At 40.6% G+C, this 288,358-nt stretch overlaps 1 protein-coding gene and 2 pseudogenes across 2 annotated transcripts; all 3 read right to left on the bottom strand.

Annotated features, from left to right (window-relative positions):
* Nucleotides 1-24,214: 24,214 nt before the first annotated feature.
* On the bottom strand, nucleotides 24,215-143,631 carry LOC132366001 (recombining binding protein suppressor of hairless). Of its 2 annotated transcripts, XM_059923231.1 has the most exons (11): nucleotides 143,560-143,631; nucleotides 69,248-69,286; nucleotides 52,081-52,176; nucleotides 44,996-45,161; nucleotides 40,555-40,729; nucleotides 36,796-36,933; nucleotides 36,528-36,640; nucleotides 30,298-30,438; nucleotides 29,076-29,231; nucleotides 28,602-28,705; nucleotides 24,215-28,441 (listed from the first exon to the last, which is right to left on the bottom strand). In XM_059923231.1, the coding sequence occupies exons 1-11, from the start codon at nucleotides 143,577-143,579 to the stop codon at nucleotides 28,126-28,128; spliced, it is 1,464 nt and encodes a 487-aa protein (XP_059779214.1). In that variant the 5' UTR covers nucleotides 143,580-143,631; the 3' UTR covers nucleotides 24,215-28,125. The 2 variants fall into 2 exon arrangements, with proteins under 2 accessions (XP_059779214.1, XP_059779215.1); XM_059923232.1 differs by lacking the exon at nucleotides 36,796-36,933.
* Nucleotides 60,254-61,225, bottom strand: LOC132366730 (large ribosomal subunit protein uL6-like; annotated as a pseudogene).
* Nucleotides 127,115-127,674, bottom strand: LOC132366731 (H/ACA ribonucleoprotein complex subunit 1-like; annotated as a pseudogene).
* Nucleotides 143,632-288,358: the final 144,727 nt, after the last annotated feature.

The following is a 288,358-nucleotide window of genomic DNA, read 5'->3' on the forward strand; positions in this document are numbered from 1 at the left end:
ATATTCTTTCTCTTGACACTGCCACCTCCTCTGCAGGAGGCATATCCCTGCCCCACGGATATTGGGATTGGCCATGTGACTTGCTTTGGCCAAAAGAATTTGCGGACAGGGTAGTGACAGTGAGCAAGTTTCGAGCCTGTGACTGAAGAAGCGTTGAGGCTTTCCATTTATTCCTCAGTTTGCAGCTGGTCCAAGAAGGATGAGAGACACATGGAGCAGATCTGGACTCTACCCACAGCTTGGAACCAAGCCCAGCCTAGCACAGATCAGCTGAACCCAAGTTGACCAATGGACACTTGAGCAAGAAATAAACCCTTATTATATATCACTGAGGTTTTGGATGATTTGTTATGCAGCATTACTGTAGCAATACCTGACTGATGCATTGCCCTTTCCCTGTTTCCTACCACCTCACTCTGTGTGTCTCCTATCCTTTCTCCTATGTCTTCTCCCAATCAGAATATTTCTTTTTTTAACATTTTTTTGGAGTATAGTTGATTTACAATGTTGTGTCAGTTTCAGGTGTACAGCAAAGTAAATTGGTTATACATATACATATATCTATCAAAATATTCCAACCTAAAAGGCCTGAGGTCAACTTCTTATCACTTAAACTAAATTTTAATTACAGACTTTCCCCTCCCAAATATATATATGCTTTCCAAGTCATTGTCTGTTTGCAAAAAGAAAGACTTTGCTATTAGGATTTCAGGAATCAGCAAGCAGGTGAAAAAGGCATTTACAGACTGGGCACGCTTTTTTATGTCTCCTGATTTCACACTCCTAGTAGCCAGGGTGAGGCACACCCCATGAAATAGCTGATTTTTCAAGAAGGCTCAAAATACTGAAAGAAGGGCTCAACAGAAGCCACACATCTGCTTCATTCTATCATTTGCTCACAAGAAGTGACAACATGGGTTGGCGATTCTAGCTGCCCACCCCTCCATTAAAGTTTGGCCAGCTCCCCAGGGCACATGGCAGCATGTGTTCAGGAAGGTGATTAACGTTAGCAGGAGGCTCTGGAGACTCTCTCAGGGAACTTTTATTTATTAAACATAAAAATCCATGTTTAAATATAATGTCAAAGTACGACACAGACCAGCATTAGCTAAGACAGACTGCTGCCTCTAATCTTCAACAAAGAGATGTTCTTCATGTTCTGGCTGTGGGCTTAAAACCTCGAAAGATTTTCCAGGAAGCCTCAAACAACTCACCAGAGAAGTCAGTGGAGGCCAACAAAGCCCATCTATTTCTTTCCATCACCTGTTCTTAATGGCAGAGGCTATGGCTTTCATGTTGCGGTATAGTACGTAGTTGACTCTAAGTTACTTTCCGTGGAAGGCAGCTGTTCCTGACTGCTTGGCCTGGGCTAGAGAACACAGCTCTGTTCTCCATGGAACCCAGACTTCATGTTCACTCGTCCACTCCTTTAATAAAGAGTTATAGGGCTTCCCTGGTGGCGCAGTGGTTAAGAATCCACCTGCCAATGCAGGGGACACGGGTTCGAGCCCTGGTCCGGGAAGATCCCACATGCCACAGAGCAACTAAGCCCGTGCGCCACAACTACTGAAGCCCGAGTGCCTAGAGCCCGTGCTCTGCAACAAGAGAAGCCACTGCAATGAGAAGCCCGCGCACCGCAACGAAGAGTAGCCCCCGCTCTCTGCAACTAGAGAAAGCCCACGCACAGCAACAAAAACCCAACGCAGCCAAAAATAAATAAATAAAGTAAATAAATTTAAAATATATATATATACCTTTAAAAAAAATAAAGAGTTATGGAGAACCTGCTGGGTGCCAGGCCTGGCCGCAGGACCTGGAGGCACATGGAGTGTAGACAATGCCCAGGTCCCCTGTTTAGACTCTGGAGGTGGAGACACAGAGCACGCACGAGTAAACACAGAGAGCTTTGGTCACAAGGACTAGGAAGAAAGAACAGGGTGATAGGATATGTGCGAATAAAAGGGGGTACATCACGATTAGGTAGGGTGCTCAGGGACTACCAGAAGTGGAAGTTTCCATGCTGCTTACCCTTTGACAGATGCTATTTTAAGTACTTTGTGTATATTAACTCATTTAATGTTCACAGCAACTGTATGGCGTAGGTACTGTTACTGCCCTTTAACAGATGAAGAAACTGATGCAGAGAGAAGTGAGGTAACCTGCTGTGTATCACACAGCCAGTACGTGGAGGAGCCGGATGCAGGCCCAGGCGCTGTGCCGCAGTCCGCACTCTCACCTGCTATGCGACATACTGCCTCACGGAGCAGGTGACGGTGGAGCCGAAGTCTGGGTGATAGGAAGGGACCAGCCATGTCAAGATCTGGGGAAAAGTGTCCTCCTCAGTTGGACAAGGAGACCAGCGCAGTCCTCTAGAACCAGAGTGGCAGCTCTGGACACAGTGAAAAGCTTTGGGATCTGTTTCCACTCTGTGGTGTTATTTCTCATTCAAAAGCCACCTTTCCTGCTAAAGCTCCGTGAGGGCTTGTGCATCATCTGTTTTTCTAACCTTGTGTCCTAATACCTCATACAGTACTTAATTCATAGATATATTTAATAATTCTTTTTTGGATCAATGAACATGTTGACTAATTAATTAATGAGCACTGGACCAATCTGGCGTTGGTTTGAATTCTAAATCCTTCACCTGTTAACTGTTCAACCTTGGGCAAGTTACTTAACTTCTCTGATTCTCATTTTCCTTTTCTGTACAATGAGGATAATGAGACAATCACCAGGTTGGGTATTGAGAGGGTTAAATGAAATAGCTTTTGTAAAGAGTCAAGAGCAAGGTCGCCATCGGATAGGTCCTACAGAAATGCTGGTGTCCAAATTTCTTTCCCCACTACATACAAAATCAGAGTTGTTCTAGTGACGTGAACCCACTGTAGAATCTAGAGTTGAAAGGGTCTCTAAGCCCTTGTTACCTGAAGTGTGGTCCAAGGACTAGCCCATCAGAATTCCACGGGAACTTGCTAAAAATAAATAAGCTCAGGCCCTACCCCAGACCTACTGAATTAGACTTTCTAGAAGAGAGGACTGCTTATTTGTGTATTTAATAAGCACCCCTCTCCATCCCAGATGATTCTTATCATCAAAGAGAAAGTCGAGATAGATGAAGCCTGCTCAAGTCCAAGGGTCTATATACTTCATACTGCTCCAAACACATGGACCCCAGCCCACTACTCTGGTGCTTGCTGCCTGGGCTTCCAAACATTGCTGCTAGTCCGTTTCCTGGCTGCCATGACTCAGATACCTGCCAACCCTAGCTGGGCCCCCAGTAGATTGACAGCCACCCCACTGGATGTCCACACTGGACCAATCAGCTGGGCTCAGGAGGGTCCAGTAGCATTGCGCAAAAGAAGAGCCAGAGCCTGGCTCGCTGACCAGTGTCACAGCGCCCTGTGAGAGGTGCCTTCTCTCCTTTGCAATCCTCCTGGCTCACCTGCTGTACCTTAGGAAACAGAACGGAACGGGATTCTGTGTAACTGTGGGAAGCGGCCTTATCTGTGAATCATCAACCATATCAACAAACCCTAAAGAGAGAGGTAAAGAGAGGACCAATTCTCACTTGCCTGTCAAACATTTTCCAGGCCTGTCTATGCTAATTGCTCATTAATCAACTCTGATCTTAGCGTGTCACAAAAATTGGTTTCTTCATTTTTAGGATATGATCAGACCTTCCAGAAACTAAATTTTCTTCTTAGTTGCTGCAGAACTCACTTTAGTGAGGTGTGGAACCTGTTGTTCAGTCTTGGTGACTGTACTCATTTGGGGTTTTCAGGGAGTTGAAATAAGAATGCCTTCCACACCACCTTGTAACTCCTTGTTTTGCACCTCAGCACACCTGCTTTAAACGTTGTTTAGAGACCATCTCTGTTGGGACGGTAACCCAAATGATGGTGCTAAAACATAACTTCAGAATGGCGGTGATCCTGTCTGCCATGATGGCTCCGCCTGGCACAAAGTGGGGTTTCGATGTATATTTCTTAATAAATGCCAAAAAGCATAGAGATGTAAATGGACTTTACAAAGTTGCTCATCAAGGTGAGGACTGGAGGGCACATTGGGCTCGCATTTTTATCCAGAGCTGTTAGCTTTCAAATCTTTACTGTGCTCAGGCTGACTTTCATATCCTGTTCCAGCAAACTCGAGAAAATCTTTCCCAGGCCAAGTTCAAACTTGCTGCCATCTACTGGCCAACCCTTGACATTATATTTACCTGCGTACATTTAAATTTTAACTAAGCCCATGTGTAACTTAAAACATTTTCAGAAAGTTATGGGAACATGATCTATTATAAGGATCTGGCAGTAATATTCCATTTCAGAAGAATAAACATAAACTGTTTTGGATTAAGTGTTTTAAAATCTGAGATTATAAATTAGAGCACAGTGAAATTTCGAATCAATAAATTATGTTATACCCTCAATGGATGGATATATTGTTTTTCTGGGTTTTATGGCTCCTCCTTCATAGTCTGTGAGTTTGGGAAAAAGCATATTGAGTCTGAAAGTCAGAGAATGTCTCCTGAAGTTACTCAGGCCCAGAATGTACACATTCAGAAAAGTCCGGCAGGTACAGCTGCCCACTCAGTAGAAGATACTACTAGGAAGTCCATCTTCCTGGCTCCCCTCCAATAAAGTGTGTGTGTGTGTGTGTGTGTGTGTGTGTGTGTGTGTGTGTGTGTTTGATATGCTTTTAAAATATCTGAACTGCAAGCACTGGAGAACAATAGATCTCACACTGTTCCCTGCTGCATATGAAAGGTAAGTCGGGTCCATAAGTAAAACTCTCCCAGAAAGAAAACACACAGACACACACACACACACACACACCTCTAATTTCAAAGATTTTTCTGAGACTCAATGTGGCTCAAGACTGGCCATTGAGAAGCTGATGGTTCTGGAATGGGATCCAAATTCAGGCTGGTGATTTTCTTTTTTTTTTTTTTTTTAATAAATTTATTTATTTATGTCTGTGTTGGGTCTTTGTTGCTGAGCGCGGGCTTTCTCTAGTTGCGCCGAGTGGGGACTACTCTTCGTTGTGGTGCACAGGCTTCTCATTGTGGTGGCGTCTCTTGTTGCGGAGCACGGGCTCTAGGCTCACAGGCTTCAGTAGTTGTGGCACGCGGGCTTCAGTAGTTGTGGCTCGCGGGCTTCAGTAGTTGTGGCATGCAGGCTTCAGTAGTTGTGGCACGCAGGCTCTAGAGCACAGGCTCAGTAGTTGTGGCACACGGGCTTAGTTGCTCTGCGGCATGTGGGATCTTCCTGGACCAAGGCTTGAACCCGTGTCCCCTGCATTGGCACTGCGACATCAGGGAAGCCCCTGGCTGGTGATTCTTTAGACTGCTCCGAGCCACCAGTGCCCCACAGGACCACAGAGAGATGCCTCTGGCCAGGGGCAGGCAGGGAGACTACACTGTAGTCCAGGAAACATTTCCCTTCCTTGAAAACAGATTTAGTGTCTCTGAGAATTGTTTGTCCTTGAGAACAGAAGAGTGGTGTGTGTGTGTGTGTGTGTGTGTGTGTGTGTGAGCTAAGAGTTGCCTCTTGCACAGCTTCTCACTGGCAGGGCTCACCAACGTCCCCCTTGCCCAGTGACCTGCCAGGCAACCACCACAGAGTGTGGTTCTCATCCAATAAATATTTATGGAGCTGGGAAGATGGACTCAAACTCATCCAATAAATATTTACGGAGCCTTTACAGACACTGTTCTAGGCTCTGGGGGCACAGCATTGAACAAGGCAAACAGTGCTTCCCTTCTCTTGGCTCTTGCCTTCTAGCAGGAGAGAAAGGCAATACACAAGTGCAGAAACTCAGGAGCAGTAAACGCTACACAGAAAATAAAACAGGGAATGAGATGAAGAGTGAATGAGCTGGGGAGCTGGAGGAGAGAGACTTATTAGGATGGCCATCTTTTTCTCAAAAAGCAGACACCTGAATGAAGTGAGGGAGACAGCCATGGGGAGCTCCGGGAAGAGTGATCTAGGCAGAAGGAACAGTAGGTTCAAAAGCCCAGAGGTGGGAATCTCTTGGTATGTTCAAGGAACCAAAAAAAAAAAAATGCACGTCACATACATAACCTCAAATAATCTTTCCGAAGACCCTAAGAAATAAGTGCTATTATTATCCCCATTTTACAGATGACGAAACTGAGGCTCAGAGAGGTTAAGTACCTTGTCCAAGGTCATCCAGCCGGCAAATGGCAGAGCTAGGCAAGGAACCCAGGTATCTGGCTGTAGAACCCAAGCTCTTAAAGAATTTGAATTGATATGAGAAGAAACAAGTGCCAGGTATTACCTGGAAGAGCTGAGGGGTGTGGGTGGTGAGTAGGGGTGGAAGATAGAACCCAGGACCAAACCAGTCTTCGGGAATAAAGGGTGCTTTCCTTTCCTCCTGGGGAGACTTGTAGAAGAGAACCTTTTAGAAGAGGGTGTATCAGTGGACAGGAAAGGAAAAGGAACACCTAGGGTGTGCCTATGGGGTTCCCAGTGAAGTGTGTTTGTGTGTGTGTGTGTATGTGTGTTTTCTCTTGTACGACTACAGGGACAGTTACACTAAGCGTGTCATTTTAAATTTCTCTCCACTTAGACCCACACGTCCTAACGACCCGGTCCCTCTGTGAAGTCCGAGGGTTTGTGCAGCTGCACGGGACGTTGTCATGGGAGAGTGGAGTACCCACACCCCTGCCTCCCCTGGGCAGGTGAGATGGTCAAGGCAGGTGGTTCTGAGGGTCCAGAGGGAGAACAGAGAGAGCCCTGTGGTCTGCAGCTAAGCTGGCTGCGAATGTAAGACAAAGGCTTTCTTTCCTAAATGCCCTGAGAGATCGTAGCCCTTGGGGGGAGGGTGGTGCCTGGGTCTTACTGTCTCATCCTAGAACCCAAGGTTCCTGAGAAGAGCAGTGTTGGCTATGTCACACACCAACCCCCAGCCCCTCAGCACCTAGCACAGGTCCTGGCAGGTAGAAGGCACTCAATAAATAGGTGTAATATGGACGTGTGATATGTCTATTGGGACCTTCTGCTGCAAGGGGCAGAAATTTTCTGGTTTCCAAAAGAAAGAAAATTTCTTAACCTGGTAATGAAAAAAATGGGAACTAGATTGGGCTTTTCACCCAATGGACACGGGGCTCCTATGGTGAACCCAGAACTCTGGGTTTGCCAGGTCTGAGCTCAGCCTTTCACCGTATTTGTTTCATTCTCAGGTAAGATGGTTGCAGCAGCTTCAGTTCCCACCCAACCTCCCAAGAGAAAGACAGGGTCCTGGGAATCACTCTGATTGGACCAGCTTACATCATATTACCAGCCCTGAGCCAATCGTCATGGGCAGCGAAATGCAGTGTCTTGATTGGCCTCAATCTGGGTCATGTGCTTCACCCCAGATTCCTGAATGACAGCCCCACACTGACCTCAAGGATGAGCAGAGAGGGAGAGGAAGATCCCCTATGAGGACCTTATATTGGGTAGAAATACAAATGATCTGTACCATCAGAGACGGAGAGATGGAAATAATAGCAATTATAATGACAAACATTTATAGAGGGCTAACTTCTACTGGGTCCCATTCTAAGCACTTTACAAGTGTTAATGCAGTTCTGGTAACAATGTGATGGGTAGGTGGTATCAATAGTCCTTACTTCACAGAGCAAGCAGCTTAGAGAGGTTAATTAACTTGCCCGAGTTCACACAGCTATAAAATGGCAGAACCAGGAATCAGACCGAGGCATCCAGCTACAAAGCCCATGCCCTCAACCACAGCCTATGTAAAAAACCGCTGAGAAAGCCCAGAAAGGGGACAAAGTAGTGGGCAGCATTTCAGCTGATACCCAGTGCCAAGCAGAGCCCTGACCCATAATAAACGCTATTTGTCAAATGAATAAATGGTGCCCTGGTCTCACCCACATGCATTTGACATCCTCAGACTGCAAGTGACTTGATTTCTGGGAAAATACTTTATACTACTTCTATATCCTCCTAAGCTGGAGGTCCATAGTGGGTGCTAACAATTTTGATTTTTAGGAGAAAATAAAGAAGCAGTCATGATTGGAAGAAATATCCTCTCCACCCCACCTTAGGGAGGATTCTTATTCTTTCATCCACCTTACATTTTTACCCTGGGCAGCACTTCCAGAAATGATTTTTCTGGGTGGTCTTGATACCAATTCTCATCTCTGCTCTTCTGGGAAAGCTTCCTTCAGAGACCATCTCTAAGCTATTTGCCAGGGGACAGGGGCTGCGGGGTTCCACGTGCTGCAGACTCGTAGATCTAAGCAGGCATCTTCCCGACAGAGCCCAGGTAATGGCCCTGGATCCTGGGGATGGTGGGGACAGAGAAAGCCCGTGGTCTGGAGCCAGCCCCTCCCCTGGCCAGGGTGTCTGCGGGGTCCAGCTTAGAATTCACAGCTCTGCAGGTTGGTGCTTCTTCTCTAAATAGGCCCTGTGCTAGGGTCTGAAGTGGACCACCAAGGGATGGGAGTAATACATACAGCATTCACTCACTCACTCACTCCCCTTATCCATCCTATTACCGATACTTATTTGAACACTAACCAAGTTCTAATCACTCTTTCAGTTGCTGGGGCATTAAAAAGAGGAAGACCAAGATTCCTTCCTGACACCCTCCTCCCAAAAGACACCTGCTCGTTCTCCTATGAAGCTGAGACTCTCGGGGGATCAAGCATTAACCAAATAATCACACACATCACTGAAAGGACCAGGAGCTAAGAGAGCATGTGACGAGGCAGCTGGCAGAGGTAGGGCTGGCAGTGGAGGAGGGAGTGACAGCAAACAGCTCCCAGAAGAAGTGATATTTGAGCTGAGCTCAGCAGAGCAAGGGGGAGTTCAAGGTGAAGTGGGTTGAGGCGAAAGGCAGTCAGGCAGAAGGAAGAGTCAGGGCCAAGGTGGTGAAGAAGGACTGACAGAGGCAGTGCGGGTGTTGCAGAGATCAGGGGAGGAAGGAGAGATGGGGCCGGAGAGACAGGAGGGGCCTGACCCTGCAGGACTTTGTAGGATTTGTTGGGAATTTTGTCTTTCACTAGAGGACACTGGAAATCTAGTCCTGGGTATGGGTTTATGAGAAAGAGCTGTGATTCAGTTTCTATGTTAGAAAGTCCCACTGGCTATTGTGGGGAAAACCAGAATGGATAAGGGGAGAACCATTAAGAGGCTATTGGAGGAATCCACAGAGGAGATGATGGACGTTTGGACGAGACTGATGACTGTGGAAAGAGGTAGCATGGACAGAGTCAAGCAATGTTTAGGACACAAGTCAACAAGACAGCTCTGGGACCAAAGCGGATTCAGAAATGTGTTTTCTACTCACCCCTCTCATCCAGGACAATCCTAAGACTCCATGGGTCCTAGACACTTGTCCTTGGAGGCCATGCCCCACATTCATATAAACATGGTTTTGTAGGGTTTTTTTAATTTGAAAATATTTTAATCATTTTGCCTTTCAAATTATCTAGCTACATGTATAATTAATACATTGAATTTGCAAATGGTCACAGTTTCTTGGCAATCATCAGGCATACCCCCAAATCCTAGCCAAGGGAGAAAATCAAAACTACAAACTGTTTCCAAATATAATCAAAATGTTTGAATGTTACTCTGGATGATAAATTAGGTCAACATCTTCACACAGTCCACAAATTTAGAACTTTGAACGTGACCTCCGCCTAGGGCAGATGCTGTCATTGTTTTTATTCTGGGTGTGTCAATAGTGTTGATTGATTCAATATGCCACAATTTTGAGAACCCTCTTTTGGCATTTCTTCACCTGAAAAAAATTAGATTTACTGGGGTACCATTTACCTCCAGTAAAATTCAGTCTTTTTATGTGCATAATTCTATGGGTTTGACGAATATCTATAGTTGTGTAAGTGTGACCACAGTCAAAATATGGAATATTTTCCTCACCCCCAAAATTTCCTTGGATCCCCTTTTGTATTCAATCCTCTCCCTTACCCCCATTCCCTGGCAACCACTGGTGTGATGTCAGTCCCCAGGGTCTTGCCTTTTTGAGGTCTTCTGATGGAATCACAGAGCATGGAGCCTTTTGTGCCTGGCTTCTTTCACTCAGCACGTGCACGTGAGATCAATCTAATTTTGCACGTATCAATGGTTTGTTGCTTTTTGCTGCTAGGTAGCAGTTCACTGTATGATGTAGTACCATGAACTTGTTTATTTTTTGTAAATTTATTTACAGAAATTTATTCTCTCGCAATTCTGGAGGCCAGGCTTGCGACCCCTCCAGAGGCGCTCTGGGAGGTTCATGTCCTTATCTTCTCCAGCTTCTGGAGGCGCCAGGGGTCCCGTGGCTGGTAGCTGCATCACTGCAGTCTCTGCCTCCGTCCTCACATGGCCTTCTCCTCTTTCCCTCTTGTCCTTGGATTTAGGGACCACTTGATAATCCAGGGTGATCTCATCTCAAGATCCTTAATTACATCTGCAAAGACCCTTTTTCCAAAAAAGGTCACCTTCACCGGTTCAAGGATCAGCACACAAATATGACCTCTGGGGGCTGCCATGCACCCTATTACATATGGATAGATCACAGTTTGTCTCTTCTCTCACTAGCCGATGAGCGTCTGGGTTGTTTCCAGTTTGGGGACAGTATAAATACCCCTGCTCTGAACACCTGCAGGTCTTTGCACTGACCCACTCTCTCCTTTCTCCTGCGTGCGGAATGAGGGCGTCATTCCCCTACTTGGTGACACAGGAGGCACTTCAAAACAAAACAGTGGCCTGTCCCGCTCTGTCCACCTCTAAGCGGCTGTGCCCTGGGGCCTGCATGTCCCCCGCCCCCTGGTCCCAGGCCCCTGCACTTGGAGAGTCAAGAGCATTTATATAAATGCGCTCTTGGAGAGGAAGAGCCCCAGCAGGGTCAGGGACTGCATCTCATTTGCCCGGGCAGCTTCCTCGAGCGCCAGGCTCCAGCTTCAGACGTGGCAGTTTCTCTTCCCATCAGTGTCCCTGGCACGTGAGTCCCGGGCAGGCTCGGAAGCCAGACACCCGGTGCCGCGGCTGTGAGTCCCTCTGCCACCCCACACCCCCCGGGACCAGGGCGCACCGACCCAGACGGGCTGATGGGACCCCCCTGGGATGCAATTTTATCGTCAACCTGTAACTGCGTTATCTCCAAAAAGAAATGAACAGTCGATCTTGTTAATCCCCTCGGGCTCCCCGGCCGAGCCTGGCTTGTGTTTGGCTACACATGTCCTCCTGTGGGTTCAAAGGAGTCTTCTGTTTAACATCTACATTTGCTTTTGAACCCTTTTCATTTATTTATTTTTTCATTGTTTGCCTCTGCTTGTCCTTGCCCAGTGTGGGAACACCCGGATGCTGGGCCCTTCTATTCTAAGGCGCTCCGCCCCTGTGAGATCCTGCACACCTGTGTGACCCTCACCCACCTGCTTATCTCGCGCTGACTAGGACACCTTCAAACTTCCTGAGATGAAAGCGCCAATGGAGTTGTTTAGAAAAAACTCTTGCTGGTGACCTCACCTGCTCCCCAGGGAAGGCTGCCTCCTAGCCTGCAGGGGGAGAAGGCTCTTGCTGGGGGGCTGCGGAGCCCGGGTTCAGTCTCCACCTCCCGGTTGAATTCTGTGTCCTTGACCTTCGGCTGTACTGCAACACTAACTGTCACTGCTGCACAGAGTATAGTTCCCTCCAGGATTCATTCCCTCCATTAAAAACAAAAAAACAAAAAAACCCTTTCTAGCCTTCTATGGGTTGAAATGCCTGGGTTTTTTTTTTTTTTTACCAGAATTCAAAATCCTAACAGAGAGTCCGCTGCTACAGCAGAGATGGAGAAATCTGCCTAATTTCCTCCCAGTTCAACTTTTCTATTCTCTGCTACTCCAGGGGCCTCCTGAATTTTGTGCAGTCCTATTCACAGTGACTAACATGGTTCCTGGGAGGCTGAGAACAGGGAGCATTCACCCTTCTTACTAGAGAATTCAGATGACTGCTCAGACACAGGTGAAACCGCCCTCAGGTTTCCCACAGATGAGATCTCAGTGAGGTGAAAATGCAGGTGGCTTCAAACATATGACAGGTCTGCCTCTTCTCTTCCAAGCCACTGGCTCCCGCCTAAATGTGTAGCTGGGTTTCCATGGGACCCAAATCAAACTCAGCATTACATGAATGCCTACTTTATGCCAACCACTTTACATATTTAATTGCATTTTTATGTTTATCAATAACCTCAGTGAAGCAGATATCCTTCCCTTCCTTTTACAGATGAGGAAACTGAGCTTTAGAGAAATAAAGTGAGGTGTCCAAGACCTCAAAGCTAGCTAGTAGTGAAAGAGGAAACCTGAACTTAAGCCCACGTCTCTGTGTCTCTAATGCTCATGGTCTTTCCCTGTCCATGCTGCCTTCTCCAACTCTGACATAATTCACAATGTGCCTTTGAACAAGTTACTCAGCCTCTCTGAGCCTCAGTGTCCTTGTCTATGAAATGGGAATAGTAAGTCCTGCTCCCCAGTGTTCTTGAGAGCTTTAAAAATGGGATCAAGCAGGTAAACTATGTAGAATATTCCTGGCACATAAATGTTCAGCAAGTAGCACCAACTTCTATTTTCTAGTAACAGCATTCAAGCTTTTGATGGTAGAGTCAGATCATAGAATCTTCCAGCTAGAAGCACCTTTAAGACCATGTTTTACAGTCCCCTCACTTTACAGATGAGGAGATAGAGGCCAGAGAGTTTAGATGAACTTCCTGTGGTCAGACAATGTGTTAGTGAAAAACTCAGTCCATGTTCATGCTCTTTCAAGTACAGGTTCAAGTTCTTCAAAACTGACTTTTGGAAGAAAGGAATGTTTATATCTTGCCCTTTGAACTTCTTAGCTGCATTCCAGGTTGTCTGGTGTGGGGATGGGGGATGGGGAGTAGTTTCTGTTTTTGTTTTGTACCAAATCACAGTTGAGGAAAAGTTGTAAAGGAAAAGCAGATGTGGGTCAACACTCCTTGACCCATGTGAGATCCCTGGGTCAGCATCATCTAGAAACTTGTTAGAAATGCAATTTCTTGGGCTCCAACCCAGATCTCTTGAGTCAGAAACTCTCTTAGGGACTTCCCTGGTGGTCCAGTGGCTAAGACTCCATGCTCCCAATGCAGGGGGCCCAGGTTCGATCCCTGATCAGGGAACTAGAGCCCACATGCCGCAACAAAGAGTTTGCATGCTGCAACTAGAAAGATCCCGCGTGCCACAACTAAAGATCCTGCATGCCACAAAGAAGATCCCGTGTGCTGCAACTAAGACCCGGTGCAGCCAAATAATTAAATATTAAAAAAAAAAAAAAAGAAACTCTCTTAAAATGGATCTTACAATAAATACTTCATTTGAAAATATTGTATCCATAACATACACCAAGAACAGAATGTTATGAAAAAAAGAACAAGAAAGAGTTTTTGAAAACATAAAAAAAAAAGAGAGCCAAAATGAAAAAATACAAAGAAGGGCTGAAAGGAAAACTAGAGGAAATCTCTCTGAAAAATGAAATAAAAAGACAAAGAAATGGAAAACAGGATAAAGATAAGAAAATTAAAGAAGCAATCAGGGTGGTGGTTTGGGAGGGTCATCTGACTGGTAGGAATTCCAGAAAGAGAGAACAGAGATAATGGAGGAGAACAAACTTTCAAAGACATAACACAAGAAAACTCCAGCAAAGTTCATAAATATCTCTTATTTATTTATTTATTTTTGGCTGGGTTGGGTCTTCGTTGCTGCGCGCAGGCTTTCTCTAGTTGCAGCGAGCGGGGGCTACTCTTCCTTGCGGTGCGCGGGCTTCTCATTGCGGTGGCTTCTGTTGTTGTGGAGCACGAGCTCTAGGCGTGGGGGCTTCAGTAGTTGTGGCACGCGGGCTCAGCAGTTGTGGCTCGCGGGCTCTAGAGCGCAGGCTCAGTAGCTGTGGCACGCGGGCTCAGCAGTTGTGGCTCGCGGGCTCTAGAGCGCAGGCTCAGTAGTTGTGGTGCACGGGCTTCGTTGCTCCGCGGCATCATAAATATCTATTTTGAAAGCAACCACTGAATGTCTAACACGTGTCTGAAAAAGAAAGTGTACAGCAACACATGTATGTCAGTGTACAATTTTACAAACCAAGGATTGAAAAAAATCCTAAAATCTTCCAGAGAGGGGGAAAACAAAGAAATAAATAGAACCACACAAATCAACTGTAAGGAAAGACAGTTTAAAAAGGAAAAGGCCCATAGGACAAACAGCAGTTAGAGGTCTCTGGAAGGATGACTTTCTAAGAAAAAATAATGGTTTTAATGATTATCTGACATGTTTGCATATTTGGAAAATAACAATGATGTTTATTTAAACAAATATAAGCTCCACGAAGGCAGGGATTTAATTAGTTTGCTCACTGCTGATCTTCAGTGCCAAGAACAGTGCCTGGCACATAGTGAAAATTTAGACTTAATGAATCTTATGGAACATTTGGAAATAAGAGAGAGTAGGTGTATAGAAAACTGAGTAGGGGTAGTGGGGGAGAAAAATGTCGCTTGTATTAACTTCAGAAAAAACAAAAAGTTATACTAAAGAGGAAACATAATTATAGTGTCCTATCTATATTACTATATACTCTCAAGAGTGAATAATTAAACAACCATAGTAATGTAAGCACTGACCAATGATTTAAATAAAAACTGTATTATATTTGGAGGAAGGAAAGTAAGAGAGGAATGGGAATCAGGGTGGAGGCAAGCAAAATTCTCAGCTGCCACCGCAGAGAAGTTGACAGATAATGTTTAAATTTACAAGTCAAGAAACAGAGAATGAGGACCGAGAGGCAGCAAGGCAGAAGGTGAGGGGCACCAGGAGGACTGTGGATTTTACTCTGAGCAAGATGGGAAGCCAGTGGAGGTCTTTAGGCAGCAGAGGGACACATTTTCAAAGACCCACTCTGGCCGCTGTGGAGAGTAGACTGCAAGAGGGCCAGGTAGGAAGGTGGAGGTGCCGTCAGAAAGCGGCTGTAATACGCCCCGTGAGAGCCGATGGCGGCGTGGTTCTCGGTGGTGGAAGTGGTGAGAAGTGGTCAGAGTTTGAACATATTTTGAAGGAGCCACTGGCTGGCTTTCCTGATGGCCTGGAGGTGGGGCACGAGAGCGAGAAGCAGTCAGCCTTGCCTTCGAGCTTCTTTCCCTGAGCAACTGGAACCGCGGAGGAGGCTCCGTGTAGGGAAAGGGGCAGAACGGCTGGGTGAGGAGGAGCGGCTGGAGGCGGGGGAGGGGAGGAAACAGGAGCTGGTTTCAGATCGAAGCCTGAGATGCCTATGAGCCTTCAGGTGCCAAGCAAGCAGCTATATCTACAATTCTGGAGTTCAGGTGAGAAGTCAGGAAATATGCCCTGAGGAGTCACCCCCATAAAGATCTGAGACGGGAGAGACCACGGCGGGGAGTATACAGTAGGGGAGGCGGAGGGGATCGGTCTTCGCTCTGGGACCATCCGAGGTTTGCAGGCTGGGGAGTTGAGAAGCAACCAGCAAGGCAGGCTGAGAACGAACAGCCAGAAAGCTTGGTGTCCTGGAGGCCAAGAGAAAAGAGAGTCTCAGAGCTGAGGGGGGTCATCAGCTGTGTCAAGTGAGTAAAAGGGATGGACAACGCTCCAAAGCCACGCTGTAAGAAACCACTCACATTTAGCTAATAAAATGCGGGCTTGCAAACATGTTTCTCTAACAGCTCAGAAAGCAAAGTATTTCATATGCTTTAACATGCTGCTTTCCACCTTTTAGAATACCTCCACATTTGTGACAAAGGTTAAAAAGGAAAAAATACAAAAGCAAAACTTCAGGTTGCCCTGGGCTCCAACACCAGCACACAAAGCCAAGTCTTTCTCTACTTGTCCTCGGTGAACCAAACTCCAGTAAACGTGCCCAAAGCTTTGCTCTTTACACACACTTGGCTAGTGTTGAAATCACATGACAGACAGAAAACGTTAAACATCACATTCCAAAAAAAGACTCCTAGGTTTGGTTGAAATATTATCAGAGCAGGAGTGTGTGTGTGTGTGTGTGTTTGTGTGTGCGCACGTGCACCTTTGGGCCCGTAACATTTCTGAGGATCTCTCACTCTATTTTGCTTCTCTGCTCACCTGGCGTCTATATCCCATCCCTGGAAAGAACCTGTGTATTATTTGCTCCATTTGGATCTAAAATCACAGGGAGGGGAAGAAAACATGGCCTTCTTAGAGCCAGGCCACAGAAAGTTTCTCTGCGGAGAAGCTTAAGTGAAGGGTCTGCCTCTCTCAGCTCTGAGGGTTGTCTGTCTGAAATCTCATTAGCACCCAGATGCCACTCATTTGGGTTTTAGGTTTTTATGATAATTTAGTCTCTCCGAATTTGTAGAATTGCACTCAGGAGTAAGGGAACCCAATTAAAAATGAGGGGTTTTTTTCCCCCCCAAACCAAAGAGTTTTAAAACTCAGGCGCCCTTCAGCATCCCTCTAACTTTCGTCTTGGATGCGCTAAGGCTCTGGAGTTTATGACACATGGTTACGTAACGCAGGCCTCTGTGCCTCGTGACTATGATTGCACATGAGCACTTCGATCTTTAGACAGGCCGCATTATCAGCCCTGTAAGGAGAATGTGATGAGCCCATTTGCGATGTGGTAACAGAAGGTCTTCTCAAGGGTAGAGAGAAATCTTGATTCTGTGCTTCAAAAACAATAAGGCTAATTCTAAAACCATGATTAGTGAGTTAATGCTGACTTGGAAAACAATGATGTTAGCTAGAAACGATCACTTTTACGAATCAAAGAGGCATGTTACTCTTTTAGTCAATCATTCCCATTTCTGTCTGGGCGTAAGTGAGGGCCTCGCTACCCCAGGTGGGGTCTCTAGACCTGCATTACCAATGCAGCATCATTAGAAATGCAGGATCTCAAGACCCATGCCCACTGACCTACAGAGTCAGACTCAAATTTCAACACTCTCCCCTGGGGGAGTCTAGCACAAAAAAGTTTGAGAAACACTGTTCAAACAGCGACTATTGGGGTGGGGTGGGTCTTGGACCTCTTTTCTACCTATTCTCCTCCCCCGAGATCTCATCAGGCTGATGGCTTTAAACTCCGTCTACATGTGATTGACTCCAAACGTGTATCTCCAGCACAGAGCGCCCTGAGATCCCGATCTGGAGATCTACCTGCTTACTTGCCTTTCTAACTTGAAGTCTAATAGGTGTCTCAGAATGAGCCTACGTGACTCTAACTCTTGCCTTCCTCCCTCTGCAACCTCCCTCCAGCTGCATCCCCGGGTAGGGAGAGGCCACCCTTTAATCGAACCAGCAGAGATGGCAGAAAACTGTGGTGTGGGCACCAGGGCCCCTGCAGGGCTCCCGCCACCCCTCAGCCTTGCTCCTCTATCCCGGCCTCCACCAGGGTTGGCTCTTCTCTGAGGAGGGGCTCTCTCTGGAAGCTTCCCAGAGCCCACGTAAGTCGAGTCCTCCTGGCACGTGAGCATCCCATTCACAGCCTGCTTCCAGATGGGCTTTCCCAGGCAGAAACTGTCCTGTAGTCATCTCTCGACCGCCCACAGCTCACAGCCCCTCACCCTGCCCTGTGTACATGTGCCCAGGGTTTACTGCAAGGTGACTGACTGAAAGGGACCCCAAGAAAGACAACAAGGACAAGCCTAAGTCCCTCAGCGGGCTGCGCACGACTGTGACGTGTGTACAGCACCTCCACTGAAATGGTCGGCGAAGTACTCGTTAGAGGCAACAGGTTTTTATATTGAATGTTACCTACTCAGTACCTCTAGGACACAGTAATTCTCACCCACAGATGCCCCTGGATGCTGCAGAGGGCTCTTGATGGTCAGATTCCATTATCTCTGGGCTTGAGATGGTGACATTTTCAGTAGGAGCCCTTTAATACGTAAACATGCATAGACATATACCTGTATTTACTTTTGCCTGTCTCTCCCCACTAGAAGGAGAGCCCCATGAAGCAGGATTTTATTACATATCTTCAGTTCCTGGCTGGAGAAGAACTAAATTAACTCATTCAGCAAAGTTATTAATACTGAGTAAAGGGCAGAGGCCAGGAATCTTACCAAATGGTAGGTCCCTCCCACAGGGAAAGACATGTGGTGCAGAGAACCATTCCCCCTAATAGACATGGCAGGAGATTCTACCTATCGGACCCTGGTAACCTGTTAAATTTATACACAATCATGAAACAATCAATTCCTACTGCTCGCATGGTTCCATTACGCTAGGGAACCTGCCTGGACTACACTCCTTGCCTTCCGTCAGCCCATCCACTCCTCCCTGTTGAAATCCTGGACTGCCTCACTCTTTGAGACACTGTTCAGATGCTCCCATCTCGATGCTCCCCTAGATGTTGGTACTGCCTCCAAACCCTTACCTTCCCTAACTCACTCAGGTCCAGAGGGCCTGGGCTTGAATCACAGCTTTGCCACTTGAGGCTGCCGAACCCTAAAAACGACCCTTGCCTTTTTCTTAATTTCTTCATCGATGAAATTACGGTAATAAAGGCAAGACTTTCCTATTAGGACACCAGTTGCAAGTAATATGAACCTATTCAAGTTAATTGAAGCACCGAAGGGAAATGATAAAAATAATGGGTTATCTCTTGGAACTCAAGGGCAGGAACACAGCTGAGCCTCAGAAAGGGGCGGGAACCGGGAATGCTCCCACCTTTCTCTGGATGTCTGCTTCATTCTTCTCCCTGCAAACCAGTTCTTTGCTTCTCGGTTGACATGTCAATGTTGACATGTCAAAACAAGGTCCCTGAGATCTCCTGTTTGCTTCTTGCCCAATCACCTGCAGAAAGCATGAGGAAGTCTCTCCAGTGGTTCTATCAGCTGCCGTGGGGGTGAGAAAAGCAGGTCAGAGTTCCCGAGAGCCCATCCTGCGGAAGGGGCGTTTCTCGGGAAGGCTGGAAGGTAGAGGAGGCGGGAGGGGTTTTGATGATATGGCTCATCACCTGAGCGTCCTTTTCAAAACTGCCTATTAAATTGACTCAGAAGTTTGAGGAATAAGAAATAGTTCACGTAAAGCCCTGAACACAGAGAATACACTTAATACATTTGACTACAGAATTTATTGTCTGTAGCCCTCTAGAGGAGCTCCCTGGCACCTATTCCCCAAACCCAGCAACCTCAAATTCCTTTTTTGGGGAATTATCTCTTCCCCTGTTGGTTCTAAATCTAGGCCTGTGATCACACAAACCAAAGAGCCCCTAGAGGTTCCTTTTAACTGACCCTTCCTCTAAGTGCACAGGAACAGGCAAGTGACCTAGGTTCACATGGCCGGTGGCTCTCATCGGCGAAACTGAATCTGAAGCAGCTGACTTAAGGATAAAAGAAAAGGGGGAACGCTCACAGCAGCGGCGCCCTGAGCAGACCACTCCTGCGATCCAGGGTTCCTTAACTCACAGGAGCTGCCTTCCTTGTATTTCTAAACGTGATCCAGGCTGCCCTTCAATCCTTGAGCTTCTGCTATTCTTACAAAATCCCCTTTCCCCAAGTTAACCAGGTTTGGTTTCTGACTTAACTCTTGTAACTCTAATAATGGCTATCATACTGAAGGTGTATATTTTCAAATCTTTGAAGTATTAAATGCAAAACCACCATATCACTGTTTTCTTGAATGAGCAGCACAAAGCCTGAGGGCTAAGCTCACAAAGGTCCTGGAAGACCCAGGCCAAGCGGCCTCCTGAGCTGGATGGAGAGCAACTACAGCAGATACCTGGGCTCTGAGGTAAATACAGGACAGTGGCTGAGGGCTCTTCATGTGTGCTTCCTCCCAAGCGCTGTGTGCCATTTACCCCCCAACTATGAATGAGACGAATGAACAGTGGCAAGCTCATCTGCCACCCCGAGGACATTTATGATTTGAACACCAATCACTCAGGTCATTGTTCCACACTCTGGTCTCTGAGTTCTGGTCTTACTCATATGAGGTCCAGAAACTCACTGAAGTTTGAATTAACTGTTAGATTTATTCAGAGATGAAGATCCATTATCTTCACCTGGAAGATGGAAAGGTTTTGAAGTTGTTTTTATCATTATTTTTATCATTTCCCTTCAGTGCTTCAGTGAACTTGAATAGGTTCATAGATTTCGAATTCTCTCTAGGGTTGTATAATTTAGCACATATTTATGTGTAAGGCTTGGCCAGGGGGACTAAGAACATTAACCAAGAGGTCATGATACTAAAATAATAATAAAAACAAACGAACACCCGGCAACTGGATAGCACTTTCAAGTGAATAAAGCATTTTCAATCCATAATCACGTTTGGGTTTTCAACTTCTCTAGGGCTCTGTTTTTCTCAACTGTGAAATGTGAGGACTGAAATAGAATGGTTGTTCCCTATAAAGTTCCTTAAGAAGACAGAACTTGTCACAGAACCAGCTCCTAGAAACCCTAGTCCCTGTGCCTTTGTGACTGAGACGTCTCGCGTGGCACTTGAGCGTGACTGAGTCACCTGGGCCCGCCTCTGAATCCCAGCTCTGCTAAACTTAACGTATGACTTTGGGCAAGTCCTGAGACTGTGTCTTCACCTCTAAAACAAGCATATTAGCTCATAGGGCTGGGGTGAGGATTAAATAATGGCCATAAAACAATTCACAAGTGGCCAAAGTGACTTCTCCCTCAATCTTGCCTCTCCCCTTGTCCCTCAGCCCAAGTCTGTTCACTGTCTGGGCTGTTGAGAATCCCCAACCAGAACTTAAAAATGCAGGAAACCTAAATACCATCCTATAGATTGGTATCCAGTATACTGAAACTGTAACCCAGAAAGTTTTTAGGAAGGGCCCTGCTATGGACTGAACTCTTCTCCCCCAAATTTCATGCTGAAGCCCTAACTCCCAATGTGACTGTATCTGGAGATGGGCCTTTAGGAGGTAATTTAAGTTAAATGAGGTCATAAAGATGGGGTCCTAAGGGCTGTGGGCTTAAGAAGAGACAGAGATGTCTCTCTCTGTGCCATGTGAGCACAGAGCAAGAAGGTAGCCATCTGCAAACCAGTTAAGTGTCCTCACCAGAACCTGACCATGTTGGCACCTGGATCTCAGACTTCCAGCCCTCACAACCATAAGAAAAAGCAATTCCTGTTGTTTAAAGCCACCCAGTATTTTATTACGGCAGCCCGAGCAGACTAAGACAAGCCCTTAGTGAAAATTTTTAAGAAATGGCCACACCCTGAATGAGCTCAGAGCCTAGAACATTACTGGCCATTTAAAAATTCCTGGTTGTGTCTTAACTAATTCCAACCTCTGGCACTACCCAGAAGTAATAGGGATAGATATTTATGCTTCTAAGCAAAGAGATGCATATTCCATTATCCTTCACCTGAGGGTCTTCTCAAAGATCACACCATTTGCACCTTTGGAATCTTACCAGCTACACGAAAATTCTCAGCGGACAACCGTTAGAGCTACTCCCTGGGACAATCGGTGATTAAAGTCATGATGACTATCTTCGAATCACAATCATTTTCCAAAACTTTTCATTTTATCATCAAAGTATGTGAATTAACAACTTAGTTGTGAAGGTTTAAGGAGCAGGAGAAAACCACAATCACTGACTTTGTGTTGTGTTGTGAGCAAGGACAAAGAGCAGCCTTGTGGGGAGAAAACTTCGTTTCAGGATAAAAGAACAGCTGCCAAAGACGGCTCAAGAGGCTGCTGGAAATGACCTCGTCACACTCTTTACTCCTTTATATGAAGAAGATGGGGCGGGGGCGGCGTTCTGGATTGAGAGTTTGGGATTTCAGCACCAGTGGAAATGATCGACCAGGCAGAGGTGCCAGAAATGATGGACCCGCATGTTGACCGTACTCAATGATCAGGGTAGTAGAATACAAGGAGGTGAAAAGCCGGGACTACAATCAATCCTGCCAGAAAGAACCTGATACACACCTAAACCTCATACTTACCTTTTAAAAAACTTGTCATAGAATTCCACATTTTAAAGTGCTACTTCCGAGATTTCTCTAGGTCCTGTTGGGGTAAGTTCCTGGACTTGGCCCTATTCAGAATTGGCTGGGAGCAGTAGGACATGGAGATCAAGCCGTGGTGGCTGGTGCCTGAAAACTTTACCTTCCCTTTGGAATTTTACATAGAAGAGGACCAGGAGGAGCTCCTCTTTGGCCCCCTGGACCTGGACCTGGCCCGCGTCGAGGCACACAACCAGACCCTCATCCAGCTGGAGACGCGCCTCACGGCCACGAGCCTGACACGCGTCCTCGTGTGGAGCTGGCTGAGTTGAGGCAGTGGCTGTTCCACGTGATCTGGAGCCTTGGGACTGGGACCCCCAAAGCCGGGCTGGAGGACGCGAGATGCTGCGGCTGGTGCGGAGCCAGCCCCTGACCACGAACCACCTGGCCGACCCCCCAACCCCGTCCATCGTGCTGGACCCGCCCGGCCTGTTTCCATCCCGCAGGAAAGGGAGCACCCTCCCTCTTCGGCCTTCGCAGGCTTGCCCTTCCCGCATGCTTGGTTCTAGGTGCCTTCAGATTTCACTGTGTCAATAAAAGGATTTGGCTCTCCCCTGGGCAGTCGAGACTTGAGGGGAGTTTTGGCTCGGGCACATGGGTAAAAAGACCTGAAGGGCACTGACACGAGGCTGCATTTGCGGCCCAGTCTTGTCCCTCAAAGGCCTAAGTCCCCCGGGTGTAAGAAAGTGGTCCACCAGCAAACATCCAGTAAAACAAGTGGCCCAATGTGAAAAAACAATAAGAATAAAAATTTAAAAAATAAAGTGTTACTCCCGCAAAGCAAAACATTCTATAAATTCCGTTATAAAACAACCTAGCTGTGTTCATCATGAATGTTTCTTGTTATAGAGTTAAAACCTTGTTCCTTTTCTGTATTAGATAATACTTACCTGCCTTTTCTTTAAACCAAGATGAGTCATGATTTCTTACATACGTGTGCATGACACCTTACACTATTTATTGAACACCTGCGTGCCAGGCACACAAAAAAATCTTATCCTTAACACAAAGAACTGTGTATAACTGTCCAGTCTTGCAGGTCCTACGGGAGCTGTGGCACCAGGTCTATCCCCCAGCCGTAAGCTTTAGGGTCTAACCTGTAGGTCAAGGTGAAGCACCCCATTTGTACTTTACATACATCAACTTAATTTGTTGTCCTCATTGCTCTGTCTAGCACTAAACTAGGGTTTTTCAGGGTTTTTTGTACTGTATCTTTCCAGATTTTTGTTTGTTTGAGGAGAGGACTTGCTTCTGTGATCCCTCACTACTAGCACCTGATGTAGCTTGCCCTCTGCATGTTTTTAACTGGCAACCATCTACGGGTTCAAGGACAAAATATATACACATATATACACTTAATGGACCTTTCATTAGGTTGCTTAGAAAGTGATCATATACTATTTATAACAAGGGGTAGAAACATATTATTCCCATCTAAATTCTAAACCAAGAAGCTATTACCCAATCTATACATAGACTGGGAGTTTGGAACTGACATGCACACACAGCTATATTTAAGATAGATAACCAACAAAGACCTACTGTAAAATAAATAGTTTTTTAAAAAAAGAAGCTATTACCAATCCTAGCCATTAAAGCCTCACAACTCAAATTCCAACTATATTGTTTCTAAATTATTTAACAATCACTATTTTTAGATGTATTTAGCAAAAATCCTGATAACTTTGCTTATATTTTTTTCTTTTGGGGGAGGTCAGATAAATGAACTTGTTATGATTGAAAAAATACGTAACAACTTCCCCCCTTTACTTTCTGTTTCCCTATTAAACAAAGTACGCTTTCTCTCCAATGAGGAGCTCACACCAAAAAGGAAAAAACATTCTATGTTCTTTCATACACCAAACCAAATGACAACCTTACACTGGAAAAGCAAGCTACTGTTAAATAATGCTCTCCAATCTTGTTGAGATTAGCTTGAAAAGTTCCTGAATTAGGAGACAACCCTTGAGGGGCGAAGCCCATTTCCCCGTGAAGAAGGAAGAACCACGCCCCCCCCCACCCCCCCGGCAAAAAAAAATTTCTCTTTTTAAAGCACTGTGTAGTTTAAAACATTAAAAAAAAAAAAAAATCAGCACAGCCATCACTTTGATGTGATGTAGATTAGATAGCAAGGTAAGACTGTAAATATACCAACTGTAGTATGGAATTTAATTTTATCTCTATGAAGTATTCTGAAATCAAAGACGATAATACATGCATCAGGCACATCCAACAGAAGACTTTTACAATGGTTTACATTTCCTTTTTATTTATTTCTTGAAACTGCCCATATTGCAGGTTTCTCACGGATGAAATATGGAACTGAGCAGATTCTTTTTTCTACAAAATTATGGTATAAACTTGCTCAATTTTCTATCTTATTGCTAATAAACCTTACAGGTGCACAGTTTGTAAAATAAACCCCTTAAGGACTGAATGCGTAGAGCATGCTGCAAGGTACAAGAAATAAGCTAAAAATGAGCATATAAACCTACATCTGGACCAACACAGTACTGAATGCTGGCAAACATTTATCACAACACATGGAAAAATTAATAAAAGGAAATACAATTCAGTCCTGAAAGGGTTAAATAGAAACCCTAATATATTATTGTTTCTAACCATCATCCCACATTACAGTGCTTGAAAACAAAGTCGAAAGTCTGGCACAGAAAATTACACACATTTGTTCAGTACTCATCAGAAACACAGCTGCTTTTGAAATCAAAAATAAGTAACTTGGTTAATAATTGAATAACATTTTGTTTCAAAAAGGAACCCCCCCCACCCCCTGCATGGATTATCTGATTAAACATGACTAGTTAGTTTAGTTCTTAAAAACTGTGTTGGAAATTGAGGGCACAGATGGTACTAGTTTCATTAAAAAAAAAAAAAAAAAAAAACCCAAAAAACAAAAACCTAACCAGTTACAACTGCAAATAAGTCTGTGCAGTACGAGTGACAAATATTTCACTAATTAATACATATATGAGGATGCCTTTAGTTGCCACAGTTTAAGAAAAGTCAGCAGCAGGGTAAATTTTATACTAGTGTTCAACTCTGAAATCATTCAAAATAAAAAGGGCATTTTATATTTAAAGCCTTTAGCTTGCCATCCCAATCTATGTGATCAAATTCAACAGAATAAAAACATATTGGATAACAGACTCAGCTTCTATGCCTATTTTCAGAAACTGCACAGAATCATAAGAGCATAGGCTACACTTCTAATACAGAACTTAAAAAAAAAAAAAAGCTTGAATGTGCTATACTTTAACTGAAGTGGTTACCATTCTGAGAGTCTTTATAAGGGAAAATGACCAGCATCTCTAATAATGCCACCATTGGAGGAGGGGCCATGTTCTACCATAACCAGACGACAAGGCTCCTGTAAATTAAACACTGAAAATAATTCACAAAAAAATTTTTAATCAGCTGACAAAAGAACTACTAGTAAACAATAAGCCACAACAGACAAATCATTTCAGTCTTTAGTTTGTGGTATGTAGAATGTCATAAAATAATGGGGGGAGAATGCCTGTATATTCTTGGACTTTTCAAAAAAAAAAAGAGGAAAAGGGTTTACAGTCTAATATTTCAATTATCTTATTAAAATAAACAAAGAGCCAAAATTAGATATAGTTAAACAGTAAAAAAGCAAAAGTTCATTTTAATAAAGCCATAAACTTGAAAAAATTATTTTGAGTTGCAATGCTGGGTAGGAATAGTTTGTTCTTCAAAAGCATCTCATCTGTTATCAGTTAATTTAATATAATTTGGTAACTAAATACCAAACCTGGGAAGTGGAGGAAACTTGTGGCCCATTCAAAGTAAGGCAGCACTGAAAACATTTCGGCGCTCTGAACAAAAAGCACTGTGTAAAGACTACTTCCAGACTCAACAGAGAGAAGAATAAATACTACTCAGAAATAAGCAAGTTTGCAAGAAAAAGCCAGTAAACAGTTAAAACAAAGAAAGATAAGGCCACAATGAATTCTGCCCTTGGTCACTGAAACAGATTTAAAGTGTGAGGCAGGATTAGCTTACAAGAGAAGCTAGTGACGGGAGCAGACTTAAAGAGAGAAAGGCTATATATAGTATAATGCAGCCTGTGAGTAATTAAAAAGGCTTGCAGTAAAGAGAAGACCACAATAACTTTTATTTAACCACTAACATGTTTTACAAATGACTTCCCCCTTGAAAACTGAGGAAAAAGTGATGTAAAGACGTTAGGAATTGTATTTACAATGGCAGAGTCTGAGCAAAAGAATGAGTAATGAAGATATCAAAGCTGGGGGTGGAGGGGAGTGGGGGGAAGCTACTAACAATGATGTTTTAAAAAGTCTACTGACGGAAACTTTTCAAAATAGCCCAGGACACCAGAAAGACAATTTCTGTATGGAAACTGCAGGAAGTTACAGTTTTGCATTCTTAAGGTACTTGTGGCTCCTGTTTTGTGGGACAGTAAAAGCTTACCACAATCTAGAGGTAGTTTTTACTCAAAGAAAGATGATTGTATTACTAGACCATGTCCTGTAACATTACACACATAGTTCCTGTAGAAAACGTAGCCCAATGAGTCTGCTGCAATTTCTAAGAAACCGAACACAGGCATGCCCAAAGTGCAGGAACAAAACCAACGTAAAACTGGTGAGCCCAGCACACACAGCCAGCACACAACCCCGAATGCAACCAAATCTTAACTGAATGGAGAAGAAATGCTTTCCAAGTAGGAGACATTTGTGAAGATGCTCAGTACTGGGGAAGAGAAAACAAAAAAAGGCAGGGAGAGAAATGGAAAGATAAAGTACATTTGCATTTTTATAATCTTACAGCTATCTGTTCCTAAAGTACTGTCTTCCAGCTATTTTAGTTGGTCATCTAGTAAAAGCATCTTGTTTCAAGGTTACAATGATGTTTTGGCCTAGGCTACCCCCCACACAAAAAAGTAAATAAAAACATGCTTTTGCTGAGATTTTCCTCATTATACAATAAGGGCACCATCTACCAACCGGTAGCAAATACTTCTGATGATATTTTTTTGCCATATGCCAACAAGGCAGAAAAACACCCTGCTGAATGAAATCACTGGGAATATTCTAACTTCAAAATAAAATGTTTAACTTACACATAATACAAGTTATGTACAAGATTAGGAGGAGGGAAAACCTGAACAAATCCTGGACCGCGTAGATACATTTCTGCACAGGAAAAGGGAAGGGAACACTGTAAAAACCAACATGTTCCACGCCATTAACTCATTAATGACTAAATGGCCACATTTAATTCCAGGTAAATGTTAGAACTTCTTGGATTACAACTATAAATACATTTTTTTAAAAAAAGGAACACACGGAAATAACTATCAACGGTGTCTGAGAACAGAGACTAAGTCAACGTACGTTGCATGTATTGCAGGCAAGGCAGAGGCATTTTTTTTAAAGCTTTTGCACAGACTTCAAATAATCTTAAAAGAAATATGCAGGCCTTTACAAGATTTGACTTGCTGAAATCAAAACACCTTCCACTCATGAAAAGTCATAAGACTGCAGCTTTTAAAGAAAATAATAAAATAAAAAGAACAGTTCCAGCCTTAGACCAAAAAGACCTGGAGGAGTATGGCAATTAGATTAAACAAGCATGGTCAGGCTTGGAACCTGAATGTACTTAAGAGCAAAAGCTCAAAGGGGGTGGGGAGGAGAACAACCTATTTGGTAACAAAGGTGTACTATATATACTGTGATATAAAAAAGGTATGGTGAAAATGTACCTTTTACTAAAGCTTATACAAGTTCCTTGGTCCATAAAAACTATGTTAGATTTTCGTCTTCTAGTTTGATTACCTTTTACTCCAGCCACATCTCTATTTCTTGCCCATTTAAACAAAACCAAACAAAAGCCAACCAAACAAAAATAACAGCTGAAAAAAATCAATTTCCAAAAGTTTGCACATTTTGATGTTTGTTTGTTTGTTTTACTGTGGCTTCTGCACTTCAAATCAGCACTTGCAGGTAATGGGGTTTTTGAATAGTATCACCGGGTATGAAAAGTTTTCCCAAGAAACCACAAAAGATTGTTCATTTTTTTCTTTCTTTTTTTGTCAACATTTTGCCGCACTCAAGTCAGTGTAAGTCCTAGCAAAAAGACGGTAGTTAGGACACAACTGTTGCTGTAGATGACGTGACATTGGTTGAATTTGTGCTGACATTTGTGTAACTCCCCTCGCTGTTTGTGTTTGACTCATTAGGGGGCACTTGGCTGGAGTTGGCTCGAAGGATTGCTCCCGCCGCACTGCAATGTGGCCGTGGCCCCGGTTCTGGGGTGTAGGTAAAGGTAAGGCTGGTGGAATAAATGATTCCATCATTACGGACCAAAGTTACTGGAACCTGCACTGGCTGCCGGACCCATCTCCAACCTTCTCGGAATGCAGAAATGTCTGGGACAACACAGAGCATACTCTCTCCACATCTGAGGAGGAAATAGAAATCACTTAAAAGCACAAAAAATTTTAGAACTCAAACTTAAAACAAGGTTGCTTAAATACAGGACAATCAATATCAGGAAAGAGTCTCATGTACCCACACCCCCATCAAAAACTCTGGATGATGTAAAAAATTATAGTAAGTACCTGTACATAGTTTCAGCTTCTACATCCCCAAACCACACTCGTAAATTTGGAGTGAAATTCTGTCCTGTAAGTTCAAGCATTGCTACGTCCCCACCGCCATTCAACTGCAATGCACAGAAAATCAGAACAATGTTGAGAAAACTTTTCATTTTTCATTAAAGTACAGTTTCTCATTCGACTACCATGTGCAAAAAAAACGGGTAAATAAAAAGCTTCCTTTAAATGACATGATTATAAAGACAAAGTGAACTAAAAATATCTCAATACACAAACTGATTTACATTTAAATTTTCTTGCATAAAATTATGCTCCTCTCATTTTCTTCTTTTTTTTTTTTAAATCAACAAATGATGTGTAACAAAACCTCCAAATCACAAGATTTGGAGAAAAATCAAATTTGTGAAATAAAATTATGCCATGTCATAGCTGAGAGCAGCTGCAAAGAGCTAAAAGTCAACTTGTAAGTGGTCTCACCTGAAGACTTTCTACAACAGGCACCGGTGTGACTGGGGCAAGGACAGGGCCCATCCCCTCGTAAAATGTATACTCTGCCTTATCCGTACTAATGATTGTCCAGGAAGCGCCATCATTTATCATCTCTTTATTTGGTTCTTTTGGGCATGGAGTGGCCTTATGAAAAAAAATGGTTAGAAATTGAGTTTTATATACACTGCAGTATAAGACACTTTAACAAAGTAACACTCATAGACTGGCATTAACATGAAGAGAATTTAGTACAAATTTATAAACTTCCCAAGCACAATGCTTTGCCAATCCCTAAACAAACAGAATATTAACATGGAAACCTCACATATGGCAGGTTTTATTTTAATACAAAATATTTCAGTGACATACTAAAAACTAATAATACCTTCAGAATAACCATTTAAGTAAGAGTATACCAGTACCTGTATAATTTCTTTAATAAAAGATCAGTATCTGTGATGTAAATAGCTGTTTAAAACTCTTTAGGGATCCCTGAGAGAGAGAGAATGGGAGCCCCCTCCTGCTCAGAGAACAGCTAGAAACTTACGTACTTTCAGCTGGAAGCAACCAAAATGTTGACTGACAATCCCCTACTCCTACCTCGAAACACCTAGGCCAGACCATCAGTGCTGGGTTGAGGAGACTGGCTGTGTGTGGCCATCTCTCTGGAAAGTCTCCAGATGTTCAGAAATGAGTTTCATTCGAAAGTATAACTATTCTATTAAATCATCTGTTCATGTCATAAATGTCCTCATGAAAGCCTTCTGAGTAAATAGTTAAAAATTAGCTTTTGAAATGTGTCATCATTACTCTCTTAGAAGACCCCAATATAAATCTGATGAGAATTATGAACGCTCCTCCAAAATAGGCATGCATCATATACAATGTTGTCTGCACATAATTTCAGGTGATTTACTGAATACTCAACATCTACTTTTGGATAATCTGAGGGGCTCTTTGTTCCTCAGAACTAGATGTTAACTGCTTCTTTTAGAACATTTTCGTAGTTTTGAGTTCTTCCTTGACGTAGGATGACTACTATATCTGAGGAACATGTGGGTTAAGGACCCTTGAACTTGAGATAAATATCTGAACACACAGCTTCGTGTATTTGGATACAATTAACATTAAGCGAGAGTTTCATGTTTCTAAATGCTGCTAACCTAATAGTTTGCACATTTTAGATTTTACCAGTAATTTAAAAACATACCTGAAACTGAATTATTCTTTCTTGAGAAAGGCACAAGTACATTCTTTCTGTATCCTTAAGGTAAAATGCACATTTATGGAGCTGTGACACAGGATCATCTGCATCCAGTAATGCGGTCTGCTTATCAACTTTCCTAATTATCTGTATTTCAACAATTAAAAAAGAAAAGATCATCACATCTGGAGAGTTTTCATTTCGTACACTGTCAAGAGTACACAGAAAGAATCTGCCATATAACAATACATCACAGGTATTTGTCACATACCTACATACACAAAAGCATTTACAAACAATAAAGCTAGGTATAGGAATACTTTTAGATTGCAAGCATGTTAAGAATGTAGAGATGTTACCTTTTTCCTTAACTCCTAAAAAAATAGGGCAGACTGTTTTCTAGATCAGTGGTTTCCAAACTTTAATGTCCATACAAATCATCTGGGGTTCCTGTTAAACACACATCTGTTCTGATCCCACAGATCACATACGGGGCCTGATATTCTGCATTCTAGCAAATTTCCAGCTGATGTTAATCCTGACCTTTCCAATACTATACAATGACAAATATTCCAACATCAAAGGGGAAATTATCTCTAAAGACCACTATGGGTGTGCTAGTTGGCACCTAAGTCCAGTATCATATTTATATGTTGTTTTTATTTTAACCTAAAAGAGGTTATCATTTTGCAGATTAGGAAACAGGCTCAGAGGCCAGGTTGAGTTCCTCAAAATCACTTGGTCAGTAGCTGAAGGACCAGAATATGATTCCAAGGCAGGCTGCCTGTCCAGCCTGAACTCTTTCCATTACACACTATGACCTTATAATCCAAATATTCCACAAAACACATATGGACATCTGAAAGATAATCCTATCAAACCTTAGATGTTACTTATCACATGGAAGGTAATCACTAAGTGTTTGAGGACTATGAAAATCACTCCCAACAGCATACAAACATGTTAGAACTACTTCTCATCTAAAATCAGAAGAAACCCCTTCCTTGACTACACATCCCCGTCCTTCCCTCTCACCACCCTGTTTCTCTGCTCTCCTTCACAGCAAAACTCCTCTTCCTCACCACCCCAACTCCTGAAATCTCTCCAGCCTTTTGTCTCAAAATTGCTCTTGGTGAGGCCACTAAGGACTTCAAGACAGTTGAGTCCCATGAGCACTTCTCTGTCCTCATCTTATTAGCTTTCTCAGAGGCATCCAACACACACATTCTTCCTTCGGGGATACACTTGCTCTAACCGACCTTTAGTCTCCAGAGCCGAGTCCCCAGATCTCTTCTCTTCTCTCCATACTCTATACTTTCTATACTATTTAGAAGTTGGCAACTCCTAAATTTGTATCTCCAGCCATAGCCTTGCTCAGGCACTCAACATGTATATTTAACTACCTATTCAACAGTTACACTGAAAATGTCTATTAATAGGCATCTCAATCTTAATCAAAAACAGAATATTTTATTTCTTCCTAAATGTGATCCTCCCTCAGCTCATAGCTCAATAAATGACACCACGTTCACTCAATCCTAAAACCGTGGAGTCATCCTTGACTCCTTGCTTTCTCTTACACCCAAGCTGTCAACAAATTCTGTTAGGTCTACCTTCAAACAAATCGGTCACCTCTCATCACCTTACCAGTACCATCGTAGTCTAAGGTACCATCATCAACTTCTTGCCCTAATTTTGACAAAAGCCCAACCGCCTTTCTCTTTGTTTCCACAGCTATGTCCCTATGCTCTCTTATCCACAAAGCAGCCAGAATTATTCTTCCAAACATAAACCAGCCATAATTCCCTGTTTAAAATTCTCCAGTGGGGACTTGCCTGGTGGCGCAATGGTTAAGAATCCGCCTGCCAATGCAGAGGACACGGGTTTGATCCCTGGCCCAGGAAGATGCCACATGCTGCGGATCAACTAAGCCCGTGCACCACAACTACTGAGCCTGTGCTCTAGAGCCCACGTGCCACAACTACTGAAGCCCACACACCACAACTACTGAGCCCACGCACTCTAGGGCCTGTGTGCCTCAACTACTGAGCCCGCGTGCTGCAACTACTGAAGCCCGTGCACCTAGAGCCTGTGCTCCGCAACAAGAGAAGTCACTGTAATGAGAAGCCCGCGCACCGCAACAAAGAGTAGCCCCTGCTCGCCACAACTAGAGAAAGCCCGTGCACAGCAACGAAGACCCAATACAGCCAAAAAAACAAAAAAAAAACAAAACACACAAAAAAACCCTCCAGTGGCCTCCTATCTTACATAGATAACAGAAAGTCCGTACTGTAGATAGAGAGAGGGACTTGACAAGATGTTGCCCATGGCTAACCTTGCAGAATCACTTCCTGGCACTTCCCCCCCCCCGCCCCCCCCACCGACTTGGCTCTAGCTACAATGGCTTCCTTGCTAGTCCTCACACATTCCTGTCTTAAGTTCTTTCTGTCCTCATTCTGTCAGCCTGAAATGCTCCTCACCCAGTTTCTGCTTTCCCAACTTCATTCTGGTCTCTGTTCAAATAGCCCCACTTCAAAAAGACTTCTCTGACCACTCTAAGCACTCCCATTTCCCTATCCCTTTATCCTGTTTTAATGTCTTATCACTTACATTAACCTTTTAATACATTCTATGGGTATTGCTTTAGCTGGTTTTTGTCGACCTCCCTTCCAAAATGTAAGCTCTGGGCTTCCCTGGTGGCACAGTAGTTAAGAATCTGCCTGCCAATGCAGGGGACACACGTTCGAGCCCTGGTCCGGGAAGATCCCGCATGCCACGGAGCAACTAAGCCTGTGTGCCACAACTACTGAGCCTGTGCTCTAGAGCCCGCGAGCCACACCTACTGAGCCCGCATGCCACAACTACTTAAGTCCACGTGCCTAGAGCCTGTGCTCTGCAACAAGAGAAGCCACCGCAATGAGAAGCCTGCACACCGCAACGAAGAGTAGCCCCCGCTCGCCGGAACTAGAGAAAGCCGACACGTAGCAACAAAGACCCAATGCGGCCAAAAATAAATAATAAAATAAAATAAATTAATTAAAAAAAACCAAAATGTAAGCTCCAAAAGGAAAGAAAGTCTACCTTGTTCACCAATGTATCTCCAGCATCTAGACAGTGCCTGGCCCATGGGTTCAGGGCTATTTGTAGAATGCACGTATGCATGTAGGACTGTAATACTTTGCTCCACAATGAACATCCTTAACAGTACTCACAGAATATTGTGAGGACTAAATGAAACAATATATGTAGAAGTATTCAGAACAGTGCTATTAATATTATGCAATATTATTGGGTTTTTATTACTTGATTCACACCTGACATATTCCAAGATGATTTTCCTTTACTTAAGCCACAACTATTAAAAATCCCAATCTTTTAAAGTCAACATTCTTCATATTTACACATTTTTAGCTCTGCAGTTTATTAGTCAGAATATTTGTCATTCTACTCACATCACCACTAATTTTTGAGTTTAAAGGGAGACACTACACTTTTAGCAATTACAGCTTCTAAGATATTCTGTGAGACTAATTAAACTCAAGCAAAATGCTTCCATTCAATGCTAGTCTTAAAGGTGTATTTAAATTTAATGATGTTTGGATTTTAGGGAAATAAGTGAATTTTGAATGATGTAAGTTTAAAGCTTACTGTAAGTCTACCGCACTCACCTATGACTTCACCACGTAAGAGTCAACATTTGCCTAGGACACTGTCATTTCTGTAATCCACTGTTTCTCCACTACCTAGTAATAATAAGCATATTGAGAACATGGGCCATGTTTGGTTCAATTTTATTTCCCATAATAGTTCTCTGGACATAGACGCTGCTGAATGACCTAGTCTCACCAATAAAGAAACCAGAGATGTCCCCTACTATTTGGTATCAAACTTGCTGTGATCATTTCTAATTCTTAAGGATAGGAAAGAAATCTGAGAAACCAGATAATACAAATGTTCTAACAAGCTATGTGTGATGAATTCTACATTCATAAGACACCAGCGGTTACTCCAACTAGCTCTCTCTCTTCTACACTGGCTTTGTAGGTTATTGGTACAGTATTTTCCATATTTCTGAGGTAAACAGGATATAGCTCTTAAGGACAGAAAACATATCTTATTCATATTCCTAGCACTATACCTGGTAAATGCCCAGGCTGAATTCATGTCGCTGATTAGTTTATCTAACAGATTTTAGATGTCCCAAACCTCTGGGGCATCTGACAGCCTTGAGGACGTGGGATAAATACTAACCAGTGTTTCTTGTTAGTTGGCTAGACCTACATAGACTGTGCCTGTTTTTAAAGTACCCTAAAAAACAGGATTTCTCACTAGGACATTCATCCCATTGAAACTTGGTCTTGGAGGGAGAGTGTTTTCCAAGCAAAGATCTCCAATAAGGCTAATATTCTAGGAAGCATAGCATGCAATGTTCAGATATTAAGACAGTGTCATCCTTCTTGAAAGCACATGAAAGCTGTAGAATGCCTCCTCTGAAAAAGGTGCCTTTGTTGAAAACTGCACGTTAAGTGGAGGTAAAGGAGGGCAGGAAGTAGTGCAGACCATATAAAGCCTAGCTATGACTCTGAGGAATCTAACTCCTCAGTCACACAATCTCTAGAAAGAGGTATTTATCGGTACATTGTTAACGATGGTACTGCAACTTTTCCTAAGGCATTCTCTGGATCAGGTTTTTTATTGCAACATTTTTATAATCAGAGCCACATACTTTTGAATGTTGAAAATATTCCATTAAAAATGACGTTCAAGGGGCTTCCCTGGTGGCGCAGTGGTTGGGAATCCGCCTGCCAATGCAGGGGACACGGGTTCGATCCCTGCTCCAGAAAGATCCCACATGCTGTAAAGCAACTAAACCCGTGCGCCACAACTACTGAGCCCGTGCTCTAGAGCCCGTGAGCCACAACTACTGAGCCCATGTGCCACAACTACTGAGCCCATGTGCCGCAACTACTGAAGCCCGCGCGCCTAGAGCCCGTGCTCCACAATGAGAGAAGCCACCACAATGAGGAGCCTGCTCACTGCAACAAAGAGCAGCCCCTGCTCACCGCAACTAGAGAAAGTCCGCGCGCAGCAGCGAAGACCCAACACAGCCAAAAATAAATAAATAAAATAAATAAATTTATTAAAAAAAAAAAAAAAAGATGACCTTCAAGCAAGGCAGACTGGTACTTTACAGGAAATTAAGTGAAAACACTACTTTAAGATTTGAGTCTGTCTTCTAAGTGGCCCATATATAAGCTGTTGCTGATCAGAGGCATAGGCCTCTGAATAGTGATTCTGTAGCACAAGCATTTAATACCAAAGCAAATAAACATTATCCTTGGAATACAGTGACACATAATGAATGAAAAGAGAAGAACTTGAGTAAATGTTGATTCAGCTTGTTTTTTGGTGTGTCTTTCTTTCTAATTTATGCACCCTTCTTTCCCTACCTTTCCCCTTTTTATAATTTGCCTCAGGTTCAAGGTTTTGTAAATTTATATTACTATGTTTCACATATTTTGGCTTATGAAGTTGAAATGGGAAATGAAATCACCTTGCACAACCATGACACAGAAAAATATAACAAAACAAAAACAATAAAATGATGCATTTACTTAGTCATAGATCAACCCAGCTCCTGCTGAAATAGTCCCAGAAAATATCAGCCAATGAAATATTTCATCAAAGAGATACAAAGCATATTCAGGAAAGTAATACTAAAAGTTCTTCCATTCACTTAACCCCCTCCCCCAACCTGACCTTGAATCAAACTTACTCATAAACCCCCTCCATCTTTAATATAACTAAATTGTGTTCTGTTTCAGAAAAGGAGGGGGAAGATGACAAAGCGTATATGAGGGGCTTTTGCTTCATTCTGCTCAGAAAAGCAGTTCTTTGCAGTTTCAAAAAGCCCCAAACACTATGCCTCTCTACCAGAGTAAGAAATACCAATTTTATTTAATTTTTAAATCCATCTTCCTTTGGGAGAATAAAATAATAAAAATTATGCTTATATTTTTAAAGAAATTTAAAATTCTATGCTTTTGAAAACTTGGTCCTGTGTTGGGATACAGCAGGTACCACAAAGAATGAATAATGTATCTACATTAGTTAAGAAAATGAATCTTAATGTAACTTTATAGTGCCCTCTATTGAACATATCCAGATATACAACCGAAAAGGGAAAAGGCCACCAACGTTTATTAGAAACAGTCATGAAGTCATTAAGGCCATACCAATCTTGGGAGTGCCATGCCAGTAACTGAACACACAAGTTTGACTGTTTGTCCATAATGGATGTATCCATCGCGGACTGTGAATTCTTCTCCTTCTGATTCATCGTCATCCACTGCAGTGCAATGGAAACAGATCAAATTATCATCTTTTAGAACTTATGAATCTGCTTATAAAAATGACAAAACTTAATATATCTGTATGTCTTATTAGTGAAAAGAATTTAACAATTTCACACGAAAAAAATCAAGTGCATATTTTTATACTCACAGAGATGAATATAAAATGCTCCCCACTGCTGAGAACTGGCATGGAAATTACCTCCTTCTACATGCAAGTATCTGGTACTAACTGTCTGGGATCGAAGTCGATTAAACAGAGCCACCTTTGTTCCTGAGGCAATGCATACTGCAAAGAAAACACAGCTCCTATTTATGTGAGTGGGGTTTGGGGGCGGGGCAACAGTGGAGAGCAAGAAGGGACCAGTACCCGGTGAGTCAGGACTATGCTTTACTATCATTTAATAATTAATGGATTCTGCTAACAATTTTTTTAACCCTCTAAGAAAATACAGATGATAACCCCCCAAAAATCAAGGTAACTCTATCAATAATGTCAAGCTAAAGATATATAATACGTCCATAAAAATCTTTTTTACATGAGAGTTACACAGTATGTTTAATGCGGTGCTGTTTTTTAAGAGGAAGTTACTTTTAAAATAATAAGTGTCCAACAGTAGGAAATTGATTAAATAAATTATAATATCATTCACCTATTTGAATACTGTGTATTTAAACACATTGGTAAGAAAATATCTCCCTGATATATCACTGAATGGAAAGCACACTCTTTATACTGTGGTTTCATTAGGTAAACATATACATTTTTATGTGACAGCATGTGTCTCCATGTGCTCACATCTAATTCTATGGAATACATTCATAGAGAGGGGTGTGGAAGGATGTTTACCAAAGCTGATGGCAACTGCCTCTGGACACTGTGATTTTAGAGATTTTGTTTCCTTCTAAATACCTTAAAGTACAGCATTGCATGAAATTTCTTGAAAACACAACCACACCTATGTAAGCAAGAAAATACTCTGAAAATGAAATATGTTCTCTGCCATCAAGTAACTTAGAGTCAGTAGAAATACAAAATTAAAGAGGTTAAATAAAATCCCGTAATTTGAATTGGAAACAGCCTAAATACATGACATTATACCTCCTGATGCAAGAACACTACATTGCTGTGAAGTAGGCTTGCCCTCCAGTAACAAACAACAAAAAAGAACCAAAGAACAACAACCTTAAATCTGATCAAGTTTCTAAATTTCCTGACAAAGACTCTCTCCTTGACCAAACTTTAGACAGGCTCCTCTGAGCCCTTTTTCCACCGGACTCTTCCTTGGGCTCTGGCATTGGCCTGCCTAGCCCAGTTATTGCCAAGAATCCTGCTAAACCATCCTCCCATCCATGATATCTGATCAAGTTCCTCCCCTCCACCTTTATATCTGATCATCTAGGCCTGTCTTTATAAAAATTCTGGTAAGCTAGTTTGTCAAGAATCCCTCTACCCTTGATGTCTCTCTCCTCTTAGTAACTTTTCATCCACTGACCCCCTCAACTCTGTTCCTTGGCTATAAATCCCCACTTCTCCTTGTAGTATTTGGAGTTGAGCTCAGTTCTTTACTGAAATCTCTTTTCCCTATTGCAACAGTAGTGAATAAAATCTGTTTCTAACCAACTTTAGTGTCCAGCTCTGTTCCTCTTTGACACTACAATTTACAGAAAATACATTAAACTACACCAAGGAAATACAATTAGCAAATTCCAGTATGTGGAAATCTCTCATGGTCAACGGACTCAGTCTCTTGAATAAATAAACTACAAGAAGAGAGAGAGAAAGAGAGAGATGAAGAGAAAATCCACAGATTAAAAAAAACTCAAGGACATGTCAACACAATATATAGAATAATATCTGGTGGATCTTATTTGAATTTTGATTCAACCAAAGGGCTAAAAAAAACCCCACATTTTAGATAATTTTAAATTTGAGCACTAGCTAGGTATTTAATGATACTAAGAAATTATTTCTTTTTATAGTTGTTTTATGTTTGTTTTTATGTGATCATGATATTGTAATTATATTAGAAAACAAGAGACCCTATCTTTCAGAGATACAGAGAAATATTTACAGATGATATAATGTCTTGGATTTGCATCAAACTAAAATGAGGGCAGAGGAAAGTGTGGGTGGGGTAGGGTTACAGGTGAAGATAAATCAAGACTGGCTTGAAGTTAAGATCACTGCTGCAAGTTAGAGGATGAACACAAGAGGTTTCATGTCATTATGCAACTGTCTACTTTAGTATGTTTGAAAATTTCCATAATATAAAGTAAATGATGATGATAATAATGACTGAGCAGACTAAAAACCATCCACTATATAAAATCCCATTAAGTTCATAATAAAACAAAACAAAACAAAAAAAACAAGCAAATAAACCAAAATCCTAAAACCTCACTGGTCACCTTCAAAGAATACTATTGTTATTCTGCAAATTAGTAAGTAAGAACTTATCCTGGCTTTTCTACATAGACTATACTTAAAGCAAACAGCTAACAAATGCAAAAGTTAAGAATAAAAGAATTAGAAAAATCATCATTTTGCAGCCCTTAATGAAATACTAGATTTAAGCAGCCATCATGAAGGGCTACTAAAATCATTAGGTTAAAGGTTGTTGAGGAACTTTATAACTGGTGGATTAGACTAACAACAGCTCAAATTACTATAACCAATCTTAATATAACAAGAAGTGGGATAACCAGATATTACATGACTTCTGATCTGATAGAAATGAACATACATAGGATCAGCTAATTCTAAAATAAAAGTTTAACCAACAGTTTGTAGAAAATATGAGAGACAGAGGAACATGTAATCAGCCAGATCCAGAATATGGAAATTCCACAGGAAAAATGACCCAGTTTCAACAAATAACACAGAAGGAAAAACAGGCTGGTGGAAAGAGAAGAAACTATTACAGATTAAAATGTATGAACCTTGTTTGGATCCAAGTTTGAACAAGCCAACTGTTAAAAACAACAACAACGCTACAACTGTAAAAAGATATTTCTGAGACAATGTGATAAATCTGCACACGGATTGGCCATTAGATGGCATTAACGAACTACCATCAACTGTTGTTGGGTATAATGATGTTTAAAAGAAAATTAGCTGTTAGAGAGTCACTACTGCAGAAATGGTTGAAAGGATAGGATGTCTGAGATTTACATTAAAAAATTCCAGCAGTTGGAGGAGGAAGGGGTGGTGGTGATAGAAATGATAAAACAGAATTGGTAAAACCTGTTGAGGCCAGGTGGTCACCTTATACTACTTTCTCCCTTTTATGTAAGTTTGAAAGTTTTCATAATAAAAAGTTAAAATAAAGAAAACTGGGTACAGAGGTTGAAGTGTATAATTCAAACAGCATTTATCTGCTATAGCCTAAAAATGTGCTGATGAGGCAGCAGTCTCTGCCAGTGCAACTACGTTAAAATTTTTGTTCAGGTTCTCAGGACAGCCTTCCAAAGCCCATTTGATATAACAGTGTTTCTCAAAGGGGTGCTTTTGATATTCTAAGTGAATCAGTTCTTCGTGGAATGGGAACCTTCTTGGGCACTGCAGGACATTCAGACACCCTAATGCGAACATTACTCCCCCCAGTCACTGGGACAGCAAAAGGAAACTCCCATTTCTCCAAATGCCTCTGGGTGGCAGTGATGAACCAATTCTGTTTAAAAACCACTTCCCTACACCAGGTATTGCCCATTTTTAATTAAAGAAAAAGACAATAAAGCAGCAGTAATAACTGAATATGACTTTTTCAGATAAAGTGAAGACCACAAAAATATTTGCAAAAAATGAATTGGCTACTGAAAAGCAATTTTTAATTTAAAAAATAGTTGAATTTGTCTTATTTAGTTCGTGCTGGGAGTTGAGGACAAAAAAGAAAACAAGTATACATACAGTCAGCATTTTTCAATGACTGCTTCTTTTTGGAAGGTTTGGAGATGACTTTTATCCGCTTGCTGAGGAACACACCAATGTCATCACTATTGCCATAGAACATCTTCACAGAGAGCATGAAGTGCTTTCTCTTGTCTGAATCAGATATATACAATGTTTTGGCCGTGCAGTAGTTCTGTGAAAGAAAAGGCAAGTTTTAATAGCACCAAAACCCTGTCAGCTGTACCTACAACTCAGTATGGCCAAGTCTAAGTTTGATCAGACTTAAAGGCAGTAATTCCAAAGAAGAGCTGATAAAACCAACTGTGAAAAGTACTGATCTCTGGAAACAAAGTACAAAGCCTTCCTTATCAAGTCTACGAAATACTAACACTGTGTTCTGTTTTCCCCTCTCAAAAAGGCTTTTAAAATATAGTCTTTTCTTGTTTTATACAGCTCTACATCTATTTCACAGAATTACCAATGTCATATCAGTAATTTTTTAAAATAAAATTTTACAGTTAAAAAATTCCATGACTGTCTTTCTGCAAATAAGATATAAAGAAGGCTATCAGAACTCAATTATGTAAAAGATTTTAGCACTGATTCTTCTCAAAATAGTACATACAATGTTTTTTCTTATATAGCCGAACACTAGAGCAACCACCCATGAGTCTGAGGAAAACAATATTTTTTGAAATAGCTAACTTTGCCCAATGGGATAATTCCTATTGCATCACCAAAAGAACTGAAATTAAAGGTACTAGAGAAAACAAACGCAGCAAAGTACTATGTCAGTTTACCAGAAATTAAATTCTGGTAACTGAAAGGATAGTATTAAGGAGTTATAGCACTTGTAAAACAACAAAGATACTCTGAAATGCTACTATTTCAATTATATATGACAATTCTAAAATCCTTCCTATTCCCCTGATCCCTGTGAATGAGGGAAGAGGCTAAATTATTGATCTCCTTTTCCAGACTGGGTAAATAATGCTCAAGCACGGCTTAAGTATTTAAAAATCTGAAATATATATATATATATTTTAAAAATCATTGCTCTACTTTAAAATTAGGCTAAACAAGTTTCTTGACTACCTCTGCTGTGCGTTCCTTTTAAAAAGTAGTGCAAATGCCACTCATTTAGAAAATAACTAATGGGCTCTAGGTTTTTAATCTTTAAAATATTACTCACAGCCAATTTTAGTACCAGAACAAAAATCATGCCATAGCAGAACAAAAATCATGCCATACTCTATTTCATTTCTCAACAGCAAAGTTATATAAGAAAATTTAGGCACCATCTTGAATATTTTACTCAATTAAGTTTTTATAAATTCAAAAGGGTGATAAAAGCTTTGAGAGGCTTTGTTCTGCACAAGGCAAAGTTAAGATAAAGCTCATAATAGTAATAAGAAAAATTAAAACAACAGCCTTTGCACTCACTCAGCTCCTTTCACTCAAGGATCTCTAAGTGCTCAGGGATGCTGAACCATGGCCCTGCCCTACTTTAAAAAGCTCTGAAAGTCAAATAAAGCCTGAACTATGGAATTATTCTACAACGTTAAGACAAAGTCTAGGAAAATGGGTATTGATACACTAAAGCAGAGTACTCCCATGGAACAAAAATAAAATGTGTATCTAAATGAAAGCAATTAAATTCTAATGGCAAAACTTAAAAATGATGAGATCACTTAATTTGAGTGTTAACATTAGGGGATATGATCTATATCAGAAAAGAGAAAATACTGAAATCTAGCATAAATGATAAGGAGACTGGCAAACAGGAAAGGAAAAAAGAGCAGAGAAAATTGGATCATAACACAGACACTCAAAGGGCTTTATTTTGTTTGGAAAAAGCAAACATATATATGTATCTCTCCTTGGAAGGAAAGGAAATATACCCCTAATTACAAAAGTGAGTAGTCTGAATCCACAAAAAAATTCTAATAAAGCTATCTCAGATACAATTTATTATTTTTTAAAAGCTATAAAGCTACTGACCACAAACTACTCAAATTTCACAAGAAAAAAAAAAAAAAAAAGGACAAGTCACTGATTCAGAAAAAGTATTACGGCTTTAAGACACTAAGTAAATAAAAAGTGAAGTTACATTTGCTTCATCATACCAAAAGGCTAAATTAGCTAATAAAATTCAAAAATAGAAAATGGCATATAAAAATCTGTCTATAAACAATGAACAGTTTAACTTAAAAAACAACTTTCTGAATACAAGATCTTCAGGCAAGAAAAAAAATCTGCCCTGAAATAAAAAAGAAATACCAAATATAATGCTACAAAAGTTTATAGAAATATTTGAATTGTAGAATTTGAATTATATAAACAAAACAATACTAGCAACATAGGTGTAGGGGATGTAATTCTTTAAAATAAAAATACAAGTGTGCTAAGTGCTAATTAGGGAAGTAATTCATGTTGCATAGCTTACCTAGCTCCAACTATGTAAAGACAAAAACTGAGGAAATGAATAGTTAACAAATTAAAAACATCAGATCCAAAATATTACCAACATATAGTCAAATGTCATGACCATAAAAATAAGGGCTGCATATGTTAGAACTTTGTTGTAATGAAGATTAAAATAAGGACAAACACCCAATAATGCAAAATAAAATCCCTCCTTTTTCAATAATGACTAATTGTACCATTCAATGAACAGACTGTTGAAAGAAAATAATATTACCTTAAATGAATGGAGGTTAAGTGAGATAGGACCAAAGTGCCTCTTTCTGAAGCTCAGCATCTATCCCACTGCTTGGTCCATCTTTGCCTACCTGGACCCAAACTTACCTTGTTCCTGTACCTTGACGGTCCCAGCATATGATTATGTTGTTCTTTCTGCCTGGAATGACTTCTGCTGACTCTCAACCAGTCTTATTCTCTATAGACTTCTCTAATAGCATTTTTCATTATAACTAAATATTAACACATAATTTTGGCATACAGACACTGTACTACCCTGTAAGTAGGTGTTTTAAGCACTATTTAATGCTCAAGCTCTCAGGTATTCTCTTCTGCAAATTTCTAGGATTTGGGGAAAGGATATAATGGCAGAAGTTGAAGAAAGATGTACTAAGCCATTATGCTGAGAAAAGCAAGTGGGGATGCTGTTTGTTATTACCTCCCTTAAAATTGCTGGAAGCTGGAAGTGTTAAAGCAAGCAATGAAGTTCAATTAACACAATTATATACAATGGTAGCTAGAATCCTTGGCTTCTTGCTACCTATCTAATCTAATTATCATTCACAGTTCCAAATGTCTAGATGTACAGCTTGGAGACACATCACTAAGACTTTCTATATAACAGAAAAATAGATGAGACATGACTAAGGCCTATTTGTTCAACCCACTACTTAAATATATGTTTTACCTTGGCTCAAGGGTCATAATTCAGAAATATTTTACACTGCTCTATTTTAAGATGAAACAACCTTTATTGTAGTAAGTTTTATCCCAAACCTAATTTAAAATGCATAGTTGACAAGCCTTAATGCTAAAAATATAAAGATACAAATGACATAAACATACGCAAATTTGAAGGAGGTTGATATTAAGGCTCCTTATTCTCAGTGCTCATTATCTGTAAAATGACTAAAATGGAATGAGAGTACAAACCTGCTAGCTCACCACCCTCAACCTTGCCCTCCAAACTCCCATCCTTAATGTCAGCTACAATACAGCAAACACTAAGACATTCAACAAAGACTTACTGAATGAGAAAACAGCTATTTATGCAGTACTTTAAAAGACATTCATGTGGTCACTGAAATCAGAAATAACCATTTTTCAAATTTTAATATCAAGAGAAAACAAAGTAATAGTTAATGCTAAGTCAGTGAAGAACTACTTGTGAAAACTAAAGGTACAGACCGAAATAACTGCTTTCTAAATCCATAAAATACAATTAGTAAAACTAACTCATAAATTTTATTCCCTAGTAAAGTAATCAAAGAAAATCCCTAAAAGTCTGAGTAAAGGTAATCATGGCTGTTCTTGTCTACACAGCATAGTTCCGTTCCACACTGAAGCTAAGTAAAACATTTATGATGTTTATAACCCATAATACTTTGTTCCTAGTATAAGACTAAGATTAAATGAGTAGAATAAAACATTATTGAACTATGTATTTTCATTGTTGTTTGACTATCATGCCCCTGTCAGACGGATGAGCAATTAGCCTCCTATACTGGCCCAACAGAAATCTGATTCACAGCCTGCTAAAATTGCTAGCAAGCTAAGGAAGCTTATTGTGTGCCACCTTTAGATGTCAACAGCTCAAGCTCCATGAATCATGACTAAACCACAGCTACTTGAGAAGTTTATTTCTGGTTCTGATTTATATATTCAAAAAAGTGCTACCAATTGCCATAAAAGGAAAAAAAAAATCACCACTACAAAAACAAGTAAGAAAACTGCGTTCTGGTACCATGGTTCTCTTTACCTTTCCTTCCAAGTTCAGCTGCTGCATTTCTTGGTCACTATTTCCTATTCCAATAAATGCACATGGTTGAGACTCTTGTTCAGAACAACCATCACGTTCCATTTGTTCTTTTTTTTTCTTCCATCCACTGCCCATAAGATATACACAAGGAGGAGGGCAAAAAAACCTGAAACAATGAGGGGGAAAAAACACAATGCAATTACATTCAAGAAAGCATTTCCTTTTCTTAAACACAGGAATACAAAATCATGTTGAACTGCACAAAGTTAGCCCCTAACGAAACATTTTGGTGAAGTCTTTTGTAATGCAAATAATCATATCCACAGCACAGAAATCAAGACTTCCACTTCCATTTGTTCAGATAAGGTTCATCTATATTGATGTTACGCATTCACTTAGCCCAGATACTTTTTAGAGCAGGGAACATCTCTTTTCACATAGCTCAGAGTTTTGAACTACTGCAGTTCAACAAATCCAAAGTACTCTAACATATACAAAACATGGTATACCACCACAGAATCTGAAGTTACTGATTAATGTCTACTCAAAATGATGTATCATTAATTAATGACATTCTTGGTATGGATATTACTCTTAACTTCATTTGGTAATTAACCTGGAAAACAGAATTAGAGCAATGCCCAAAGTAGAAAATTTCTAAATACTAATACAACTAACTAAAAGAATTAAAAGCAAAATGGATCATTGGATTACTATATATCTTACATCCTGAACACCTGCTGTATGTGGATGACTGAAAGAACAATATACTGTATCCTTTCAACTCAGAGACAACCAAGAGATTTGTTTTGCTAGTTGCCAAAAACCCGCCCTCACAAATTCTTCCCACCTAGAATAATTTCCTTATAATCTTCTCTTAGTAATCACAAAATATCTATTTCAAAGCCTAGCTCAGGCCCCACATTTTACATAGTTCAGACCATCAATCCAGTCCTTATGTAGGGTGTAATTCCTTTGCTCAATTACACACACTGACCTACACATACTTTAAAACATTTATGACAGGACTTCCCTAGTGGCGCAGTGGTTAAGAATCCACCTGCCAATGCAGGGGACACGGGTTTGATCCCTGGTCCAGGAAGATCCCACATGCCGTGGAACAATTAAGCCCGTGCGAAGCCCGTGCACCTAGAGCCCGTGCTCCACAACAAAGAGAAGCCATCTGCAATGAGAAGCCCTCGCACCGCAACGAAGAGTAGCCCCCGCTCGCCGCAACTAGGGAAAGCCCGTGCGCAGCAACAAAGAACCAACGCAGCTAAAAATTTAAAAAATAAATAAATAAAGTTTAAAAAACATTTATGTCATGTCTCATCAAGGGGCCTGAAAACTCAAATACCTACTCAAATAGTAGCCAAGTAAATTCAAATAGCAGCCAGGTAAGTAATATAAATGGGTGGACCAGCTGTACAATAAGTAAGTAGAAATATCCCTTAATTACCCAAAGAAGTAGGTTCCCTCCCTTCTTTCTTGAAGCATACAGCCCTCATGGTAATTCCCACTTTCTGTATAGTTATAAGCATAGAAATTTCTTTCTTAATCTTTTAAGCCCACTGTAAGAAAAAAAAAAAAAAAAAGGGCTTAACTGCAAAGAGCATCAGCCAATGCTGTGTGACTCTGATGACAAGGAAACAATTGGGAAAAGCAAGCATGTGAGTATACACTCACCCACCCACTCACAGGGCTGAACTATGGGCGTGGAGGCCTAGTGCTGGCCACATCCTCCAACTTCCCAATAGCTGCCTGAAATCAAGTTTTACATGAAATTTCTAATTTTAAAATTTGGCAAATAATTTATGCTTTTTAGGCCAACAGTGTACAGACTTTAAAAAATAAAAAACTAAAGAACTGTACACAGGCATGTGTGTGTACGTACACACACACAGATACCATCATGCTGGATTTAGCTTTCAGGCCACCCTAAAGGTAGTAGATTGGGAGATTGGGGTTGACATATATACACTACTATGTATACTAACGAGAACCTACTGTGTAGCACAGGGAACTCTACTTAGTGACCTGTGGTTACCTAAATGGGAAGGAAATCTAAGAAAGAGTGGATATATGTATACGTATAACTGATTCACTTCACTGTACAGTAGAAACTAACAACACTGTAAAGCAACTATACTCCAAAGAAAATTAATAAAAAAATAAATTAAATAAAGGTAGTAGAGTAGTGTCTACTTGTTTGTTTCCCCCTCAGCACCTACTACAATATTGACTGAATTGAATCAAAATATATGGCACCTACTTTTTGCTCAACTCTACCAAAGACTACTTTAGAGGCAATCTACATACAATTTACAGGAAGTGAGCTAGGTTTATTTAATTTTCAATAATTCACAAAAATTTATTACACCCCTAGTCTGTACTAGACACTGGGAATATATGAGTAGTTAAAACAAACAAAAATTTTTGTCCTAATGGAACTCATAGTCTAATAAGAAAGACAATTTTAAAAGGCTAGATGACTAAAATAACATATATACTCTGTTAGCTGATGGTAAGTACTGAGGGAAAAAATAAAGCAGGGAAGGGGTACTTAAAAATCTGTAAGACCTGGGTGGCCAGAGAAAGCCTATTTAAGAAGATGACCTTAAGTCATGACCTAAAGCCATGGGTATCTAGGGTAAGAGCATTTCAGAAGAGGGAATAGCAAGTGCAAAGGCTCCAAAGTAGAAAGGACTATAATGGACAGTGGACAAACAACAGACCAGCGTGGCTGGAGCAGAGACGAGAACAACAGGAGATGAAGCCGGGGTAATGGGGAAGTAGACCTAGTAGGTCGAAGGGATCAGGCTGAGTTAGGAGGAAAATCTTCTGGGGTCTTCTCGTATGTATCTAAACCAATAGAAAGGAATCAGAGCAGCTTTTGTTCCTGTATACTCTCTGTCACCATGGACAGAGAGGTCACAGCCGAGGCAGTGGGCTCAGTTCCAGGTCACTCCAAGTTTGGAGGGATGCCTGGATTAGCTGGGCTAGTTCAGGAGTTGGCTCAGTTCAAGTCTGCACCACGGATCTTTCTGGCCTCTAATGCTGGGAACCACCCAATACTTACCATGGCACAGATTCAAATATCTAGCTGGCACACTATCAGGAAGTTGAGAAGGCATCAATTTTGGAAGCTCGTCTACTATTAGTATTTTATTGACAGATGTTAAGCCTCCTTAGTAAGTTGGTATATCAGCTATAAAATTCGAAAAGCTATGTTTTACTATAGTGTACCAAATGTAGTGCTGGTTTTCTCAAGAGTACTGTGATAAAATGGCATGAAACCAACAGGGCATAAAAATCAGACAGGTTGACAAGAAACTCTTTACCACAAAACACTGACCTAGGTTCTATATTGAAAGTGCTTTCCAATCGTAATAAATTAAGAAAAATGAAGATTCTTCAACTGCCTCTGAACTAGCCTTATCTTTATATCAACTCTACAACTATTCAAGAAAGCTGTGATGCAAGAAAATAGCAAGTCCAATATAAACATTAAGATTATTTCTACCATGTGATGATGAAATCATATTTTAAACATCCCAATATTGTCACCCCCTAAAAATCAGCTAATAAATCAAACCAAATTTCATTTCCAGAAACTTCAGTAGTAATATAATAATCAAATAGAAGATAAGCATCAATACAAAAAAATTTACAGACAAATGAAAGGAAATTAAAGGGAGGAGGGTAAGGAAAAAATGCCACCTAATTAACAAAAGAAAAATTAACATACACCTTTATAATGGCATGTGAATCGATGATTCTTTGAATTTGGACGGCTGGTCAATATGTACCAAACATTCAGTGAAAAGTCTGACCGAGTGGCTAGCTTTTGGAGTTTAACAGCTGCTATAAAAGGACACTTTATGAAACAATGTGCCTTTATTTTCTGATCTAAGCAACTATGACAAACAATGCTTTTATTTGCCACTTGGTGGCGATATGCACACATTTATGATTTCATTCATTTCCTAGTTCAACAGTCAGTCTTTATTTTCAGAGAATGATTCAACAACTTTTTCCTCAAATCCTGAGATGAGATCTGGAAAATACCTTACAGATTCAAAGAAGCCTTTTTATTCAGCCCAATATATAAGATTAGACAAAATCCAAACACATCATTTACATTTTTTATTTTGGCAGATTCATTACCCTTTGATGATTATTCATACTTCCCCTAACACAAAGTTGAAGAAATGTTAACATGTCTAATGGCATTTCCATATCTTTAACAGAAATTTGCCTCTAGACAAAATAATTTTTTCTTTATTTTTCAATTTGAAAAGACCTTCGATGAAAAAGTAAAACTAGCCACTAACATACTAAGTGGGATACCAAATATGTTACGCAAATAAAGACTCATCATTAGGCACAAAAGTGAATCCTGAGAACGATTTAAAATTTTAGGATAAAACTTCCTACCCAAATATTTCTAGCATCATTCACTGGAGTTATTCTGTAAGCCAAGAGGACTGTGGTCATGTCCCCAGGTTACCTCATGCCTAATGCAAGAAAGAAAGCAGATCTTCCTCTTTCCGCTGCACTCCACTAAGGAGTAAGGGACAAGACCTCTTCCAGTAAGAAGCCCTGCCAGTCACCCAGGAGGCTGACCTGTGTTAGCAGCCCCTGACGACTAATACCTTTTTAAAATCAAGTAATTTTAATAGGTTTTTACCTTTACTGTAAAACTAGTGCATGTCTCTTCTGGAAATTTTAATAATACAATAAACATAAGAAAGTAGTTACTCTGGCTTTTTCATCTTTTTTTTTTTTTTTCATTCTTTGGAGTCAGAAGCTTAGATTCTTTGAGCTTTCCTTTGATTGGGGTTTTAGACCCACCAGGCTATACCCCAAATAATAGAAAGAAATTGAAAATAAGGGCAACCATAATAACAGTTAACCATTAAATCACCTATTTTAACTTGATAAACCACTATAGCTTTGTATTTTTAACAGTGACTAACAAACAGGAACCTTATCTGGACTCTAATTTTCTGAGTAGCTCTTCCCCTTCTGTTATCTGCACTGGGCCTCAGTTATCCACCGAAGTATTAAATGACATAGTGACTTTTAAAATTCCCATCCAAGATGCTTTTGCACAGTACCTGGAACCTAACAGGTTGTGAGAAATAAAGAATAAATGAGTTAATAAATGAATCCAATTGTACTAAACTGAGCAACACTGCCCAGGTTGGCAGATTATACAATGAACATGTTTTCCTATCTTCATTAGATTCAGCCCAATCTCACTCTGCTAATGGTAAAAAGAGAATCCCAGACAAAGTGAAGTTTACAAAGTTTGTGTTTTTTAGACATCTTTAGGTTCTTGAGGTGCCTTTTCCATCTTCAGGCCTTGCTGTAGATAATTAACACTCAAACACAAAATGCAAGGCTATGAAAATTAGGGAAATGAAAAAAATATGAAATTTGGAATTACAGACCCAGGAGTTCCAATCCTGGCTCTTATCAACTCCTAACTAAAGTGAATCTGGGCATATTTAAAGTCTCTGATCTTTAGTCTCCTCACTCACAGAATGGGGATTAAAGCATGCCTACTATACAAGATTATTCTGAGGATTAAAATTTAAAGACATTTGTAAGGCATTTCCAGAACAATGCCTAGCTCATGACTGGATAAAGGGAAGCTGTTCCTTCTTCAGATTCACTATGAAATACAAGGCTGACCCTTTAGACCCACCTCAAGTAATGAGGGTACTGACTTAAGCTGTTTTGCTTGGTGCAGGGGAAGGAGACAATCTCCTATATACACGTGATTTCATTACTGGCGGGGGTAGGGGGGGAAGAGCGGGCAGAACACCTGAATTTCCAGTACCAACTTCATGCCAAAAGGGGTCACTATCTCGATTTGGTTTCTATGTCCCAAACTGTAGGTACCAACTTCTTCACATATTTAACTCTAAATCAGATGATTTAAGTTTCATTAGTAAAGTAATCAGAAATTTAGTAAACTTGAATAACTAAAAAAGAACACTTGGCAGTACTGAGTCCTAAATGCTGTTTTCAGCTGTTCATCCTCTTTGAGGATAACATTATCAACTAAATAGTTTCACCTTTTTTTCAGCTCAGATTTAGAGGACTTTGAGAAAGAGACTATTTAAAATTCTTCCAGCCTGTAAATTAATATACTACCTTTCCCTTCTCTTATGCATATGCTAAGATTTCCTTTATCTCACAAACTCTAAGATTCCACTCATTCCTTTCAATCCAACACCCAAACCTGAGTTTTCATTCCTTTTCCCAATTCAGTTTTGGTGCCTTTCTAGCCAATCCAAAAAAATCTTTCATCTTCCCCCATAAGCAGCCTTTGTCCACAAAATGCTTAACACAAAAATGCTGTCTGAAAGACAAAGACTTGAGAAACTATTAACAAGAAAATTCCAGGAACCAAGTGAAAAAACAAATAACAAAAATCCACAATTATATACCAAAAATGCTGAAATTTAAAAAATACTAAGACAAACACTAAATATTAAAATCCCTATTATAATTTAATTTTGGCTAATCTGATTTATAAGTCATTTCTGTAGTGCCTCATTCATGTGGTATGAGTACCAGCTCAGCTTTGCTGTTTTTTTTTTAACCTGAATAGGCACAGGGTCAGGGTGGAGAGGGCTGGGAGTACTTTTCTTCACAATCACTCCATAATTCAATTTGGGGGTTTGTTTAAGCCTTTTTCTTTTTAAAATGGTACTTTAGGGGTCACATTTCTTTATAAAACTACATTTTCCACCGAAAGGAAAGCTACTTTTTGAATGAGCTAATGTATCACGGAAATACTCAGGGAACACCATGCAGCCCCAAATAAAAACTATGGATTATTTCATTTTGTGAAATCACAGATTTAACCAGAGGATCTTTACTAAATAAGCCACAATTTACTTTGTTTCTCCCTCTTAAATAGAGACAAATCCTGTACTTTTCATTTTGTACTTGCAAATTAACCCAATAGAAACCATCCTCTTACTTGTATATTAATACACCACTTGCAAATTCATGATAGCTATTATTAGCCATTAATTATCTATCTACCAGAAAAACAATAATCTTACCTTTTTTCATTTCCATATGACTTCTGTGCAACTTTTGCATGAAGAATAAGTACTGTTTGATCCCCTCGCTCTTTTAAATAATTTCGCATAGCTTCCCTAAAATAAAATATAAATATCACCATTACAGGGGTAAGATTTAGAGTATTACTATGCTCTGTAATGAGAATACTTAAGAATATGTTTCAAACAAGCAACTCCAAAAATGAAAACAATAAAGCAAAACAAACCCATGAACTAAATTTAAAGGATATTATACAATGGGGAAATATATACTGCTCATCTTCAACTCTATTCTTCGTTCTTTGAAAGAAGCTGTCCCTCACTCTTGGAATTTATGATACAACTCAATTAAACCACAATTACAACTTAGAGAATAACTAGAATCACTATGTATACTGCTAATTAGGCTTTAAACCCTTTATAAAATTAATGACATGCAATACTTTTGTATTTAATAATCTGATTCACTACCACCACTAGCCCCTCTCCTCCAGCTATTAGAATGAGTGTTTTTTACTGAATACAAAGCCATAAGAAATCCTTAGGTCATACAAATTTATTATTACATGTTCTTAAAGTAACAACCCTACAAAAGGACTAAGAAAGGGCTACCATTTATATACAGATACATAATTACTCTCAAGGATGTTACTAAACACATAAAGTTAATAAAAGCTAATGCAAATTAGTGAAAAACAATTAAATTTTGGAAAAAATACAATGTTAATTATTTCAAGCACAAAATACTCCAACTATCTATTTATTATGCAAATGTTGTATAAAAAATTCAATGTCTTAAAAATATTTATTCACCCAATTATTTTGCTAAGCAATATAATAGAGTATAAAGAATACAAGGTCTACACAGATCAAACTTTACATTTCTGAATCAGTAGAATCCCAGTTCTTGAGATGTTTAACACATTACAAAATAAAGCAAAAGTGCTTCAAAGGCAATCATCAGGAAACACTTTTAACAAATTGAATGCTATTTTTATTTATAAGTAAAAGACAAATGTATAAGGGGATAGCTATAGAATAGTCGTAAGTTATTAAACGTGGGGAATTCTAGACTTCTGGTACTTTGAAACTAAGTGGCCTGGAGCAAATCTCTTAACCTCATCTAGCTTCGGGTTTCTGTATCTGATAATAACAATAATGCTGACATAACATAGAGTGGTTGTGGGGATTAAATGAGATGACAGCGTTTATGTTTACTGACTGAAAACATTTTGGCTCAAGGCAGGAATGGTAACACTGGAATCCAACAGATTGCGAATTATTCTTTACCACTGAAACAAAGCTCAAAGTCCAGTAAAGACAGCAAAAAATGTCTGGAAAACAAATTGTAATGAGATTCATGTTCCAAATAGAGGTATGACTGAAGAGCTCCAATAGGGAGTGCCTATGTAAAGGAGGGGAGAGGTGATAAAGGACCATTCCGAGGAAAATTTTCTTAGTAGAGCTAACTTCTGAAGGAAAAGGAATAGTCACAGTAAGTGGGAGGAAGAAAGAGTAAGGCATTTCAGGGCCAGGGAGAGAAGTATGGACGAGCAGGAATGACCCTGCAAATTTGGGTACAGTAACAGATTCAGGCTGAGGAGTAAACCAGCCACAGAAAACAACAGTAGCTAAGATTTCTTCAGTGTTTACTATGTGCCAGGCCCTGAATAAATGCATTATTTCATTTAATCCTCATAATCCAAAAGGTAAGTATTGTTAAGACCATGCTGAATGTCTTGCAATTAATAAATGGTAGCCAGGAAACTGAAACAAATTCTCTAAAATTCTAAAGTGAGCCATGGCAGTGAATAAAATTGAGAAGTTGGGTAGAGTCAAATTGTGAAAAGCCTATCAAATCCCTTGAAAATCTGACACTTGTAAACTTAAATACTAAGTATAAAAGTTTAAGCTAATTCAAATATCACCCTATGATAAGATGATGATAAAAGTGGTAGCAGGTAATAAAAATTTTAAGACACCTAGAAAAAACTTAAAATCTTTAAAAAAAAAACCATCTCTTTGAGAATTAGGAAAAGATCATTTAATTTTATCTCCACTCCATTACAGAAAAACACCATGCTGTGGAAAGTGGATTTTCAATCTACACAAAAGGCAATGCAAGATCTTGAGGTTTCTTTTAAACATACAGTTAATTTTCCTTTTTATTTAATTCTAGTGGTGAAATAGAGAAGGGGTTTTAGAAAGCATAGAGAAAAGACAAACTTGAAAAAAGGCTGACACACCAAGAAAGAGGTAATAGAAGACAGTACAGGAGAAGACAGGCTTTAGGTCTTTTGTTTTAGGAGAAGCAAGTGTTTAATAGGTTCTATTGGACAAATGTCAACTCTGAAGTGCCCCAGAACGCCAAACTGGAAGTATTTAATAGGTTGTTGGAAACAACCATCTGTAGTTCCAGAGAGGGATCTGGGATGGAAAAGTAGGGTTCATTGGTACACAGTTCACAAATAAAGCCATGGTAGTCAATGAAGTCTCCCAGAAAGAAAACACAGTGATAGGAGAGCAAGAAGAAAATGTATAAAAGGAAATGAAGAACCAGTAGGGGTAGAACTGAAACTGTCTATTAGATGCTATGGAAGGAGACAACCTCAAAAGAGGGGAACAATCAAAAGGTAAGATGCTAGAGAGGTGAAGGTCACTTTAATTTTAGCAAGAAGTCTAACAGCCACCAGCTAAAGCCTTACAAGTTATTTGTAAAATGAGAGGCCATTGTGATGCCTAACAAGTAAAAGAGCCATAGGTACTATTTGGAAATACCCTCTAGGGAATGGAGAAAGAAGCTGACAAGTACAAGTAAATGATTGAAAATCGGTATTGAAGGACTGGCTAATGTTGAAATCCATAAATGATAGTGTGAAGTCCCACTAACATTCCAAGGGAATAGAGACAGCACATTCTCAAACCTGCTGGGTGCTGGACAAGAGGTGCAGCGTGGAGAGGATAACAATTAATAAGGGATTTGAGGTGTTACGAAGTCACATGACTGACCATAGCGTTCAAGGTAGATAAGAAAACAAAAGCTAAGCCAGGAGAAGGTCAATATCTTGACAAAACTGGCACAGAAGCCCAGTCACTGGCATAAAAAGTGAAAAGTTGCTATATATTTGAAAAAAAAAATTTTTTTAAGAAACCATTTTAAATATATTTCCCCACGCTGAATTCTATTTGCATTTACAGTCTCTATTTTATCATTTAGCAATCACTTGATATGTTTGTCAGATTTCATGCCTTTTTTCCTTGTCTTCCCAAATAGTATGCAAAGCCTTTAAGACACACTATTAGGTACATTTTAGAAATGGAGGAGGGGTTAAGTAACTTTCCCAAGATGATACTTAAGTCCCAGGATTCAAATTTAGGCAGTCTGGCTTGGGAGGACAAAATTAATACTATCAGATCTTTTTGCACTGGTATTATGAGCACAGCTTTGGTATGAAACAAACAGGGAGGGGTCTGAATCTTGACGCCTGTCAATTACTAAGCCTGAGTTTTCTCACCTGTTTAAAAAAAAAAAAAGACAGTAATAGCTCATATTGTGAAAAATATTTTAAATTAAGTACCCCCACAAACTGACAAATATCAAGTGTCAGTAAACTCTACCTATTATTATTATTTTCTGAGAACAATGGTAGGAGGGAGGGGGAGATGGAGGTGGAGGTCAGAAGACTTACACTGAAGTTTGAGGGCAAACTTGAAAAGGATCTGGATGTAAATGATCAGGTGTCTCACCTGACTTGCAAGGCACAAGTTTTTGCAAGCATAATAGGTAAGCTGCACTTTTATCCATCTTCCCATTAAAGATTTATTGAGAACCTATTACATCCCAGGCACTGGTTATCGTGCTAGCTGAACTGTTCACAATAATCATTACAACAAAAGATTACAGATCTCAAGGTATTTATGATGAATGCAAGATGACAGCTCTAGTTTTCCTTGTCTTTTCCCTTCATATTTATAATACAAATTCTTGAAAAAAGCAACTAGAACCTTAAGTAACCATTAATAATAGTTGTCCTGTAGTAGTAATTTGCCAAAGAGCTTCTTTCAACAAGAAAAAATTTTTCTTTGTTAATAGAATATCAAACATTAAAATTATGTTATCTGGCAGTTAAAGGTTGACAGTTTTGTTGTGCACCATAAGGAGCCGTTAAAAAAGATATAGGCAATATACCCAAAAGAAACACAATTAAAAAGTAAAGACCATGGAATGACAGCCCATGTGCTCTTCATTTAGTCTAGGGTTTGGTTAATTGAATAGGGTTTCAATTTCAGCACTGTTGACATCCTGGGCTAAACAATTCTTTGTTGTGAGGGAGCTGTGCTGTGCATTGGAAGGTGTTTAGCAACATCTCTAACTTCTACCCATTAGAAGCCAATAGCACCTTTCCTACAGTTGTGACAACCAAAAATGTCTCCAGATATTGCCAAACGTCAGGGTGGTAAGGGGGGAGGTCACCTGGGTTGAAAACCAGTGGATTAAAGGAAACCAAAAATGTTCCAACAGTAAGATGAGAAAATCACTCAATGTCTTTTTAAGAAAGAATATGGGAAATTTTGTCATTTGAAAACAATAGAGGTGCTGTAAGAATGTTACCAGTAGAATTACTACTTTGTATTACTGAATTGTTAAAAAACAGTAACAACAAAGCTAAAACTCATAATTTGTTATAACAGTTACTATCTAACAAATTTTGAAGCTTATGTATTCTTTGTTATTTCATTTAATAATTCCTTATAAAATATTCATTCTGAATGAAAGCCAATTAACAATTATTTGAAGAACACCATGGAGCAACTATTTTTGAAAGAGTTTACTTACTTAAAACACATTAGCTTAAACGTTTAGAAAATCAAATTTTTACCAGTATTTTTACTAACATGAAAGCATGGCAAATGCCATTCTAGTTTGACATGTTTAAACTATCACCATCTTCGTCAAACTTTTGGCTCTTTTTTCCTTTATAAACGTCTACTTTTTTTTTTTTTTTTAATATCGCAAACAAAATTCACAAAAAAGAACGTCCTTAACAGTGTTAACCCCTATTCTTCTGAAAATAGAACCCTTACTTCCTCACCACATTCATATACGGCGCCATGATTAGGCCAAGGGGCACATAAGTGATTTAAACCAGATGTACATGTGCGTGCCCACGTTGGGGGCTGGGGGGAAAGCATTTGAGCTGGGAGCTAACCATAGCCAGTCCCAACTACTCAAGGAATGAAGTGGCCCACAAAGTTGGAAAGTCCAGACAGCCATCCTTACCGATAGGATCAGTCCCTGTACTACTCAAAGTGGATTTCTGTCACTTGTGAAATCCAAATAATAAAGGTTCCAATGGGAACTGTCTTCTGGTAAAGAAACGTAGTTTTGTTGTACCAAGTGTGCCCAAAGTAATTCCATACACACACTCTGTACCTGCAAACATTTTAGAGAGCTGCAGAGTATACTTTGAGAAATACTACTACAGGCCACAGGTCAGCAAACCACACCAGCAGCCTGTTTTTGTACTCTCTAGGAGCTAAGAATGCCTTTTACATTTTTAAAGGGTTGTAGAAAAGAACAGAAGTCTATGCAACAGAGATAGTATGCAGACCTCAAAGTCTAAAATATGTACTACTTGGCTCTTTACAGAAAACATTTGCTGACCCCTGCATAAGCAATAAAAAATAAAATGATTTTAAAAGAAAAGTTGCAAAACTGGAATTTCCCCGGTGGTGCAGTGGTTAAGAATCCGCCTGCCAATGCAGGGGACACAGGTTTGATCCCTGGTCCAGGAAGATCCCACATGCTGCAGGGCAATTAAGCCCGTGTGCCACAGCTACTGAGCCTGCGAGCCACAACTCCTGAAGCCCACGCACCTAGAGCCCATGCTCCACAACAAAGAGAAGCCACCGCAATGAGAAGTCCACACACCGCAACAAAGAGTAACCCCCGCTCGCCGCAACTAGAGAAAGCCCGCGCACAGCAACGAAGACCCAAAACAGCCGCAATTAAATAAATAAATAAATTAAAAAAAATTTTTTTAACTCTGTGTCAGCAAAACTGTGCTTTTAGAACACTACCTAAAAGATCGTCCTCTAAATAACAACACACTTTTTCACTGTTGTTTAAGTTGGAAGATGGGGGTTAGGACAGAATAGGGTAGGTTTAAGAGATTTTTTTTTTTTTTTCCTAAGTTTACTTATTTATTTATTTACTTATTTATTTATGGCTGTGTTGGGTCTTCGTTTCTGTGCGAGGGCTTTCTCTAGTTGCGGCAAGTGGGGGCCACTCTTCATCGCGGTGCGCGGGCCTCTCACTATCGTGGCCTCTCTTGTTGCGGAGCACAAGCTCCAGACGCGCAGGCTCAGCAATTGTGGCTCACGGGCCTAGTTGCTCCGCGGCATGTGGGATCTTCCCAGACCAGGGCTCGAACCCGTGTGCCCTGCATTGGCAGGCAGATTCTCAACCACTGCGCCACCAGGGAAGCCCTAAGAGATTTTTTACAAGGGAAAGAAACCCTCTCTGAATTGAAGTGTCCAACCTCCATACACCCCAATGAAAAGCGATATAAAATTCCTTATTTATTTATTTATTCATTCATTCATTCATTTATTTATGGCTGTGTTGGGTCTTTGCTGCTGTGCGCGGGCTTTCTCTAGTTGCGGACAGTGGGGGCCACTCTCCACTGTGGTGTGCGGGCCTCTCATCGTGGTGGTCTCTCCCGTCACAGAGCATGGGCTCTAGGCGCCGAGGCTTCAGGAGTTGTGGCTCGTGGGCTCTGGAGCGCAGGCTCAGCAGTTCTGGCGCACGGGCTTAGTTGCTCCGCGGCATGTGGGATCTTCTCGGACTAGGGCTCGAACCCATGTCCCCTGCACTGGCAGGTGGATTCTTAACCACTGCGCCACCAGGGAAGCCCTAAATTATTTTTGATCAAATACAAGACACTAAAATTTTCCTAAAACGGAAAACTCTTTAAAGGAGAAATGAGAAAATATGGTGAAAAAGAGCCAGATGGGACCTAAACTTCCTATACTGTCAGAAGGGAAAATGTCCTGATTTTTGAGATTAAGGTTAAATTTTTATCACAGAATTGGGAATTGATTTTACATTCCAATTTTCTGTTTTATACAAACTGTTTTACTAAATTGCTTTATACTAGCTTTGATAATAAAGAGTAAAAAATCTGTAAGTTTGCCCTCTTTAAGACATTTAAACAGGAATAAAGCTTACCTAAATTCTCCCCTAGAAGACACACTAATTTCTTTTAAGGTATTTTTAAAGGGTAAAATGCTACTAAAATTTTTTACAGCTTTACTGAGGTTTAATTGAAATACAGAAAAATGCATTTATTTTCAAGTGTATAGTTTGCTAGGTTTTGGCATATGTATACACCATCAGCACAATCCAGAAAGACAGACAGTCATCATTCCCAAGTTTCTGTCTCTCCCCAACCCCAAGAAACCACTGATCTGCTGTTATTATAGATTAGTTTGTATTTTCTACAATTTTATATAAAATTGTACTTTTTCCTGACTTCTTTGGAAAATTGGACATAATTATCCTAAGATTCATCTATGTTGTTGCACGTATCAATAGTTCATTCCTTTTCATTGCTAAATAGAAAGCCATTGGAGAATATACCACAATTTGTTGGTCCATTCACCTGTTGGTGGGTATTTGAGTTATGCCTATATGGCTATTATAACTAACACTTCCACAAACATCTGTATTCAGGTCTTTGTATTAATACGTTTCCATTTTTCGTAACTGAATATGTAAGAATGAAATGGCTAGGCCATACGGCAGGGGAGTTTTAACTTCTTAAGTACCATTTTATTGTGCTTCACTTTATTGCACTTCATAGATATTGTCTTTTTTTTTAACAAATTGGAGGTCTGTGGCAACCCTGCATCAAGCAAGTGTGTCAGCACCATTTTCCCAACAGCATTATTTTTTAATTAAGGTAAGTACTTTTTTTCCCCAGACATAATGCTATTGCATTAGACATAATGCTATTACATTATAGCGCAAACATAACTTTTACATGCAAAAATATTTGTGACTTTTTTCCCCCAAAATCAAAAGAGCTTTTATTGCATCTTTAAAATATCACAAATGAGTCCGAAGAATCATCTGGCATCTTGCTGTTTCTGTAGCCAGACCACTCAAATCTTATTCATCAGCCTGCTAAACTGTTTCTTTTTTCAGAAACATAGATACCATCCAAAAATTTTCTGATATCCTTGTTTTTAACTGTTGTGGCTTGCTGAATCAAAGCAGCTAAATTTGACACAAGTTCAATGTCGTTTCCTTCAAGAATCAACTCATCTTTCTGGGCCTGAGATACTGAACAAGCAATGCCTGGCCTCATCCAAACCCTGCGGATGTGTTTTACAGCCCCAAAATTTTGGATTTCAATAAGAGAACCATTCTCTTGAATATCAACATTGATGGGGAACTGAGCATATACAGACCTCATCTTATAACAGAAGCCCAGTGTAACACCCTTGATCATGTTCTGTATATGACTACAGACAGTGCAAACAGTCACCAGTTCCTTTCTATTTCCCCACCATTTGTGAAGCCGGAATCTCTTCTTTTTCTTTCCAAGGAGACTGAGTTCTACATTGATGTGACTGAAGTCCCTCCACAGGGTGCCTCTAGAAAATTTGTGTGTCTTGCTTGTTTTCGTCTAAAAGCTGCATAATTTGAAATTTTACATTTAGGTCTATTTTGATCTAATTTTTGTATATGGTTCCAGGTATGAATCATAGTTATTCTGTGTATGTTATGTAAGTGGTGGGTGCATATGGTTATCCAACTGTTCCAGAATCCTTTGTTAAAAATCCTTTAGCTGACTAAACTGCCTTTGTACCTTGACTGAAAAACTTATCTCAAGAACAATTTCTGGCCACTATTCTGTCGCAATGATCTACTTGCTATCTTTAAACCAATACCATCCTTGATTACTGTAGCTATCTAACAAGTTTTGAAATCAGGTAGTGTTAAGTTCTTACTGCCCTTTTTCAAGGTTCTTCTGGCTAGTCTAACACATTTGCATTTGCATTAAAAATTTTAGAAACAGCTTGTCAACTGCTATAAAAAAGTCCATTGGGATTTTGATTGGGATTACGTTGAATCCATAGATGAATTTGGGAAGAACTGACACTACTGAGTCTTCTGCCCAAAGAACATTTATTTAGGACTTCTCAGCAATGTTTTGTAGTTTTCAGCATATAGTTTTCGCACACCATGTGTCAGATTTTTTCCCCTAAGAATCACATATTTTTTGATGCTATTGTTTTTTTAAATTTCAATTTCCCACTGTTCATTACTAGTATAAAAAACACAATTCATTTTTGTATGCTTTATATGTTGACTGTGTAGCCTACCACCTTGTTAAACTCACCTATTAGTTCTAATAACTTTTTTTTTTTGAAGATTCCATAGAGATAATAGTGATGTCTACAAATAAAGTCAGTTTTACTTCTTTCCAATTTAGATTCCTTTCTTTTTCTGGCCTTACCTGTACTAATTAGAACCTCAAGTACAATGTTAAATGGTAGCGGTTAAAAGTGGACACCCCGTGGGCTTCCCTGGTGGCGCAGTGGTTGAGAGTCTGCCTGCCAATGCAGGGGACACGGGTTCGAGCCCTGGTCTGGGAAGATCCCACATGCCGCGGAGCAACTAAGCCCGTGAGCCACAATTACTGAGCCTGCGCGTCTGAAGCCTGTGCTCCGCAACAAGAGAGGCCGCGATAGTGAGAGGCCCGCGCACCGCGATGAAGAGTGGCCCCCGCTTGCCGCAACTACAGAAAGCCCTAGCACAGAAACGAAGACCCAACACAGCCATAAAAAAAAAAAAAAAAAAAAAAAAGCTGGAGCGCAGCAACGAAGACCCAATGTAGCCATAAATAAATAAATAAATCCAGTAATTAAAAAAAAAAAAAAAAGTGGACACCCCTGCATTGTTCCTGATCTTGAGGAAAAACATTCAGTCTTTCACAAGTATGGTGTTAAATGTAGTTTGTTTATAGGTAACCTTTATCAGAATGAGGAAATTCCTTTCTATTCCTAGTTTGATGAAAATTATGATGAAGAATGAAATGTCAAAAGCTTTTTCTAAATCCCTGAGATGACCAAATCATTTTTTGTTGTTGTTGTTAATGTATTAAAATGACACTGATTGATTTCCATTTCTGAGATAAATCTCATTAGATCATGATATATTATCCTTTTAATATATTGTTGGGGGACTTCCCTGGTGGTGCAGTGGTTAAGAATCTGCCTGCCAATGCAGGGGACACGGGTTCGAGCCCTGGTCCAGGAAGATCCCACATGCCACGGAGCAACTAAGCCCATGCGCCACAACTACTGAACCTGCGCTCTAGAGACTGTGAGCCACAACTACTGAAGCCCGCGCGCCTAGAGTTCCTGCTCCACAAGAGAAGCCACTGCAATGAGAAGCCCACGCACCGCAACGAAGAGTAGCCCCCGCTCGCCAAAATTAGGGAAAGCCTGCGCACAGCAACAAAGACTCAATGCAGCCAAAAATAAAAATAAAATTAAAAAAAAAAAATAAACAGATCTAAAAAAAATAAAAATACTGTTGGATTCATTTTGAAAAACTGTTAAAAGACTTTTTATATCTGTGTTCATAAGGGATATCAGTCCACAATTTTATTTTATTTTAATGTCTTTGCCTGTTTGTTTGTTTGTTTATTTATTTATTTATTTATTTATTTATTTATTTATTTATTTATTTATTTATTTATTTATTTATTTATTTATTTATTTATTGCTGTGTTGGGTCTTCGTTTCTGTGCGAGGGCTTTCTCCAGTTGCGGCGAGCGCGGGCCTCTCACTGTCACGGCCTCTCTTGTTGCGGAGCACAAGCTCTAGATGCGCAGGCTCAGTAGTTGTGGCTCACGGGCCTAGTTGCTCCGCGGCATGTGGGATCTTCCCAGACCAGGGCTCGAACCCGTTTCCCCTGCGCTGGAAGGCAGATTCTCAACCACCGCGCCACCAGGGAAGCCCCTTTGCCTGCTTTTAGTAACGGCATCACCATCCTAACAGAATGAACTGGGAAATATGTCCTGCTTTCCAGTTTTCTGGAAGAGTATGTATAGAACTGGCATGATGTATTTCTTAAATGTCTGGTAGAATTCAATAGCAAAATTATCTAAGCCTGGAACTTTCTATGTGGAAGGTTTAGAATTACAAGTTCAATTTCTTTAGATATAGGGTTATTCAGGTTATCTGTTTCTTTTTGAGTAAGCTTTGGTAGCTTGCCAGTTTCAAGGAAGTTGTGTATCTCTTCAAAAGTTGTTGAATTTATTGGCAGAAAGTTATTTCTAATATTTGCTTGTTATCCTTTAAATATCTGTAGAATCTATAGTGATATTACCTTTCTCATTCTTGATGCTAGTAATTTATACAGAAACAGATTTCTATTTGATATGATTATCCTTCAGCATGAAGGATTTCTTTGACATTTTTTGTAGCTCAGGCCTGTTTATGATTAATTCCTTTTCCGTTTCTTACGTCTAAAAATGTCTTTATTTTGCCTTTGCTAGGTACAGAATTCTAGGTTGCCATATTTTTCTCCCTTGAGTACTTTAAAGCTCTTGTTCCACTGTCTTCTCCCTAGCAAGGTTTCAGATGAGAAACCCCTGTCATCCTTATCTATATCTTTTTTCCTCTGTATATAATTTATCTTTTTTTCTCTGTTGCATTTAACATTTTCTCTTTATCACTGACGTCAAGCAATTTGATGATGATGTGGTTTAAAAAAAATGATAGTTTTTGCACTTGGGGTTCACTGAGTTTCTTGGAACTGTGGTTTTATAGTTTTCACCAAATTTAGAAAATTTTCAGCCATTATGTCTTCATATATTCTTTTAGTCATACCTTCCCCTTCAATGACTCCAATTACATGTACATTGGTGTATTTGAAAATAAACCACAGCTCATTAATGATCATTTTTTTTTCCAGATATTTTCTCTGTGTGCTTCATTTTGGATAGTTTCTATTGGTATGCCTTCAAGTTTGCTAATCTCTTCTTCAACAGTGTATATCTGTGATTAATCCCACCAAGTGTATTTTTTCATTTAAATAATTTAGTTTTCATCTCTAGAATTTGCTTTGGATCTTCTGTTTTTTATCTTCCATGTCCTCTATTTAAGTTGTTCAACCTCTCCTCTAGCTCAGGGATCTGCCATTACAGCCTGCAGGTCAAATTCAATCCACCGCCTATTTTAGAAATAAAGTTAATACTCCAGTATACCAGAAATGTCCATTGGTTTACACATTGTCTGAGGCTGCTTTTGTGCTACAACAGAGTTGAGTAGCTACAACAGAGGCTGTTTGGGCCACAAAAACAAAAATACCTACCATTTTACCCTTCAACAAAAATTTTATACACTCCTGATCTTAGCCTTTTTTTAAAAACATCTTTATTGGAGTATAATTGTTTTACAATGGTGTGTTAGTTTCTGCTGTATAACAAAGTGAATCAGCTATATATATATATATATCCCCATATCTCCTCCCTCTTGCGTCTCCCTCCCACCTTCCCTACCCCACCCCTCTAGGTGGTCACAAAGCACCAAGCTGATCTCCCTGTGCTCTGCATCTGCTTCCCACTAGCTATCTATTTTACATTTGGTAGTGTATATATGTCAATGCCACGCTCTCACTTCGTCCCAGCTTACCCTTCCCCCTTCTCATGTCCTCAAGTCCATTCTCTACGTCTGCGTCTTTATTCCTGTCCTGCCCCTAGGTTCTTCAGAACCACTTTTTTTTTTAGATTCCATATATATGTGTTAGCATACGGTATTTGTTTTCCTCTCTCTTACTTCACTCTGTATGACAGTCTCTAGGTGATCTTAGCTTCTTAAACATAAAGAAGACAAATGTAATAACTGTTTTAATGTCTTTGTCTAATTCTATCATCCGTGTGATTTCTGGGTTGGTTTTAATTGACTGATTTTTCTTACTATGAATTATATTTTCCCTACTTCTTTTTACGACTGGTTATTTTGATTAGATGTTAAGACACAATGAATTTCACCACCTTTTTGAGTGTTGCGTATTTTTCTATTCCTTTAAATATTCTTGACTTTTGTTTTAGGACACAGTTACTTAGAAAAAGTTTTATCCTTTCAATCTTGCTTTTAAGTTTTGTTAGGTGAAATCAGAGCAGCATTTAGTCTAGGCCTAATTTTGTACCACTACTGAAACAAAACCCTTCTGAGTACTCTTGTTGATGCACTGTGAATTATGAGATTTTTTTCCACTTTGGCTATTGGGAACAGGAACAATTCATAGTACTGAGGGAGCTCTAGGAATTCTTTCCTCTAATTGTTTAGGTTGTTTTTCCTCCCAACCTTGGGTAGTCTCCTCACACAGGTGGTAATTAATACTCAGCTTAAGACTAGAGAGGACCCTTCTGTAGATCTCTGGAACTCTGCATACCTCTTTCCTCTCCAGTTCTCTGCCCTAAGAGTTCTGGCCACCTTAGCCTCCTTATAGTCCCAGCTCTACCTCCACAACTCAAGGTGCTTACTAGGCTCCACCTGGATTCCCCTTCCCTACATCATGTACTGGAAACTTTCTCCAGGCACTAAGCTGAGGCAATTGTAGGGCTCACCTCATTTGTCTCCAGTCTCTCAAGGATCACTGTCCTTTCTTGCCTGCCATCCAATATCTTGAAAACCACTGTTTCATATATTTTGTCCAGGTTTTTAGTTGTTTTAGGATGAAGAGTAATTCCAGTCCCTGTTACTCCATCTTGGCTAGAAGCAGAAGTCTTAAAAGCTACTAAAATTTTCCAAACAGGGAAAATTGCTTAAAGGGTAAATGGAAAATCATGATAAAGTAGATGGGACCTAACTATATTATTGTATATATTTAAGGAAAGGAAAGGAAATTTTCCTTACATATGCAAGTAACTATTCATCAAAATATATTTTATCGGAGACTTCCCTGGTGATCCAGTGGTAAAGAATCCACCTTCCAAAGAGTCTGTCATACAGAGTGAAGTAAATCAGAAACAGAAAAACAAATACCATATGCTAACACATATATATGGAATCTAAGAAAAAAAAAAAAACAAAGTTCATGAAGAACCTAGGCACAAGACGGGAATAAAGAGACAGACCTACTAGAGAATGGACTTGAGGATGTGGGGAGGGGGAAGGGTAAGCTGTGACAAAGTGAGACAGTGGCATGGACATATATACACTACCAAATGTAAAATAGATAGCTAGTGGGAAGTAGCCGCATAGCACAGGGAGATCAGCTCGGTGCTTTGTGACCACCTAGAGGGGTGGGATAGGGAGGGTGGGAGGGAGGGAGATGCAAGAGGAAAACGATATGGGAACATATGTATATGTATAACTGATTCACTTTGTTATAAAGCAGAAACTAACACATCATTGTAAAGCAAAAAAAAAAAGAAAAAAAAGAATCCACCTTCCATGCAGGGGACATGGGTTCAATCCCTGGTCAGGGAACTAGGATCCCACATGCCGCGGGGCAACTAAGCCCACGTGCCACAACTACTGAGCTCACGCGCCTCAACCAGAGAGCCAGTGTGCCACAAACTACAGAGCCCACGTGCTCTAGAACACGTGCGCCACAACTACAGAGCACATGCGCCCTGGAGCCTGTGCGCCACAACTAGAAAAGACCTGCACGCCAGAACTAGAGAGAAGCCCGTGCGCCACAACAAAAGATCCCGCATGCCTCAACGAAGATCCCACGTGCCACAACTAAGACCCAACACAGCCTAAATGAATGAATGAATGAATAAATATTTTATCATTAGGAGTCACTTGAACCTATTGCTGCTGGTAATGAAATTAAAATATTTATCTATTAAATTTTAAATTTCAAAATGCCTATATATGTGAATTAAGCAATTCCAGTTAGAATTCCAAGATATATAAAAATAAGTAATTGAAAAAACATTTACATGGACCTGTGAGATAAGTTATATTTTCCCAGCCCACTTGATCTGAAATACACCTTAAAATTTCTTTTTTTATTTTGAATTTCAGGCATACAGAAAAGTTACGAAAGCACAAACAATTCCTAGTCCCCATTTCCCCCAGACTCTCGAGTGTTAATATTTTACCATATTTGTATATTATGTTTTTAAAACCGTTTAAGAGCACATTATAGACATAAAGTCCCTTTACCCAAAATACTTGTGTTTATTCCCTAAAAAGACAGTCTCTTATACAATCACAATGCAATTATCACTGATACAATACTTTTAGCTCTAGATTTTATTCATATGTTTCCAACTGTCCCTCTAATGTCTTTTATTGGGGGTGGGAGTATGGAGCAGTATAGAGAAATAGCTGTCCTCAGGCCAAATCAGAATAGCCTCCAGTTTGTTTGTTTTTTTAATTAATCTGAGCTGGAACACAGACACACCATTCATTTACATATTGTCTACAGCTGATTTGGGGATGCAAGAACAGAGCTGAAAAGTCAAAACAAACTCAGTGTGCCCCAAAAAGCCTAACACTTTTATTATCTGGCCTATTACAGAAAACGTTTGCCAACTCCAGCTTTAGGGCACAAGAAAAATTTGTTCCTGGTCCAGGTTCAGTTGAATTCGTCATGTTTAACTTAGCTGTCATGTCTTTACTGGTGTCCTTTACTCTGGTACTCCTCAGTCTTCGTCTTTTGTGATTTTGAAAATTTTGAAGAGTAGGTGCTGTTTATTTTATAGAAATGCCCTTCCATCTGTGTCTGTCTGATGTTTCCTTATGCTTAGATTTAGCTTATGCATTTTTGGCAAGAACGACTGCAAAAGTGATAGTATGTCCTCAGGATGCATATGATACTTATTTGTCCATTATTGCTGATGTTAATTTAGAACGCTTAATTAAGGTGGCGTCTGCCAGGTTTCTTCACTGTCATGTTACTATTTTTCACTTTATAATTAACCATACTTTGTGAAGATATGCTTAGACACTATAAAAACACTTTGTTTCTCATCAGACTTTAAACCAGTAGTTTAAGCATTCACTGATGATGTTGGCCTGAAACGATTATCACTGTAATGGTTGCCAAAATGTGCTTTCCTGGTTCCATGATTCCTTCTACACTTATTAGGTGGAATTCTTCTGTAAAGAAAAGCTATCTCCTCTCCTCCATTTATCGAATTATTTATTTAACTCAGTGTAGACTTCTAAACTGCCATTTTATTTTATGGGTTTTAATCTATTACTATCATCATTTATTTTGATGACCAAAGTGTCCATGATTTGGCTAAAAGAAGCCTCTTCAAACTGGCTCCATTTGTGTGTACTTCTGGCATGCCCCTGCCATTCTTTGAGTGAAACAGCTTTTTTAATAACAGTAATAATGCGGAAATAACCCAAATGGCCATCAGTGTGAATTAAATAAGGAGCAGTGGGAAGACAAGGAAAAGCTATGGAGACACTAAGGAGAACAAGGCTGAAGATCTACAGTTAACAGAACAATGGTAGAGTATGATGCCAGACTTTAAAAAGAAAAAAGACAGGTATATGTTTATACACGCATACGATTTTCTTGAAAGATACTAACGACACAGGGTAGCATTAACTCTAGGACTGTAACTGTGGAACTGAATGTCTTATTTTTATGTTACAATCACTGATTGTTAGAAATTTTTAAAATCATTTTCAAGACTAACACTTTTAAATTTAACATGTGTAATTAAAATGCATACTGTAAAAAATTACATAATTAGAATATAATATTTATAGTCTCATTAAAAATGGATAATATATTTTGTTTTAAAATTCTTTTCTAAAAGCATTTAAGTATCTTTCAAGTTCCAGTTGTGATCAACAAATTGTGACTGGCTAATGAAGCTAGGTATAGGAAACTATCTTTACATTGTAGCCCTTGTTATATTAACTATATAATACTCAATATTAATTCTTGAAAGGTTTCATTTTTCCCTTTGAACTGTATCCTCTTACCCTGTTTTTTGAAGGGAGAAAAAGGGGAGATGTGGGGAAGGGAGGATGGAAATACGCTTATGATCTAGATAGCATTATGTGAATAACTTCTTGTAAAGAACACCTAATATCGTTTCCAAAATGACAGGATCTAACACTTTTATGAAATGTTTGGGTGAAAGACTAATATAATGCTTACCTAGTAAGTCGTTTAGGTGGAGGCCGCTCACCAAATTTTCTAGAGAAAAAATAAGAAAAAAAAATTAAATAGGCTGTATGACACGCTCCACAGTAAGCTTTTTAGGCACCATGAAATCTCCTTTATGACTTATACTTCAACCCTACTAAAGTCTGGTGTAAAAAGAAATGCTCTAGTAAACACCTATATCCAGTTATAACAAAATACATTCTTTAAAACCATTCCTAAACAAAACAACACACCCTAACTAGGCCTGACACATCCACTCTGAGCATGTACCATGCTGATTAGATGAGGATGACAGGTACCTTCCAGAGACACCTTGCTAAAAACATCTAACCAAAGACCCCCCTGCCCCAGTCTCACATAATCTGGAGCACTCAGAAAAATCCTCACAGCCCAAGAGGTGGTGTAGAGCTCACAAGTGTTTACCATGTGCCAGGCACTATGTTATACATTTTTTTACCCTTTTTAATCATTATAAAATAATTCTGGAAGGTACATATTGGCCCATTTTAAAGATGTAGAAAGCAAGTTGCCCAATGTCACATAGTAAATTAAGTGACAAACAGAGTTAAGATTTAAACCTAGATGTTGACTACTTAATTAGTTTATAGCATATGGCCCTTCAAAAATAAATATGCTAAATGTACTAGCATAGAAGCATTTCAGTTGTTTGGGAGAGGGCAAAGAGAAAAGCATGAGCAAGGATAAGCACAATTTGGGTTGGAATTAGAAATACATACACCATGCAGGTTAAGAGAAAGACTCAGAGTGAGATTAGCTGAATTCAAATCTATGATTTGGTATTGGGTTGGCCAAAAAGTACCTTTGTTTTTCAAGTAGAAATAAAAGACACATTTTTCATTTTCACCAAGAACTTTATTGAACATATTCACCGTTTTGTTCTACTACCTTCTGCCATTTTTCAGGCAACTTCGTAATTCCGTCTTCCCAAAACTTTTTATCTTTTCGAGCAAAGAACTGTTCCAGGTCCTTTTACAGGCTTCCAGGGAATTGAATTTTTTTCGGTTAAGAGAATTTTGTAAAGACCAAAATAAATGGAAAACCAAAGGTGCAATGTCTGGTGAATACACGAATGAATCAGAACTTCCCAGCCAATCTGTAACAGTTTTTGCCTGGTCATCAGAGAAACGTGCAGCCTTGCGTTATCCTGGTGGAAGATTATGCATTTTCCATTGACTAATTCTGGACGCTTTTTGTCCAGTGTTGCTATCAGTTGGTCTAATTGGGAGCAGTACTTGTTGGAATTAATCGTTTGGTTTTCCGGAAGGAGCTCATAACAGAGGATTCTCTTCCAATCCCACCATTACACGACATCACCTTCTTTGGATGAAGACTGGCCTTTGGTGTGGTTGGTGGTGGTTCATTTCGCTTGCCCCATGGTCCCTTCTGTTCCACATTATTGTACAGTATCCACTTTTCATCGCCTGTCATAATTTGTTTTAAAAGCGGAACGTTTTCACTACATTTCAGTAGAGAATCGCATGCGGAAATACAGTCAAGAAGGTTTTTATCGCGTTATGTGGAACCCAAACATGAAAGCGATTAACATAACCAAGCTGGTACAAACGATTTTCAGGGCTTGATTCAGATATTTTGAGTACGCCGGCTATCTCCCGCGTGGTATAACGTTGATTGTTCTCAGTTAATGTCTCGATTTGATCGCTGTCAACTTCAACTGGTCTACCCAACCGTGGAGCATCGTCCAGCGAGGAATCTCCAGCACAAAACTACACAAACCACTTTTGATGTGTTCGATCAGTCACAGCACCTTCTCCATACACTGCCCAAATCTTTTTTTGCATTTCAGTTGCACTTTTGCCTTTCTTGAAATAATAAAGCATGATATGCTGAAACTGTTGTTTTTCTTCCATCTTCAGTATTAAAATGGCTCAACAAAAATTCACCCATTTTGATAAGTCTTTTTTTAAATGCATGCTGATATGACAGCTGTCACATACAATCTAACAAAATTGTCTCAAATGAAGTTTCAGACAACTAAGTGCTACTAGAGCCATCTTACGGAAAAAACTGAACGAACCTTTTGGCCAACCCAATATTTACTTCCTGTGCAGCCCTGAAATTATTTGACTCTCTACACCTCAGTTTCCTTCATCTGTAAAAAGGACACAGTGGTTGTACTGACCTCAAGGAGTTGCTAAAGGGATTAAATGTGCTAATTAACATATAGAAGACATATAGAACAATGTCTGGAATGCAGTAAATGACCAATAAATGTTAGTAATTATTACTGTTTTTTAGTTATAAATGGTTAAGCCAAAATAACTAAAGATATTAAGTGTGATATTAATAAAGATAAGTATAAGAGGAAGAAACTAATCCTTATGTGATGACCTCCTATATTTCCTCTGAAATAAGAAATGAGGTCTTCTGAAAGACATGGTGGAGGCACACAGCACTTGAAGAAAAATGATCAGTAGAATTTTGTTTTCTTTTTAAAGAAAGACTGCAGTTATAAATAGTTTAAGTAACTTGTTCATAATCACAGTTATAGGTTTGTGAAGCCTAATTTGACTTAAGATTTCTCTACTATATTTGTGGTATTTTACATAATTATTAACTTTGATGACAAAAGTCTTAGAATCTCATGTACTTCCTTTTGTTGAGTAATTTAATGCTATATGACACTGTTTATGAACTCCATTTATAAACAATGGGCATCTGTGACTTTGAATATTTTGGTATTTTAGTTAACTCTAAAGTATTGAAAAGTGACTTTAATTGAAATAGCACTAAAAATGAGCAAATAATCCAAGTTTTTGTCAGAAAAATTAATAACAAGTAATTCTCATTGATTTTATCCTATAGGATATTCAATTTTAAACACAATGATTTAGTAGTAATATCAGCAAGGCTGCTGAAGACCATAGGTTTTAAAACACTGAACTATTGGCTAATCTATGATGTGAACCCCAATTATGGAGTTAAAGGCAAAACTCTACTCCTGAATCTTTTTCCACAGGAAAGACTTTTTTTGAACCTTTGAGATTGATTAAATGTACCACTGCAGCATATGATTAAAATAAAACTGCCTCACTAGAATATTTTACAAAAACCAGGAAGTTTAAGACAATCTTTAAATTACTTCTTCACATATGTATTTAAGAGCAGTTATACTTTATAAAGAGAAGCAAAGTGAGGTGTGGCCAGAATCTAGCTAAGGGCTTAAAATGGTGAAAATTTTAGAGAGAGACACAGTTAACAAATGAAATAAAACTTTTCAGTGAGAATCACGATGCCACTAACCCTTCGAACTAGCTAATAACTCCAACCATCAAGCATCCTTTGGGATCTAACACAGAATTTAACATAAGTTTATTACATGGCTAGTAAGAGATCCACTGCACTCAAAATTCAAATGCAAATTTTGTTTCTTGGTGCTCTGAAATGCTTACAAAATTAGATTAACAACTGAATGTTGATTAAAATATGTGTCTACATTCTTTTTTGGAGCTACCCATTAGATGAAGTCAACAATCATATAGCATGCTTGTGCAATATCACTCCTGCCCCAATAGAAAACATGAGCAAGAGAACTCAGCAATTTGCCTGCTGAGCCTGAACAGCATTTCAAAATGATGCAGTGTTCTATCTAGGTGCTATCCTAAGGCTAGAAAGCTTATAAATGTTAATAAGATTCAACTGGTTCTTCAGTATATAATAAAGCATCTCCAATTGTGTGCAATCTCAATCCTCTCTTTAATGCATATGGCATCACATTCCTATCTATCCCATTAAAAACTAATGGTTACTGCAAATATCATATGATATCGCTTATATGTGGAATCTAAAATAAAAGGGTACAAATGAACTTATTTACAAAACAGAAGTAGAGTCACAGATGTAGAAAACAAACTTATGGTTACCAGGGGGTAAAGGGGGAGGGATAAATTGGGAGATTGGGATTGACATATACACACTACTATATATATATATAAAATAGATAACTAATAAGAATCTGCTGTATAGCACAAGGAACTCTACTCAATACTCTGTAATGGCCTACATGGGAAAAGAATCTTAAAAACAAAACAAAACAAAAAAAGAGCAGATATATGTATATGTATAACCGATTCACTCTGCTGTACACCTGAAACTAACACAACACTGTAAATCAACTATACGCCAATAAAAAATAAAAAAAAGAAAACCTAATGGTTACTGTATCTATTAGAATGGGGGAAGGATAAGAAAATAAGGTTTCTGAGAAAATTCATAGAAGTGTTTAGTAGGTTCACAATGCATAATTCTGAAGCTCATAATTGAACTAAATTCTAATTATTCAATAAAATTCATAGGTCTACGTATTTAAAACTGTTGTTATACCAAGATACTATATGCATCCCATACTTATCAAAATCCATTTTCCTCTACTAATCTGATGTATCGATAGAATATACAAAATCTCAGGAATTATCTACTACAGAAAGAAGGCCCATCTTTAAACATGAGTGACTCAAGAAAATTCATGATGTAGTATTTACATTATGCAATCAAAATAACCAGTTTTCAGCAGAAATGACAAGTCAGCTAACAATTACTCAGAGACTGATTATGATTTAAAGATTAAGTTCTATCCCTCCCTTTTGCAGTAGGGAATGGTGAGACAGGCTGGTACAAATTTTTTATCTTTACTTGTAATCTATTTTTTTGAAAATTTATTTATTTATCTTTGGCTGTGTTGGGTCTTCATTGCTGCACTCGGGCTTTCTCTAGTTGCGGCGAGCAGGGGCTACTCTTCGTTGTGGTGCGCGGGCTTCTCATTGCGGTGGCTTCTCTTGTTGCGAAGCACAGGCTCTAGGTGCACGGGCTTCAGTAGTTGTGACTCGCGGGCTCTAGAGCACAGGCTCAGTAGTTGTGGTGCACCGGCTTAGTTGCTCCGCGGTACATGGGATCTTCCCAGGCCAGGGCTTGAACCCGTGTCCGCTGCATTGGCAGGCGGATTCTTAACCACTGAGCCACCAGGGAAGTCCCTTGTAATCTATATTTAAAACAAGATATCTATTGACGTGTTGACAACTGAAAACCAGAAATAAATTGGATCAACCAAGTTCAGACCACTCTTCCGTGAGACACTTTTCATAACAGGTGCATGGTATATTTAACAATGCAAAAACAAAAAAATCTAAATCCTTAAGTACCCTAGGGACACCTTTGATTTTATGAAGTACTGACTTAATTCCTCATTGTAACAAAGAATCATTGTTATCCAATTTATCTTTTTGATATTATAGGTTGTCAATATCTCATTTGCATGAGTAGGTTTCTCAAATTTTTTGCACACTATATAAAGCATACTTTTGATTAAATGTGATAATCAACCCTGTTATATATTTAAAAGAAAAAAGTTGTAATTCTGGATTTTTTTTAAGTATCAAGCAAAGGTTAGCTTATATAAAGGTGATTACACCCTTTTCTTCTTGTACTATGTATGCTTTTCCCTCAGATTGGGATTGGTGAACAAAACACACAAACCTGTGTGCTAGACTTCCCTGATGGCGCAGTGGTTAAGAATCCGCCTGCCAATGCAGGGGACATGGGTTCCAGCCCTGGTCCGGGAAGATCCCACATGCCGCAGAGCAACTAAGCCCTTGTGCCACAACTACTGAGCCTATGCTCTAGAGCCTGCGAGCCCCAACTACTGAGCCCACGTGCCACAACTACTGAAGCCCGTGTGCCTAGAGCCCGTGCTCCGCAACAAGAGAAGCCACTGCAATGAGAAGCCCGCATACCACAACAAAGAGTAGCCCCCGCATACCACAACAAAGAGTAGCCCCCGCTCACCACAACTAGAGAAAGCCCGTGCGCAGCAACAAAGACCCAACGCAGCCAAACATAAATTTGAAAAAAAAAGAAAAAAACAGAAAATCTATGAGCCATCATTACTTAGTCATGCTCATATAACACTATGGCTCAAGAAAACTTACATTGTCCAAAGTATCTATGTTGTAAATATAATTTTAGGCTAGCAAACTCATTTTACTTTAACTTCACTAGCTTTCCCTTTCTAAGATAACAATGATCTTTTATTCAAAATAGAGCGAGCTAGGGAAAATATTATTATAGCTAAATCTATTTTCATATACCTGGCAGTGTGAGGATTTTTTAAATTTTGCCATCAATCACTAAACATAGCACTTCCTACCTATAAATAGTATTGAGGTTCCCAGATATCCTCCAATCCATTAGAATTTTCAAATAAGTAAAAAACCTGCATACACTTTACACACTTCTTTCACTTCTTTTTTGCTCATGGTGAAGATGTAATATTGTTTTCCCCACAACAGATACATTTCCTTCTATATTAACCAATCTGTTAAGGAAGTATATGACCCCAAATGTATTGAGGACAAACATGATAATATCAAAACTTCACCGTCTTAACACCTTTTCTAGCTAACAGATGATTCACACGAGAAAAACCAAGTCAAAAAGCAAAAGGCGGGTGTGGAAGGATAAGAAAAAACTTTTTTGAATATAGAACAACTTAGTAATTACACTGCTAGACTACTGTCTAGTAACGATATTAGAACTTCCGAGTTTAAAAACATAGAACTAGATGGAAAAGCAAGCTCAAGTCGTGTGGGAAACTATTCTGCCCTTGGGTGTAGAACTAAAAGTAATTTCCTCTATTTTTTTGTATTTCACAAATTTTTTGCTTCATGCAGAAACGAGATTACAATAAATTAAGAAACACTGGTGCGGTATTTGCAGGAAAAACGCAGAAAAGAAAGCATGAACAATTCAAACTCATAATTAAGCCAAACTTTGCACCAAATCTGCTGTAAACAGTATACAGTTCAAAAAAGTACTAGAATTCTTGAAACATGATTCAAGATACTGAAATTAAACAACATCTGATGGGAAAATTAGGAAACCTGATTCATACACTCAAGAATCCATACCTGATCATTCCACCAGGAGAAAGAAACAAATAGGTGATATACACTATCACCATAGTCTATGCTAAAGTATAATATGAAAACAAAGCAAGTGGTACTAGGAAGATGTTTAGTAATTTACTCACAAAAATAGAAGAGGCTAATTAGAAAGGACCACACATAACATACCGTCTTTGTCTCTAGATTCATTCACTCACCTAGTATGTACCAAATATAGGTACTTGGTATACATCAGTGAACAAAAGAGACACAAAATCCATGTCCTTATGGAACTTACATGCTACTAAGACAAATGGACAATGGCATATGTTCAAAAATATTATCTATATAGTTTATAAAAACAAAAATGTGGGCTTCCCTGGTGGCGCAGTGGTTGAGAATCTGCCTGCCAATGCAGGAACACGGGTTCGGGCCCTGGTCTGGGAAGATCCCACATGCCGCGGAGCGGCTGGGCCCGTGAGCCACAATTGCTGAGCCTGCGCGTCTGGAGTCTGTGCTCCACAACGGGAGAGGCCGCGATAGTGAGAGGCCCGCGCACCGCGATGAAGAGTGGCCCCCGCTTGCCACAACTGAAGAAAGCCCTCGCACAGAAACGAAGACCCAACACAGCCATAAAATAAAAAATAAATTAATTAATTAATTTAAAAAAAAAAAAAAACAAAAATGTAAGAAACAACTTAAATATTATACTCATTGAATATGATTTAAAAGATTAATATTTGACTAATCTAAAAATATATATTTAAAGTAAATATGTAACATTTTTACTTCTAAAAGCTTAATCATTCTATACCTATGGCAGAAAACAGCCTACGTATTAAGTCACATAACTTTGAGCAAGACATGTCACCCTTTGTCGCATTTCAATTTCTAGCTTTGAAACTACTCTTACTTTAAGAACCATATTTAGTGGCAATAATGCTCAAAACCTGTCAGGGTGTAACTAGTGGTCTTGGATACTGTAACAAAGACAATCTCATGATTGTCTCCGGAACCATCACATTTATTAAGCATGTTTCTATTAGAGCAAATATCCTATGGGGTAGACTTCAAAGACATGCCACGCTTGCAGTTGACCCCATCAGGTGGAGAAACACGCTCCCCTTCTTACTAGTATACTGGGTAGAACATTTGAAAAGCACTGATTGCTTAATTTTTAAAGTCCCTTTATTCTACCTTTTCTTTTTCAATTAAAACAACAACAGCAACAAACTTAACTCTGTAACAGTTTGTCAGCAGTTTGTGTAAAGAAGCAGGAAGAGTGGAAAGATACAAAGAATGAGTGACTGGGACCATCATTTCCAGCTATTCTCAGCATCTGGCTTTTTAGGTATCTCCAATATTATTATTACCAGGTTAGGGTAAAGATGTCTTTCCTAAAATCCATACCTGAGGAGGGATTTCCTCCAACTAAATCTGCAACAGCCATAAGCCTCACCACCCAGTTAGCACAACTGAGTTATGAGAACACTGGCATCCATTAACATCACATATAAAGATCTTATATGAAAAGTATATGTCTCAAAACCTATGGCTCAACAAGAGGGAGCAATGAGACACTGAGCAAACTACTCCAATTTCATGTCAAGAGACTGAATAGGACAAATTGACATCAAATGCCTCCTAACATGATGCATAAGAGCACAATATCACTTCTGTGATATCACTGACAAAAAAACACAGAACTTGAATCTAAACATGAGGAAACATAACATACGTAAATTGTGGAACCATCAACAAAATAAGTGGACTATACTTTTAAGAGCATCAAGGCTGTGAAAAACAAGCAAAAAACTGAGAAACTGGCCCAGATTGGAAGGGACTAAAGATACATGATCACTGAATACAACAAGACTATCCAGAATTTACTCTGCTATAAAAGGACATTATTTAGACAACTAACAAAATCTGCATAAAATGGTAGATTAGAAAATAGGATATCAATTTTAATTTCTGGTTTTGACAGCTGTACAGGGGTTCAATAAGAGAATGTCCTTATTTTTTAGAAACACTCAACTGTAGTGTTTAGGGAGAAAAGGGCATGATGCCTAATTACCTTCAAAGGGTTCAGGGAAAATAAGTATGTGTGTGTATATATATATATATATATGTATATATATATACGTGTGTGTGTGTGTGTGTGTGTGTGCGCACGCGCGTGCGCACGTTTGTGTATAGATACACAGAAGGATAATGCAAATGTGGTAAAATCTTAATGACTGAAGTATCTGGCTGAACTTCTTTGTAATATTCTTGCAATTCTTCTGTAAATTGAAATTATATCAAAACAAAAAAGGCCACAATCAGAGAAGCACTAATCTCCTGATCAAGTTGCTGGTCTGACCCTAACTGCCACAGAACCTGGTGGTGACAAACCTATCAAAAAACATTCAACGGAGGTGACACATAAGACACTCTACGGCCAGCTTCCTGGCATAGCTCTTATGTTCTTACAACAATCATTTAAGAACTGTTGGGACTTCCCTGGTGGCGCAGTGGTTAAGAGTCCGCCTGCCCATGCAGGGGACACGGGTTCGATCTCTGGTCTGGGAAGATCCCACATGCCGTGAAGCAACTAAGGCCATGTGCCACAACTACTGAGCCCACGCGCCTAGAGCCTATGCTCCGCAACAAGAGAAGCCACCACAATGAGAAGCCCGCGCACTGCAACGAAGAGTAGCCCCCGCTCACCGCAACTAGAGAAAGCCCACGCGCAGCAACGAAGACCCAACACAGCCAAAAAGAAATAAATAAGTAAATTTATATTGAAAAAAAGAATCATTGCTGTAGATTTAAAGTTTGATAATACCCATTGTTGACGTACAAGTAGAGAAACAGGAATTCTCACGCACTGTTGGGAGTTTAAATTTGTGCAATCTTTTTGGAAGGCATTTGGCAGTGTCCATTATAATTCAAGATGTGCATTTCTTTGAATTCCTAGCCATTTCTATACTGGAAATTTATTATATAGGTACACAACTGTGACTATGCAAAAATTTGTATACGAAGATATACAATAAAACATCATTTGTGGCTGCCCTGGTGGTGCAGTGGTTAAGAATCCGCCTGCCAGTGCAGGGGACATGGGTTCGAGCCCTGGTCTGGGAAGATCCCACATGCTGCGGAGCAAATAAGCCCATGCGCCACAACTACTGAGCCTGCACTCTAGAGCCCGCATGCCACAACTACTGAAGCCCGCGCTCCTAGAGCCTGTGCTCCTCAACAAGAGAAGCCACCGCAAGGAGAAGCCCCTGCACCACAACGAAGAGTAGCCCCCGCTCACCGCAACTAGAGAAAGCCTGTGCGCAGCAATGAAGACCCAAAGCAGCCAAAAATAAATAAAATACATTTATTTTTAAAAAAGCATCATTTCTATTAACAAAAAAAATTTTAAATCCATGTGTACAATTAGGAATAGATTGCTGGTTACACATAGCACCTCCCAGTCGTGCCCACACACACACACACACACACACACACACACACACACACACACAAGGAGAGAAAGAAAAGGGGGGAAAAAGCTATCCAATTAGTAGCATTAATCTTTTTCTCCCCCCACCCCCCGCCATGCCGTGCGGCATGCGGGATCTTAGTTCCCCGACCAAGGATCGAACCTGTGCCCCCTGCAGTGGAAGCAAGGAGTCCTTACTACTGGATCACCAGGGAATTCCCAGTAACATTAATTTTGAATGAGGAAATGAGATCTACATTTTCATCCCCTTTCCCCAAGTGCATATATAAAACAACACACAAATACATACACCGCCCCCATGCCCAGTATTAGTGATAATGGTGGGCAGCAGCAAAAATTCCCTTTTGCTCTAGAATGTATTATACAATTTGACAGATGTTTTACTCATTACTAATTAAGTGTGGCTTAGGTAAACAGCAAAATAAAATTTCAGTCTCTAGACATCAGTTAAAGCCACTCATACACCAAGTCTAGAATACAAGTGGCTTAAAATAAAAAGAGAAAAACATGTAGGTTAAAAATTTACCCCCATGGGGACGTATGTACATGTATAACTGATTAACTTTGTTATAAAGCAGAAACTAATACACCATTGTAAAGCTATTATACTCCAATAAAGATGTTAAAAAAAAAAAAATTTTACCCCCAAAATGGTCTCAGTAAGCAAATTTCACTAGGGGAAACATTTTAGAAAAAAAGTATGCCAGACGCAAATAAAGAACACACCTTTATGGAAAACATTCTTCCAAAAAAGGAAAACATAATGCAACTTAAAGAATTTTAAAGAGGTTCCAATCTTAACCGTCTGTTTAATTTTTGCTAAGAACTTCTTCAGACACCTCACTTGATCTTATGCATTGCCTTTTAAGACAATGTTTAAGAGGTGAAAAGTGTCATCTGATGAGAGCACACACACAGTTTGTCACCAATGCAAGTCATGGGAGAGGTAGCCACATACTGTGGTAAGGTCACAGACTCAGGAGGTAGATTGTTTAAGCTCATATTCCACCTTTAAAGCAAACTAGTGGAAGTTACTTAAACTCTCTGTGTCTCTTTTTTCTCAACTGAAAACACAGATGAAATATGTCCATATAGGATTCTTGCAAGAATTTAAAAAGTTCCTAAGTGTACAGCACCAAAAAGAGTTCTAGGCACTGAGTAAGCACTAGACAAAACACCACTACTGCTTCAAGAGTGGATTACTGAATATCTGCCCTAACAAATATGGACAAAACACCACTACTGCTTCAAGAGTGGATTACTGAATATTTACCCTAACAAATATGGTAAAACTGAAATAGGCCCTTCAAAACAAATACATATTTATATTGCTTTAAAATATATATAATTAATCATACATCTCACAAAGAGATTAATATCCAGAATACATAAAGAACTATAACTCAACAATAAAACACCTGATTACAAACAGGCAAAGGACTTGAAGAGATAAGAAGATATGTATCTCCAAGAAGATATACAAATAGCCAATAAGCACATAAAAGAAGCTCAACATTACTAATCATTAGGAAAATGCAAATCAAAACCGTAATGATACCACTTCACACCCATCAGGATGCCTATTATCAAAAAAACAAAAAATAACAAGTGTTGGTGAGGATGTGGGAAAATTTGAACCCTTGTATGTTGCTGGTGGAAATATAAAATGGTGCAGCCACTGTGGAAAACAGTATGGCAATATCTCCAAAATTAAATGTCCAATTACTACATGATCTACCAATTCCACTTCTGGGTATATACCCAAAAGAATTAAAAGCAGAACTTCAAATAGATACTTGTACACCAATGTTCAGAGCAGCATTATTCAAAATAGGCAAAAGGTGGAAATAACCCAAATGCCCACCGATGGATGGATAGATGTGGTATACACATACAATTAAATATTATTCCACCTTAAAAAAAATTCTGACATATGCTACGTACAACATGGATGAACCTTGAATATATTATGCTAAATAAAATACGACAGACACAAAAGGAGAAATATCCTATGATTCCACTTATATGAGGGACCTAGAGTATTCAAATTCAGTAGAATGGTGGTTTCCAGGGACTGATGCCAGGGGTGAGGGTAAGGGAGCATGGAGAGTTATTGTCTAATGGGTACAGTTTGGGAAGATGAAAAAGTTTTGGAGATGGATGGTGATGGTGGTTGTGCAATAATATGAATGTACTTAATGCAACTGAACTGTACACTTAAAAACGTTTAAAATGGTAAATTTTATGTTTTATATATGTTCTACCCCTCAAGTAGTACATTTAGTTTTGCTTAAACCATGGCTTAGTGAGGGATAATAGCTCAGCTTTGAGGGGTATCCTATGTTACCACCAGGCTAGGTGGCGGCAGCTGCCCAGTAACTTAGAAAAAACAAACAAGTGGGTGCCACAACAAACAAAAGAAAAACATGAGAAGTATATGTATATATATAAATATGGTTCCTACTACCGTCAAGGCAAAGATACAAAAGGAAAGAGAGAAATCTGTCCTAGAATCTACACTTCCCAAGGTAGGGCAGCCCAGAAAGCGTGCAAACAATCCATCAAAGACTGTTTGGGGCCGAACATCTCCCATGGAAAATGCCAAGTGATCATGGAAAGCAGCTTGTACATGAGATGAAATCACACAGTTTTTGCCATTGCACCCCCCCATTACTTCTCACCCCCCACCTCAAATTATAAGCAGTGAAGATCTTTTTTCTCCACAAAACTTCTGCCAAAGATGTTAAGGTTGTCAGTTCTCTGAGGTCATTTGAAAATTCTTTGCAGGAAGAAAGAAATCTGATATTAATCAGAAGTTATTAATTTTCTCTCATCTTTTGAAATGCTCTTTCCAATCCTAGTGAGACTTTAAAAAAAAAGAAGAAAGAAAAAAAAAGCCAATAAAAGTAAATGGGACTTTTCCCCCCCTTATCCCCTTATCTAAAATGAAATTTAAAAAGCCATAGATTATAACTATCCATAATAGGATGTCTTCACCTGTTCTCCTTGGGTCCTATTCTTGAAAAGGTATGCAACATTTAGTGTGTAGTTCATTTATCTAGGAAGGGGTCCAGTTACCTATATGCTAACCACTGTTCAGGACAGGTGTTTGGCACTGAGAGATCAGATCCCCAAGAAGTGACCATCAATGGTTTCTGGTAGGGAAGCTTGACTATAGCAGAGAGGGCCAAAGAGATTTTTAGTGGGGAAGGATATGAGGAAGATGAATAAGTTACATTTCAGGAGGCCTCTCAAACTAAGTTCTTGCCCCCATGGAATTAACAACCTATGGAAAAATAGGTGATTTTCAGTTAAAAAAGAAAGCTACTAAGCCAATAGACTTTGCCATTTTAAAGCTGGGCTCTATATTGATTCCTAACACCCTAGAAATAAAAATTTCCAAGTAACTGTTGAGGAATCAAAGGATTAAACTTGGTAGAGAGAGACCAGAATTGTACTACTTAGTTCCCATCACAAGGAAAATATGAGTAGAAAAAAATATTTCCCTGTAAAAGTTAGGTCCAGTGGACCTCTCTCTAAATTAATTGATTCAGCCTGTGGAATGGAATAGCCTCAGAAGCAACATCATGCAATTAGGTGGTACGGGAAGGCCCAAGACTTTTCCTTAATGAAAGTACACCTGAGAATATAGTGATACTGATAAACCATTGACAACAGTTTAAAATACATGCTTGTTGACTTGAGATTATTACTGCACATGTTCAAAAGTAGTCAGAATGCTATACCCCCACAAATGTGTATACATGGGTACCAAAAGACATCTACAACAATGTCCACAGCATCATCAGACATAATAACCCCAATCAGAAACTCAAATGACCACTGTCAAAGGATCAGATAAATTATAGAATAATCATACAATAGAGTGCTATTCAGTAATGAAAGTGAACAAATTATCATTACATATGCAATAATGTTGATTACTAGAAAAAGAAGTCAGGCTCAAAAAGGTACAAAAATTGTATGATTCTATTTATATGAAATTCAAAAAAAAAAAAAAAAAAAAGCAAAACTAAATCTACTGTGCTCACAAGAATACAGGTTACCTTTGAGAGGAAGGTACAGACACTAGGAGGAGCTATAAGAAGGGTCCCTGAAGAGCTAGTAATATTCTGTAACTCCATCTGTGTGATGATCACCCATGTATATTCACTTTGTGAAAATTTACTTTATTGTACATTTATGATTTGTGTGCTTTGCTTTTCTGTAGGTATATTACTTTAATTGATAAATACATTTCTAGATATATAAATATCTAAGTTTCTTGAATGAATGGATGGTTTTGAAAAAAAGTTCTTTCCTAGACTTTATTCCTATTGTCTTCGGATTTTATTTTAACATCAAAATTTAGAAGCCGGTGATTTCTAGTCCTTGGCTATACCATTCCAGAAGGTATGTATTTCATATCAAGAAAGGTTAGTATAAGGGTTTAAGTCCTGACAAAATTGGTCTTCTTCTCTCCATCCAAACTGCAGATCAGAATTTACAATCTCCTCTCCTAATTAGTAGGCAAAAAATCAGGATCAACTATGGTCCTCTGTTGCGGCAAATCTATTCCAGAGTATGCATTTTTTTAAAAAAATCACTAATTATTCAGTGTCACAGAAAAAGGCTGAATGTGTACTAGGATTAGAATCTTCCTACTGTTAATTTTTAAACTGGCTTCCTATGCCTCCCTCAACTAAAATCAAGATGAAGGAGAAGGACAGAGAAAGTGGCATAATTAATTGTTTTCCTACAGTCTCACTCCTTTGTTCTTTCATTAACATTTAACACATATTAAAGTGCCTACTGTATGTTAGGCACTGTAGTAGACACTTGGAACGTACAACAGCAAATAAGAAACATGGTCCCTATGCATACAGAATACACTACAACAGCAGCATCAGGCTATGCACTGTGCATGCATATCTCACTTTACACACACACGTCAACCTTATTAAGGTAGGTGCTATTATCCTCATTACATGGATCAGCTTAGAAACTACCTTGCCCAAATTGACACAATGTTAAATTTGGTTTAAAACGTAACTAGAGAGATAGCCTCATCCACCACAGGGCAGACAGCAGAAGCAAGAAGAACTACAATCCTGCAGCCTGTGGAACAAAAACCACATTCACAGAAAGATAGACAAGATGAAAAGGCAGAGGGCTATGTACCAGATGAAGGAACAAGATAAAACCCCAGAAAAACAACTAAATGAAGTGGAGATAGGCAACCTTCCAGAAAGAGAATTCAGAATAATGATAGTGAAGATGATCCAGGACCTCAGAAAAAGAATGGAGGCAAAGATCCAGAAGATGCAAGAAATGTTTAACAAAGACCGAGAGGAATTAAAGAACAAACAAACAGAGATGAACAACACAATAACTGAAATGAAAAATACACTACAAGGAATCAATAGCAGAATAACTGAGGCAAAAGAACGGATAAGTGACCTGGAAGGCAGAATGATGGAATTCACTGCTGCAGAACAGAATAAAGAAAAAAGAACGAAAAGAAATGAAGACAGCCTAAGAGACCTCTGGGACAACATTAAACACAACAACATTCACATTACAGGGGTACCAGAGGAGAAGAGAGAGAGAAAGGACCCGAGAAAATATTTGAAGAGATGACAGTTGAAAACTTCCCTAACATGGGAAAGGAAATAGCCACCCAAGTCCAGGAAGTGCAGAGAGTCCCATACAGGATAAACCCAAGGAGAAACACGCCGAGACACATAGTAATCAAATTGGCAAAAATTAAAGACAAAGAAAAATTATTGAAAGCAGCAAGGGAAAAATGACAAATAAAATACAAGGGAACTCCCGTAAGGTTAACAGCTGATTTCTCAGCAGAAAATCTACAAGCCAGAAGGGAGTGGCATGATATACTTAAAGTGATGAAAGGGAAGAACCTACAACCAAGATTACTCTACGCAGCAAAGATTTCATTCAGATTCGATGGAGAAATCAAAAGCTTTAAAGACAAGCAAAAGCTAAGAGAATTCAGCATCATCAAACCAGCTCTACAACAAATGCTAAAGGAACTTCTCTAAGTGGGAAACACAAGAGAAGAAAAGGACCTACAAAAAAACCCCCCAAAACAATTAAGAGAATGGTAACAGGAACATACACATCGATAATTACCTTAAACGTGAATGGACTAAATGCTCCAACCAAAAGACACAGGCTTGCTGAACGGATACAAAAACAAGACACATATATATGCTGTCTACAAGAGACACACTTCAGACCTAGGGACACATTCAGACTGAAAGTGAGGGGATGGAAAAATATACTCCATGCAAAAAGAAAACAAAAGAAAGCGGGAGTAGCAATACTCATATCAGATAAAATAGACTTTAAAATAAAGAGTGTTACAAGAGACAAGGAAGGACACCACACAATGATCAAGGGATCAATCCAAGAAGAAGATATAACAATTATAAATATATATGCACCCAACACAGGAGCACCTCAACACATAAGGCAACTGCTAACAGCTCTAAAACAGGGAATCGACAGTAACACAATAGTGGGGGACTTTAACACCTCACTTACACCAATGGACACATCATCCAAACAGAAAATTAATAAGGAAACACAAGCTTTAAATGCAACAATAGACCACATAGATTTAATTGATATTTATAGGACATTCCATCCAAAAACCACAGATTACACTTTCTTCTCAAGTGTGCACGGAACATTCTCCAGGATAGATCACGTCTTGGGTCACAAATCAAGCCTCAGTCAATTTAAGAAAACTGAAATCATATCAAGCATCTTTTCTGACCACAACGCCATGAGATTAGAAATCAATTACAGGGAAAAAATTGTAAAAAGCACAAACACAAGGAGGCTAAACAATACGTTACTAAATAACCAAGAGATCACTGAAGAAATCCAAGAGGAAATCAAAAAATACCTAGAGACAAATGACAATGAAAACACGACGATCCAAAACCTATGGGATGCAGCAAAAGCAGTTCTAAGAAGGAAGCTTATAGCTATAAGCCTACCTCAAGAAACAAGAAAAATCTCAAATAAACAATCTAACATTACACTTAAAGGAACTAGAAAAAGAAGAACAAACAAAACCCAAAGTTAGCAGAAGAAAAGAAATCATAAAGATCAGGGCAGAAATAAATGAAATAGAAACAAAGAAAACAACAGCAAAGATCAATAAAACTAAAAACTGGTTCTTTGAGAAGATAAACAAAATTGATAAACCATTAGCCAGACTCATCAAGAAAAAGAGGGAGAGGACTCAAATCAATAAAATTAGAAATGAAAAGGGAGAAGTTACAACGGACACTGCAGAAATACAAAGCATCATAAGAGACTACTACAAACAACTCTATGCCAATAAAATGGACAACCTGGAAGAAATGGACGAATTCTTAGAAAGGTATAACCTTCCAAGACTGAACCAGGAAGAAACAGAAAATATGAACAGACCAATCACAAGTAATGAAATTGAAACTGTGATTAAAAATCTTCCAACAAACAAAAGTCCAGGACCAGATGGCTTCACAGGTGAATTCTATCAAACATTTAGAGAAGAGCTAACACCCATCCTTCTCAAACTCTTCCAAACAATTGCAGAGGAAGGAAAACTCCCAAACTCATTCTATGAGGCCACCATCACCCTGATACCAAAACCAGACAAAGATACTACAAAAAAAAGAAAATCACAGACCAATATCACTGATGAATATAGATGTAAAAATCCTCAACAAAATACTAGCAAACAGAATCCAATAACACATTAAAAGGATCATACACCACGATCAAGTGGGATTTATCCCAGGGATGCAAGGATTCTTCAATATACGGAAATCAATCAATGTGATACACCATATTAACAAATTGAAGAAGAAAAACCATATGATCATCTCAACAGATGCAGAAAAAGCTTTTGACAAAATTCAACACCCATTTCTGATAAAAACTGTCCAGAAAGTGGGCATAGAGGGAATCTACCTCAACATAATAAAGGTCATATACGACAAACCCACAGCAAACATCATTCTCAATGGTGAAAAACTGAAAGCATTTCCTCTAAGATCAGGAACAAGACAAGGACGTCCACTCTCACCACTATTATTCAACATAGTTTTGGAAGTCCTAGCCATGGCAATCAGAGAAGAAAAAGAAATAGAAGGAATACAATTGGAAAAGGAGAAGTAAAACTGTCACTGTTTGCAGATGACATGATACTACACATACAGAATCCTAAAATTGCCACCAGAAAACTACTAGAACTAATCAATGAATTTGGTAAAGTTGCAGGATACAAAATTAATGCACAGAAATCTCTTGCATTCCTATACACTACTGATGAAAAATCTGAAAGAGAAATTAAGGAAACACTCCCATTTACCATTGCAACAAAAAGAATAAAATACCTAGGAATAAACCTACCTAGGGAGGCAAAAGACCTATAGGCAGAAAATTATAAGATACTGTTGAAAGAAATTAAAGATGATACCAACAGTTGGAGAGATTATACCATGTTCTTGGATTGGAAGAATCAATATTGTGAAAATGACTATACTACCAAAAGCAATCTACAGATTCAATGCAATCCCTATCAAATTACCAATGGCATTTTTTTACAGGACTAGAACAAAAAATCTTAAAATTTGTATGGAGACACAAAAGACCCCGAATAGCCAGAGCAGTACTGAGGGAAAAAAACGGAGCTGGAGGAATCAGACTCCCTGACATCAGACTATACTACAAAGCTACAGTAATCAAGACAGTATGGTACTGCCACAAAAACAGAAATATAGATCAATGGAACAAGATAGAAAAAGCCCAGAGATAAACCCACGCACCTATGGTCAACTAATCTATGACAAAGGAGGCAAGGATATACAATGGAGAAAAGACAGTCTCTTCAATAAGTGGTGCTGGGAAAACTGGACAGCTACATGTAAAAGAATGAAATTAGAACACTCCCTAACACCGTACACGAAAATAAACTCAAAATGGATTAGAGACCTAAATGTAAGACCAGACACTATAAAACTCTTAGAGGAAAACATAGGAAGAACACTCTTTGACATAAGTAACAGCAAGATCTTCTTTGATCCACCTCCTAGAGTAATGGAAATACAAACAAAAATAAACAAATGGGACCTAATGAAACTTAAAAGCTTTTGCACAGCAAAGGAAACTACAAACAAGATGAAAAGACAACCCTCAGAATGGGAGAAAATATTTGCAAACGAATCAATGGACAAAGGGTTAATCTCCAAAATATATAAACAGCTCATGCAGCTCAATATTAAAAAACAAACAAACAACCCAATCAAAACATGGGCAGAAAACCTAAACAGACATTTCTCCAAAGAGGACATACAGATGGCCAAGAAGCACATGAAAAGCTGCTCAACATCACTAATTATTAGAGAAATACAAATCAAAACTACAATGAGGTATCACCTCACACCAGTTAGAATGGGCATCATCAGAAAATCTACAAACAACAAATGCTGGAGAGGGTGTGGAGAAAAGGGAACCCTCTTGCACTGTTGGTGGAAATGTAAATTGATATAGCCACTATGGAGAACAGTATGGAAGTTCCTTAAAACACGAAAAATAGAATTACCATATGACCCAGCAATCCCACTACTGGGCATATACCCAGAGAAAACCATAATTCAAAAAGACACATGCAAAAAAAACAAAAAAACAAAAAAACAAAAACAAAAGACACATGCACCCCAATGTTCACTGCAGCGCTATTTACAATAGCCAGGTCATGGAAGCAACCTAAATGCCCATCGACAGACGAATGGATAAAGAAGATGTGGTACATATATACAATGGAATATTACTCAGCCATAAAAAGGAACGAAATTGGGTCATTTGTAGAGACCTGGATGAATCTAGAGACTGTCATACAGAGTGAAGTAAGTCGGGAAAAGAAAAACAAATATCGTATATTAACGCATATATGTGGAAGCTAGAAAAATGGTACAGATGAACCAGTTTGCAGGGCAGAAATAGAAACACAGATGTAAAGAACAAACGTATGGACACCAAGGGGGGAAAGCAGTGGGGGGTGGGGGGGATGGTGTGATGAACTGGGAGATTGGGATTGACATGTATACACTGATGTGTATAAAATTGATGACTAATAAGAACCTACTGTATAAAAAAAATAAAATAAAATTCAAACACAAATGTAACCAGAGTATAATGTCCATGATTTTCCATATACTCTGCAGTAAGATAGAATTTAATTACAGTTCAATTCTGGATACTAACATATGAAGAGGTATGAATATAAAAATTATGAAAAGACTGTAAAATGTACTAACTGACCCTAAAAGTTTCTATGCTATAGTATAGACCTGTTTTGCTTCAGTGAGGGGTCAACAAAAAACCTGAAAGGAAACCTTCTTTCATTACGCTCCCAATACTTCCGCTACTGACTACATTTTATAAGTGTAAAGGATAATTTTTTCTTTGATTACTAGAAAGTGAAAAAATCTTTTCTAAAGCTATAAATGCATAAAATTCAGGAAATCTAAAGACATCTGCTGTGGGAGCCATACCTTAGCTATTGCATAAACAGACACGCATGTTCACACATATCTGTATGTCAAATTTTTGATGATTACTCTTTCATATTCCCTGCACAGACAGTATGTTATATTGTTCATGTGATAGTATCTACACTATTAATCATAATTTCGCAAAGTACATCTTTTTCTGAGTTGAAAAGGACCAAGAATACATAGACATCTTCAATTTTCTAAAAATTATAAAGACGGTACCAGCCCAACCTCTATCAAACCATTTTTTGGCCAATTTCTTAAACAGCCAAACCTCTAGGATACAGTTTGGTATTCTAAAGTATTTGAATTCTGCAGTGCATCTGCCTTTTATTTCCCTTTTAAATAACACAGACCAGAACATTTATGATGTGTAGCCAAAATAAGGTCTAATTCATAAAGGAAAGGCCACGATTCAGGTTTACAAGGAGTTAAACCTTTTCAAAGAAGCCTGTCCCTAAGGGAAAAAAATAAAAGATGGCAATTATCATTTTAAAACATGCAAAATAGGACAGTGAAGGGAGACTATTCAATAAACAAAAATAATAAAATGGTCAAAATTCGTATATTCAGAATAGGGAAGAAAAGATTTCCAGAACGTTTTTTATAACACCACTGCATGAATAAGGAAATGCCTTTCTGCTTGAGTGTTTATACCCAAAACAATACATTTCTTTTGAACCGTAACTTAACTTTCTGTTATCACATCATGTTATAACGATCAAACCTACATTTGTGGTAAAGCCAAAAACCACTCTGAAGAAGTGGTCTTAACCACAATTCAAAGCTTAAAGAATGGCTTTTCTGCCAAACCTTATCTGAGCCATTAACCTGTCGTGCTTTCATACACTGCTAGGACCAAAAAGACAGGCCCAGCGGCTAGCATCTGCTCACGCAAGCCTCACAAGGAGGCCATGGGGCTCTGCAAGGGGAATACACAACACGGGCACGGAGGTTGATGGTACAAAATCTGACAGCATACTGCTTTGCCTTGGGTGGTACAACAGGCAGCCTAATACTTCAACAACCATCTGAGGAGCCTTGGCTCGGCACAGGCAAAAGAAAGATTCTGAATTGAGAATCACCATAAAGTGATTGCAAGTATAGACCATGAGTAAATTATAGTAGTAAAACACTAGAACAGGAGGCAAAAGCCTTGGGATTTGATAGCAGCAATGAGGAAAACAAGTCTATACTCTTAGCAGGTGTAGACTTAACTGTCACCGTTTGGGACATTCATGCTATATATTTACTTGGTTATTTTGCTGTGCTATAAATTCAAATTATGCAAACTGCAAATTTACTAGTTAACTGGCTAGTCAACTGCCCTAACATGCGTTGTCTAACTAGAAAATAGGAGGGCACAGTTTTTCTTTAAAGATGAGCTGCTCCATTGCAGCAGCTAATTCTTAACATTCCTTTCTTACCAACTTCTACACATGCATGTTCCCTAAAGACATGGTGGTCTCTCTTCTCTACAGTACTAGTATTACTGACCTCTTCCCCTCATTCTTGCCTTCCATCACAAGCAATTCATTGACAAATGCTATCAGCTGCATTCCCAAATTATCTTCTACATCTCCACTCCCTGATTCCATAAGGTTAGATGAAGCTCTTATTACAACTTTTATATCCATAGGATCCTAAACGGGCCTCATGCAGTAAAACAGACAAGCACATAAAAACAAACAGAATATATCTGCTTATATATGCTCTCATTTAACTCTCATTAACAATTCTGATAGGCATTATTTCAAACTTGGAAGGGAAAACTGAAGCTCAAAAAGTCACAAGATAGGACTTTCCCCTGTTTCTGATTACACACTGATCATACTAAGGTTGAAGATTACATATAAATATATAAGGAAGCCATAGTCTAGTCTTTAAACCACTTTTCTTTGCCTTCGCAAAACAATTGTTTTTTCCCCAATTCACTTATAAATTAATTTCTATTTGCTTTTTTCCATTAAACAAACCACCTATCATACGAAAATTTATTTAAATGTTTCAGAAAAATCACTTCTTAACCTGTAAACTATTTCTCAGCAAACCAAAACTGCTGATTCTCAAGGATGAAACGCTGTAGTAATCCAACTAGAGAATACAGAACGATGCCACATTTAAATAAACCAGGAAAATCTGACTGTGTTAACAGCTCTAGGAATTAGTCAAATCTAGAGCCTTTAAAGAATTGTAAGTATCCCAGTAATGAAGAAAATGCCAACCTGTTTCCATAATAAACTGAAGATGCACAGGGGATTTTTTAGGCCGTAACTTTTATGCTGGACAAATTTTTTTTTTTAATGGCAGAAGTGTACATTAGAGAAATATGCCCAATGCTATAAGCATGTACTGTTCGTAATTAAAGCTGACTCAACTGCATAAAATATTAAGTTTTCAAATGCAATTCTGTACACAGTGTGTGCTCACTAAATGAATGAACCATGACAATAGCAAGTCATCTGTTAAAAAAAGGATAACAAAACAAAGAACTGTCATGAAATCGTAGCTCTTAAACTATAATATTATTTAGACCAACTATTTTGAATTAACAAATGATTATGAACAAACTGATCTGAATTGTCTAAAAAGTTATTTTCTACAGTGGAGGAGAAAATTATAAATGGTCCACCAAACGAGTCCATACTAACTTCACAAATTTTATAATGAGGAGAAAAAGGAATTAACTATTTTACCAAGTCCAAAGAGCTAAAATGATGATTAATTTCCTCACCCTAATGAAACTGTCTACTTTTCCCATAGAGAATGCCCTGCAAAGATACCATGCTATAGGTAATTACTGTTACTCACTCTACAACAGCAGTGTAGTTTAATGTGGCATGCTGACACTTCAAAAAAGTGATAATCCATGTTGTTGACAGATTCTATTAGGAAGTAGTATCAAGATTTAAATGGGGCTACAAACAATACAGCTGAAAAGAGGTCCTTAGAAGTTTATGTTTTTTCATGTAATTTTGTTGAGTCTAAAACTAATTGCTAGGAAAACTTGCATACACCAGGTGTAAGTCTTCAGCAATTTCACGCAGGCAATTTTTTACTACAATAACAATAAGCAAGTACTAATATAAGATCCATTATGTGTAAGACAATAATAATGATGCCATTAACAAATTAACTTCCTGGGCTTTTAAAATGGTAGTAGCTCTTAGGTATGAAGGATAGTTTAAGACTGAAGTTAAATCCTTAATTCTAAGAATAAATTTGAACTCTGGAATGAAAATCAAAGTCAAAGGGGGGTCATTCTAATTGCTGACTGTTTTCCTGGATATCCATCAATGCCTTGGTTTGTTTCCAGTATTCCTCTCAAGAAATTAATCCTACTTGTCTGGCCCTTATACTCAACGACTGTTTATTCTGAAAGAGGAATATTATTTTGTCCTGAGTCGGCCCTCTTCACTTTTGGACAACTTCCTAGGACCTACATTCTATGCTGTTTTCATAGCATCCTCATTTCTCACTTGGCTTGCCAGGTTCTCGGACTCAAAAGCACATTCACTGGACTTGAGGACACAGGGAGGGGGAAGGGTAAGCTAAGATGAAGTGAGAGAGTAGCATGGACATATATACATTACCAAATGTAAAATAAACAGCTAGTGGGAAGCAGCCGCATAGCACAGGGAGATCAGCTCAGTGCTCTGTGTCCACCTAGAGGGGTGGGATAAGGAGTGTGGGAGGGAGACGCAAAAGGGAGGAGATATGGGGATATATGTATATGTACAGCTGATTCATTTTGTTATACAGCAGAAACTAACACATCATTGTAAAGCAATTGTACTCCAATAAAGATGTTAAAAAAAAAAGCACATTCACATATTACTCTAAACAGTAAGAATGTAGAGCTAATGTTCTTATTCATTTAGGTTGCATGTAAATGAGGGAGAGAGAGGGCTGAGAGGTAGGAAAGAAGAAGAGAGAACACTGCAGCGTAAGAGAGCAGTAAAAAAGATGGAAGAGGAAAAAAAGATTGCTTGAGGAAGTGTCAGAGGCCACCAAGTTGAAAAGACAAAGAGAGCAATGGAGTGTCTAGTGGCCATAAAAGGGCAACGGTCCACCTCCTAACAAACCAAATCTGGTCAATACCTAATATGGAAATGTTTTTGTTCAAATACAAAGCTTTTCTTCTGTGGGATATGAGCACAGATCACAAACGTCTTTCTCTATAAAAAAATCTCACACTTGGATATCTACCACTGTGAGAAAAATATGTTGAATTATTGTGTAAACTATTTCCAAGTTTTACTCCCCCAAAGTTCAGGACTTTCTAACAAAGAAAACACTCCAGCCCTTTCATAGTTATTCTAGAGTTTCTTCAGTCTCCACGTCTGTAAAATAGGAAAGTTAACTGTAACAACTTGGAGAGCTGTGTGAAGATCGAGTTAATACCTGTAAAACACTTGAAAAGGGGCATTTTGTAAGTGCAATACCCACTAAATGTTAGCTATTATTTATGCACTCAGATTTTCTCAGCCTTTAGACTTACAAACCCCAACTCACAAAAGAGCTAACTGACGACAAAACTGTACAATTAAGGTAAGACTAGGGACTTCCCTGGTGGCACAGTGGTTAAGAGTCCACCTGCCAATGCAGGGGGCATGGGTTCGATCCCTGGTCCAGAAAGATCCCACATGCCGCGGAGCAACTAAGCCCGTGCACCACAACTATGGAGCCTGTGCTCTAGAGCCCACGAGCCACAACTACTGAAGCCCACGCGCCTAGAGCCCATGCTCCGCAACAAAAGAAGCCCCCGTCACCACAGCTAGAGAAAGCCTGCGCAGCAAAGAAGACCCAACGCAGCCAAAAATACATAAATAAAATTTTTTTAAATAAAATAATAAATAAATAAAAATTTTTAAAAAGTAAGACTACCTCCTTACATATCCACTCATTCTATTTGTAAATTAAGAGGTTAGTTAATAAAAGAATGGCATGTTCTGCCATGACAGGACAGATGCATGTCTTAAAAATCTAGGGACTTCCCTGGTGGCACAGTGGTTAAGAATCCGCCTGCCAATGCAAGGGACACGGGTTCGAACCCTGGTCCGGGAAGATCCCACATGCTGTGGAGCAACTAAGCCCGTGCACCACAACTACTGAGCCTGCGCTCTAGAGCCTGTGAGCCACAACTGCTGGGCCCGCGTGCCACAACTACTGAGCCCGCGCACCTAGAGCCTATGCTCTGCAACAAGAGAAGCCACCGCAATGAGAAGCCCACGCACCACAACGAAGAGTAGCCCCCACTCGCCGCAACTGGAGAAACATTTACTGAGTACCTGCTATGACTAGTCACTGTCCTGGGGCTGGGGATACAGGAGTCAACAAAATAAAAATCTGTATAATGTAGAGGGGTGGGGGTTGGGGAGGGGTAGGATTGGAAACTGGCTCCCTGCAGAGGAAGCTACAGCTTTTATTTCAAAAGTGAATGCTTTCAGTGGATTCTACCTGTTCCAAGTCACACCTGTTTTACATATTTATGTTACCTGCCTCTGCCCTATCCCTGCCCCTAGGCTAGAATTTCTCACAGAGTACTTTTTCCACAGGAATTTCAACAATAAAGGAATTCTAATAAAGTTAAATTTCATGCACACAATTAATCTAGCTGCTATCACCAGCACTTGTATGTACATTATTAATCACCTTCACCCACCCATTGCTGTGATAAAACACAAAAGCACTCAATCAAAGTAAATGCTTTGAAAGTGTTTTCTGTCCTATCTCCCCACCCCAGGAAGCCCCAGGATTCCTTATAACAAATAATTAAAGGGCAGGGGGAAGGAGGCAGTTGCCCTTCCTGACCACTGTCTGCTAAACTAGCACATTTTCAGTCATTATCTTTCAAGATTGTATGTTGATCTGATAATTGTTAAAGCAACACCCAAAAACTTGTGGAGGTCTGTTAAAGATGCATGATTTTAACTGCCGTTCCCTCTTCATCAGCTCTCAGAGCCTCACAGAGCTCACTCATTCTGAGGTGTAGGAACCTGGCTACAGAAGATATGGTCTCCATAATGAAAGCTGTACTTCTCACTGAAGTGACAAGTTTGGCATTTCAAAGAAAGAATGCATGCACATTTTCCTGCTCAACTACCTACACTCCTCATAAGTCCCTAACAATTCAATAGTACAAGATCAACTGACTTCACTGTATTTTTCAAAAGAAAGAGATTCCCTGATTTTCATGACAATTACTGACACAGCATATACCACTTTTCAATTAGGTTCATACTGGAGATGGGTTCTAAAGTATTCTTTTAATAGATATCCCAGATCCCATAAAAATGCAAAACAGTATTATTTTTCAAAGTAATGAAATACAAATTAGTTTGAGAAAGTGCCTAATTCTAACAATACTACCATATACGTAAAAGATTTTTTAAACTTTGTTATCTTCAGAATCTAAAACATCTTTTAAAATACTCTCAAATAATCTAATCTTCATTCTTAGAGGGTGTTTTTGACTTGTTTTCAGTAACCAAAAGTATACTGGAGCCATATCTAATAGCTGACCCAATAATTTATAACATGCTCTTTCTTCTAATTGTAGATGTGCGGTTGGGGTGCTGCCTCCGGTCAGTACTCTCAGTTCTTGGTCAACTAAACTAGAAGGTAGTTTAGTTTCTTCCTAAACTACACTTCAGGAACTTCCCTGGTGGTCCAGTGGCTAAGACTCCGTGCTCCCAGTGCAGGGGGCCCAGGTTCAATCCCTGGTCAGGGAACTAGATCCCATGTGCCGCAACTAAAGATCCCGCATGCTGCAACTAACAAAAGATCCCACTAGCAACAACTAAGATCCCGCCTGCCACAACTAAGACCCGGCACAGCCAAATAAATCAATAAATATTTTTTAAAATAAAAAAATAAACTACGCTTTAGGAGGAAAAATCTTTGAAAGAAAAAGATGACAAGCTGCTCTTGTGTGTTATGATAACCAAAGTAAAAGGAACACAGTTGTGCACAAACAAATGCCACAAGATGACAACACAAAACCTTGCACTCAACAGGATAAGCAGCATGAGGCAGAAAGTGATGACGCTGGAAGTAAATATAACTGAAATAATGATGAAAAGCTAAGCAGTGCTACTGATAAGAGGAGAAAAGGTTGGACAGTCTGGGAGAAGACCAGGTTGGGGTGGGGGTGGGAGGGGCACTTGGGGAAACAGTAATAGAAAAAAGGGATTCAACTCTACTATTCTCTGAATCCACAGGCCCTTGCTCCCTGCCCGCATCACTAGCAACAGTATGTCTTTACGCACTGACGCAAAGACAAGCCACCATCATGAAGGCAGTTAACCCACGGGGCGGGAGGGAGGTGGGATTTCTTTACCTATCTTCTGTAATTCCAAAAGATAATTTCTAGGTTTAATACATCATACCCAATTCAGAGCAGGAACTATATATGTTTTTGACTCGATTTCCAAGAACTTGCAGAGAAACATGAATTGTACTTATTATCTTTTGGCCTCTTATTTTGGCAAAGATTTTATCCATTGTTCAACTCCCAAGTGTAGAAAACTAATGTACAAATTCCATTGTTGTGAAACAATTTACCAGAAATCTTCATTCTCGTATTGTTTTCTAGGAAGGAGGAAACTGTATTTCAAACACAATCTTAAAACATGAATATGCTGATACTGTCCTACTCTGAAGCTTTATTTTTTAAAAAATATTCACCAGAAACTCTGTGATCATCTTCAATATATCTGTAAAGCAAATCTCTGCTGTTATAAGGACACTGGAATAGGCAGAGGCACTAATCCAAGAAAAATAAAATTTTAAATATTATCAAAATCCTCACAAAAACAGAAGTTCTAACATTCGGCTACCTTAAATATTTGTGACATATCTAATTTAAGGTTAATTTTTTTTTTGCAACATTAAACTTTTATATTTACCTTCTGAAGTAAAGAAGCACCTGGTATATGAAAAAGTCCTAAGATATAAGGAATGGGAAAATGAAGTGGGTGGATTTTAGTATGTATCATCAGTTTTTTTGTACTTTTTTAATTGCATGGGTCATTTTCATCAATGCAAAGAAAGTAAATTCCTTCACAACTAGGAAATATTATAAATTTCTTACCTATGAGCCTTTAAATATTTACGAGGGCAAGCAAGAAAACACACACACACACACACACACCCCAAATAACACAACAAAAAACAAAAACAAGGTTTCATAGCTAACTGTTTCCTACTGTCAGAGAGAAAACTACTGAGCTAACAATCCTGTTTTAGGTATCTGAAGTCTTCTCTGGCTGAGGTCAGTTTGGCAATACAGATTTATAAGGCTGAGTGCCATACAGTTTCCCAGTTGATCATTACCAGAACTTAGGTCTGCAATGCAGTATATATACATACCCTCAAAACAAGAGTTTTACAGAACTATATCATATGATCCATTCATGACATTTCCTATTCTGTTCTTTTCTGCTTCATATAATTTGCAGGGTGGGGGGGGAGTAGGGGAGGGCAGAAACTTATTAAACTGACTCCAGAATGGGCTACCACTGGCAGTTTGAAAACCACTGGTCTATGAGTTGAATAACACATTAACAGAATGCATGCCAAGGGGCAGTTTACTAGATTACTCTACTTGATAAAATATCCTTAGTTAATATCACTCAACAGCTGCTGCTATTATGTTCCCCTTTTCTCCCTGCTCCTTAGATATTCCCCTGAAATAAACTTCACTTCAAATGCAAAGCATGGTAGGGAGATCCTTGAAGATGATATAGAGAGTATGTCATACCATTAGAAGCCACAGACTGGAACCTATCCTGGTCACTTTTTCTCAGCAAGGAAAAACAATATAAACCTAATACCACATCTCAGGGACATCTGTGACTATGGGAGGCATACACTTAGTGGAACCAAAACGATCCAAGCAACATACACATAAATGTGCATGTATCTTGTTTATTTCAGCTTTTTTAAAAAAATGAAACAAGTTTTTTTAAAAAATGCTCTTTCCTACATTCACTGCACTGATTTTATTCTCTATTACAATACATGTCTTAATGCTGATCGTAACCCCCACTATATCGAGTTCTTAACCAACTAAATCGTGTTCTTGACCCACTAATGAATGGGTTGAAACCTGCAATTTGAAAAACACAGCTTTAGAGGGCACACAAATCGACCTAGCAGGATAAGAGGACCAGAGATAAATTACCAGTCTCTAGGGGCCACCTTCTTTCACTGATGAGAAAAAGCTCAAAGAATTGAAAACATTAGAGTGATTGTTTATTTAACTCTAGGAAGATCATAGAAGAAAGTATAAGATTCAGGAAAAGAAATAATGTAATAGCATCTCACCCCACAAAAAAGAGGTTCCTGATCTGGCATTTAATAATCATCATTGGGCTTCCCTGGTGGCGCGGTGGTTGGGAATCCACCTGCCAATGCAAGGGACATGGGTTCGAGCCCTGGTCCGGGAAGATCCCACATGCTGCGGAGCAACTAAGCCTGTGCGCCACAACTACTGAGCCTGTGCTCTAGAGCCCGCGAGCCACAACTACTGAAGCCCACGCGCTTAGAGCCCGTGCTCTGCAACGAGAAGCCACCTCAATGAGAAGCCCGCACACCACAATGAAGTGTCACTCGCCGCAACTAGAGAAAGCCCGCGGGCAGCAACAAAGACCTAACGCAGCCAAAAATAAATAAAATAAAATAAATTTAAAATAAAAATTAAAAAATAAATCATCATCATCACTGTTAATCTAACACTGGCTTCTTGCATGCTCAATCCTACACTGAATGTGTATGGAATTTATTTACATATATGTGTGTGTGTATATATACATACATATACACACACATATATAATGCAATATATAATTACGGTATTATATTTTTAATACACAAGTTTATTTTTTTTCCAGATCATTCTTTCAACCTGTCAAAACAAAAAAAGTAGTGCCAGATTTGAAACACAGATCAGTTGGCCACAGAATCTAAGCTCTTAACCACTAAGTTATAAACTCTTCCAAAGAGAAAGGAGTTCCCAAATCTGGCTGTGCATCAAGAATCCTCTGTGGCATTAAAACAAAACAAACAGATGCCCAAGTACTACCCTAAAAAGAGATTTTTTTTTTTTAAGTTGAAGTGGCAAATATTATGGAGAAATATATTTTGTAAACAATGTATCAAATACCAATGCATCTCCAAGCAAAGAAAAGATCTTTTTGGAGAGCAGACACTGTTATATTGGACATAAAATACCTGGTTGACCTTGGTTAATAGGCAGCTGACTTCACCTCGAAACTTGATTCACTGTCATTATAGACCAGAATTTAATAAAAAGCAGTTTTGTCTTAGGTTTAATAACTAAATTCCATTAATAATTTAACTGCTGACACATCAAAAGGATCTTAACATAAGGTAGACTAAATGATAAAAATTACAGGCCGCAGCAACGTATTTCTATTACATTTATATATCCATGATTTAAACATCTATCTTCCCAACATATTTTCCTTCATTACCTAAAAGATAAAGAATTTTGAACCCGATGTAACATTATGAACTCAACATTCTAGTGGTTGATTCACTTCCACTACCCCAAGAAAACATTCAGTAGCAAGCAAACAGTACAAAATTAGGAGGTTTCCAAGGTTTCCAATCATTAAGAAATGGTTTTGACTACATCACTCAAATAAAATGTTATGAACATAAAAACCTTAAAGATTTTTGATGGTTAAGTGGGTAATATGAAGCCTAGAATTACCACTACTAGCAACCACAAGTAACAGTGGGACTACATACCACAAACACATGAAAGATTAACTGTATACATATGGTGGTGAAGAGACAACAATCACAGTATTAGTAAAGAATCACTCATTTTCCTCTCAGTAAAAATTCTTTGTAAAAGACAAAAACAAGCACAAACTATAAATGGTCCAAGTAAAAATTATTTCGTTTGGTCAAATTAATACTCCAACTGAAGAACTGTATCCAATTATTTCCTGTTCAGGCTACCATGAAATGACAGCACTACAGAGAAACTAGTCTATGATGTAAACCAGAAAGATAATTACAGACTAACATATGAATAATCCCTAAACTATTTCGTGAAAGAAACTATAGCCCATTACTATTAAAATCTAGCAAAAATATCTACCCTAGTGCCTCCTATAACCATATCTCAAAAAGGGGGGGGGGAAAATCACTCAACAAGCTTGTGATACATGTTTTTTTTACAACACAAAATACTTTTGCCATAAATCCATAACCACATCTGCAATCTAAATATTAAAATATCTTAAAATATGCAATAATTAAATATAGAACCATGAGTGTTCACTCTACGCATGACCTTGGGGCCACTGGAAGATTTCTAAAGCATACCTTTTAATCCACGCCATGGTACTTCAAGAACATGTTAAGGTAAGCCACAGGCTGGAACACTTCGATGCACCTCAAAACACCTCAGCCAGTGTATCTGTATCATTCTCCTTTCCTTTTGAGATCATAATGGTTCCGAAGAACTATAATGCTTCCATTTGAATGATAGTTTCATAATTTCAATGACTTAAAAACAAAAACAAAAAATAAGGACTTAAGTGTTGGTATGTTAAGCCACTAGTGAGTGCGCTGTGTTAACTGCTGCCACAGCTAAGAAAAACAAAGCAGCTACTGCTACTACCACGTAACACTGTCATTTTTAATATGACCCTCATGTGAATGAGGAGGAGTACATGCTTAGTGGTCAGAGTGACAGCCCTTGCTTTATAGAGATCTATCCAAAGCCCACAAATCTCTTTACCCCCAACTGATTCTTCAGTTTTCTTCTCAAGGAATGAAAACAACCTAAAAGACAGGTCTGAATACTTGGTAGGTGCCAGGTTCACCTCTGACCAACTATTCTATTCTTTGTTGAATGAGAGCTGGAAACCACCCACACACCTGCATAAAAGGGAACTCATTAATAGACACAACAGGGATTCCTTCAAACAATGCCCCTTCTGGTGTTAATATTACTGAATCATTTTAATTCCATGGAAGTCATTAAACTGTAAAAAGTTAGTTTCTAAAGCTTACTTCTATGAAGAGCATGCAGATAAATGAACAGATCCAAGGCTAACTATCAGGTTTTCGTGCTTCTCTCTGATTGCCTTGACAGCTTACCTGATTCCTCCTTCCTCCTCACCCCACTCCACCTTTCTTACATAAAAACATTAAAAACACTTCATTATTTAAATGATACAGTAAGAAGTCTATGTATCACATTTTAAGTCTAAGAATTCACTCTACTTCTGCTTCAAGTTTGGCACTCTATAGTCACAAGAACAAACGAATACTCAACCTACACAAAGGAAGTAAAACTGATAAATTATCAGTAATACACATACATTTATATCATAAAGCAGTTAACATTACTTTAGGATGACTTGATAGGAAACTTTTAATAAAAGCAAGCAATAAAAGGGGCTTCCAAGGAAAGAAAGTAGCTGGGAGAGGTTTGTTATACTTTGGGTTTGTGGGACAGCTCGTGCAAAGGTTAATAGACAAGGAATGGAAGACGACAAAGTTTCCCAGCTAGAGCTAAAAAGTACGTGCTAAAGAGAAAGAGAAATTATTCCCTGTTTGAAAGGGTAGATTCAACTGATGAAAACTTTTTAGGTCCACTATCAGAAAAATTACATATTCCTGAGATTTAGATTTATTGCAGGTTGTAGGGAATACAGATTACAAAATGTAGGTCACTCTTCAGAAAGCTGGTAATGGTGGCATAATTGAATACAAGAAAGAATTCTACCAGGGTAGGTGGGAAAATACTAAGGAAGAACAGAAACAAGGGCCCTGGTCCAATGAAATCACTGTAGCCACAACCATCTTTAAAACTGATCATTTTACTGCTTTAGTGCAACCCCCGACCCTTCCCCCTCCAGCTTAAAACCTTTCAAAGGCTCTATATATGCTACAACCTCCTGGAAGGAAACCCACATTGTTTCCTACACTCTGTTCCTCCAAATAAACTCTGGACTATCAGGTTAATGTTCCTGAAGTACAGTTCCTCCCTTGCACATAAAGAATGATGTTAATCACTGGGAAACAAGGCAAGATATAAATACATTAGATAATAAAGGAAAGAATAAAAGCCTAGGTCTGTAACACTTACTCATTATCTCATTTAATTTTTCATAACGCCATTTTACAGAGGAGAAAACTGACACTCTGTGGTCAAGTGACTGACCAAAGAAAACACGCAATATGAGAAAAGAACTAGGACTTCAATCTAGACCCTCTAGCTGGAATTTCAACACTTGTTCTATGGAACATTTTTGTAAAATATTGCTGGAGGAAGGGGGTGGTACTGGGGCTAACATTTGTTAACAATATGCCAAGAATCATGCTAGGGACTTAATGGTATTTTATTTTATCCTGATTTACCACTCATAAGACTGACTAGTTGCCTCCTTTTACAGGTGAGGAGATTGAGGCTCATGGACATTTAAGCATTAATCTGTTCAACATAATGCATCTGAGACTGAAAGAGGTTGGTCAGATATTCCCTTTCATACGTCCAACTCTAAAATTCACATTCATGTTGCTATGCCAATCTATCTCCCAGAAGCAATCAGAAGAAATCAAGTCCAAACTTAAGTTTTATTTTTCAACCTGGCTGATCTAGCAATAATCTAATTTTATAAATACTGTTTACTCAAAATGTAGTCAGTATATATAAACAGATTTTTTAGCTATGGTTTAACAAGAGACTATATGCACATTCAATAAAGCCACTAAGAAGGTTTAATATCATATTTAATAACTCAAATCAGAAAGTTCATTTGATTCCTACAAATGAGATCCAGTTTTTTCATGACGTTATGCACTTGAAGATCTTTTAAAGTTGACTTGTAAATCATGGTAGTTACCAATATAAATTTTTGTTGCCAAAACAAAAATAAGCATAAAAGTTACTTTCCTTAAGAGGGTGCAATACCATGTTTCCCCATGGACTGCTACCAGTCTTAGCCTCATAGGAAGCAAACCATTTATTAGGTGAGGGAGGTGAGGCCATTCAGTCAGATTATCAGTAATTAAAAAAAAGAGAGAGAGAGAGAGTAGATGGTCAGCTCTCTACAATGCTTCAAACCATGATTAAACTAAGAGTAACAAAAAGCACTGGAAAAATTCCCCAAATTAAGGACAGGAAACTCCTAAGTAACTTCAAATTTGAATAGAAACCAGCACTCACGTTGCATTCCAAAACTGCCTGCAGAAGTGATCAACAGAACTACTACACCAGTGTTTTCGGTAACAAGTTAGATGACCCAAAGAAACCATTTTTTAAATTGCTGAAACAAAATTTTGCAGAATTACCATATTTAAGGGTTCAAAACTGTTACAGGAAGAAATTAAATAGTTATTTAACAAATCTTCATCAGGGACTTCCCTGGTGGCGCAGTGGTTAAGAATCCGCTTGACAATGCAGGGGACATGGGGTTTGATCCCTGGTCTGGGAAGATCCCACATGCTGCGGAGCAACTAAGCCCGTGCACCACACTACTGAGCCTGAGTGCCAGAGCCCGCGAGCCACAACTACTGAGCCCACGCGCCACAACTACTGAAGCCCCGTGCCTACAGCCCGTGCTCCGCCACAAGAGAAGCCACCGCAAAGAGAAGCCAAAGTGCCGAAACGAAGAGTAGCCCCTGCTCGCTGCAACTAGAGAAAGCCCATGCGCAGCAACAAAGACCCAATGCAGCCAAAAATAAAACCCAGAAATTCTGATGCCCAACTATATACCTTTTTTTTAATAAATTTATTTATTTTTTATTTACTTATTTTTGGCTGCGTTGGGTCTTCATTGCTGCACACGGGCTTTCTCTAGTTGCGGCGAGCAGGGGCTACTCTTCGTTGCGGTTTGCAGGCTTCTCATTGAGGTGGCTTCTCTTATTGTGCAGCATGGGCTCTAGGCGCACGGGCTTCAGAAGTAGTTGTGGTCCTGGGCTCTGTAGTTGTGGCTCGCGGGCTTTTGAGCGCAGGCTCAGCAGTTGTGGTGCAAGGGCTTAGTTGCTCCGCAGCATGCTGGATCTTCCCGGACCAGGTCTGGAACCCGTGTCCCCTGCATTGGCAGGCGGAGTCTTAACCACTGTGCCACCAGGGCAGTCCCCCAACTACATACCTTTAATTGCAAAATTAATGTGTATTAAAACCCTATGCAATTGTCTACAAAACATTTCACTTCTTTTGGAAGAGACAGAAATACATTTTCATGACAGTTGTTACGGCCTCCTTTACTATGCTGTGTCCAAAGGGGGTAGCTTTTGTCTTTCATCTCTGTAAAACTATTATCTAACCACCAAAGCCTGGAACACAATTGGCACTAATGATTTAAGCATGTGAAAATGTTATAAACCCCATTTGGGACACACAATCGACAGCTAAATACAGAACGTTCATGATGGAGTGCTTGTCTCATGTGCTCTAAAATATATTAGGCACACAAATATTCCAGTGATTTGAAGAAATTATTTAGAAATGGCTTATACATGCTGCAACAATATCAAGGACAACAGAGACTTTGAAAGAAGATGATTTAGCATGGACACCATTTTTTGACTACTGAATTTTGTTTGCTTTGTTTTTGACTACTGAATTTATAATACACAATGATTATGAAGGTATAAGATCAGCACTACCGCTAAAACATAAGCTTCAGGAATGTAATTAGAAACAAATGTCAGTAACTTCAAACTTCTATGCTTTTATAAACAGCCTCACATAGTAAGCTGAAATGACAATAATGAATGCATTCCGAGGCTCACTGCAATACTACCAAGCAAGGACTGGGAATTTCCAACAACACAGGAATAATTAAATCATGGCACATCCATATGATGGCAATAAGTCAGTAATGTTGAAATTTATAACATGGTAATATTCTAATTATAAACATGGTTAGTTAACTATATATAGTGTTGGGACTTCCCTGGTGGTCCAGTGGTTAAGACTCCGCGCTCCCAATGCAAGGGGCCCAGGTCCGACCCCAGATCAGGGAACTAGATCCCGCATGCCGCAACTAAAAGATCTCACATGTGGCAATGAAGATCCCACGTGCGGAGACTAAAACCTGGCACAGCCAGATAGATTAGATAGATAGATAGATAGATAGATAGATAGATAAACAGGTAGATAAATGGTGTTTTCTCACATTACACGTTGTGTGTGTGTGTGTATATATAAAGTATAGAAAATTATAAATATATTTATAAATATAAATATGTTAAGTTCCATGAGATCAAGAACCATTTCAAATGTATTGCCAGCATTTATCACGACTTCACAGAGCCAGCAGTAAAGCTTGGTGGTTAGAACAATGGACTCTGAATGGGCTTGGGTTTGAATCCCAGATCCATAACTTACCAATATATAACTCTGAGCAAGTTAATTAATCACTAGGTAACTTAGTTTCTCCTTTTGAAAAATTGGGATAAAAATTTCATGTAATAGGAGAAAAAGTGATCTAATATATGTAAATCGCTTAGAACAGTATCTGGCACACAGTGATGACTCAATGAATGGGGGTGGGAGGGGGGTAGGGAGGAGAAACAGTGGATTCTCAAACATCCAAGTAAATGAATAGACATTATTTTTAAAACATACACAGAAATGTTAGTAGGTATATGCAAACATTAAACAGCGTTTTTCAAACTTTGCTAACCGCAACTAAAAGTAGGTTTTAACATAACAGCCACACACACATTCAGGTAGATAAAATCTATTCTATTTTATATCATGAATTTACTTAAAATGCTGGTTGTAACCCAATAAATGGATTTCACAATTAGTGAATCACTTTCTAAATGATGGACTCACAAATAATTTCTCCTTTATTTTTATCCTGCAACTTTACTTTTCTCAACAAGGAGCAAGAAAAATTCACTATTATATCAAGAATCTAAGGTCAGAAAATACTCCAGGTTGGGGAAAGGTGCGGGGGAGGGATAAATTAGGAGTTCAGGATTAACATATACACACTACTATATATACAATAGATAACCAACAAAGACCTACTGTATAGAACAAGGAACTCTGCTCAATGTTACGTGGCAGCCTGGATGGGAGGGGAGTCTGGGAGGGAATGGATACGTGTATATATATGGCTGAGTCATTTTGCTGTGCACCTGAAACTATCACAACATTACTAATTGGCTATATTCCAATATAAAATAAAAGTAAAATAAATAAATAAGTAAAAATAAAATGAAAAAAAAAAAAAAGAATCTAAGGTCAGAAAATACTCCAGACTGGAGAAAGGTGGAGGGGAGGGATACATCAGAAGTTTGGGATTAACATATACACACTACTATGTATACAGTAGATAACCAACAAGGACCTGCTGTATAGCACAGGGAACTCTACTCAATACTCTGTAATAATCTAAATGGGAAAAGAATCTGAAAAAGAATAGATACATGTATATGTATAACTGACCCACTTTGCTGTACACCTGAAACTAACACAACATTGTAAATCAACTATATTCCCGTATAAAATAAAAATTTTAAAAAAACTCCAGAAAAATCTTTAATCTGTTATATATTTTTAATTTTGTTTTATAGTCTTCCAAATTTTATTATTTACTTTTTTTTTAAATTTATTTATTTTATTTATTTATTTTTGGCTGCGTTGGGTCCTCGCTGCTGCATGCGGGCTTTCTCTAGTTATGGTGAGCAGGAGCTACTCTTCATTGCGGTGCACGGGCTTCTCATTGCGGTGGCTTCTCTTGTTGCCAAGCACGGGCTCTAGGCACGCGGGCTCAGTAGTTGTGGCTCATGGGCTCTAGAGCACAGGCTCAGTAGTTGGGGCGCACAGGCTTAGTTGCTCCGCGGCATGTGGGATCTTCCCGGACCAGGGCTCGAACCCGTGTCCCCTGCACTGGCAGGCGGATTCCTAACCACTGCGCCACCAGGGAAGCCCTTGTTTACTCTTAAACCGCCAGAAATCTCAATAGAAAACTTTAAAAGATCATCAAAAGGTGATACAGATATTTGCCCGCTTTTAAAATACACCTAGGTAGACTTACTCTTGAAGTTCTGATAAAGGGAGAACGCAATATTAAGAGGTATGAAAGAAAAAAGGTTGCTGGGTTTGGTTTAATTGGACAACTGCAACAGGATCCTTCCTGATCCAGCTTCTGGTCTCCCCCTAGCCATACAAATAAAACATATGTTCTGGCCACACTGGAAGTTTGTACATTTCTCAGAGGACACCATGGTGTTTCAGATCTCTGGACCTTCGCCCCACCCTCCCACATCCACAAACTGCAGGAGCAGCGGGTAAAACAGAATTTAACGTCACATGATATTGTTTAAAAGGAGAATATAAGAATAAAGGAGGGAAAAAATGAAATAGGTGAGACTAGGAATGAAAAACAAAATTTTTTAATGTTTTTGGTGCCTGCAATAGATGACATTCTACATGCTGAGCTAAGTTAGTGTTTTTCCATAAATTCTCACAGGCTTATTATATGTAAGATATTTTTAAGAAGAAAAATACTAAATACTGAATTGATGAAGCAACGTATTTTTAATTAGATACCATAATTTAGGGAATGTGTTCTACAGACACTTTAATTTTAAATGAATTTTGTCAATGAAGTACTTGGAAACAGTCTTGTTAAATAATGGCAGAAAATTAACCATTGCTATTACCTAAAGTATGAAAATCACATATTCTAGGTATTTCAATTCTAAACTTGTTTTTGCCAGTGCTAATAAAGGTTTCAAATCTGGTTTAAGGGCTTCCCTGGTGGCGCAGTGGTTAAGAATCCACCTGTCAATGCAGGGGACACGGGTTCGAGCCCTGGCCCAGGAAGATCCCACATGCCGCGGAGCAACTAAGCCCGTGCACCACAACTACCGAGCCTGCGCTCTAGAGCCCATGAACCACAACTACTGAAGCCCGCGCGCCTAGAGCCTGTGTTCTGCAACAAGAGAACCCACCGCAATGAGAAGCCCGCGCACCGCAACAAAGAGTAGCCCCCGCTCTCAGCAACTAGAGAAAATCCGCGTGCAAGCAAAGACCCAATGCAGCCAAAAATTAAATAAATGAATTAATTAATTAATTAAAAAAAAATCTGGTATGAGTAACTTTCAAAGAATCTTTCTGAGACTCATAAACTATTCTGATTGCACCGTAATAGTAAAGCTGTAACTCCTTTTCCAACTAAACACTGGGGGCAAGGGGAAGTCAAGCACCTAAGAGACTAAACTGAAGATCAATGAGACCCACTAACTAAAAGACGCTTGACATCTAACAATTCTGGAAGATGGAATATTCAGCTAATTTTATTTTTGAGGAACTCCCAACTGGGGAAGCTCTTTTCTCAAAATGTATATCCTAAAATTTTCAGTAACAGCGTTAAAGAAACTATCAAAGTGCCTGGTGCTGCTGCTGCTCTTAAAGTGGCAAACATCCAGGGTGTCAACTGGCATATGCCTGAATTTTTTGCTAGAATTCTAGATGACACAGTATGGACAGGTATAATTTAAATATAAATACACACATGCATACACACACACATATACACACAAACACACACCAACTATCCTTTTTCAAATAGATTAGTGTTAGCAACTTGACCAAAGCTAGGAGGGTGGGGAACGTGGAAAGGGCGATGGAAGAACTACACGGTTCAAAAGTGCCAAGTAAAGGATGTTAAGAAGGGAAAAGTAGTAATACAGTAAATCAGCTCATAAAAACTATTATACATTTATTCAAAACAAGCAAATCAACAGAAGCTTCTTTCCTTTCTAGGATTTGAGAGGAAACTAAGGAAGAAATGCTAAAGAGTCTGAATCAAATTTACCTCTACTTTCTTTTTTATGTATATATTTATAGAAATGGTTATGAGTGAATTCAGTTTCTCCATATCATTTTCTTTCTCCTTTGGTTTCAATGCTTAGGTTTCTTTTTGTTTAAAATAAAACGTAACTTTTGGTGGCTTGAAAAATTGTGTGGTCATGAGTATAAAGAATGTGCTGATCAAGTTCTGGGCTTGGGAGTCAGGCGTCATAGGTTAGAAATGCACTGGATATGTAACTTCTGACCAGTCACAACTTCTCTGTAGATAATAAGAGAATAATAAACTACAATATTAATGCTTAAATACTGCTTAAATGTGAAAGTACCTAGAACACTGCCCACCAGGCATAAATATTTACTGACTTTGAAGACACAATCTGATAATCAGTTACTGCTAATGTCACAATTCTAAAGCCAAAATAAAACATTTTCCTAAAAATTTTTTAATTTAATGTTCAAGAAATACTTATGTTTAAGTTTTAAATTTTTCACACTTATGTTTATTTCAATTATGTGGATGATGATCCAATCTGTAGCTCTTAATTCATGCCTTCAAGCATTCTCCTTTCTCTTGACAAATTCATTAGTTCAACAAATATTTGAACATCTACAATGTGTCAGCCCTTTTTTAAGTACTAAGGATACCTCACTGTACAGATAAGACCAAAACCCTTGGCAGCACAGTTTACAGTGTAACTATAATGTCAGATAGTGGTAAATGCTACGGAGAGAAACAGAGAAGGAAAGGATAAGGAAGACAGGAGGTGAGGTGCGATTTTAAATAAGCCCTCAGTGAGGTAATATTCGAGCAAAGATCTGAAGGAGGTGATGAAAGGAGGAAGATGTCATGCAAAGGGAACAAACAACAGGTCCAAGAGCCCTAATGCAGGGGTGTTTCAGCGAGGAACAGAGACTACAGGAGAGGCGTATCAGGAGACGAGAGGTTATGTGAGTTTGTGTGAGTACGGGTGGCGGTGTGCATGTTCAAGGGACACCACAGATCACAAAGGTCTTGAGCTTTTTACTCCAAATTTTGAGTCAAGGAAGATCAAGATCTAAGAAGAGGAAGATCAGCATGAATTTGGCTGCTGAGCAGAGAAAGAGAAAAGGCATTAAGGGAAAAAGCAGTAGAGACCAGTTAAGAGGCTATGGTGACTATGTAAGTTAAAGATGACAAAGACTCACACAGGGTGGAAGCAGTGGGAAGTGTCACAGGTGATGAAACTATGGGCATATTTTAAAGACAAAACTAACAACATCTGATGACACTCTGGATCGTGGAGTTGAAGAAAAAAGAGGAAGAGAGCAATGGTGACTCCAAGGTTTCTAGCCTAAGCAACCCAAAGGATAAAGTTACTTAATGAGATGGGGAAAATTTAAGGAGAAGATCTGGGGCGGGGAAGGTTCATTTCTTTAATTTTGTATCTATATGAGATCATGGTTGTTCACCAAACTTATTGTGATGTATGTAAGCTATCATTATGCTATACACCATAAACATACAATGCTGTATGTCAATTATATCTCAATAAAACTGGAAGAAAAAATACATTAGGAAAAAAAGAGGGGGTTTCAGTAGCTCAGTTTGGATATAATAAATTGGATATGCTCAGATATTCTAACAGAATTTATTACAGTTTATCAGAACTTTCTGCAAAGAGTAGGGAGATATGACAAATCAAGTTAGTCTATTTAGTTCTTGCTTGTAGTTGGAATTTTTAAAAAATGAGGTAAATGTACTATTTACTAAACAAATGTTCTAATACTCTTAGCATTTTAATTGTGCATCCTCTGCCATCTATATCTGTCAGTGTTAAATAAACGATAATGTGGTAAAAATATTTAAGAAAATCTCTAATTACAGAGACTAATTTAAGGGAAACAGTCCATATTCAAACACTGTACAGGTAAAATAATAAAGGCAATCTCAGATAAGAACAGGAACCTATTACCTGATGCTCTCTAGTCACCAAAATGCTTCTCAGTCTCAATCCCATAGATTAGAAACAATAAATTTAACAGACAACACATATGAAGTGCTTTCCACATGCTAAGCATCTCATTTAAATTACCAACTACCTTCTATTAGCTTACCTATTACAAAGAGGCTGAAAGAAATTAATAAAGCTAAAGAACCGTCCTATAACTTTAGCCCTACTAGAAAGAACTAGTTTAAAAGTCTCTAAGGACTTCTTTTGATCTGTTGCTTTAATTTTCCATCACCATTCTTCATCTAGATTTTGTGTTCTCTTCAGGCTTTTCAATTTTCCAATGCCAAATGATAGGAAAGGAACATGAAGGAAAATGATATATTAAAGAGTTCCAAAACATAACACATGTTCCTGAGATGGAACTGTGTTGAAATGTATTAACAGAAGTCACAGTTTCAGGCTGTGGGCCTAGAATTACAACTCTGCTTAATAGAAATGAACTGCAGAGAACTTGGAAAGTGAATATGTGTTTTCTAGGGAGTAATGAATAAAAAGAGAAAGGAACCTCTCTGATATACTTATTCTCACCTCACTGCTCTTAACTTCAATTAGAAAATTACTGCCACAAAGTATCAAGATTTTAGAGACACTTTCAAAATTAACAGGTAACACTTACTTGACAACTCATCCCTATTTTAGGATAACCTCATCACTTAACTTTTTTCATCAGACGCAGGGGCTGTTTTATTTCACCTATCTAATAGTTCAAGTTCTTCAAGCAGTTCTTCAGTCAACCAGACTAGAACATGTATTACAACACCATCTCTGTTTTGGGCACTTCAAAGTGTACATAATTTTGTACATTTTACTGAATCCGCACAATAATCCAATGATTATATTAAAAACCTCAAGTCTTCTAAGTCCAGTTAACTTTATACTATACCTCCATTGTGGTGTCTACCACTAGTAGGTTAAGCATTTTAGGTCATTTTTCCAAAAGCCATAATATATTTGAGTTGTACAAAGTATTTATATGATCTTCTGTAATCATCCTTGTGGCAGCAAACACTATTTTCGAACAGTGGGTCTCTGCAAGACTGTAGTGGTTTGCACAGTTTTATCAAACTCAATTTTATTATATGCAATCTCCAATAACAAACAAAAAACCCAAGATTCCCACCAAAAAAACAAAAACACAAAAACAAACAAAAAACTCAAACAAATGCAACCCAAATGTCCACCAGGAGATGGACAGATTTTTAAAATGTGGTACATGCATACAATGGAATACTATTCTACCTTAAAAAGGTAGGAAATTCTGACATGCTACAACATGGATGAACCTTGAAGACATTATGCTAAGTGAAATTAGCCAGTCACAAAAGGACAATACTGTATGACTCCACTCATGAGGTACCTAGAACAGTCAAATTCATAGAGATAGAAAGTAGAATGGCGGTTACCAAGGGCTCAGGGTAAGGGGGAATAGAGTTATTGTTTAATGAGTTCAGAGTTTCAGGTTAGGAAGGTGGAAAAAGTTCTGGAGATGGATGGTGGTGATAGTTGTACAACAACATGAATGCACCTAATACCACTGAACAGTGCAGTTAAAAACGGTTAAAATAATAAATCTTACGTTACATATATTTTGCTACAATAAAAAAACTGAACACACATCATGGAAATACATCAACAGCAGATAGTGAATTATCTTCTTCCTTATATTTTAATAAAGTTTCCCTTATTTTACCCCAAACCTATTTCTCATTCTAGTTTTGTTTTTGTAAATGGTGCCGCCTACCCACTCAGATAGCCACCACATTCAGTTTCTCTGTTCTCATCCTAAGCCACCAATCTTACAAACTGGTTTTAACTCTATACCACTGCTTGAATCTGATTCTTTAATTTTTAATGTCACGAACTTCATTACAGCATTTTATTACTATAACAGTCTCATAGCCAATTTCCCATCTCAAAAACCTAGCCTTCACAGTTACTGCTTTTGAAATAAAGCTCATGTGTAAAACCTTTCCAAAGGCTCCCATTGTCCATTCAAGTTTAAAGTTCTGAGCAACACAGTACAAATACTTCGCTATTTGATCCAACCTACCTTTCTAGACTTGTCCACAAGCCCCTCTTGCTTCCTATACTCTACACATCAGATTCTTTACTCCCTTTTGTCTCACCATATTTACTAGGCTGTCCTGCCTCCATGCTTTTTCTGACACTTCTCCATCTGTACAGAAATCCCTTCTTCTCAATTCCTATTGAAATCCAGTCATCAACTCTCACACACTGCTATACATACGGGTGTGAGTTAATATAAGGTTCTGGAGCTGGCAGTATCTATCAAAACTACAAATGTACATATCCCTGCAACCAGCAATTCCACTTCTAAGTGTATGTCCTACAAAAATACTCACGGATATGTGGCTACTACACAGAGTTGTTCCTAAAAGAGAAACACAGGTAGTTGTATGCCAAATGCAAACTGGCTAATAAATTCTGTTGCATCTGTATTATGGATATGGAATACTACACAGATTTTTTTAAAGAAAATTATTTTTTTTTGTGGGGGCAGGGGGGGTGACCGCGCCACGCAACTTGCAGCATCTTAGTTCCCCGACCAGGGGTGGAACCCAGGCCCGTGGCAGGGAAAGCATCAAGTCCTAACCACTGGACCACCAGGGAATTCCCAAGAAAAATAATTCTAAATGTATGCTAAGAACTCAAGAATGATTCACTTTTTAAAGTAAACATAATATATAATATACAAATACAATAATATGAGCCCATCTGCCCTCTAGAAAACCCAAAGTATGTGGAAAATTGTCTGGAAGAATATATCTCAAAATTTTAAAACTGGTTACCTCTGGGGAAAGAAGTAGAACTGGAGGCTTCTAAACTATCATAATAATGATACAAGAATATATTCCTGTATCAATTGCATAACATTTCAAACAGGCAGGAAGAGCTTATACAGACAATCTCTCTCACTCCTGATCTATTTGGCCTGATCTAGCTCCTACTCTATTTATCCAATGATACAGAACTTAACTGAATGGCACTGGCTACACAGAGCAGAAGCACAAGCAGCCTGTCTTGGCACAGATTTATCTTGGCTCAGGCTCCCTAATGACATTCACAGCTGCCAGTGACACACGCCTCAGGTCCAGGGAGAAAACAGCCACATTCTCACTCGGCCACTACTCAGGCTTACCCTTCGACTGACTTTGTTTTCCTCCACTTGAAGGAATGTTTACAAACTGAGCACTCATGGTTTTTTAATTAATTCATCTGTCTACTACAAGAACATCCTGACTGGGAGGGACAGAGGACGGAGAGTACCCAGGTATTCCTCTTTTTTTTTTTTTAACATCTTTATTGAAGTATAACTGCTTTACAATAGCGTGTTAGTTTCTGCTGTATAACAAAGTGAATCAGCTATACATATACATACATCCCCATATCTCCTCACTCTTGAGTCTCCCTCCCACCCTCCCTATCCCACCCCTCTAGGTGGTCACAAAGCACTGAGACGATCTCCCTGTGCTATGCAGCTGCTTCCCACTAGCTATCTATTTTACATTTGGTAGTATATATATATGTCAATGCTACTCTATCACTTCATCCCAGCTTACCCTTCCCCCTCCCTGTGTCCTCAAGTCCATTCTCTATGTCTGTGTCTTTATTCCTGTCCTGCCCCTAGGTTCTTCAGAACCACTTTTTTTTTTTTTTTTTGCAAGATTCCACATACCCAGGTATTCCTGAACAAAATCTCATCTCCAGATTTCCAGAACTCACCTTCCTCTAGCACAATTTAAAAGTTTAAGGGGAATTCCCTGGTGGTCCAGTGGTTAGGACTCGGTGCTTTCACTGCTGAGGGCCCGGGTTCAATCCCTGGTCGGGGAACTAAGATCCCACAAGCCACACAGCGCAGCCAAAGCAAAATTTTTTTTTAAGTTTAAAAATAAGAAGAGGAATAAGAAATCCTTCATGAAGGCTTTGCTGAAATCCCCAGTCCAAATTAATCACTCCTTCTTCTTCTGTACTTGTGAAATGTCTCTATTATAGGAGTCATTATGTTCATCTTTGTATTACAGTAAAAGTTATGAGCATAGCTGGATTCCCCACTAAGGTACAAACAGCCAAAGACCAAACTGTCTTAACTCATCTTTTATAAAACTTAAGGTGTTCAAAGATCTTGCCTGTAACAGGTTTTCAAGAAATGACTCCTCAATAGAATTTGTTGAAAATAGTTTAGTGCACAGTACTAAGAATAAAAATGTCAATAGGAAATATCAAATCAAATAAGAAGGATCAATGAGAAGTTTTAAATGGAGTTCCAGTTCAACTTTTTTGGTTAAATGAAAGCTTTGAGTTGGAAGAGAGAATGTAAACCTTAAAAACCACTACACGTCATAGGCAAAAGCAGTATAGAACTTTTAACAGCGTTTAAACAGAAAAAAGTTCATCTCCTTTGCAACCTAAAGGAAGAAACCTGTTTGTATCCCCTTACATCACACGAGCCAAAATACAATTACAGCTTCTTCATTTTCTGATTATTTTATCAGTTTCCTATATAAAACTTTGCCAAAAAAATGAAAATACAAATCTCATTTATCACATTTTGCGTCTGTTTTCCTTGTGACCTATATTTGACAGTAAAAACAAAATCCTGCCTTCTCATATTTTATATTAAATAAAATTGATAAGCATCTAAAAATTATTTGAAAAATGTTCAACTTGCTGAAAATATTCCTTGACAGTGGTATATGTTATGCCACGCTCTGAAGAGTACTATGAATTATAAATGACAACTGCAAATTAAGAGCTAACACTTACTATTAGTAAATTCAGTGTGTAAAAAAAATTGTCAGGTATTATCTCCTTTATTTACTACCAAACTCTATGGACAGGTATAATTAATTCCATTTTACAGATACACAAATTGAGGCTTAAAGAAGTCAAGTAACTTGCAGAAAGTGACATTTAAGGGATAGAGCCAGAATTCAAAGCCTGATTCCAAAATTAATACAGTTGATCCTTGAACAACATGGATTTGAACTATGCAGGTCCACTTACACACGACGGATTTAAACTATGCAGGTCCACTTACACACGGATTTTTTTTTTTCCAATAAATACATACTATAATACCATGCAATCCATGGTTGGGTGAATCCAAGGATGCAGAACTGTGGGTACAGAGGGCCGACTGTAATGCTATATGAGGATTTTCCACTTCACAGGGGTCTGATGTCCCTAACTGCCAAGTTGTTCAAGCGTCAGCTGAACTCACCTGCCACTCACCCTATGCATTTAACAAATCAAATCAAAACAAGTGTAAAGTCTGTTCTGCTATAATGTGTGTTCTTTGCTGTGAATTACTTCTTAGACAACTAGAAATAGGGGAATGATGCTAGTGTAAAAGGAAGTTATGTTGCTTCATACACTATTCTTCCTAGCATGTTAATGTTTTGAGGCAAATGGGGAAAGCTTTTCCACAAATAAAGATGAAAGCTTAGTAAGAGATAAATATTTTAAGGAAAAAGCCCTGAAAATCTACAAAAGTACTTTTCTTTCTTATGAGTAGTAGCTGGTTTAGCGGCTTCAGGAATTGCTACTCTTTCAGCTAGCTGGGTTAACCTATTTGACAAAGCTGCCTGTCCAGATGAAGAAGCTGCAAAAAATTCCCCCTGTATTAAAACAATGGATTGGGACTTCCCTGGTGGTGCAGTGGTTAAGACTCCATGAACCCAATGCAGGGGACCCGGGTTCAATCCCTGGTCAGGGAACTAGAGCCCACATGCAGGCCGCAACTAAGAATTCGCACGCCACAATTAAAGAGCCCGCGTACTGCAACTAAGAAGCCGGCGAGCCGCAACTAAGACCCAGAACAACCAAATAAATAAATATTAAAAAAAAAAAAAAGGATTAATGAAGAAAAGCTACACATAGGATTAGATTTTTAATTTTAATGAAAATAGTCTCTTAGAAGCAATGCCCTTCCAGGACCTACAACTAGAAGAGGCTAAATCCAAGGTTCAAGATTCCAAAGATTGATGGTAATACAAGATACAAATGCTAGTCCTTTGTTTTTTTAGGATTGCTATTGTTTTTAGTTAGTATCCAAGATCACAGTTTCATGGAATTTCACTAGTCTGTCCCAAGCCTTTTTTCCCCATGAGTCTTGTTACTTTCACTGCACAATTTTGCAAATCTCAAGTTTTGTCAAGGTACATATTCATCCCTCAGTATTTGCAGGTGATTGGTTCCAGGACCCCCTTGGATACCAAAATCTGCAGATGCCCAAGTCCCTTATATAAAATCACACAGTATTTGCATATAACCTATGCACATCCTCCCGTATATATAGTTTTATTATTGTTATTCTTTTCTTTTTCTTTTTCGGCTGCATTGGGTCTTAGTTGTGGCATCCAGGATCTTTCATTGCGGCGCACAGGCTTCTCTCTAGTTGTGGTGTGCAGGTTTTCTCTCTTTAGTTGTGGCACGCATGACCTCTGTAGTTCGTGGCACACAGTCTCTCTAGTTGAGGCACATGGGCTCAGTAGTTGTGGCACGTGGGCTTAGTTGCCCTGCGGTATGTGGGATCTTAGTTCCCTGACCAGGGGTTGAACCCGCATCCCCTGCATTGGAAGGCGGATTCTTTACCACTGGACCACCAAGGAAGTCCCCCCCCTCCCATATACTTTAAATCATCTCTAGATTACTTATAATACTTAATACAATGTAAATGTTCCATAAATGCTATGTAAATAGTTGCCAGCAAGTGGCAAATTCAAATTTTGCTTTTTGGAACTTTCTGGATTTTTTTTCTCCCCAAATATTTTCAAACCACAGTTGGTTGACATCTCAGATGCAGAATCTATGGATACAAAGGAGCAACTGTATATGGCATTATGGCAGAAACTCCCATGTGCATTAGACAAAACAATCCCTATGAATCTTTAGTACATGGATTTATCAAAATGCCATGGAGAGTTTTTTGTTTGGTTTTGGTTCTGGCTTTTAAAAGTGTGACGTAAACGTCAATGCTACAGAGAAAATAATAAAAGTGTGTTAAAACTGCTACCATTAGGATAAAAATGCAGTAGTAGCGATTAATGATATTTTGATGATTTGTTGTTGATCTTTTTTTTAAATATTTATTTACTTATTTATTTGGTTGTGCTGGGTCTTAGTTGCAGCAGGTGGGCTCCTTAGTTGCAGCTCAAGGGTTCCTTAGTTGTGGCACTCAAACTCTTAGTTGCGGCACGCAGGTGGGATCTAGTTCCCTGACCAGGGATCGAACCCGGGCCCCCTAAATTGGAAGCACGGAGTCTTAACCACTACACACCACCAGGGAATTCCCTGTTGTTGATCTTTAAACAAAGATCAATGTCAACTAATCGTGATCCCAAAGTAGACATGAGGGGCACGCACGCACACACACACACACACCCCCCAGAGCAGTCCTTAATGTACTTCATTTCTTAACGCAACAACTAGAGAAGATGATCCTATGGGGAGTGATTCTATTGAATAATCTATTATATAAACTAAGGCAATGGAGTCTACCCAGCATGCATGTATTTCCAAATTTATAAATACAGCATCAAAACAGAAAGCTCGGGCTTCCCTGGTGGCGCAGTGGTTGAGAATCCGCCTGCCAGCGCAGGGGACACGGGTTCGAGCCCTGGTCTGGGAGAATCCCACATGCCGCGGAACAACTGGGCCCGTGAGCCACAACTACTGAGCCTGCGCGTCTGGAGCCTGTGCTCCGCAACAAGAGAGGCCGCGATAGTGAGAGGCCCGCGCACCGCGATGAAGAGTGGCCCCCGCTCGCCACAACTAGAGAAAGCCCTCGCACAGAAACGAAGACCCACACAGCCAAAAATAAATAAATAAATTTAAAACAGAAAGCTCATGTAGAAAGATAAACATAGTTTGTATAGAAAACAGGCCATATAATGCAGATATTTTGATACACAGTTGCCCAGAATTAATTGTTTATAACATAAAGCATTCTCAGAAAAAAATCATTCAAGTGATGCCTAGAGACTGAAGTATGTGGTTAAATGTAGGTTCAGGTTCTGGTACTAATTCCAACATGGAAAGGGGACTTCTCATACCAACAAGCAGTTCCCTGGACAGCAGAAAGCTATCCTACAATTCAACTCAATTCTGACACTAACTATCTACCCGGAGATAGATCTCCGAGGTTCCAATGACCTCCAACTTGGGATTCAGAAGCCAGTCTCAAGCCCAACTTATTACATGTGTTTCTGACCAGCCAGCTATATAGATCAGAGGTTCCCATGACCCCTTCCTTGGGTTCGATTAATTTGCTAGAGTGGCTCACACTTACTACATTACCGGTTTCTTATAAAAGGATATAACTCAGGAATAGCCAACTGGAAGAGATGCAAAGGGCTAGGTATGGGGAAAGGGCCACAGGTTACCTCATTAACATAACAAAAGACACCTTTATCACTCAGGAAATTCCATGGGTTTTAGGAGCTGTGAGCCAGGAACTGTGGACAAAGCCAAATACGTATGAGAAATATATTCTGGTCATCTGATGACCAGATTTATAAATCACAACATCACAGTGGTAAAAAAATTTGTTTCTTCTTCCCATTAGTCTTAATATTATACCTCCCTATTTCCCTGTTTCTATCTAAACAGTCTCAGTATTATGATCCTCGTATGTCAGAGATTACATACTTATCTATACAATATTACCACATTTATTGTTTAAATCAACAGGGTTGGGGGCTTCCCTGGTGGCGCAGTGGTTAAGAACCCGCGTGCCAATGCAGGAGACGGGTTCGAGCCCTGGTCCGGGAAGATCCCACATGCCACAGAGCAACTAAGCCCATGTGCCACAACTACTGCGCCTGCACTCTACAGCCCATGAGCCACAACTACTAAGCCCACGTGCCACAACTACTGAAGCCCACGCGCCTGGAGCCCATGCTCCGCAACAAGAGAGGCCACAGCAATAAGCCCACACACCACAATGAAGAGTAGCCCCCACTCGCCACAACTAGAGAAAAGCCCACATGCAGCAACGAAGACCCAATGCAGCCAAAAATAAATTAAATCAATAATTATTTTTTTTAAAAGAACAGGATTGGGAGAGACGTTTCGCATTTTAATAGAATAAAGCAAGAAAATTTCAAGTAATCGTTTAAGAAATCCAAAATTATTGTGTAAAACACTCATTTACTCCAGGAAAGTTCCCTTCCTTTATTAATTGCCTTTGGCTTGAGCAAATAAATTAGTTTATCTTCCCTAAGTGTCATCAATTTATAGTGAAAGTTATTCAAAATCACATTTCTTGCCTGAGTGACATTTTTTGATCCATCACCACGCAAAATCCAGAAGCCATGCCAGCAAATTATTCCTGTACATACATCCTCATCTCCCAATCTCACACCCAAAACCTGTTTCCCATATCAAATGATGGCGACCCTGTAATTACCATTGCTCAGACCACAACATGAGGTTCGCTTTGATTCTTGTCTTTACTTCACATACCATATCTAATCTAGGCACGCTTTGCCTCAGGGTCTTTACATTTGATGTTCCTTCTTGCTGGAATGTTCTGTCCCCACATACAACATGCCTCACATTCTCACCTTATCCTTAAGGTCCTTTGCTCAAGTGTCACCATCTCAGAGACCCACTTTATCTTGTTGCAACCTCGTTCTGATACTCCTTATCCTATTTCCAACACTCTTTCTCTTCTGAAGCCTTTATCTCAGTAAATATTTAACTTATTTGGTTTTCGTCTCTCTCACTAAAATGCAACCTCTATACACTGGCATATTATACATATTTTTATATATATATTTTGGTCTGTTTTGTCCACTGGTATATCCTAGTGTCTGGGACATAGTTGGCACTCAAAATCCTCTGAATACATCACTAGGGCTCAGTCTATGTCAGATGATCCCAACCTGAGAGAATAAAAGGTGTTCCACAATGTGAAGGGTTGATAATGGTGCCCTCACTGACTGATCTGTTTCAGCACATCACAAATTACCTAGTTTAATGACCTGAGCCCTCAAAAAACAGGTGAGGGACTTAAGATAATTTCTGCAACAAAAGAGGTACTGGAGATAGTACTAATAATTTAAGCACACTAAATAAATAAATGGCAGAAGGGTACCTCTTCCTCCTAGTATTCCCTCTTTACCAAGTAAAAATAATGATTAATCAGATATAACAAGACAGTCAAAAAGAAGATAGAAATAACCAAGATAACTTTTTAAAATATAGATTTACATCTATTATCAACAGTAACTTCACCATATATATAAATTTTGCCCCAAAATACTAGCAAATGACAGTGCAATCACAATTAGTAAAATACTTAAAATTTTAAGTACTTAAAACATAACAGGTCTCTATAGGTTGTGAGTTTTTTCTCTCTGGCAAGGCTTAAAGTCATGATTTTCAATTCAGTACTTTAGAAAATGTCATTGAGTTTACATGCCTCTTTTGTGACTTCTTATAAAAGCAGTGTAAGATAAAAAGCCACAGGGACTTCCCTGTTGGTCCAGTGATTAAGACTTCGCGCTTCCACTTCAAAGGGCACAGGTTCGATCCCCAGTTGGGGAACTAAAATCCCGCGTGTCGCGGTCAAAAAAAAAAAAAGAAGCCACATATCATGGGAATGACTTATTCTTCCTGTCATGGTAGAAAAGGCTGAAGTATGACTTGGGGAACAACATGAACATAAACCAAAATGTATTTTTCTGTCAGTAAATTACTATATAAATATGCACAGAAAACACTGTTGAAGATTATGGGGGGGGTGGGGATTGGTATTAGAAAAAACTACATAGTGTGGGAAATTTGTCATACAGTAGGTAGTTATGTTTTTTCTGATACGTCTCAGTTTATTTAGTATTTGCTGGCTTCTTAATGAAATGCAAAGTTTTCTAAGAAAATATCTATAGGAAAACATATTCTCAACTGCAAATTCATTCTACAGTTAAATATTTACAGAGTGCCTTTTACATGACAGGAACTCTTAAGGTACAAGGGATAGAAAACTGAACAAAAAGACAGGATGTCTTCAGGACGGAGCTTCTTTGACCTCTTTTAATTAAAGCTTTTTATGGAAAATCAGTTAAGAGTATTATCTGCTATGAGAGTGGCTGCTTTAAGCAAAATAAAACAAGATTTCTATAAAAAGCTTACTGAGATCCCATCACACAAGAAACTCATTCATTTCATCTTTCAATTAGGAAGCAAAGAAAATGACAACAGAATGACACAAAGTACTACCAGATGTCATGGATATGGCTAGTTACACTGTATCTTCATGAAACAGGGAGTAACCATGAAAACCTTTTGTACCACATAGAAGTTTGCTCTTCATCTTGTGGCAAAGCACTTAAAAGGTTTTGAAACTTGACGAGTTACTCATTTTTCTTACACAAAAAGGTCCCCAAATTGATTACTTTTCCTGTGAAGACATGCAGCTTCCTGTAGTATGTGATCTAGCAGTTACTTCTGTAAAATTAAAAACACTTAAGGTAAGCATGGCATTTTAAACAATGGCTTTTCAACTATGAAAATCACCTGATTTGTATAGAAATAACTTAAAACTAGCCCTTTGAATGACTCTCACAAAGTATTAACCAAGATTTAAAAAAAATAATGATGCATATTATATATACCACAATTAAAAAAATAACAAAGTAAACTTAAATACACTGCTCTCAAAAAATACTTGTGAAAAAAAAAAAAAATACTTGTGAAGATAAAAAGGGGTTCTACCATTCTATTCAAAGTATCTTCAAAATTTTGTTTACCTCATTTTTATCACAAAATTTTTTAACATTTGAAATTTCTATAGATACTTCAATGTGTATATTAGTGAAGTACAACACTTCATTATAATTTATTAATACACAATCACATATACTGGGGTACATGTTAACGTTCTACTGATATAGGTAAACAACCAAAAGTCTAGAGACTATAGTATAGTACAAAGCAAAACAACGTGCTGCACAGGCCACATAGCTCTTGTAGTATATGGATCAAGACCCCAAAGACAGGCAATCTTCTTTGGCTGCATATGAATTAATTAAATCCACCACCTCAGTCACTAGGGACACCAAGCAAAAAAATATGGAAGAATCAACGAATAAACATCAACCCTTGAGGAGAAAAACAATACGGAATATTTTCCCTCATTAAAATGAGATAGTCAGGACTTCCCTGGTGGTCCAGTGGCTAAGACTCCACGCTTCCACTGCAGGGGGGCACGGGTTCAATCCCTGGTCAGGGAAGTTCTACATGCCACATAGTGTGACCAAAAAAAAAAAAAAAAGAAAGAAAAAAAATTTTTTAAATTAGATAGTCAATGTGGAAAGACTCTGAAAACTTAAGAGAATCAAGTTCATGAATGTCTTCATTGTCACGTTACTGAATATGTGCCCCTCTCCCCAACAAAACCCCCTTTAATGTTGACTTTCCATTAATACATGAGAAGCTGCACAATGTTACAGAAAAGGCGCCAACAGGAGTTTCAATTTAAATTTCATCCCCTTCCCTCTTTGTGTTCCTTCCAATAAGCATCTAAACAAGTCAAGCCTATTCCTCCATCACAACACCTAGGTTCCATTCCCACCAAGTTCTGAACCACTGCTCTTGAAAGAGCTGTCTCCACTTCCTCAACCTGTGTCAAACCACATTTTAGCTCCCACCAGTTCTTACCAACTTCAAGCCCTGAAGTGCTAAACTAGTGAGCATTTGTGTTTATCCCATTTGCCCTCTTTGCAGCATGTGACACAACTGACAAGTTTCCCTCCTCCTAGAAGTACTCTCTTCATTTTTGTGATATTACACTGTCTAGGTTTTTGTCCCACCTCTTCTATTATTAGTTTTCCTTTACTAGTTTTTATACCTCTACTCACTCCTGAAGTATTGATGCTCACCAGTGGTTTGTCTCTGCTTAACTCCACCTCTCCCTGAGGAGATTTTGCCCACTCCCAAGGTTTTAATTAACATCTAACAGTCTTCAAGTATGTGTGTACAACCTTGACCTCTCTCTCCTGAGCTCCAGGAACCATACACATAATTTATATATGTAACTGGCCACTGGATATCTTCATCTAACTCTCACAATGGCCTCAAACAAAACATGTTCAAAACCAAAAACTCCCCACCAACACTAACTCTACTCTTCTACTATGCCATTTATCACAGTCCCATCTAATCTTAACAAATAGTACCACCATCCCCCACCCCAACAAAATGTGTAAAGCACCAGAGTTTTTTTCCTCCTTGACAATTTTTTTAAATATTTATTTATTTATTTAGTATTTATTTATTTTGGCTGCGCCAGGTCTTAGTGGCAGCATGCGGACTTCTTAGTTGTGGCATGCATGCGGGATCTAGTTCTCCGACCAGGGATCGAACCCGGGCGCCCTGCATTGGGAACTCAGAGTCTTACCCACTGGACCACCAGGGAAGTCCCTTGACAAATTTTTAATAGATCCAAAATCGAGATATACCCACCAAGACTCTATTCACTCTTACAACTTACCCCAACCAGTTATACTAAAGAAATAAAGCCCTACCCTGTCTTTTCAAAAGGTAACCTGTCTTCACAAATTTTGTCACTAGATTCCTTTCATATATTTAAAAATGACTTCAAAAATACAGATAATTCTTGCTGCAGAATAAATATAGCTTACAAATGCAAAGTTTTTAGAATCCTAATAGTTGACTCGTGTTTTTAAAATTTTAGGAGCATAAGTATACATGTGGATCCCCAATATGTGTTTGTTTTAAAATGTCCAACAGGGGAATTCCCTGGTGGTCCAGTGGTTAGGACCCTGAACTTTCACTGTCGAGGGCACGGGTTCAATCCCTGGTCAGGGAACTAAGATCCCGCAAGCCACACAGCGCCGCAGGGCCAAAAACAAAACAAAACAAAACAAAATGTCCAACAGAAAAAGGAAAACAGACACATTAAAAGGGAGAAGATAATCCTATTAATAGCAAATAAAAGCTCACATTAGAACAGAAAAAAATATGTGATTTTGTCATTTCAAGTAACTGTATCACTGTATTCTCTGAAAATCTTCCTTGTACACCACAGAAACCTATCCTTAATCCTAACAAAAACCTACCAATGCCTCAAAGCACTGGATGGGCTAGTCATCTGACCAAGCAGAAATGAAAACAGCACAAATGTCAGAGCTAATGAAAGTCAAAAAGTGTAAGAGGTAGCTAAGGAATCCCTGAGAGGACAGCTGAGGCATCAGTATCCATTACTAGGTGATTCCTCTCACAGGAACAGACTATCTTCCCCCAGGAACGTGGGAATTATATATACTCTCAACTTTGGTAAAATCTCAAGTTCACTAAGTCATTTTAATATCTACATCATATTCTATTGTCAGGTGTCATCTTTCAAAAGTACACCAAGTTGGTGTGATTAGGAAATCATCCAACATAAACAGGAACCTCAGTAGCACTGTTAGGGACCAGTGCTGGAAAAGCCATCTGTTTATGGAAATAATACTTCCATTTCCCTAGTGATTATAGCTACCAGTGACAACTGTAAGATCCCAAGAGAAAAAAAGAAAATTTAACTGCCTCAAAACTTTAATTATTCATATAAACTAGCCAAGAAACTAAAGTTAAATGTTACACAAAGGGCTCTCTAACCCCCTAATATTTTTTGGCTAATTATTCCTTCAGTAGCCCACATCTGCTCTGCTAAAATCTGATTATGAATCAGAAGCAACTCACTGGGAATGCTTTTTTTTTAACTTAAAGGAATAAAACACTTTATTTTAAAAATTTGAATATGCTTCAAATGAAAGCTGCCCCTTTATTAAACACCCACAAGTTCCAAGCTTTGTACAAAACATTAGAACACTTGTTCATACTCTTTTAGAGCAAAATTGCCTGTTCTGCCGCACTTGTTTTTTCTTGACATTGACATTTTAGCTCCAGTCATAAAATGACCAGTTCTTTAAGATTTGATCAAGAAACAAGTTTCTGATCCATAGAAGTAGATCATGAGGTTAATGCAGAAGTCAACTGGCAAAGTTTCTGTCAACTGTTACACTTCATGTCCTCTTCCACCTCTGAAACCACCACCTCTAGCACCTCTGCCACCTCCTCTTCCTCCTCCTCCTCGACCTCCCCAGCCACCGCCTCTTGGAGATCCCTTCTCACCTGAGGTTGAGGTAGAAACCTCTGCAACGGCAGCGGCTTACATGGATCTATATAAAACTTCTGTAGTTTTTTAAAGGAAGATGCCTTCATGTTCTCTGACAATTTAACTGAAAATAAAAATCTCTAAGCTGTACAAGTATTTCATCCACTTTTCCAATTTGTTCTTTGTTTTCTAAATAAACTGGAGCACTGAAATAAGGCACCTTATTCTCATCTGTGGAACATTTACAAACTATGTCATCTTCACGGGGTGCAGGAACTCTCCTAATAAAACTACTTGCTCTGGAGGTCCTTGGTCCTGGCCTTTGTTAAAACCTCCGCGGCCGCCCCTCGTCCAAATACTCCTCTGCCGCCGCCGCCTCTGAAATTACCGCCGCCTCCACCTCGGAAGTGGTGGCTGCCGCCGCCGCCGCTGCCTCCGCGACCTCCGCCTCGAAAAGACATGCTCTGCTCCCACCGGAGCCACGTGCATCTCAGGCCCTGGGAATGCTTTTATATCTAAAAGTAACTGTGGATAATAACCACAATTCACAAAAACTGTTATTTTTAATGTGCATAAAATGCTGTCCCACACAATAAAAGAACAGAAGTTACTGTCAAGGTTTAAACTCTCCTAACTACGAGGAAAAATGAGGCAATTTAACAACAAAAAAGTTCACTTTAACAGCATATTCAACCTCTACTTTTAGAATATCTTCAATACTAAGCAATTTGGGCTTCCCTGGTGGCACAGTGGTTAAGAATCCGCCTGCCAATGCAGGGGATATGGGTTCAAACCCTGGTCCGGGAGGATCCCACATGCCACGGAGCAACTAAACCCGTGCGCCACAGCTACTGAGCCTGCGCTCTAGGGCCCGCGAGCCACAACTACTGAGCCCGCATGCCTAGAGCCGGCGCCCGTGCTCCGCAACAAGAGAAGCCACTGCAATGAGAAGCCCGCGCACCGCAACGAAGAGGAGCCCCTGCTCGCTGCAACTAGAGAAAGCCTGCAAGCGGCAAGGAAGACACAATGCATCCAAAAATAAATAAATTTATAAAAATAAATAAATACATAAATAGTTTAGAGATTTGCAAATATATACTCTAATAACTTCCTAAATACTGACTATAATCTCACATATACAGTTATGGGGGTTTTTTGTTTTTGTTTTTTTTGGTCAGGGAGCCTCATTTGTTTCAACTATCGCTCTACCACCCTTCCCTTTTTTTTTTTTTTGAAATAAATATTTTCTAGAATTCTTTTCATTGGAGAAATTTATCTTCTAGATATTTTGACAGAAAATACCAAGGCTCAGCTTATTTCTTGTAACTCAGCTCCAGGTGTGAGCTTCAGTATCTCAGAGTAAAACTACTTTTAATAATTTATAGTTAACTATTTGGATCTGCTCAATAACGTATTAAAACCATATACTTTTGAAATGAAAACAGGTATACACATTGTGCCTAAAACTATATGTATGAGCTAATCATACCAAATGGAAAATATTTAGTTCCAAACAATCCAACATTTAAACAGCAGACACAGGTAAAGCATCATCCATAAGTGCTATTATACACAGTAATTGCTGAGGGCAAAAATATTTAATGACATAAACCATGTCCATAAAACAACTAAAATTACAATTTACCTTTACACATATCCAAGTAATACACTTAAAGATCATCAAAAAGTCAAGCAAAACATTCCAAATTCCTTCAAAGTCATAAGAAATAAAGAGCAGTAGCAGAAATGACTGCTCCAAAGATTCCCAGGATAGAAACACTCTCTCAATTTGTACTATTCTAACTCACTCCCCTCAAAATACATTCACCCTTAGGGAACAAACACAGAATTCATTGCAACTGTGGCTACAATTTGTAAGCAGCCTTTCATTGCTCCATAAAGGCTCATCATTGTAGAAGTTCATCAGTTTTTAAGCCACATCCACAGCTGCTGTCTTAGTTAGAAAAACAACAAAATTTGACAGCAGAAACTTTAAAATAAAACAGACTTACATAAAACAAAATTAAAAGTACTCCAGTATAATAAAAAGAATGAATGTATCTAGAGTACCAAAAACATGAGACTCTTGAGTCATTTTTAATAGTGATACCTTTCATTTACATGGTGTGAGAATTACTCTCTAGGCTCTCTGGCACATATAGTATCATTTCTAACTTAAAGCCTAGATCAAAGATATCATTTACGCAGAAAATAAGCAAAGCAGGGATATTACCAAATTAGTGGTGAAGAGAATCTATTTCATGACCACCAGCCTGTGTTCCTTCCACAACCTTCCTTCCAAAATCATATTCTAAAATTCAGAGGCAAAAATCCCACATAAAACTGTTCTAAAAAATATCTATTAAAAAAAGTCTATTAAAAAAAAATCCTGCATAAACCAATTCCCTATTCAACTTTACCCTCCTGCCTCAGATCTATTCTCTGCCTGGACTGAGGGAAGGGGCTCCTCTGGTTGGTGAGCACAGGCAATCATGTGTTGATGGATGACTAAGTGTTAACTACATATGGGGAAGCATTATCACATATGAGACTGCACAATCACTAGAAGACGTTCATAGCAATGGAATTGGAATCCAGAGACATGAGTTCGAATTTCAACTCTCCCACCAACCAACAGGTGAGCTTGCTTATTAAGTTTCTGTAAAACAGAGGAACACTATCTTCCTCACTAGAGGATGGCAAGGGCTAAATGCAACAACAGACCTCAAGGCTACTGAACACCATATTCAGGTAATAGATTATATTTAAAACACATTAGATGAATCTGTATTTATACCAGGGGGCTTATAAAATTTTATAAGTATAACACATAGTAGTAAAAGTAGGACTTCAAATCAAGGAGAAAACAACAGACCATTCAAAAAGTGATGCTGTTAGAACACTTCGCTCATTCATTCAACAAATACATACTGAGTACCCACTACATGCCAAACACTATATTCTAGTGGGGAAGAGAAATAAATAAAAGGCAAATAACATATATTGTTAGAAGCTGACACATGCCAGTGAGAAAAATAAAACAGGGAAGAAGCACATAATGTGGGATAAACAGTAGGATAAATGTAGTAAAATCAGAAAGCACTAGAAAGAAGACCAAGAAAAAGGTGCCAGTGAGGTGGGAAACTAGAAGTGTGGTATCCTAGAAGGCAAAAAAATGTTTGAACAAGACACCAAATGCCACTGATCAAGTCAAATAACACTTGAAAAAAAAAAAAAACTACTACATTCACCTGTGTGGAGGGAATTGGTAACCGTGAGAAAAGCAGTTTTGCTGAAGTGGTCCAGACAAAAAGCCTGTTTGGAAAAGGTTTAGGGGGAATGGAGTAAGAGTAACTGGAGACAGAACGAACTCTTCATACGAAGTTTGTTGCAAAGAGGAATAGAGAAATAGGAACTAGAGGGGAGTGCAGAATCCAGAGAAGAAATAACAGCATGTTTGTATATTGTCAAGAGTGCTTCACTAGGTCTTCCCTGTTGGCAGCAGTGGTTAAGAATCCGCCTGCCAATGCAGGGGACACGGGTTCGAGCCCTGGTCCAGGAAGATCCCACATGCCTCCGAGCAACTAAGCCCGTGCGCCACAACTACTGAGCCTGCGCTCTAGAGCCCACGAGCCACAACTACTGAAGCCCGTGCACCTAGAGCCCATGCTCTACAACAAGAGAAGCCACCGCAACGAGAAGCCCGCGCACCACAACAAAGAGTAGCCCCCACTCACCGCAACTAGAGAAAGTCTGCGCGCAGCAGTGAAGACCCAACGCAGCCAAAAATAAAAATCATAAATCAATAAATTTATATATATAAAAAAAAGAATGCTTCATTAGAAAGGTAAAAATTGAGACCAGAGGAAAGGCTAGTGGGCTAACCAATGCCCTAGAGTAGCTGAGAAGGGAAGGGATCTAGGGCACAAGTAGAGAGTTTGCCCTAAAGTTTGGAAGTATACTCGCCCCACTGTAAGCAGTGCATTATCTCTGGGGGTTGAGATTTAGGTGTGAAGAGGAACTATCTTATTCACTTTATACTGATTTCAGTTTACAAGTAACATGTATTTGTCTAACTTACTTTTTAAAAAACTCAAGACAGGATTTTAGGATGGTGGTGGCAGCAGCATAGTTTTTCAATCTCTCCACATAAAAGAGCACCTAGACAACAAAATCAAAATCTATGGACACCATTTACAACAAAATTAGGTTGCCAAGTAACCCCAAACCTCTAAATACTAACAACTGTACACTAGCAAACCACCAACAGCCATAGACTAAAGAAGGAACTGACAAGGCTATGACAGTGGTCCAACCAAGAGATGAAGCTGACCTGGAGAATAAAGCAATGGCAGTGAGCAAGGAGAGGAGAGCCCAGAATATGAGACAAGTAATCTGGAAGCAGAAAGGGAATGATTTGGTCATCAACAAAATAAGAAAATACAAGAGTAGGAGGAAATGAGGAAAATACGGAAGTTCATTTTTACCTGCTGGATGAACAATGGCATTAATAACAGATATCAAGCCTATTTTATAAGATGGTATAACAGGTCTAGTTGGTGGAAAAAACATGTTGTTTTGGAAAAAACAAGTTTGGTGGGCCTACAGAACAACCAGTAGTAGTTTTAGAAATATGGATCTAAACATCTGAGGTGATGATACACATATCAAGTCAAAGAATAGATAAGACAAAGAGAGAAAGACAAAGATTGCAGACCACAATATTTAAGACTAGAGAAGGAATAGGTAGAAAAGATGGAATGTCCAAGAGATAAAGATAGTGTCTTATTAGTCATGAATAAAGACACCATGGTCAACTCATGAATAAAGACACCATGGTCAACAAAAACAAAGGAGGCTGGAAAATTAAACAAGATTTTGGGATCCAGTTGAAGGGTTATTTATTGATGGCCTGGGATGAAAAACCAGATTTTAACATTTAACAAAAAAGGTAAGTGGTAAAGAAGAGATCTGGCCCTGGCTTGAATGAGAAATAAGAAAGGAAATCAACAGTAAGCAATTCTTACAGAACAGCCTAGTCTGGCAGCCCCTTGCATACATACATTTGATCCTCACAAGAATTCTGAGATATGCTCCCCACTCTACAAATGGAGAAACTTAAGTTACAACACAATTAGGTAACTTGTCCAAAGCCAAACAATGTGTATACAAAATAATTAAACCACCTGAAAATTGGTCTTTAGGCAGAAAAGGAATAAGACGATAGATAACATAGATAAAAACTAAAAACACAAATAGAAGAGGATTAACTGATTTAACATCATCCCAGGAGTACCTGACAAGATTATTTTTTAAATGATACAAAATTTTACTTAAAGATAAACGATGCTACTTCAGAGAACCTTCTGAGTTCAAACACTAGTCAAGAATATATATTTATTTTTAAAGTAATGTAATAGAGAAGAATATAATAATCTCCTTTTCCTTAAAGCCTTGTGTTAGGCTTACCTATGTCTGGGACTGTCTTGCCACCTAGTAGAGAGCTTGGAAGCTTTCAACTGATTAACATTTAGGTGGAGAGATAAACAAAAGCTCTCTGAGTACATGGTAGTGCAATGACAAAGGCAGAAGGGAAGCTGTGTGAACTTGGGATAAATCACTAAATCCCTGACCCCCGGACATCTATAAAATGGAGATACTATCTCCCTTCACAATGTAGTTGAGGACTCAGTAGTCAAGAAAATGTCAGTTCCCTAATCCCCTTAAATATTCTGTTTGCTAAACTACTGACATCTTTAATATATCAATAAAATAGAATGTTAGCATTTCCATTTAAAACAAAAAGAGTTGAAGAATATGCTCCCAAATTGATAACAGTAGTTAATTTCCTGGTGGAAGACTACAGTGGCTCACTTTACATGACATATTTAAATAACTTTTGAGTTTCTTTTAACAAACATTATTTTTCCAACAAGAAAAATAATCAAGATGAGTGTTTACAGATGACATTAACTAGCCCTTAAGGAAAACTTCCACTCAAGATAGTCACTTCCCTGAAATGATTTTATAAACAAGATAAAATACAATGAAAAAATAAATCAACTGCACACCTAAGCTACCATGTGAATTTAAATTGTAATGTAATTTAAACGATATTTAATGTACCAACTGACAACTTGCAGGACTTACAGCTAAGAAACTAGGATTAAATGAATAACATGCCACTAAATTCTGTATTAAAACGTACCCATCACACTATAGCACAGGAGAAGGCCAGGATGAAAAATACTTGTTTACCAATAATTATGAAATCATCTTTGAAAGCTATGGCTCTCCAGGGTTGTTTTTTTAACATTACAACAGTGAAGCAACAACCCCCACTAGTTCAGTACAATCCATTTAATCAAATAATGACACTCATTACTGTAAGCTGTAAATAAAGTACCAAACCAAGACTATCACTACTATCTTTGGAATGCTGAAATGGATTTAATTCACTTCCTTGACATTTGGATAAGCACAGATGACAGACACAAAAGATTTAATGAATTCCATAATCAAGAGTGTCATACTGTTTTGACATAAATACACTAAAAAATAGCACTGTATGAAAATCACTAGGTTCATAAACAAGCCCATCTTTCAGTATATGATTTCAAGTTGTGGCCTCCTTCCCTGTATGACAGTCTTCTTTTTTCTCAATCTCCCCTCCTGTCCATTTTCTCTTCCAGAAGCTTTGGAAATAGCCAGCTGCAATTTAGCGCAGGTGGCAAAACTAAGAAGCTAAGGAGACAAGAAGCAGAGACTGGAGTGAACCAGGGGTAAGTGAACCCAGGCAGTTCTTGCATAGGGGCAACTAAAGCAGGCTGGGTGAGGAGGTGTGCAGTGAGAACAAGTGTGTGGCCACCCTGGTCAGTCACAAGTACAGTACAAGATAAAGAACGCAAGCAGCATCAAGAACAGGAAAACAGCAAAGGAAGAAAGAACAGGCAGGCTCAGAGCTGACCGCTTATTAAGCAACACTGGCAGCAGCACTCCCGGGCCTGGGGCTGAGAAATTTGTATTCTTGGTCTAAGCCCACAAAAATAGGGGGAAGAAAGTATTTTAAAAAACAAAGTGCATGTAACATTAAAAGGCAGCTGAGTGGTATAAATACAAAAGAGTGAAAGACCAGCATAAATCTCTCCCCTTAAAAAACAAACCAGAACAAGTCTCAGCTCAGGCACTGAACGTGTCTCAGCCACTAGCTAATTGTAAATTATTTACTCTGTCTCTGCCTATGTTTAAATGAGTGGTTACTTTAGAACATATGATTAACAAGGTCTTTTCCAGGTCTGAAGTTTCCTGAATCTAACGGATTTAACAATCTATAACATTTGTCACACAGGATGTAGTTACTTTCCATGGTATGTTTGTTACTCCACAACAGAGAGAGCACAATACACCAGAATATAAATAAGAGAATACAGAATCGTGTCCAGTATCCCTACAGACCACACTTCATCATCATCTCTCATTAAATCCAGGAACAAACAAATTCCCAATCTTCTCCTTTAAAGCAATTCACAAAGTCTTAAGAAAAAACAAGGCCTAAAATCTAAGCACCAGGCTTCACTTTAAATACACTCAGAGATGGGTAATTTAGTCACTGTGAATTTTAACTGAGCTTCACTTCAGTTCCTTTTTACAGGACATATTCTAATGCCATTACACTTTTCTGTTTTTCAACACTCTGAGGTTTCTATTTGCTATATGTTTCATATCCCACTTCAAAAAGTATAGTCCAGAACTGGCAGAAAGCTAAACAATAATCCAGGGTGTCAGTTTTTCAGTGGGCTCTACATACAAAAACCAATCTATGCTGAATTTCAGCTTTATCACTTAGACTAAGTGCCACCTAGTGGCAAGTATTGTATTTTATTAAATCCATTCAAGTCATGTTCATCCAGCAAGTACAATCTGGCCAATAGCAGTTGCTCCACAATTATGCAACAGAAGTAAAATATTGGCCTAGTCTTTACGAAGCTCGCTGATAGATTAGATAAATGGATATAGACAGAAGAAAAAAAAAGATAATACAGGTATATTTACACAATTGCAGAAAAATGTTAAACGTTATAGCAGAAGCATGCAAAAATATTCAGTATTTATTTAAAAGCTAAAAGAAACAAACACTGTTATGTAGGCTCTCTTATACCTATTCACCTCACTCAGACTTTCCCACCTGTAAATACGTCACCACCCAGGTTTCAATCGTTCAGTTTCCCCCCACCCCGTCCCACCTTCTCTTCCATTCTTCTCCCCACCCCCATCTAATATCCTTTAAATTCTATTCCAGAAAGGAAGAGGAGAACCTATTTTTTGAGCACTTACTACTCCCAGAACTGAGTTAGGCATTTTATATCCTGTATCTCATTTAATCCTCATATCGATACCATGAAGTATTATTTTCTCCCACTTTTTAGACAAGAGCAAGACTTAGATTAAGTGACATGCTCACAGCCACAGATTTTATCTACTGCATCAATTCCAAAGCTCCCTATACCACCCACCCTGCCCCCAAAAGTGCTGCTTTGTTCCTTCCACTCCTAGGCTTTCCAAGATCAGACTTTGCTCATATATATTTCTCTTATGTTCTCCATCAACTCCAATCTATTTTACACTACAACTGACCCTCGAGCAGCACTGGTCCACTTATATGAAGATTTTTTTCAGTAATGAATACTAAATACCACGTGACTCGGGCTCGTTGAATCTGAGGATGGGGAACCATGGGTACAGAGGAACCTCAGGTACCTGAAGGTCCTACTACAAGCTATTCGCCCCAACCCACCCCCTCAACCTGTGTTATTCAAGTGTCAACTGTATCTACACCCAGCCTCACCTCTTCAAAACTCGGTCAGTGCCCCCCCATCCCTGTTTGATATTCAAATCCTTGGTTTAGCACTCAAGGTCCTCTAAGAGGCCCATCCACTTTTCTAGCTTTATTTTCTACCACTCCCTATGATCTCTCCTCTCAAATTAAAAGATAATCATTTGCACCCATGTTCCCACCAACATTATACATCTGTTATACACATATAATCTCCCTTATTATCTGTGTACTTTCCACTAAATCATGAGCTTCACTGGACCATTTTTTAGCCATCTTTAAAAGGTTTTATACAGCGGTCTTATACCTATTAAGTGTTCAATAACTTTAATAAATACATTATTAAAACAATTATAAAGAACCACTAAAGCATGGTTATACTCTTCATTTCCCTTAACCATTCCTTCATGTCTGGGGATCTCAATGTTTCTACCTCTTCCACTTGGTGTATGGATCAGGACCTCTGTACAGAACTACATAATTTTTTCCATGAAAAAGTTCCTCATACTCAAACCAAAAGTTAAATGATTTGAAAAAGTATGCTGGAAACAATGGAGATAATAAAAAGTTCAGTGGTTGCAGGATGGGATAAGGGAGGAGAGAGCAATGGACAGGCAGAGCACAGAGGACTTTCTAGGGCAATGAAACTACTGTTTGATACTACAACGGCACGTACATTTGTAGATACGTTATACATTTGTCCAAACCCACAGAATGTACACCAAGAGTGAACCCTAACGTAAACTATGGACTTGGGGAGATAATAATGCGTCAGTTAAGTTCATCAGTTATAACAAATGTACCACTCTGTTGGGGGATGGTGGTAATACAGGAGGCTATTTGTGGGGGGGGCAAGGAGTACACAGGAAATATCTGTACCTTCCCCTCAATTTTGCTGTGAAACTAAAACTGCTCTAAAAAATAAGTTCCAATTAAAAAAAAAAAAAAAAAAAGGAATTCCCTGGCGGTCCAGTTGCTAGGACTTGGCGCTTTCACTGCTGGGGCCCGGGTTTGATCCCTGGCCGAGGAACTAAGATCCTTCAAGCCGTGTGGCACGGCCAAAAAAAAAGTATTCTGGATAAAAAAGCAAGATCTTAGTGGATCTGCAGTTTTCCAAAAACGGAATACCACTGTTCCAAAAGAAGTTGTTTAAAGAAAAAATATGTAACACTGATTCTCTATTTTATAAGGCAACTGATATTGCAGTTATATAACACAATCTTTACAACACTAGTAAAAAATAACAGGGTTTCATAAAGCGATAAACACTTTTCCTAGTTATATAAACTTTTTATGAGAAACTATTCTTACTCATTTACAACTCTATCATCTAATTAACAAACGCACAAAAAACATTAGTTCTAAGACCAAATTAAAAATATGGAATATAGATGGGACTTCCCTGGTGGTCCAGTGGATAGGACTCTGCGCTCCCAATGCAGGGGGCCAGGGTTCGATCCCCGGTCAGGGAACTAGATCCTGCATGCATGCCGCAACTAAGAGTCCACACGCCACAACTACAGATCCAGCCTGCCGCAACTAAGACCTGGCGCAGCCACAATTCATTAATTAAAATACCGAATATAGAAAAGAAAGCACGGGAGGGGAATTAAAAAGGGTCAACTTGATTTTCTAGTGTACTCCATCTCACATCCAATCAGCACAGCATTTTCATTGCAAGGCTTTTGCAACTTAGGATACCCAAGATGCAGTGGTTTCTTTTTGTTTTTGTAAATTTAAATAATTTAAATATTCCCAAAACTGCCATGAACTTACCAATGTGACTGAAAAGCTGTCATGCTTATCACTCTTCATTGTCTCAACACAACAAACCTACACAAATATTTATACAGATAAGTAATTACTACCAATTATACAAACCAAGCCAGAGTGACTCCAATGCTTGCTTTTTCCCCAGTAGTAAGTTGTGTTCAGGAAATGCATTACCCTTTTCACACCATTAGGATATCATTTCACTCCCTGAAGCAGAATCAGGCCTGATGAGACATAAGTGACATCATGATGTTGTACCAGGCCTAACAGGCATCCAGAACTATGGGCAAGGTGTCCTGAGAGATGGTAGCAGCTGGGCATTCAACATTCCTACATCATTATGGCTGTCCAAGCAGAGAAGAGAGCAGCAAGAAGCAGACCCCAAAAAGTTGGGGGAGACTCAATGACAACATGTGTGGTCAAGCAGTAATGTATCAAATATGTCTGCTCAAAATGCCAAGGCATATATTCAAAGGGCTGCAGTCCTCTGCACTAAATACACTGCTGCCTTCCTAAGACATGATCTACAAACCACAGGTTGCAATATAAGAAAGCTCATCTTGAATCCTGCCGGTGAAAGGTTACCAAAAGAAACTGATTATTAAAATTAAAGTATTTGTATACAGTGCTTTACAAATCACTTACACATCCATTGTTTTATTTGACACATATTTTACCTTATTTGATAGTCACAATGTGTCCAGCAGATAAACACAACAAAATTATCATTCCTTATTTTATAGAGGTAGAACCTGAAGCTTAAAGAAATTATAAGTAATCTGTCCACAAAACCTGAGCCTTCCTGAAGATTATAAACTTCTTATTTGGTTCAATCGTGTGGATCCCCCAAAAAAGCAGCCTACAGTGTCTTAAGGTTTAATACATGTCCCTATGCATCTAAGAAGTACTTAAAACACTTAAAAATAATGAAACCTTCTGAAAAACACTGAATAGTCAACCATACAAAAAATATATATATATGATATTTAAGCTTGTCAGTTTGTACAAACAATACACTATTTTCTAAAAATCCAAAGGAACTTTTGCCTAAGAATTTTACTACAATGTTGTCAGGGGCTATAAGACTATCTTTGACTGAAAATATCAATTTCTTTGGGTACTTCAGCAATTAAATACTCTATAGAATCAATATATTCCCTGTACACATCAAATTCTGCTTACACAAACCATGTTGCATCATGGTTTCAAAGTTCTCTGAGTCCTTTGTTCAAAAAACTTTTTACTGAGTCCCCATCATGTTCTAGACACTCTTCTAAGAATATATAATTTTTTTTTAACATTATCTGTCATCAAGTAACCAACAGCCTTTGGGTATGACAGACAATTACAATTCAGTATGACACTTCCAAGTGAAATTATACCTGGTCCTTTAAGAACACACGGGAGGGGTACTGAACCCAGCCTGGTGGATGAGGGTAGAATATCCTCAGACCAAAATCTTGAATAATAACCTACCTAACACCAGCACTTTTCAAGCACAGGGATACATTAAACTGCGGAGCCCATACAAGGAACTCCAAGTTCTTGAATATGGCTGGAGAACTGAATATGAAGGGAGAGAAAGGCAAAACAGTTCAGCTGGAGAAAAGGTAAATGAAATAGTTATAGAGGATCCTATATGCCGTGCTAGCTAACATTTTTTGAGCACTTGCTATATGCCAGGCATCCTAAAATGTTTTCTTGCATTTAATCCTCACAGAGAACCACTGAGCTAAGAATAATTACCTTGCAACTGATGGAGGAGGCAAGGAGAGGTTAGATCGTTTGTCAATCTTATAGAGGTTTTAAGTGGCAGAGACAGAACTGGAATCCAGTTCAGATTAAATCCTAAAAGTGAGCTCATAAACTCTCCACTCCGCTGCCTCTCTTAATGAAGGCTGCTAGGGGGAGCCATTGAAAGGTTTTTAAAATAAGGAGTGAAGTGATCAGATTTGCTCTTTAGAAAGACTATGTGGAAGCTGGATAAAGGGGGTGAGTCTAGAAGCAGAAAGAGGAAGCTGCCAATGTCTGTAGTAATCCAGGTGAGAAACGATGAGAGCATGAATTGCGGCAGTGAGGATGAAGGAGACAGATTCAAGAGTTTTTCAGGAGGGAAAATTATCAGTTCTTAGTGATTAAACATAAAGAGTTAGTGTGAGAGAGAAAACCTGGCTTGGGGAACTATTGGGACATGACATAATCTACCAGGAATAGAGAAACAACTGGTTTTGTTTTTTCAATAAATATCTACAGAGTGTCTCCCAAATGCAAAACACTTTTCTAGGCCAAAGGTCAAGTCTGAAATTATGGTCTTGGTTCTTAGAAAATATTGAGAGTAAATAACAAAGCATTAAAAAATATAAGGCATATTGAAAATTAGTCACTACTATTAACAGACTTGGCCTAGAGCCTAGTGAAAACATTTTGTGCTACCATTTAAAACAAAATAGTACCACATGCAGAAAACAAATCAACAGAGGAAAGGCATCCCACAATTTTAAAATGTGTTATTACATTTGAGTTTGACAGATCTTCACTCTCTTACACAACACAAACACACACACACCGCCCTGTAATGTGTTTTACTTATCCCTCTCCCTCTTAAAAACAGTATCAATTTTATTACCCTAACTATAATACGTATTTGGGGATTTTTCATCCCACTATCACCACTGTGATGTGCCAAGAACTTAGTTCATAACCTCCTACTTAATTTCCTATAAAATATGACCTACTTCACATTGGCTTAATTCAGTAACAATTCCTAGATTTTTTAACCACACCTTTCATCCAAGGATGCTCTCTGCAAATCCTAAGGCACAGCAATCCTGTGCAGATGTGGCAAGTTACTACAATTCCCATTTTACTACATAGTTAGGAAATTGGCCCAGGGGAAGTAGAGTAACTTGGAAATAATCACAAAGCCAGATGCCAAAAATAACAACTTTTAGCCAATCCATGAGAAAATACTGCCCCTAGTTGAAATAACATGAAATTTAGTATTAAGGAAACAAAATGTGAAATAATGTTTTAAAGCCAAGTCCTGGGTTTTTAAAATATATTTTTAAAAATGACCGAATACTAGAATTAAGATTTGTAAGAACTTTCAAACACACCATTTTTTTCCCTAATACTTTATCCATCCAGAGCGCCAAAGATTATTTAATGAATTACATCTGGCAAGAGTAGCTTCCCTCCCACCCCCAAAACGTTTTTTATCTTAGCCACTTAAAACACTGATAGAAATCTGTGGGTATAGAACAACAGGTAAGTTTTAAACAAACCTACTTAAGAAGCATATATTAGAATAGGAGTGAAAATACCCCAAGTGAGCCTCTTATATTTTTTCCTGAAAATGAAAGTTTCCCAATTACAACTAATGCTGTATGTTTCTAAATATGCTGCTATTTAATATAATTTAATAAAGGTAGTTTAATTTGGTCACGAAGTAAAGGTCTTACATGATTTAGAAACAGAAAAACACAACTTGATTTTTAAAAGTTGCTTTTATGAGGTTTGTGTGATCATTCTTATCTGCACACGTCAGAGCAAAATACCTTCCATTATTACAAGGTATTTGCTTACAGTCAGAAACAACAGTGTGTGCTCAAGATTTCACCTTCAAAAAGAATGATTATGTCCTAGGTACAAGTAAGGAAGACAAATGATTATCGGTGGAATCCACTCATGGAACCCAGACTGCAAATTTTCACAGAAGCCTCACATATCAATCATGAAAGATGATTATCCATTAATTAAAATTCAAACTAATTCATACTAATTCTAATCACAGCCTTAAAAAAAAAATGCTTTCCTCTCCACCAACATTCCTCACACCTGTATATCCTCTACTACTTCATGAGGTTTACAAATGAAATGACACTCCAAGTGATTTTATGGATAACATATCTTCTAAAAGTAGTGATCAGTTAGTTGGGGCGGGGGGGACCTCCTGAACAGTCTACTCAGCCTAGTAATACTGGTAAATCTAATACCTCTTATTCCAGCACCAGAATATCCAGGCCATTTAAACACACCATACCACCCTCCCCCAACTCCCACACCAAACTCCAAGCTTTTAACATTTCCATAACAATAAGCACTCTGAACAAATTAAAGCTCCTTTAACACTAGAAGTGCCTTTACCTTAAAGACTATTACTTAAATGTCTTTTAATTGCATTTGATTAATGCATTCCACAAAGATTCCAGAAGCAGTATTCATCAACCCAAACTGCACCCTTAAGCGCTTTCCTCGTTTCAACTTCGAAGATGGGGCAGAAGAGCTGTCATAAATCTACAGAGCAAAAGCACATAACTGTAAACTATCTAAAAATTAAGAAAAAGTAAAATATTCATATCAAATTTCCAAGCAGGATGCCCTCCCTTTTTCCTTGCGAAGCAGCAGTTACTGGTAAACTAACTGAACTCTTGAAAATGCTGAAATTCTCCATCCCAAACCAACATTCACAAGTTTTTTAACACCAAATACGCAACTGCTATGCACGTACCAAATGAATATCCAACGTAACAACTGAAACTATTCTCGCACACCAACAGAAAAAAAGCACCTTTCGTCTCTACAACACCCTCAGGTAACCCAGACGCAAAGCTACGACAGCTGCCCTTGGCCTAGGCCATCAGAAACCAAGGGGCGGGAGGGCGGGTACTGGGGGGGGGGGCGGGGGAATAACCAAGAGACCTTTTTCCAGGGCTACTGTTGCCAAGCAAAACAACCAGGGGCCCAAAGAGACCGCGAAGAAAACTGGAGACACTGTAATCCCGAGAGAAAGGGGTGGTGGGGAGGTGTGCACGCAATCCCGAGAGAAAAGGGTGCGGAGAGGAGGAGCGCTGAGGAGGAAACCAAGTATCCCCGCGCATCTTTCAGACGCACAAAAACAACAACAAACCCTAGGGTCTGTCTGTACTTCGGAGCACCAGATGGAGTCCCGGGGCTGAGACAGTTCAGCCGACAAACACCGTGGGTAGTGGATAAATCAACCGATGGTGGGAGGTGAAGGGGGTACCAAGCGAATAAACCACTGGACGGGGGAGACAAAGCCTCCGGGGGTGATCAAGGACCAAGCAGAAAGGTGAGAGGGAAACGCAAGAGAGAAATAATGGGAGAAAAATTAGAAGAAAAACAGAAATCTAGTACCTGGGCTGTGGCAGGTCACTGAGCTACCGAATAGAGAGGGGCACAACAAAGGGGCAAGGGAGGAAGGACAGATGAGGGGAGGAGATGGAGAAAGGATGCGGGGCGCGACGGGTCGGACAAAGCGCCCAAGGCGGCGAAACAAAGGGCCGGGGGTAGAGAGTCGCGGGGGGCAGCGGGGAGAGACAAAGCGCCCGGGGCCGGGGGCACCCGCCCGGGAGAAGGCGACGACGGCCTCAACGAACAAAGCTGCGCGGGGCCGGGAGGCAGGGCCCGCGAGCGGCGGCGCGGAAGGCGCGCTGCGGGCACGGAGCCCGCGGGCCCCGCGCGCCGGGCCGCACTCACGCCCGCACCCGCCGGCCTCGCCGCCGTCGCCGCCCGCCCTCACGCGCCGGAGCCCGAGCCACAGCAGCGCAGAGCGGGCAGCGCACGGCCACACGCCGCCGCCGCGCTCGGCGCACGCTACACCGCCCCCGCGGCCCCCGGACGCCAAGCGTGCCGCGGCCCTCGAACCCGCCGCCCGCCGCGGGCTGCGAGACGCCCGCAACTTTCCCGGTTCCCAGCGCTCCGATTCCCCCAGACTTACCCTGTCACAACAGGCGCCATCTTCCACAAACTCTCGCCAAAACTCCAACCCTCGCGAGATTCCCCCTGACGCCTTCCCTGGTCCCTCTCCCCCGCCCCTTCCCTTTTTCCTCACTCCTCGATTCCACCCAGCCCCCGCGCTCCCTTTCCCCTCGCAGCAGCCGCGAAGAGCCAGACGCCTCGCGCCGCCAGCGGAGTAAGGGATACAGCTCACTGCCTTCCCTGGAAACCTACCCAAGAGATGGAGCATGCGCAGGCGGCTCCTCCGCGGGCGAGCCCTCCATCTGGTCCATGGGGAGCGCTCCGGTTATCCGGGTTTTGGGACGCGCCCTGAGGGACGTACGTGGAGACTGAGGAAAACCGGAGGGGATTACAACGGGGACGGAGAATGGAGGGGTCAGAAGGCGGAGCCGAGGGGAAGAGCGGAGGGGTCCTGGGAAAATCTGCCGCGTTTCACAGGCCTAGATGAAACACCTCCTCAAATGGGTGTTTTCCAAGTGGCTTCCCGCTCACTCTAGTTCCCAGCCCTTTTCATTCATTCAAACGTTCATTGGACGCCTCCATTATGGTAATGTCAGCGTTAGGTGCTGGCGCTACAAAGATGCCTGGAGTTCGGACGAGTGACAAACCAAGAACTATCTTAGTTCATTCGACCCCCTTGCTAACAGAGAGACAGACAATATTACAACGTGGTCCGACCCTCCAGAACTCTGTAAACGGACAACTTTTGCAGTTGAGCTCTATTAGAGCCTTAGCTTTCTTCTCCTTGGGTGTGAAATGAGGTCAGGCCAAGGCCTCTGGCAAAGACACCCCTACTGTGTCCACTCTGCATACACACGCCAGAGCACCGCGAAGCTTTCTCCAGAAGTGAAAACTGCGTTGTAATTGAAAGCCACCACTCCCCCACCCCGCACTCAAGCCAAAGGTTTTGCTTGGGCCGAGAGCTGCCTGTCGTGTAAATCTCCCTAGGACCTCATCGCAGCCCCCAGACTTGTATACGGGGACACACTGACAAGGTCCTCCCGTGGGCCTGGCACAGTCGAGGACGCTGCTCGTTGGCCGAAGTGCATCTCAGACGATCTAAACCTGGAAGCCCCCGAGCAAACTTGGCCCGTCTGGGCACTTACTAGAAAGGTGCAGCACCCGAGCCCTACCTCTTCCTCCCTACCTGCAGCACCCCCTTCTTCCCCCCACCCTTGCCCTTTCAATTCCTAGAGATTCCCAGATTCAGCACTGCCTCCCGCAGGGAGCCCCAAAACCCGGAGAACTGGAATCCAGAGCCCGAAACCTGCTGAAGGCGCTGCAGGATTGGCGCGGCACGAGCGAGCGGCACTGCGCATGTGCCCAATGCGGGCAGCCCAGTCTCACGCTACACCTCCTTCCCACCGCCTTCCACTACTCGATTCAGACACAACACGGGCCGTGGGAAATTTCTTAAACCTCGCGAGAACCCTCCTACTGTTGCCTATGCTTTCGCTCCAAATCTCGCGGAGCCCAGGAGGGACAGGTGTTTGTCTACAGCAGCTCCCGGCGTCGTTCGTGCCGCGCGTGCCCGGGCGGCGGGCGCGGGCGGGGTGGGAAGGGAGCTGCTCCTGGAGGAGGCGCGGGGGCGGGCTGGGGGGAGCGCGGAGCGGAGCGAGGCTGGGAGCGCGGGGCGGAGGGCGGCTGGGAGGGGCCCGACGTCTCGCACACACACGCTGCGTGACGCTTTGTGGAAGGAAAATGGGGGTGGTGGACAGGCAGCTTCTGAAAGAAGAAGGGGAAGCCTGGAGATTAGAAACTCCTCCTGGTGTGGATGGTAAGAGGTCAGACTCTAGGGCAGGAGGAGCCCCAGGCCGGTCCCCAGGGAGGTTTCCTGTCGCCCTCCACGCGCCTGGTACTTTCCTAAGATGTTTTTGACGCCGCGCCCCCGGCCTCCGGGAGCTGACGGCCCCCAGTGTCGGGTTTGAGTCATGCCTCTGAGTCACCCAGTCTGGCCACCACTTTACTTGCTTTAAAACACGTTTGGATTCCCTTAGCTACTCTCTTCTAGCGAATGGTTGTTTTCTTTCTGAGGTACCCGCTCGTCTCGCGAGTTGGGTAGGGAAAAAATTCTGCTCTGTGCGCTCTTGCGTTGTAGACTTGCATAGATTCCGCCTCCCACTCAGGGACACATTTTTTAAATTTCTCCCCCGTAATCTCTTTAGCCTTTTGAAGTAATCCGTATATATCAGTTTCTGTTTTGTTTTGTGTTTCCTTTCCCCTAATTTAACTTAAAATACTGGTTTTGCTTTCCTTCACTTTTTTATGTGTTTGTTGAAATATTCATTCCAAATTTTAGGTATTGTTTCATCAGATGCTTTAGTGACAGCTGTTTTAAGTGCATTCCTTCTTTTTGGTTTATTTATTTGTCCAGTGAATTCCGGTTTGCATTCTTCAATCAGGCACATTTCAGATTGCCTTGGTGTGGTTTCTGTAACCAGCCTAGCCTGGCATTGTCTAGGAACTGGTGTCTTGATGACATCGTAGACCCACAAATGTAGAGTTGAATTGAGTTTTTTATTTTCGGAGAACAGTGAGTTCTTTAATAAGGGTTCATGTTCTGCTAGTTATGTAGTGGACAAGAAATCAAGTTTTTTAGTTGTTTTCAAGGTTAGTTGTGTGTGTGTGTGTGTGCATACATTTGCATATCCCTTTGATTAAGTATTTCACAAACAAAAAGAAGATGCAAGAACATTTAATGCAGTATCTCAGTGCAAGGCTGATTTGGAATAGGCTAGCACCAGGAGGAGAACGATGCCCATGGGCACACATTCCTTTGAGCCTTCATCCCAAGAAGGCATTTCAGTCATGGCCTTGTCTAGGCCATTAATCGGATCTGGAACCATGGCCATCTGAGAGCCCCAGCCACAGAGAGCCATGGTAACCACAAGTCAAATCACAACTCACCTTCACCCTAATACCTGCTCTACCTGCGTTCTTTCCCCATCCCAGTAAATAATTCCATTCTTCCACTTATTTAAGCCAAGAAACTTGGAATCATTCTCACCTCCTTTCCCCTTCACATCCAACATCCAGTCTAACAAAATCTTGCTGGGTCCACCATCAAAACTGACCCACAGTCCAAACACATCCACACCTCCATGGCAACCAGCCCAGCCTAACCCATCTCATTTCTCACCTGGTTTCCAGGAAGTCTCCTAACTCATTCTGCCTTCATCCATTATTGCCTTCCCTCAGTTGGTTCTCAGTAGAGCGTTCAGAGTAACCCTCTAGAACTCTCCAGTGGTTTTCCTATTTTCCTGTGAGGCCTGCCGCCCAAACCCCCTGACCTCCTTGATCTCACCTCTTCCCCTTGCTCACTGAGCCCTAACCAGCAGCCTTCCTTGCTGTTCCTAGGACATACCAGGCACACCCTCAACTCCTACTTTTGCTCTTTCCCCCGGATGCCTTATAAATCCTTCCTTCACTGCTTTCAGGTCTTTGCTTAAATTCTCTGCAAGGCCTTCCCTGACCACCTTTCACGAAAGTAACTCCTCATACCCCCTATTCTCTCCTTCATTTTTCCCATGGCACTTATCGTAAACTAACATACCATATATCATATCTGTGTATTGTGTTTACTCTCTGCCTCCCCCCATTATAATGTAATCTTAATGAGGGCAGGGACTTCTATTTTGTTCATTGTTCACGCCTCAGCCACCAGAACAATGCCTGGTACAGGATAGACGCTCAGTAAGTATTTGTAGAATGAATGGGATGTCTTCCACTTCTAGAACAGAGTAGAAATGATTCTGAAGACTCACTAAGCCTTCTAGGGTTCAAAACAATACCGAGGTTAGACCAGTAATGAATACTCCAATGCCAGCTTGCCTGGAGAGGAGAAATGAGCCTACAAAGCAAACACCTGTGTTGACTTCTTGCAAAAAATATTCTTACTCCTGGGTTAGACCAGTAGATGAGCCTATACTTACTTGAAGGGTTTCCTTTACTCTCCATCCTAGAACCTCAGGAAACAAAACACTATTGGCAGGTTATAAAGAAACAGGTATTCTCATGTGTTGCTAGTGGAGTGAAAACATGTATAATCTTTATGAAAACCATTGTGATAAAACTTATCACTACCTGTTAATCCTACAATTCCGTTTCTAGACATCTATCCTACAAATAAACTCATAGTGTGTGAAACTACCTGTACGTATATTGTAGCATTATTGATAGTAGAGAATACTGGTAACAACCTAAATGTCGATCAAGAGATGTCTTATTAAAAGAAAACCACCAGGCTTCCCTGGTGGCGCAGTGGTTAAGAATCCGCCTGCCAATGCAGGGGACACGGGTTCGAGCCCTGGTCCGGGAAGATCCCACATGCCGCGGAGTAGCTAAGCCTGTGCACCACAACTACTGAGCCTGCGCTCTAGAGCCCGTGAGCCACAACTACTGAAGCCCACGCGCCTAGAGCCTGTGCTCTGCAACAAGAGAACCCACCGCAGTGAGAAGCCCGCGCACCGCAACGAAGAGTAGCCCCCACTCACCGCAAGTAGAGAAAAGCCCTCGTGCAGCAATGAAGACCCAATGCAGCCAAAAATAAATAAATAAATTAAATTAAATTAAAAAAAGAAAACCACCCTGATATATTCATAGAATCGAATAGTATGCATCTGTTAATAAGCAGAGGCTGCTTTTTATGTGCTTATGTGGAAGGATCACAAAGTTTAAAAAAACAAGGTGCAAGGGACTTCCCTGGTGGTGCAGTGGATAAAGACTCCACACTCCCAATGCAGCGGGCCTGGGTTCGATCCCTGGTCAGGGAACTAGATCCCACATGCATGCTGCAACTAAGAGTTCGCATGCCGCAACTAAGAGTTCACAAGCCGCAACTAAGGAGCCCACGTGCTGCAACTAAGACCCGGTGCAACCAAATAAATAAATATTCTTTTTAAAAAGTGCAAAATAGTGATAGATAAATGTATACTTATTTGCCTATATGTATCTAAAAGAGTTCTGGAAGTACACACGAGAAACTGTAGCAGTGACTGGTTCACTGTAAGGGACTCAATTGTTGGAGGATGTAGGTGAAGAGGGTGTAGGCTTATCTTGGATCCTTTGAATTTTGTACCAAGCACATGTACTGCCTGTTCAAAATATAAAACATTTTAATTAAAAGGGGGGAAAGAAAGAAAAGGAATAAATGTGCAAGAAGAAAAAAATGACCAAAGTGTTTCCTTTTTCCCACCTGCTAAAAAATTATTTTCTCATAGAAGTCATGTACTTGATGTACCGTCTCAATAGAATTAAAAACTGCAGAACTGTCAGGACTTCACCCCAATCATTTGGTAACACTGAACTCAGTCCATTCAAGCAGCAAGTTCAGAGTCCCTACTACTCTATGTCAGGCATGATCTTTGGTAGTTTACAAAGGATAGGTAGTGCAGAGACCTCAGGGGACCCCCACCCCCACCCCCGGCCAGCAGAGTACACAGACCAGTTGCAGGATAATTCTAGGGTAGAGGCATGAGTTTAATGGCATTGGGGTACAGTGGAAAAAGCACCTAACTCTTGCCTGATGGGCCCAGGGAAACCTTGCAGAGATGACTTTTGAACTAAATCTTAGTGGAGTGGGAGTTCAGAAGACAATAAGAGGAGGAAGCATAAGAAGCACAGGAAACAGCATGTTCAGGCTCTGAGGTGTGAAACAGCATCTTGCATTCAGGGGAACTCCAGGTGGTGCATGTAGAAGCGGGGGTAGGCAGCGTAGGCAGGGTCACAAGAAGGACCTGGTAGAAAGGTGGTCCTCAAAAGTTGGTGGGCCCACTCCCTAAGACTTTAAATGAGTGAATCTGGGCTGAAGCCCAGGAATAGGCTTTTCTAGCAGGCTGATCAGGGACTCTGATGCAAATTGTCCATGAACGAAGCTTTGAATCTTTGTGGTAGGAGTTTGGTGTACTCTTTCTTCAGGAGTTTCACATTAAAGGGACCAATGGTGTACAGTTTCTTTGTTAAAACAGTAAATGAAATATTTAACTATTAAGAGGAATAAGTTTGGAGGCCCCTACGTGTATATCCAATAGACATGTGGAGCAGATAGCGGCCGTGAGATCAGCACATTTGTGATGGGATCACGTTTTGCTGTGGTGGTTTAAACACAGCGGCACGTTTCAACATTGCTTTCATTCTAAAGTTAAGTTACACCAACTCATATTAATGAGACACACTAAAACATTGAAAATTTTATTGAATACTAGGCAGCCCCATGATGGAGAACACGGGTTCCAGCACCACATTGCATGGTTCCAGCTGTAAGACCTTAGACCAGTTATTTAACCTGTCAGTGCCTGTTTCCTCACGTATACAATGGAGAAAATAGCAGCTAATTCATAGGGTTGTCATGAGGATTCAAATTGTTTATTCTGTCTAAAGCACATAGAATGATACCTGTAACATAATTGCTATAGTAGTGTTCATTTTTATCATTATTATTTTTATTTAATAAATCCATAAGTTGCCTTCATCCCATGAAAATTCTTGCAAAGCATGTCAAAATGTCTTTAATGCTCCAACAATGTTAAAATAGCCAAACATAGTGATGATTTTATCCAGATTGATGTTGATTCATTTCTTTATCATACCCATTCAGAAATGGCAATATCATTATTATTATTTAATTTCTAAGAGGTTCACATGTCCAAAAAGATTAGGAAACCTGCTGTAGATGGCCAACAAGAGCAGGGCTTGATGTAATCAGATTGTGAGGTGGTTGTGTGCCTAAGAAAACCTTACTGATAACTCACGTTAGAAATTAGGAGACTTTTACTCCACAGAAGTCTCTTAACTCATGGTTTTCATTCATCCTAATACCTCCCTTTTTTAATAAAAGTATCCCTATCATTTTCTACTGTGTGTTAAAGTTAATAAAATGTATAGAAAATTGAAAAAGTGTCAAGAAGGATTCCATAAAGACTATGTGATTCTATAAGGAAAATAAGCTCTAATTCTAGGATTAAAAGAAAGAAAGAGAACATTGAAAGTAAGTCACAGAGTGGGCTTTAGGAGAACTTGAGAAACAAAAATAAATATTCACCCTTTGCTTTCCAATTGCGTTTGATTTTAAACAGGATTCTTTGGCCCTGGGAATTTGATTTATTTTCTTTTTTTTTTCTTTCTTTTTTCTTTTAGGTCCAAGTAAAGCAAAGCTTAGCATGTGCAGCAGTTCAAGAAGGTGAAACAGGGGACTTCCCTGGTGGCGCAGTGGCTAAGACTCTGAGCTCCCAATGCAGGGGGCCCGGGTTTGATCAGTGGTCAGGGAACTAGATCCCACATACATGACACAACTAAGAGTTCGCATGCCACAACTAAGGAGCCCACGTACCACAACAAGCAGCTGGCGAGCTGCAACTAAGGAGCCCTGGAGCCGCAGCTAAGGAGCCCACCTGCCACAGCTAAGACCCAGCGCAACCAAATAGATAAATAAAATTAAATTAAAATTTTAAAAAATATGCAATGTAACAAAATATTTTTTTTTAAAAAGGTGAAACAATAAAAAGAATGAGCCATTTACTCTAATGATGTGCAATGCGAATGGAATCAAATGTACCTTTGGTGAGAATGTGTACAAGGTGAATAATCTGTCAAAAGCTGTTGCTAATGTAATTGAAAGAAAATGTTTCCATGTGTGATTGATACATCTTGTTCTTTCTATGACATAAACAAGATAAAGCCAGTGAACACTATCTATGCAGTAAATGAAAACACCATATGAGTTGTAAAATTCCAGTTATCTGTTTATAAAAGAATATATTTGAGTTTTGATTTTCTAAATGTTCCCCTTTGTCATGTATCATATATTGTGGTTTTTGGTTCTGTGTTGGGTCAATGTTGAACACTCATAATTAACAAAACAGCTGGGGTATAAAGGAAAAAGCATTGGACCAGCTCTCCCATTGAGTCCTACATCCACCACTAGCCAGCTGGCTAACTTTGGGCAAGCTAATATGTCCTCATGTGCAAATGGGGAATGCAAAACCTATGGCTTTTGGTCATTTTGAAAATTATTTGAGATATTACATGAAATAACTGGGTACATAGTAAGTACTCAGTAAATGCTGCTGCTTTAGGAAATTCTACCACCCATGCCAATGCTCAGTTTTCTTTTCTATTAGATGGACTAAAGACTCCCTGCCTTAGAGATTTGTTACACAGATCAAATCAGATAATGACGTAGATAATTAAATGGCAAGAATTATCTTTAAATAAGTTTATTGTATTTATTTTTGGTTGGCACATTTATTTGTAAAAATTTGAGTATGGTTTTATAGCAAATCAATAGAACAGACAAAGATCCCTAAATTTTCTCCTCTGGCCCATGTTGCTATTAACCTGGGGTGCAAATGACCTTTATCAGTTTTTCAAAGAAAGCCTACCAGAAAGGTTTTACTCTTTGCATCTGTGTTGTTTTGTGTCAGAGATAGTGTAATGATAAGCATCAACTTGCAGATATGACCTTTGTGGCTAGCATCCTTGTCCAAAATAGACTAAGAACTAAGAAGATCAACTTTGGAACCAGTCTATTCAACCACTGACAAATAGTGAAAGATATCAAACAATTCCTATCTTGTGAAATACCAAACTCTGTCAAGGACAGCTGTCAAGGGCAGCTGTCAAAGACAATGGAGAATCCCCCTGAACATCATAATCAAAGTTGTACATTGTCACTTTTAAAACAGCCATGATGTCAGGATGTCAATATTTTTTATTTTAATTAATTAAAAAAATTTTAATTGTCATTATGTCAACAAGAGGAGTTTAAAAATGAAATCTTGTGAAATTACTGCAGGAAAAAATATATAAGATAATTTCTAAGTAAGCTATCAATAAATATTGAGTACAGATTTAGTTTAATGCAATAGGAAAAACAGAAAAGTTTCATCTCAGTCCCGTAATGATGTACTTAATTTGTAAAATGCACTAGAGAAACTCTCTATTTAAAGGAACCTTTAAAGACTTGGTGTTACATATTATAACTGGTATTGTTCTACATGTCCTTTTTTTCTCTTAAATGGTTATTTAACAAAATTCTATCATGATTAGCATTCTGTGGAAGGTAAAATAAATTGTATTAAGCTGTTACTAATATGCCACTAGTGGAAAAAACATTTCTCAAGATCTTAACTGCAAATCTCCTCCCACTTAAGTACTTTGGGAAGATTTGGAAATTTATGCATGCTTTTTTTTTTTTTTTCTTTCTCCCAGCTTTCAAAACACTTGGCTTAAATTCTACCCTCAGAATTACTTCTGACTTCAGTGAGAGTTATAAACTATTGTTTGGGAGAAACAACTGTCTCCTACTTTTCAAGTCTAAAGTTCTCCCGAAATGTTCTTATGAAATGTGAATCTGATTTTCATCATGCAGTTTTACCTACATAGCATCATAGTTTCCTTCACCAGCAAACACTAAGTATTTTATTTTTAACCAGCAAAGCTATATCTGTATTTGCATGGTACTTTCCAAGTTTCCAAAATAGGCAACAAATCACAGAATCTAAGCCAAAGAAAAGGACTTAAGAACTGAAAGATAACTTCTGAAAAACATATTACATACAGAAGTACTCAGTTTTATGAAACAGAGGGTTTTTTTAAAGTTGTATGCCAATTTAACATGCAACAGAACCCCTTTCTATTTAAAGGGATACTGTGATATGCAATTTGTGAAATGACAATATATATGAGCGAGTCTACACCATCCCAAGCCTTCTCACAAATATCATCTCAGTCAGTCCTCAGGACAAAGCTGCAGGTAGGTAATTTTATTCCTGTTGTAGCTGAGGCTCAGAGAGCATGACTTGTACAAGTTATAGTTCTGGAAGTGGAATTTATGCTTGTGAGGTTTGTTTGGACATTTTTGCTATAGAAATTTAAGTTATTTTATTATTACAACCTGATAGAGAATATCTTGTGTCATATACTCAAAGTATCAGATTATAATTTTAAAAATTATTTACAAAAATATAAATGCTGGGCTTCCCTGGTGGTTCAGTGATTAAGAATCCGCCTGCCAATGCAGGGGACACGGGTTCGAGCCCTGGTCCAGGAAGATCCCACATGCCGCGGAGCAACTAAGCCTGTGTGCCACAACTACTGAGCCTGCGCTCTACAGCCTGCGAGCCACAACTACTGAGCCCGCGAGCCACAACTACTGAAGCCCGCGCACCTAGAGCCCGTGCTCCACAATAAGAGAAGCCACCGCAATGAGAAGCCCGTGCACCACAACAAAGAGTAGACCCCGCTCGCCGCAACCAGAGAAAAGCCCACGCACAGCAACGAACACCCAACGCAGCCAAAAATAAAAAAATATATATAAAAAATAAAAAAATATATAAATGTTTAAGAATGCAAAAGATTTATTTTTAAATAGCAGGTAATATTTTATATACATAAATCAATTGTATGAACTAGTAACAGTGGCTAAGGATGGGTAGCCAAAGCAGGGAGAAGACCTAATACCCTTGTGGATTTTTTCCCATGTTTATTATTTTAAAAAATAATTCACCAAAGACATTACAAGAAAAGAAACCTACAGACCAATAAATATAAACACAAAAATTCTCAACAAAATTCCAGCAAACACTGAACAAACTAGGAAGGGAACTTCCTCAACCTGATAAAAGCATCTATGAAAAATCCAGAATCAGTGTCATTTTTAAACATAAAAGACTGATGCTTTCCCACTAACATCAGGAAGAAGGCAAAGATTTCCATTTGGACCATTTCTATTCAACATTACACTGGAGGTGCTACCCAAGCAATTTGGCAAGAAAATTAAATAAAGGCATTCAGATTGGAAAAGAAGAACAAAAGTGTCTCTATTTTCAGATGATAGGACTTTATATATACAAAATTCTAAGGACTCCACTAAAAATGTATTAGAACTAATACACAAGTTCAGCAAGTTTGCAGGATACAAGGTCAATATTCAAAAATCAATTGTATTTCTACATATTTGCAAGGGACAATCCAAAAATAAAATTGAGACAACAATTCCATTAGCATCAAAAAGAATAAACTTTGGAATAAATTTAACAAATGAATGCAGTTCTTATACTCTGAAAACTATGAAATGTTGTTGAAAGAAATTTTTAAAGATCTAAATAAATAAATGAAAAGACATTCATGTTCATGGACTGAAAAGTACTGATAAGATGGCAACGCTCCTCAGATTGACCTACAGAATCAACACAATCACTATCAAAATTTCAACTGTCCACTTGGCAGAAATGGACAAGTTGTTCCAAAAATTCATATGAAGATTTAAGGAACCCAGAATAGCCAAAACAATCTTGAAAAAAAAAAAACAAAGCTGGAGCAGTTACACTTCCCCTTTTCAAAACTCACTATAAGCCTTCAGTAATCAAGACTGTGTGGTGCATGCATGAGGTAGACATATAGTTCAATGGTGTAGAATTGAGAGTCCAGACATAACCGTCACATTTATGGTCAATTGATTTCCATCAAGAGTGCAAAACCAAATCAATGGGGAAAAAATAGTCTTCATAAATGGTGCTGGGACAACTGGATATCCGCATGGAAAATAATGAACTTGGGCCCCAAACTTCACAACATATATTAAAATTACCTTAAAATGGATCATAGACCTAAATGTAAAAACTAAAACCATAAAACTCTTAGAGGAAAGCATAGATCTTCATGAACTTGGATTAGTAATGGTTTCTTAGATATGACACCAAAAGCCCAAGCAACAAAAGAAAAAATAAATAAATTGGACTTAATTAAAATTAAACTTTTGTGCTTCAAACACACTCTGAAGAAAGTGAAAAAGACAACCCACAGAATGGGAGAAAATATTTGCAAATCGTATATCTGATAAGGATCTAATATCTAAAATATATAAAGAATTCTTAAAACTGAATAGTAGGATAAACCATAATGGAAAAGAATATTAAAAAAAAGAATGTATATATGTATAAAACTGAGTCACTTTGCTGCACAGCAGAGATGGCACAACATTGTAAATCAACTATACTTCAATTTTTAAAAAACTAAATTAAAAAAAGGGAAATAATCCAATTTAAAAATGAGTAAAGGCGCTAAATAGACATTTCTCCAAATAAGACATGCAAATGGCCAATAATCACTTGGAAAAATATTCAACATCATTAAGCATCAGGAAAATGCAAATCAAAACCACAAGGAGATACCATTTCATACCCACTATGATGGCAACAATCAAGAAGACAGATAACGACACGTTGTCAAGGATGTAGAAAAGTTAAAACACTTGTACACTGTTGGTGGGGATGTAACATGATGAAGCCATTTTGAAAGACAGTCTGACAGTTCCTCAAAAGGTTAAAATAGAGTTACCATATGACCCAGCAATTCTCCTAGGTATATACCAAAGAGAACTGAAAACATATGTCCAAACAAAAACTTGTACATGAACAGTCATGGAAGCATTATTTGTAACAGCTAAAAAGTAGAAACAAACCAAATGTCCATTAACTGATGAATGGATAAATAAAATGTAGTATATCTATAAAATGGAATATTATTAGGCCACAAAAAGAAATGAAGTACTGATATATACTATAACATGAATAAACCTTGAAAACATGCTATATGAAAGAAACAAGTCACAAAAGGCGCTCTGTGTATATGAAATATCTAGAATAGACAAAATTATAAAGATAGAAAGTAAATTAATGGTTGCCTAGGGCTAGGGAGTATTGGGAGGGGCATGTTGTGAGTGACCGCTAAAGGGTATAGGACTTCTTCTGGAACGATGAAAATGTTCCAAACTTGATTGTGGTGATTGTTGCACAACTTCGTGAATATACTAAAAACCATTGAATGTACACTTTAAAGGGTGAATTATATGCTATGTGAAGTATATCCCAGTAAAGCTGTTAACAAAAAAAGCAGAAAAAAATTAAAATTTAACTTTATTCATTTAGATGCTTTAAAAGTCAATATGATCTTAACCTTTACCTTAGCCATATGCTGGTATAAATGTTCATGTGTGGACAAATAAATAATAAGCTCCATAGAAAATTAGAGAATCGTCATCACTATGTCAATTGATTTACCCTCTAGCATCATAGTAAGTTTGAGATTATATTTCTGGCAAGGATGAGATTTCTTAACATTTCGGAAGTGAACTGACCTTGTTTTAAGATAAAATTAATAGCTGCAATTGTTGAGTAGCAACTTAATCCAAGGGACTTCATGTCCAGGATCTCATTTGATGCTCTTACACCCCTGAATAGGACTCCTCCCCCTTTTAATAGCTAAGGAAGCTATGGCCCAGAGAAATTAACTAAATTTCCTTAGCTCACAGTTACAGATATAGCAGAATATGAACATTTCCTGTCATTTGCCCTATGCTGGACCTACTGGGTCACTTTCTCCCTCCTTACCTTTGATGAATTAAGAACCCAAAGTCCTGGGACTTGTAGGGTAATACATGATAGGTATGCTAATGTTACCTTGAAGACCTAAGGATTGGGACACCACCTCTAGGCTACTCCTGAGAGCTGGTGATGGGGAGTTGGAGGGTGGGGGTGGGATGTAGAGGAGTTGGAAATGGAAATTCCTTATTTTCAAATGTGGAGGAAGTGATGAAGAAATTGAAAAGAAAACCGCAAAGTTTCCTTCCAGCTCTAAAGCTCAATCAATTTAAGATTCCACCTTTGTGGAGCTGAAGGTAATTGGAATTCAGATAACTATTTCTTCCTCTCCTGACTTAGTCTTATCCCAGGATCCATGATTGAGAAGGTGTTTCCTTTACGGTTCCAATGTTTACAATTTCATCAGGAAGTGTGTTTTCAGACTTTTTTCCCCCTTAGCTGCACTATTCTGGCAAAATGCATGCCATCAAAATCATCTTTGCAAACTTAGTCTTTTTGTACTTATTTTAAAAAATTATCCTTAAGTCTCATATTTAACTTCAATCGATAACAATGTCCACTTCCAGTCCTTAGCTAAAATTGCCTTTAAATATGTGACAAACAGCAAAAACTGCCTTATTAAATAAAATAATTTTATTATTTTATTATTTTTAGAATGGGTCTTATGTACACATGAAACAAAATTTTAAATTCACAGAAAGGAATGCACATAGGGTTGCCAGATCTAGCAAATAAAAATACAGGACACCCAATTACAGCTGAATATCAGATAAACAACAGCAACAAAATTTTCGTATAAGTTTGTCCCATGTAGTATTTGGGACATACTTATCTAAAAATTATTTGTTATTTATCTGAAATTCAAATTTAAGTGGGCGTCCTGTATCTTAGCTGGCAACACTAAATGCAGAGAAATGTAAGACTCCCTTTGGCTGGGGTCTCCCAGGGACACAGTTGCCCTCTCCAAAAAAAATCCTATCACCAGTTTCTTGAGAATCCTTCCAGGGATATTCCATAAGCAACTTTCTTTTACAGGAGTCACTTTATCAAACCTCAGCACAAAATAGAATCTGAAAAAAAAGGATCTAAACACTATAATGATGTCCGTATTTTTAATTTGGACTCATAACAGTTACTAAAGGAACTTAATGCAGCCCATGCAATGCACAGAGGAGGGATTTTAGTTCATACCAACTGGGTATGTTCCTTAACTTCTAGGATCCTTTACAAAAGGAGGTAAATATTAATAATCACCTCATATGTTTGTAGTGAATAATATACATACAACATACATGCAAAATGCCTGTCATAACAAGGTAGGCGTCAGATCAGCAGAGTCACCTCCCTGTTTGGGTGTTTTAGGATACTCATCAGTAACTTTCTTAAGAAGTTCAACTTGAAGGCCCCTGAATGGAAATACAGGCCAGATTAACTGAGGGTGTCTCAGTATAACCTTCTAAATTTGCAATCAAGTAACTAACTCAGTTGCCTCCTTATAGCCTCTATTCCATCAAATACCATTCAGGGCCCTGATGGCTCAATTTATCCTATCCTACTTTCACCTTATTGAATCTATCCCTCTGTCATCCATTGATTGAAAAAGAAATATTTACTGAACACCCACTCTGAGCTGGGCACTCTTGTAAGCACAAGGGAGACAGGTGTGAGCCAGTAAGACAAGATCACTGCCCTCAGGGGACTTGTGTTCAAAGATAGAGACATAGATAATAAAGGGTAAACAAATAAGTAAGACCATTTTAAATAATGATGAAAGCTAGGCGAAAATTAAACAGGAGTGAAAAATGCTAAGAGGAGAAGGAAGCTGATTTTATTTAGATCAACGGCCCTCTTAATGGTAAATTCCTTTCATTGTGCTTAAACTGCTCGGAAGTACTTTAATTGTGTAATTCTTTTAAAAAGATTTTCAAAAAATACAAGTGGAGAGCAACAACCTTTACAATTTTAAGTTTACTCTTTAGACTCTAGCAGGATGTAGATACCGAGGTCTTTCAAAAGTATAGACTTGGATATTTCTACCTTTCTTTGGTAAAGTTTACATAGGAAAAGGAAAGTGATTAGCATTCAAATTCTGAGTGTAATTATAAATGGACGAAGCCTCTTACCTATTAGCTAATAGCCTCTTAGCTATTCACGTTTATAATCCACCTCCCCATACCCCTATCCCAACCTCCCACCCAGTGCTGGGAGTTAGATGTTTTTATGTTTATTTTATAGGTGCAGGAAGTGAAGCTCCCAAAGTTCAAGTGATTTGACCAAGGACACCCAGGTCAGAAGTGGACAGACCAGATTTGATGCCGTCTTTCTGCCTCCAAGTCAAGAACCCTTTTACTCATACCAGGTAACCTATAATTTGCCATTCCCTCCAAAACCTTGCTACTTCATTAAGAGGTTTTCATTTAAAAAAATTAGTGTGAAGGGAGTTGGGGTATGTTGAGATTTGGCATAAGTGTTTCAGCATCGTTAAAAAAAAAATCACAATATATAACTTCCCATCTCATTTTTTCTGTTAAGTCACATATTATCAGAGCTAATATTCAGAAATAATTATCCATTTGTAAGGGGAGTGATTACTATACTTTTTTAAAAGCAGTCTTAACTATCTTTTCTATCTTTTAACTATCTTTTCTGAGAAGCAGCTTGTTGTTTGCCAGGGTAATGCAAGTCCTATTTGTATATTATAAAATTAGCAAGGTTTATATGAAGAAAACCTTTTTCCTTTGTTCCATCCAGTGAAATGATGCCTTTTTATGATGATTAAAAGCAAAACAGCCTAAAATGCTATATTAGTTCACCAGAATTTCTCAGAATGGTGTATTAAAACTGAAACTGAAACATTATGGAGGTGGTAAAATCTACTCACATTCAATTATCTATGAGCAAAAAAAAATTAGATACCATCAGTATCTGCAGATCTACACTATGTGTTAATAATGATGTTGAAAATAGCATGAAATTTAGGGTGAATCCTCTAGATAAGGATTCTTCTAAACAGTTATAGAAGAGTTGATAAATTAGTAGACCCTTACAGTTAACTGAGGTGCACAATTGGACACACTTAAGATGTTATATTAAACTTTGCTAAGAAGATAAGAATCATTTTGAAATGTGACTGGTTTCCAGCTTCTTAGTTGACTCTCCCTCCCCTGCCCTGTCCCTAAATAGTTTCTCTTTTGAGGTATAAAGTATTTATTTCATAGCCTCATTCCTATGTTGGAGTTCTTTTCTTTCATTTTTTTGGAGCTGGAGGGAAATGTGATGTTTCTAAAGGACAGGTTGCATATTTTGAGATAATAATACAGCTTTCTCTGTCTTACCTTTCCCCTTAGAAGCCTAGATTTTAAATGCCTCTAAAATGGTTAGTCTTAATTCTACTTAAATACACTTGACAGATTTACTTCTTAAAAGTGCTTTCTGTTTTTACTTTTTGCATTTCAGTAACTTCACTGGTCTTCCTGCCTCTAAAATGTGGATTTTCCTGACTTGGTGACATCATTTTTGGTGTTGCCCAGTGTTCTCCCCGCAATGCCCTCCCACCCTGAATCAGTCTCCACGATTAATAATCACCTAACTAATAAGAACAGGCCTGTCAAGCATACTGCCTTGAACTTGAGTTTTATAGGAATTTATAAGCCAGACTGTTTCCTCAAATTATGGTTATATTGAACAAATATTAGTTATTAAGAAGATCCTTTTAATGCTTCTTCTTCCTCTTCATTCACTCTAAAGTGTTTGGTTTCTTTCGGAGGCACACAACTAGTCTGGAATTTAGCTTTGTCCATCTCGTGTAAATCCCCTGTAGGGTTTGTAAAACTGTAACCCATAATCCCCTCTTGAAAAAATACACTGATTATTTGTGCTTATCCTAGTTCTAAATATTACAATAGTTTCTGGATTTTTGCCACATTCCTCTCTAGATGGTCATTTGGGAGACTTTGTTTATAATATGTGTTTTGAATGAAATTTTAAAATTCCAAGACCACAGGATGTAAGACTCAATTGTGGGTTAAACTTAATTTTTGCATTTTTTCAAAGAGGCCTTACTTAGATTACAATAGCAAACATTGAATAGAAAATGAGAGAAGGTATGTTTTTTCCAAGGATTAGTGTTTGAAAGAATATAAGAAACCACGGTATTTCCAAGGATTAGGGAATGTTTTCAAAGTGGTCTACACTATTCAGTTGGTGGTTTAGGTAAATTAAAACATTAAGCTGTTTTATGTACATCAGGAGAAATATTTTCTTTAGTGATTGTGCTAATTGTGATTTTAAAATCAGAAACAAAACCTTGAATTTAAAATAGTACCCCTCCTCCAGAAAAGTAGTTAAATTCATCAGGATAAACAGTATAATAGCTTTTTTTTTTTTTTTTTCAATTTAAGGCAATGTTAAAAATATAAAAGCTCCTCTGGGACTTTTTCCTTCTAATAAATGCTGTTTCTTCCCCTCTTATTCTTTGTTTATTTTAGAAGCTGATTCTCATTAAAGGACCCTCATAGATTTTTTTGACAAAATGAATTGGGTTTTTTTAATGTAAATTAAGGCTTTTTGCATCTGATTACGACTTCAGGAAGTTTTTTAACTTTACAAATGATAGACTTAATAAACCGGTGTGTCTGACTTTAGTTGTTTTGTGCTCTGGTTCTTTTGCCTTGAATATATACTTTTACTCCTCTGCTTAGAAAACAGAAAACTGCCCACAATAAGGAACACTTGTAAGTTAAGGCCAGCATCCACTTTAAACATTCTCAGTCACTATACACTGATGGATTTCTCCTCAAGATGTTTAAGCTTACATTCTCTCTATAAATCAATCTCTCTCTCTCCCTCTCTCTCTCTTACACACACACACACACACACACACACACACACACATATGCCAGTGATTTCTATGACATAACCTTTCTGGAATTCTATAAACACAGGATATGCAACATGGGTTAACCACTTGTCTAGAAAAGAAAATAAGCAGACAGTTGCCCACAGAACACATCTTACATTTGGGCTCCGACCTATGCCAAGAAAGTGATCCAATGAAGTGATCACTTTGAGTCCCTGCCTGAATAACAGCAGGACCTTGAAAGCTCTGTTGCTATTTTAGATGGATGTTGCTTGTTAACAGAATGCAGAATGAATTATAACCTCTGTATTAAGCTCTTTCATTGTTGACCTTGATCTTCAGAGAGGGTGAGGTAGGTAGCCAACTGCAAGTATAAAGCTTATATTAGGTACAAAGGAAAATATTCTACTTAAGAGAAAATAGGATAGAAACATTAAGTCACAGGCTAAAGTAAAATCATTTGTTGTTCATCAAGGTAAAGAATACGATATTAACCGTTCAGGGCTTCTCTGGTGGTGCAGTGGTTAAGAATCCGCCTGCCAATGCAGGGGACATGAGTTCGAGCCCTGGTCCGGGAAGATCCCACATGCCGCAGAGCAACGAAGCCCGAAAGCCACAACTATTGAGCCTGTGTGCTACAACTACTGAAGCCCGCGCGCCTAGAGCCTGTGCTCTGCAACAAGAGAAGCCACCACAATGAGAAGCCCGCACACCACAACGAAGAGTAGCCCCCGCTCGCCGCAACTAGAGAAAGCCTGAGTGCAGCAACAAAGACCCAACGCAGCCAAAAATAGATAAATAAACTTATTAAAAAAAGAAAAAAATTAACCGTTCATATTTAGCAGCTTCCTTAGAACACTTATGAAATAGAGTGAAGAACAAATGAGTAAATAAATGCCCTAAGTATTGCCTTTCTTCCCTAAGCTGATAGACTGATATTGAGCCTGATGAATATTGCCCTAACACAGGGACACCGTCCACCACTTTAAACTTAGCAGCTACATTCAACAGCAGAATTTTAGGTCCAGTTCTACTCCCAGCTGCGTAGGCATTGTTAGAAGTGGGGTAAGTAGGGATGTGACTAATAGTCTTGTGTCCCTGTAATCATAGTGGGAGATCACTGTGCTAAATGTTTGCAACTTTTCTATTCTACAGAAGCAATGACATCAGGAAGTGATACTACTAGTGGTGATGACAGAAACTGCCATTTCAGGGAGTCAAATTAGTTCCTCTAAATTCCACTTAAGACAGATTCAAAGGAAGGCTCTTCAGTGGAGGCAGAGGGAACACTTTCACTCCACTGCACCCTGATGGACTCATTTGGGCTCATTAATTCAGGAGCTATCATAGCAGTTCTAAATGGGAAGAATCTGTTTTCGCAATTACTGATATCAAATAAGCATCACAGTGAGGCAGGAGATAGATGAACTCCAGGCTAGATATTTACAACTAGCCTCCTGTTTATATTTCTTGAGGCAAGAAATAGATGGGCTCCAGGTTGGACATTTACAGCCAGCCTCCTGTTTACACTTCCAGACAGAAATAACAACAGGAACAGGGTAAAAAGCTGGACTTTGCCTCCGGTGGACACTTTAAGGTAACAGTAATGGCAGGGGCAGAGAGTAGCTGAGTCCTGTCCAGATAAAAGATAAAGAGACCACATATTTCTCATTCTTGAGGTCAAGGAGACCTCCCCGACTACACATGCTCAGAAGGGCTCTTTAGGGGTCATAAGGGAGAGGGTGCCACCCCATAATGGGTGTTGTCAACCTTCCCATTGGCCTCTGCGCTGGAATCCATCTTGGCTAAAAGATGCACACGCATGTCGGGTAGGGACCTAGGACAGGTCAGGTGTGGAAAAAGAAGTGAGATAATTGCCCAAAGGTAAACAAAGATCTGGAACTTTAACTGCCTCTTTACCACACTCCTCGTTAAGGAGGATGCCCACACCCTTTCTCTCCAGGTGTGTATCTCTGCATTGCTGCTGTCTTAACTAAACAAACTGCTTCTCTGTGTGCTTTCCCACATGTTCTGCTGTGTCTCTAATAATAAACTTTGTACCTATTTTTACAGTTTTTGCCTCCTTGAAATATTCTTGCTTTCAAACAGGGCAAGGGCCAGGGGAACTTTGTTTCTAGTCTCTAGCCCTTGCTGGTCTAGCGGCTAGGATTTCTGGTTCTCATCCAGGCTACCCAGGTCCAGTTCCTCGACAGGGAACCGAGATCTCCCTTCAAGCCATCACCTACTGCTGTCTCCACAAGATCATCAGGAGTGAAGTGATTTACTATGGTTATACAATTACACAATTCCTCTAATTTTACTCCTGGGGTAACTCGACAGCATCACAATCTGAATGTGAACCCAGCGGAAGGGCTCAGATTGTGGAGGCAGGGAATTCCTTAGGAGGCTCCTTTCCCTTCAGAGATCCTTGAATTAATCATTACTGGGCGAGCAGGGACCAAGGTGGTGAAGATTCACCACCATTGCCATTCCTTTGAGCTCCAAATCAGCCCTGTGATTGATTCTTTGGTGCAGCATGGCCAACAAGGATGGAAGGGACCTCCAGCAAACTTGCTTTTTTCACGGGACTGATTCTGAGAATTGGGTGTAGTAGGGTTAAGTGGGCCTTTGGAATCACTATCCTTCTTTTACCTCTCCTACTGCTATCAGCATTTTCCTCTCACTCCCATCTCCTCAGTGTTCTAGTCCTGCATTCCATCTTGTCATTTTCCTAATATTTAAAAATATTTTAAATATTTAAATATTTTCAATTATTTACAGCGCTTCATCCCCAAGCCCAAAGCTACTTGGTCCAAACAGGGCAACACTCAACTAGGTACTCAATGATTCATCCTTGATTCCTCTCTTTTCATCATCAACCCTATCCAATCCATTGGCAAGTCCTGGTGGTTCTATCCTCAAGCTGTGCTCCACATCTAATAATTTTTACCATCTCCCCATTACATCCTAGTCCAGGGTACCATCACCTCTCTCTAGGTACCTGCATTACCTTCCCACCTTCTCTCTACTTCTACTCTATCCCCTACAATCCATTCTCTGCAGGATATCTGGAGTGATCTCTTAAAAATGTAAATCATGGATCATGTTACTTTCAAATTTAAAACTTTCCATATACAAGGCTATCATTTTTGTTATTCCTCAAGCATTTTGTCATCATCATTAGCATTGAAAATCCTTGAACAACAAAGCTGTGTGCTGTCTTACAGGAAACAAAGAAGCTGGGAACTGAGGGCACCACCTTCCAGAGGCAGGAGAAAGGGTGGGTGGTGATGGCCATCAAAGGGAGGAAAGCTAGCAGAGCCCTGGGGACCTGCAGTCAAGGAAGAAAGGAGGCTGCTGAGAGCTGACTTGGGCCCGAGGAGGGGTCTAGGCTGAGCCACAGAGGACCCCTAACTGGCCTCTGAGGCTCTATAGGGTGTGGCTTCTGCCCCCTCTCCAGCCTTTCCCTTCACTCTCACTCCCTTCCCTGAGTCCTGTGCTCCAGCTATTTTCAAATGTCTTTCCTTCCTCAATGCAGGAATACAGACTTGCCCTGCCATTCTTCTTCTCTACTTAGAAGGACTTTCACTAGCTTTTCTTCCTGGTAAATATTTATTCAGTTCATACAATTCCCCAATAGATTTCCCCCACCACAATTTTTTTTTTTTTTAATTTTATGTTTTGGCCACACCACACAGCATGCAGGATCTTAGTTCCCTGACCAGGGATTGAACCCTCACCTTCTGCAGTGTAAGCGCAGAGTCTTAACCGCTGGACCGCCAGGGAAGTCCCAGCTCCCACCGCATTTTAATATCTTAATTTTCCCCCTTGCTCTGAAGTTTGTACAATTGTTAAGCCTATTCTTTTACTCTAAATGACAACTTTGTAATAATATCTTCCAGTAGTTTTCCAACTTCTAAAGTTTTCTACATGCCATGAAAATTAATACTTACAATTCTATTTGATTAGAAAAAAAAAAGATTATGCTGAACAATGGCCTATTGAATTGGAAAAGCAATGCATCTGATGCATTGTTAAGGCTAATGCAGATGTTAACCAATGGACCAGAAGAGCATTTAAATATACTAGTCATTCTGACAGGTAGCTTCTCTGCTCTGATCGCCTCCTTTTCTGGACTCTGGATCATTGCACAAAGAGTAACACTCATTTCTCTCTACTCTTCCCATGTACATTAATTTTTTTCTCTTTACAACACTTCTTAAACAAGTATTATAGAAATATAGTTGATAAAGAGAAAGCAAAACCTTACAAGTGAATATCTATTTACTCAGGGCACATAAACAGTGTTCAGGGAGAATGCTTTTTATTTTTTAAATGAAGGATTATTTACTTTATTATCTATCTACTTCCTTGAAGGAAGACCAACTGGTTTAGAACAGAAATAAAGGCTATTAATTTTTATGTATTTCATTCACAATTCTATTCTGGAAGGAGGATTCCCATTAATAAATAGAAACATTTATAAGTATTATAATATCTAAATAAAAGTACACTAAGTCATTTACTTTGGGGTTAATATTTAGGGTGTATACTTCAGCTCACTGGAGAGTTCCTGACAGAACCAGAGTACTTGGAAGAAGGCACATTACTGAAGCTAAACTTGAGTTCTTTTATGGCAGGACTGGACAGCTGCTTGCACCTGCCTTAACTTTTTTTTCAGGCTAAAGTTATCTATTCCAGGAACCTATGTCATGCGGTATAAAGCTTTGGTTTCAATCAGTCACTAACACAGGAGCTTGGATATACTTGAAATTCCTTTTGGGGGAAAAAAATTGGCCAAGGCTTTTGGCAGCATTGCTTCTCACACCCAGGCCAAAGTGGGCTGGCTCTCTATGGGGACAGGAATGTGTAATGGTATCTCACCCTTAAAGTCACAGAATCATAGCAATTTGGCCCCAGAAGTGACTTTGGAGTTCATGTGGTCCAACTTACTTATTTTACATTCTTCTATAATATTATGTTAGCATTCCTTGCTCCCTTATAGCAGGTAGCTGAAGCCTTTAATTTAATTGACAATATAGAACATTTGTACTATAGGTGCCTGGTAGAGGATGTCAAGGCAAAGAAATAAGATTAGGCAAGTCATTCAAGCACTCTCACTTAGAATTCCGGATACTTAAGACAGTCCAGCAGACAGATTAACCCTCTATTTATGTATATTCTCCACATTACATTTCTTAATTTAATAAAGTAATTAGAGGGCAATGAGCCTGGGCCACATTTTCCTTAGCCTCTTGCTCAAATATATTCACCAAATTAAGGGTGAGGTATGTTCTCTGTGAACATATACAGGGTTGAAATGAGAACATCTTCCGCACAAGCACAATTGGAGATATTGACCACAATGTCAAGTGGCACTGTCTCTACACAGATCCATGTAATAAATTCCTTCTTGAATTTAGTCTCAGGCAGTGATAACTTGTATGCTTGCGCCTGTCAGAAAGTGAAACCCCTGTAGCCTATCATGTTTCTCTTTTCACCTTCGCTCTCAGAAATATATGAACCAAATTTATTGCCAAGTGTTGTAGTCTGATCAACTCTGATGCCTAGAGGTATTTACTCCTCCTGCTTTCTTCCTAAATATTTTATTTGTAAACCACCTCAAGTAATTTTAGAAGTATGTAAGTTGACAATAGATATCAAAATTAATAAGATGGGTAAAAAAAATTAGTAGGCAGTAAGGAATAGTCAAACTTGCCAATGACTTGTCTGTGCAAAGGCCTTTTTGCCAATTTTCCCATTTGAAAGGGAGTGAAGAGATCTTTGTGTTTTGTGCCAGAAAACTTGGTTTTAATTCCCGGCTATAAAACTCACTTGCTGAATAACCTTACAAAAGTCACCTAGCCTCCATTTCCTCATTTTTAAATGGGGATATTAATGTTGTCAATCCACTAGGTCGTTGTGACAAACAAATGAGAAAACATGGGGAGATGCTTTACAAACAGTGAGTCACTGTAGAAACGTTCGTTGTTGAAATTTCCATACTCTGTCTTGCGTGTTGACCCACTCTACTTTAACCAGCACATGATGTTCATGCGGGTTTTAAAAGAAGTTCACGAATTCATAAACAAATTCACAAATTTGTTGATACTCTTCCTTTTAAGAGGTCGAGCCTCATTTCTCTCCCCTAAGAGCATGGGCTGTATTTAGTAACTTGTTTCTAGCCAATAGAATGTGGCAGACGTGACAGTGTGACTTGTGAGACCAGGTCATTAAAAGCATAATGCCTTCTCCTTGCTCTCATGCTTAGATCACTCATTATGAGTGAAGCCAACACTCAAGCACCCCGACAGGGAGGTCCATGTGATGAGCAAATTAAGTCTCTTGCCAACAGCCAGTTGAGTGCTCCATCATGGAAACACACCCTCTGGCCCCAGTCAAGTTTTCAGAAAACTGTACCCCCAAACAGCTTAACTACAAACTCCTGAGGGATTCTAAGTCAGGACCACACAGCTAAGCCACTCCTGGGTTCCTGGCCCTCAGAAAATCAGTAAGAGAATAAATATGTATTCTTGCTTAAAGTTCCTAAATTTGTGGGTAGTTTGTTATACAGCAACAGATAACTAATAAAATGTCTACAGTTATGTACCCATCCTCGGAGAACACTGCTGAGGACCAATAGGAGACCTGGCTCTTCCCAGATGTTTTTATTCAAGGAAATTCTTAGTGCCCCAGCACCTTAGATCATTGTATTGGAAATCACTTCAGAGCCATGTGGTGCAGTTCTCTAATTTTGCAGAAGGAAAATTGAAGCAGAGAGGTAAAATGAGATGTTCAAGGACATTTAAATGAATGGCAAAATTGGGGCTAGACCCTTCTCTTTTCTTCTTCTATTTTATGTCAGCTTTTCTTTTCTTTTTTTAATTTAATTGTTATTTATTTATTTATTTATTTATTTATTTATTTATTTATGGCTGCATTGGGTCTTCATTGCTGCGTGCGGGCTTTCTCTAGTTGCGGCGAGCAGGGGCTACCCTTCGTTGTGGTGCACAGGCTTCGCATTGCGGAGGCTTCTCTTGTTGCAGAGCACAGGCTTCTAGGAGCGCAGGCTTCAGTAGTTGCAGCACGTGGGCTCAGTAGTTGTGGCTCGCAGGCTCTAGAGCGCAGGCTCAGTAGTTGTGGCGCACGGGCTTAGCTGCTCCGCGGCATGTGGGATCTTCCCAGACCAGATCCCTTCCCAGGGATCAAACACGTGTTCCCTGCATTTGCAGGCAGATTCTTAACCACTGCGCCACTAGGGAAGTCCTTTTCTTTTCTGTTCTCTTTTTTGTATATATAATTTTTTTTTTATCACTGTGTTCTGAATTCACAGCATTTTTAAAGTTTATTTTTAATTTAATTTAATTTATTTTTGGCTGCATTGGGTCTTTGTTGCTGCGCGCGGGCTTTCCCTAGTTGCGGCGAGATGGGGCTACTCTTCGTTGTGGTGCGCACTTCTCATTGCAGTGGCTTCTCTTGTTGCTGAGCATGGGCTCTAGGTGCACGGGCTTCAGTAGTTGTGGCACATGGGCTCTAGAGCGCAGGCTCAGTAGTCGTGGCGCATGGGCTTAGTTGCTCCGCGGCATGTGGGATCTTCCCAGACCAGGGAATGAAGGAAGATTTAAGCTTAACTTGTTCTAGGGATAAAGGTCACACAATAGGCTTTGCCATCCCAAACAAAAGAGAAAAAATGAGTTGATATGAAGCAGATATGATGCTCTGGGGTACTCTCAACTTGGTAATGTCAGTTTCTAACCAAATAGTTGTTACTCAGTTGCAGAACCGAAATTTAGTTCCACTAAGTATGAAGTTGAGGGCTGAAAAATCTTTTTTTTTTTTTTTTTTTTGCTGAAAAATCTTAATTACAGTAAGGGGTTAGTAAGCGGAAGACAACCTTTACAAACCCAGCAACACAACTACTAAGGAATACATTATGGTTTGTCCTGATGAATGAGTGTGAAGTCAGTAGCCCTGTGTTTTGTAACCTTTTTTCTCTTCAATCCTTGTTTCTCACTTTGGGATTTTGTAGGTAGCATAATATATCACAGTAAAATAAGTACTGTTAAAAAGAACTTCCCAGTTTGAGAGGTGCTTTTAATAATTATTACCATATTTAATCCTGTAATTTGGATATATTGATTAATTTGGATATTATGAGAAAATGAAGACTTGGGGTTAGGTGACCTGCTCAATATCATTTGCCTCTAACTTGAATCTTCTGGACATCTTAGCAAACCACAAAAATCACTGTATTTGAGCGGGGCCCTCTCACTGTCCCTTGCCTACGGCACGTGCATTCCAGCCTTACTGCCTTTGGTCCCTCAATCCCTCTTTCCCCCCACTCTCACCCAAAGAAATGTGTCACTCAGTTTGGACCTATTGAACAAGAAAACGAATCCCATCTTTACCAAAACTTCTTCTCCGAGCCCCCAGCCCCTCACTGATCTTGCATCCCCCAGGTCTCATGCAATTGTGGTCAATACTGTGGTAATCTCTAATTGTAGTGACTGTATAAGTGTGCATTAGTTGTGTCTCCCCGGCTAGATTGTAAGCTCCTGGAGGACAGCGACTGCCTCTACAAAAAAATTTAAAAAGTACCTCCCCCGTCTTGTACAGTGTCCCAGGACCCTGCTGGGCAGTGGAGGCGCACCAAAAAAAATAATAATAATAAAGCACTGTATTTAAAAGCTTATTTACATGCACTCAGTAGGAAAGAAGAGAAAATAGCTTCTGACCCTTTTTGCTTTAGAAAATCCTATAAGATATCTTTATTTTAAAACTCAGAGTCTACCTTTAAAAAACAAAGGAGCGATATTTTCGTGGTCTCAACTAAGTATTTCCTTTTATTATATCAAACTATTAAGAAATAGATCAAGCTCATTTGATATGTTCTCATTTAAATTTCTTAGATGCTTATTTGAATATGAAATCTATCATTCAACTCTCTTGCACCAGTTTATTTATTTATTTGTTTTTGTCAGGTGATATCAGTTCACGTTTTCATACTTAATTCGAAACTGGAAATTAAAATTCAAGCGCAATCTCATAGTAGCATGGGATTTTAACATGGTGTTGGCAATTTATCCCAAAAGAAAGAAACGCATGGGACATGGACATGTTTTTTTTCAAGGATTTATTTATCCTGGTGACCATCAGGATATGGACCTACTGTCCATAGCAGAATTCTTTTTTAGATGATTCATAGGCAAGATTTACATTAGCAAAAAGAAAAGGAGGATTAAGGATGAAGGCAATTATTTACGTCTCATAAATCCCTTGAGAATTTGATAAAACTTTGACCTTCTCCCTAGATAAACACGTATACGTCATGTTCGCATGAAAATTGCGTGTGGGGACGGTCCTCCCTGATCTAAATAATTTGGAAAGATGAAGCACTTTCTTTGAAAGAGCTCTGTAACTCAGAAAAGGAGGATTAAATTAAAACAAAAGGATTTTAAGAAATAACTTTATAAGACCAAGACTAAGAACTGTTAAATTAGCATAACTCTTTTTGTTCAGACATTAAGGAATTAGAAGTCTAGTGTCTATTATTTACATGTAGCCAGTTGAAGATGGGAATAGACTTACTGGATATTTCCATCTTTGGGATTTGCCTGTTCTGAAGGTAAATATACATCTTACTTATATTATGTTTTCATTGCCTGCTAAAAGCAACTCACACAGTATGTCTTTTTCAAACACTAAATGTTTTACAATTGTAACAATAAACAAGTCAGAGAGAATTTTAAAGATGATGCTGTAGAGTGGTTCCAAAATTTTTTTTTTTAAGCAATGAGACTCTCAAAAGTATTTTAAAATACAATATATTAAAATGGCATTTTTAGCATAAATTTTTTTTATATGCTAAAATTAAAACTCCTCATTATAATGTCATTCCAAGAAGCTGTTTTTGTTTAACATAAACAGAAATAGGACCTAATGGAAAATCGTTATAGCCTCATCATCCAATGTGTTTCTGTGTTTAGTCTTAGCTAGTCAATAAATATCAAAAAAATTCTAATTTGGATATAGATGTAGTTACAAACGGCAACAATTTTAATAAAGTTACCTTTGACCTCAGGATATTCTTCAAATAAAGATGGAAGGAAAGGCTTTATTCAAAGTCTACCTAAAAACTGGAAAGCATATGGGAAGTCCATATTTTATGAAAATTTAGTATATAACTAATCTGAGTGTCCATTTGTTTTAAAATGTCTTTAATTGTAATAAAATATATATAACATAAAATTTACCATTTTAATCATTAAGTGTATAATTCAGTGGCTTTAAGAATATTCACAAGTTGTGCAACCATTACCACTATCCATTTCCAGAACTTTTTCATTATTTAAAACCACTTGCTTTTGTTTTTTGTAAAGGTTTTCCAGTTCACTTTTTAAATTAATTTATTCTGTTGCCCTCTTTTAGGAAGATTCACATTAGGAAGATGGGTGAATTATCAGTCATCTAATTCACATCACTAATGGGAAAGAGCTGTTTGCCGAGCATTGGAAATATTAAGACCATAAGACCAGGAACTTCTCGCGTGGGTTTTTCATCCCGTTCCCCTCCCTGCACCACCCGTGTATGACAGCTGGTCCAGAGCAGAACCCTCCAGGGGGACTCTACCCGGACTGTGGGGCGACTCTGACCACACTCTCTTGACTACAGGGAGGCTGAAGCAGTGAGCTGGGCCTCGGGAAAATGCCTTGTCTGGCATTCATCATACCATTTGCTTTTAATAACCAATTTTTAAACAGTGAAAAATGAAATTTGAATCAAATGTTTGCAAAGCTACTAAAGCACTTTCTTCACAGAACAGTTTAAAAAGTATGGTCCACTCAGTTTGAGGCGCAGAGGATGAACGGGTCTGGACAGACTGGTCCAGATGAACTGGTCTGGACAGAACTGGTCTGGACAAACTGGTCTGATTTGCCACTATTGACGGTTAAACCAGGGCAAGAATGGTGCTCTCCTGGCTCCCCAACAGTGCTGATTTTTCTCTTCTACCCTTCCACCCCCGAGGAGGAACAACCTCTTTATGATTCTAGTCCTTGAAAGACAATTACAACTCCATTCCTCAGAAGCCTTTCACCTCTCTCTACTTGAAAATGAGAAGTTCAATTGTGGCATGCAAAAACCTGCTATCTTCTTGGGAGGTTTTTACTGAAATTCATCACAGCTGGTCTTAGAATCATCCTAAATTAAAAGCAAGTCTAAGCAACTCCAGGAATTGGTATAAACATTTCAAATATCTTTTGCAGAACAGCCTGCTATGCAAGACTTGTCTTCTGCAAGTGGCCCCTCTGTTTATGGCTAGGCTCAGACCACCATCCTTCTCTACCCCACCTGCCCTTCTATTCAATCAGGTTTAATTTAGTGAAGTTTATTAAGAACTACCAGGTAGGACAGATGTTCACCACAAAGAGTTAACATTTATTGAGTACCTACTGTGTCCCAGGAGATTTTGCATCTATTTCTAAATTCCTCTTGGCATTCCAGATCACCTACATATATTTGTTCTTCAGATTGTCCTTTGAACTGGTTTTAACATCTTTCTGGTTCCCTTATGAATGAATTAATGAGTTAAAGTCTTTAGCATGTATTCATTTTATATTTGTATGGGAGTCATGGTTTTATCTTTTTGAAAATTATATTTTAGCGCCTTATCTTTAGACAAAAATTGGAGATGAATATGAAGCACATATGATAAAGTAACTAGAAAGCAAAGGCAGCAAAGAGAGGATAAAGGGGCAAATCACTGAAGAGGTCCTAATCAGAATGTCAAAATCTTGGCATTCTCGATCACAATGCTATATACACTGCTTAGTACATAGTAGGTGCTCAAGAAATATTCAGCAAAGAAGCTAGCTTGGAAAACAAGATATATATATATGTATAGGAAATATATATAGGAAATAAGCGCATATATAGGAAATAAGCAGCAACTAGGAAAAAGAACATGAAGATATCACGTACAAATAACTTGTAAAGATGACATGGACGCTGAGTCCAATTTTTAATAGCATGACAGAAGCCTATGGGGAAAAGTAATACATTTAAAAACCCTAATCCTGCCAGCAAAATGCTTCCTCTGGGCCTTTGTGGCTAGAGAGGGTCAAGAGAACATTTCTCTCAGGGAAAAATGTGAACCCGCACATACAAGCCAAATCTCCCTTCTGCTAACATTTGCCATCTTTTCCTCCATCACTACCACCCTAGATAGTTTTAAATCCTGCAAAAGAGATGAACTGGTGCCCTCCACCCCTGTAAGGCTATGTGCCCATCACATCATGTCTCTCACGGATCAGATTTTCTGTAGTTCTGCCCCTGCTTTCTTGGACATCTACAGCTCGGCCAGACTGGCACTCACCTACACGACTTACAAAGGTAACCCACAAGGGCCATGCATTGGAGAATCCAATCCTCCATGGCCCTCGGACTTGTAACCTAGTTCCAGACCCAAGAGAGGAGAGAGGCTCCTATCTGGTGTTGCAGGGGGTAGAGCGGAGATTCCTAAATCATTAACTAAGGAATTCCGTAAACATTGGATTTTTCATGAGTGCTAGTGTTACAGAGGGGGATCAGAGCCCAATTTTCACAAGTTTGTCTTTTTTACTTAGAGAAAATCATGTGGCCCAATGATTCTGTTCCAGCCAAGATATGGAATACCATCTAGCCAAAAGAAAACAAAATAATTTCAAAACCAACTTCACAGGTTGAAGAAGGAAGATGTTATTTGACCCTGCCCTTGCCGCAAGGGACACAGAAAGATTTCTTTGCTAAACAGTCTTCTCCAAAGATACAGGGACACTAAATCTAACACTTGAAGTTTGCCTGTTTAAAGTTTTTTCTTTAACACAGTATGTACTCAATTAAACATCAAACAATTAAAGCCACTACTCTAGGTCTGGCGTCTTGGTGAAGTAAAGACTTGTTTGTATTTTTCTCTCCCATTTAAATGATTCAAAGGGTTTCACATACAGCATTTAACCAGCAAACCCAGGAAAATGGAAAAGTAATCAACAGAGTCAAGCATTCCAATGTGTTAACAACAAAGCAAGTACAAGCCTGGAGCCCGAGGCCACTTTAGCTTTTCCATAGATTGCATGTTAATTGACTTCTGTGGATTCACCAGAACACGTAGCATCCACGCTCATACCCAGCCTTCCTCGCCCAAGCAAGATCCCTCAGCCCCAAGAGCTCATCTAGCATGCTACAATTTCCAAAGCTTTGCTTTAGTCACCTTATGGAAAGAGCTTTGCAAGTAGGACTTTAAATTCACTACAGCTTCAGAGTTAGCATGTCATTCTTATTCTCTCTTGAGCCAATAAAACTTTGTGGTTTGGAGAAGAGGTGACAATTGTGACTTGTCAAGACACCTCCTGCCCCGGTGGTTTTTCTTCAGACCACTGACTTGACATGTTACTTAACCACACAGTGAGTCACGTAGTCTTCCTGGCTTTTAATTTCTTCTTCCTATCCCACCGGGCTTTTGGGAGGTGTAAACAGAATTATAAAATGCCAGGTCCCACCTTTTTTTTTTAATTTATAGGGAAACAGGTACACACAGAGATTCAGAGCCTTGCCTAAAGCTACCGAGGTGGGATTTGAAATCTCATCGTGGTGCATTTTAACTGAATCTGCTTACAATGCCAAATTACCAGCCTTTGCCCTGAACTGGAGTCAGGGAACCAATGGCAGCACATGGGAAAGAGCACCCTATAGAGTCAGACACCCCTGCCACTTTCTCTTGCTGTCACCTTGGGTAAGCATGGAAACTTTCTGTGCCTCCACTTCTTCATTTGTGTCTTATCAACAATGACACCTAACCACTAGTAGTTATTGTAAACATCAAGGACAAAGCAGGCACCTCTCCTTCACTTAAATGCTATCTTCCTCCATGCCGTCTCATGCTGGCCCTCCTGCCTTGGTATTTTAGATTCTCCCTGATCCAAAATTATACCTTCCCGTATCTTCCTTCTGGTTTCAGAAATTCCTCAAATTCATTCACTCTTCAACAAATACTTATTAAGCACCTACTATGTACCCAGCGCTATTCTAGGTGCTGGGGGTGGAGCAGTGAACAAAGTAGCCCAAATTCCTGCGCCCCAGAGTTTCCATCCCAGAGGCTGAGGGTGGAGTGGGTGGGGTGGGGTGGGCAGTGGAGCAGGTGGCAGAAGATAACAAAAAAATAAAGAAGTAAAATGGGGCTTCCCTGGTAGCGCAGTGGTTAAGAATCCGCCTGCCAATGTAGGGCACACGGGTTCGAGCCCTGGTCCGGGAAGTTCCCACATGCCACGGAGCAACTAAGCCCGTGCGCGACAACTACTGAGCCTGCGCTCTAGAGCCCGTGAGCCACAACTACTGAAGCCCGCATGCATAGAGCCCGTGCTCCGCAGCAGGAGACGCCACCGCAATGAGAAGCCCACGCACTGCAACGGAGGGTAGCCCCCGCTCGCTGCAACTAGAGAAAGCCCGCGCCCAGCAACGAGGACCCAACGCAGCCAAAAATAAATAAATAATAAAATTTTTAAAAAAAGAAGTAAAATGGAATGCATGGACAAAGCATGTTAGGAGGTGACAAGTGTGATGTAGGAAAATAAAGCAGAGAAGAGGGCAGCAAAGGCTCCCTTGGGGTGGGGGGCTACACCTGTGGTCTGGAAAGGCCACATCTGAGCAAAGACCCGTAGCCGCAGGGGAGTGGATCAAAATTAAACTCTTTTCCTCCAAACCAGAGATGACACAGATACCACCAGGAGAAGCAAACATGGTCCTGAACAGATTCCCAGGAAGGTGCCGATGGAGATGACTGAGTTTTGACCGTTCAAACTTTTAAGAAGAGGGAAGAACATCTGGAGTCCTGAGCTCTGGGACTCAGACATGCAAGAGTGGCTGCAAAGGGCTCCGGGGAAGGCTGTGGTCACCGTGGATGACAACGACAGCCCACTTCCCCACTTCTCCCTGAAAGCTGATGAGGGGATAGAGGCAATTGCGTGACCAGCTCCCTGGCCCAGGTCTTTTAGGCTTTTCTGAAGGAGGAGGTGCATCTTTGAGTAAAAAGAGTCAATGGAGTGGTTCTTCCCTGGTCTTGTCATGTGCGCCCTCCATGTCTTGGGTTCCAGAACGGCTCTGGAGGTCTACAGCCCTCTCTGCTGCCAGCCTTTCAGCCGGCGAGCTCTGGAAAAGTTTTCACCCTTGCTGCCTGCCAAGGCCAGGGGACTGGTGTGGCATCCCACCCTCCCGGAGGTCGCCAGCCAGCCAGCTTTGGAAAACAGGGAGCTTGGAAAAAAGTCACTTGAATTTTATAAAGTGGTAACTACTGCGAGGCTTTAGGTAATTAAACCTAAATGCCATTTTCCTGCTAAAGCTCTCGGGTGAGGTAACAGTTCTCTTTAATGTCAACTCAGGAAGTTTTACCCAAGAAAAAGGAGGTGGGGGGAGCACTGTTTGCCAAATCAGGAAATGTGAATTAACTGACAAGGAGCTGCAAATAAAGAGACAGGCCACCGAGAAGAAGGGAAGTTGGACAAATGAGTAAACTTGGGAAACACAGGTCAGTGGTCATTGCAAGTAAATTCTGCTGGGCGAAACTTCCTTTTTTATTGTGGGTTGCTCTGAAAAACTTGGGAGGAAAGAAAACCCCAAACTTAATGCCGTCCTCGTGGAAGGAAAACCTAAGGCATTAACAGGGATTCCAGCCTCGGTAATGTCAACATTCACCTTGGGCATGGAAACTCTGGCTCCAAGAGCTTGCTCCAAGTTCCCTCTTTCACACCACAAATCTCACCAACGCTTTCTGCACAATGTATGATTTTAAACAATGAATACACTATGTAGATCAAGTCGGACTTTCCTCCACCCCACTACCCCTCCCCTGGTATTAGACCTACCTCATGGTTTCAGACCTGGTTGGCACTCCCTAAGGACAGAGAGAAGAAAGCCATGTTTTTAAGCAGGTGTTCAGGAACCAAGAAGAATGAATCACTTTGGAAAAAATGAAGGCAAAATGCAAGTTCATCTGTCACCAAATCTGTAGTGAGCTTTAGAAAACAGAATTAGCCTTTTTTTCATTTTCTCTTTCCTTGCAAATATCTTTTGGTTTTATCTAGACGCAGAAGCCAAAGGTCTGCAATACAAGGAACTTTGTCCAAAGAGGTTTCGCCCTAAACAGCTCTTTTTTCCCCTACCTAACTTTCAGACTTTTAGTTAGGGCTGTCCTGGACAGAAGGCCTTTAAAGGGATGAGGTAAGTGACCCCAGGCACTGGCCCTGAAGAGATCTGGAATCTATTGGAAGCGTGTGTGCACACTGCATGCATGCATGTCTGTGTGTGTTTGTGTGTGTGTGTGTATGAGAGACAGAGAGAGAGAGAGATACTGGGCAGAATGAATGAAAGGACATCATAGTTTATATTCTGGAGTCTCCTGGTCTCTCCACATTGACAAACCTGGCTTTCCCATAGAAGGCTAGGTCTTCAATGAAAAACACTCCACACTGATAGGACCTCAGTGGGACGGAGGGGAATGAAATGCTTTCAGGAAAGACCACATCAATGCTTTTCAAACTCTAGTACCCTGGGTACTTGTTAAAAAATCTCCGAGTTCCCACCCCCAAGAATTCTGTGTTCCTAGTCCAGGGTGGAGCCAGGAATAGGTTTTCTAAACTACCAGACCAACAATTTCACTGGTTGAGGAACACCCGTTGACTTTATGAGCCAGAGTCTGTTTCCACGCAATCTTTCCCTTAACTCTTTAGTAAGTGTTGCTTCCTTCTGAGGGCCTAGATCCTTCTTAAAAATAGATATTTGCTGCCTCAAAGTAATTTGGGATGCCAGCTTGAACTCTCCGCTCTTCTTTCCCCCAGGCATTCCCCTCCCTTCTCTCCCGCTTCACTTCCCTCCCTTGAATTCTCCTCACCCCTCACCTAGTCCTCCTTTTCCTTAGTTTAGTTCCAGAAGCCATTTCATGAGTTTCCTCTAAAGTTTAAGGTGCTGGGGTTATCAGAATGAATTAAGAAGCTGAAGTCTGGTTGAGGAGACAGACAGATTGAACAGATCATTTCCACAGGGAGAGAGCCACGTGTTAAAATAACAGCAAGTCCTGGGGCTCAGAGGGAAGGGTATTTGAGAAAATGCTTTGAACGGCCCCAAGTGCTATGGTTTTCCAGTAGCTGGAGTCGGGGTACGGGTCCAAGCTTCCCAGTTCCTCCCCCCATCAAATTAAAGCACATGCATTTGCCAATTGCTGATTTTTACCAGGCGAATAACCCAAGAAGCCAAATATCAGAGAAAAAGAGCAAAATTAATTCCAAGTTATAATTAGAAAATGATATGGTATCCAAAGTGCCCAGGAATTGAGCACACGTTTATCAAGTTAATATATGAAGTCTGTTCTAAACAGGTTTTCTAAATTTAGATTTTTGCTTTCTTCATTTGCATAGAAAGGGTTTTGCTTCGGGGATGAAGCAGAGGAATTGGGAGATTATATTTACCCCCCCGCCCGTCCCTCCAACCCACTCCACTGCCCCTCCCTCTCCTTCGGGCAATGCTTGACCTTGGATATGACACTTTCTGTTTTTTGGTTTCCAACTCATAAAGTAGGCAGAACAAAATAGCTTTGTTTCCAGCTGCTTGACAATGACACTGAGAAGATTTATGCACTAATACTGTCAAAATCACCTGAGATCCCTGAAGGAGCAAATAGTGTGTGTGCCTCTAGTGAGGAGAAGGGAGAGACAGAAGAAGCACATTTTTTTTTTTTTTTCACTGTACTCCTTGCTAGCTAATTAGAAAACAGATTCATTAAGGCTCAGGTCCAAAGAAAAAGCCCAAAGCGTGAAAGAGACCAGAGAGAATTATTACATCATTTCCTCTGTATCTTCCCTGAGGGCATCCTGGTTTTGGAGAGAATGACTCAGGCCACAGACATGAAGCAAAAACAGCGCAACTTCCAATGCTGATTATTTTGGACCAGAACCTTACACAAAAGAGAATACTTTTTTGGAAAAACAAAGGAGTGAGGCAAGCAAAGAGCATGGTTTTCTGACTGGGCTGAAAATAAAACAGAGGGAAGTTGACGCTAAGTCAGAGCATGTGCTGTACTTTTCCTTCTTCCCTCTGTATAAAAATCAAAACAGCTTACAGACTTACTCAACTAAGTTTTAGGAAATTTAGATCAGTAAAATTCTTGGAATAGAAGCACTTGTTTAGAAGTTTACTCTTGTTTTTTTTTCACTCATTTTTAATTTTCACAGGAATGTCAGATGTAATTGGGCAGGTAAATTAAGTAGGAAGATCCTTTTTTTCCACCTCCTGCAAGTAGCTGTTGCTCTTAAAATGAAATTGTAACGTTTCCTGCCCTGTGAATACCTCATTAAATTCATTCCTTTGCCTCTAGCAATAACCTGCACTTAGAAATCTCTTGTCTTTGGGCTTCCCTGGTGGCGCAGTGTTTGGGAGTCCACCTGCCAATGCAGGGAACACGGGTTCGAGCCCTCATCTAGGAAGATTCCCACATGCAGTGAAGCAACGAAGCCCGTGCGCCACAACTACTGAGCCTGCGCTCTAGAGCCCACGAGCCACAACTACTGAAACCTGCGTGCCTAAAGCCCATGCTCCGCAACAAGAGAAGCCACCGCAATGAGAAGCCCGCGCACCGCAACGAAGAGTAGCCCCCGCTAGCCACAACTAGAGAAAGCCCGCGCGCAGCAACAAAGACCCAACTTAGCCATAAATAAATAAATAAATAAAATTAAAAAAAAAAAGAAATCTATTGTTCTTGCTCAGGTGATGATAGACTGCTGATATTTACATACGAATATGAGCTGTTTCTTTTTTTTCGTTTTTTTTTTTTTTTTTTTTTTTAAGTTAGTCCAATACACACAGAGGAACCCAGGAATGATCTTTGGGCAGCGTCCATGGCAAATTCCTAAATTGGGAGTTTGTTATTCTGGCTGCTGAGTTGCTATACACTGGGAGGCGGGACCCAAGACAAGCTTTGTCCTATCTCCAAGCCCCACCCCTCCAGTCTCCAAGACTCTGGAGCACACACAAGCAAATATACTTGGGGAAAATCGGGTCCTCTTTTTTTTTTAAATTACTTAGCTACAGATAACTTGTCTAATTTTTTTAAAATAAATTTATTTTTGGCTGCGTTGGGTCTTCGTTGCTGTGCGCGGGCTTCTCATTGCAGTGGCTTCTCTTGTGGAGCACGGGCTCTAGGCGCACAGCTTCAGTAGTTGTGGCACATGGGCTCAGTACTTGTGGCACACGGGCTTAGTTGCTCCGCGGCATGTGGGATCTTCCCAGACCAGGGATAGAACCCATGTCCCCTGCATTGTCAGGTGGATTCTTAACCACTGTGCCACCAGGGAAGTCCCTCAGGTCCTCTTATATTTACCCATTTAGAGATCCATCATGCTCCATGAGCCCCAGGAAAAACAGATAGAGTAAATGTTAGGCTTCTGTGTAACCCCATGTCCTACTCTATCTTGAAATCAAGAGGAAAGACAACTTATTAACCATTTGCATCATCAGAAAGTGCAAGTTTAAGACCATTTGGGTTTTAAAAGTTAATGTATGAAAGAGAAGAAAAACACCTCTTTGGAACTTTTGCAATAAGACGATGATTAAGAGGTTCAGATTTTGGAAAGAAATTTGGAAAACATTTTTGATTATTAATGTTTCTACCTTTAGTACAATTTTACCTAGGAATTGTGGAGTTTCCACCACTGAAGGTTTTTTGTTTTTGTTTTTTTTGACCATGCAGCATGCAGGACCTTAGTTACCCTGGCCAGGGATCAAACCTGCACCCCCTGCAGTGGAAGGGCAGAGTCTTAACCACTGGGCCACCAGGGAAGTCCCTACCTGATCTTGTTTAAAGTTGAACTCAGTGGCTCAATGGCTTCTCCTAAATGTCATCCATCTATCCATCCATCCATCCATCCATCCTCTATTTCCAGGATGTAGACTATGTGCTAAGCAATGTGTTAAGTGCTGGGAGCACCACAGGGAATAAGATGTGGCAGGGCAGTCTGCTGGGGGAGAAGCACTTGATAACTTCAGGCAAATCATAAAATAACCCCTACAGTAGGTAGAGGGCCATGGGAGCACAGGGTAAGGGCACCAACACCATCTTGAGAGCTAAGGGATATCCTCAACAAAGTGACAGACTAAGCTGAGACTTGAGGGCAATGAGCAGTTAGCCAGGGGAGGGGCACGGTGCTTTGGGGGGAAGTGTCAGTGTTTGAGTGTGGCTAGATTGGAAAGGGAGTGAGTATGTGTGTGAGAGTGTGAGTGAGGGTGTGTGCATCTGTGATGGGAAGGAATGTGGAAAGAGAGCAATGGTGAGAAGGAAGGTTGGGAAGATGAACAGGAAGGGAATTTACATGGCAAAATAAAGCGTTCTGAGGGCAATGAAGGACTATTGAAGAGTTTTAAAGTGGAGGAAATGGCAGGATCAAGTGTACAGTTTAGGAAGATCCCTATGGAGGGACTCTGCTATGGAGGGGCTAGGGAGGGAGACAGGGAGGTCAGTTAAGAGGCTGCTGTAGTGCTCCAGGCTAATATGCTAGAGCAGCGGTCCCATCCTTTTTGGTACCCGGGACCGGTTTCATGGAAGACAATTTTTCCACGGATGGGGTGGCGGAGGGGATAGTTCAGGCGGTCATGCGAGCGATGGGGAGCGGCAGATGAAGCTTCCCTTGCCCACAGCTCACCTCCTGCTGTGTGGCCCGGTTCCTAACAGGCTGCAGACTGGTACCGGTCAGCGGCCGGGGGTTGGGGACCCCTGTGCTAGATTTAGATTAACAAGAATTTACTGATTAACTCAACACATATTTTTAGAGGCTTATTGAGACTGGGTTGTGAACAAAAATGCATCTGCCCTAACATAGGTTAAAAATCTGGTGGAAGAAATAGACATTAATGATGTAATTGTACAAATAAATATAAAATGGCAACTCTGATAGGTGATATTGTGGCAGAGACTGCTTTCCCCCCAAATCTGTTGTTTGCTTCTTTGTCCGGGTAGACAGCTAACTACATTTCCCAGCCTCCCTTGTAGTGGGGTATGGTCACGTGACTGAAGTCTAGACAATGACATCTAAGCAGAAGTGATGGAGTGTGGTAGAGAAATAAACAGAGAGGAGCCAGACCCGCTAAATGTGTGGAGGAAAGTTACACTGACAACCTGAATACTGGGCCAGGAGTGTTACGTGAGTAGGAAAATAGTTCCTGATGATTGAGCAATTACTTATTTGGGTCTATTTGGTATACCAGCTTAGTCTACCATAAACTAATATCTATTGTAAGAGAGAGGCACAGAGTAAAATGAAAGAGTAAAATTGGAAGACCTGACAATCTAGCAAAGGAAAGTCAGGAAGATTTCATTGTAGAGTTCTGAGGATGAGTAGGAGTTAACTGAGATGGATGGAGCTGACCATTCAAGAAATACTCAACAGGTAGACTCCATGGGACCAGATAACTGGATGTGTAGCTGAAGGAGAAATTAAAGATAACATCCAGTATTTTGCTTTGGGAAACTTGACAGATGATTGTGCTGGCATAAGAGCATACAGGAAGAACATGTTTGAGGGGGAAAATAAGATCATTTTTGGACATGTGAAGTTTGCAGTGCCTGAGGACCACACTAGAGGTGTCCAGACTATTTGAATTATGGTCCTGAAGCTTTGTAGAGGGGGATTAGGTAGCAGATAGAGTATGTTGAGGGTGTCATCTGTTTCTGAATAATAATTGAAACAATGGAAATAGAGCAGATGTTCCAAGGAGATTGTGTAATGTTAGAAAAGCAGAGAGTCAAAGATGGACTCTCAAGGAATGCCAGCATAAGGGAGGAATCTATAATAGAATAGAAGGCTTCAATGAAAACTCAAGAGAAGCGGTCAGAGTGGAAAGAGGAAAGCTGATGAGAAAGCTATCCTAAAAGCCAACAGAGAAGATATTACACATCTATCCTTAGTTTCTAATTTAAACAAAATTAGAACTAAGTTTTCTCTGATACTTTGCATAATGGGCAGGATTCTGGTGTCAAACTTCGGATGGTCATAAGACATGCTAGATTAGACAGTCATTTGAAAGTTCTGGTTTAAAATGGTTGAAAAGTTCTTATTTGATGACAAAGAATTTAAACATATGTTTTAGAAGTTTTACCTACAGTTATCCAAACTGCACAGAATTTCTGACTCAAAGCATCACAAACTTGGTCACATTTGTGGTCCTGATAAATCATTCAATATCTCAGGGTGCTGTTTGGGTCTACATCATCGTCAGATTAAAGCAGCAGGTGGAAGTAACTTTAAAAGAATAGTAAAATATTCCATTGTAACAAGTAAAGTATAATCTAGACTTAAGTTCCTTTCGTTGTGGTTTTCTTTTTTCCCTTTGATTTTGCAAAGTTGTCAAAAACTGATTTTGTGTGGAATAATTTTAATAACCAAAAAAAGGACCAACCACTTCCCTCTCTTCTTCCCCTTTATCCTCTATTTACTTTTCTCAGTTCTCTTACCTTTGACCAAGGGATAGAGCCTTCCTCATTTTTTTCCTACTTCCCAAAGCCCAAATTAGCTCTTCTGGTTGACATAAAGCATTTTCCTAAGGAGATTATAAAAATGCTTTTCTGCCTTTTTCTTCTGCCTTTATCTCCCACTTCACTTAAAAAAAAAATAAAAATCTCCTCTTTGCTGCTTGTCCATTCATCTCAGCCCTCTAGTGATGCATCTCTTCCTTTCCTGTCTCTTCTCATTCTTTCTCTTCTTCCTCATTTTAGTCTTTGCCAGTCTCCTCTACTTCTACTTTTAAATTGTCTCTTTCTTTGCTTCTGCACCTTGGTTTAGGGCCACCATGAGTCAGTGCAATATTTTCCTCAGTTCCCAAATGGTGTGTTTTTTCTTCCTCATCTATAAAGTGGGCATAATCATGCCTTTCCCATGTATTCCCCTCATTTATTTTTTGATACCTTTTTTAAAATTAATTTTTATTGGAGTATAGTCGATTTACAATGTTGTGTTAGTTTCTGCTGTTTTTCATACCTTGCATATGCAAGATACTGTTTTAGGTGGCTCATTTTCTCTGCCTTCAAGGAATTTACTATAAAAAAGTAAAAATTTATGGTTTTCTAAAACTAATTATAGTGACATATGTCATGCCTGAACAGCATAGCCAACGAGTACTAGTGAGGTCAGAGAAAAGAGGGATCAGGTGGATTCTGGAAACCAGGATGGGCTCATGGAAAAGGAGAGGATCCTTGAATGGGACTGTGAAGGATTTTCATTTTATGGTTTGGCAAAGTCAAGGCCCCAGGGAAGTACAAAGGAGTAAGAGAGTAGCATGTCAATGAGGAACACTTCAAAAATACAAAATGGTCTGCAAATTCAAGGTACTATTATTTCCATCCCCTTGTAGGTCAACACCATCAACAAAACAAGTTCAGAAACCTCCATTATTTGGCCATTTAAAAATGTCAGATTTATCAGAGCCTCTGGGTTACAAAAGAAGAAGACAGGTAACAGCTGCTTTTTTGTATCCTGAGTCAACTAAAATTTTTCACTATAGATTCAGCAGGTAAGAGAGTTGAGGATGAAGAGCATTAAGAGAGTTTATGGTGTCCAATTCTGAGTGTGCCACAGCTAATAATGGAGCTATAGCTGAAGTCTACAATGAGAGAATTGTTAGCAATGACCCTTTATTTTTTGGTTTCTACCCTTAAGTTTAATAATCATTTTTTTTCAGCAAAAGCTTTTGTCCTGATTAGCACCATCAGTACATGAAAGAGGATTTGTATTTGTACCAGACAAGCCATACAAATTGTTTGCCATGCTCAAAGTTCCCTTCTAAACGTATAGGTCATGCTTTGTTCTATATGATCCTGCTACTTTGGCTGCAACTAATGGACACAAAGATGTTTCTCTGGGGAGGAGGGGTGGTGAGTGGGAAGGCAGCCATCTATAGACTTTGAGATAGCTTGGTGTGAGCACTCTACCCGATGGGAGTACCATCTCCTAGATGCACCAGTAGATCTACTCATGTACCTGCTCAGATTCTCTCTTTCTCATGGAGTTTGATTGTGAGCCCTACAGGAAAAAAAATGGGTGATAAATAAAGAAGTAATAATTAAAAATAAATAAATAAAGAAGAGAGATCAGAGCAGAGAGAGACAGGAGAGAGAGGTAGGAGAGGTGAACACAGGAAAGTCAATCGGTAGTGAGTAGGTTGAGAGATAGGAGACCAGCAGAGAAGTGAAGTAAGTCATGAATGTGGTGGACAACTAGAACTGCTGTTGAATGACTAGAGCTACAACTGCAACCTGAAGAAAACTGAATGATGTTCCCTGAGGCCTGACTGCAGCCACTGAGACTGTTTCCTGTGCTTTCTCACCTTTCTATGTGTTCTTACCACAAATTTCCCCACTAACTGACATAACAAGAGCCTGTCTCTGCTCCTTCTTGCAGAAAGAATCTAGCTCACTTAGTAATTTACAAATTATGTTTTTATACCAGGCCACCATGTGCAGAAAACATACTTTCATGGGCCATATCTATACCTGTTGAAGTTTAAGCATTGCTGATACCATAATAAAATCCTGGATTGTCCAACTTATTCAGGTTGCAAATGGTCTTCTCTCTTTTTTGGCTCCTCTATCTTTAAATGTCTCTACCACCAGCTAATATTGAGAAGCTAGGTGAATGCAGGGAGAAGTAGCTCAAGTTAAGCTATTGGGTTGACCAAAAAGTTTGTTCAGGTTTTTCTGTAACATCTTACAGAAAAACCCAAATGAACTTTTTTGGCCAACCCAATACATGTTATTTCTTCTAATGTTTGGTGATGGGAAAGTAGAAACTAATGAGTAGGTGGTATAGCATAGAAAGGTTGCATATGTATTGGTTTAAGGGTATGTTTGAACTTGAGCATGACTCAACCACTTTAAGACTCAGTTTCTTCACCTATAAAATAGGAGTAATACTACTACTTTATAATTTAGAGGATTAAATGATTTATTAGATGTAAAAGGCTTAGAAAAGTGACTATTCCCCCTCTAACTCCCCCCCATAGGGCTAGTTGGGGATTAAATCAGATAATACAGGGACTTCCCTGGTGGCGCAGTGGTTAAGAATCCGCCTGCTAATGCAGAGGACACGGGTTTGAGCCCTGGCCCGGGAAGATCCCACATGCCGCAGAGCAGCTAAGCCCATGTGCAACAGCTACTGAGCCTGTGCGCCTAGAGCCTGTGAGCCACAACTGCTGAGGCCCGCGCGCCTAGAGCCTGTGCTCCACAGCAAGAGAAGCCACCGCAATGAGAAGCCTGCTCACCACAACGAAGAGTAGCCCCCGCTCGCCGCAACTAGAGAAAGCCCGAGTGCAGCAACGAAGATCCAACGCAGCCAGAAATAAATTAAAAAAAAAAACTTAGAAAAAAAGAAAAGGATAATACAAGTAGCACATAGTAGAGTACCTGACACATAAACTCAAACGAATATTAGCAAGTACTATAACAACAGTATAACAATGAATACTGTAACTCCTCAACTGGTTTTGCAGTTAATGGACTGATAATTTTATATTCCAATCCACCATGTTCTGTGAGGGGTTGGCACATATGATTGAACTTTGCAAGTCACTACAGCTTCGTGTGATGAGAAAAGCGTGGAACCCGGAGATCAGGGGTTTTGTTCCAGCTCCAGCCCTAATGGGGTCTATGACCTTGGCCTAGTCATTTGAGCTCTCTGAGTTTCAATCTCCTCATGTGTTAAATGAAGGTCGCAATGTTCTTCCGGTTCATAAATGCTGTGATTCTAAGCCTTCATGTGGTTTTAAATTTTAAAAACTTGGTTTGTAGGTATGCATTTACAAGCATATGAACATCTGTCTTTGCAGCTGATACTGACTTCAGTTCTAGGCATGGAAGAAATTCGCTTTTTCATTTCCTGAGATCATTTTTCACAGGATATGAAAGAAAGAATGGTGTAAGTTCTAGTGTATATCATTGCTATCTAATCATCACTATATTGTTTTTTAATGTATATTTCTAGCACATTGTAACTAAGTGGCTAAAAGTTAAGCATGTACAAGGATAGTCACTGTAATTAGGTATGGCCTAGAAAAAGTAATTTAGGAATTGTCTCTGGCAATATCTAAAATTTGATATTGGTCTCCTATTATCTTCATGAAGTTTATTACATTAAAAAATTTATAAAGTTGTAATCAATCCTGTCAGTTGCACCCTGATTTCTCCAGAAACACCATACTAGTTAAAATTTGTGCAGCATTTTTTTTTGTTTTTGTTTTTTTCAGAAGCTGGGGATCCTTGAAATTCCATTTTTATTTTCAAAGGCAGGGTGGGGCTGTGGCTTGGCAGTGGAGGTGTGGTTTTGATGGGATTGGCTAGGCAAGGGAAAATGAACACTACAACAATTGTGATGACAATTCACTGTCCAGAGACCATACGTCCTTGAGATGTCTGTGTTTATGCATAAAATATCTCCAACTGGTTTAGAACTATCCATGAATCCAAGGAGTGCTGCTGACAGAGGGAGGGAGGGGTGGAAGGAGGGAGAGAGAGGAAAGAGGAAAGAGAAGGAGAAGGAGGAGGAGGAGAGAGAAGAAAAGAAAGGGAAGGGGGAAATAATATTTGAATATGAACCATGGAAATATAAAACAAGAAGTGCCCTTAATGATCATCTAGTGCAGCTTACTAATTATTCATAGGGGAAACCGAGGTTCAAAGAGGTTCAGTACTTGCCAGAGGTTACTCCATTACTCAGAAGCCAGGACTAGAACTTGGTGATTTCTGAAGCTGGGTATTCATTCATTCATTCATTCATTGATTCAAGCAACGTTATTGAAAGACTTCTATGTATAGACGTCATATTAGGCATTGAGTGACAAGGCACTCCTGCAGCTTACATTCTATGGGGAGAAATGCTATAGCATAAGCTAGTTACCCAATAAATGGTAAAGATGAAATCAGAGTGTTGAGTGCTTTAAAGAAAATAAAAGAGGACGTTGGACACGGGGTGATGGCATGCATGGGGAGGGAAGACTTCTCTGAGGACTTAGAGAAGGAAGGAACTGTGCAAAGATTGTGGAACAGAGCATTCTAGGCAAAGGACTAGGCAGAGAACTTCCCTTTCTTCTCTCTTCTCCTTCTCCCCCACCCCCTTCCTCCTCCTTCTTCTTCCTCTCTCTCTCTCTCTCACCCCCCCAATACTTTAAATATGTTAAATATAATCTTTATAGCAAACATGCAAGTTCTGGATTATTATCGGTCTCTAGTGTAGAGAAGGGACAGCTGACGTTCAAATGAGGTAGTGCCAAAGTCAGGGAGTGTTAAGCCCCTAAAGTGGGAATGCCTTTGGAGGATTTGAAGAAAGAAAGCCCATGAAGCTGCAGCACAGTGAGCAAGGAGAGTAGTGGTATGAGTAGAGGTGACAGAAGGAAGCCTGGGACAGATCAGGAGAGTCTTAAGCAGGTAGTGACATGATTTGATTTTGTAGTTAAGAAAGGCTAATCTGACATATTGTATGGAGAGTGGATTGGAAGGGGCTGGAGTGGAAGCAAGGAAACCAGCTAGGATGCTATTGCTCTTGTCTGGGTGCAGTATTATGTGCACCAAGATGGTTGCAGTAGAAGTGGAGAGAAGTGGACAGATTCTGATGCTCAGAGAAGACACAATTAGGCATGTCCCCCAACCTTGTTACTCAATGTTCTTTTTACTAATAAGGGGGAAAATGGAATTTATAAGTAAAGCAAAATTCCAAAACCTTTAAACAAGATTACCATCATTTTGCACCAATATTGTTTTAGACCATGTAACTATTTTAAATATGATTACCATATCTAAACTCAGAGGGACAAGAATCTTCCCCCCCATTATATTCCAATTATAGAATAAAAATAATCCATCACAAGAAAGCAAACAGGTGTCAAGATTTTCATAAATAGAGAAATAAACTTCCAGTTTATGATTTGAAGTCAATGTAGATTTAGCTCAATTTCATGTATGCCTTATACATTTATACCCACATAGACATTCACATGTCAATGATTTCAGCCTGACCAGCGATACTGAGGCAAATCCACAAAATTTTACTGTATAAAAGTGGATTGGCAGGGACTTCCCTGGCTGTCCAGTGGTTAAGACTTCGCCTTCCAATGCAGGGGGTGCGGGTTCGATCCCTGGTCGGGAAGCTAAGATCCCACATGCCTCGTGGCCAAAAAACCAAAACATAAAACACAAGCAATATTGTAACAAATTCAATAAAAGACTTAAAAAAAAAAAGTGGATTGGCAGACTTTGGAAATATTTTCAGTGTTGAGGGTTAAAATACCTGCTTTAAAAAATTTAACTAACCAGGAGAAGTTGATAAAAATTCAATTAATTAGACTTTAAGAGTTTTTACTTTGTTTTGTTTGTAGTTTTGTATCCTATAATAGCATTGGCAAATATTGCCATTCCTATAGTGCACCTGATGTCACTGAGTCTGCAATTAGAGCGAACTTATTAGGTTTGCCTCTATTCTTTTTCTGTTAGTTCTTGACTCAGCATCATGGCAATCATAAATATAATAGTAAGCAAGGGTACCGACATTGGTTGGCAATACTTGGCTAGAAACTGGTCATTCAGATGATCCAAATAATGCTTACAACTATATTTTAGTTTATCTCACAAACGTAAGCACAAAATTTCATTTTATAAATAAAATGTGTGGACTTAGAAGAGTATGTCTGTGGAAACATAGGGTTCCACGAACTCCACTTTGAGAAAGCTTGTGTTTACATTCTATAGTCTCAGTTTATGAGACTAGGAAACCGATATCACCAGCTTTATTTTTTATACTTTTATATTGTATTGTTAGATATTTTACTGTGGACATGATTTAATTTCGCAACCAAAAAATCATCTCTTAACCTCATTGGTTAACAGGAAATTGCAAATTAAAACTACAATGCAATACCATTACATATCCACCAGAATGTTTAAAATGTAAGAGAAAACCAGGGTTGGTGAGGATATAGAGCAACTGGAACTCCTTTATATTGTTAGTAGGAACATAAATTGGTATAACCTCTTTGAAAACTAGTTAATAATATCTATTAGAGCTGAAAATACAACTGTCTGTGAGCAGGCAATTCCATTCCCTGGTGAACACTCTACAGAAAATCATATATGTTCATCCAAAGACATACAGTAAAGTGTTTGCTGCAGCACTATTCTTAATACTTCCAATCTGGAAACGTCCTAAATGCCCATCAACAACAAATTGGAAAAATAAGCTGTGATATATTCATATAAAGAATTATTATACAGCAGTGAGAATAAAGAAATTATTGCTACATATCACAATAACATGGAGGAATCTCAAAAATACAATGTTGAACAAAAGAAGCCAGATACAAAAAAGTACATAGTACTTACGTTCACACACACATACACACACACACACACACACACAAACGTACATACTGTATGATTTTATTTATACAAAGTTTAAAAACAGCTAAAATAAATCTATGCTTTTTGTGATTACCCTTGGAGTGGGTAGTGGCTAGGAGGGGGCTTAAGGGAACCTCTGAGGAAGTGGTGATGCTCTATTTCTTGTTTTAATTGGTGGTTAGTTGGACGTAATAATTTATTGAGCTATATAATTTGTACACTTTTCTTTATGCATGCTATAGTTTAATAAAATGCTTACTTAAAAAAGGACCTTTCAAAAGTCATCTCTCAAAAAAAAGTCATCTCTCTTGGTATTAGGTATTGACGCTTTTTCTTTGGCTTTTGAAGTGCTATTGTTTTTCTCTCTCTTTGTCTATTAATTCAACAACAACAAAAATTTTTTTGATGACCAACTGTATACAAGGCATTGTGCTAGGCAAAGAACTCTACTACACCAATAGGAAGATGACAAGTTACATTTAGAAAGCTTGAAAAACTCTGTTCTAGAAGCTGCTTGTCAAGACTTTCTATTAATCGTCAAGATTCTTTCCAATCAGAGCTTCATATTCCCTCTTTGGTTTCTGTATTAAACTGTTTTGACTTAGTGGTCACCTCCCAGCTGGTGTTTTTGGCTTTTTTTTTTTTTTTTTTAATGTCTGAAACATTTATATTAACATATTTCCATACAAATACAAATATAAGATTTTTAGAAATTTCATGTAATGTCTGAAACATTTATATTAACATATTTCCATACATGTATCCATACAAATACAAATATAAGATTTTTAGAAATTTCATGTAATGTCTGAAACATTTATATTAACATATTTCCATACAAATAACCCAATGAAAGTTTAGTATTACTTGTTTTGTTTGTGTTTTTTTATACTGCAGATTCTTATTAGGCATCAATTTTATACACATCAGTGTATACATGTCAATCCCAATCGCCCAATTCAGCACACCACCATCCCCACCTCACCGCAGTTTTCCCCCCTTGGTGTCCATATGTCCATTCTCTACATCTGTGTCTCAACTTCTGCCCTGCAAACTGGCTCATCTGTACCATTTTTTTAGGTTCCACATACATGCATTAATATACGATATTTGTTTCTCTCTTTCTGACTTACTTCACTCTGTATGACAGTCTCTAGATCCATCCACGTCTCAACAAATGACTCAATTTCGTTCCTTTTTATGGCTGAGTAATATTCCATTGTATATATGTACCACATCTTCTTTATCCATTCGTCTGTCGATGGGCATTTAGGTTGCTTCCATGACCTGGCTATTGTAAATAGTGCTGCAATGAACATTCGGGTGCATGTGTCTTTTTGAATTACGGTTTTCTCTGGGTATATGCCCAGTAGTGGGATTGCTGGGTCATATGGTAATTCTATTTTTAGTTTTTTAAGGAACCTCCATATTGTTCTCCATAGTGGCTGTATCAATTTACATTCCCACCAACAGTGCAAGAGGGTTCCCTTTTCTCCACACCCTCTCCAGCATTTGTTGTTTGTAGATTTTCTGATGATGCCCATTCTAACAGGAGTGAGGTGATACCTCATTGTAGTTTTGATTTGCATTTCTCTAATAATTAGTGATGTTGAGCATCTTTTCATGTGCTTCGTGGCCGTCTGTATGTCTTCTTTGGAGAAATGTCTATTTAGGTCTTCTGCCCATTTTTGGATTGGGGTGTTTGTTTCTTTGATATTGAGCTGAATGAGCTGTTTATATATTTTGGAGATTAATCCTTTGTCCGTTGATTCATTTGCAAATATTCTCTCCCATTCTGAGGGTTGTCTTTTCGTCTTGTTTATGGTTTCCTTTGCTGTGCAAAAGCTTTGAAGTTTCATTAGGTCCCACTTGTTTATTTTTGTTTTTATTTCCATTACTCTAGGAGGTGGATCAAAAAAGATCTTGCTGTGATTTATGTCAAAGAGTGTTCTTCCTATGTTTTCCTCTAAGAGTTTTATAGTGTCCAGTCTTATATTTAGGTCTCTAATCCATTTTGAGTTTATTTTTGTGTATGGTGTTAGGGAGTATTCTAATTTCATTCTTTTACATGTAGCTGTCCAGTTTTCCCAGCACCACTTATTGAAGAGACTGTCTTTTCTCCATTGTATATCTTTGCCTCCTTTGTCATAGATTAGTTGACCATAGGTGCGTGGGTTAATCTCTGGGCTTTCTATCTTGTTCCATTGATCTATGTTTCTGTTTTTGTGCCAGTACCATATTGTCTTGATTACTGTAGCTTTGTAGTATAGTCTGAAGTCAGGGAGTCTGATTCCTCCAGCTCCATTTTTTTGCCTCAAGACTGCTTTGGCTATTCGGGGTCTTTTGTGTCTCCATACAAATTTTAAGATGATTTGTTCTAGCTCCGTAAAAAATGCCATTGGTAATTTGATAGGGATTGCATTGAATCTGTAGATTGCTTTGGGTAGTATAGTCATTTTCACAATGTTGATTCTTCCAATCCAAGAACATGGTATATCTCTCCATCTGTTGGTATCATCTTTAATTTCTTTCATCAGTGTCTTATAGTTTTCTGCATACAGGTCTTTTGTCTCCCTAGGTAGGTTTATTCCTAGGTATTTTATTCTTTTTGTTGCAATGGTAAATGGGAGTGTTTCCAAAATTTCTCTTTCAGATTTTTCATCATTAGTGTATAGGAATGCAAGAGATTTCTGTGCATTAATTTTGTATCCTGCAACTTTACCATATTCATTAATTAGCTCTAGCAGTTTTCTGGTGGCAGTTTTAGGATTCTCTATGTATAGTATCATGTCATCCGCAAACAGTGACAGTTTTACTTCTTCTTTTCCAATTTGTATTCCTTTTATTTCTTTTTCTTCTCTGATTGCCGTGGCTAGGACTTCCAGAACTATGTTGAATAATAGTGGTGAGAGTGGACATCCTTGTCTCGTTCCTGATCTTAGAGGAAATGCTTTCAGTTTTTCACCATTGAGGACAATGTTGGCTGTGGGTTTGTCATATATGGCCTTTATTATGTTGAGGTAGGTTCCCTCTATGCCCACTTTCTGGAGAGTTTTTATCAGAAATGGGTGTTGAATTTTGTCAAAAGCTTTTTCTGCATCTATTGAGATGATCATATGGTTTTTATTCTTCAGTTTGTTAATATGGTGTATCACATTGATTGATTTGCGTATATTGAAGAATCCTTGCATCCCTGGGATAAATCCCACTTGATCGTGGTGTATGATCCTTTTAATGTGTTGTTGGATTCTGTTTGCTAGTATTTTGTTGAGGATTTTTGCATCTATATTCATCAGTGATATTGGTCTGTAATTTTCTTTTTTTGTAGTGTCTTTGTCTGGTTTTGGTATCAGGGTGATGGTGGCCTCATAGAATGAGTTTGGGAGTGTTCCTTCCTCTGCAATTTTTTGGAAGAGTTTGAGAAGGATGGGTGTTAGCTCTTCTCTAAATGTTTGATAGAATTCACCTGTGAAGCCATCTGGTCCTGGACTTTTGTTTGTTGGAAGATTTTTAATCACAGTTTCAATTTCATTACTTGTGATTGGTCTGTTCATATTTTCTGTTTCTTCCTGATTCAGTCTTGGAAGGTTATACCTTTCTAAGAATTTGTCCATTTCTGAGTTTTTGGCTTTTGCCCCAGAAAATCCTGCTTTCTGATCTCTGGTCTCTTGTTCTCCCCAGCTGTTCCTAATCTTTGAACTCTTACCCTGCCATCTTGGATATATCAGATTCTTCCTGGCTCCTCTCTCCCCTCAATTCTTTTAAGAATTTAAGGGATGAAAAATTCCTCCAAGTCTCTATTTGTATCCCATGGAGACTCAAGCTTACTCTGCATTCAGGGAATTATTCACTATTATATATCCTTATATATTTTTATATATTATTATATTAATATATTATATTCATATCTACATTACATATATAGTTGTTGTTATATCCCCAAAATGATATAGTTTACTTTCCTGTTTGGTATTAAAGCTCATATTGGCTGCGGAATTTTCAAAAGCAAATACTCTTGACTTCAGTAATAGGTTAACAAATGTCATCACTATTACTTAGTAGTATTTGGGAGGATCTACTATGTAATAAGACAGGAAAAGTAAATGAGAATTTCAGATATAGAAAAAGAAAAGGCAAAGGTATTTCTGTTTGCATGTAATATACTTTTATGCCTAGAAATCGCAAATGCCCCATTTAAAAATATTAAAACCAATAAGATAATTGGTATAGTGACTGCATATAAGATAAATTTTAAAAAATTGCAGTATAGGGCTTCCCTGGTGGCACAGTGGTTGAGAATCTGCCTGCCAATGCAGGGGACACGGGTTCGAGCCCTGGTCTGGGAAGATCCCACATGCCGCGGAGCAACTAGGCCCGTAAGCCACAATTACTGAGCCTGTGCGTCTGGAGCCTGTGCTCTGCAACAAGAGATGCCGCAACAGTGAGAGGCCCATGCACCGTGATGAAGAGTGGCCCCCGCTTGCCACAACTAGAGAAAGCCCTTGCACAGAAACGAAGACCCAACACAGCCATAAATAAATTAAAAAAAAAAATACACTTAAAAAAAAATTGCAGTATAGTTGATTTACAATATTGCATTAGTTTCAGGTGTACCACATAGTGATTTAGTTATTTTTTTCAGATTATATTCTATTATAGGTTATTACAAGATATTGAATATAACTCACTGTGCTATACAGTAAATCCTTGCTGCTTATCTATTTTATGTATAGTAGCTTATATCTTTCAAGCTCATACTCCAAATTTGTTCCCCCCCTACCCCCTTTTGGTAACCATAAGTTTGTTTTCTATGCTGTGAGTCTGTTTCTGTTTTGTATATAGATTCATTTATATTACTTTTTAGATTCCACATTTAAGTGCTATCATGTAGTTTTTATCTTTCTCTGTTTGACTTACTTCACTAAGCATAATATTCTCTAGGTCCATCCATGTTGCTGCAAATGGCAATATTTCTTTTTATTCTAAGACCAAGTAATATTCCATTGGATATATATATCACATCTTCTTAAGCCAATCATCTGTTAATGGGCACTTGGGTGGTTTCCATGTCTTGGCTATTGTAAATAGTGCTGCTATGAACATTAGGGTACATGTATCTTTTTGAATTAGAGTTGTTGTTTTTATCCATATATACCCAGGAGTGGGATTGCTGGATCATATGGTAGCTCTAGTTTAGTTTTTTAAGGAACCTCCATACTGTTTTCCATAGTGGCTGCTAGGATAAATATTATTAAAACAAATAACTTTTCTGTATATTAGTAATAATGAATTATATATAGAAATTACAAAATAAATTCTTTAAAAATAGTATCATAAATAAATTTAACAAGGGAAGTCTAGATCCTATATAAAGTAATAAAATTTAATTGAAGGAAATAAAGCATGTCTTAAATAAATGGAGAGACATACCAAAATCTTGGATTAGAAAAAAAATCATGAAAATAAAATCTTTTCCAAGTTAATATAAAAATGTTATTGATTGAATCCAGTCAAACTCCCACTAAGGACCCAGTAACGAAAAGGATATTAAAAAATAAAAATTCAAAAATTGTCAAGAGAATCTTGAACAAGAACAATAAAGGACAGTTTGCTATACCACATATTTTAAAAAGATACTATAAAGTGACTGCAGTAAAAATATTACAGTATGTCCTATAGATAATACTTTCACAGCTCTACAGACCTTTCTTTTTATGAACAGGGTGATTATAAATGAGCCACATCTGACAATAGGCTGTGAGGCCCCTCAGCAAGATAAGATCCCATTAAGCTCTGTCCCCTGAGTAGTTCCATTTTTTCCCCCTCCACTTAGTCAGTGAATCAGGTAAAACACTCCAAGCAGGCACCAGACTGAGCTTTAGAGAGAAAATTGTGCAGAAGACCCTGTTACCGCTCTCAGAGAGTTTGAAGTCCAGTGAGAGAACCTGGCAGTTACAATACTGAAGGACAGAATATCTGCCTGTAGGGTTCTTGCCTCTTCCACTTCCATGGGTGCACCTGAGCCCACAGTCTGACAGGTTGCATGTTTATGGTCCCTTAGCCAATGCCAGCAGCATTTTCCCAAAGAGCCAAGCTAATGAAATTCCCAGAAAAGTTAATGTCCTGGTAGCATGCAATCAGAATGCAAATTGTATCTCACTAGAACAGCCGGTTTTCAAACTTAAACACTCTTAAATATTATAGCAATCAGTATACCAAAATCAATTTTATTTCTATATACTAGAAATGAAAATCTGAAAATGAAATTAAGAAAATTCTATTTACAATAGCATTGAAAAGAATAAAATACTTAGGAATATGTTTAACAAAAGAAGTATAAGACTTGTACACTGGAAACTACAAATCATGAAATAAATGAAGACCTAAATTAATAAAAAGCCTATGTTTATGAACTGGAACATTTAATACGATTAAGATGGTAGTACTCTTCAAGTTGATCCACAGATTCAATGCAATCTCTATGAATATGACAACTGACTTTTCTGTGGAAATTGACAAGCTGGTCCTAAAATTCATGAAGAAAGAGAAAGGGCCCAGAATAACCAAAACAATCTTTAACAAGAACAACAAATTTGGAAGACTCAGACTTGCCCATTTCAAAACTTATTACAAAGCTATAGTAATCCCTGGACTGTGTAGTATGGGTGTGAAGATAGATACAGAGATCAAGAGAATGGAATTGAGAGTCCAGAAGTAAACCCATACATCTATAGTCAAATGGAATGGTGTGGTCAAATGAAATACAGGATCCCCAGTTAAATCTGAATGTCGGACAAACAACAAATAATTTTATAGTAGGTCCTGAGCAATGTTCGGAACATACTTATACTAAAAAATTGTTCGTAGTTTATCTGAAATTCATATTTAACTAGGCATCCTGTATTTTTATTTGCTATATTTGGCAATCCTAAACAGGGAGGCAGGATAGACAAATTTTGCCCACGTTATCATCTGCCAAAGGCTCTGGGAAGGGGATGCTGGGAGGCCTAAGTATTTAGTTACTTAAATTTCTGCTAAAAGGATTCTATTTTCTGTATAATAACATCCTTTACAAGAAAAATATTGCAAAGTGGTAAAATGCGTTTTACATCCCGTTAAAAAAATCTCTTGGCTTTGAGTAGAACCACGATTAAAAGGATTAAAATGGCGAATGAAAGAGTGTAGCTGGATTTACCGTAATAACTGAAGTAATTAAGGAACATTCCCCATTTCCCCATAAACAAACTTTCATTCTATCAGGCTCTTCTCTCTCTCTCTCTCTATCTCTCCAACGCGCTGTGCCTGGTCTGGAAACGTACCCTGGGATCTTGGGTTGGCATTTCCTTTCAGTACCTTCTGAGGTCACTCTGTGCAAAGTTTACAGTTTTTTCCTTGATTACATTGTGCCTAAAGTGTTAACCCTGTTAGCAGTCACCGCACAGATTTCCTCAATGAGACTCTTGTGCGCCTGACAATGTAACTATTTATTTGAAAGTCACTACCATTGACATTTGTGCTGCTCAAAGCTAAGTGTTACCAGTGCTTTCTTTATGTTACTGTTTCTCTTCAGTAACCAAGAAAAGCAAAACAAAGTACAAATAACTGCTTATTCAGAAAGAAATCTCAGATTGTTCCTTAAACCTGCTGCCGGCAGCACATACAGACTTTTGAGTGATCTGGAAAATATGAAAAGCCCTTGGCTGGGAGACAAAACCCAAACTGATGTGCCGTGATGGCAAAAGCAGAAATAGGAGCTCAATAATAAAAATAAATTTCAGTACAACTGATAGTGGCTTCGGGAGGGAGGAGGAGCTCTCAGAAGTTCAACTATGATATGTGCGGCCAATGCTTGGGGGCCTGCATGGGGGCAGGGAGGGAGACGGGGCTTTGATTCAGGGCTGGTCCCTCAATTGTTGGCTGATTGATTGAAAAAGGCAAATGGGGCTGCCGTCTCCCTGCCAAGGGTTTTATTTGGCCTCGGCCCTCCCTGGGTGCCTGAAGTGTGGACTCTCTGTGGCCCTCACCTGCTGCTTTGTTCCGACAAAGCTGGCGTCTGGCAGCCGCTGCCACTCACTCCTCTGAGCCGTTGTCCCGGCTGTCCTGAGTGTGTAAACCCTGCCATCCCCATCTGCCCAGCCACCTGCCTCCTTTAAATATCTTCCTGCAGCCCCACTGCTTCTGGAAGCTCTCTGGAATCATTGCCACCCACTTGTTTCTAACTGCCCACACAATCCTCTCCCGGAGCCACCCTGAAAATGACCATGTCTCATTTCTGTTGATTGTATGCCCCAACAGAAGGCAAAGCACATGCACTCTGAGGCAGGTGGGCTAGGGTTCATTAACTGATTTTTGTCCCTTGCCAGCTCTGTGACCTGCGGCCACACAGTCATGATGATACCTAGACAGCTCGCTCTCGCAGTGTGCCAAGCAAGCGCCCAGCAGGTCACATGCTCCCTTTTATTTTCTCCCCCTGTAAAGCTATGAGTTAGGTGCAATTATTCACCTTGTTTTACACACCAGAAAGCTGATAGAGAAGTAAAAGAACTTGGTCAAGGTCAAATAGTGCCTTCATGGTGGAGCTCGGTTTGGAACCCAAAGGGTCAAGCCCTTACTGGGACCCAAATATCAGGCGCGGTACCTTTATTATTTAATTTTCTCAATAGCCCTACGAAGTGTGTATTATCCACATTATACTGATGGGGCACCTGAAGGCCAAAAAATTTTAGTGGCTCATCCATGATCATGCCTCTAGGAAGCAGGCAATACTTCCAAATAGGAGGCTTACACCTGCAGTGGGGAAAAAAAGAAAATGCGTGTTTTGGTCTAATGAGTTTGCAAAATGCTGGGTCAAATCTAACTAACAAGGTTTTTGGATTTTGTTTTTTTTTCCTTTTAATGTTTAAATTGTTTAACCGTAGGACTTCCTAGGGTTTTGAACATTGCACAGAATGCACACTATAAGTCTCCAAAAAAGGATTTCATAGGCAGCCTTTTCAAATGTATTGGACCATGAAGCTTTTTTTGAGATCTACCTATTGACGTTTTTTTGCAGTAATGCTTCCCTGAATACAAGTTTGGAAAACACCGCACTACGCTGTTTAAGTGATAACACCTGCAAAATAAGGATGTAGCTAGAGATTCATTAGTTGTTGCTGTTGCTGTTTAGGTGGTAACGACAAGGTACTTCGGGTTCTTCCCAGCCTGTTGAGCCTGCCAGGGCTAACCAGCTACCCCTGGTCCTCAGGAGCCTGGCACCCAGGTGCCACTTGCTTTATTCATTCATTGAACTGATATTTGTTGTTGCTGCTGTTTTGCCTGAGTTCTGTGGCTTTCTGGGTTCTTCCCACTGGGTTCTAATGTGGGATCAAACATCTCACAAGGTAGCTTCTTGTTAAAATCCAATAAAATTAAACTCAGGGCAGAGTTTAGAGTCAGCACGAGGCTTACTGTAAGTTGGCGTTTAGCAATTTAGACATTTTGTAGTAATAGCTACCATTTATTCAGTGTTTATTATGTACTGGGTTTAATCCTCCTCGTAACCTATGGGGTAGATACTGGTGTAGAAGCCTCCAAGATGACCCTGTATGGTCCCCTCCCACACTGAATTAGGGGCTGCCTTGGGTGACCAATAGAACATGACAGAGGTTGTGATATGTGACTTCCAAGTCATAAAGGTATAACGTCACTGCAACTTCCATCTTGGTCTCTTGGATTGCTTGCTCTGGGTGAATCCAGCTGCCATTTGGTGAAGACACTAAAGCCACACTGTGGAGAGGCCCATATGGAGAGGAACCAACTTGCCAGCAATGTGAGTAAGTCTTTTTGGAAATGAATTTTCCATCCCCAGTCAGACTTTCAGGTGACTGCAACCCCCAGCTGACATCTGACTGCAACCTCATGAGAGACCCTGAGCCACTCCCAAATTTCTGACCCATAGGGATGACTATTGTTGTTTTAGGCAACTACGTCTTGGAGTGATTTGTCATAAGCAGAAAATGACTAATAACAGGTACTTTTACTGTCCCCCATTTTTCAGTTGAGGGAATGGAAAGTATAAGAGAGGTTAAGTTACTTACTCAAGGTCACAGGACTTACTCAAGGTCACAGCCAGAGTTTATGTAGCTGAGGTGGGATGGGGCAAAGGACTCTTCCCCTCACACCCCAAAATATTGCCCCAGAAGTCTGCTACAGAATCCAAAATTCTATTACTAGGCTCGTTTATTCAGTGCAGTGATGTGATAACACAGAAAATTTTGGATTCTGTCCATTCTTTACCTCTCATGAACTTTAGGTCCTCAGAGAGTAATATCATTTACCTGGTTGCAGATGAAATAATTTAATATCCTGAGAGCTCAGGCAGAGTCTAGGCACTGGATATTTTAAGTTTCCTTCCCTTCCAATTCCTCCTTTAGCATCAGGCCTCACTTTGGTGGTGAGGAAAAAAGGTTAGCCCAGCCAACAATCTGTCATTCCCACCCTAGAGGGAATTAGCTCATCAGGATCCAGTCCTAACTGGCAGCAGACTGAGGAGGCAGACTTTTCGCTTGGAGAGCAGAGGACAGGAAGACATAATTTTTGAGTATGGTTTACTTCGGGAGCAGGCAAGCTTGGATGGGTGCCCCAGGAGGCTTTTGGAACACCTAGAGGGCATCAGAAGAGCCCAGAGAAGCCACTGTAAGCGGAAGGGAACTTTTCTTCACAAATTGACTTAAGGCCTGCCCTAGGCAAGTCAAACCAATGAAGACGATTGTTGTGCAAAGCATCACTTGAATATCTGCTGCTTCAGTTTCAGTCAGGAGAGGCTAGGAAAAGAATGCAGTGATTCTGTCTTCAAAGTTTTTTTGTTTTGTTTTGTTTCGAAGTCTTTGGCCCCAGGTAGAAGATATTTATCTTCAGAGAGCCACAAAAACCAAAATTAAGTGCCTTGGTTTAGGTCACAGAGTTTGGTCTAGAACCCAAAAACCTGTGTTGTAATGACTATGTTTAATTAAATCAATTTGTTTTGGGTTGAGGGGCACACATTACTTCTTCCAAGAAACCTCTCCTCATTAACACTGCCAAAGGTCATCACTTATTTTGAAAAATTTTAGCACTAATATGTAGTCTGACATACACTATTAAACACTTTATTAGGCACGTTTTTTGAACACTTACTCTGTGCCAGGTATTCTATTTCCTGCTAGGGATTTGGCAATGAACAAAATGCAGCCCCTCATGCTGTTATGATGGTTACACTTAGAGGTCGGGACATTGTAGGATAGATGATAAATTATGTAATAAGCTAAAAGGTGACTGAGAAAAATAAAACAGGAAAAAGGAATAGAAACAGGGTTTGTGGGGTGGATAGTGCAATTTATATAGAGATTGGTTAGGGAAGTTCTTACTGAAAAGGTGACATTTGGGCAAAACTTGAAGGAGGTAAGGAAGTAAGCCACGTGGCTATCTAGGGGAAGAGCATGCCACTAATTTATATGTTACTAGGGAATTACTCTTGAGTTCCTTCATGCTTGCAATTTTATTATTCTTCTGTCCCCTAGTAAATCCTCAGGAGCGTGTGTTTCATCTGCTTCCTTGGGTCTAATGTAAGTGCCTTCTGCAGAATGTTATTTGTACCGCAGGCTTTTAATAAATGCTTGTTGAATATTTTGGTTAAAGTCATTTTCTCACTATTGCCCTTTTTAGGCAAGAAATGAAGGGAAAACTACAGTAGTTCAGTACTCTGTCCAATAGTCTAAATTACTTACAATGTCCAAACCAACATTTAACTGCACTGTCCAACATTCTGGGTTGGTATCCTTTGCCTTCCATAAACATTACATCTAAAAAGATTTGTGAAAGTCTTGGCTTCTCCTAAATTCAAAACAGGAAGCCTCTATAATCTCTAAGCTGTCTTTATTCACCTCCAAACCCCAAACTGGAATCCACCATTACTGTTTTGTAATTATAATCTTTTTGTAAAATGAGCTCTGACATTTTTTGAAAATGATTTCCTGCCTAAGCTAGAGACATCCTGTTATTCTTAATAATATTCTATGCCACCTAAATATTAAGGTATCTTGAATTCATAAGGACAGAACCATACATGGCTGGTAACTTACATGTTCCTCTTTGATTTTTGCAAAAAGAGACACTTCACAGAAACTCTTTCCAATTTCTTTTTGAACAAGATTCTCAGTTTTCTTATCAATGAGACCCTGACCTTTTTGATTCAGTGCTTTCCTCAAAGGTACATAACCTGTGCTTGTTTTATTCGCTCTTGATTTTGTTTTGAAACGACAAATTGAAAATGCAAAGAATTATAACAATGTTGAAGATCCCAATGACGCCAACAGTAATGGTGTTGGGGAAAATTTAACAGAAAACCAAAGTCAGAAGACAGAGTCAGCAGCTGAGTAATGAGCTAACATTATACATAGGAAATGGAGACAAGGGAACATCCTAACGAAGCTGAAGGGACTGGGGAGTCAGGGGGTATAATTTTCTAAAGGATAAACTGGTTAAAAACCCAAATGGGGAAGACAAACTCATTGTAAGAGACAGATCAGATGGTGGTAGGTAATAAAGTCAAATGTGTCAAGAAGAGCTTGCTACTTTGACACCTGTGGTCATGTAAATGCCTCTAAGGAAGAATATTAGGATAATATGGATGCAATCATTCAGGGTTTTTTCCCCAGTATTTCTTTTTTTGAATTTTATTTTATTTATTTTTTTTATACAGCAGGTTCTTATTAGTTATCCATTTTATACATATTCGTGTATATATGTCAATCCCAATCTCCCAATTCATCATACCACCCCAACCCCCTGCTACTTTCCCCCCTTGGTGTCCATATGTTTGTTTTCTACATCTGTGTATCTATTTCTGCCCTGCAAACCGGTTCATCTGTACCATTTTTCTATCCACATATATGCGTTAATATACGATACTTGTTTTTCTCTTTCTGATTTACTTCACTCTGTATGACAGTCTCTAGATCCATCCATGTCTCTACAAATGACCCAATTTTGTTCCCTTTTATGGCTGAGTAATATTCCATTGTATATATGTACCACATCTTCTTTATCCGTTCGTCTGTTGGTAGGCATTTAGGTTGCTTCCATGACCTGGCTATTGTAAATAGTGCTGCAGTGAACTTTCCCAGTATTTCAATTTCTAGCACATATTCTTTCAGTCAGTCCTCAGATGTATTCAGTAATGCTTTACTCAACATCTGGGGTAATAAACATCCAATCAAGCACCAACTGTCCCGAATCTTAATCATTTCAGGATGTCAGATATAGAAAAAAAGGGACTGCCTTAATTCTTTCTACAGTGCATATGATACTACTTGCACATCTGGAGAGGGAAAGACAGCTGCTCGCTCTGTATGTGAGACCTTGGGCAAATTATTTACCATTCTGAACTTCACTTCCTTTCACTGTAATATAGGGATAAGAATACAAAACTTAGATGGTGCTTAGGAACATGAAAACAATAGCCAACTTAGACAAGGTTCCAGGCATGCTGTCAAACACTTTACGTGTATGAATGTATTTAATCCTAATAACAATCCTATGACATAGGTATCATGAATTACGGATGCGAAAACCAAGCGCAGAAAGATCCAAATCATTTGCTTGCAGCCATGCAATGGTGAAACTGGCTGCAGAGACCACGTACTCAACTGCCACTCTGAAATATCTCTCTAATGATGGATGTAAAGCACATAGTCAGTGCTCAATAAATGGCTATTATTGTTGTCATAGGGAGAAGATGCAATATTTCTTACCTAAGCAGATTCAAAGTGATTGCTTTCCTGAGACTCCCATACTCATTCAGGTGAGAAGAAAATCAGAACTGATAACAGCAGACACTTAAAAAATAATTGGATCATGTACAACTTTTCCTTTTGGACCGCATGCCATAGATTTACAATTGGGCTGAACTGACTGCTCATCTCAGCAAAAAAAAAAAAAAAGAAAAAGGCTCGGTTAAATGAAAATAGCAGTTCAAGCTAATTGCTTGACTAAATTGTTTCATTTTATTTAAAATAATCAACCTGTCAGTTCAGTGAGGCTCCAGCCTTATTCCTATAGTTTTGTGGTTCTTTGGGGGTATAAAATGGAGTTAAAATATCGATCTCATTCCTTCAATCAATTAATCTGTAAACAGGTCACATCACTGAAATGGCCAGTCTTGCCACCTACACATTTTTATGTTCAGAATCCATCACTTGTGCTGATGTGTATAAAGCCCACTTACATGTTTCCTTGTTGGATGTTGTCGGAGAGCCTGGGGGAGGGATTTATTCTTGCCACGATCTCAGTGAGGTGATAAAAATGACAGTCAAGTGGAGCACTTTCCTCAAGGTGTCAAAATATATCAGTGGAGATATTTTATCAGACTTCATTACAAGGTGGCAGAATGCAAAAGCTATGCTTGTCATTTTTATTTTATTATGAATATATTTTGTGGGCCATTCTGATGTTAGGACAAAAGTGGAAAGCTAATGACTATTTGAGGAAAAAAAATAGAAGAGAAATGAACTGAACTTATTTGCAAGGACATGAAAATAAAACATCAGTTGCATCAGAAACAAAGAGCATCTAGAGAAACAAAAGAACCTTTATAACAGACCAATTATTTGTGGGGAGTAGGTCTAGAGGTTAGAACAAGGACTTATCTGAATGAATCTTTCAGATTCAAATGCTGACTGCCACTTACTTGCTATATACTGCATAAGTGTTAAATGTTATTATTATTGTTACTATTATTATTATTGGTACATTTGTATGAGTTATAATAAAAATGTAAGTTTGCCTAAATTATGGTACCTAATAATGTAAGAATGAGGCAAAAAGCCAGTCAGCCTGGGTGTTTCCACCTTTTGGCTACTGTGAATAGCGCTGCAACGAACGTGAACCACATTGACTTTTAAAAATCCATTTTACAGGTAGTGGTATAGCACAGTCATCAAGCACGTGGTCTCTTCACTCAGACTACCCTGCCTTCTAATCCTGGCTCGGTTGTTTACATGTGTTATCTCATTTTATCCTATTGTTCTTTTCCTACTATTATCCTACTGGTCTTATACTACTATTATTATCTTATAATAATGTCCATACATTATTGGCAGTATTATTAATCCACATTTTATAGTTGAAGGAAATGGAAGCTTAGAGTGGTGAGGTCCCTCTGAACAAGGACACACAGCTAGTAAGTGGCAGAGGTGGGATCTGAACCCAGATCTAGCTACACCTAAGCTTGTGCCCTTCATGATTACTTTATCCTGCTCCCAGTGAGGGGAACTTTTTGCTGCAGTGGAGTGAGATGGAAAAGTTAAGAGGGCAAATACTTCCAGATAGGAAGAGACACTGGGGATGGGGTGCAGTTTCTTCAAGTAGCCAAGTTCAGAGCAGTCCGGGCCAGTGGGTGCTCTTGAGTGCCCAACAGAAGGAAGAAGACACAGAAATAGAGGCCAGCTCTGGAACTCGTCACTCATTCCTTAATTGTGCCAAGGTTCAGCCCTAGAGGTCCAAGCACACCGATCCACTCCTGAGGGGTTCCTCTCATTTCCCTCAGCTACCTTTGGTTTTGTTTTTTAAATTTTTAAATGCACCACATGTTATGTGGGATATTAGTTCCCCAGCCAGGGATCAAACCCAGGCCCCCTGCATTGGCAGCACGGAGTCTTAACCATTGGTCCACCAGGGGAGTCACAACCTTTGGTTTTTTAACTGCAGCCCAACTCAACTGAAGAGGTGATTTGGTTCACCACACCCATAGAACTTTCCACCCTATTCTGGAAAACATACCCCCTGAAAAAAGAGAAGAAAGGCACAGAGTTTATTAAATTTCTTTTAGGCTCCCTGCCTGATTCTCCACCCCGCAGCCTAACTTGTTTTAATTTCTCCCAAGGAAGCCCATGGGTATATGCTGATTTGCTTGGCTATAGTCATGGGTACTTTTTAGAAAAACAAAGCCAAGAAGAGCCCTAAAGCCTCCCGTGACTTGAACCATCTGCCAATAGCTGTTTTATTAAGTGCTGATTCTGCCTGTGGAGCTGACTTAATGGAGGTGGGAAAAAAAAAGTCAGGGCTAAAACAAGGCACCATTCAGATGCGGTATTGAAAATATCAAGGTAACAGAGAGTTTCTGTACCCAGCCCTGCAGGGCCAAGTACTATATGAATGAAAGGGGAGCGGCTGTTCCACATCCAGCTGGTCGAACTATTCATAGAGACCCAGCAAGAGGGAAAAGACCTATTACTCACCGGCTCCGCTCCTAGCCAGCTCGAGATTCTTCCCGATGGGAGAGTTCCTTCCATTTTGTCCAATTTCATTGAAAAATTTGAGTTTTACCTAGAATTTTGTTGATTAGTCACATGTGTTCTTGGGTGTTGTTTTTCTTCCCCTGCTTTGCAAAAGAGGGGAATTGCAGAGACTTGCAGGTGCAAGTCACAAAACATAGGCTCGAATTAAAGAACCTTGCAAAATGCGAAACGGGGAACAAAATACGAATTGGAAGGGGAACTGAAAGCGATATAAATCATGGCTATCAGGACAAAACATCACTATTAATGACAAATCCTGTGGCAATGAAATCTAGACAGGTGCCTCACTAGAATTCTTCCCCTGGACAGTATGCCCACATGTGGGTGTGAGCTCGAGTGTGCGCATGCGTGTAATTGTGTGTATGAGTATATGTTTTAGAAGGAATAACCCAAACAGAGGCGGTCTGCAAAGCAGCAACTGGGGAAAATGGCAAAATGAGGAGGGATGGATAAAGTAGCCAAACCAAGAGTCTGCTGCTGAAATTACAACCAGATTGCCTCTGAAAAGCAAAAAGCAAATAAGCTCGAACAAATAAACCCGTGGCTAAACCTCTGTGGCAGATTCGCTTTCACAAGGGTACCTGCGAGACAATGTCCAGATCCCTCCTTCCAGATGAGAGGCCGAGGGCTAAGAGGAGGAAGAGGGGTGATGCTGGCTGCAGAATCGGGGAAGCCCTGAGTGGTCCCAGTGGCCTGCTCGTCACGGTGGGATCGACACAGAGGTGAGACCTGCTGGGGAGGCCTGGAGACAAGTAGCAGTTCAGGAAACGCAGAAAGCAGAGATGTTAAGAAGCTTTGGGAATGAGAACGTAAAAGCAGCAGGAAAAGGAATAGGCCGGCAGAAAGACGTGGAGCAAATGTGCTGACATCTGACATCTATCAGCAGCACCCAGACGATCGGTGACTGAAGCGAAGGCTGCTGTGTGTTTCTGGATTTCCACATCACAAGCGGCAGATTCTGGGAGAGCGTTCTTGGAATGAGGTGGACATATGGTCATGCACCCTGGGCCTGCTGCCTCGGATGTTCTGAAACGGCAGCAACTCCCAGTGAAAAAGAATAAATGAATACAAGATGGTGCAAAACTCCACTCCACTGGGGGGGTGGGAGGGATGGTATTAATTCACTTAGATCCCAATATAGAGTCTCATCGTGGGCCCTTTCCATGAACTAGATGAATATTAAAAATGATCATTGCTAATATTTATTATTGCTTACTGTGCCAAGCTCATTATTTGGATTTTCTTATTGACTTTTCACAGCTACCCTACGAGGTGGCCATCGTTAACATCCATCTGCGTTTTACATAGTTGTTGGGTAACTAGCCAAGTCGCCATAGCCAGGACAAGGCAGAACTGAGGTCTAAACAGCAGGTCCTGCTCACTCCAGAGTCAGCTAACCACGCTGCTTGAAGGACTGAGGTCCTGAGCTCAGTTGAGAAATTACCCAGGTCTTTACAATGGCAAAGGTTACAGGAAAGGATTCAAATCTAATTACACGGCTGCCAGTCACGCAGGCTCCAACCATCAGATGACTCAAATGAGAGATTTTTTTATTCTTCTAATGTTGCTGCATAAACATTCTCTGCTCTGCTTTCCTGAGACAGAGACACAGGGGAGTATCTGGGAGTTATGCAAAAGAGCTACTTCCAGGGCTCTTCCTCATGGTCAGTGAGGATTCATCCACCTCTCCCAGCCCCTATGTCTCTGCAGTTCTGAAAAAAGAAGTGACATTTGGAATGACACAGTGAGGCCCTGCTGGATTCTGGAGTGCCTTCCTTATCACTAAGGACTCATCACTGAATAAATTTAAATTTCATTTGGCCTACTTTTCTCCTTAAACCAGTTTTATTGCACGCATTCTAATTCTGAGAAAATAGGATGGCTATGTATGGTATCCACGGCAACCTTCACTTAAACAGAATATGAAATTAACCAGGCCACTCTGTGCCTCTGACATTCCAGAAAAATGGAGTTAACCACAGACAGAGCATGTTGGCAGTCTTTTCAAGGCAATTTCAGGAATTCTATGCCCATGGGGTCCTAGAAGTGTCAGATTGGGTCCTGTCTAACCCCACTCGGGTAGACGAAGTTAATCAGAGCCTCAGTTTTCCCATTTCAGAATTGTAGAATTTTGGTGGTTAGCTCCTTTAATTGTTCCCCCATCCCCTATTTTCATTGGATGGACCGCAATTTTTATTTTTTTCCCCTCCTTTAGTGGCGTGGCAGTTGCATATATCCTACTTCTATTTTACTACTGTTTGCCCTTGATTTAAAAAAAAAATGAATAGGCTTATTTTTTACAGCTGTTATAGGTTTATAGAAAAGTTGATCAGAAACTACAGAGTTCCCATATATCCTCTCCCCAATCCCCAGTTTCTCCTGTTATTAACATTTTGCATTGGTGTTGTACATTTGTTATAATCGATAAACCTACAACAATACATTATTATTAACTAAAGTCCATAGTTTGCATTTGGCTTCCCTCTTGCTGCTGTATGTTCTATAGGTTTTGACCAAGGTATAATGACATGTATCCACTATTCCAGCATCATACAAAATAGTTTCATTGTTATAAAAATCCCCTGTGCTCCCCTCCAAATCCCTGGCAAACGCTGATCTTTTTACTGTCACTATAGTTTTGGCTTTTCCATGTCATGTAGCAGGAACCAAGCAGTTATAGCCTTTTCATACTGGCATCTTTCACTTAGCTGTATGCGATTAAGTCTTCTCCATGTCTTTTCATTGCCTTTAATTTTTCTTTTTTTAACAAACATGTAAACCTACATTTTTCTGCCAAAATAAAGAATCAGTATCTACTCTGCTTTCCTACCACAAAGCAATGCAAAATCTTACTTCTGTTTTCCTTCATATCAGCTACCTCCAACACAGGTTTTGTTGAAATTTTGGTTCCAGATAGGTATTAAATTTTTTTTATATTATACCTCTTATATTGGACAAATCTTTTCTTAATGTACGAAGCCTCACTACTCCATTGTCATCAATTGTTTAGACTTAACTCTATGTGTCCCTGTTTTTTTACTTCTTGCTTTATTGGATTCTTTGTCTTGGCTCTAGTTTCTAGGGCTCTCTTTGGGGCTGGGTAAGCAGAGGTAGATCAGGCGGGGCAGGAACTCATTTGACTGTTGGAGTTCCATTGGAGATGTAGCTAGACTTCTAACTCCAGCCCTCCTGGACTGCCTCTGGGAAATTGGACTGCCCTGCTTGGCATAAATTTAACAAGCTTGTATTAAGCAACTGCTACATGCTAGCACTGGGCTTCAGGAGAAGCATATGTCACTTGGATTCTGTTGTCAAGAATGTTCTATCCTCACTGCTGTGGATGAAACATCAGGGGGAAGGGACAGGATGGTGGTACTTGGTGTCCGAGACATACTCTCTGAGTCAGAAAATAATGGAGAGCAAGTCAAGATAATTAACCAATATTAATACAAAAAATATTAATGATTAATATCTATTGAGAATGGCAGAGATTCTCCTAGACTCATTAAATTCTTATAACAACTCTATGAGGTGGGTAATATTATTCCCATTTAGGAAACTAAAGCACAGAGAAATCAAGTAACTGCCCAAAGTTCAGAGAATTAGTAAGTTGTAGAGCATGGATTTCAACTTGGGCAATTGCCCCCAGTACTGGGCTAAAGTGGGGGATTAAAGAGAGTTTCGCAGCGCTGAGTCTCTCCTGGCCCCAATCTGTCCTCTGATGCCACTCTTGCTATATCCCTAAGAAAAATTCTGCTCCTGTCTCTCCTTTTCTGATGGCTTTGCTTCCTAGGGGCAAAGCTGGGAGCACAAAACCCTTTACCACCTGGTCCAAGGCCCTTTACCATCCTTTAGTTCTGGCTCCTCTTTTGCCCTCACTTCAGCCTCCCTGAGTCTTGAGTCTTCTCTGCCTCTGTCTTGCCATATTAGGACTCTGTCTCTGCTCCTTATCTTTCTGGAATGCCTTTCCTCTCCTTTATTACTTGGAAAGCTCCTACTACTTATATTTCAAGACCACTCTCAGCCATAACCTCCTTTGTGAAGATTTTCCCCAGATTCCTAGGCAAAGTCGGTAATTCCATTCTCCAAGCATCCATACATCTACTCATATCTCTGTTATAGCCCATGGCAAAGTGGGATGTACATTGCTATCTGTTTACTTGTCTGTGACCTCCTCAGTGTTAGAGAATGTGTCTTATTCATCTCTGTGTGCTCAACCTTTCATGGAACCTATCACATGGTTGTCTCTCAACGTGTAACTCATATAAGAACAAGCAAGTGCTGTGGTCCCCCATCTCATGGAGTGCCCATCAAAGAAGCATATTCACCATCAACAATTAATGAAAGTATTATAATTCTTACTCAGTTGCTCGAGGAAACTTCCAAGGATTGTATTTTTTTTTTTTCCCATATAAGAAGAATTTTTGTTTTTATTGCTGGTTATATTCATTTTAGCAGTAGTACTTCCTTTATTTTCTCAGTTGAAGTTCCTTCTACCACTTGAAAATAGAGTTTTTATCTCACATTCTGATTTCATATAGAGTCCTTGATTACATGTGCCACTGGTACTCATTATGCCATTTAGATTTTGTTCCAAAATGGTAATTGAATTACTTTACTAAACTGCCTTGTGATTGCGTGGTTAAAGACCTTGATTGGATCCTAGGTACCGAGTTTGCCAACTGATTTTTTTTTCTAATTAATTAATTAATTAATTAATTAATTTTTGGCTGCATTGGGTCTTCGTTGCTGCATGCAGGCTTTCTCTAGCTGCGACGAGCGGGGGCCACTCTTTGTTGTGGTGCGCAGGCTTCTCACTGCAGTGGCTTCTCTTGTTGCGGAGCACGAGCTCTAGGTGCGCAGGCTTCAGTACTTGTGACACGCGGGCTCAGTAGTTGTGGCTCACGGGCTCTAGAGCGCAGGCTCAGTAGTTGCGGCACATGGGCTTAGTTGCTGGAATTGTATGTTTCATGCACTGTAAAGCCTTTAGAAAACTCGCCTCCTTGTCTCTGCCACTTTCAGTTGCCTCCATAGACATGGAAGCTCCTCATTCATTCATTCATTCATTCACTTGTTTGTTCATCTATTCAATCAGGAAACATTTATTGAGAACCTACTAGGTGCCAGGTACTCTTCTTGGCACCGTTTCCTCCAAAATGCTCTCTCTCCTCTATTCTCACTTTTCAAATCTCAAAATTCTCTCCAGACATCTAATGCAAGGGCTTTGCTATCCCTTTCCTCTCATACTCCCTCTTGTCTTTATTCTGAAGATCAGCTAAACCTTTCTGGCCTCTTTATTTTCTCTGTTGGTCCATTAACAAGATTCCTCTTGAAAAATCATAGCCTAGAAACTGACCCAGAAAACTAGAATCCTTGCTCCTTTCAAATGGAAGGGGAATCTATCTAAAAGGAAGGGGAAAGATGACGAAAATTAGTGGTGGGAATGTAAATTGGTGCAGCCACTGTGGAAAACAGTATGGAGGTTCCTCAAAAAACTAAAAAAATAGAACTACCATATGATCCAGCAGTTCCACTCATGAGTATATATTCAAAGCAAATGAAAAGACTAATTCAAAAAGATACATGGACCCAAATGTTCATAGCAGCATTATTTACAATAGCCAAGATATGGAAGCAACCTAAGTATCTATCAACAGATGAATGTATAAACGTAAAAGTATCCATCAACAGGTGAATGTATAAAGAAGATGTAGTATATATATATGTACAATGGAATATTACTCAGCTATTAAAACGAATGAAGTCCTGCCATTTGCAATAACATGAATGGCCCTAGACGGTATTATGCTTAGTGAAATAAGTCAGACAGAGAAAGACAAATACTCTCTGTTTTCTCTTATATGTGGACTATAAAACACAAAACAAATGAAAGTATATAACAAAACAGATGTATAGAACAAACTGATGGTTACCAGTGGGGAGAGGGAAGCAGGGAGGGGCAAGATAGGGGTAGGGGATTAAGAGATACAAGCTACTATGTCTAAAATAAATAAGCAACAAGGATATAAAGTACAGCACAGGGAATTATATCCATTATTTTGCAATAACTTTAAATGGAGCATAATCTATAAAAATGTTGAATCACTATGTTTTACACCTGTAACTAATATAATATTATAAATCAACTATACTTCGATAAAAAACAAATAAATAAATATATTTAACATCAACCTTGAACAAAAAGAAAAATAATACATTAGTAATATTGGTCCTTGTTACAGGTTAATGTGTATATATACAAATTAAAAAGTAAGGATCCATGCAAAAATATTCTAAGTTCCAAATGAATGATACAATCAGTAGATGCTATAGGATTAAGGGCCAAAATATGTGTTTGGCCCCCAGATGAATTTCCTCAGAGTGATGTAACTACTGTAGTGCAGTGAAATCAACCCTGGACCTGGGGCCAGGAGACTTCAGCTCCTGGCTCTGGTGCTTAGCATTGGTGGGAGGTGGGGCATCTGGAATAAGCACCTTAACTCCTTTTGATCCTCTAGTTTGTCGTCTCTAATATGGGGCTGTTTATACCAGCAATCCTCCTCTCTGAGGCACTCAGGGGCTCTAGGACATAACAGATGACTGGTCCTTTGGAGCTCAGGGAATGGTTGTTCAATCTGAACCCTTCGGTTCTGAATTCTTTATGTGTGGGACCCAGTGAGAGGTAGAAAATACTGGGACCAGAGGTCAAGGTCTGTGTCACAACAAAATAATTGAAACCCACCAGCATATAAGCTCTGTCAGGGCAGAAATTTTTGTCTCTTTTGCTCACTGATCTATCCTAGGTGTCTGCAACAGTGGCTGGACACTCACTAAATATTGTAAGAACTTACTAAACATTGGTTGATTTTTTAAAAAAGTTCCTATAGCAATATGAAGATGTATTTCAGTGCCTTTGAAACCTAGGTCTCAAAAACTGTTACTGAGAGTGACTACTGGTACAGCCTTTTGAGGGGCAATGAGGTGGAATCTTTCCAAGTTTAAAACGCACACCTTTGCAGGTGGAATATAAACGCCTACCCTCTGGTTATTCAATTAGATATTATTGCAACTCATCTGCATATTTTCTAGGTCTGCATGTATCATTTATGGAGCACGTAAAGTGTGTAAAGTAGTGGCTGAGAGCACAAACTCTGAAGCAGAGTGCCTGGATTTAAACCCTGGCTCTGCCAGATACCAGCCAGTGTGCCCTTCATCAAGTTTCTTAGCCTTCTGCATCCTTGTCTGCAGAACATGCATGATAACCGCACCTACCTACCTTCTAGGGTTTTTCCAGAGCATTAAAGGGATTCAGCTGTGTAAATGTGTGGAGTAGCACCTGCTCTGTGAAAGTACATGCTCACTTTTTATTCCTGGGGATTTTGGAGGCTCACCACAGCCCTTTTATAGCCAAAGTCTTGGAAAGTTAAAAACGAAGGCCAGGAGCCGCCAGTCAGCTGCAGAAGCAGCACTTGAACTCTGGTGGGTCTACCCCAGCACCCACGGGCTTGCCCATCTCTCTCCCCAGCGACCACAGGCAGTACCAACACAGACTCCTTGACTCACAAAGTGTTTTTGTCTTGATCCATATTTGCCAAGTGCTCTGCTCTGATTCTGGTCACAATCACCCTGCCTGCGGTCAAGAAAACACATACAGGGCTTCCCTGGTGGCGCAGTGGTTGAGAATCTGCCTGCCGATGCAGGGGACACGGGTTCGAGCCCTGGTCTGGGAGGATTCCACATGCCGCGGAGCAACTGGGCCCGTGGGCCACAGCTACTGAGCCTGCGCGGCTGGAGCTTGTGCTCCGCAACAAGAGAGGCCGCGATAGTGAGAGGCCCGCGCACCGCGATGAAGAGTGGCCCCTGCTCGCCGCAACTGGAGAAAGCCCTCGCACAGAAACGAAGACCCAACACACCCAAAAATAAATAAATAAATAAATTAATTAATTAAAAAAAGAAAACACCTACATCATCTGCCCCGGGTAATCCTGCTTTCCTCAATAATCTTGCAGGCTGGACGTGCAGACTCTCATCTGGTGACATATCAGGGTATCTGGAGGGTCTTCTTTTATTTTTTTTGATGTGGACCATTTTTAAAGTCTTTACTGAATTTGTTTTACGTTTTGGTTTTTTGGCCACGAGGCGTGTGGGATCTTAGCTCCCCGACTAGGGATCGAACCCACACCCCCTGCATTGGAAGGCGAAGTCTTAACCACTGGACTGCCAGGGAAGTCCCAGAGGGTCTTCTTAAAAACCAGCCCTCTCTCAGCCTGACCCCCAAACCTGAATTTCTTCATTAGATAATCCTATTCTTATTTGTCCTTGACTTGGTTTTCTGTTAATTTTACTTCATTAATGGTATCATTTACATTTTAAAAAAATCCTTGGCATCTAGGGGTTGAGGGTTGGCCCTGAAAGGGGCCTCGGCCCGGCCTTGGCTTCAGTGCCGGGTCTGAAGCTCTCTGTGGCTGGCTCTGGAGAGAGGCTGGAGGGGAGAGGCAGGCTAATCCATCTCTCCTCGGTGCTAAGGCCTGTTTCTCGTTAGAGCTCCGACTCCACGCAGCTCCATGCGGCTTCCTGCCCTCCCCCCACCGCCCCACACCAGGCATAGTCTTTCCGGCTCTCAGCATCCTGACACGGCTTATTTTTAGGGTTAATCAACAAGTGGTATTGAGTGCCTGCTGTGTGCAGAGATGAGGCTGGAGACCCCGGTGGGGAAGGGGAGGGGCCGTGGCAGAAACCAAAGGCGAGGGCCCGCTCTCAGGGGTTTGCACTTCTGGCACAGACGCAGCAGCGTGGTCAGAGGGCCATCTATGAACCAGTAGGCTGTCGGGTCCCAGAGTGGTGGCCCTGTTTGAACCCATGAGCTCGCCCTGGTAGGAGTGCTTATACTTCAGTGCTTTTCGAATGGAGCATCCTTCTGTGGGGAGAGAGGACTGGATGGGAGCAGAACCAAACATTTCTGCCCTCAGGTCCGCCTGGGTGCTTCAAGGGGAATTTCCTCAGGCAGCCACAGTTCTGGGATGGACTTTCACGTCTGTCATTAGAGTCATCTGCTTGGTTGCCTCGGTTACATCACTGAAAAGCTGTCTGCACTCCCTTCCCTCTCAGCAGCAGAGAGGCCGTGGATGCCCGTGGCCACAGGCCACAGCTGGGGGGATGCCGTGGGGCGGGATTACCATTGCCCGGGGTCTCCTAACCCAACTCCTCACTGGAACCAAGGTGAAACTGAGTCCCGCACAGGGCTCCGGGCTTGCTCAAGGTCATACAACTAGAAAGACCCTGAGTGGACCTGAGTCTTCTCATTCCCTGCGCAGACCTGGTGGTAAATCAACACTGCTTCCACCAAGATGATCTTACTGTGCTTTAATAAGGTGGAAATGCCCTGTTCTCTTTGGTTTTATTCTTCCCTCTTTCCAAGAGCACAGGTCTACCCCTCTGTGAGGATCTCCTGAGCACGTCTATGTGCCCAGCACTTGTGAGACCTGTAGGAGCCACAAAGATCCAAAGACTTGGGCTTTGTCCCCGTGGAGGACTGTAGAGACAGACAGGGCCAACCATGAGACAAGGACCGTGCAAACCCAAGTCGACCTTGAGAACAGCCCCAGCTACAGAGTAGGCTGGGTCTTAGGGGGGAATTTAGAAGTTTTGTGTCAGAGTGGAAGGAATTGGGTGAAAATACCATATACCGGTTCGTATTTTTGTTGGTTTTTTTTCCAACTGGGCAAATTTTCCATCTACTTCTGGTTTTACATTGATTGCAAGCGATGCTGCCAAGAGTGGAAGGATGTTCTCCTTTCAAGTCCGGAGGCCCACTGCACGGTTCTGCGTGGAGGGAGGGTGCACAGCCCTGAATGCTGGGGCAGCTGCTTCTCACAGCCTTTCGAGTTACAGGGCACTAGATTCCTGGAGACAATAATTGGGCTTCTGGGGTCTGCTTGGGTCCTCTTGGCACTGGGATGCTGGCTAAAATATCTCAGGCCATAAAAATACCAGCATGAAAGTACTTGTAGCAAACCACACATCCACGTGTTCCAGGCAGAGGCTATAAAAGCTCCCAATTACACCAGTATTGCTCTTCAAGGGCACAAGAGTGCACAGCTGAATGGAAAAAGAAGGGATATTTTCAGGGTGAAAATGGTGAGTTCAGCACCATTATAAGCTTTCATTTGTCCTCCTAAGAATGTCTTCCTCAAGCCTTTAAAATTAATTTATAAAGGTTGACTCCCTTTTTAAATGGTTTTGCCAGGCCACAATAAGGCACGGTCTTTACATATTGCCTTCCTCAATGTGACCAATCAAAGCTCTGGTGGGGAGAGACAGGGTCCAGTAAAATTTGGTGGTTCTGACCTACCCTTTCTACCCTAAAATTCTTCTGCTTCTCTCCTAGCCCACATCCATTCTCCACGAGCCACAAGACTTATTTTCCTCAAATGCACACCTGGCTGTGACCCTCCCTTGCTTAAAATCTCAGCCGTTCCCTGTTGCCTCCAAGTCCAAACATTTTCCCAGAGCTTAGCAGGCCCTTAATGATCTGGCCCTGCCTAACTCCTCTGACCTCGTCCCGCACCATTTCTAACTTGGTTCATGTCCTTAAGATGCTCCACGCTCTCTCTTCAAGGTCTTCAAACCTGCCAGGTCCCCTGCCTGGATGCTTTCTCTCTCTCCTTCACTCAGCTAGTTCATGTTCACATTCAGGTCTCAGTTAATATCCTGTGGGAGGGTGGAGCAAGTCTCTCATTCATTGCTTACAGTTGGTTGAATGATACGCCCTCCCCACCGTACCCCACTCCCAAGATATGTCCATCTAGTGCCTGTGACTGTAACCTTGTTTGGAAAAAGGGTCCTTGCAGATGTAATTAAGGATCTGGAGATGAGATCGTCTCGGATCATGTGAGTAGGACTTAAATCCAATGATAAGCGACCTTATCAAAGAAAGGCAGAGGGAGATTGGAGACCCACAAAGTGAAGGGCATGTGTAGATGGAGGCAGGGAATGAGTGATGCAGCCACAAGGCAAGAAGCACTTGGAGCCCCCAGAAGCTGGAAGCAGCAAGGAAGGATTCTCCCCTCGGGCCTTAGGAGGGAAGGCAGCCTTGCTGGTTGGTTTCAGACTTCTGGCCTCCAGTATCAGAGAATGAATTTCTGTTGTTTTAAGCCACCCAGTTGGTGGCAATTTGTTGTGACAGTCCGAGGAAACACATACCCGGCTGTACCGCTCACACTCAACACACTGCCCAGCACTGAGGGCCCCAAACAATTTCTTGAATGAACTGAGTCCAGGAGACTGGCAGGGAGATGAGAAGGTCTGGGGAGAGTCGGGGTGGGGAGATGTGCTGAGAGGTGCTAACAGGTAGTAATTTCCGGATACGCCTCCCATACAGGGGGTCACTCTGCTCTTAGATGAGGGGCCCTGGAGTGTGTGGTTTGCAGTCTTATTTACGCAACACTCCAATGTACCTCCTGTTACCTCAGGAGGTGCTGCAAAATCTCAGAAATGTTCTCTCGGCAAAATGAGTTTCATTCACTTTTAATAGGTAGTTGTTTATTTGAAACATATTTCAATTAATTAGCAAGTATATTTGAGTCGCTATGAGTCTCTTCAAACTTTACATGAGTTGAGCAGACTCTTGATTTTTCCCCTGAAATCTGTACCTTTTCAGGCCTCTTGTCTTGGTAAATGGCACCACCCTCCCCTTAGCTGTGCACGCCCCAGACTTGAGCGACACCTTATTTTCCCTCTTGCCCTCACCTCCACCAGCCAGAGCTGTTAACTCCATGTTCAGAACACACCTCCTGGTACTCTGCCTCTCACCTCCTCCAAACCTCCCCTCTAGTTCAAGCCACCATCCTCTCACTCCTGGACTTCCACAACGGCCTCCCCATGGATTCACAGCAGGCTCGCTTGCTCTCTTACCACGTAGTCTCTACCCAGTAGACAGAGTCACCTTTCCAAACATAAATCTGATCTCCAAAATCCCCTGATTGAAATCTTTCAACTGCTTTTCACTGCATTTAGAAAAAATCCAAACTTACTACCACGGCCTCCTGAGCCACTGTGGATCTAGCCCCCGCCTACCTTTCCATTCTCATCTGGTACAGCTCTCACCTCGGACCACCATGCCACAGCCTCACCCATCATCCTTCAGTCCTTCCAACAGTCTAATCGCTTTCCTACCTCAGGGCATTTGCATTTTCTGTATCCTCTGTGGGAACGCTCTTTTACGATTTTCGTAAGAGTAGCTCTTCATTTTCCCACGCCAGGCTTCTTCTCAAAGAGGGCTTCCAGTACGACCCACTGTACAAAGTAAAAAGTAGCCCCCTTCTGCAACTATCCCATGGCACCCTTATAATTTCCTCTGTAGGCAGGCTACAAGCTAAACGATGGAATTCGTTTGCTAGGGCTGATGTAACAGAGTACCACATACTGGGTGCCTAGATGAGATCAAGATGTTGGCAGGGTTGGTTCCTTCTGAGGACAGTGGAAGAGAATCTGTTCCTTGCCCCTCCCCCAGCTTCTGGTAGTCTGCTGGCAGTTGCTGGTGTTCCTTGGCTTCTGCTGCCATCACCCTGATCTCTGCCTTCAGCTTCACATGGTGTTCTCTCTGTGGATGTATCTGTTTCCAAATTTCCCCTTTTTTATAAAGGGGCTAAGGGGCCCACCCTATTCCAGTATGACCTCATTTTAACTAATTACATCTGCAGTAACCCTATTTTCAAATAAAGTCCCATTCTGAAATGCTGAGGGTTAGGACTTCAACATATGAATTTGTGTGTGTGTGTGGGGGGGGGGGGGAACACAACTCAACCCATAACAGAATTGTTCACTTGTTTGATTACTTATTTATTGTCTGCTCCAATAGAAGTTTCTTGAGGGCAGAGATGTCCTTCATCTTGTTCCCACTGCTGTACCCATTGTACTAAGAACAGTGCTTAGCACGAAGGTTCTCAATAAGTAATCCTTACTATATAGTGGGAACAGTCGCACAACTCTGTTTATACTAAAAACCACTGCATTGTACACTTTAAAGGTGTGAATCTACGGTATGTGAAGTATATCTCAGAAAAAATTTCCTCATGAATGTATAGGTGAAATGATTATGCATTGTATAAATATCTATTCTTTCTGGGACTCACTTTCTCTCTCCGTCACACGTCCTAATTCCTTGGAGGTTTAATGACATTAACCTTTTTGAGAATCTGATGAACATCTCTCCCCAGTAAAATGCCAACAGACACATGCATGTACATCTGCAGACAGCGGCTGCGTACAATACTTTTTATATAACTTCAGAGAGTTCATGGACACCTTAAGTAAGACTGCTTCTGTGGACTGAAGTAATAATGCTTAGGTTAGAGGATCTCACCAAAGACCCTTTTAGCTCTGAAAATTATGGGATTGCACACACCTGTGCTCTGCAATGCACAGGCGCTCTAGGTAGAAAGTAGAATACTTTGCCACTGTTTACAGGGAGTTTATGGTCAACTTGGAGAGAAAAAAATCCATATAATCCAAAACCACGTGGAGAAAGGTTTCATGCAGGCTCTTGGGTTGAAAGCACCCATGGCTAGGCTTTCCTTTGGCGCACTGACAAAAGAACCAGGCATATGTAGAAAAAAGAAAGAGAATGCAAGCTTGCTTCAGGGTTTGAGAACCAGTGTCACCAATAAAAATGGGGTTGACACAATAAGTTTAACAAAAGTCTTACTGATAATTGAAATAAAAGGGATTTTTCTTACTTTCCTTTAAAACCCTGTTAATGTCATATAGCATCTATTTAAAAAAAAGATATTAACAATGTTTTTTGATGCAATGAGAATAATTGTGAAGCAATGTAATCACATTCTGCTGCTCTCTGCGCCCGGACAGGCCCATCAGCCAAGCTGTCGCGGAGCCACTTTCTCCACGTGGATATGCCTAACCCTCCCTCCCTCCACTCACATGCCAAATAGAAATTCTCATAACAAGACGTTTAATAAAGAGGAGGGGGTGGGCTAGTGGAGGAGGGGAGAAAACTGGCAGTTAGAACCTTTATAAATTCAGAGAAGACAACATTCCCAACTGCAAAATGTTGTAAAACCCTCCCAACTGTGTTGAGGGTTATCTCTTTGCCTCTGAAATGACTGTGGCCAGTACATATCTCATTAAGAACACTTTAGGAACCCTAAATAAAGAGCTGAATTAGAAGAAAGAGTTTCTGGAAAATTGGCTAGAAGGAAAACCAATTCAACAGTTGTTTTAAGTTCTACAGCGGTTATCACATGGGTTTAGGTTGGCAAGATCACTGGCCTCAAAAGTGTTTTCCTATCCCACCAACGTCATCGTTAAATCAACAGCAAAACCTACCACTCAAAATGAAAATGGCATGAGAAGTTAGGGAGGTGAAGTGATGGAAGAAGGAACGGAGGGAGGAAAGAAGGCCGGAGACAGAATGGAGCTTGGTTGTTTGGTTGGCTTAAGATAAAAGATTTTCATTTTTTAGGTCCATCAATTTAAATACAGACCCTTTTCCACAACCTGACTCTGGAATGACTAGGTGAGTGATTGCTACATTGCTAAGGCTGGTGTTTCAAATTAGCATATATTCGAACCAAAAGCCTTTGTTGAGATGGAAAACCAAAGTCACCATATCCAGCAAAGATCATATTTTTGGGGAGAGCCACTTGTACCAGCTTAATAGAATCCCTTGTTAAATATTCAGGAATTTTGCAAGCTCATTGACATCATGCTGGTAACATGAAATAGGCCACCGTGAGAGTATTTATCACGGGAAATGTTAGCGACCAAGGCCTTTTTTTCCTGGAGAACTGGCTGCTAAACATTTACCAGCACACTGTCTTTATACGTGAGTAGTTACCATTTTAACTGCAAGAAAACAAAGAAAAACAAATACCTCTAGCCAACCATTTGGAACAAGCACAAATACTTCTGAAGAGGCAACTTGGAATTCATCTTAAAGATAGTCATTCAAGCAGTCAGCAAACATTAATTGAGTACCTAGGTTAATCCTGAAGGGACAATGAAAGCATCCAGTACAGATCTCAGTCTTTGAGTATCTTATAAATTGTGTGGGGAGACAGGATGGGCATACATGGAATAATTATGTAAGAGTACAAAGTATAATTACATGTAATATTGTCTTGTAAAAATTGGGTGCTGCAAGAGTTCAGAGAAGAGGAAGATCACAGGGTGGTTAAAATAAGCAAAAAAAAACCATGCAAATCACGGTCCTCTGTTAATTCAAAGCAGTAACAGATAAACCAGCTTCATCCTAATGGGATGTTTGGCTTGCAGCAAAGGGATCTTCAGACAATTTAAAAAAATCCTTTGAGTTTCTCTCCCTCTTACTTAATATAACGATCATTCTTGAAATATATTATTAACACAGAGACTATTGTGCTTTGTAATAGATGGTGACACCTCTGGTGTGTGGCTATTCATGTATTCCTGGGCAGTTGGTCAACGGGCCAAACTTCTTTTCTGCACTTGAGAGAGTACACTGCCCTTAGGCCCAGAGCTGCAGCTACCGTTTGAGGAGGCTGCTTAAGTTTGAATGACCAGAGTTTGAATCCAACCTCTGTCACTTTTTAGCTGTGTGACCTTAGGCAAATGATTCAACCTCTCTGTGCCTCAATGATCTCATCTGTAAGATGGGGAAAATACACACGTTTATCTCATTGAGGTGTTTTGAGAATTAAAATGGGTTAACTCATATAAAGAACTTAGAACAGTGCTGAGCATGTAGTAAGCATTATATTTATTATTATCGATATTATTCTTCTGAGCTTGAAGCCCAGCCCTGCCATGTGGGTTTTGTGCCTTGTGCAAGTCACTCTTGGTCTTGAAACTGGGGTTTCCTCATCTATAGGACGGGAATGATCATTTCTGTCCACCCTGCAGGGGTATTGTGAGGACTACAGTAAGTAGTATATGTGAAAGCTCTTGGCAGACTGGAACGTTCTGGACAAATATGAGCTGTTGGGGCTGGTGGGAGATATCTGTGCTCAGAATTAGCCCCTGGGTTCTCGGCCTCGTGATGGCTTGGTGTGTTTGGTGTGCTGTCATGGTTTCCAGAATCCCATCGCTGTGTCCCAGAGCACAGAGTCATGGCTTGCTGGCTTTCAATTGTTTCCTCTTCCTGTGTTTTGTCAAAGTATCATGTAAATATACTCAAAGTGTCTGCCCTAAAAGATTAGCTCATTGTTCATAATCTACATGCTCCCCTCCCATTAGAGCATCAGCTCCCTGAGGGCAGGGCTTGCTTGTCTGTTTTATTCCTGGCTGGACCCCAACAGTCTGGACAAGAGTCTGGTACGTGATAGGCGCTCAATACACGTTTGTGGCAGGAATGGATGTTCACTGTTCTCAGCTCACGTTTCTCCAAACCAGAAAAGTGAACTGAGAGGCGTCTCCATAGAAAGGAATCAGTATCCTGTAGGCATCCACAAAGGAATCACTCAGTCCATCAGTCAGCTGATTTTCAGCTGTATGTGTGTACAAGCCTCTCTGCTGCGTCCTTTGGAGGAAGGCAGGCATGGAGGGGAAGGTACAGCCTCTGTTAAAACTCTTTTTTCAGATGAAGAAGATGCCCAACTTGAGATCTCACAGATCTATCTATTACCCCACCCTAGTTCCACATCCTAAAGCTGACCTGCTTGTCGCTGACACCAGCTCCCAGAAATGGACACTCGTCTGCATCTAGAATAACCACGAGGAACTGGTTTCTAACACCATCTGCTTACCATTTACTCGCTAAGGTTTTCCATTTCAGAATCAGACGTGAGCCACAGAACCCTTTGCCTTCTCCAAGGGGCTTAGAAAAGACTCTGTCATTTCCACATTAAAAAAGATGGGTGGGAAGGGAGAGGGTTGCTTGAATCTAAACCTGGAAAAAGCTGAATTGATTTATGGAATTCTGCAGGTGGGTAGCCCTGGAGCAGAAAAGCAAACCTTAGTCACCTGTGCAGCTGATATGCCATGATTTTCAGGAGAGGCACAAAGGTTTAAGGGATTTTATGTAGATATTTAGCACTATTGTCCTTTTAAAAGCTACCAGAGTTCAGAGAAAAAAAGACCCAAAAATGTTTTCTTGGCTATCTTTCTTATAGTGACTGTGAAAACCCATGAAGGAGGAAAACTGGCCAGGAATTTTTTTTTTTGAGGGTATGAAAGCCTCTCATTTTTATAGATTTGAAAATCCTTGGAGTTTAACTTTGAACTTTAACCAAGAAAAATTATATCTTATAAACAATGGCATTTGTTGATTGGATGAAGGACTAGATCAATATTGGTCTTGGCAACTCTTTTTGGCTGCAGCTGCCTCCAGAAATATGCTGGTTGTGGTGTTAAAAAATTATGTCAGTTCCTCACCATGTGCCTCTTTTTCTTGGAGTTTGCCTGAGCATTAGTTTCCAAAGATACTTCCAGAAGTTAACCTAGAGCCTGGCCTCAGCAGTGAAGGAAGTTACATATAAACTCTCAGAAAGTAGCCACCACGGTGAGCTTCTGGGAGGGACAGAGGAAGAAATCTCAACTTTTGGAGAAAGGAGATAACCTAGGGCAACTTTGAATTCCCAGAGGATGGCCGCATTCTCTCTCACTGCTAAATTTTTCACTTAGACTCATTACACTGAGAAGGGAAAAACCCCAAACTAAACAAAAATAAATCAGTGTTGGTAAGTGAAAACCATTGCTTTGAAAGAAAATAATCATATTGCAGACACGATGGAGCTGTCTACTTTAGAATGTCTTAAATCTTTCCATTTTGGGTTGAGGGGGAGAGTGGTGTTAGCTGGGATGTTTAAGGAGGGAAGTAGTAAAGGTTTTAGTGTTTTATTTTAGACTATTGTATTAGCAATTTATTTTGGGCATAAGACTTTATGCCACATGTTTACTTATGCACATATTTATAAAGAAATTACGCATATATTGATTTTACTCAACTCGGCAGATTGGTTTGGGTTATTTATCCTTATTCTTTGTAACTTTGGTCTGGATTTTCACTTTAAGTGTAATAAGTAGAGCAATGCCTGACTGTGAAAAGGGGAGCAATAAGAAAAGTTAAAAAGGAATCCGGCATATCACTCCTGAGTCTGTCAGCCTCTTTTGCCCTGCGTGGCTGGTCTGCTCTGGGTTCTCCTGCACTGTGAAGAGCGTGGGGCAGTGTCCTTTACACGAAAAGTTGGCAATGAAAAGTGGCACAAGGCTGGAGCTGCCACCGTGTCCCTGCTCCTAGTGAAAGATGAGTGCAAGCCTGCCACTGCCTGGGAAAGACTGAGCCAAGAGCTGCGTGCCCCCTCTTGAGGACCTGCTGGCTGAGCCCGCCCTGTGCTCCTAGTGGCCAATGGGCACCCTTGGTCCTCCTAAGCCCCACCCCCCCATGTAACTCTGCTACCAGAGACATCTCCTTTCAGCCACGTGGCCCCTGGCACCAAGGCCGGGACCTTGGCATGTCCCTTTGGAAAGGTGGCCAATTCTGCACTTGCCAGATTCTCACAGTTTTCTGACCTGTGTCTCGGCTGACATGAGTGCTGGGAGGGTGGGATTATTTTCAGCCCAACTCAGGGAGGTTGTGCTGGCCATAGACTAACAGTCATAAAACAAGGCTACTGTGAACGTTTATTGAGCCCTTACTGTCTACCACGCATTGTGCTAAGCACTTTGCACACTTTTTTATTGAGTTGTAACAACCATTTTATGAGAGTAGCACTATTTTCCAGATGAGAAGCTTGAGGCTGGGCATCTCACGGCTAGCAACAGTGCTGGGATTTCCTCTGGGGCTGTCTCGTTGCGGAGCCATGGCACTTCTAACTTGGACTAACACACAGGTCATTTTGCCCCACTGTGCTACCTCTTTGCAAAGCCACATCTACGAGGGTCCCCACCAGTTGCCCTCATTCATAAATACATTGGGTGACCACACAGATGGCGATGGCGGAGCTGCACCTACCTGCCCCAAGGACCCGGCCAGCCTGTGAATCATTTCCAGAACTCTCACAGCCTTACTGAACAGAGCACTCAGAGAACCCTTCCTTATGTCCTGTCTTCAAAGATTATCACTTCTTTCACTGGCATGAGAACAATTTGCTCAGCTAGATTCAGTATTCCCTGAGTGCAAGAACTGTGTCTTCTATTTCTTCCAAATTAAAAAAAAAAAAAAAAAAAAATCACTGACTCTTAGGGTTAGAAAGGATCCTTAGAGACCACCTGCCCAGTTCTGTCATTTTAAGGAGGTGGATGGAGGCCCAGTGAGGTTCGACAGCATGGCTGAGGTCCCGCAGCAGGAGAGGCAGCCTCAGGACCAGAAGAACCTCTGGCTCCTGACTGTCACGCGCAATAAATCCTCCTCTGGTTGACCTGAATTGACCTATTCAGCTACAGTGGGGAAGAGAAGAGGGGCCGTGAAGCAATCACCGACAGGTCAGCCTCAGTGGTCTCATCCCTGGTGCATGTCACCTCCCTCACTCCAACCTACTCCTTAGCGCGCGCTCGGTCAGCGATGCTTGTGATGGAGAGATAACCCCGGGCTGTGCCTTAGAGGAAAAATACATCAAAGCGTCTTCCCGGTCGGGTGAAGCGTCTTCCCACAGGACCCCGCGGACACACAGCCGCGGGCCTGATCTGGGCACAGGTCTCCCGCAGCCCCTCTCCGAGCGCCCCCCTCGTGTGGCCTCGCCAGACTCGCCGGTCCGCAAACACACCGGGGCGGAAACCGTTCGCCGCAGCGCGGGAGCGCTCCCCGCAGGGCTCCTTGCCTGTCTGGCCCCGGGCCCTGCTTATCTCGATGGAGCCCCGGATGCTTTGTGCGCCCTCCAGGAGGCCACAGCGGCCCCCAGGGCGGTGCGCTGGCGGCGACGGGAAGCAGGAGTCCCCAGGGAGCTGTGCCGCGGAGCCCCAGTGTTGACTGCGCGCTCTCAAAGTCACCTCGGCCACAGGGATCAGGCAGCCCTTTGCCTGGCCGGGCCACCTTCTCCAGCGTCCTCAGGCCTGGACCGAGCCGACTTCTGGTAGGGCAGGTCGCTGGAAGAAGTAGGATTGTGTGCAGAAACCTTGACAGGTTTGAATGGGCATGTATTTAGGAAATAATTCAATGAATACTATTGATTTTAGTCCCCCCCCTACTCTTCCCAGGCTAAAAGGACTTTACATCAAGAGTAATAGATAGCACTCATTAAGCATGGACTTCTAGCTTGAAATTGTGCTTGGTCATAGGAACTTTGTGTTATTTCGTGTTTTCTGTCCTGGCACATGGCAAGCATTAGTGAATATTTGATGAAGGAATGAATTTATTCCTCACAGCAATCCTACCATTATCTCATCTGCAACTGACGGGAGCTCTAAGATTTGTACAGCCCACCTCTCTCCAATCATGAATTCCTTTGATGTGAAATTTTACTCCACCTGCATAACAGGGGCCTTCTCCCCCTCCCTCCCTCTACGCCCCTCTTCTGCCAAAAAAATCCCTAAGGAAGAAAAAAACCCATCTCTTCCTCCATAGCTCACCTCTCTTATGAAAGGGACCAACATTTTACGAAAATAGTAGTGAACATGTATCATGACTCCAAGCACTTAACATGAGTTAACTAATTTAATCCGTACAACAAACTTACAAGGGAGAGACTCATTATTATCTCGATTTTGCAGGTAAGGAAAGTAAGTCACAGAGAGGTTAAGAAACTTGCCCCAAGCCACACAACTGTTAAGTGACCAGGATTTGGATAAAAGAAGTTGGTCTCCAAAGTCTATTAAGTATTATGCGATATGTACTGCCTCTCAGGGTTCTCCTTTTCTCCAGGAGAAAAGTAAGCAGTTTGTGTGTGTATTTGAAAGGTGGTGGTGAAGTTATAGTCTGCAAGACAGGGAGGAGGTGTGGCGGGGCAGAGAACTACGCCCCGTGCCAATGCTGAACCCCTAAGGCACAGGGTTACCTGAAGATGGCTGTCTGGAAAGCTCTGAGGGCTGAGCACGAAGGGCAGTGAATGTGGGAACCTTGGCAAAGATCAGGGAGGGAGAAGCTGCTGGCAGCCATCCCCTTCACAAGGGTTCCACCGGTGGCCGCAGCAGTGGCCAATCGTTTACTCAGCTCAACACACTGAGCCTTTAGTCTGAGCCAGATAGTGTGCAAGAGTGGAGCATAGAGAGGTGAAGAAAACAGACAAAAGTCCCTTCTCTCAATGAGCTTACATTTTAGAGGACGGAGAAAGACAATTCAGAGTTAAATACATCTGTGACGAATCATGCTAAGGGCTATGAAGAAGAATAAAGAATAAAGCTGGTAAGGGGACAAAGAGAGACAGCGGTAGGGAATGCATATACAGGCTGGTCAGGGAAGGCTCCACTTAGAAGGTTGCATTTCAATACAGACATAAAGGAGGTGAGGGAATGAGCTGGGTGAGTATTTGGGAAAAGGTATTCCCAGCAGACAGAACCACATCATGTAAGAACTTGCAGATCATTGTAAAGTCTTTGGATTTTCCTCTGATAGTGATGAGAAACTATTGGAAAGTTTTGAGGATAGAAGTGATATAATCTGACTTTTAACTTTAAAGCAGGGGTCCCCAACCCCTGGGCCATGGACCGGTACCGGTACGTGGCCTGTTAGGAACCGGGCAGCAGAGCAGGAGGTGAGTGGCGGGCGGGCGAGCAAAGCTTCATCTGCCGCTCCCCATTGCTCCCCATTGCTCGCATTACCGCCCGAGCTCTGCCTCCTGTCAGATCAGCGGTGGCATTAGATTCTTATAGGAGGGCGAACCCTACTGTGAACTGCACATGGGAGGGATCTAGATTGTGAATTCCTTATGAGAATCTAATGCCTGATGATCTGAGGTGGAGCTGAGGAGGTGATGCTAGCGCTGGGGAGCGTCTGCAAATACAGATTATCATTAGCAGAGAGGTTTGACTGCACAGAGACCATAATAAATCAATTGCTTGCAGACTCATATCAAAACCCTATCAGTGAGGGGCAAGTGAAAACAAGCTCAGGGCTCCCACTGATTCTGCATTATGGTGAGTTGTATAATTATTTCATTATATATTACAATGTAATAATAATAGAAATAAAGTGCACAATAAAAGTAATAAGCTTGAATCATCCCAAAACCACCCCCCACCCTGGTCCGTGGAAAAATTGTCTTCCACGAAACTGGTCCCTGGTGCCAAAAAGGTTGGGGACCGCTGTTTTAAAAGATTACTTTGGCTGCTCTGTGAAGAACAGATTTAGGAGATAAGGATGGGCGTGAAGCAGGTAGACACTTTATGTCAATAATCCAGGCAAAAGTATGCTGGTGACTTAGACTAGGATGGTAGAAGTAGAGGAGGTGGGAAACTATATGACAGTCACATTTGCTGATAGGATTGAATCAGTCTATCTATCTATCTATCTATCTATCTATCTATCTATCTATCTGAGGTGAGGGAGTCAAGAATGACTGCAACGTTTTTAGCCTGAGCAAACAGTACAATGAAGTTGTCTTTACTGAGGTAGGAAAGAATGAGGACGGAGCCGAATTGCAGGGGAGGGGGTGATCAGAGTTTGGCCATGTTAAATTGGGCCATTGGCAACTAAGTGGAGATGTCAAGTAGGCAGTCAGCTATAGGGGTCTAGAGTTGATGGGACAAGTTGGAGTTGAAGGTCACTTTGGAAATGATCAGTGCAGAATGATGATATTTAGAACCATGGGGCTAGAGGAACTCATTTAGACAAGGAGTGAAGAGAGAGAAGGAGTCTAAAGATGGTACCCCAATTTTAGAGTTAGAGGAGAGGAGGAGGAGCCCACAAAGTCACTGCCAGAGAAGGGGAAAGAGAGAAAGTTTTTTGGGAAGAGGCAGAAATAAACCATGTCAAATGCTGTAAGATGAAGACTGAAAAAATTACCATGACATTTTGTACTAGCAGCTCCTGGGTATCATTGAAAAGATGGATGGAGGACCAGGGACCTTCCCTAAATTTCTGTTCTGAGTAAGCCCCGAGTTTCTTATGTGGTGTAGGGGGCAAGGATAAATCACGGAAAATTGCTGGGATTTGGCAACTCTTGATCTTTTTGAATGGAGGGCATGATAAAGGTTTAATTTGGTTGAGAACATTAAAGAAATGTGGCATTTTTTTGTACTCCAGGGTGTCACAGAACCATCTACACCTGTTGCTTTGAGATTTACTTCAATGTCCGTTTTGTTCCCAGAGACCATGAGTTGTGAGTCATGCCTGTTGGGGGTGGAAATACGAGGCAGAGGTAAAGGCAGGGAAGGGTGGAGGTTTTGCAATGAAGCTGTGGGAGTAATACATGGAAAATGAGGGCAAAGCCCACGTGGTCCTTGGAGTCACACTGATGCCCTCTTGGGGAGGGGGATGGAGGCACCTGTAATGGGAGGTCCATGACATGTTTTTTGGCACAAAGCTCTCATAACAGAGCTAAAGCTCTTTAACCTTGAGTACCAGAGAGGGAATTAAGAAATACCTACTCAGGTATGTCACCCAGCTAAGTAAAAGTTACACCATCTTTTTTCTATCTCCAGCATCCCAATTACATCACAAGTTTGGGATCACAATTAAAACCAGGAGGACAGACCCCAGAGGCAAAAAATAGTCAACAAGTCTGAGTTACAAAATATAAAAAGCATCGAACATTTGGAAAGAGAACCCATTGGGGGAGAGGAGCTTTACATTATGTGCATTATCCATAACAAATAAAAATGAATTTCCAAAGTTTTTGGAAATTACAGAGTAGGGAGATCCTGAACAGTCTCTTAAGAGTAAAAGAGGGTAAATGGAATTCATTCACTCATTCAATTTCACTTTGGAAAACCATCCATATGCCAGGCCCTGGGGATAGATCAGAGAACAAGGTGGATGTGATTCCTGCCCTCACACCACCTACAATTGGTACAGCTGAGTAAATAGGCAATTATGGCCTAGGGTGATCAATAATGCAAGTGGAGAAATACAGGCACTAGAGAGCCATAGAGGAGGGGACCTTAATCAAGGGGTCAAGGAACCTTCTGAGATGAAACAAGGTCTAAGCTGAGATCCGAAGATGAGGAGAATGAAGTGATTTCTGGGTGCCTATCATATGAGAGGAAACAGTACAATGGGCACTGGAATCCACTGCCTGGGTTCAAATCTGGGCTCTGCCATTAGCTGTGGAGCTTGGTGAAGCTAGTCATTTGTCTATGCCTCAGTTTCCTCATGGTATGATATACTACCTTTTTCTTTTAATTTAACTTTATTTTTAAACATTTTATTTTATTTTATTTTAATTTTTTTGGCCATGCCACGCAGCATGCAGGATCTTAGTTCCCCAACCAGGAACTGAAGCTGCGCCCCCTGCAGTGGAAGCGTGGAGTCCTAACCACTGGACCGCCAGGGAAGTCCCCATACTACCTATTTCAAGGAGTTGCTATGATGATTCAAGTACATCTGTAAAGCATTAAGTACAGCACCTAAAAATAGCTACGGAGATAAGTTGAGTAAAATGTCAATAATATCTTCTTCATTTGAAATCTTGTTTCATAGCTTTGAATGTAAAAATATATTTCTAAGAGCTTTACTAACTTCATTCAACACCCTACTTTCCTTACAATGTTTTAAATTCCTCAATAGCAAATGCACCTACTGCCAGGTCTCCAGGCTCTGTCCTTGAGGCGGAGGAGGGGAAATGAGATCCATCAGGACTTGAGGTGGAAAGGCTACTGGAGGGTGGCTGGCACCGCCCTCAGTCATTGAAAGAATAAATCACAGGGCACTCGCCCAACCAGAGACACTTACAAAAGAAAAGAGCACAGTCACTGTGACTGAATGATACTGGCCAGGATTTGTGTGTGTTTTTTTTTTTAATATGAAGAATTCTTTTTATTGAGCTATCATTCATATACCATAAAATACACCTTTAAAAGTGTACATTTCAGTGGTTTTTAGTATGTTCCCAAGGTTGTGTGATCATCACCACTATCTGATTCCAGAACATTTTCATCACCCCAAAGAGAAACCACTTGCCGGGTTTTTGAATGGTTCGAATCTGTGCCAGAGTTGCTAACGCAGAAATAAAGTATCTGTGATCAAGAAATGTATAAACAGCAGCAGATTGAAACTATAGAGCTCATTCCAGGGATTTTCTTCGTCCTGCCTCCTCATCCCCTGAAGATTCACTCTAGACCTTCAAACTGACCTAGATGAATTGTCTCACAGCAACACTGTCTGGTGTTCCATTCTGACTGTGTGTATATTATATATACAAGTATATATATAGGGAGTGTGTGCACGCGTGTATGTGTGTGCGTGTGTGTTAGTGGGTACCTGTTAGTTAGCAGCTGACCTGTGCTTTTAGCATCCTTCCTCACCCTGTCTGACCCTGGCGTACACAGGAGGGGCGAATCACACCAGCAGGACCTCTTGGTTCCTTTCCCCGGTACTCCTTGACATCTTCCCTTGAGTGTTTCACAAGACTCTCAATTGAACTTGTCCAAAATGGAACTGATTAACTTCTCCCCCAAACCAGCCCCTTTATCTCAGTGAATGGCTGCAAGTAACCACCACCCATTCAGTTATCCGCACTAGAAACCCAGGCATCATTTGTGATACCTCTCTCTCTCTCCCCATCTCCCTGCAAGCGCTGAGTCCTGATAATTCTGTTCCCACAGTTCCTCTTGAACCTGCCCACCATCTGCATCTCTGCCGTGGTCACTCTCCTGGTTCAGAGAACACTCATCTCTGGCCTGATTTACACAATCACCTCCTACCTGGGTCTCCCTGTTCTCAGTTCTGTCCCTCCTCCCTTTCCGTCTTCCACATTTTCTGACATGCAAACCTGATTATGCCACCTTCCAGCTTAAAATCCTTCTGCAGCTCCAAGTTGCTGTCAGGACAAAGTCCATATTCCTTCATTGGGATTACAAGGCCCTGCCCACCACCTGAGCCTTCTTTCTCTCTATGCTCTTCTCACGTCATACCTCACCCCACCTCCTTCATCACTGGGCACTTCCTCACGTAGGTGTCTGGCATTCTGGTCTTACGCATACTGTTCCCTTTTCCCTGGAACACTCTCCCTGCCCTCTCTCCACTTTCCCCCAGCCTCCTTCATCCAGCTAAGCCTTACTCAGACTTGAGATCTCTGCTTGGATGTTGTTTCTCCTAGAAAGCCTTGAACGCCTCTTGTGTGTTCCCAGAGTTCGAGCACCTCTTCTTCCAGAGCATGGAGGGTCACACTGCTTACTCTTCAGTGGCCCCCCACGATAATGCTCACCGGCGTATCCCTGGAGCTTCAGCAGCGCTTGGAACCTGGCGGGTACTCCTCCATACTTGATGAGTGAATGAAAGAAGGCAGGCCCAGAGAAGCTAGGGGGGAAGACAGTTTCTTGGTGCCAGTCTTCCAAGCTTCCCTTTGAGCCTTCCCTGGATCCCTCCACATACTTCTGTTGAAAGCAGCTCGATGGCCTAACCCCCTCTCTGTGCTCTCAAAGGCCTCAAAATCTTTAAAAACTGCAAGAACAAATGACTCCTTAGTGGTAGAATGTTCAAATTTATAATTGCTAACAGGAAAGCAAATTTCAAGGTAGGAATTCTTTTCTGTTCCTCTCTAATCATTCCACACAGCTGATTTCCCAGTCCCGCGTCTAACCCTGGCCGAATTCCTCCCCTGTGAAGAACTTTATAGGAAAGGGGAGTTCATGTTTAATGGGTACAGAGTTTCAGCTGGGGGAGATGCAGAAGTTCTGGAGATGGATGGTGATGATGGTCACACTACAATGTGAATATACTTAATGCCACAGAACTGTAACTTAAAAATGGTTACAATACAATGCAATTTTATGTTATGTATATTTTACTATAATTTTTAAAAAAAAGAATTTTACAGGCTATGGTTGTAGTAGTTTGTGATCAGACAGTTCTCGGTTTGAAACCTAACTGGTTCTACAAGTTGTGGGACTTTAGTAAGAGGCTGAGTTTATGCATCTGTAAAATGGGTATGATCATTCATTCAACAAATATTTATTGAATATCCATCAGGAGAGAGGCAGAATAGCATCATGGTTAAAATCAAAGGCTGGTGGCCTGGATTTGAATCCTGGTTCCATAGCTCTCTTTGTTTTTAATTTTAAAAATTTATTTATTTATTTATTTACTTATTTATGTATTTCCGGTTCCACAGCTCTTTAGCTGTGGGGAAACAGGCAAGACAATTTTTTTTCCCCTCTGTGTCAGTTTCATCATCTGGAAAGTGGAGAGAGTAGTTTTTCCATCACAGGGTTGTTATGAGAAATAATTGAGTTAATGTAGGAAAATAGAAGTGTTTGGCACAAGATAAGTGGTAGCTATTACTATTATTATTATTATTACTCTTTGCTTCAGTTGTGTGAAAGCACTTAGAACAGTATCTGGTGTAAGTGTTACCTATAATTATTATATGTTATTATGTCCTAGTTCTTGAAACTGGACATATAGCCATGAACCAAATAAAGTCTTTGCCTTCCTGGAGCTTATTATTTAGTGAGGGAAACAGACAATGAGTAAGTAAATGTACAGTATAGCAGGGAGCATCTAATGTCTGCCTCACAGTATGAGTGCAATTACATGAGACTGTATATGTAAGGTGGCTGATGGGGCCAGACCTGGCTCATGATGGGCACTTAATAAATGTTAAGTCCTCTCTCTTCTCCTCTCGTCTTTCTCTCTCTCTCTCTCTCTTTGGAGAGAAGCCAGTTAAAGCCAGGCAGCCTCCGGACCCATCAGCCGAGGAAGTGGAGGGAGCAGCTCAGGCCAGGGCCTTGAAAGGTTGGTAGCAATTTCTGCACCAGGTAGTTTCTCTCTTGCTACGTCAGAGGAAATATGAATCATCTGCTGTTTGGCTTCCATTTCCTCGGAGGCTGCAGGCCCAGGAAATCTGTGGCTTGAGCATCAACGCGGAGATCAAATGAAACGGCTATTGGCGGTGGAGGGTGTTGCTAGGACCACTGACAATTATCTCTTGAGCCAAATGACTCATCTTGAGCTGACATCTCAGCCCTCTGATTGCATTCAACTCACGTAATGAGTCGAATTTCCAGGCATGGGGTGATTCTTCCTTAACTGTGCTGGCTGGTGGAGCACACCCGGACCAGGCTGGGGCAGGAGTAAAAGGGGTCCAGCTGCGTTCCTGTCTCCATTTTACAGATGATGGAAAGGAGGCCCGGGGTCACCAACCCCTTGTATGTGCGACAGCTGATGGACAGTGGAGTCAGGAAAGCTTCCCCTGATTCCTCGCCACCCCCATCATGCTGTTTCCCCAACTGTTAGTAGATTCTAGCACATCCAAACCATTGGTTTCACCACAACCTTGCCCATACCCACCTTGGTTAAGTCCACTTATTTGACGCAGCTGTACTGCAGTATAGCAAAACAATTGGGTCAATTTTGTGGAGTTTTTGAAAGGAAGATTACCACTTGTTAGAAAAACAGAGAGAGGGAGAGACTGTTACTGATGGCAGATGTTAAGATAAGAACATTCATCAAATATTTCTATATCATTCTTCCCTTGGGGTCCTCTTTCTCTTCCAAACAATTAGTTTGAACCAAGGAAATCCCCATAAACATTAACATAAAATGAAGGAAAAAGGGCTCTCCATGATAGAGGGATTGTACTTAATTCTACACACCTCAGTGGGGTGATCTGGTCCTCTCCAGGATAGTAGATCCTTGTACAGGATAGAGAACACTGTGACATCAGTGACACAGTGGAGAGAGCTGGGGAGCTCTGAAGCCAGTGCAGAATCTCAGGCGTGGGTACCTGGATGTCTGCTGTATGATTTACTACTTTTATGTATTTTGAAATATTTCATACTAAAAAGGCATGGAATTTGAAGTCAGAAAATCTGAGCTCAAATTCCATGTCCTTGGACAGGTCCCCCAATTTCTCAATGTGCTTACCTGTAAAATGTGGATGACAGTAATTCTCAGGTTTGTTATGGTGATCAAGCAAGATAAAGCATTTTGTAAATTCTGGATCATGTCATAAATGTCATTAGTGGTCATGACAATAGCAACAACAATAGCGAGTTGCCTTACTAAGTTGTGAATGCTCCTCACTGAAAGAGTTCAAATGCAGGGTGACAGTCAAGAAGAGGACACCTGGGGTGTGAATGAGGACTCCTTTTGTCCTGTTTTGTGGGGAGGTCAGACTGGTGACATCTTTTCCAACTTGGAGATTCCATGATGGTCTTGACCAGAAGCTGAAAACTCCAATTCCTGGGCCAGGCAGAAAACATCATTGAGGGAATTGGGCAAGCTTGGAGTTGGGCATGGGGAGAGGTGGAGATTGTGGAGAACTGGAGGAATCATGATTCATTAAAGGGGCATCTGCTACTTAGAGCAAGCCAATAAAATCCGCTATTGCTATAGATCTATATCTGTATCAACACGTGCATATATGTCTACATATATTTTAAACAATTCTGTGGGTTGTTTTTTAGTATATTCACAGAGTTGTGCCAACCATTGCCACACTCAATTCTAGAACATTTTCATCACTCTAAAAAGAAACCCCATACCCATTAGCAGCCACTCCCCATTCCTGCTTTCCCCCAGTCCTACGAAGCTACTAATCTACTTTCTGTCTCTATAGATTTGCCTATTCTGGACATTGCATATGAATAGAATTGTACAATATTGGGTCTTTTGTGACCTGCTTCATTCACTTGGTATAATGTTTCAAGGTTCATCCACGTTGCAGCTTGTATCAGTACTGCATTCCTTTTTATTGCTGAATAGTATTCCATTGTGTAGATCTACCACATTTCATTTATCCATTCATTAGTTGATGGAATTTTGGACTGTTTCTACTTTGGGGCTATTATGAATAACGTTGCTATGACCATTCATGTACAAGTTTTTCTATAGACAGATGTTTTCATTTCTCTTGGTATGTACCTAGAGGCTGTCAGATATTTCAGTACTTCAACAGAACTAGAACCAACAGAACCCTTTCTGTGTGTGTCTGTGTGTATGTGTAAGCATACAATTTAAAAATATTGACTCAACTTAAAAAAATAATGTGGGCCAAACACAGAACATATTAAGGACCATGTTTCAAGACTGGTTAGACCTTATTTCTTTTATCTGCAAAAAGGGAGAAGAGAACCAGCTGACCTCCATGAACTAGTTTAGCTTGAAAACTTTACTTTTCTGGGATTTTATTAAACTCTCACTTACACATGCATTCATTTATAAATAAAACCCACTTCTATTTCCCAAGAGATTTTGAGGTGACTTACAATATTGACCTGATAGGACAGTTAATCAGTTCAGAAAGAGCTCATTTTCGACAAAATTCAACACCCATTTATGATAAAAACCCTCCAGAAAGTAGGCGTAGAGGGAACTTACCTCAACATAATAAAGGCCATATATGACAAACCCACAGCCAACATCGTTCTCAATGGTGAAAAACTGAAACCATTTCCTCTAAGATCAGGAACAAGACAAGGTTGCCCACTCTCACCACTATTATTCAGCATAGTTTTGGAAGTTTTAGCCGAGCAATCAGAGAAGAAAAAGAAATAAAAGGAATCCAAATAGGAAAAGAAGAAGTAAAACTGCCACTGTTTGCAGATAACATGATACTATACATAGAGAATCCTAAAGATGTTACCAGAAAGCTACTAGAGCTAGTCAATGAATTTGGTAAAGTAGCAGGATACAAAATTAATGCACAAAAATCTCTTGCATTCCTATACACTAATGTTGAAAAATCTGAAAGAGAAATTAAGGAAACACTCCCAAATACCATTGCAACAAAAAGAATAAAATACCTAGGAATAAAAACCTACCTAAGGAGACAAAAGAGGTGTATGCAGAAAACTATAAGACACTGATGAAAGAAATTAAAGATGATACAAACAGATGGAGAGATATACCATGTTCTTGGATTGGAAGAGTCAACCTTGTGAATATGACTATACTACCCAAAACCATCTACAGATTCAATACAATCCCAATCAAACTACCAATGGCATTTTTCACAGAACTAGAACAAAAAATTTCACAATTTGTGTGGAAACACAAAAGACCCCGAATAGCCAAAGCAATCATGAGAAAGAAAAACGGAGCTGGAGGAATCAGGCTCCCAGACTTCAGACTATACTACAAAGCTACAGTAATCAAGACACTATGGTACTGCCACAAAAACAGAAATATAGATCAATGGAACAAGATAGAAAGCCCAGAGATAAACCCACACACCTATGGTCACCTTATCTTTGATAAAGGAGGCAAGAATACATAATGGAGAAAAGACGTTCTCTTCAATAAGTGCTTCCTTTGTGTTCTCAAGTTTGAAAGACATGCGCCCGACTCTGAGGAGCTCACGTCTCTTAGGGAGACACATAGGTCCACACAGTTAGAATCCAGTGAACTAAGTGCAAAGATAACTTTGGTTACTCAGAGAAGTATTCTGAAGTGTGGTGGTGGTGGCTGGGAGTCCAGAAGGATCAGAAAAAATGTCCTGGGGTTGACTGATCGACTGAGCTCTTTGAAGTCATGTGCCCTAGCAGCTCCATCACCAAAAGGCTGTCCGGCTTTGGATAAGTCATTTCATCTTAATGGACTTAGTTTCCTCATCTGTCAATGGGGACAAAATAGTACCTGCTTTACAGGTGATTTTTTTTTTTTAATTAAAGAAACAAAATGCTTAACATAATGCCAGGTATGCTGGATGTGCTCACTAGTATCATTTATTGTCATTATATCAGTCTCCCTTAGTGTTTCCTCATCTGGAGTAAATGTGTGTGTGTGTGTGTGCATGTGTGTGTAGTGGGGGATGGTTATAAGCTGAGGCTGAAACCTCTGGGAGCACCTCTTACCTGGGGCTGCAAATGGTAGCTGGTTCATGGGAGTGAGTATCATAGTGTCAGCTGTCCAGTGGGGAAGGCCAAGTTCAGAAAACCAGAAAGCAGGTTAGTAGGTCAGTACGTAGCCAGGAAATTCGAGATAGATGACATAGGAAACCACAGCTCAAAAATAAGCAGGAAAGATGTTCTGGACCCACACCCGTGTGTGTCTATCAACTGCTGCTCCCCGTGTCTTTGCAGGTGACGCGGGGACAATTGGAGGTTTCATTGAGCTGGAGAAGGAGAGGACAGAATTAGTGCGATGGAAAAGGGAGCGACTATTGACATAGGTAAAGGAAGCAGAAGGTGCAGGGTACAGAGGCTTGAGAGAAGCTGCCAGGTTTCGGGTTTCGGAGCACTGAACAGCTTGGTAGGGCTGGAGCACAGGAGAGTGTAGGAGAGAGATGCCAGGTGAGGTCGTGGGGCAATGGGGCGGGGAGGGGTGGATGTGTCACAAGGGACTCTGGATATCAGACTTAGCAGTCTGCTCTCCATTCTGAGCGTTATAGGGATCAGGGAAAGAATTTGAGGACAGGAATGACACTGTCATATTTCTGGAGTAAAAAGCTCCCTCTGGCTGCTGTGTGGAGCCGAGCTCCAGGAGGACCATCTGACGGCAGAAATAACAATTATGTAAGAGCTGAAAAGGTGCTTACTTTGAACACAGGGTAATAGTTACATGATTGATTGTACTAGCAATTATAATAATGCCAGTGTTCTGGAGCGATTTAAATAGCAGAGTTAGGGCTCAAACCCAGTGGAAAAATGCTCAGGAAGGGAAAGTTTAAAAAAAACTTCAAGTGAAAAATTGACACTGAAACAAAGAAAAGGGGGAAAATTTCAAAGAACTACCAGAGTCAATTTCGTAAAAGTAAAAATGAGAAAGCGTCTCCGTGGATAATCTCCACTTATTCCAAAACTGAGATAAGGGGCACCTTCATTTTCAATACGGAAGCAAGAACTTGTTTGTTGCTTCTTAGCTGCTCAAATGCATTTCCTGGTTTTATCTGGGCAGCAAGCATGTTGCTGCAATCGGCTTGTATAAAATGGTTTTTGAATGTTCACACCCTCCTCTTATCAGTGCCTTTTAATAGTGTGTTGGTGATTGTATCAGTCTCCTGTTGCTACTGTAATAACTTACCACAAATTTAGAGGCTTAGAACAACACAAAGTTTTAATTTTACCGTTCAAGAGTTCAGAAGTCTGCTGGGTCTCATGTAGGTAAAATCAAAATGTTGGCAGGGCTGTGTTCCTCTCTGAGCGCTCTAGAGGAGAATGCTTTCTTGCCTTTTCCAGTTTCTAGGGGGTGCCTGCATTCCTTGGCTCGTGGCCCTTTCCTGCATTTTCAAAGCCAGCAGTCACATCACTCTGACCTCTGATTCCACCGTTACATCTCCTCTGACTCTCTTCTGCCTCTCCTTTTCACTTATAAGGCCCCTTGTGATGATGATGTTTTGCCCACCTGGATAATCTGGGGTATTCTTGTCATCTCAGGATCCTTAACGTAATCACATCTGCAGAGTCCCTTCTGCCACCTATTCATGGCTTCTGGAGCCTAGGGCATGGACATCATTGGGGAGCTGTTATTCTGCCTACCACTGTGGTTAGTTATGGAATGGAAGTAATGAGAAATGGACTCATGTGCCAGAGAGGCAGTGTGTGTGACGGATAACCTGAGCTCTAGGGACAGGCATCTTGAGTTTGCACACTGCCTCCCCCAACTGCCACTCCTGTGGGCTCTGAGTGTCCACTTCCTCATCTGGTAATGGGAGTGTTAATCAGACCCAACTCACAAAGCTGTTGTAAGGACCAATTAAGTGCTAGTATATGTCAATAACTTTGAATAGTGACTGGCACATAGTTAGTGCTCATTAAAATAGTGGCCATTACTATCTAACGGATGGGTATTCTATAATCCTTTTTTTTTTACTGTGGTTGAATTTAATTATTATTGTCAACATCTGTGTGTGTGTGTGTGTGTGTGTGTGTTGGGAGAATTCGTGTGTTTAAGAAAAGTCTGATTTCTCATCCCTAGGACTTGTCATTAGCTGGAAAAGAGAGTGCCTGACAACAGGTGAGCAGTCCAGGCCAGTTAATCATGCTAACTCTTAATAGATGTAACTGGAATATTTTCTGGAACTACTAAGATTTCCATGATATATTGCATAAAACCTGCAGATAGGAATTTTAGGTTGTGTTTTTCAGATATTGTGTGTGCTATTCCATGAGGTAGATAGAACTGATTTTATAAAATCATATATGAATTTCCTACCTCATATGAATACTTAGGATTGTGATACATGCTGACCTGATTAGTTTTAGTAGTATACAGATACGTATAGTTTTCCTATTAAATAATTTCATTAAACAGAAAAGTTTGAGCATGAGAGCTAATTAAATTAATGAAATTACTTCTGATTTTTAAACATAATTGTTATTTAATTATTCCCTAAACCACACATCAGAATCAGATGTACACATTCACACTGCTTCAGGAAAGGATACTATACCTTCTATCATATTTCTGGCTCCATAAATAACATAATTTTAGCAAAATAGTATGTCATTTTATTGCAAATAAAGTAATGAGAAACAGCATTATTATCCTGTTTTACACTTGTTGTAAAATTAAGTATATCTAATCTACATCAATGTAAACTTGGCTGCTTTTTAAGAATCTATTGTATATGATGAATTCCATAATTTATTTCTCAGTAGTTTTTATAATATTCTCTAAAATGAAAATTAGACAGTTTAGTTGAAAAATAAAGTCACACTTCTAAAGACAAGAAATACATCTAATCTGGCTGATTGGTTTGACAATTAGGCTTTATGATGGAACATTTTTCATCAGTTGAATGAGCCAAATCTGAAGCTCCAAGATTTTGACAAAATTTTATCTCAGGCACACAGCAAGATAAAAGCATTAAAGTGGTTCTATTCTAAAAGATGTATGGAAATAAATATTTTGCTTTTCTCAACTCTTACTGAGAGAAATTTAACAAAGTACCTCTGAGGGAAAGGATAACAGGTAAAATAATAGTAATTTAAAAGTCTTGCCCTTTTTGGTATACAACACAGAATGAGACATTAATGACTGAATAATAAATCCTTTCTCAAGTCAGATGGTTTCCAATTATTTACTTTCAACGAAATTGAAGGAGGACCTAATCAAAGTGATAGATGCTTAAGAATTATTACACTGTGTTTTGGGTGTGCAATTCAGAGGGAGTTCAAAGAATTGAATGTTAGTGCTTTGGGAAGACTTCCTTCCCTTCCCATCTCCTTTTTTATGTGAATAAAAGTTCTCAGTGGTCACATCTATGAAACAGAAAAACAGGAATAGAAATGATTCTAAACTCTGTCTCTCTCTAATTGTAAGTAATCATCATTCCTGAATATATGAGCTAGTGGGGGAAAATATCTCCACCCATCTCACTGAGATGCATTAAAAATTACTTTTAATATTATAATTATATACCAAAAGTTAAAATCTATTGATGTTTTGATCAATTGTATACTACTAACAACTTGTAACGTTTAAATCTGGAAGGATTAAAAAAAATTTTTTTAGAGCTTGGTGGCTAGAGGAAAAAATATTCATATATGTGTTGTAGATGCACAACATAACTTATAAAAAATACATTAAGATAAAATTCTGAGAAGGAAGAGAAATAGAAATAGCAGTTCAAGGAGGTAAAAGAACAATGTAGAATTTCTGAATGTGAAAGAAAAGCTTGTTTGTGCCTTTTTAAATGGGTGATAGCACAGCAAATTGCTAGGGTATTGCTGGGGTGATAACTCCAAGGGATTCGTTTAACATAGTGATATAACTGTTTTCTTTTCAGACATCCATTTTTATAATATACTATAGGGATTTTTGGCAATCATTTAATCTTAAACTGAAATGATAAATTAAAATTAGGTAAGTTAAGAATGTGTGCAGAGGTGTAGTTTTCAAAATTCATTTTTTGGGAGTATTAGAGTGAAAAAATTTGAAGTCTGCTGACAGTTTCTGAGTGGACGTTAGCAGGTCTGTGAAAGCAAATGGCCACGCTTGGACCCGTGTCTCCCAGTGGCCCACTTCTTGGTTTGCTTTTGAAGGGCTGTTCAGCCCTGACCTCAGTGTGTCCCACTCAGGCTCATTCAGCAGGAAAGAGAGGGTCAGATCTGCAGGGCACAGTCAGCCAGCATCGCCCTTCAGATTACTTCACTTGATTTGGTTAAATACGACAATTTTCTCCAAGTGTATTTATGAAACACAGATAGTACTCACTATGTACCAGGCACTATTCTAATTGCTTAGCTCATTTCAGCCTTGTAAAAACCCTATTAGGTAGGTATTGTGATTATCTCCATATTATTGATGAGGAAACTGAGGCACAGAGAGATTAAATAACTTGCTAAAGGTCACACAGCCAGTGAATGGTGGAGCCAGGACTTCTTATACATTGATTTTTTTTAAGGGAGCAGAAAGAAATGATTCTATTCTCTGTATCCAGGGTGGATACCATCAGACTCCTTTCTCCCCAACATGCCTGGTACTTCATGCTCTTTTTTCTATACCCAGCACTTGTCTGGATTACAGGTACGCTCGATTTGCCTGTGAGGATCCAAAGAATCCAGTTGTGAGATGCAACAGAGTTGAATTTCAATGGCCTGTTCACTGACGCTGGCTTCCACAACTGTGAATCATCATATAAATGTCTTATTCAGACAGAAAGGCTGGGTAATTAGTATTGCAGGTCACTAGTAAAAGGCCTCAGAATGTATCAAACCATCCCCCAAAACTATTTTTCCTGGCCTCCTCCATACGACCTCGTATCTCCAGTTTCAGAGGCTTGGAGTGGGCAAAGCCCTCTTACAGTTGTTTCCTTTACATCAGTGAGGAAAACAAATTACCATGGCAGAGCAGTTGAGGGGAGAAATCGCTTTTCTGCCATCTGCCCCGCCTTCCAAATGACTTCCATGGGGCTTGCCACTTGACATAGGCACAGGGGTCAAAAAAGATTGCCAGAACTTTGAGGGTGAAAAACACCTTAGGAAGTTTGCCACTTTGCAAAAGGAAAACCGCTTTAAAAATACAACCCTCTCCTGAAAAAAACCAATCCCTCCTCTCCCCCAGACAATATAACTATCTTAAAAAAAAAGTCCTGCATTTGGAGATAGATTGGTATCTATTACCAATAGATACCCAGCAAGCAAAAATTACTTTGGGGCATCTCTGGGACATTTTAATATCCTTAATATTATATAGGGCACTGCAGAGCTGTGAGCCAATCCCCACTCCAGCTTGTTACGGGGATAAAGCATCATGGGCTATGAGTCCTGGTAAGAAGGATGCCAGGATCAGCCAGTGCCTACCGCCACCTACCAGCCTTAAATCTGTTAGAAAAATTTCCCAAAGCCTCATTTATTTCTTCCCTGCAAAGATTAAACTGCCTTCTAGTTGTCTGAGTTGTTGGGAGCATCAGGAGATAGAACTGAAGTGAAAAATTAGCATTGCTTTGAAAAGAGCTATGCCAGGGTCAGGCTCTATATGCAGTGCTGTAGAGACATCTGTGTGTGATGGGATAGACGGTTATTAATATGACCCTGTGCCCTCATTCTTCCCTGTCCACTGTCCTGTAAAAAGGAATTAAATAATAAAAAAATTGGGAGACTGAGGAGAAGTGTCGGAAGAGAAGATCATCTTTGTGGTCTAAGGGTATAAAGAAAAGCACGGAAGCAGCAGCATTGGGTTTGGGAGAATTTAGGAATTATCAGAGTTGCCGGGGGGTTAGGAATTGGATCCTCTTTAATTTCGTTTTGAAAGATGCAAATCAGAGGTTAAAAATATACTTAAAAAATTTCCTATGGCTATTTTGACTGTGCTTCTTTGGATATGTCCTTCTGCTGATACTGTATTGGCCACATGGAGTTAGAGCTGCAGTAAAATCAGGAGAGGAATCAGCAACAATTAATAACACATTTTCCACTGGTAAGTTTTTAGGCTTCCAGAGCAGGGATGGTTACTGCTCATGTTGGGCTGTTTTTGTTCTGAAGAAAATGGGGGGAAAATAGGTGACATCATTGCTATGGTCTGAATATGTAACCCCCCTGCACCCCACCCCGCTGCAATTCATATGTTACATCCTAACCCTCAGGGTGATTGTATTAGGTGGTGGTCTGTTTCCAGACCAGTGGAGTTTTGAGAATTAAATGAGATCTGGGAAACACATCCATTCCAGCTTGTTCCACATTACAGATATTCAACAAATGTTCATTAATTCAGAATTACAGATTAAAATTCAAATGTAAACGTATTTTTGTTGCAGTAGGGGCCCTAAATGTTTCAAATGGGCAGTGGAAAACATGAAAAATACTTTAACTATTTCATTTGAACCTTACCAAAACCCCGTAGTGTAGATAAGCTACATCAGCTGCTTTTTTTATGAAGGAGGGGCAAAGTGCTTTAATGTGTTGTCTAAGGTCCCACACCTAATAAGTGGTGTTGGCAGCATTCAGACTCAGGGCTTCTGACTCTCCAAGTCCAGTGCATTTTTCTGCAACACCATTTGTTATGGGCTGAATTGGGTCCCTCCCCCTACCAAATTCATGAGTTGAAGTTCCAACCTCCCGTGCCTCAAAATGTGACTTTGTTTGGAGACAGGGCCTTTACAGAGGAAATAAGTTTAAATGAGGCTGTTAGGGTGGGCTCTAATCCAAACTGACTGATGTCCTTGTAAGAAGAGGAAGGTAAGACACCAGAGGAAAGGTCATATGAGGACACAGTGAGAAGGTGGCCACCTGCAAACCAAGGCGAGAGGCCTCAGGAGAAACCAAACCTGCTGACACCTTGATCTTGGACTTCAGCCTCCAGAACTGTGAGAAATTTAATTTCTGTTGCATAAGCCACCCAGTCTGTGCAATTTTGTTAATGGCAGCCCTGGCATGGCACCCGTCTTGTTCCTGTACTAGAAATGTCAGTGGTTCCCACTGACTATAAATAAGGTCTAATTCCTTAGCCCAGCATTTAGTATAATATTTAGGACTCTCCTGACTGTCTCTAGCCTACTAAACTCACTTGATTAGGACTAAAAGCTTTTTACACCCTGGTATCATCTCTCCTTTTTTGGTGATATTGTTTCCTTTCTATACCTAGGGGTTGAACTATTTCTGGGTCTTTAAGGCCCAGACCAAATACCACTATCTTCCTGGCCTTCCTCATTCACTTTGTTTCTAGGGATCTCTTACTTAAGGTTAGGTGAACAAAGCCTCTGGAGGCAGATGACCTGGGTTTTGAATTCTCCCTCTGCTACTGATGCTTTGTGACCTTGGGCAAGTTACTTAACCTCTCTAAGCCTCATCCTTTCCCCTGTGCATGGGAACACCAATAGTACCATTACATAGAAGTTGTGAAGAATAAGATAATGCCTGTAAAGCCCATTGTGAGTATCCCTCCTCCTGCAGCATTGTAAATGTCCAATGTACATAATTTATTGCCTTATTACACATGTTTTATTATTCGTAATATTTTTCATTAATTCTTATTTAATTCTTTTTCTTATTTTTTAAAGCTTTCATAATATTTTATCTGTACTAATCTAAAAGCGCTTGGGCCTTTTAAAAATTTTTTAAATTTTGTTGAAAATTTTGATTATTGAAGTCATGCATGCTGATTGCAAAAATTTCACTAAAAATAGAAAAACAAAGGGAAAAATCACTTATAATCTTGCCATCCAGAATATCTACTCTTAACATTTAATATATCACCTTCCATCTTTTTTCTATGTGTAAATGCATGGTTTTAAAACAAAAAATGTGATCATATTAATATATTACTTGTATAAAGTGCTTTTTTTCATAAAGGTAGGTATATGTCCATATTAGCAAACGTAGTCTGCATGAGTTTCACCTCGGTGGCTTGTGCTGATCTAGCCTACAGGTACGTTTTGTTTAGTTTGCATAGTTTAAAAAATTTAGCCAACTTAAAAAAAATCAGGATATTTTCCAGAAAAGTCACATTCTCCTGCTTTGGAATATCTGAAGTTCCAGCCACACTGGGCCTGGGTTCCAGGAAGCCAGTTACTGGCTAGAACTGAGTAGTGCTTTTACATTGTATTCCTGGCCCATGTAGATCCCTGGTCTCCATCATTACTGGTAATGTGTGTGTAGCATTTTCTGGCTATTTGTGAACACATTTATTCTCCTCAACTAGAATAGGAAATTTGAGGGCAGGGCCTATTCTACTTTATCTTTTAACCCTTAGACTCTCAGTGCCTCCCACTTACTTAGCTCTTAATAATTACGTGACATAAATATGTGAATGAATGAACTCAGTTGTGACATCTCACATATTCACATCACTCTAGGAGTGCAAGGAGGATTCTGGACCCCACCAGAGCATTGGGCTTCTTTTGTCCCTTGCAGTGGCTCCCATAGAAGGACTCAAAGCAGGGCTCCATCCACACTGGTAACTTTGGGGAATCTGACATCTTTCTTCCAGGAGGAGCCTTAAAAACTTTCAAAAGGCAATACGTGGTAACCACTTCACTTCCCACCCATAAGCAGCCAACTCTCAAGCGGAAGATGACAGCTCCTGAATAGCACAAAGAAGGCTTTCAAAACATCTAACATTGGAAGAGAGTAAAGGAAAAGAGGTTTGTCATCATCTACCAGTGGTTGTGCTTGCTTTTTTGTTTCTCTTCACTGTCTTTAAGCACCGTGAGTGTCTCTTAGGAGCCATGGGGTGCATTCTGCATGAGTTCCTGTGGGTGCCGGTGCTCAGATTAGAAGCTGGATTTCGGGGACGGCTGGAATGCTTCCTCGCTGCTCCACCCTGCAGGCTGCACGTGAGGCCCAACCACAGGATGCGAGGCGGGGCCCTTTAATCCTACACCAGGGTCTTGACTTCCAAAACCTCATCCTCCAACATTTGGACTTATATAACTTATTTGTTTATTTTTAAGCCAGCCCTGTCCAAATTGTGAACACTTAAGACCCTTTTAGAGGAAATTTGGAACCCAACATTATCATTAACTGAATCAGCAAGCAACGGTTCTGTAAAAACACCAAGTGGCACAGTTCTGAGGACTTTTATCGTCATGTTCCTGGTGGAATTACATCGTGTGGTAGTTTGTCTGAAAATTGTCCTTGGGATTCTTTCCCTCTCTCTCTCTGTCTCTTCCTCTGTCTGTCTCTTGCTCTCTTTCTGTCTCTCTGTCTTTCTCTTGTAAACCATGGCCGGAGTTTAAGGGAGGTGGGGGTGGGGAGAGCTGAGCCTCCCTGCTGTGTAGTAACCCCCTTTCATTTGACAAGGGACTGGGTCATTCTTATTCTGTAATTGACCACAGTGGTTCTCCAACGAGCTCAGCTGGTGGGGCCTCTGGAAGACATAGTACTCTTTGTAGAGCATGGTAAAGCAGAAAACATGATAAGACACATATCTTTGGGTCAGATCGGATGCCATTTTACAGTAGAGTCTAGACAAGAGGGAACAGGTGCCAAGAGTCTGATAAAAACGTATGTGAAACCAACAGGGACCTACTGTCTAGAACAGGGAACTATACTCAATATTGTGTAATAACCTATAATGGAAAAGAATCTGAAAAAGAATATATATACATATATCTATATAACTGAATCGCTTTGCTGTACACCAGAAACTAACACAACATTGTAAATTAACTATACTCCAATAAAAATTAAAAAAAAAAGAGTATGTGAAGTTGTTGACTGCTATACTATTTCTATTAGGGACAACACTAGAAACACTCTAAATGTTTAGCAAGAGGAGAATAATTAAATTACCTATGGCCATTTTCAATGCGTCCATTAAGGATTCATCAAAAGTTACAAAGACTCTTTGGAGAGTCTTTAACAATGTTGAGAGAAATGTCTATGATTTGTCAGGTTAAAAAAAGTGGAAATAAAGTCATATATGAAGTATGAGACCAATTACATTTATTATATGGACAGAGATCCTTAGGAAATACACCATAATTTTAGGACAGGTTATAGCTCTGCATGATGGAATTATGGGTAGTTTTTATTGCTTATTTATCCTTTTCAACATCTTCAAATGTTTCCATGATGAGCATTTATTGCTTTGATTGTCAGAAAATGAAATGATTATAAGGTAATCAACTTCCCTGGTGGCTGCAGATTTGGGTCCAAGTTTTCTTTCAATACCATTTTTTTTTGTTACTTACTACCCTCTGTCCTCCTAAAGCTCCTCCAGTGAGGATCTGGAGGAAAAGGCTGGGGTTTAAGATGAGGAGGGTGAGACGTGCCCCTGTGCGCAGAGCCACAGCAATTTCCCTGGCGACCCGGAGGTTTGTGGGCACCTATGAGCTACATGCATTCTGTCTGGATTCCTGTCTGCAGATTCATAGAGCTTTACTAATTTAAGAAAGAAACGAGCCTGAAGGAACTTTGAATCGGCTGATCGATCTCATCTTCGGGTGAGAAAGAGTTCTAGCAGGACCCCCCTTCCCTCTTCTTACCCCCACAGCCTCTGCTTCCTTAAAACAACCCTGAGGGACAGGCAGACATGTTTTCAAGTTCGGGTGGGGCAGCCTGGTTCAAGCAAGGCTACTGGATTGCACATGCTGAGCTTTCAAGGTTGTCCGGCCAAGAGGCGACTGGTTTATTCCTTGGGCCAGGCAATTCCTTCGGGCCTGTGGGTTTCCTCCATGTGTGAAATGGATGTAACACGACTCAAAGCTTCTCTTGGAGCTGTGTCCCATGACCTCATCTACCACTGCCTGTGCACATGCGGTGAAGTGCTCCCTCCAGGCGCTGAAGGGTAATGTTGAAGGACTTGAGCTGGGACTCAGGAACAAGTCTTAGGAGGATTTTTAGGAAAGGAGCCAAGTCTTTTAGCTGCCAAGCATGGCAATAATTCAGTTCATTATATCCACCCACTGTTTATTGAGTGACTGTCTACATTTTGAGCCAGGCATCCAAGAATCCCCCAGACTCCTTAGAGAAGCCTCAGTTTCCTGCTTTAGCATCCCATCTATCCTTTTCGTTTAAGGCCTAGATCCCTGCGTGGTGTGGAACCAGCAAGGGTCCTGAAATCGATGGGTCTGGGTTGAAATCTCATCTCTACTCTTGTCACCTTGCAAGCACTGTGGCTTTGGGCAAGTTGCTTAGTCTCTCGAAGGCTTGTTTTCCCCACATTTAAAATAAGAATAATAATGCCAGCCTCATGGGGTTGTTTTTGAGTAGGGTTGCTAAATTTAGCAAATGAAAATATAGGCACCCAGTTAAATTGGAACGTCAGACAAACAACAAATATTTTCTTAGTATTATTAGTATGTCCTAAATATTGCACAGGACATACTAATTACTAAAAAATTATTTGTTTATTATCTGACCTTCCAATTAACTGGGTGTCCTGCATTGTACCTGACAACCCTGTTCTTGTGGCTGAAATAGAGGGATTTATCTGAAAGCCCCTGACCATGACCCAATGAGTACTCTTTCCTCTGTACCTTCCTCTCCCAGGGAGGGCTGCATGATTAGTTGCTTCCCGTTTTCATGGCAGGGGAAATAAAGACTGTGTGACCAGGTTGGTGGGAGAAAGGTGAGGATGCTCAGTTAGAGGGGGACGTCTCCACGGGAAGAGTAAGAGAGGAGGGAAGACATGCAGGCTGGCATGAGCTAAACCTCTAGCAAATAGTGTTCCTTGGTCCTGTGTGCCTTTAACACGCTCTGCTTGCTCTCTGCAAGCCTGTCAGAGGAGGTGACACCTTGGGGCCATGAGGGGCCCAGATGGGGATGCTGACCCCAGGGAAACCCCAGCTAGGCATGACCATTCATAGGCTTCAAAGGCCAGCTGTTGTGTTAGACAGAGGGACTTTCCTGGAGGTGATTTTTACAAAGAAGGGGTAAAGGGGACTGGGCGCCCCAGGGGCCTTACTGTGACTCGGGGGAAACCCGGGGTACGAGCTGACAGTGGCCCGTCCTTCTGCCCCTTTCCGTGGCTCCCCCCCCCAGACTTGAATCCCCTCTGACTTCAGCTCCCCCGGCTCGTGGGGTGGAGATGGACAGGTGGCAGGTCACACTCTGGCCTTTGTGTGCATCACGGGCTGCTCCAGTGCCCCCAGAAGCTCAGGGTGTCATTTTCCTTTTCTGATCATCCGAATTCCGGGTGAGGAGCTCAGCTGTCGTCGGCTTCAGGGAATTTTTCCACCAGGATTGAAATCGGGGCCAAGAAAGTGTGGGCATGCAGAAGGCATTCTTTCTACTATTCAGATGTGCTTTCTCTTTAGTTTGGGCACTAGAAAAGGCTGCCTTTACCCAGAGTCCCAGATGAAAGTTTTGAATTTCATTACGGTGAAAAAACACACAAAGAGAGGTCCTAATCTCTGCCACATTTTCCCCATCCTTCCTTTTAAAATTTAGACAACACTTTAACATATATTATTTAAAGTTAAGAAAAAGAAAATTAATTCAAGCCATGCCCAGTGCAAAAAGAAAAAAAAAAAAAAAAAAGGAAAAGGAAAAGAAAAATTTGAAGGGAGATCTCTATCTCTAGTCTCTACTTAAGGATCAGTCAGCTTGTTATTTTTATTTTGGAAGAGATGATGTAACAATTGACTATTACTTACTAAATAGTTTTCTTTAACTTAATAAACTTTCTAAAATTTTAAATTCATCCTAAGAAAGAATATCTTTAAATGTAGGATTTGATGTGCTATATATATTTCCCCCTTAACATATGAAGATAAACATATGCTATTAAAAATTTAAAATGCTCATCTGTGTATCATTTAAAACTCTTTCAGAAACACAGTTCTTGAATAACTTCATGAAGTTATTTGAAGCCAGAAATTCCTATCTATCACCCAGTTAACAATAGGCAGATTTAGTGAGACGTTTACTCCATTCTGGGACACGCACTTTGCACGTATTAGCTCATTAGTCCTCCCAGGAACTCTATAAAGAGGGTGTTTTTATTGGCCCCATTTTATAGATAAGGAAACTGAGACTGAGAGAGGTAAAGTCAAGGTCATATCGCTGGTAAGTGAAAGTCAGATTTAAACCAGAGCAGTCTGAGTTCAGAGTCCATGCAACAGCCCCCCCCCCCTTTCTAACCTCTTAGGAAAAACAAAACAAAACAAAACAACAGGTATTGATACCACCACTTGCCAGGAAAACAGCAGGCAACAGTTCTGTTGAAGAAAGAGTTCATTCAGAATGAAATGGTAAGAGCGTCCTTCCCATAACTTCTAACGCATTGCATGCAGTTCCCAACTTGCAGGGGGGTTGGATTCTAAAAGTTGATTTAAAAGCAATTTCGCTGTCGCCTTGCTCTGTGCGCCAAGGCGCTTTGTACACACCTCTCCTATTACACTCAGCACGTTGGCCCTTAGTTGCTTACACGTCTCTCCCCTACAGGGCTCCAGGCTACTCAAAGCCAGGAGCCTTGCCTTGTATTTCCTTTGGTATTCCCAGCACCCAGCACAGCGCCCAGCCCGCGAAGACCCGAAGTGTACACGTGTTGTATTAAATTACGAGTCATTTGTTTGGAACTCAGCACACATTTCCCTAAAGAAATGCATTACAAATGGGAGTGGAAGCCTTGTGTTTCCAACCAGCCCACATGAGTTTATTTAACCTTTCTCCTAGTCTACCAAGAGTACTAATAAGTTATGTGTAGCCGTGGGTGGGGCGAGAGGTGGACGCGGAGATAGATAGAAATCTTTCTCTTTCTTGGGTCAGACCTAGATGAAATTTCACATGGGTCATGGTTCATCTTTGACTCCCCACAATCTGCTCTTTTTTTCTATATCTACCATCTATGGTCATCACTGTCTCCAGGCTTCCTACTCAATATCAAGCTGTGGTCCCTTGCCCAAGTCTTCCCTGTTCTTTCCCCAAATAACCTACTTGACCCCCTTGCCGATCAAAATTCCTGTTTCCTGAATGCAGCAGAGCACAGTTGATGTCCAGGAGGAAATTCACAGATTAGCAGGAATTAACTCAATTATTGCTAATCTGTGAATGATAGCCTCTAATATCCCTCCACCACCACATCACCCCCACCCCCAGTGCTAAGCACGTGACAGTTTATAGCACAGTAGTTAAAATTATAGGATTTGGAGACAGATCTAGGTTTGAATACTGATTCTACTTCTAAGTTATGTGGCCTAGGGAAAGTAATTTAATTTCTCTAAGCCTCAGTTTTCTCATCTGCAAAATGGGAATAACTGTAGTTATAAAGAGAGCTAATACCTTGTTTTTTGTTTTTAAACATTTTTTAAAATTTTATTTATTTATTTATTTTTGGTGCGTTGGGTCTGTTGCTGAGCGCGGGCTTTTCTCTAGTTGCGGCGAGCGGGGGCTACTCTTCGTTGCGGTGTGCAGGCTTCTCACTGGGTGGCTTCTCTTGTTGCGGAGCACGGGCTCTAGGTGTGCAGGCTTCAGTAGTTGTGGCGCACGGGATTAGTTGCTCCTCGGAACGTGGAATCTTCCTGGACCAGGGCTTGAACCCGTGTCCCCTGCATTGGCAGGCGGATTCTTAACCACTGTGCCACCAGGGAAGTCCCTGGGTTTTTTTTTGTTGTTGTTCTTTTGGTTTTTTTGGCCGTGCCAGGCGGCTTGTGGGAATTTTAGTTCCTTAACCAGGGATTGAACCAGCGCCCTCCGCAGTGAAAGTGTGGAGTCCTATCACTGGACCGCCAGGGAATTCCTGAGAGCTAATACTTTAAAAACATTTAGTGTTATGTCACAGTGCTAAGGACTTTTAGTTCATTGATTGACTTTATCTTTGCAGCAATCCCATGAGGTAGATACTTTTATTATTAACTGTTATAAAGGCAAGTGATTCTTGAAAGAGAATTTAATGGTAAATTAATTATTATTTATTCCCTGCCTTCCTTCTTCCAAAAAGGCTTTGAGGCAAAATGCTACATTGATAAAATTTCTGACAGCACGGATGGGAGAGGACAGTCATTCCCGGGAGGAGATTTTTCAGGGCAAAGGGAGCAGGGACTGCTGCTAGATCACCCATGGCTGAAAATTTATCCTGAGAGTCCATTCCCTTACATGGTTCCTGTTTCCACAGCTTCTTCCCTTCCTCTGCCTCTGAATGTGCCGAATCTGCAAGTGGTCCAAGTTTTTTTCTATCCCCTTTCTTTCTTTTTTAATTTTTTCACACAGCCCGTGGCAGCTGCAAGGTGGTGGGGACCAGGCGGGTGGCAGCAGCTGTTTGTATGTATGGGATCTCTGTAGTCTTTCTTTGTGAGTCAGGGGCTGTCTGTATATATCACAAGCTACCACCTGGCAAGATATTTCGTTCCATCTATGTTGTTTAAATGTTTCCTGGATGATATCATAAATGCATACGGATGGGAGGAACTTCAAGATGTTGATTTCCAGCCCCTCATTGCCCTACACTGGGACATCCTAGGGCGATTTTCTCCTCTAGCTTAGGAGACAGCTTGAAATTTGCTTCTCGGTCCTTCCCGTTTACCAGATGCGGAGATTTTAAAGCCAGTGGGGTAGGCATCTGAACAGAAGCCACAATGTAGCCCTGGAAAACACTGAGCGGAAGCTGAGCGCAGAGGCAGGTGGCAGGCTGACCCCCTCGGGCCCCCTCAGTGATGTCCAGTTGCTTGAGTAACTTCACTTCGCTGGGTCTCAGTTTCCTCTTCAGTCGAACAAGGAGGGTGGGCTGAATTATCTCTGGTCTCCCCTGAGCTTTAGGACTCTTTGATTCTCTGATAAATTACCCAGGACAGATGGCTGTTCATCCTTTGTGATGCCACCCTAGGGGTGGACAGTCCATGGTGACCCATGTACGCCTGTTCAAATGTTTCCTTATCCTTAAAACTGAGAAATTTCCCTTTATGCTAATAAAAATTTCTTGTGATTTGAATGTTTTCTTTTTTTTTTTTTTGGTTGTCGTTGTTATTTGGACTTCTAAAAACATAGGTAGAATTCTATCTGTATTCCTATTTTATGGTGATACCTTTGTTATACACACAGTGACATGTCTGTTTTAACCTAGATGATGAGTTTTTGAAGACTTGATAGCAATGAAATTCTATTTTTATATGACATTTATATTTAAAAACTATTTCACATGTATCATTTCATTTGAACCTCAAACTAAAAATAAGAAGAGAAATTATACTCATTTTTATGAGGGACTTCCCCGGTGGTCCAGTGGTTAAGACTGCACGCTCCCAATGCAGAGGGCCTGGGTTCGATCCCTGGTCAGGGAACTAGATCCTGCATGCAGCAACTAAAACCTGGCGCAGCCAAATAAATAAATAAATATTAAAAAAAAAAAAGAATTTAAATATTTGTAAGTGAAGAGATTCAGGATGAATAAAGCTAAATTCCTTGAAAAATATTTCATCTTACAATTACTAAGTGAAAGAGTCAGGACCCAAACCCAGGTCTTTTCTCAGAGTCTAGTACTCAGGCCACGAGAACTCATTAATTTAAGGCAGCACCACCAGCTGACACACCAGCTCCCCCTGCTTGAGTTTCTGCTGTGTCCTGGGTACACTGCTAGGTGCTTTGCATACTACATCTCGAATCCTTGAAACAGCTATGCAATTGAAGTATTATCACACTCATTTGAGAGATGAAAAAAATTGAAGTTCAGAGAGATTAAGTATTAAGTAACTGCCTGCTGGCTAATGTGCGCTGAAAGCAAAATTCAAACCTAAACCCATTCTTTTGACAGTGTTGCCTTTCACTTAAATACGCATTGCCTAAAATGAGACCCAATATAGTTTAATCTTCAGGATTTTTTTTAAGGCCACATGAATTATGGTTCCCTGAAAGTACAGTTAACAGAAATGACAAGCTGATTGAATCCCATTAAACCAGCTGGAATCTCACTCAGTTGCCCTTGATTTTTCGTGTCGTACATCACTCTGCTTCTTGGGCTTTCTTTTCTAGATTTTTTTCCCATTTTTTCAAAAATATTTTTTGTTACTTTTTTTCCTGCATCCTCTTAAAGTGTCTCTAATTTTAAGAGATTGACATTTAAAGTGAGCGTGGCATTCTTAATTAGAACTCGGATGATGACGAGTAGGAGAATGAGATTTTAGTTTGCCCCCTCCTTCCCAAATTCTGGATTACATGTCCCGAGATCATTTTTTTTTCTTTTATAAATTTATTTATTTATTTTTGGCTGCATTGGGTCTTCGTTGCTGCACACGGGCTTTCTCTAGTTGCGGCGAGAGGGGGCTACTCTTCGTTGTGGTGTGCAGGCTTCTCATTGCTGTGCCTTCTCTTGTTGCAGAGCTCGGGCTCTAGGTGCGCAGGCTTCAGTAGTTGTGGCACACGAGCTTAGTTGTTGTGGCTAGCGGGCTCTAGAGGGCAGGCTCAGTAGTTGTGGTGCACGGCCTTAGTTGCTCTGCGGCATGTGGGATCTTCCCGGACCAGGGCTCAAACCCGTGTCCCCTGCACTGGCAGGAGGATTCTCAACCACTGTGCCACCAGGGAAGTCCCTGTCCCAAGATCATTTTAAGTTTATTCGTAATCTATTTTCCTGACATTTTACCTAGCTAACCCTTGCCCATTTTGTATCTACATAACTCACTGTCTATTCTTAAACACTCTAACTTCATCTATGAAATGGGGATAATGTGTACAGTGTGGGGAATATGGTCAATAATTATGTTACATCCTTGTATGGTGACAGATGGTAACTAGACTAATTATGGTGATCATTTTGAAATGTATAGAAGTATCTAATCACTATGTTGTACAATAGGAACTAACATAGTGCTGTAGGTCAGTTAAACTTCAAAAACAAACAAACAAGCAAACTCATAGAAAAATAGATTAGGTTTGTGGTTACTAAAGGTGGGAAGTGGGGTGGGGAGGGGGAACTGGATGAAGGCAGTCAAAAGCTGCAAACTTCCAGTGAGAAGATAAATGAGTCCTAGGGATGTAATGTACAACATGATAAATACGGTCAACATTGCTGTATGTTAGGTATGAAAGTTGTTAAGAGAGTAGACCCCCAGAGATCTCATCACAAGGAGAAACATTTTTTTCTATTTCTTTAACGTGGCATCTGAATGAGATGATGGATGATCACTAAATTTATTGTGATAATCATTTCATGACGTATGTGAGTCAAATCATCAGGCTGTACAGTGTAAACTCATACAGTGCTACATGTCAGTTATAGCTCAATAAAACTGGAAGGAAAAACAAAGGAATGAGAATAATGATTTCTGTCCTGTCCGCATTTCACAGACTTGATGATATTCCATCAAACAACATGTAGGGAAAGCACTTGGAAAAGTATAAAGAACCATGGGCATAGAGAATTAGAGTATATTTTGCTTTTGAAAAACTTAAACTGTAGAAATGGAGCTAAATAATCAGGATTGTTCAGTGAGGCAAAGATTTGGATGTTCTGGGTTTATTTATTAGTTATGTGTATTATATACTAATTATATAAAATAATTTGGTATGTCATTAAATCATTTTAAAAGGACTTTATATACATTATTTAGAGTACTGTCCTTTTCAGGCCATAGACTGACATGGTTCAGGGTTGTTTAAACAGAGGATTGATGCCTTCTCTGCTTCTCCCCACATCTCCCTGGTTTTTTGCCTGTAGACCCTTGGCTGATCTCCTACAAACCCCACACCTGGTATTACTATGTACCCTGTGTTAGCCTTCTCTTTCAGAAGTCCCCACCTCTTTTGGTATAAGGAAATATTTTTAAAATGTTAACTCTTTCTGTGCAGTTCCACGATGATAATGAACTTCTGGCAACCACTGACTGAGAAAATACTCCATGACAAAAGGATATTACAAATTCAGAAAACCCTTTAAATGGGTTTATATTTAATCGATTACAACTGCATCCAAATGCTTTTGGAAAATACACAGACATATCTGAGTCATTATTCCACCAGGCATATATATGAGCACTCAGTAGATATTTGTCAGATAAAGGCATGGATAAGAAGAGAATGAAAATATGCAGACAATGCTTGTGGTATCTGTGGATTTGTGACCCTTTTGTCATAACTCCATCCCCAACCCCTGCCCTGGGGGGAGAGCTCAGAGCTTGGAACCCCCTTGAATAGTTTCCCAAATACCCAGTATACAGTAGGCACTCAATTGCTGTGTCCTGAATGTATGTAGGAATGAATGCTACTCTTGTCTCTTAATTAGATTACAATTTTGAGGATAGCAAGTACATTGCAGGCCCTTCTGTATCGTCAGCAGAACCCTACCTTGTACTGAGAGAAAGCTGCCTGCTTTCAAATAAACCAGGAACTTGATTAGTATCACCTACCAACAGATGCATTTCTGAAGGACCTTATTAAAAAGGAAACATCTAAAATTCAGACTACCTAGAGGGAACAGAGATGTCTTTGATTCCAGAAAACTTGGGTTTCTCTGCTGGGTAAGTGAAAGAAATTATGGAGTTAGAAAATCACGAGGAGATGGGACAGGGCCTACGAAGCAATGCTGTTGGCTCGAAGGCAGGAAGAGCATAGAAACTTTGTCCTTTGAAGCCTGCCTCAGTCTCTGCTGAGTAATTTAAGGCAGCATCAGAGAGGAGGCAATGTGACCAGAACACTCCTGTGTAGAGACTGAACTGGCAGAAGAGATGGTTAGTTTATCACGTCTTGAAGTGGCAGTGGCAAAAAGCAATTTACTGATTCATAAATCACGAACTAAACCATATTACATATTTTTATGGCCAATGTGACATCAAGAATTCATTAGAGGATTCACTCACCTCAACAACGCTGGGTAGAGCAGACCAATCATGTTAAAGAGAAACTCTTAATACGGGTTCTTCTTGGAGGCTTGAGTGAAATGAAACACTGCAGAGAGAGCCTTGTGCACCCTGAATCTGGTGCCCGCTTCACCTTGCAGCAAAGGAAGTGAAAGTGTCAAAACAAAGAGAAGAAAGTCAACATTCTGTCTTAGGGGAAAAATGCAGACACAAGCATTTTTTTTTTTTTTTTTTTTTTTTGATGGGGTGGAGGGTTCGGAAGTGCTTTGATTATAGAGGATCGCTGTAAAGGCAAACAAGAAATCATCTTTCCTAGTTGTTTTTCCTGGGCTTATCCTGAAATCTGAAGCCTGATTTTTATATGTAAATGCAACCTGCAAAACAAATTACCAAAGGGAAAAAGGAGAAAAGCGATGCTACAGCTGCTTTAGGTTAATCTGATGTTCTTTCATGTTTCAGAGCTGCCTTGGTATTCCTGACCTCAGTTCTTCCTGTTGAAATCGTTGGGTGAATTGGATTCCCCAATCCTAGACAGAGCCTTAACCATAGAAGTGTAAGAAAAACAATCCCAGAATTGTAAAACGTAATTGACATTGAGCGTGTGACTAACGGAAGAAAAAGAATGAATGAATTAGCAGTGTGATCTTGGTCAAGACACTCGACCTCTCTGGTCCTTTCTAACTCTGCTTAAGTAACATCATGCAGATCTTGGACCAGTGGCCCTTGCCATAGGGTGACCAACCTGTCCCAGGCTTTGTCGGCTTTAGCACGGAAGGTCCCACATCTTGGGAAACCCCTGCTACAGGTAGACTGGGACAGTGGTTACCCTGAGCCTCTGTGACCCTTGCTATGTTCCAGGGTACACTAACGATCCAGCTCTTGGGCCTTGAGCTGCCCTGGCCTGCATCTGTCACTCCACCTTATCAATGAGGAGTGGATTGTGGCGTGTCACAGACACTAATAATTGTTTTTGCCAATTCATCTTCCCTTCTCACCTCCTTCCTTGTTGGCAGAGTCCTGATTTCATCCTTTTGTACACCTACTGAGTGGCCCAGAAAAGGTGACTGTAACCCCAGTTCTCCAAGATGGGGGTGGATCTTGATTAATTTAAACCAAGCATGCAATTCTAGTCTCCTTGCCTGAGACTGAGTTAGCAGGGGAACATGGTATGCACTGGTATGGTATTACTAGTTGTTAAAACTTTGGATGCTTTGTAATGGTCGGTAAAGAGATGTTGCCCAAGTGCCCTGGCTCCTGCCCCAGGATTTCTGTGCTAAACCTCTCCCTTTCAGCTACTAAAGGGTTAATGTCTAGCAGTACTGGGGGCTTCCTGGACTCTAGGTCCAGGTCTCTTGCTTTTTTGGTTCACTGCCCTTTCCTTTGTGTGTTATATATTTTATAGAATATCTTGCCTGTATGTGAGCTAATTCTGGGGACGGGTGGCAGCAATAAGAGCTCCATCCACTTTCCTGAGGACAGTGGTCCCAGTGGCCGCTACCAGGGTTCCCGGTCCTGGGTCACGGTATGGTCTCAGTGCTGGTGTCCACAGCAGCAGGTACAGTGGCTCTGTGCCAGCCCAGTTCTACTGTGTCATTCTGGGCACAGCCTTTAAGCCTCACAGTGCCCTGGTTTTTCAGGGGATACAACCTTTTGATCAATTCCTTTTCTGCTTAAATCACTATGCCAGTTAGCTTTCATATGCCCCACGCTACCCCAAACTTAGTGATGTAAAGCAATAACCATTTATCTAGCTGTGGGTCATCAATCTGGATTTGGCTCAGCTGGGCTCAGCCATGTATCTGCAGCCAGCTGCTGGGGTGGCTGGAATGGGCCTATCTGGAGTGACCTCAGCTGGGATGGCTCGTTTCTACTCCATGTGACCTGTCATCCTCCAGCAGGTGACTCCTCCAGGGACTTGATCACATAGTGATCATATATTGATCCCATAGTGAGGGCAGCCTTCCGAGGGAAAGGGAGTGGAAGTGTACAAGGGCTCCTGAGGCCCAGAACTGGCATGGTGTCACTTCTGCCTCATTCCATTGGTCAAAGCAAGTCACAAGCCCAGACCAGATTCAAGGGCTGGAGAAATAGTCTCTGCCTCTTGAGAGTGTGAGTGTAGATATAGGAAGAGTAGTATATGGAGACATTTTTGCCAACTACCACAATCATCCAGAGCTTGTCTTTGGTGCTCCAACTGGCACAGCATGGTGGAAGATCAGGGCAAGGGAGACAGAAGGGGACCCCTTTCTCCTCAATAGACTCAGGAACACTGTGGGGGAACCAGGTGGATCTGTCTAAGCCTCCTCAACTCTAGGAGTAAAGGCCTGGCTTGAGAGAGATGCATGTGAGCAACGCTACGAAATACCATCAGGCGCTACATCGATTTCCTCAGGTTTAGATGTGGTGGTGTACGATTCATCCGCACTCTTTGCCCTTCTGCCCCGGCAATCAGGACTGTTCTAGATGACAGCGCCTCCAGCAACCTTCTCACAGAGAAGAACAGACCCTCTCTTCCTAACCCTAAACCCACTACGGACACATAGTCGAGTGAGAACTAAACCGATGTTCTTTGAAACTCCTGAGGTTTGAGGTTGGTTTTTCCTGCATCATTAACTATCCTATCCTGACAGACAAAGTATTTAATGAAGTACCAGTCCTGAGGAACATTGCATAAAAAAAAGACTTTTGTGAGTAAATAAATTTGGGGACGAGGAGAAACTGCTAATTTTCCTTTGGTGTTTATTCTCTTTCTGCATTTTGGTGATAGAACGCTCTGAGTTTTGGCCTGATGCTTGAGTACCTAACCAGAGACTGCATCTCTTAGCTTCCTTTATATCTGTGTCCATATGGCTGAGTTCAGGCCAGTGGGATGTAAGCACAAATGATGGTGTAATTCCATGTTACCTCCTTAAAGGGAAAACCTCTTGCCCTGAACTCTCTATTTCGATTTCCCCTGCCTGAGAAATGGTAACCACTGGTGCCATCTTGGAAGCCATGTGTTGAGACTGGAAGAGACTTGGGCCACTCTCTGTATTGATAAATCAAAGAGAAATTAACTTCTATTTTGGCCCTTGTATTTTAGAGTCTCTTTGTTATGGCAGCCTAGGACCATAACTAATATCACACTGTATCTTCCCCTTGGAGATTCATTTTAAATATACTAAAGATTCAGAGATGTCCAGTAGTAAAGGAACTAGTTCAGATCTTATTTACTGAGGGAATGCCTCTTTTTTTGTGGAACATTTATTGATATCACAGAGACAACTTTAAAATAAATTTGCTTTGGGGGATGTATTGAAATAGGCTCATCTTGGTAGCCATGGAAGACCGTGGAGTTATCATTTCTAATGACTGTAAATAAGGGGCATGACACCACCCACCCCCAACCCCTCAACTCAGCTTCCATTGCTTTCTTCTTGGAAAAGCAGGCAGGTAGTAGAAAAAGCAGGAGAGTGAATGACAACAAGCCTGGACTGGAATTAAGGCTCTGTGACCTTGGGCATCCTCCTTCACCTCTCCAGGCCTCTGTGTCCTCATTTGTAAAATGAGAATACCTATGTCTACTTCACAGGGTTGTTTGAATCCTGAATTTAAAAACACCTGGCATACAAGTGTCTCTATCCCTCTTCCTATTCCCCTCTGCTTTTCCATGAAGTTTCTTTCAGGGTCTCATAATCCTTCTAAAAAAGAAGTTCACTCTCAGGTCTCCTGTAAACCCTCCCCTCCCAAGTAAAAGTAAAAGTGAAAGTGAAAGACACGATCAGTAAGATGAATGTTTTTTCTTATATTACCTGAATTCTAAAAGGGGTTAAAGAGAGAGAGAGAGAGAGAGAGAGAAAGAGAATGAATAAGTAAGTCTTAAAAGTCACAAGGAAAAGCATTAGATTCCTTTTGGGCTGTAGGATACTCAGAAAGAGAAGTGACTTTTAGTTCCTCATTTTTCAAGGATATGAATGACCTTAGGCAAGTAGTGAAGAATCAGATCTGCTTGTGGGTTTTCCCGGTAAAGCCAAGGATGACACATGGTCTTAGAATTCAAGTTAATTAGGAATACTTCAAAGTGTATTGACTTGGCAGAATTCTCTTTAGTTACCAGTCTACAAATCAAGGGAAAATGGAGGCAGCAAGTTGAGCCAGGAGGACTCTTACATTGGAGACTCCATGAGGGTAAGGTTGGTGCCTTCTCCTCACTCTTTCCTCCTCTGCAGAGGCCAGCATGGTGTTCTGTGTACAAGGAACACTCAAACATCCTCACCGACTACCTTTTCCTCGGGAATATGGAGGGTCAAACTCTTCAAAGGGGACTTTTATTTTAAGAATTTTGGGGTTGTAGGATTAAGAGATACAAACTACTATGTATAAAATAGACAAGCAACAAGGATATACTGTATAGCACAGGGAATTATGTCCGTTATCTTGTAATAACTTTTAATGGGTTATAATCTGTAAAAATATTGAATCACTATGCTGTACACCTGAAACTAATATGATATTGTACATAAATTATATTTCAATAAAATTTTTTAAAAAAAATTTGGGGGAGGGTAATTCCCTGGTGGTGCAGTGGTTAAGAAGCCGCCTGGCAATGCAGGGGACAGGGGTTCGAGCCCTGGTCTGGGAAGATCTCACATTGCCGTGGAGCAACTAAGCCCATTCGCCACAACTACTGAGCCTGCGCTCTAGAGCCCGCGAGCCACAGCTACTGAGCCTGTGTGCCACAACTACTGAAGCCCATGAGCCTAGAGCCTGTGCTCCGCAACAAGAGAAGCCAGCACAATGAGAAGCCCACGCACTGCAATGAAGAGTAGCCCCCGCTCACCGCAACTAGAGAAAGCCCGTGCCCAGCAACGAAGACCCAATGCAGCCAAAAATAAATAAATAAATTTATTAAAAAAAAAAAAGAATTTGGGGGAGGGTGTACAGGCAACAGAAACCAAAGCTAGCTATGTTGAGGAGAAATGGAATTTATCTGAAGGATACAAGGGAAGTTCATCAAATCTAAGGAACTAGAAAAACCAGGCTTTGAAAAGAGCAGAACCAAGGCAACCCCAGACCCTCAGCAATGACAGTTGTGGGGCTAGCCATCTAAAACACTGCTGTGATGTGAGAGGGAATGTGATAGGTCCAATCTCAGACAGGATTTACTCTTGATCAAGAAACTATGACCAAGGCAATGTGACTTAGGTTATAGTGCCTAGAGATTGAGGATTTACTGTGAACCTTGCAGCCACCCACAGAACTGCCTGTGAAAGACTTTGTGCATGCGTTATCTTTTGTGCGTAACAAACTGTCTCAAAACTGTTTAAAACAACAACTATTTTACTTGCCCTTGATTCCGTGGGTCAGCAATTTGGACTGGGCTCAGCTGGGTGGTTCATCTGTTGGTTTCACTTGGGGTCAATCTCATGGCTGCAGGTATCTGGTAGCTTACCTGAGGCGGGATAGTCCAAAATGGTTTCACTCACATGTCCGGAAGTTAGTGTTTGTTACCAGCAGGGAAAGCCTACTGTTATTCCATGTGACTTCTCATTGTCTAGTAGGCTACTCTGAGCTGCTTCACCTGGTGGTCTCAGGGAAGCAAGAGAAGGCAGACCCCAGTGTGCCTCTGTCTACATCACATTTGCTATTGACCTATTGGTCAAAGTGAATCACACAGCTAAGCCTAAAGGCAAAGGAGTCAAGAAATAAATTCTTATCTCATGATGGGAGGAGGAGCAAAATCGTATTACAATGAAGAATGCATACAGGGATTGCAGACACTTATGGCCACTTTTTGCAATCCACTCCACTTTATATTGGCCTCTACATACTCCCTAAAGCAGCATAATTAATTTAAAAAATCTTTTCATTTTTTTTACTTAAAAAGTAAAATAGGCTTCTTAAAGTAATAAATTTAATCTATAGGAAGATTTAGTTTTGATCAGAAATCCCAACTCCATAATTTTCTGAGTAAATCTGAAATGTGGGAATAGTAAAAGAGACTGGATAAATCCTTAGTCTGATGTTTGCAACTCATTCTCATGCGTTTTTTTTTTTTAAATTAATTAATTAATTTATTTATTTTTAATTTATGGCTATGTTGGGTCTTCGTTTCTGTGCTAGGGCTTTCTGTAGTTGCGGCAAGCGGGGGCCACTCTTCATCGCGGTGCACGGGCCTCTCACTATCGCGGCCTCTCTTGTTGCGGAGCACAGGCTCCAGACACGCAGGCTCAGTAGTTGTGGCTCACGGGCCCAGCCGCTCCGCGGCATGTGGGATCCTCCCAGACCAGGGCTCGAACCCGTGTTCCCTGCATTAGCAGGCAGATTCTCAACCACTGCGCCACCAGGGAAGCCCTCTCATGCGTTTTTGAAAAGCAATTCTTTTTCACCTGATATTCCTAACACCAGATTGCCAACTTGACCTTAGATTCTATTAAAGACGACAGTAGTCATTCCTTGAATACTTACTGTGCACAGATGCTTTTGTACAATATCTTTAATTCTCACAATGCTCTGTGAAGTAGGAATTCTTATTCCCATTTTATGGCTGAGGAACTGCAGCCCACAGGCTTACCTCCTGCTTCCATTACAGAAGTTGTTCATATCAGAAACAGGATTTGAACTCGGGTCTATCTGAGTCCTTGGACCCTGTCTCTGCACTTCTTGGCCTCTCAGTAATATTTGTCTGTGTCCAGGAGAGACCCTGAATTACATGGATGACATGGTGAAGAAACACCCACCATACTGTCTTTTCAATTTGGTCAATTTTGTGAATGGAGAGAAAATGTCAGTGTGCCAAAGGTCAAATGGAACTTCTTTCCTCTGCACCTTCACTGAAGAAACCTCTGGGCTTTCCAGCCCTGACCTTCAACCTTCACTATGGAAGGAGTTACATGCTTAAAAAGCGTTCCTTACTCTGACCCTCTTAAAAAAAAGGTGAGGAGCTCAATGACTCAGAGGGCATGGGCCTCAGGTTGACTTTTGGGTCCCCTGCTCCGCACCTCAGCTTGAGGGCTGAAGGGCTGAGGAAAAAATGGGAATGGTATTTTATTGGTCACTGTTTGGTAACTGTAGGAGTTAGTTGAAAATGGTCAAAATGTATAATTTTTGTTTAATGATTGGAATAAATACTTTTGAGGAAATGATTGGTACAAATACATACACGCATATGTATTTATCTCTCATTTCCAATGGATTATGATCCATGTTTGCTGGGAGGTATTTGGAACATGGTTTGCATTTTCCCCTGTAAATGATATTCCACAAAATAATTAGTTTCCAAACCTGTCTGTGGTTTAACTCAATGTTCTTTAAGCTCAGCCCACTTTTCAAGACATCCAGGCTCCATTTCCAAACCACATTCTCAGGGCAAAGACGTGTGTTCAGGTCCAAATCAAATCAGGAAACACACCCATCTGGGAACCAGCAGCTCCTTTGGATTCAGCCAGAAGTGGTGTGCTGTGGGTGTGGTTAAGGGCAAAGGGCAAAGGGCAGACAGGAAAACAGAGGGTCCACACAATGCTTTTTGGGTAAATTCCTAAGGGAACTAACATCCATCAAGTACCTGTGATATGCCAGGTCCCGCCCAAGGTACTTGTCAAATGACCCCATTTTCTCCTCCCAATAGTCCAGTGAGGTAGGCATAACTATCGCATTTATTCCATTTTACAGGTGCAGACTTATCCAAACAACTTGCCTAAGGTCCCAAATCCGGTAAGCAACAAAGTCAGAACTCGAACTCTGATCTGTTTTCTTCCAAAGTGTTTGTTGTTTCTGTTCCCCATGCACGGTTGGTCTATTGTCAGAGTGGACGGTAGCTCTTATATTTTTTGTGCACTAACAAGAGAGAAGGTATGAACTCTGGGTCAGTAGCTGAGCAGGATTTCTGAACTGAGGAAGGAGTTAAGCAGGAATGGAGGAGTGTCAAGGAAGTGCTGAATACTTCCACCTCCTTTGTTCACCCACAAGGTGTTCCTTTGGTAATTGTTCATAAGTTGGGGCAGTTCACATTACTCTCTTGACTTAATAAGTGCACGAGTACCAATCTGACGGTCTGACAGTGGTCAGCACATTCATTCTACTCTTTTCAATTTATCAAGCTCTGTGTCCTGAAGAAGTGAACAAGGATAAGGCACGAATTAGTAATTATGAAACTAGAACATGAATTCAGAGCAATCTGGGTTCAAGTCCCAGATATGGTCCTTACAAGCTGTGTGAGCCAAAATGTCCTTGATTGAAATATTTGGATAAGAACTATATATACAGGTTATGGGGTCATTGCAAGGATTAATTAAGATAATATATGGCAAGCACTTAGCATAGTTAATCCAACTTAGTAAGCATTCATTCAATGCTGGAGAACCATTTGGGATCAATCATGTACTAGCTGTGGGATCTCATGCAAATTTACCAGTTGGGAGAGACTAGATCCTGCTGCTGTAACAACAATCTGGAAACATCAGTGGTTTACCACACAGCAGAGAAACAGGGCTTGGTCACACTACGTGGCTGTTATGGACCAGCTGAAGCTTGGCTTCTCCACCCCTCTCTAGGACCCAGGGCAGCCCCTATCTGGAACATTGCCTGTCTATGTGGCACGTGGAAGGGAGAAGCCCAACACGAGTTAGGAGACGTGTGTCGCCTCTGTGTACTTTTTTGTTGGCTAACACAAGTCATACAGCCACTCCTGAGTTCAGGAGTGCAAGGCTGGAAAATCCTCCTGCAAGGGGGGAAACTGAAAGGAAGAAAATTGTAATTGTTTATCATATAATCATGTAATTTACCAGCTAGTCATCCTGAGTTCCAGCTCTCGGTAGAGTGTCTGCACATAGTAAGCAATCTTGAATAAGAATATTATCACTACTCTCCCAAGTGCACTTGGGGCTCCCTTTCCCCCCTGTTTGGCTTAAAGAGGTGTCAGACCCAAAAAGTCCAGTTGTGCCTTATTTAGCTCAACATCTGGAGAGACTCAGCTGTACCACATATTTGTTCCTAAATCACTGAATTGCTCACTGAATTGGCCGCCGAGCCACCTTTTCCAGACAGAAGAGGAAAAATTTACTTGCAAAGAGAAAGAGAAGGTTCCTCTTGGCTGGGCTGAGGCCTGTTTTGGAGATCAGCCATAATAAACAGAGAAGATTTATAACAATGAAGACGCCCCAAACAGAGAGTAAAATGGAATTCCAGGGGATCGGCAGGGAGGAGTGGAAGGAAGGGCTGATGTACCATCAGAAGGCTGTCATCTGCTGGCAATGTGATCTCAGACAAGCTCCTCACTTCTTTGTGCCTCAGTTTCTTCATCTGTAAAAAGGGGTGGTTGTGGTGGGGATACTGACTATCTCTCATTGAGATGAGAGGGGATGAGAAGAAAAGGAAATAATATATATGACGAGTCTTACAAACTATAAAAACCATTCCACCATGGTTTAACAAAATAGTTAAATTTAACAAAAAAGTTAAATTTAACAAAAAATACAGCCGTGTATGAAATATATCTGATTATAAAAATAATTTGGTAATAAACATGAAGGTGGTTGTTGAGTTCCAAAAGCACCGAACGAATTCCCAGTTCTTAAAGCTCTTTCAAAGGGTTGCAAAGAAGAGAAAGTTATATTATTTAGGTGTTCAATTGCTGACAATCATCTGACTCTCTAATTCAGCATTAGTCCTGGTTGACTAACTTTTTCTCTAGAAAATTAGGTGGAGCGTGCAAACACAGAGACACAGCATGGCCTCCTGGAACAAAGCAAGATATACCAAGTCTTGGGGCAAGACTGAGATCAAAGGCCAGGTGGGCTGCTTGCTTGGCTGCTTGGGCCATTTGGTATCGTTTCCGTATTTCACCCAGTTGGTGTTGCTCAACTTCCACTCTCTCCATCATCAAAAAGTATTTTTAGTCCCTTTCATTACAGGAAACCTTTGGCATTGTTCACAGGGTTGGTCAGATGGAACATGAGTTGTCCAGTGTTAGTACGCCTGTAAATCAGAACTAGCAAAATCATCTTTATGTCTTGGAAGGAGTATTTACTCGCATCTGAAGCTGTGTTTCGTATTTGACCATTGGAGGGGACTAGAGCAAATGTCCCCTCTAGTCCCTTAGCATGAAGGTGGCTTAGCTCTTTGCCAGGTAGGTGGCTTCCTAGGAAATTTTTTCTCACCTGCTAAGACTGGGGTAGGGGTCCGTCTTCTTCCTCCGTGTTCCTGCATGTATCACCGTCCTTGTTCCATTATTTACACCACAAATACTTAATCAAGTAGCACTTGCTCTGTGCCAGGTACTGTTCTAAGTGCTTGAAGTGTGTTAACTCAGGAGGCTGTCACACCAAACCCTATTTTTGGAATCCCCCTTTTCAAATGGAGAAATTGAGACACAGAGAGGTTAAGTAGATTCCCTCAGGTTGAACACCTCAGACTGTTATGAAGAGTAAATAAGGTAATGTCTGTAAAGAGTTTCATACTGTACCTGGCACACAGAAGGTGCTCTACAAGTGTTTATAAGCAAATATGCAGAGTCTGAGACCAAGCCAGACTTCAAGGGGCTTGACACATCTGCACCAGCTGGGGGCCAGAGGCATGCTTTCCCTACCCTAGTCTCAGCAGGTGGGAAGAAACTTCCTAGGACGCCACCTCCTTAGCCTCTCTCTTGCAGTGAGATCTTGGCCATGTGAGTCCCTGCAGAACCTGTGGTCTTCATCTGTAGGATGCATCTGATGACTGGGCAGACCTTGTCCAGGTTGTGTAACACATGACAGTAAGTGCGGTTGTAGAAAATATGGCTAGAGAATTTGTCATCAACATCTAACTTTTAGGAAGAGCTCTGGGGTGCAGGCTTGCTTGTGCTGTGGGAGATTTTTCTCTGCTGAATTCAGAGCTGCATCTGATGAAAAGGGGGCTCATATACACACTACTATATATAAAATAGATAACTAATAAGGACCTACTGTATAGCATAGGGAACTGTACTCAATACTCTGTAATGACCTATATGGGAAAACAATCTAAAAAAGAGTGGCTCTATGTATATGTATAACGGATTCACTTTGCTGTACACCTGAAACTAACACAACATTGTAAATCAACTATACTCCAATAAAAATTTTAAAAAGGGGGGGCTCATTTCTGAGACATGCGAATTCTTAGAACCTCAGAATCAGAGGCGGTGATAGTGTCAGAAGCATGGTTTAAGGGCGTAGAGTGTACCGTTAGTGTGGCAGAATTCTTAAATGTTAACTGCAATAGCATTTGAGGGGCCAGGAAACGTAAGTTCAGTCTCTTGGGGTCCTGGGGCAGCGTTGATGCTGGAGGAGGTTGGTGAGGTGGGTAGATGTAGCAGGAAAGTGGGGAAGGGAGTCGATGAGGGAGGACCAGCCACCAGAGTGGCAGAAGTGTGGATTCCCCAGTCACCCATTTCTTGAGTGGGACACTGGTTATTACTGTTACCCAAGATAATAGGTAATATTGAGTCCACCCAGCCCTTCTGCCATCTTCTCACCCTACCAGGGTCATGACAGATGTTTGATGGATGGCTGAAGGGAGGTCTAGAGAGGTTAAGCCACTTCCCCACCTTCTCACAACCTTGCTGAAGTTGGGGAGTATTTGAACTTTGGATTCTGAGTCTCATACAGGAGCCTTCTCAGCCTTCCACAGATTCACACGATATGAACTTTTCCATTTCCCTTCTGACTTTGGAAAAACTGCTTCTCACTTCCTTCTTAAACCCGACTCTACAAATATCAGCCCTTCTTGAAGCACTTCCTCATGGGGGTCAGTGAGGGGAGTGCGTCCCCCACTCCCCGTGCTTCCACTTTCCCTCCACTCCCAGGAGAGAAGTGTGAGGGGGAAGCCCATCTGCCGCTCTTCACTCTTCTTTCCTCCCCCCTAGAGAGAGAAGTGACTTTCTCTGGCTGGTGAGATTCGGGAAGGGTCTTCTCACCACTCTCCCTCAGAGCAGCCTGGCCTCTGGAAGCAGACCAGGGGTTAAGGCTCCAACCCATCTTCTGGAAGATGGTTTGTCCCAAGATCGCAGTCAGGGGAAGAAGTTCAGAAACCCAACCATGTCTTAGATAGAAACCTCCACATTTTCCACCCTCACTGCCAGAAATAAGGGGATCTGGTGGGGAGGCGAACATGCAAATAAGCAAATAGAAAACTGAAATGGTTATTGCAGTGGAAACACACAGCGTGCAGCAGAAGCGTAAAGAGTGTTAACAAGGGGTGAGGAGGTGGGAGGCCTTCATGGAAGAAGGAGGTTTGAGCTGGGAGGTGACAGATGTGGAGTTGGTCAGGTGGCCCAGGATAAGAGAGGGCATCCTTTCATACAGAGGGGCATATGCCAAGTCAGGGGGGCACAAGAGAGAATGGGGTACTCAGGAGCCATAAATAATTCCCCACGGCTGGAGTTGGAGTGCTGGGGGGTGGGTGGGGAATGGGGGGCAGGGGGAGAGGGAGTGGCAGGAAGCTGGAGAGAAAAGACAGGGCCAGTTTACTAAGCCATATTTGTGCTTTGCTAAGGATCTTGAAATTTATCATGAGGGGCAGGGTTTCTCAAACTGGGTGATACGCATCACTTGATTGACATGATAAAATTTTGGATGCCCCAGACTCACTCCAGAACTGTAAGGAAGGGCTTGATTTAACAAGCACCTTGATGATTCTTAGAACCAGGAACATTTTGGAAACAGTGCCGAGCTATGGGGTTTGGGGCAAAGGAATGGAATGCGGAGAACTGCCTTTTCATGAACTCAGTACGGTGCGTGGAAAACGCATTGGAGGCAGGGTGGCAAAATCGGAGGTCTGGGGACAGGTGAGGACGCTGATTGTCTGTATGATGAGACTCTGATGAGGGGAGGGGTGGAAGGCATGGGAGTTGAGGAGAAGGGTTTGAAAGTACTAATGTAGCAATGTCACAGATTCATGTACCCTACACTCACATGAGCAAAGAAAAGTATCTTCTTAATATTACATGTCTACTGTGGACTGAATCATGTCCCCCTCCCCAATTCATACACTGAAGCTCTAAGCCCAACGCAATGGGAGTATATGGTTCTCAAACCTTAGCAGGAATCATAATCATCCGGGTGGTTTGTTACAACCGAATTGTTGAGCCTCACTCACCCTCAGTTTCGGATTTAGTAAGTTTGGGGTGGGGCCTGAAATTTGCATTTCTAACAAAGTTTTCAGAAGATGCTGATGCGGCGGGTCATGGGCCCTACTTTGAGAACCACTGTCCTATAACATAGTATCAGCCTATCAAGTCTCCCATCATCCCTCACTGGAAATACTGCACCAGCCCCCTCATTTGGATTCATATTTTTATTCTCATTCCATTTAATGGATTTTATTGTTTTCTGACTTCCTAGTAATTTTTTAAAAATAAATTTATGTATTTATATCTTTGGCTGTATTGGGTCTTCGCTGCGCGCAGGCTTTCTCTGGTTGCGGCGAGCGGGGGCTACTCTTCGTTGCGGTGCGTGGGCTTCTCACTGCGGTGGCTTCTCTTGTTGTGGAGCACGGACTCTAGGCGCATGGGCTTCAGTAGTTGTGGCACATGGGCTCAGTGGTTGTGGCTCGCGGGCTCTAGCACTCAGGCTCAGTAGCCGTGGCGCACGGGCTTAGTTGCTCTGCGGCATGTGGGATCTTCCTGGGCCAGGGCTCGAACCCGTGTCCCCTGCATTGGCAGGCAGATTCTTAACCACTGCGCCACTAGGGAAGCCCCCTCCTAGTAATTTTCAAAGCATCCTTCTTATATTTGGGAAAATTCCCACCTTGCAAGTTTTAATCCCTGAATTTAGAACCTAGAAACCTCAAATTCCTAGCTTCCCACGAGGATGTAACCTGGTGACCAGGCTCTGCCAATCAGCATGCTTAAGACACATTGATTCAGCAGTGAGCAGCTTGAAAAAGGAAAGTCTGTGCAGAACTTTTTTTTGTTTTTGTTTTTGAAAAAGCAAAGGCGACAACTTTGGGGGCAGCAAGGATGCCAGAGTTAAGTTCAACACACAGAAGTATCACCAATGGGGCATCAGCAGTGGGGGCTCCCCCCTTGTGGCTTTAGGAATTGTCCCTGGATGCTCTATCCTGAGTCTTGTTTTTCAGGTCCTCCAAAAAAAATCTACGAGTTGCCCAATATTCTTTTAAAATAAAATCCTTAAAAAAAAAAAAATTAAAATAAGTTTCTTTTTGCTAAACCAGCCAGAGTCAGCTTTGTTATTTGGAACTAAGAACACTGAGTGATACACACTTTTGGAATCCATTCTCTGTCGAGTAGAGATCATATTCTGATCTGATTCAATCACATTTGAGGACAGACCGCCGCCCACACACACACTTCTCACCTTAGTTCAGAAAGCCCTCTGGGACCAGGCATCCTCCTAAGGCTCCCACCCCATCTGGTATCACTCTCCTCCTTGCCCACATTGACAGAGCCTCACCTACCATCATTCATTGACTCAAACATGCCAATCTTGAATCCACCGTAGGGCCTTTGCACATGCTGCTGCTTCTGCCTGGTGGTACTCCCTTTGTCTCTTCTCATGATTGACTTTTTGCTTGTTACTCAGAGCTCAGATTGCTCAGTATAAATGACTTCCCAGCAGAGAACTATTTCCTAAGTAGACAATCTAACATGGCCAATATCCAACATATCACAGGCATTTTGTCTTCTGCAGAGCACTAATCATGATTTGATATTCTGTTATTTGTTAATTTGTTTCTGTGTGCCCCACTCCCCCGCCCATGCCCTCTAAAGAAGATAAACTCTGTGAGAGCAGGAGTCCTGTTTGCAAATATTTTCTCCCAGACTGCTGCTTGTCTTTTCATTTTCTTACTTGTGTCTTGTGAAGCACAAAAGTTAAGTTTGATGAAGTCCAATTTATCAATTTGTTCTTTTATGGGTCGTACTTGTGGTGTCATATTGATGAAATCTTTGCCTAACACAAGGTCTTGAATATTTTTCTCCTATGTTATCTTCTAAATGTGTTATTGTTTTAGCTCTTACATGTAAGTCTACAATCCAATTTGAGTTAAAGTTTGTGTATAACATGGGGGTAAGGGTCTTTTTGCCTCTGATTATCCAGTTGTCCCAGCACTAATTGTTACAAAGGCTATCCTTTCACCAGTGAATTGTGTTGGTACCTTTGTTGAAAATCAATTGACCATAAACGTAACAATAAACATAAGAATTTATTTCTGGACCCTCAATCTTACATGTCTGTTTAGTGATCTGCTTTTGCATCATATGTCTCTTTAATCTTTCTAGAATTTATTTTGATTCATGGCATGAATTTAAGGCTGAAACAGAGTTTTTCCTCCTCTTCAACATGTCTAATGAATATCCTGCCATTGTTTATTGAATAATCCTTTCCTTCTCCATTGATTTGTTATGTTTATTAAATGGTTAAAAGGCCTTTTTATAGAAACATCCTGAATGTTACTGTGACTCATCCCATTTTTTCCCCATCCAGCATTTGAGAAGCCCCTAATCCTGTATTCTGTTTAACCAAATAACAACAATTGTCCCTGCCTCAAAAGAACTTACATCGGCAAATAGGAAGAGGACGTTGACATATTAGAATAATAAACACAGAACAGATATTTGCATTGGACCTCAAAAAGGGTTAGTACATTTATGGAACAGTCAGTGAAATGAAGGGATTCTCAGGGGAGTTTCATATTTACTTTGGGTGGGGCTGTGGACACTTCATCTTAAAGTCACCTAATCCCTGCTGGGATAGTTCCCACCTTTTTGTCTGACACTAGTTTTTTTTGTGTTTTTTTTTTAGTATTACCATTTATTGGTGACAAACACTAAGTTTGACTTACATCGCATGGGGAAAAAAACCTTACAGTGTAAACAATAAATCAGAGCAGTAGTTAACTCACAAGGCTACCGTGCTTTTCATCTGGATCATACGCAGGACCTTGCTGGACACATTTCTGTGCACAGCAGCACGACCTCAAAAACAACACAGTTTAGAGATAAACATGGTGTCTGACACTATTTTAATCTTCTGGCGGTGGTTGTGAGATTTTTAAACACTAAATGACTATGAAATTCTGCAGGAAGACTCCACCCACTCCAACAGAGTTTAAAAGTTCATTTTTCTCAATGAAGACACCCAAGACACATTTGTAAAATTTCCAAAAGACCTAAGGCAGAGAGGAGCAGCTTGTTTGTTTTTGTTTTATAAATTTATTTATTTGTTTTTGGCTGCGTTGGGTCTTTGTTGCTGCACGCGGGCTTTCTCTAGTTGCGGCGAGGTGTGACTACTCTTCATTGTGGTGCGTGGGCTTCTCTTGTGGAGCACGGGTTCTAGGCGTGTGGCTTCAGTAGTTGTGGCACGTGGGCTCAGTAGTTGTGGCTCTGGGGCTCTGGAGTGCAGGCTCAGTAGTTGTGGCACACGGGCTTTGTTGCTCTGTGGCATGTGGGATCTTCCTGGACCGGGGCTCGAACCCGTGTCCCCTGCATTGGCAGGCGGATTCTTAACCACTGTGCCACCAGGGAAGTCCCAGAGAGGAGCAGCTTGTATAAGTGTTGATCCAACTAAGGTTCAATTGGACTTGACAGGCTGGAAGCACTGTTGAAAACAAGAAGATGAAATAAAACTCTGAAAAATGTAAACGACTGCACTTTGTTTCAAAAAAAAAAAAAAAATCAATGCCAGGGTGAGGGAGGCTTCATAAAAGGAATGAAATTTTAGCTGCCTGAAAACTCAGTGTGGTTGTATTGACTTAGGCCTATTCTATTTGCAAGGAGCAGTGACACACACTGGACTAGAGACACTAGGGAAGAGTTAAAGAATCACAGGGAAGGAACACAGGGAATCAATTTCACCTGCCCAGTAGCCAGGCTGGTCTCTCCAGCAATACAATGGAACTGCATCTAGCTTGGCGCTGGGTCAAAGGCACCACCGCCACCACTGCCGCCAGCAACTACATGAAACAAAGCATATTTAAAAACACCCAAGGAGGGCTCCCCTGGTGGCATGGTGGTTAAGAACCTGCCTGCCAATGCAGGGGACACGGGTTCGAGCCCTGGTCCGGGAAGATCCCACATGCCACGGAGTGACTAAGCCCATGCACCACAACTACTGAGCCTGTGCTCTAGAGCCTGTGAGCCACAACTACTGAAGCCCACGTGCCTAGAGCCCGTGCTCTGCAGCAAGAGAAGCCACCGCAATGAGAAGCCTGCGCACTGCAAGGAAGAGTAGCCCCCGCTCTCAGCAACTAGAGAAAGCCCGCGTGCAGCAACGAAGACCCAACGCAGCCAAAAATTAAATAAATAAATAAATTAATTAATTAAAAAAATAAAAATAAAAACACCCAAAACTTGTCCAAATTTCCCAAGTCATCAGGAACTGGGTCCTTGGTAGCTCATCCTAAGAATTAACTTATTCCATTTCTTTTTGCCTTTCCCTTCCTGGGATTTTGAGGACAATGTCTAGTTTACAGAGTAAGGGGTTTAGAAATAAATGAAAATTTGTTCTCTTTCCCTCTTGCTCACTTTCCCTCTATAAAGAAATTAGAGCAAACAAATCACTGGCAGTTTTGTTAAAATCTTGAGTTGCATTTTGCAAGTCTTTTATACCGATTATAGAGGTGAATTTATTAAAAATTCAAGCTACGTGAGAACTTTATAGATACTTTGAATACTAAAAATGTTTTTTAATTTTACACATACTATTTTGTAACCTTTTGAAATTTAATGCGTAATGAAGCATTTATCTTTTCATTAAATATTTTTCTATAATAGTGGTTTTTGAATCTTTTCAGCAGTGAACTTTAAAAAAATGTGTGAAATCTTAATGACTATCTATTGCTGCGTAAGAAAGCATTTTAAACTTAGTGGCTCACAAAAGTTACGATTGTTTATCCTTCATGATTCTGCAAATTCTAGAGGCTCTGCAAGGAAAAACTCGTCTCTGCTGCACGTGATGTCAGATATGGAGGCTCTGGCAGCCACTTTCAAGGTGGCTCCACTCACATGGGGCCACACACCACCTAGGGCCCTGAAAGCCATTCATTGGAAGAACTTTGGCTTTTGCCCTTTGTGAGATGGGAAAAAACTGGAGGCCTTTTTTTTTTTTTTTTTTTTAACCATCCCCTAGGTAACCTCAGGGAACCATGCTTCCTGTTTCCAATTATTTTATTTTATTTTTTTATTTATTTATTTATGGCCGTGTTAGGTCTTTGTTGCTGCACGCGGGCTTTCTCTAGTTGAAGTGAGTGGGGGCTACTCTTTGTTGAGGTGCGCGGGCTTCTCATTGTGGTGGCTTCTCTTGCTGCAGAGCACGGGCTCTAGGTGCGCCGCCTTCAGTAGTTGTGGTTCGCGGGCTCTAGAGCGCAGGCTCGGTAGTTGTGGTGCACGGGCTTAGTTGCTCCGTGGCATGTGGGATCTTCCTGGGCCAGGGCTCGAACCTGTGTCCCCTGCGTTGGCAGGTGGATTCTTAACCGCTGTGCCACCAGGGAAGTCCAAAACTGGAGGCTTTTGAGCACAAGAGTGACATGATATAACTTAGTGTTCACAGGATTACCTTGGCTGCTGTGTTGAGAATAAACTCAAAAAGGGGTGGGCTAGCAAAGGTGGAAGAAGGGGGACCAGTTAGGAAGCAATTGCCATAACCCAGGTGAGAGACCATGATGGCTTGGACAAATGAGGCAGCAAGGGGAGGTGATCAGATGTGATTGGATTTGGATTAGTATTCATCTCTGCTTTCTCCTACCTCTTTCATGGAATTATTGTGCTATGTGAAGTTAACTTGGGTGTAAGTTTGAGGTAGTCATCAACTAGACAAATATTTCTCGACCGTCTGGTCTTCATCTTGTGCTTTCACAGTGTGGGAAACCCACTGGTTACTCAAGAAGTATCTGTCGTTTTGACATTTAGCTTAGCTCAGATAATATTTGAGCACCTGCTCAGAAATCCACTGGTCCTCTCTTCTGGTAGGGATGTGACACTAGTGAACACTTTGTAATTTAACCCCTTTCAAGGTAAAGCCAGCTCTTCCCCAGCCAGGAGTGTACTCCCACAGTGGGCAGAAACTATATCTACATGATCCTTTTGAGTCACCGTCTTCCCCTCACAGCTGCCCCGTGAGGGCTCAACAGAAATGGGTTGAACTAAATTGCCTCCCATCAGCCTCCATGAAGGTTGGAGTGATATGGAGTGAGATTCCTAAGAATAGATCCAATTCTTGGAAGCCTCTGAGCGCTGGCATATTCTCCTGGGCTACGTTTGCCTTTTTTCTTTTCTCTCTTTCCCCTTTCGGGGAGCCCCAGTGTTCTGCAGCTGTTACATCAGCCGGCTGCCCCGGCTGCCAGATGAGCAGAACAAAAGATGCAACTTGGAGACTATTCACATCTGTACTTCTCATAAGCAAACAGAACAGATGCCCTTAGCAACGGGGCTCTCTGGCTCAGGGCAGGGGAAATGTACCCTGAAGGGGGAAGTTTCCCTTCTAAGAGCTGACAGAGCCACTTAGGATGGCAAGGAACTTCATGAAACAGAACATTAAACTTTCATGAACTACAAAGCCTGGGAGGTTTAAGCTGAGAGTCAACAGAGAGGTCCTAATCTATATAAACACTCTGTATGCAAATGCTGGCATAGATTTGGGTCTTGTTTGGATCGAGTTTTTCACTGCTTCCCTCAGCAGAGAGGGCTAGGAAGGCAAAAAGAGATGCTGCGTTTTTCTTCTGAACTCAGGGGTAGGGAGCACTTGCTAGGAATTCCTTGGTGCTGGCCGGTTCCCACCCTCGGGCCTGTGCTCCAGCCTGGCCTTCCTGGGTCCTATACTTCTTGCCCTCGCTCTCAGAGGGGAGCCGGTCACTCAAGGAGGGCCCTCCCTGCCCCCTTCTCTCCCCTGAAGGCTGTGGGCCCAGAGCCCAGCGCTGAGTGAGACAGAGCAGAGTTGGGTAGGAACACCCACACACTAATAACAACTACAAGTACAAATTCATTATTTACTGTGGGCCAGACAGGCACTATTCTTTTATTTAATTCTTACAACAACGCTGTGACGTAGGTAGGATTATTGCTCTTGTTTTATAGGCAAGCAGACTGAGGCCCAAGGCGGAACAGTCAGTTGTCCTGGGTCACAGAGGCGGTCAGCCACAAAGCCGGAATTTGCTCCAGGCGGTCGCATTCCCAAGCATGGATTCTTCGCCGTCAAGCTACAACTTGCCCTGACTCTCATTTTTGGAATGGAAAAAGGCGATGAACTGCTTAGACATGTTAAGGAAAAAGAAAGCAGACATTTTCCTACCTATAGGATCATCCTCTTCTGCCATCCTCAAATATTGCAAACTTTTTTTTTTTTTTTTTTGTGGAGAGGAGTAGTGGACAACTTCTGTTTGGACATCCATTTCTCTACATGGCTCTATTTCTGCCTCTGGGGGTGGCCCTTGACCCAGACCTTGCTAATCAAAACACTGGTGACTATTACATAGCAAGGAGATTGGATTGAGGGCTTTTGTTTGAGCCTGTAGGGAAGTAGTTCCATTCTTTTCTCACTAATTTTGAGCCAGGGAGGAGGCAGCTCCTCCCGCTATTGGCAGCCATTTTGTGAGCATGAGTAGAGATCAGTCTGAGAATGGAGTTAACACATCAAGCTGAGAAAGTTGACAGAGTGACACTGGAGCCTGACGTCACTCTTTGAGCATCTGAACCAAGCCACGCACTCTTCAGTTATATGCACTCATAAAATCTCATTTTTGGTGAGATTTGGTGCTCCAGCTCTGAGTTTGGGGCAGGTTTACTGCTACTTGTAACCAAAGGAACCCCAGTGGCTACATTAAACCTGTAAATGTGTGGTTGGTGCCACACTCTGGGCTGTAACTGGGCAATTAAAAAGGCCCTTGGAGATTTCCCTGGTGGCACAGTGGTTAAGTCTCCGCATTCCCAATGCAGGGGGCCCGGGTTAGATCCCTGGTCAGGGAACTAGATCCCACATGCATGCCACAACTAAGGAGCCCACCTGCCACAACTAAGACCCAGTGCAACCAAATAAATAAATAAATAAATAAATAAAATATTTACCAAAAAAATAAAAAGGCCCCTAGGTCTCAGCTGGGAGCTCAGAGGCTTGGGGAGAGCTGCTTGAGGGAAATATGGATTAGGGCCATGGGAACAGTATTAGCAAATACTTTACCAAGCTTTTACCAAGCACCAAGTACTGTTTTGAGTGCTTTTATACATATTAGCCAATTTAAGTTACCATTATCACCATTTTTTAAAAAGATGGAAACCAAAGGCACAGAGAGGTTAGAGAACATGTCCAAGATCACACAGCTCTCAAACTGGGAGTGTAGTGGTGCTGGGTTCCAAATGCAGCCACCTTGCTCTGGGCGTGCCCTCCGCATTCTGCCCCACCACCTATCCTGACCTCCATTGAGGGAGCGGAGGCTCCAAGTGCATTCATGGGACACAGGAATATTCTTGTGGAATAGAGTCTTTTTAAAAAAAGAATTATTTTCTTTAACTTTTAACAATGAAATACAGAAACATGGGTGAAAATTCAAGGGCATTGGTTAAGGAAATTCTGAACCACACAAGTAGAGACAAAGACTCTCATCCCTTTGGTTTTCCCTCGGACTTGCTGATCGACCCATGATCCCAAGAGGAACAGGAAACAGGGGGCCATGGACAGGCACCCACTTGGCCAGCTCTGTGCAGTGTCCCTGCTCTCCAGGCCCCATTTACCTCAGTCTGTTCCTGCCTGTTTCTCCAGGCTCTGCCCTTCCTAGACCCCAGAGGCAGCCCACTGGGCGCTCCCCAGTGAGGCCTGCCCATCCCCATTTCAGAGGGGCCTCACTTAAGGCTGGAGGGAGGGCCTTGGTCCAGCCCCTGTGGGGACTCGGCTTCCCTGAGGCTCTCGGAGCTGGAGGGTGAGCTCTGGCTCTCGTCCGCCTCTGCATCTGCAGCTGGGAGCCTGGCCCACCGTAGATGCAAAGTGTTGAGCGATTGGAGACGGGTGAGCGTTGGGCTCCTGCTTTGCTCACTGCCGCTTCCCCATTGAATCTTAGCCCGCCTTCGCCCCAGTAGCCAAGGAACTGCCTTGTGTTGAGTTCAACTGTGTGCCAGGCATTGTCCTAAGCATTTAACATGCATTTATTCATCACAACAATCTTATAAGGGAGGAATCATTGTTATTCCTGTTTTCCAGGTGAGGAAACTGAACCTCTAAGAGATTCTTTGAGGGAACACAGCTAGTACGTGTTGGAGCTAGAGACTGGGGGTTGGGACTCTACCCCTCGTGGACTCACCCCTTGGGGAGGGACCCTCTCCCTAAAACCCTACTGCTGTGATGTGTTCCCTTCTCTTGGAACTTCAGGTGCTGGCAGTCGCCTGACTTGCCCCTGAGCTGGCCCAGCCCATTGGATGTCCTGTGGACATCCCCAGGCCCACCTCTCTCCCCCATCTTGGGTGCAGAGCAATCTCAGGTGGTCCTAGTTGTCTCCAGCTTCTTGCCTGGCACGTCAAGGAACCACTAAGCCTCATGCCTTGTCTCAAATCCTGCTACCAGGAGGGGCTGTGTTGTGACCTTGAGCTCTTGTACTCACTGGTCGTGAGATTGGCCCTCAGGCCTCGTCTCATCTTGTCCTCTGGGTCAGGACAGAAGTGCAGGGGAGGAGGAGCCAGCAGGACTGCTTACAGGCAGGCCTCCCAGTGTCTATGAAATGGCTTGAGGTGCCCCAGATGGGTCACTAACACGAGGTGGCCTCTGCCCCCAGCCCTGGAACTCACTCTGAACATGATGGTTTGTACCTCTGGAAAGACTCAGGATTCCAGAGCGGTGATATTTCCTTGGCTGTACTTGGTGGGGATTATCACTCTTAGCCAACTCTTGATTATCTGTGGGAGAAGGGAGAGGATGGACATTGACATTTCCAAATAATTTTGGAATTTATTCTGGCCAACAACTCTGAGTGTCCCCTGTCGGACCTCTTTCCAGAGCAGCTACCAAGAAGTCAAATTTCCAGACTTGGCTTTCAAATCCTTTCTTCTTTTCTTCTCTCCTCTTTTTTCCCCTGTGAGAAAGAGGCCTCCAGCAATGGACAAGGAACGAGAACAGCAAGAGGACTAATATAGCAGAGTACTCTGTTGTGATTAACAGAAAATCCAACTCCAACTGGCTTAAATAGTGGAAGACATTCGTTTAGTTAGAAGAATAAAAAGTCTGGTGGTTGGGATGATGTCAGGTAAGGTTTGCTCCAGCAATGAAAGGCACCAGCGCTCCATTTCTCTCCTTCTGCATCCCACAGCATGGAGTCTATCCTTAGATTTCACCTGGTGGTCCCCTGGCCGTTCCAGGCTCTTGCTTCATGCTAGCCAATAGCTATGAAGCGTCAGACCTCACACTCTCTGAAGGAAGATATCATGTCTTCTTTAGTTCCTGTTACTGACCCTTTTGAGTTGGGCCCCAATAAGGGTCCTCCTGCCTGGTATTGCTTGCACCAATAGAATGAAGCAGAGTTTGGTTCAGAAGCAAAGGAAAGCTTCATTCTTGGATCAGAGAATGGAAAGGTGCGAGCTCACACTCTATAGCACACACTTTCCCTGACAGGCGGTGGACGGGGCTGCTTTATAGGGGTCTGGGCTGGGGGGGAGGGGACAGAGTTAAGTGCGGGCACAGCCTCTCTGCATGCAGCCCACTGCTGCTGCCATCTTGGGTTGACGTGCACGTGCAGCGCTTCTGCACACGGCCGGCTGAGCTGCAGTGTGTCAGCGCGGCAGTTCGGCACTGGGAAGTCTAACCCAATGGGACACCTCTGCACACGGCCCCCTACAGGCAGGCGAAACTAGAGTAAGCACAAAGGAAGAGGTTAGACCTTATCTTATTACCTGGATTCCGTCTTATTTTTCCCTGGGGAGCCCAGGGGGTTTTGCTGGTGACAAATCCCTCCTCTGTCTTTCTTCTTGCTTCTCATTTTTTTTTTTTTAAACATCTTTATTGGAGTATAATCGCTTTACAATGGTGTGTTAGTTGCTGCTTGATAACAAAGTGAATCAGCTATACATATACATATATCCCCATATCTCTTCCCTCTTGCGCCTCTCTCCCTCCCACCCTCCCTATCCCACCCCTCTAGGTGGTCACAAAGCACCAAGCTGATCTCCCTGTGCTATGCGGCTGCTTCCCACTAGCTATCTAATTTACATTTGGTAGTGTATATATGTCCATGACACTCTCTCACCCTGTCACATCTCACCCCACCCCCTCCCCATATCCTCAAGTCCATTCTTTAGTAGGTCTGTGTCTTTAATCCCGTCTTGCCACTAGGTTCTTCATGGCCTTTTTTTTTTTTTTTTTCCTTAGATTCCGTATATATGTGTTAGCATACTGTATTTGTTTTTCACTTTCTGACTTAGTTCACTCTGTATGACAGACTCTAACTCCATCCACCTCATTACAAATACCTCCATTTCATTTCTTTTTATGACTGAGTAATATTCCATTGTATATATGTGCCACATCTTCTTTAACCATTCATCTGTCGATGGACACTTAGGTTGCTTCCATGTCCTGGCTACTGTGACTAGTGCTGCAATGAACATTGTGGTACATGACTCTTTTTGAATTATGGTTTTCTCAGGGTATAGGCCCAGTAGTGGGATTGCTGGGTCATATGGTAGTTCTATTTTTAATTTTTTTTTTTTTTTTAATTTTATTTATTTATTTATTTATGGCTGTGTTGGGTCTTTGTTTCTGTGCGAGGGCTTTCTCCAGTTGTGGCAAGTGGGGGCCACTCTTCATCGCGGTGCGAGGGCCTCTCACTATCGCGGCCTCTCTTGTTGCGGAGCACAGGCTCCAGACGCACAGGCTCAGTAACTGTGGCTCACGGGCCCAGTTGCTCCGCGGCATGTGGGATCTTCCCAGACCAGGGCTCGAACCCGTGTCCCCCGCACTGGCAGGCAGATTCTCAACCACTGCACCACCAGGGAAGCCCCTATTTTTAATTTTTTAAGGAACCTCCATACTGTTCTCCATAGTGGCTGTATCAATTTACTTTCTCACCAACAGTGCAAGAGGGTTCCCTTTTCTCCACACCCTCTCCAGCATTTATTGTTTGTAGATTTTTTGATGATGGCCATTCTGACTGGTGTTTGCTTCTCATTTTTGAGGGATGCTGATGGCCTGCTGAGTTTGGGTATCACTGTCATAACCCCGGGGAGCGTAGCAGAACTTCTTCACTGCTGCCTTTAGATCTGTTTGCTGTCCCCAGGCCTCAGCCCTAACTGTTTGTAGCTCTAAGCGACCAGCATTTGACATTTTATAGATTCTAACCTTTTGGAGGCAAAGGACATCAGACAATTTAAGATATGTGGCCCACATATCAGCAAGAGAACAATGGTTGCGAAAGGGCCCAGGAAAGGAGAAACCAAGTGATACTGGGGAGGCCTGTTTTACCCCGTTCTGCATTTGTTCGGCCCAATGAGGCTGAAGGCCTCCTGTTGTCAAGTTGCTTTTTCGAGTAGCCTGCTGTCTGCACTTCTGCAGTGGGGCCACTTGCAATGACATAAAAACAACACAATGTATTGGCCAGAGCACAGATCCCTCCCTGGTAATCTAGGGAGAGGTTCACAGGAGTAGTCAGGGGGGTCTGTTGCCCCAGGTTTTCTCTCCAGAGGTTTGGGCTGGGGGTCTTTCACTGGAGTGTGACGTGCCCACGGAGTGATGCCCTGCAACTGCAGGGCAGAATGAGTGGTTAGGATCACCAGGCAGAGTGTGCTCCACTTAGGAGGGAGCTGATCTTGTGAGTTGCCGGTTCTGCAGGTTTTTAGGCGCACCGGTTTCTTGGCCGGCAGTGGGTGGAGAGCCAGTCGCTGGGTGGGGGCAGCATGTGGTTACCATATTTCCTGAGAACTTCCATCGTTCCTCCTACCTGGAGGACACAGTTGAGTTGTTCCATTTCAAGGAGGTTAACCTGTCCCTCCTCTGGGGCTTGGGGAATGGGTCTACCATACAAGCGTTCAAATGCACTTAACTTGAACTTATCCCTTGGGGCTACCTGCATGCGGAGCAGGGCAATTGGAGTTGACTGACATAGTTTAGCTAAGGCTGTTTCAGGGTCTGATTGGATCTCTCTACTTTCCCCCATTGGGGTCTCCAGGCTGAGTGCAAGGTCTGTTTTATGCCCAGGGCACTCGTTATTCCCTGTCACTTGAGATGCAAATGCTGGACCGTTATCATATTGTAAGGATCCTGGGAGCCCAAACCTGGGGATTATTTCTTTTAGTAATGCCTTAACCACTTCAGCTGCCCTTCTAGTTCTAGTGGGGAATGCTTCTATCTACCCCGAAAATGTGTCTACTAGCACCAAGAGATACCTAAAATTACTTGGTACTCTTGGCATGACAGTGAAATCAGTCTGCCAACTTTCTCCAAGATATGTCCCCTGGTCTGAATGGGCCTTATCTGGGGACCTCTGGGGGGTCTGGTGTTGGGGTTATTTGTTGTGCATACGGGGCAGTCCTCAACTACCCAGCCACTTATGTTTTTCATTCCCAGGGTCACCATGTTTTCAACCAGCCAATTATATAGGGCTTCCCTCCCATAGTTAGTCTCTTGATGGGTCTGCCTGAAGGTTTGACAAGCTACAGTTTGGGGAAAGAACTGTCATCCATGTTCATTAACTAGCCACTCCTGGCCTCCCAAATCCCTATTGAAGACCCATTTTCGGATTTTGTCTAATTCTACCTTTGTGTAGACTGGGGAATAAGTGGCTGGATTTGGCCTTCGAGGTATGAGGGGTAGTTGCCAAGTTACTGGTTCTAGGGCCACTCTTTTGGCAGTTGCATCCACCTTGTTGTTTCCCTTTATTACCTCTGCATCCCTCTTTTGGTGACCCTTATACTGAATCGCTGCTACCTTTTTTGGAAGCTATACTACTTCTAAGAGTTTCAGTATGCTTAAGCTATGTTTCATCTGTTTTGTCTGGTTCTAGAAGTGACTCTGGAAGATATTTACATAATACAGAGATCATGAATACCGGCTTCAGGGCCAGGAGTACTTGGATTTGAGTTTGAGGTCCACCACTTACTGTGTGACCCTGAGCAAATGACTTTAGATTCCCAAGCTTGAACTTTCTCATCTATAAAACAAGTGAATAATAGTCCCAGCCCCTTAGGGTCACTGGGACAAGACAAGTAAAGAAATTAGACATGCTAAATGCTCAATGAATAGATTACTATGCAAAGAGTAATGCCTGGCACAAAAAAAAAGTGGTAAAAATAAAGTTACCAATAATGACGATGAGGGTGATGATTATGATGTTTCTAAGTGCCCATTATGACGGATTTTTTTTCCCCATCTACGTCATCTAAATTTTTGACAGGCCTGAGTACCGCAGAATGCTGCCAGTGGCAATCTAGGGTGGAAGCATGCCCTGGGGCTCTAACAGCAGGCTGTTTTCCTGCAATGTCTGCCACCATCTGGGTCCGTTACTTCCCCTGTAGCTCTTTGCTTCTGGGTCACTCGAGGGGGACTGCCCTCCAATTTCCTATCCATGGCAGCAGGTGTGGAGGCTGGGGGTATTGGAGTCAACAAGGAAGGACTTGTGGGACAGACTGTGTGGCAGTGGGTGTGGTCGGTCTGCAGGAATAGAGGTGAGAAGAGGAGCAGGAGGCCTGGTTATGGCGTCTTGGGAAAGAAGGGATCCTTTCAGTTTCCTGGATTGTGAAGCTGGATCCATATCTGACCTTCCTCCCCAAATAGAGCTGACAGGTATGGCCCTGGAAGCCAGACACCCACCACACCTGGGATCAACCTCCTTAGGTCCCATTTCTTGCCAGAGGTGCTTCTCCAACAGAGGCTGATGCAACCTTTGTGTGTGGGCTGCCAAGGTCAGGATGCCATGAGCCTTACTAGGCTGAGGCTCCCTCCTTCCAGCTGAATTCAGTGCTTCCTTCTTAAGTAAGCAGCAGGGCCTCTTAGGTTTCTGACGAAGAGGACTGCTATAAACTCAATGTGTCCCCCTCCCAAAATTCATACTTTGAAACCTAATCACCAGTGTGATGGTTTGGAGGTGAGGCCTTTGAGAGGTGACTAGGGCATGAGGGTGGAGCCCTCACAAATGGGATTAGTGTCCTTTTGAAAGAGACCCTAGAGATTGCCCTTGCCCTTTCTGCCATGTGAGGACACAGGGAAAGGCTCTATGAACCAGAAAGCAGGCCTTCACTAGACACTATATCTGTTGGCACCTTGATCTTGGACTTCCCAGCCTCCAGAACTATGAGAAATAACTTTCTGTTGTTTATAAGCCACTCAGTCTATGGTATTCTAACAGTCCAAACAGACTAAGACAAGGATGGAAGGAAGAAAATTTGGAAAAGCACAGAGAAAGTGAGCTGGAAAGAGCCTGGGGCCTGAGGTCAGGTCATCTGGGTTCAAATTTCAGCTCTTCTGCTTGTAGCATTTATGTTTGGAGAACTGCCTAACCCATTTGGGCCTCAGTTTCCTTAGCTCTAAAATAAGAATTGCTAATATATGTGTTATCTGTCTTGCAGGGTTGTTGTGTTTAAATCCCATGTCTACCACGTCCTATGAAGGAAGGCCACAAATTGTCCTCAGCTTCCTCATCTGTAAAATGGGGTTACAGACCTCCCTCAGAGGGTTGTGGTAAGGCTTAAATGAAATGAGGGATACAAATTGCTCACCTCAAGGAGGCTATCAGGATGTCTAAACTCCAAGGTGCTTTCATATCCCATGTTAGGGAAGAAGCCCCATTTTCCTTTGGGAATTGAGAGGGGCTTAGATGTAAACTGAGGTCTACCTGTTGGGCACAATGAGGGTACTGAGGGGAGAGCACGTACTTCTGCAGCACCCGCGGGGCTCCTGGGGGCAGAATTCAAGAAGCAGGAGGAGTGCTTGAGGATCTCAGGTGGAAAGGCAGTGAGGAATGAGGCAGACAAAGGCTATCCCAAGGCCAGCCACTGTTTGGGTTGCTGTTCCTCACAGGGAGTTTTGTTCAGCTGAGGATGCTTCACTCCATAGCACACCAGGGATCCCAAATGTTAAATCTCCTGGTGGCTGGCTCTTTCAGTTCACAGACCAGTGGCTCTTTCCTCCAGGGCACACATAGGGAACCAGGGCCACTGGGTCAGCTATATACTGGGGTTTATAAAACCATCATTTTCAGGGAGTTAACTGCTAGTTAAAGCACTAACTGTCTAACTTCTTCAAAGAGAGGTTGACATTTTCATTAGAATCTCTGGAGATCCTTGTTAAA

The sequence above is a fragment of the Balaenoptera ricei genome, chromosome 5 (genome assembly GCF_028023285.1).
Source record: "Balaenoptera ricei isolate mBalRic1 chromosome 5, mBalRic1.hap2, whole genome shotgun sequence".
Classification (NCBI taxonomy): domain Eukaryota; kingdom Metazoa; phylum Chordata; class Mammalia; order Artiodactyla; family Balaenopteridae; genus Balaenoptera; species Balaenoptera ricei.

Bases quoted from the DNA above. Each gene is read 5' to 3' on its own strand.
- LOC132366001 (XM_059923231.1), bottom strand. From the start codon at position 143,579: ATGGCGCCTGTTGTGACAGG. The intron at 30,439-36,527 runs GTATGGCCTTAA...GTTGAAATACAG, and splicing joins GCATGGCACTCCCAAGATTG to ATAATTAGGAAAGTTGATAA. The intron at 28,442-28,601 runs GTACTTACTATA...TTTCCTCCTCAG, and splicing joins GAAGCTGAAACTATGTACAG to ATGTGGAGAGAGTATGCTCT.